The following is a 288,358-nucleotide window of genomic DNA, read 5'->3' as shown; positions in this document are numbered from 1 at the left end:
ATTTTCCAAAATAGCATTAATGTACTTCTTTTGTAAAAATAAAACATCTTTTCATTTATTCTACACACGCTTATCTCACTATCTCAATGGCTGTTTAAAAACAGTGCTCCATTACTTATGCCTTACAGACTTTACTTTATGACACAGGAAGGAGTTGACCAGCTGAGGGTAGATGCAAGCGAGTCTGGCTGCAGACTGGAGCTCCATGTTTGACAGGAAACATGTGTCCTCCACTCCCCCCTTTTCTTTTCTTTTCTTTTTTTATGAACTTTAAAGTGGAGGTTCACCCACAAATGTTAATTTTTAACCTTAGATTGATGCTCATTTTGTCTAGGGGAATCGGCTGTCAATCAAAATAGGAACGCCCAGTCCCGCAGCCCATACCCGGAAGCGGCGGAGAAGATCGCTCTCTAAAACGGTAAGTACAGCTTCGATTTTAAAAAAAACTTGCCGATTCCGCTAGACAAAATGAGCATCAATCTAAGGTTAAACATTTTTTTTAGGGTGAACTCCCGCTTTAATGTCACAAACATTCAACAGACACTAGACACTAGACACAACTTGTGGAAGTGGAGGTCACATGTTTCCTGTCACATCTGTTAATCAATCTTAACCCCTGAGCTGTTTTTGCAGACAAGTTAAAAAAAATTGGGCTTGAAGATTACATAAAATCTCTTAATTATATATTTTCTGAAAGCAGACACCCTAGAGAATAAAATAGTGGATAGTTTCCATTTTTTATATCAAAATATATAACCACAAAGGTCTAGAAAAGCAAAATTTTAGTAAAAAAAAACACACTAACGTGAATTTAAAGGGTAAACATATGCAATACATTACCCCCACTGTTGGTAAAATAAAAAAGATGAGGTTGTAACCAGTAAATAGATATCCAACATGTCAAACCTCAAATTTGCGTGCGCCTGTGAAATAGCGACAGACTTCTGTATCCTGTATGTTTCATAGGCGACGATTTAAAAGCCCCCTATAGGTCATCAGTTTAGTGATACGGAGGAGGTCTTGTGCTAGAAATATTGCTTTCACACCGGTGTGTGCAGCGATATGTAACACATGTATCGCAATCAAGGTTTTGAAGCGTAGACACCCTTGACGCATTTGTTTATGCTCAAATATGCGTATATGTGGGGGTGGGGGGCCTTTAAATTTTTTGCTTGGGTGTAACTTTATTTTTTTGCTTAAAGTGGACCTTCACCCAAAATGGGAAGTTCCGCTTGTCTGCCTCCTCCCTCCTACCGCTGCCACATTTGCCACCTTTTGAGGGGGAGTGGGTACCTGGTTTTGACAGATACCCACTCCCACTTCCAGGCAAGTTCGCTGCCCTCCTCATTCCCCTGCAGCTGGCCCATTCACAGAGTGTAGTGCGATTTGTGCTAGCGCAGTAGAAAACCAGCTATGAAGCCGTATGATTTTACTGACAGTTTTCCTTTGCCTACGGTTGAAAACATCAATTGCCATACACATGTTACATAACGCCGCACACACCAGAGTGAGAGCGATATTTCTAGCACCAGACCTCCTCAGTAACACTAAGCTGATGACCTATAGGGGGCTTTTGATGTGTTGCATATAGAAAATACAGGGTACAGAAGTTTTTATGCCAATTCACTGGCGCACACAAATTAAAGTTTTGACATGGGTATCTATTTACTTGGTGCAATCTAATCTTTTATTTTTTACCAAAAATGTGGGTAATTTAGTGCATTTGTTTCCCCCTTTAAATTCACTTTAGTGTGTTTTTTACTGAAATTTTGCTTTTCCTAGACCTTTGTGGTAATACTGTGTGACATAAATAATTGGAACTACAACCATTTTATTTATTAGGGTGTCTGCTTTTATAAAATATATCATATTTTGGGGGTTTATGTAATCTTCAGGCCAAAAGTAATTTTTTAAACATGTCTGCAAAAAAAATACAAAAAACAGCTCTGGCAGCAAAAGTGTTAAGGTTGATAAAAAAATAAAACTGTGGAGAACCGGTTCCTGTGGAGAGTGGAGCTCCAGTCTGCCGCCAGATACCCTAAGACCCCAAACCCACTATTAGATTTTCTGCAGATTTTTGTCTTCAGATTTATCAAAACTATGTACTCCAAGGGTCTGCCTGATTGCATACAAATTGAAACTCTTATGCCCTGTTCACGCGATCGGTTCGTCTGATGAAAATGGACCGATGGATTTTTTCATCAGATATCCGATGAAGCTGACTTTCATCAGTCTTGCCTACACACCATCGGTTAAAAATCTGATCGTGTCCAACGCAGTGACGTAAAACACAACGATGTGCTGAGAAAAATTAAGTTCAATGCTTCCGAGCATGCGTCGACTTGATTCTGAGCATGTGTGCATTTTTGACCGATGGATTTCCCCACAGACGATCGTTTTTTTTCTATCGTTTTTTTAACCATAAGGAAAATGAAAATGGGAAAAAAAACGATAGGGCCCACACACGATCGGTTCGTTCGATGAAAACGGTCCATAGGTCTGTTTTCATCAGACGAACCGATCGTGTGTACAGGGCTGTTTGACCTCATATTATATGGTTTTAGTAAATCTGAGGACAAAAATCTGCAGAAAATCTAATAGTGTGTATGGAGTCTTAGGGAAATGCAGATGTGACAGGAAACATGTGGGCTCCACTTCCACGAGTTGTGTTTATTGTCTGTTGAATGTTTGTGACATTAAAGTGCATTAAAAAAGTGGAGTGGAGGTCACATGTTTCTAGTCAAATGTGGAACTGCAGTATGCAGCCAGACCCCTCTCAGTAGATGATGCAGGGTGTGTGCTAACAAGGTCAGCTGGTCAACTCCTTCCTGTGTCATAACCTAAAATCTGTCCAGGAAGTAAGGCAGAAGGAATGGAGCACTGTTTTTAAACATCCATGAAAACAGTCAGATAAGCGTGTGTAAAATAAATGGAAAGCTATTTTATTTTTTGCAAAAAAAGTACCTTAATGCTATATTGGTACATAGGGGAGCTGGAATTTAGAAATTAAAAAATGATGAACAAAGGTGAACTTATCCTTTAAGCTTTAATAGTGATTGATTATTCAAACAGGTAGTAAATGTGTAAAAAGCTCCTATCAACTGTCAACCAGTCAAGCTACACAGTGAATCCACAGTTAGGTCTATTTCACATGGGCAGCCAGAGGGCAATAAAAAGAGGCAGTTGAGTCAGGGTTTTACCGCCCACCTAAAACCTAGCATACAACAGGAGGGGGTTGTACACATGCAGCCGCAATGCAAAATGTTATGGCTGTAGCATGTGTACAGTGGCCCCTTCTGGCTGTCAAGTAGACAGGTGGCACCGCCTATCAAACTCACCTATTCAAGTCAAATGGACCGCATTGCAACTGCAAGCCAAGCTTTTACAGGGCGTTACAAATTGTGATTTAACAGGAAAAAAATAGCAAAAGAAAACTCAGACATTAACAAAGTGTCAGGAACCCCTTCTGAACTGCTGGAATCTGCTACTTAGCTGCCCTCTGAAAAGTGATCCACCATGGATAGCTTTTTACAGACTACTGCAGTGTGAACTTGTTTACTTAACTAAACCTAAACTACCAACCTTTTTCAAACACGATGGTAGCATAAAATGTACTTCTGTGGAAATAAAATACATTAGTGCTGAAAAGTACTCATCAAGCAGGCTCAGAGATATTTTTGCTTTTCAATGTGCACGCACGCTGCAGCGCTAGATGTCACTTGTGTTTGTGTTGTAACAACTTAGTAGATCAGCTGCAGGTGTGGGTCACAGCTCTGCTTCAACCGCATCACTTTCACATTTTTCTCATCATGTCACCTTCTAGAGCTGTAAAGAAATGTGGGTGGTTGAATTTTAATCTAGTAAAGTAATTGAGAATACTATGGCTTCTTGAAAACATATTTTTTTGTTTAAACAGGAAAAAAGATGGAAGGCTATCACATTACTAGTTACTTCCCATTTAGTAATTCTCATTTTCTTTCTGGCAGACATCTTTGTGAGGAAAAAAATTACCCCACTTTTTTATCATCACCATTGCTATTAACCTTGTTTTTTAAAAGGCAGATCATTTCAGATAAAAGCCCTAGCCCTAGGCTGTTCCAAGGTTTCAACTAAGGCCCCGTACACACGGTCGGTTTGGTCCGATGAGAATGAACCAAAGTTTATTTTCATCGGACCAAACCGACCGTGTGTATAGGCTATCAGTCTGTTTTCCTTCGGTCCAAAATTTTAAAACATGCTTCAAAACCGAACCGATGGACCGCTTCCCCATCGGACCAAACCGATGGTTAGTACAGAAAGCATCGGTTCAAAACCCGCGCATGCTCAGAATCAAGTCGACGCATGCTTGAAAGCATCGAACTTCGTTTTATTCAGCACGTCGTGTGTTTTACGTCACCGCGTTCTGACCCGATCGGATTTTGAACTGATGGTGTGTACACACATCAGGCCGTACGGGCACTTCAGAGGTGAACCGATGAAAACAGTCCATCGGACCATTCTCATCGGTTTTGTCCGACCGTGTGTACGGGGCCTTAGTATCCTCCTCTTTAGTCCTTAAAAGGAAAAGTTACATAGCACGTAATATGGACTAATGACATTTTTTTAAAACTACTGATGTAATGTTATATTTATGGGTGGAACTCCACTTTAAGCCTCGTACACACGCTCGGTTTACTCGGCAAGAACCAGCAAGAAAACTGCTGCCAGAGCTTTCTTGCTGAGTATACAGAGCGTGTGTACGAGGCTTTCAGGATTCTCGACAAGACAAGAAAACTGCCCAGAATCTAGACAAGAAAAATAGAGAACATGTACTCTATTTTTCTCGTCGTGAGATTCTCAGAAGCTTTCCTGCCGAGAAACCTGAGAGTGTGTATACTTACCTGTCGCCATGGAAACCCGCGTATGCTCGAAATTACTTCCTAGGCATAGGTAGGGTGCAGCGACGGCATCGAAAGTGATGAGCGCATGCTCGTCGCACGCAATGACGTCACTGCGTTCTATCCTTTCAAGAGAACCTCGGTTCTTTTAAAAGGAGAGTCTGTACACTCGGGCGGCAAGAGATTCTTGCCAAGAAAAGGGAAAACAATGTTTTTTTCCTGACGAGATTCTTGCCCGTGTGTACAAGACTTTACTTTGGCTGTCTTTCTGTGTTGGAGAGTATGTCTCCTAATCTGGGTACACTTGCTTCCAAAATGTTTGCCCAGGACCTCTGCCTCTTGCTCCTGCCTTTGTAATGTATGTATCTGGGGTCCTAAAGATTGGGGCATGTCTGCACCTCATGGATACAGTAGCAACATAGAAAGGCCTTGCTCCACTATTCTGTTTCTTAAGCCCGGTGCACACCTAGTGGGTCGAATGAATAAACTGACAGATCACCGTACCAACACAAGTGATGTTGGTCTGCCAAAATACACTGATCAGCACTCGTAGTCATTGGCTTCAAGTGCTGATCAGATGTTGGTTTTCCAGCATCTCCCTTCGACAAAAGCAAGTTGTTAGACCGGCTTCTGTCAGAGACAGCTATACACACTGATCAAAAGTATGATGGTTCCTGCTGTAAATCTGCTAATTTTCTACCAGTGTGTACTTAGTTTTAGCTGGGCTTTCTGGGTGAGAGGAGAGGAGGAGGATAGAGATTAGTAATTCAGGCCCAAAAATAGGCAAGAAAGCTTGTGTTGCACATTAAAAGGCGCTTCCACTGAAGTCTTTAGGGTCAAAAACAAATGGCACAGCTCAAAGAAAAAGCTTGGTTACCTTTCTTGTTCTAAAATGTTATTATCAATAAAGATATACATCTATAAACTATAAAAAGTAATCCACTCCTTTGGCATAAAAGTTTTACAAGCAGAAAATGAACAATGTGAAATGTTTCTACAGAGCTTAAAACTGCAGTAAGGATTCGTACAGCGCAGTTTTGTAATGAGGTGGAAGGAAACTGTGACTAGGAGCTCCAAGTTAACAAGCGCAAAGTGCAAATTATTAAACAAAAACAAAGAAAGAACATATTAGCCAGTAGTAGAGCGAAAAGAAAAAAAAAAGAAGAGACTGGAAGAAAAGAAGAGGAAAAAAAAAAGCTTGTGTACCTTTTCCAGCTTTTTCATTTTCAAGCAACTGTGCATAAAGATGTGAACAGTCACAATAGAAAATAATATAATTATTTGTGTTGAGCATTACCAGTTGTAGGGAAATGCGTGAAAACATACAATACACTTATGTGTGAATGGGGCTAAAAATGCAGCTAAGGATTTTTGAAAAGTCTAGATCAAAACAATAGCTGCCACACTAAAAAGTACACTGAAAAAGTTGTAATTCCAAGTCTTTATCTGCACTGAACACTAAGCATCCCCAAGAAAGTGTTAACTTAGGCTTTGTAAATTCTCAAAGCATTTGAGAATCCAGCACATATCTAGGCCCCAAGACAGCAGATGCCAGTCTCTAGCTATTAGTAGCAATAGAAGGAAGGAGATGGACAGCCGCACTCCGAAATAACTTTTCAAAAAAGTTGTCTTTTATTTTCAAGCAGGAACATGCATAATCACCACAACCATAAACCAGGACAGCCGACTAGTTTCGCACTCTTGCTAGTGCTTAATCATGGCTGATCAGTGCTTAATCAGCCATGATTAAGCACTAGCAAGAGTGCGAAACTAGTCGGCTGTCCTGGTTTATGGTTGTGGTGATTATGCATGTTCCTGCTTGAAAATAAAAGACAACTTTTTTGAAAAGTTATTTCGGAGTGCGGCTGTCCATCTCCTTCCTTCTATTGCTACTGCTACGTGCATTGCCAGCACCTTGGTAATCCGACCGTCCCTGATTGTTTATAGGGCTCACCTGGAGCGGTGAAAATCTTCTTCTCTAGCTATTAGTGATGAGCCAAACCTAACCTGGGTTTGGTTCAGGGTTTCGCAAACTTTACCAAACCCTAAATGACAAATCTGGACCCCATTAAAGTCAATGGTGGCTGGTTCTTAGAAACCAGTCATGGCCATTTTCTAGACTAATAGTGTCAGGAGCGTGTAATGCTCCTGCTTCATCACAGCTGCTGGTCCAATTCCAGCATCCTGGTTTTGGTTTTGATACATTCTCCCTGTCTATCTGTCCACCTGCAAAAAAAAAAAAGGAAAAAAAACTGATTTAAGCCAGACAAGCCTGCAGTCGTATGCTTGTGATATTGCATTTGTAACACATGCTCCAAGCTCTCTGTTTGTCTGCCCTACCTACTAGTTTGGATTCCCTTGGATCTAATATTGACTACTCTCTGAACTCTTCCTGCCTTTTGACTATGAATTTGACCTTGCCTGCCTTGTGTCTGGACTGTCATTGAACCATTCTGCCTGTCTGCCAACCGTAAGTTGTTTTCTGTGCTCAGTTTGTGGCTGCCCCACTGTGGAAGCCAGGCACTATAGCATTGTGTAAGTCCTGGGGGAAACCGAGTACTGGAAGGCCTGCTTGTTTTATGGGAAAGGGGGCTGCTATAGGTGAAGAACACAGAAGCCAGCTATAGTGCCTGTCCACCTATGTTAGGGGTAAGCATGACAAATAGGCAAGGTATATTCAACAAAATGGCATTGCTAGGCACTGCCCTAAAGGGGAAAAAACATTTACAATTCTCAGACAGTATCAGCAAAAACAAATTGTGGCATCACATACATTGCATGTGTTACAATTTGGTAAATTACACATTGTAGTTAACTTTTACAAAAAAAAAAAACTGCTTGTGTTGCAGTTATAGGCCATAATTGAACAGTGAAAAATATACATTTTGAAAAAAAGCTAAAGATATCAACTTTAATCAAATTGTTAAACATTGTTAAAACAAGTCAAATAGCATAGCGTGTGATCATTTTTTTCATTACCACACTGTATTGTGTACCAAGTTTAATAAAATGTCAACCCAGAGTGCACCAAAACACAACAAAACCACAATCGAACATTCCATAGATGAAGAAACTATTATGCTGAAATGAAAAAATCACAGTGCTATGTTTCCGAGACAATAGTCAATTATATGGCACAGTCAGTGAAGAGTAAGCTCTTTGATTAGGGCCAGGGGCAACCGTGTTTCCCTGAAAATAAGACAGAGTCTTATATTCATTTTGGCTACAAAAAACACACTAGGGCTTATTTTCAGGGGATGTCTTATTTATTTAAGGCATGTACAATAAAACAAAATCTACATGTATACAAAACAATCTTCTTCTGGGAAAAAAAATCTGATCCTTTAAAGCATGATAGACAGCACAGTGCTTGTGCTGTGTCATTTATCCCTCTCTATGTTCTTAAAAACATGGAACAAAACAATAAAACATTTTTTTTTTAAAGTTCCTGTGTCCCCTGTCTTTTCTCCCCCTCTCCCCCTGTCAGCTCAGGAGTCAGCAATATGAGATTCTGTAATCCAAAAACCTTGGTTAAAGTCTTCATAAAATGCTGTAATCCGTTCTGTAAAAACATTAAATAATGTGCAGTGTGTTTCCTTGTGTAACTATATTGTAGAAAATAACTTATTTACAGCGCTGCTGGGCACTCACGTGACCCGCTAAATCTTCTTCCCTGCTCTGAATACTGCAGAGGGAGGGGTCGAGATTTCCGCTGATGTAAGCCCTGCTCTGAGCACTGCAGAGGGAGGGGCCACTGACGTCGGACGGGATAAGAGGCGGGATCAGAAGAGAAGATCTTTGGGAGGGTCATGTGAGTGCCCAGCGGCACTGTAAGTAGGGTATTTCCACAATAAAGTTACACAAGGAGACATTATATCATCTTTTTACAAACTGGATTACATGTTTTTACAAGGACTTCAACTAGGGCCTATTTTTAGGGTAGGGCTTATATTTCAATCATCCCCGAAAATCACGCTAGGTCTTATTTTTGGGGTAGGGCTTATGCAAGCATTTGTTCTTGGCCACTGTAAGCGTTCCTACTAGGCTACAAAATAAGAGTGTGCTTTTTCAGAGCCACAAGCCAGGAAAATACAATTTATTTGCGAGACAGTATGTACACCTATTTTGCTAAGATGTAATGTCAAAGGGAGAGAGCAGGTCGATTTTATGTGGAATAAATATATAATTATTTCATAATTCCAGTCCACAATAAAATGTCTTCTTTTTTTACTGAAAAGTGTAGATATTTTTTGCAGAGTTTTTGAAGCCTTCTTGATAGTCCACTATTTCAGAGAAAGATAACATGCTGATTGTTTATATATATAAAAAAAATTGTCTATTTTCTAAGACTAAAGTTGTACAGATTTGAAGCATACTTTTTAAGCCTTTATTGAATAGGTCACATTTTTTGAGGGTGAGAAAAAGCAGATTGCATTTGGTGCTATCAATTTTTGTGTCTTTTGTACTTAGTATGCCAAGCATTATATATATATTTTTTAAGCAGAGGACCTAAAATGTAAAAAAATGTAATACAATTTAATGAGTTTTAATGTGCAAAAACACAACATAATATCCAATTGTTTTGGTAAAATATAAAATTTATGTTAAGCTGAGTAAATAAATAGATACCAAACATGTCATGCTTTAAAATTGCATACGCCCATGGAACAGCACCAAAACTACGGTACCTAAAAATCTCCATAGGTGACCCTTTAACCACTTGCCGACCGCCTAATGATGATATACGTCGGCAGAATGGCAGAATGGCACGGTTAATTTGAATTTGCTGCCATGCATGCGTGCGCCGGCGCCCCTGACCACGCCCACCGCGAGCTCCATGACTATGCTCACAGGATCCGCGGACTCAATGTCCACTGGCGTCCCACAATCGTGTCACAGAGGTGCAGGAGGGAGAACAGGGAGATGTGAACAAGGCATTTTCCTGTACTGCCTAGTGACAGGACAGTGATCTACTGCTCGTGTCACTTGTAGCCCAACCCCCCCCCACAGTTAGAATCACTCCTTAGGACACACTTAACTCCTTCATCGCCCCCTAGTGTTTAACCCCTTCCCTGCCAGTGTCATTTACACAGTAATCAGTGCATTTTTATAGCACTGATCGCTGTATAAATGACAATGGTCCCAAAATGGTGTCAAAAGTGTCCAATGTGTCCGCCATAATGTCGCAGTCCCGATAAAAATCGCAGATTGTCGCCATTACTAAGAAAAAAGATTATAATAAAAATGCTAAACTATCCCCTATTTTGTAGACACTGTAACTTTTGCGCAAACCAATCAATATACGCTTATTGCGATTTTTTTTTACGAAAAATATGTAGAGGAATACATATCGGCCTAAACTGAGGAAAAAATATTTTTTTATATATATTTTTGGGGGATATTTATTATAGCATTATATTATATTTGTTTATAGCGCAAAAAATAAAAACCGCAGAGATGATCAAATGCCACCAAAAGAAAGCTCTATTTGAGGGAAAAAAGGGCGTCAATTTTGTTTGGGTGCAACGCTGCACGGCCGCGCAATTGTCAGTTAAAGCGATGCAGTGCCAAATTGCAAAAAATGGTCTTTGGGCAACCAAATCTTCCGGGGCTGAAGTGGTTAAAAGCCTTTTCAGGTTACCAGTTTAGAGTTACACAGGTGATCTGGTGCTAGAATTACTGCTATCACTACAGCGTTTGTGGTGATACCTTACATGTTTTGTGCGAACACCAATAACATATGCATGTACAACTTATGTATGGGTTCGCCTTGGCGCACAAGCACAGGGGGAGGGGGATTATTAACATTTTTTTTATATATTTTATTATTTATTTTAGTTAAAATTTCATTTTTACACTCTCTTTTTATTTTTGATAAATGTTACTGCTATCTCAAGGGTGAACACTATTCCTTGCCTGTCATGGTCCTCTTTATGAAGAACGAATGGGTTGCTGTGCCTACACAAACATGGGCCGCAAAAACGCAAAGGTGTGAACCTACATAATGGAAGTAGCTGACCTCATTAATGCACACCCTTGCAACTGCCCTCCCCCTTCAGGAGATTGTTTGCGCCCACCTGTCACGACCCCTGTTGTCACAAGGGATGTTTTTTATCCCTTGTGATAGCAATAAAGTTAATCCAAAAGAAAGTTAAAAAAAAGTTTTGTATAAAATAAATAATAAATTATAATAAAAAAATGGAAAGTGTAACGGTCAGGGGTTAACACTGTTTACGATATTCCATTCCACCAACCCAAGACAGCTTATCCGACCATCCACAATCCAGCAGACACGATCCATATAGATTTTCCCAGAATAACGAGACACAAGCTCTGTTCTCTGGTTCCAAACAAATGAATATTTTAATGGTAAGCTCAGCTCTTCTTATACAGTTAGCAACCAAATATGGACAATGACTCAACTCCACCCACAACATGACACAATGGGTGCTCAATACACATTCCTTTAGATAATGACATTCAGATCATCTACATGAACTAATTACTAGTCATTTACCCAGATGTTCTGACTCCGCGATAAGCTATTCTCACGTGATACACAATACACAGACGTCTGACCTTTAGAGGGTGCTAAGTCACATTCCATATTATCATCAATAGTATTTTCACACAAAACAGTGCTAATTAGCATCACACAATGAGAGGTCTTTCAGAAGCCAGACTTAATTAGCACCTCAACAGTCTATGTTCCACATTGAAGGAGACACTCTCCTATTGACCTGTTGTGGTCAGAATTAACAACTTGTAATATTTCAAGATATCCTGCAATACGTGAATTATCATTACTGTTCCATCTCATGTAATCCGAGATATAATTTCTCAGTCATCCTATGCCCCTATTGGACATAGGATGACCCTAGACATAAAAATCATTGGTGAAGCTGACACAGGAGTACCCCGCATCGTTCAAAAGTCTCTGGATATCACGGGCCATACCGTTAAAGAAAGCAAGGGTTCTTTACCCGCGACTGCATAAGTTACTCTCGCACGTATATATAAACGGTGATCGCACCACACATGTGAGGTATTGTCGCAAACATCAGAGCAAGAGCAATACTTCTAGCACCAGACATCCTGTGTAACTCTAAACTGGTAAAATGTAAAGGCCTTTAAAACTTTGCCTATAGAGAATTTTAAACACTGTAGTTCCATACCACGGCATTCCATGCCACCATTCCAATTTTAAAGCGTGACATGTTAGGTATCTATTTAAATGGTGTAACATCATATTTCACATTATACAAAAAGTCTGCACACACAAATGCCCATTCTCAAGCCCGTGATTGCGCGTGGCCGACGGTCATCATGAACGCGCTCGGCACGCGCCTGCTCCAGCTGTTTAAAAGGGCCGACATACAGCTACAGCTCTAATTCCAATACTGGAATCAAGGAGTTAAATATGTACCTAAAAATGTGTAATGTGTGTAAAGTGTGCTGCTTTTACTAACTGATCTCTAAGTTTCTCATCCCTGCTCAGCAGGGATGAGAAACACTGGGAACATTCCCTATGTACAGAGCTCTGTATTGAATGTCAACACAGAGCTCTGAACACACATGCAAGACAATGGCACTGCAACCCAGTCATTCAATCAGAGCCAGCAAGAGCTCTCTGCTTCCACTCCCGATGCCTGACTTGCGGTCTCCTCCCCGCAACACAAGAGTCCTTCCGTGTAGATAAAGTCGGCAACCAGGTGAGGATGAATAAAATGTCTCTTTATTTTGTCCAAGGAGTCACATGTTCCAAACAGAGCCAACACTAATGCATTTCAGCCTATCAAGGTCATACTCATAGTTTTGTGTTTATTAAAAGCCAGCAACTACAAAAAGTAATAGTCAGCCTAGGCAGCCTGAGTGGAAGTGGGAGCTGGGTACCTGTCAAAACTAGGTACCCAAAAAAATTACATGGAAAAAGTGGCATGTCAGGGAGTTAGGAGCCCTTAAAGTGGAAGTTTCACTGCTTTAACTATAGGAACTATGAGTTAGGCCTTGACAGGCTGTACAATCAGAGCGGGTGCCAGCGGGGGAGGGGGGTGGGCAAGCATGAACGCACCCCAAACCCAGGAAGCGACATACCAGTATGGTGCTTTGCCTACAGCGGCCGCTCGTCCACAGTACATTGCGTGTGGGGTGTAAGTGGTTATAGAATATCTATGGTTGGTAATATAATAATAATATAATATATTCATTTCCATATTGTATTTCAATTATTTGTAGCCTACCCCTAATAATCTAAGCAATATTGAAGTTTATAAACTTAGTTACTCTGTCAAGATCCCCACACATTTACTGTCTTGAATTCTGTAACACGTATTTACTATGACCTGTGAGTAGGTTACTGTGGTGTCACAGAATTCATAAAGCCTTCCTTCCGATCTACAGGTGTTGGTGGTGCTACAGGAGGTTGTAAAAGGAGGAGTTTCAGGAAGTGAAGTCTGTACAGGAATCACTGTTTGCAGGCAACAAGGTACCATGGGACATGTAGTCCTTAGAAATGAAGAGTAAACAGCATAAGAGAAACTGCAAAGGGAATACAGGAAGTTGTGGAAAGAGATGGTCAGTAGACAGGCAGAGCTCACAACAATGAAAAGATGATTTTCAAGTAAGCTTGTGTTTGATTGTCAATAATAACTATTGTTTGTATTGCTATTTTAATGCTGTTATCAAATTAAAGTTTATGCTGTGGCTATACAATTCCTTTAAAAAAATGAGCTGAATTTGAACAGAAATTCCATGTTAAAGTCTCAGCTAAATTTGGTCTCCTGTCAGTCTGGTCTCCTTTCTCTCTCCCGCTTTCAGCAGTCACCTTCAGTGCTTCTCAGTGTCAAAGTCCTTTTGTAGCACTGGCTTGCAGAATACATCAAGCCTTGTACAGGCCTCTCCAATTTCACTACTTACAGTATTTTTTCCACTCCAAAATAGAAGCACTTATTGATCATCTGTGTAAACAGAAACCCCATAAGGCTGCTACAGTAACCGATTTTTCCAATCACGTCCTTGCTATTTCATTCACTTATTTTTAAACAGGCTAAATTCTCAGTATTTTAGTTAACAAAAAAAGTGCAGACAGACATGTATTTGAAAGATATTAAAAGATTGCATATTAAAGGATGAAATTCTTTTTTACTTTTATTGAAAGTAGATCTAAACCACAACTGGATTATATTTAGTTTGTTAAAACACTGTTTATCATGAACTATTGGTGTGGGATTTTATCTTTATAAAATACTGTCTTAGTTATTTTTGCATCTCAGTGCAACGGACAAGGTTGGAATTTTGGCCAGGATAGAATCATTTCTTCTTCACTTGTCACAGCAAAACTTATGGTTTCTTCCTGTTGGTTGACGTACACCATTGTAGCAGCCATGTCTGAAAAAGCCTGGAATGGATTACCCTCCAATCAGGAGCTCCTGCGTTGTAGGGACAACTAAATCTCTCGGAGCTCTAAAATGTTGATCAGGAGATGGGATTCCTACAGGAGACCAGCAAGGTGTCTGGGACACCTCTCCAGTCCTTCAAGCTGGCATCCTTTGTCACAATGCCATCCTTTGCCTATCTTCCAAGACTTCAAGAACCCTTGTTTGTTCCAACTGAATTCCATGTATCTTGATGCATTTTGTGATCACAAAGGCCAACAGATGTCCCCCCACTTTGGAAAATAGAGGTGTTCTTCATGCTGAAGGGGACTATCTGCAGTTTTAGGGAAATTGGGGGATTTAGAGGCCCATGGTTAGCAGTTTACCTGGTTGAATGGTTTTCTGCAAATTCACTGATAGGAGACTCATATGGGAAATAAGAAGGATACATTAACTAAACCATATACACCAGGTGTAGGCAACCTTTCATAGGTAGGGATCTACCTGAATAACATGGAAGATATCAAAAATCACCAGGATGCAGCGCCCCCCTTTTTTGTTTTTTAAGAGATTAACTAGAAAGTCCCCAATAAAAAGTAAAGATGGCATGAAGAAAACTTAGAAAAAGCTAATAAAGCAATGTAACTGTACAAATATATACTTAGCCTTAATGTCTGGGGAATAAGGATAGAGATGTGAGAGTTTCTGTGCCACCTCCTGCAATATTAAAAGTAAAATCCCTGTTCATTTCTGCTGGCTATCCACATTATTTCTGTGTTGGGGGCCCACTGACACTTTCAGAAGTGTACTGGTAAATGGCTCTTTGGAGAAAAAGGTTAACCAAGGGGTGAAGAACCTGTATTCCTTTAAACAGCTTTATCAGTTAACTCAAGGGAATTAGGTTTCTCAAAGAGAAATGCTGATTCCCAGTGAGTCCTGGCTCAGAGCAAAACAGCTGGACTTACCGTAAGGCCCATTTATATCTGAACATTGCAGCAACAAATACATTGGTACAATGTAAATGGCACCCCAATGCACCTTCAGAACGCAAGTCTCTGGGAGAACTATTCCACTTGTCCTCTCTGTTGAACTAATTGGAGTTTAAAACTAAGCTCATCATAACTTATAGATTACAATATTACAGCCATGTATGAAAGCTGATGTGTCAAAAGCCCTTGTATCCCTAACTTACATAGAAACCACTTGACCTCCGGAAGGTTTTACCCCCTTCATGACCAGTGCATTTTTTTGGTATTCAGCACTGTGCTATATAGGCAATTGCACGGTCATGCAACACTGTATACAAATGACATTTTTATATTTTTTTTTACCCAAATAAAGCTTTTTTTGCTGTTATTTTTGTTTTTTTTAAATGTTCTACTTTCTGTTAAAAAAAGTATCCGATAAAACATTTTTCTTTATCAATTTAGGCCAAAATATATTCTGCTACATGTCTTTGGTAAAAAAAAAAATCTGATTAAGTGTAAAATTATTTGTACAAAAGTTATAGCTTCTGCAAACAATGGTATATATACTGTAATTTACAATGGGAATTCAGAGGATACCAGCGCTGGGATTAAATTTCAGGTAAAACAGCTTTATATCAATGCCAAATCAAGAGATAACATAATTCTCATTCACACTGTGTATACAGCACTGACCTAATGTAATTCATTTATATATATCAGTGTAAACGTTTAAATTGCCATACAAAAAAAGTCCAAAGAAATGTACAACCACACAAAAAAGTTCATAGAAATTCTTAAAGTGTCACAGTGCTATGCATACTGTATAGTGAAACGGTGCTTATGGGGCTGCGTTAGATGATCATAACCAATTTCCAAACTTTGAACAAGGAAATGTGCAAAACTTCTTTGGAAAGTGCCCCCGAGCTGTGCAAACAATTTTCAATGCTTTGCCAATCTGCCAATAACGTGCTCCAGTGTTCCACCAACTTAGCCACACGGAAGAACTCCCCAGATTTTCACAACCACCCACTACAGGTAAGTCATGTAAAGCATGATGTTATAATGGAATTCCCAAATATTCTGGCGTTCCTCCTCTCTGTTGTTCAGCACAGCCAGCAATCATCTCAAAGCCTAATGGGCCATGTAAGAAATGCACTGCATTACCCTAGCTTGGATTTCACCATCGATAATTATTCCTAGATATTGTCTACCCCATGACAGAAATAAAAAAGCAAAAACAAAAAAAAAAGTCAATAATTAGCCAAAAAGGGATATACTGTAGACTTCTTTTTCTGTATAAACTTCAACATCAAATTATTTAACTTAATCGGCTAATATACAAAAACGTAATGTTTGAATCATTTAGGTATACTTAAGAAATGTGATTAAAATAGAGGACTCTTACCTAAATTTTAATGCTACCATTTGTCATCAGAACATTTTCCTGGTAATATTATGGCAACAGGGAATGTAAAATCCAATTTTCTTCCCTGCAGGACTTTTTTGCATCTATCTTGAATGAGACCCAGTATCCTTCTGGCTTGGTGCCCAGCTTCCTCTGCTCCAGGCTATAGAATCTGACGGTTGAGGATGCTGAACAAAGGTAGAGTTATTATGTAGATCAGCATCTTCTAACTAGGAGCCTTGTAGTAATTACTTATAATATGACAGTGGGAATTGGTGAATTACTCCTTGTGCTTTATACCCTTTTGATTGCTAATTTCTTTTGTGGACTTTTAGGTTAAGTTGCACTATTCTGTTTGGTTGGAAGAATGATGTAAAGCTAAAGGTTTCTGTTATGTTACTCAGGATTGTAGCAGGTGGTCTGATATTGAGCTGTACAAAAGAGATGGTATGCAACTCTTCCAAAAAGGTACTCTGCTACTTTGTATGAAATTTAGGAGTTTTTTCTTTGACAATCATTTCATCTGAAAAATGGGGGCAGAGACTTAAATAATAAGGAACATTTCTGTCCCAAGCAGGTAAAAACAAGTTTATGGTTTTAAGAATTTGCCTGATGAAGAATTTAAAATGTAGGCAGCTGTGTTTGTCACGTCATGTGCTGAGCCTCTGGTGTATGTTGGTTATCTCCCACTCTGCATAGCTAGGCACCTGAATTTCCCATTCAACTCTTAGACAAGAAGCAATCCCTGCAGCTTTGTTTTGTTTTTATTTAGGGGAATTTAACTTTAATGGGGACGTGTTATTATGGGATGCCCACTTGATCAGTAGAGACACTTCAGGGACACAAACTATATACATCCACTATATACATGTAGCGCTACCCCCGCAGGAGCCACTGGATAGAATAGGGATGGCGTGTTACCTTCTGTGATGCGTCTAGGGATATGATGATGATGAGAGCAAATGACGGAATGTCCAAACAGCAGAGTGTCGTTTTCTGTGCTTTTATTCTTGCTCAACACGGCAAACAGTTAACTTGGAGTAGATAGAGAAAAGGTTGGTGAAAGGAGAGTTGCAGATTCAGGCCTCAGAATGACAAAAGCAGTCCTGCCTTCAATGGGACTTTAACCCTACGTCGCCACTCCAGCCGGAGTGGGTTAAGTGTACCTGGACAGGCCTCTCACACCAACCTGGCAGCCAGAGTATCACTCAGAACCTTGAGAAGGAACAAGTCTCTGCCACAGACTTGGCTGAAATAGGAATAGGAGTGGAACCTCTGCCACAGGCCCTTACTCTGGAACACAGTTTAATTGAAGCGAATCCTTCTCGATAACGATGGCGCCTGAATCTCCCTCAGGTAGCTTTTAGTTTGCAGGTCACCGACTGACAGGTTGCCAAAAGACAAACTCCCAATGTCCGGTCACCTCGATCCCCGATGGATTGTCTAAGCCCTGTTGGATCGCCTGCCTCCGGGCTCACCTCAGACCGACTCCCCACTGAACAGCACAACTCGCTTGGGATCTTCCTCATAGGACTAGGGGACCCAGTAAGTCACTGGGGCCCCTTTACAGATTCGGTTGCTCCAGGCCATTAATGCCCAGAACTAGGAACACCACGTAGCACATGCGCCCCGATCTGGTAGGCAATATCGCCGGGGCCCGTGATGTGTGCACACCCTAAAGGTGGGTGCCGCACCCGAAACCAGGAACAGGAAAAGAACCCCACAAAATGGCGTCCGCTCCAGAAGTACCCTCCCCCAGCATGCCCCGCGAGGGAGAAACTTCTCTGATTGGCTGCTGGCAGGAAGGCGCCTCTGCCTGGACCACTCCGGTGCCACCTGTCCGCCAGAGATGGAAAGCCATCTCTGGAACACAGAATGAAACCACAGGGCGGTCCAGCCTGGCAGAGACCCAATTTACCTAAATTAACCGGATGAGAGCAAAGTAACTCTCTCATCCCCCTCTAAATTTGAAATAGCACCTGGACTGAAAGTACACAGGTGATACACACACACACTCCTCTTCTCCCTCCAGCACAGACTTGCTTGTAGAACTACAACTTCCAGGACCAACTAGCACTGATAGGATGGTCTGGCACTGCCTTAGTCAGATCCAGAGAAAATGCCCTTTGCAGGCAGGGACCGTGGACCCCTTTAGTTGTGCAGCAAAAATATAGGTCTTTGGTGCTAGCTGTCCTATTCCTGTGGCTACTGCTTCCAGTACCATCTCTTCAGGCACTGCAGCCCACCTGGTTGCAGCTGCCCTTTTCACTAGTCCTCCTGGCTTCTTCTCCACAGTCCTCCCAGACTGACTCTGCTTTCATCCCAGACTGCTTGCATCCAGTCCCTTCAGGCATGCATCTCAGTCCTCTGACTGCTACACTCATGAGCCCACATGGCTGTTTTTCTCCCTGGAGATATGCCCCGCAGTGTTCTCCTTCTGTCCTCTCCTTGCTCCCGTGCCACCTGGTCAGGATCCCTCCATGTTTCATAAGAAGGGTTCCTTCCACTCAAGTTCAGGCCTAAGAACCCCCCTCCAGACTGGGGAGCTACTCCTAAAGGCCCCAACAGCCTAACCCTGAGTATTTGAGGGGGCCTGCCCCCTGACAACCCTTCTGTTGGGGATTGGTCAGGGCCCTCAAAATACTCCAACTAGCTCCTCCTAGACTCCTCCTAATTGCTTCTGGAACCTTCTCCAAGTTTTCAGCAAACAGTGAGGAGTTACCAGAGAACATGCTGCTGAGTCATCCAGCTTACCTGAGTCACTCACCCGATCCAGAAAAAACACACAGATTTTTCTGCCAGCCAAGCCTAAAAATATACCTACACTAACACAAAACATCCTACGCTAGCACTCTAGCAATGCTAGAGTGTGCTATACTAACAGTATTTAAAAAAAAAAAAAAAAAAACATTTGACACTGGCTGCAACCAGGAAGGGATTTTTCCTTACAATTGGTGTAATATATAAGCCCATATGAGGATTATGATAGCCTGTTGATTGCAGAAATGTTTGGGTGACTTCAATATGTCAGACAATAACTGGAATTTTCAAAAAGCGCTTACAGTGGGAGTAGAATTGAAAGGGGTTTCTCTAAACCAGTTAATAAAAAGACCAATCCAAGAAGATCATATTCTGAGTCTGGTACTGACAAATGGGTATCGATTTTCTGATGTTGTGGTGGGATAACATTTGGGTTCTAATTAACATCAATGTATTTTATTTGATATTAGAATAAAAACTGAAAAACCATATACAAACAAAAAGATTTTACATTTTAAAAGGACACATTTTTCAGAAATCTGTGAATTTCTAAAAAAAATCATTAAAGGTAGGAGTAAATCAGCACAAGTTAGTAATCAGTAACCAGGAATCAGTAATCAGTAATATATAATTTAAATTAGTAAGAGTAAGAGGAAGAAAAAAACAATATGGTTCACTACAGAGGTAAGAAGGATAGTAAAGAAGAACAATCTGCATATGTGAGCAACAAAGTAGTAGAAGGCATACTGTAGCTGATAAAGAAATGTACAAAACAGGCAAAAGAAGGCCAAACATATTATCTACTCTATGCTGTTACAGCACTGAAATTACTAGAATTAGCTAAATATGTTAGGAAATGAAAGAAACCCTTTTTGGGAATATGGGTCACAAGAGGAAAACACTGGGGGATCACAAAAAAAGAAAACTGGGTACAACACTTTTATTAAGTGAGACCTGGATGTAGCAAACTATATAAATCAATAATTCGGTTCAATCTCAGAATTAAATGACAAAAAAAGTTAGCAAATAATATTGGTCTAGGGTCCTATTAGTCTATGTATGGATCAAATAGTGCATATTAATGTTTAAGGTTTCTAGAGGAAAATGTATCAGATGAACTGGCTGGCTTAAATCTTAAAACATACCCAAAAGCAAAACTTTAATATATTGCAGTTTATTATTTCTTCAACTTCTAATAAGTTCAACTCCGGGAAATCTGACAATTCTCCATTGTAGAGGAGCTACACCCGCACTGCAAGGGTTCACCGCTCAGTTAGGTTTGGGGGGAGTGAAAGGACTTTTACTGATCAAATCTTTCCCTCTTCAGGCACACAGCACTCCCTTATGCTCCGGCAGTGAACTGTTCCTTGTCGTTCTCATGTCTAACGCATATGTATATTTTAATTTCATCAAAGCATTTGACACGGTTCCAAATAATGTACTCATGAAAGTTTTACAAGCTAAGCCTTAACCTGAGTGGTTGAGTGGATATGTGCTTTACTAAAGGATAAATATCAGAGTGTGATTGTAAATGGGGTTCATTTGGAACAGAAACCAGTCACTAGTGGTGTACCTCAAGGCTCTGTACTAGGTCCTGTTCTATTTAATCTGTTTTAAAGTGGTTGTAAACACTTTACAACCTGTTTTACCTCCAGGTAAGCCTAGATTAAGGCTTACCTGTAGGTGCTTGAAATATCTCCTAAACCTCAACGATTTAGGGGATATTTACAATAATGACAGGCGCTGTTGTCTACGGTGCATGCACTGTAGACACCTTCACAGGCACACTTTAGAAACAGTACCACAATCATATATTATTCCCATACGGTTACCTTTTTCAGATTCAATATGAACACTCTGACATATAGGTAGAGCTGACTATATCTTGATTGCAAGATGGTGGCTAATTGTTTGGCTAATTGTTACAAGCTTATCAGACTACGCCTGCTTCCTTAAACCATATGGGTATATAAAAATCTTTAAAAAAACATGCATGTGTGATACTCTGTGGAGATACATGGAACCCCTGGGGGAAAACTACAGGGGACATGCAAAAGGCACAAGTGGACTCAGAACCCTCAAGTTATTCAAAGGGACCTCTAGCTGAATATCAGGACTTTGTAGGATTACAGGTGGAACTACAGATTTAAAGACTAATTACCCCACTCCACTCTTGCACATTTGCAGCTTAGAATAGCTATGTCACATATTCCATTTTTTTTTTATCTCTAATGCATCTAAATCTGGTCAAAGTCAGAGGGAGAGAAATATTCTCTCAGGTAATGCAACATAAAATATATGGTTATCCCAGCCCAAAAAGGATACTGTATACCATATCATCCATTACAAGAGGTCACTACTGTTCTTGAATGTGCCAAGGAGTCATATAATGTTCATAAGGCCCAAGCGGGGATCCCAGCCCCTCAGTTGTTATTCAGGTAATGGGCAACGCAGTGCTCTATTATCCACGCTATGACTACTGCCCTTGAATGTGCTGCTAGCCACAAGGGTGACTACATCACAGGACACCTTTTGGCACATTCAAGGGTAGTAGTGGACTCTTGTGGAGGATGGTAATAAGTATCACATTGTCCTTTACCTTGTTTTTTCTTAAACTATGGATTGAATGGCACGATACCTAAAAATCCTCTTCCTAAATAATCAGTCTAGTATTTTAAGCTACTAGGATGTGGTGCTGAAATCAATAGCATATATAGGAACAATGTCAGTTTAGGCATTATATATGTATAATATGTGTCATTCTGATTGAAACATAGAGAGTTCCTCTTACAACAGGGATTGACATGAACAGTTTAATATACATTGAAAAGGGGGGGGGGGGGTTGTTACACAGTTTTGTTCGAAGACCCAAAGCCTAAAGTATATGGCATAGCAGATGAAGTATACATAGTGTTTCAAGACACTTTAGGGATTTCCACAATAGAGACCCCACATGTATGACCTCTCTTTGAAATCATTAGTAGCCAAAAACTGCTATTTCCGCATTTGCAACAAAAAAGGATCATCATCTCTGTCTAGAGACATGCCTCTCTTTGATAGAAAACTGGATGACGAAGAGTTATCTTAAACTCAACAGTTCCAAAACAGAACTTCTCCTGTTTCACACCAGTCGTAAGAGTCAGCTGGCAACAACTTGGACACCCCGCCCATTCTGGGCCAAATCATCACCCCTAGCTCCAAAGTCAAAAGTCTCGGGGTCATCTTCGACACCTACATGACAATGGACGCACAAATAGGGTCAGTAGTCAGCGGATCTCACCATCTGCTGCGCCTACTACGCAGACTTATTCCATTTATTCCTAAAGAAGACATAGCAGTCGTGGTGGGAACAATTGTGAACTCCAGACTGGACTATGCAAATGCCCTCTACCTCGGACTCCCAAAGTACCAAATCTCCCATCTGCAAGTCATTCAGAATACGGCCGCCAGACTTGTGACTGGGAAAAAACCATGGGAATCAATCTCACCGTCGTTGAGATCCCTTCACTGACTGCCAGTAAAAGACATAATTGCTTTTAAAGCACTCTGTCTGACACATAAGTGCATCCATGGGAAGGCCCCGCAATATCTATGCGAAAAAATAAAAGCTCACAACTCTAATCGCGTTCTGCGATCCACCAACCAAAATCTGCTCCAGATACCCAAAGCCAGATACAAGTCCAAAGGAGAAAGAAGATTTGCGCTCCAGGGTCCCAGACTATGGAACGCTTTACCAACCAGTATTCGGTTGGAGGAAAACCACCTGACCTTCAGACAGGGCTGGACTGGGACTGAAATTTGGCCCTGGACCTCATCCAGACTGGCCCACTTTGACAGGTCTCTCCCATGGTGGCCGGACAACTCCCACAGCACCCTCCCCCCGACCACCCAAGCCCCCTCTCCCCCTTCACTAGCCACTAGCCGTTCTACTTTATAGGATGTAGAACGGCTGGTACTAGTACTCTGATACGCAGTGCCAGTGGGGAAGCTAGACATTATTTCACCCGGGGCAAAAAATCAGTTTGGTGCCCCCCCTTATGGGACAAGATTAGGCAGAAGGGAGAAACTCCCAGGCCATAGCTGTTGAGTCAGCTGTCTGTCCCCTCCTCCATGCTCCTCTGTCGTCCCCCCTGCTCCTCTGGTCCTCCCCCTGCTTCTTTGTTCCCCCCCAGGTGAGCGCTACGGGGAGGGAGAGGAGGTGAGCGCTGCGGGAAGGGAGAGACAGAGGAGCGGAGGGGGGCATCGGTCCACTGTCACTGAAGCCGGCCCCCCTGAGCCATCGGCCCACCGGGAAACTCCCTGTAGTCCCAATGGCCAGTCCATCCCTGCCTTCAGAAGAAAGATCAAAACTCATCTCTTTTGATGTCAAAAGAGACAGGAACAACAAGCGCCCAGAGGCGATTTAGTTTGCATGTGCCGCGCTATATAAGTTTTTAATTCATTCACTCATTCATTTTCAGAAAACGATGGTGTGTGGGCAACGTCGTTTTTTATGATGAAGTTAGAAAAACTTCGTTTTTTTCCATGATGAAAAACTTCGTTTTATTTCATCACAAAAAACGACCGTGTGTATGCGGCATAACAATGTTCCTCCAATAATACAAATAAAACAATATTTTAGGAATGAAGAAATTGTTGAAATCAACCACCAACAGAATTGATCAGCATATACTGCTCATTAACAAACCTTGTAAAACTTGGAAGAAAGTATTACAAGCAAATGTTCATGGTTTTGAAATGAGAGTTCCAGATATAACAGATATTCTAAGCAACATTTCATGTCATAAGACTTTAAGTCTTGCTGTTTGCTGATTCTTCTGTTTTTTATTGTGAGCCACAGCAGGACTTGTATACTGAATTTAGAACATTGACAGATCAGCTCCCTGCAGCTAAGGATGAGTCTCTAAGGGCCCATGTATACTTTTGCTCTTAAACATGCATGCATTTTTAAAGGGAATGTATAGTGGTTCTGTATTTTTTTTTATTGAATGTGGTCAGCAGTAAAAAAGTTGCAAAAATATGTTTTAGTCAGGTAAGTTTAAAATACTGTATAGACATATTTTCTCACTTTCAGGCAGCAGGTGGAGTTCTAGGCTTCTTTTTCACATGTTTAGCTGTATTTTCTTAGCTTCTCCGTTAAAGCTGAATTCTAGGAATATATAAAAGTTACAAATGAATGCAGCTCTGTGAATAAAGTGTAGCACCCTCTACCTTAGGTAGGTGCTGAGTGAAGGTTTTTTTTGTATGTTCTGTCAGTGCAGGTACATTTAAGCAGGCCTGTTCTGCAAGCTAGGCCTGTTTGTTTTGATCTGGGGGCAGGGAGTGGTTAGTGCAGCAGTAGGTGACTGACATGTACTTTGGGTGCCTCCCCTGCTTTCAGTGAGAATGTTCTGGAAGAGGGGCAGGGCTCAGAGTTGGAGTGACAAGGAGTATATGTGAGGAGCTCTGGGTGAACTGAAGGATGGACTGCTAGACTGTCAGTCTAGGTTGTCTTAGAAAATGTTTCACTCATATGGTGCGAGCATTTCAAAGGGGGCTTCATAAAAGTTCTTTTGCTGCTTGTTTTGGGGAAGAAAAAGGCATGACATAATAGTGGCAGCAATTCTGTTATGTTACAGAAGGCTACTTTGCTCTGTAGCAGCCATACTGTTTTAGAGCCAAGTACTAGAACACATTAGATTTTAATTGCATTTTTTGGAAACCACTGATTTAAAATGACTTTAAATTAGGGCTGTGGAAATTAAAGATTAATTCCTTGATTAATCTTTATTTTTTTTTGATCGATCAAAATCCTTTTGATTGGTACTAGTGGTGCAACGGATCGTAAATGATCCATGATCCGAACGAGTCACCATATGCGGATCAGCACACCATGTAAGCCGCGGAGCTCTGCTGCTGCCTCGGCCATAGGAAATGCCGTGGCTTCGGCCTAGCTCCCGGAGCGGCGGTCATCTTGGTCCACCCGGCGGCGGCCTAGGTGAGCCTAGAGCGGTGCGCTGATGTCATCACCTGGCTTCTCTGGTAAGACTAAGCAAGCACTAATCTTCCTATACAGTGGGGGAGATGTGGACCATATTACAGTGGGGGAGATGTCTGTGGAGATTACAGTGGGGGAGATGTCTGTGGAGATTACAGTGGGGAAGATGTCTGTGGAGATTACAGTGGCGGAGATGTCTGTGGAGATTACTGTGGGGGAGATGTGTGTGGATATTACAGGGGGGAGATGTGTGTGGATATTACAGGGGGAGATGTCTGTGGATATTACAGGGGGGAGATGTCTGTGGATATTACAGGGGGGAGATGTCTGTGGATATTACAGTGGGGGAGATGTCTGTGGATATTACAGTGGGGGAGATGTCTGTGGATATTACAGTGGGGGAGATGTCTGGATTACAGTGGGGAGATGTCTGTGGAGATTTCAGTGGGGGAGATGTCTGTGGAGATAACAGTGGGGAGATGTCTGTGGATATGCACTTCAGCCCCCCCATCTCCTGACTCCATACCGGAATCCCCAAACCAGAGAAGATACAATGCAGCACACATACGCACCCGTGCAGTGGTGGAGCGCACATTTGGCATCCAGAAGTCCCGTTTCCGATGCCTGGATAAGTCCGGGGGGGCCCTGTTGTCTTCCCCAAACTTTGTGTGCCAGATCATCGGTGCATGTTGCGCGCTGCACAACTACGCCATGAGAAAGGGCCTGGAGATTGACATATGTGATGACCTGACCCCCGAACCGCACAGTCCCCCCATGCACAAGGCTACCCTGTCTGCTGAAGGAACAGCAGTCAGGAGTTGCCTCGTGGAACGCATCTTTGTACGTTAAACACGCACATTCCTCATGGCACATGGACAATGCACGCATGCACACCACTGTGGTCCCTAGCTCACACACACCACATCCACCTCACATTTGTTTAGCCCAAGTCCACCGTGCGGGACTTGGGAGCAGCAATGCCATGCCAAGGCCCCAATGATGTTACTGTCCATTCATACCACACTCACACGGTCGTGGGGATAACCTCTCCCTGATGATCCAAGGTGACACGCCTTGCTGGCAGGAATGTCACACATACACACACTCACACACCAGTCACACTGTAGCATCACCAGGCAAACCCTGCCCTGAAAACTAGTGTCCAGTCACCACTTCTGCACTCCTGACCGTGTGCAGTGACTAAAAAAAAAAAAATAGGGATCATGCCATTGTCCGACATGGCATGCTCTTACAGGAGGACGCCACATACATCTGTGCATGTCACACACAAAATAAAGCTCATACTCTGAGCTGAAATCGTCCAGAGGAGAGTCATTTGCCCTCTCGTGGGCCAGGCCTCGTGCCAGGGGTTCGGCTCCTCAATTGTCTTGGAGATGACTTGGGTGGGGGGGTGGGGCATCATGAGGAGGTTCATCCCCTGACCTGTCGCTCCTGGATCTGATGGCAGATGTTGCCTGCATCCCCTCCAAGGCAACGGCAATGCGTGTCAGCACGCTGTTGGTCTCTGCCTGCATCTGCAGCTGCCGGGCGTTGGTCTGGCGCTGTAGGCGCCTGTTCTGGCGACCCTCCATCTGGATGGTGGCAGTGTTGGCCTGCACAACCTCCCCCAGGCTCTTTACCTCCGCCAGGATCCCTGTTGCCTGCAGCTCCACAATAGCCCGCGGTGTGCCGGTCCTGGGTGGTCTGCACGTCCCCAGATCCCCAGTCCACAGATGTCGAGGGACTCCCTGCTACCATGTGGTGATGCATGGCATCGAGGATCTGGGTTTGGTCGCAGAGGCTTGTGGCCATGGCTGCACAGTTCGCATTCACGTCCTGCAGGCAGTCCGATATGGCCAGGGTATGTGCAGCCTGTTGGGTGAGGCACTGCTGCATAGCGGCTGCGGTGCCCTGCACAGCCACTGTGCACTCAGCCTGGGTCTTTGCTGAGGACCCAACAAAGGAGGCCAGGCTGTCAGCCACTCGGTGCAGGTCGCAGGCAATATCTGCCATGTGGCGCGTCTGCCATGCCTGCTCCCTCTCCAGCCCTTCTTGGAGGGATCCGGCTACACCCCGAACCTCGAGTACCCATGCCCGAGCGCTTTGCGGGTGATCGCCGGAAGTACCGGGCTTTCAAAAATGCCTGTTCCCTGTATTTGGCCCTTCAACCCAGAACTTTTGTTTCCAAGGCCGTGAAGGTCGGGTTCGTCATTTCTCTTCTCTCGGATGAGCCCCAAGCGTGGGCGCACTCCTTGATGGAACAACGAAGTCCGATACTTGACAGCATCGATACCTTTTTTACCCACATGGCTAAATTATACGACGACCCTCTGCGTTCAGCCACAGCAGAAGGCACTCTGCACAACTTAAATCAAGGGAGACGACCGGTGGAAGATTACACCGCCGAGTTCAGAAAGTGGTCAGCTGACACAGGCTGGAATGAGGTGGCTCTCAAATACCAGTATCGCCAAGGCCTCTCTGAAAACCTTAAAGACGAGCTTGTGAGGTCAGAACCTCCTGTCTCCTTGGAAGATTTGATCCAAGCTGCCACCCAGCTCGACAGGCGCCTTCGGGAACGTCGTTCTGAGAGGTTCCAGACCAACCGTCCCAGCTGGGCCCCGCCGAGATATGTTTCAGCACCGCCTCCTCACTCATCTCCACCAACCTCTTTACTACCCGAACCGGAGCCTTTGCAGCTCGGCCTAGTTCGGTCCCCTCTTACCCCGGAAGAAAGACGTCAATCCAAACTTTGCCTGTACTGCGGAGCCACCGGCCACTTCTTGCGCACCTGTCCAGTGAGACCCTGTAAGTCGAAGCCTCCACCTATTCTCAACTACCATGTTACCAGTTTTCCTCAGACTTACGTTGTCCTCTTTCTTTCCCTACAGCTCCCGGAAGGGGCAACTCGTCTGCCGGCAATCATTGATTCTGGGGCCTGCAGCTGCTTCCTGGACTCTTCCTTGGCCCAAAAGCTGCGCATCCCCTGCCGTACCAAGGATTTTCATCGGCAAGTCCACTTGGCCGACGGCTCTCTTCCCCGTTCAGGACTGATCACCCAAGAAACCCTTCCTATTCGTGCTATTTCAGACTCCAGACTCCAGACTGAATTTCTCCGATTGGACCGTATTCCGTCCCCCATGTTCCCCATTATCCTGGGTCTCCCATGGTTGCAAGTCCATCTGCCCTGCATCGACTGGCTCAAAAAAGAAGTCAGTTTCTCCTCCTCCTATTGTTCTCAGCACTGCCTAGCACCAGTTTCAGCCACTTGCTCCACGTTAACCACTCCACCTGAAGACCTTCAGCACGTCCCCTCAGTCTACCTAGAATTTAAGGACGTCTTCGACAAACAACAAGCCGACAGTCTCCCACCACATCGGCCATATGACTGCCCCATCGACCTCCTGCCTGGGTCTGAAATTCCTTTTGGGCGCATATTCCCCTTGTCAGAGACTGAGTTGAAGGCCCTCAAGGTCTATATTGACGAAAATTTAAAAAAAAAGTTCATTAGCCCTTCTTCCTCACCCGCTGGGGCGGGGATCTTTTTTGTCGAAAAAAAGGACGGATACCTTAGACCCTGCATTGACTATAGGGAGTTAAACAAAATTACCATCAAGAACCAATACCCGTTGCCTCTGATTCCCGAGCTGTTCCAATGATTTCGATCGGCCCAGGTCTTCTCTAAACTTGACCTCCGGGGCGCCTACAACCTCGTTCAAATAAGAGCAGGAGACGAGTGGAAGACAGCTTTTAGGTCCAGATTCGGGCACTTCGAGTACTTGGTCATGCTCTTTGGGCTTTGTAATGCTCCCGCCACATTCCAGCATCTAGTCAATGATATTTTCCGGCAACACCTGGATGACTTCCTGGTAGTATACTTGGATGATATCCTAATTTTTTCAGCGACAATGGAATTACATCGGCATCATGTCAGGACGGTTCTCACTATCTTAAGACAACACAAGCTTTATCTCAAAGCAGAGAAGTGTGAATTTGAAAAGACATCGGTGCAGTTTTTAGGATTCATCATTTCCGTAAATGGGGTAGCCATGGACCCCCAGAAAATCAGGGCAATCCAAGAGTGGTCACCTCCAACGGACAAAAAAGGCGTTCAGCGCTTCATTGGCTTCGCCAACTTTTATAGACGATTCATCATCGGTTTCTCGTCTATTGTCTCCCCTATCACCAAGTTGACCCGCCAGGGGCACCGTTTTCAGTGGCCACAAGAGGCCCAAGAGGCCTTTATTAAACTTAAAACAGTTTTTTCCTCGGCACCTGTGCTATGCCATCCGGATTCAACACTGCCTTTTGTCCTAGAGGTTGATGCCTCGGAATCCGCTACAGGCGCTGTTCTTTCCCCAAGACAGGGGCCAAAGTCACTCCTTCATTCGGTAGCCTACACTTCCCGGAAGCTGAGCCCTCCTGAGAGGAATTATGACGTGGGGGATAGGGAACTACTGGCCATAAAGTTTGCATTAGAGGAGTGGAGGTACCTGCTGGAGGTGGCAGCTCACCCCATTATCATTTTCACCGACCACAGGAACCTAGAGTACTTACGGTCCGCAAAACGTCTAAGGCCCAGGCAGGCCCGCTGGGCTCTCTTCTTCACTCGCTTCAATTTCCATATTACCTACCGTCCTGGCTCAAAAAACGGAAAAGCCGACGCCCTCTCCAGGATGTTTCCTGAAATGCCTAAGGCCTAGTACACACGAGAGGATTTACCCGCGGATACGGTCCACCGGACCGTATCCGCGGATAAATCCTCTCGAGGTATAAAAACACGGATTTGGATCCGATGGAGTGTACTCACCATCGGATCGAAATCCGCACGCTGTCATAAAAGGAATTCCACGCATGCGTCGAATCATTACGACGCATGCGGGGGATCCCTTCAGACGGATCGATCCGGTGAGTCTGTACAGACCACCGGATCGATCCGCGGGAGCCAATTCAAGCGGATAGATTTGTAGACATGTCTACAAATTTTTATCTGCTGGAATTGGGAAATTTCCGCGGATAATTATCCGCAGGAATGTACACACCATAGAATCTATCCGCTGAAACCGATCCGCTGAGATTTTTCAGCGGATGGATTCTATCCTGTGTACGGGGCCTCACACATCTGAACCCAGCACTATCCTATCACCTAAAAATTACTTGCTACTCCCTCAAGCAGACTTGTTGACCACTCTGAAAGCAGCTTGTCGACGGTGCCCTGACCATGAGATCTCCTCCTTGGAGAAAAGGGATGACCTGCTGTGGTCACGAGGAAAAATTTTTGTGCCAACGGAAGCTAGGCAGTTGATTCTGAGCACTTTCCAATATTCGTAAATTGGCATGCCTGGGTGCAACTTGCGCATGCGCGGTACAGCGGCGCGCCGTGTGCGTGGACGCGCACGGGCGCGCACGCGGCAACCCTGGGGCCAATCAGAGGACTGACAGTCCTATTTAAACCAGCAACATCCCCTGAACAGGTTGCTGGTTTACATAGGACTGTCAGTCCTCTGACAGTCCTATTTAAACGACGGAGATACGACGGAGTTTCCTGAGATACTCCGTCGTAACTCTTCTGACATAATGGCCCATAATATCTGATCTCTCTGATGGTCAGACTCAAGGAAGCGGTATTACTGATGGAAGCATTCAGCGGAGTGTGGGAAAGGATCGGTCACAGATGCCTGTAAAGGACTTATCTGTGCTGGACTACACCTTAGCAGGTATGTCGGGGCATCACTCAAGCCTGTAGTTAGAGTTAGGAAACTAGGAAAGAATAATGCGTTATCTGTTATGCCGCATACACACGACCGTTTTTCGGGTTCTAAAAAATGACGTTTTTAAGGGTCTAGAAAAAACTAAGTTTTTTTCAACCCGATCATTAAAACGGCCTTGCCTACACACCATCGTGAAAAAAAAAATGCTCTAGCAAAGCGCGGTGACATACAACACGTACGACGGCACTATAAAGGGGAAGTTCCATTTGGATGACGCCACCCTTGGGGCTGCTTTTGCTGATTTTGTGTTAGTAAAAGACGATTCGCGCTTTTCAGTCTGTAACTGCGTGATGAATGTGCTTACTCCATTACGAACGGTAGTTTTACCACGTCGTTAAAGCCCACACACGATCATTTTTTACAACCTTAAAAACGTTGTGAAAAATAGAGCATGTTCGAAATTTTAAATGCCAATTTTTAAGATCGTGAAAAATGCTCTGGAGCCCACACACAATCGTTTTTAATGACATAAAAAAAAAAGTCACGTACACACGATCATTTTTCATGTTGTAAAAAATGACGTTTTTTTTTATGTCATTAAAAATGATCGTGTGTGGGCTTCAGAGCATTTTTTGGGTTCTGAAAAACGACCAATTTTTTTTTCGAACATGCTCTATTTTTTCAAAATGTTTTTAACGTTGTCGTTTTTCGGGTTGTGAAAAATGGTCGTGTGTGGGCTTTAAATTCGCATGCTCAGAAGCAAGTTATGAGACGGGAGCGCTCGTTCTGGTAAAACTACCGTTCGTAAGCACATTCATCACGCTGTAACAGACAGAAAAGCGCGAGTCGTCTTTTACGAAACAGGAAATCAGCTAAAGCAGCCCCAAGGGTGGCACCATCCGAATGGAACTTCCCCTTTATAGTGCCATAGTACGCGTTGTCCTTTGCCTGGTCCGAAGTTATTGAAAGGGGTTTAATGTAAGTAACCGGCACACACAAATCTTAACCACTTAAGGACCGGAACGATTTGCCCCCTTAATGACCAGGCCATTTTTTGTGATTCGGCACTGCGTTACTTTAACTGACAATTGCATGGTCGTGCGACCCTGTACCCAAACAAAATTGACATTCTTTTTTTCCCACAAATAGAGCTTTCTTTTGATGGTATTCGATCACCTCTGTGGTATTTATTTTTTACGCTATAAACAAACAAAGTGACAACTTTCTGCTATAATACATATCCAAAAAAAGTGTCTTCACCAGTTTAGGCCGATATATATTCTTCTACATATTTTTGGAAAAAATAAATAGAAAAATTGCAATAGGTGTATATATTGATTGGTTATGGCAAATGTTATTACATCTACAAACTATAGGATAGATTTAGGGACTTTTATTTATTTTTTATTGTTTTTTCTAGTAATGGCGGCGATCTGCAATTTTTAGTAGGACTGCAACATTGCGGCGGACAAAACTGATCCTAAATTACACTTTTTGAGGACCAATAGTAGATCTCTGTCATGTCCCCAGTCAGAAAGGGGATCCGCCTTGTTTACAGATCCCTGTTCTGCCATCGAGTCCGCCTGACCCGCGGGCACTCTCCTGCTTGAGCTGCCGTACAGCTACGATGAGTTAAACTACTTGGTCGGTAAGTAATTAAACACATTAGGGTGTGAAGACATCGGTGTAGATTGGAGTAATGTGAACACACAAGTGGTTACCTAGAGCAGGTGTTTCTCAATTCCAGTCCTCAAGGCGCCCCAGGAGGTCATGTTTTCAGGCTTGCCATTATTTTGCACAGGGGGTTTGATAACTTTCACTGCCTTAGTAAATTACCACAGCTGTTTCATCTGAGGGAAATCCTGAAAACATGACCTGTTGGGGCGCCTTGAGGACTGGAGTTAAGAAACCTTGACCTAGAGTAACAGGAGTTTACATACGCAGACGTATCTACAGATACGCCGCGTAAGTGCAAATATGCACCGTCGTATCTATGCGCCGAACTCTGAAACCAAGATACGCCTGAAAATAGGCTTCCTCCGAACGACATAACTTTCCTACGCCGGCATTTCGTGGGCGCATATTTACGCTGGCCGCAAGGGGCGCTCCCATTGATTTTCTATTCAAATATGGAAATGATGCAGATACGCCAATTCACGAACGTACTTGAGCCCAGGGCATAATATATACACGGTTTGTGTAAGTCGTACGTCCGGCGTAAAGTTATTCCCCATATATGAGGCACAACTCATGCTAAAGGTATGGACCAGAGAACACAGCCGTCGTATTATACGTCGTTTACGTAGTACGTGAATAGGGATGGGCGTAGGTTACGTTCACGTCGTAGGCAGTGATCTGTCGTATCTTAGGGAGTAGTTCCGACGTGATTCTGAGCATGCGCACTGGGATACGCATGCGCCGTTCGTTTTAAGTACTTGTATGGCATTCGGCCCATCATTTGCATTGGGTCACGCATCATTAGCATGGCTCACGCCCACTTCCACCTACGACGGCTTACGCCGAGGGAACCCAGCGCAGTTTGGGAGGCAAGTGCTTGGTGAATTCGGTGCTTGCCTCTCTGCGCTACGTCGGCGTAGCGTATATTAGATACGCTACGCTGGCATAAATATGCGCCAATGTATGTGAATCCGGGTCATAGTGTATAAAATAAAGTAGAGCATAATCATTCACTGAGACCTTTATTGTATAATCCACTCTGAACCCCCCGGCCTTTTAATCTGCTCATTAATCAATCTTTTTTTGACTTTATGTTAAGCGTGAAATGCATTTTTTTTAAAACGATGGTGTGTGGGCAACGTAATTTTAATGAAGAAGTTGGAAAAACTTTGTTTTTTCTACATGCCAAAAAACGTAGTTTTTTTTTCATGCTGAAAAATGATTGTGTGTACGTGGCATTACAGTAAAGATACCTCTACATAGTTTAAGGTTAAACCTCTTTTCTTCTAATTTTAATGAGTGGCCACGTGTCTTGTTAAACTCCCTTCCGCTAAAAAGTTGTATCCCTATTGTGGGGTCACCAGTATGGTATTTGTAAATCTAAATCATATCCCCTCTCAAGCATCTGTTCTCCAGAGAGAATAAGTTCAGTGCTCGCAACCTTTCCTTATAACCTCCAGACCCTTTATTAACTTTGTTGCCCTTCTTTGCACTCTCTCCATTTCCAGTACATTCTTTCTGAGGACTGGTGCCCAGAACTGGACAGCATACTCCAGGTGCGGCCGGACCAGAGAGCGGAAGAATTGTAGAGCGGAAAAATTATTGTTTTATCTCTGGAGTTAATCCCGTTTTTAATGCATGCCAATATTCTGTTTGCTTTGTTAGCAGCAGCTTGGCTTGAGCCTATCATCTACTAGTACCACCAGGCCCTTTTCCATCCTAGATTCCACCAGAGGTTCTCCCCCCAGTGTATAGATTGCATTTGTATTTTTGCCACCCAAATGCATTATTTTTAATTTTTCTACATTGAACCTCATTTGCCATGTATATGCCATGTAGTGGTCACTATGTCACTTCCAGTCCTCGGAGCTTGCGTTCCATACTGAGGTGCACTTCCGGTTCTGGTTTTTGGCTCTCCGGACACTGTTGGAACCACACGCTGCTGACTATACATGGCTTGCAGGGCTGTCAGCCCTGAAGACCATCTGCAGAGGCTTCATGCCATCTCCTGTGGGATACATTCTATCTTCCTACAGACCGTCCAGTGTCCCCAGACCCCACTACTTTTATATGCCTGAATACTTCACCCTTTTGTGAGTAGCCTTTTGGCTGTTGTGATGTTAAATTAAACGCTTTTGTTAATACTGCACTTAGTTTGGCGCATCTTGCTTTTTTCTCATTGTGTCTTCCAGAGTTGTGCTTCTCCGCTCATGGTTGCTGCCAATGGTGTATACCTATATTGACTATTACCGTACCCTTATTGACTATCACCATCTTCCCCTACCCTTTATACAATATTGGACACTTTTATTCTCTCTTTTATTATTTATTATAGACATTGCTTAGCTGGTACTTTCGCCATCTTATCCTTATTTTACCATATTTTCTAAATTAGCTGTAAACCAAACATCATGCATTTCTGCCGATATCAGCAAGATCAAATTTGAAGCATCTAATATCTATTAGTACCTATGGGCTTCATGCACACAGATGGCAAGTGGCTAAAAATATGTACAATTCCAGGCATTATATTCCTGAATGTGAAACTGTCCATGTGCATAATACCCAAAGCTTGACAAGAGATTAGCATGTCTCCTATAATTGTGCTGCCTTAGGTATCCCTGATTATTGTGATGAACTTCCAGTGTTTAGAGGTACCCTAAATAAAGTGTAAACCAATGGCTGCTTTTTGCATTTACAGACAATACCCTTGCAGTAAATATCTACTTGTTAAATTGTTTCTTTTTTTCGGATTTACATTGTATTATCTGAGCACTAATCCCTCGAAGGAACCCAAATATCAAGATAAATGAGTATCTGCAAGCAATATTATGTATCCAGCATCAGTCACGATCATGTTGAAAAAAAGAAAGTGTGTGTGTGTGTGTGTAGAACCTGAGTAATGAAAAGCTGACCTCAGCATCTATAAACTGGAATAAGATATACAATGTGTACAGTACACCCTGTTCTGAGTATATCAGGCTATGAAATATAAATGTCTGTCCAGTAAAATGGACCTGGGGACCTGGTATACTTGCATCCCTTCCATTGTTTGATTAGGTTATAAAAGACAAACTTATAATTGCAGTTGTTTTGTTTACTTCAAGCCCTAATGCCAAGTCCACAATTGCCATAACGAATTTGGGACTTTTGTTAAAGCAGTATTAAAGGGGTTGTAAAGGTTCATTTTTTATTTTCTAAATAGGTTACTTTAAGCTAGTGCTTTGTTGGTTCACTTACCTTTTCCTTCTATTTCCCTTCTAAATGTTTTTTTTCTTTGTTTTCTTTGTCTGAATTTCTCACTTCCTGTTCCTCCTCAGTAAGGTGTTCAGTAAGCTGTTCTGAATGACTTTCCACCACTCGGATGATGGTGAAAAGCTTACTGAGGAGAAACAGGAAGTGAGAAAACACGTTATATTTACCTTCACTGTGCAGTTCGTTTTGCACAGAGTGACCCCGATCCTGGTCTTCTGGGGTCCCTCGGCGGCTGTCTTGGCTCCTCCCCGCAAGAGCTAACCCCTTTCTGGGAAGCTCTCTCCCAAGGGGGTTAGCTTGCGGGCGCGCTCACCGTCATACACGCTGTGTTCATACACACAGTGTGTATGACTCGGTCTCGACCCCCCCGGCGGCCACAACATTGGATGTGATTGACAGCAGCGCAAGCCAATGGCTATCAATCCATCCAATCTAGCAAATCAACGGCCAGACTCCGTGGAGAAGAGGACGCCGGGGGACACGCACAGCAGGTGAACAGGCTCAGGTAAGTGAAACAGGGGGCTAGGGGGCCATCGTTGCCAGGTGTTTTTTCACCTTAATGCATAGGATGCATTAGGGTGAAAAAACACAAACCTTTACAACCCCTTTAAACCTTGCAGTCCATCACCAGAAAAAGTCAAAACATCATTCCCAAATTTCACGCTATCATTAGTAAAGACTATTCACAGTTACTATGCCTACTGTGTTTTGTGGTATTGTCCCTTATTCCCTGCTCCCGTTAAAGCTGGCATCATCTTGGAGCCATTTTTCCTTGTGTAGCAGGGTCCCAGGCCCCCTTTGTTCTGATGAGAACCTACAGGGCCAGGGATAGCTGACATCCTTCTGTATGGTGGGTTGTGAGGCATTGTGGGAGCAGAGTAGTTAAGTTATTGGGCACCAGACACTTCTCGAATGCAAAAGAAAGGATACCCTTCAGTAGTTCCAAATTCAATTAGCAGACTCTGAGACTTCAATAGGAGAACAGCTGTGCAGGAAAAGGCCTCCAGCGAGAAGCCACATCTGCACATGCAGGAATGCTGTCCATGGCAACAGTCTTTAACAGTTCCTAGCACAAAGCATAACAGTTCTTTCACCTTCACTACAAATTCTCCTTGTAGTTCTTCAGCCCACTGAGCTCCTGGTCTCTCAGTAGACCCACTGATTCACTGTCACTAAATCCCTTGAGCTCCTCCAAACTTCACGGTGGTATCTTCCTCAAGCATCACCCCCGCCGTTCTGCTGGGTCCCTAGCTTGGCACTCCCGATACTTCTCAAGCCTTACCCCACTGGCCTGCTTGGTCCCTGGCTTAACACACAAGGCTGCTCTGCAAGTGCCACCTCCACGGGCTGGGTCCCTGACTTGACACACAAGGCTGCTCTGCAAGTGCCACCTCCACTGGCTGGGTCCCTGACTTGATCACTGCCTGAAGTTTCCTGATTTTTCCACCGTGCCCATGGTGAGAATACTGCTCCGGTACACGCTTCAGTTACTCACTGTGGTCCCTGGTAATAAAGTGGTTGGTCCCTTAGTGGCGACAGCTTCCCTACTACCTCTGACCAATGACATGTTCTCTGGCCAGCAGAACAGTCACTTCTGGTTGGACTGCAAGTCATAGTCCCAACCCTGCACAGTCCGGACACACATCCACCCAGACGGCCGTCCAGGTGGCACAGAACAGAGATCATTTGACTCCACCCAAATATTTAGGTTCTCCCAGCAGGCCAAGGGATTCAAGAAAACCCCTTCCCACTGGCTAAGATACCCCATATACCCATAACCTGACCTTGGGTTGCCCTTCTCATATCTAGTGCCACCAAGTACCCGGCCACCTAGTGGTAGAGGAGAAAAGCACAACAATGCCAAACAGAAAGAAATCAATGGATCACTAACAATCAAACAGGATAACTACTCCTGGGCAAGTAAATGTGTGAGGAGCATCCCCACCTAAACTCCAGGGTGCTATACTTGCATGTCCCCAAACCTTGCATCCAACCTTACATGGACAGCATCCTGTAATCTTGGGCATACACACAGAACCAAAGCAAAGAGAAATTACGTTTTCTGGAGGTTAGCAATACCAAGCACCTATGCCGGAAATGGAGCAATACGACACCTCATTAAGGCACTCTGTAGATCATGGCACGACTAGTGTGCTACGACTGAATGATAAAAATAGGAAGCGCAAATTACATCACTGGCAGCAATTTACAGGGATATCTCAAGAATGGCAAAAGTTTGGAGTACTTTGGACATGTGGAAAAGTTTGCATACTGAGTTTAACACCACTTCAATCAGATAAAACACATCATGGATTAAAGCCTACACATCTGTGGTGAGGCGGTGAGGTGGTAGGGTGCAGAACCCAGGTATATAAGATTTTTTTTAATCTAGCGCTACAATTTTTTTGGTAGCTCCCAAGTGCATAAAGGGCTCATACTCAGCCCCCAGAGTAGCATCTCAATGGGTTGTAGAAAATGAGAGCACCATACTAGGTTCAGATAAAGTTTATTTATTATATTATCTCTATTATAGTATTTATTTTAAAATACTCAGTACATTAAGGGGGTTCACAGGGTTCACTTCGTTAGGGCCTGACAAAACTGGAATAACCGAAAAATTGTTATCAAATATTTACCATAATTTTCCTTTCCTGGCTCATCCTCAAGTCAGCACACAACGGGGTTAAAGTGGATGTAAACCCACTCTCATACTTTCTAAACTACTGCCATAGTGCTGATCTATAAGGATATAGATGCCTCCTGCATGTATCCTTACCTGTCAAATGTCTCCCCTCTGTCTGTTATAAGAACTGAAAAACTGCAGATTCTGTGGGTGGGTCTGTTGTCTGGAGCTCGGTGGGTAGAGTCGTTATGTCAGTAGACTCCCCGCCCACCTCTAAACTCCCCTTGTCAACATGCATTTTCTCTTGTGTATTCCTTACACTAAATTCTGCTAAGATCCCTAATATCCAGTCAAAATCCAGAAAAGTAATCACATAACTTCAAAAAAGGAGTGGGGGTGGGAACAAAAAATAATGCCTGTCTCAGGCTATTGCATGAGATATGTAAATAACCTGTCACTCACAGCAAGGGGGAAGAATGGACAAAAGTTTTCTCCTGTTTGTCCGTTTATCTCACTGAAAAAAGAAAAGAGAATTGCTCAGAACTGGATTAACTCTTTGTGGCAAGACTGGGCACAGATGATAGGAAATCCTATACTCTACATTGTGACAACAAAAATAAATAAATGGGGCTTACATCCACTTTAATACCACCTCTGGAAACCCACGTGACCCCCTGTTCCTAGCTAAATAAAAGACATGGTAAGTATGATAAGAATTTTCAGTTTTCCTGGCCCACCTCAGGTCAGCACACAACGGGATATAACATAGCTGAATAAATAGGTGGGAGAGAACATATGAAAAGAGACACTGACAATCAAAAAAAGCTGCCAAATCCAAAAAGAATTGATCTCTCTTGTCCTAAACTTACTGACCACACATTCAGTTTGTAAGGTTGAATGAAAACCGCGCAAGCTAGCAATCTTACATCTATCTTACAAGCAATACTGGCATAACTGCCAACAGTGGACGACTCTTGAGGATCTGATGGCTAAATGAAAAGATTGTCCACTTTCCTCTTTTGACCAAGTACACTGTTAGTATCTTGACCATGTGTAAGGAACTGAAGTCTTCCTACTGTGCACTCAGTGACTCTCATGTGAAAACTCGGAGGGGCTACTTCCCAGTTTTGCTGGCAACTGGATACCACTTTAAAATTGAATTTTGGAGACAGATGTAGTATTAACATTTCTGGTAAAAAAAAAAAAGAAAAGACACCAAAGGGCCCTTGCAGGAAAGTTTAGCAATCTTCAACCTCCTTCTGTCTGAAGTAGTTGATGTCAGAAGAGCTAGTTTTACCGTGAGGTACTTCAATGGAAATGAAACCATCGGAGCAAAAGGTTCTCTCAGATCCAAGCCTAAGCACCACTGAGGGAACAAGGATGTCCTTTAAGGTCATCTATAGATTATCACCTCCAAGATGCATCTGATCACTTACTTTTCCACCCATCTGAAGCCTGTGAAAGATAAGATAGAGATCTGTACCCTAAATGGAGTTATATGCTAACCAACCTCTAGAGCTGACTGAAAAATGTCCAGGATATTGGCCAGAGCAGGGAACACATGAGAGAAAGCTTTTGCTGAGTAAACTAAACAAATTTCTTTGATATCCTCTCATATGTAGTGTTCATGGATGATCTTCTGGTCACCAAGATCTGAGCAACCTTGCATGAGAATTTCTGCACCTCTAGTCTAGCATGTTCCATAGCCAGGCTATTAAAGGCAGCCTCATTGGATTGGGGTGCTGTCTCTGACCTTTCCATAAAAGATGTAATTTGACCAGAAACAGGTTTGGTGGTGCTGATGACATCTGGGGAAGCAGTGAAAGCCAAGGCCTTCTCGGTAGGTGGAATGACTTTTATGGCATGGACTTGTTCTGTCCAAATTTTCAGAACCCCCTTTATATTCAAGGACACCGGAGAGAGAGAGAGACAGAGATCAAACATAAAATTCCATTGCACTGTGAACCTATCTTGTATGACAGAGTCTTTGCATTGGTATCCTGTTGCAAATTTTAGAATCTGTGTGTTCAGTGGAGTCTTCCTGAGAACTACTGCCGGGACCCATAGGGCCAATATTGGTTTTAGGTACTTATTGAAAAATATTCTGCCTAACCGAACCAATAGCTGATTTTGCTTTCCTGGCAAGAAAACCGACCTTCATTGTCTGTAAGTGGTTCTCTGCCCAGGGAAAAGTTTCTTTGCAAGATGTAACAGGAAATGACTTTTGGTGTCCCGTTGTCAGGCATTGTAGGCTACTACTGTCTTGTTGTCAAGGCCCCCTTAGGCCCCCTTGAAGAAAAACCTGAAAGGCTTGCAATGCTAGAACAAGCTTCCTTCCTTTCAAGACAATTGGGGAGTCTGTACTCCACCGTGCTCCAATGGATTTGCACCTGATTCTTAGGCCCCCAGCCTAAGTGAATGAGTAAGAGGTGCATAGTACACCTACTCATTTGCAAAAACATTTAAATATTAAACACACCACACACTTTGAGAATTATCGTATTAAAAAAAAAATGTTGCACAATTTAAATCCATAGTCAATCATGTCGTCTAGCATTGCAGATGATCATCAATCACAATAAGCAACACCTGCTAACCTTCCAAAAGTAAAGAGAAGCTGACCTACCTACAAGTCCACCTCGTTTCTACTTAATAGATTTATGATAGGTACAAACAAAGGGGAGGGGGTGATGGCTGATGTCATTGACCAGATATGGCCATAGCCACATTTGTTCAATGATGTCAGCCACTATCTCCGCCCCTTTGTTTATATCCAGCTATCAGCTTGGAATCTCCAGTTGACAGCATAATGGGCCAGTTGGGTATGTGTCAATGTCTGCTAGGAATCTGGTTGCCGCTGAATTCCTAATAAACCTACCTGGGAAGGAAGTGTCACGTTAGGCAGGGTTCGTAAAACAGCTAAATGTAACACTACATCAGCAAGTAGATGGCAGTGTTTATAAGTTTGTAGCTGCTCTATGGTAAACTCTATGGCCCGGATTCACGTAGCACTTACGCCGACGTATCTCGAGATACGCCGCGTAAGTGTAAATGTGCGCCGTCATATCTATGCACCGTGCCCATATAACTAGAGACGCCTGAAATTAAATTCATCCGACCGACGTAAGTTTCCTACGCTGTCGTATCGTGGGCGCATATTTACGCTGGCCGCAAGGGGCGCTTCCATTGATTTACGATTCAAATATGCAAATTAGGGAGATACAACGATTCACGAACGTACTTGCGCCCGGCGCATTCATATACGTGGTTTACGTAAGTCATGTGTCCGGCATATAGTTAAGCCTCATAAAGCAGGTGTAAGTCATGTTAAGGTATGGACCAGGGAACAGCCGTCGTATTTTACATTGTTTACGTAGTAGTACGTGAATAGGGCTGGGCGTAGGCTACGTTCACGTCGTAGGCAGTGATTCGACGTATCTTAGGGAGTATTTCCGACGTGATTCTGAGCATGCGCACTGGGATGCTTCCATGGGACAGCGCATGCGCCTTTCGTTCGGCCCATCATTTGCATGGGGTCACGCTTCATTTAAATGGATCACGCCCACTTCCACCTATTTTGAATTAGGCCGGCTTACGCCGACGAATTTACGTTACGCCGGCACAACGTTGGGAGCAAGTGCTTTGTGAATACTGTGCTCGCCGTTCTGCGCTACGTCGGCGTAGCGTATATTCGATACGCTACGCCGGCATAACTATGTGCCGAGGTACGTGAATCCGGGCCTATGTCTTTTCCCTATATAATAAAGATTCCTGTTCCTGTTTCCAGTTAAACAGCAAAGCCCATGTGGACCATGCACTGTTTGTCTGCTCTGTAGGGCTATATACAGAATTTCTAACAACTTCCCACTGCAATCAGGGGTACACTAGTTTGCCTGTTTGCCGATAGGCAGATAGGTAAAGTTTCAACTGAATTATACTTTGTCCGAACCTGAAGCTCATCCCTCCTCAGAGTTACAGTAATTGGTATTTAGTTAAATTGAAAATACTTCTGATTTTTTTGGAATGCTCCTTTAATATGTTAATGATAAGATATAGGTCACTTATGCATATTTTAAGTCTGTAGGCAAGAAAACAAATTTAGAACAGATTTACTGGACAAAAATATAAATATTACAATCTGCTGCAGTTTTTTTTTCATGAACATTGTCCTAGATTTGACTCCAGGAGAAATCTAATATGCTCTGTGACGTGTACAGGTACAAAAATACATGTAAGAGAGGAAAGGGTTTCCTTGCCTCCAACATGTAATATTGCCTTCCAGCACATCAATAAATCCTTTCCATTCATTAATCATGTATAACTGCACCACACACACGTTAATCCTTTCACTAATACAGATACGTTCTTAGCAATGATGGGAAATACATCTTTCCATAGACAAATATCTAAAAATAGGTAAATAATATATTAGTTTCAGGTTGTCACCAACAATATATTTTAACAGGTCAAGTATCTCAGGATACAGATCAATGCGAGCAAAATGATCTTCATTGGTGTCAGTGATAGTATGAATATAAAAGGTGAAATCGATCACATGACCGCTAAACACTTGGTTCTCAGTCTGCTTCGAGCAGAGAGCAGTAATCGTCAGTGACAATATTTTCGAGATCCTTTCTGAGCCTGGCATGGCTCTTCCCTGGGCAAAAGCCCACTATAAGCTGTCTCTGGGTCACAGAATGGGTACAAAAGAATATGTACTCCTGTGACCCACAAGACAAATATGGTTTAAAAAGCTATGGCTATACTTCTCTGTCCACATGGTTTTAAATTACAAATAGAAGGCCCCTCTCCGGTTAATCTCTGATGATACGGATGGAGTGAAGTACAATTGGAACTTTGTGTATTTTAGGTGTGCTGCAGTATGTCGGAAAAATTATTTCTTGCTGCATCTTTGATGCAGCTTCCAGTAAAAAGATGCTTGAAATTAACCACTTCAGCCCCAGAGGATTTGGCTACCTAATGACGGGCCATTTTTTGCGATTCGGGCCGTGTGGCGTGGCTCCCAAACAAATTTTGCATCCTTTTTTCCCCTCAAATAGAGCTTTCTTTTGGTGGTATTTGATCACCTCCTGCGGTTTTTATTTTTTGCGCTATAAAAACAAAATACAAATATCGCTTGAAAGAAAACAGCGCAAATGGTTACACATGCTTTACTCCCCAGAGTTTGTAGAAATTTTCAGTTGACACTGTCTACTAATCCTTTAAATATTACAAATGCATGTAGAGATCTTGATGCTTAATTAAAATCGTTTACCCTGAAACAGGGTTGATTAGTTGTCCTCTGGGTCTTGTGTTGGAATCTATTTTATTCCCTTTGCAGTGAAGAGTCCAGCATTTCAAAAGGATAGCTACTCCCAGGAAATATTTCCCACATGTACAATGTACAGGGATTTCCAAGATCTTACGATCATTATTCTAGCTGCCATAAAAATGAAGGCTATTAGGCGTTTGGTGCATCTCGGGGCTCCCCCAACAGGGTGTCTAAGGAGTGCCTGGTGCTGTCCTTTGACCTCTTAAAGCACAAATTGTCCTGGACAATGATAAACGACCGCCTCTCTGCCACTCTGCAGGACAAGCTTCCCCGATTCTAAAAACCTTTGAACCCCTGGATGATCTATCTGATGGGGACAGCCTCGTCAGACCTGGGGCTAGCCTAAGAGTGCCTTAGGAAAGGCTTGCTGTCCCCCCTTTCCTTTTTTCTCCCCTTCTTTACCCCCCTTACCTTTCTTTATAATTTTTTTACCTGTTACTTTTCTTCTATCTTACTACTTCTTTGGGTAGTTTGGAAGCGGTGTGGGTTTGCTGGTCAGCCGCCATCGATCCCACTCCCAGTTTGAGGGCTGTGTATATGTAACGGTCACCACCGTTTACGACCTTCCATCTACCCACGACAGCTTATCGACACTCCACAATCAGGCAAACGAAAACGACCCATAAGAATTCCCCCAGACACGAGACACACAGCTCTGTGTTCTGGTTTCAAATGCATGACAACTTTAATGGTTAGCTCTCAAGGTTATATACAGTTTAAGCATGAAAGGAACAATCAAACTCTCCACCCACACCTCACACCCTGGGGGGGGGGCTTCAATACACCTTCAGATGGCTAATTGCTAAACATTCCAGACATCTCGGCGCCGGGCTATAATTATCACTGCACCTGAGAAGTCACATTCCTTCATTAACAAAATTCAAACAAACACCATCACACAATAAATCCCCCTCAATCCACATCTTTAGACAGACGTTCCGTCTCCGACAGAAAGGTATTCACACCTCTGAGCATCAATAGGCTTTAAACAGTGTTATCACACAATGAAAGGCCTTTCAAGAGCCAGCCTTATTTAACATGTCAACAGTCTACACAGAGAGATGAGTCATAGAATAAACCAACACTTTGCAATATCTCCAATTGCAATATGAGCTATCAGTAATGTCCCCTGTCCTGTAATTTAGGATATAATTTCTCAGTCACCCTATGGCCCTATCAGACATAAGGTGACCCTAGACATAAGACTCCTTGGTGACGCCGGTACAGGAGTACCCCTCATCCTTACAAAGTCTCTGTTTGTCCCGGGTCATTCCGTTACATCATACAAACACAAAGACCAGCTACTGCGAGCGACTCATGGCTGTGATGACTCCTTGTCTACAATGAGGGTGTCCTTCAGTCAAGCAGCTCCTCTTTGGAGGATGTCTTCTCTGCTCTTAAGAATCCTAGTCATAGTGTAATTCCGGTTCTTTAGCGACCACTGCTGTATATTACCAATGCTATCGTGTACCGGTACATTTCTATTTGGTATTGTACAATTTTATGTTTGTACGTTTTAAAAACCTAAAAAAAAAAATGATTGGAAAAAAAACAGACTTACAGATGTGTATTTGCCTCTGGACTGTGATGTGTTACCTTCCATGAATGGGTAGTATAGGCATGAGATTTAAACCACTTTGTTACAGGCTTGCACATTTAGGCAAAAACAAGGATGATACTGCATGATACTGCATCCAGTAAGACATCTCCATTTTCCCCAATCATTTTGAGGCCTGTCAGACCTCATTATCATCATACCTTCCCTCTTTAGGAGGCTGCATGGAAAGGATTTTAAGTTCCTTTCAACCATGACCAACTTCTGCTTCCTCTATTAGCCGGGACAGTCCATCCGTATTGCCATTACTTCCCTTTTAGTGCTGCATGGTGAAATCATATTACAGGAAAATATCCTATGGAGTAGTTTTCCAATCTCCCTAGAATAGCAGCAGCTGAGTTGGTTATGGTCAGTGATCACTGTGAAGTTGAGGCCATACAGGTAACATTGCAGCTTCTTCAGTGCCCACACAATTGCAATCAACTCCTTCTTGATTGTGTCATATGCTGCCCATCTGAACATTAGCTTCCTGCTCAGAGTGGATGGCATGTTTCTCTTCTGACAGATCTAAAAAAAAAACTCCCCATCAGCTTGCATCAGAAAACATTTGAAATATGTAGCTTGAAGCATCGGTCATAGCCTCCTATAAGGACTGGAAGACCATTGTACACTCTGGCATCTAGGACCCAAGTTTAGGTATTTTCTTCTTGATTACATCAGTCAGGGGGTTAGCCAAGGTACTGACATTTCATAAAAATGTATAGTAGCTAGCTGTCTCAAAAATGTCTCTTGCTTTGAGGAATAGGCCAAATCATGATGGCTTCTACATTCACTGTCTTGGGGTTCAACTCCTACCTGGTGTCCCAAATACTGAACTTCTGTCTTGACTATCTTCCATTTACTGGGTTTGACTGTCAGATTAGCTCATGACAGTTTTCCAGGCCTTGTGACAGGTGTGAAAGGTGTTTTTAACAGGTAGGGATGAACACTGCAGTGTCATCCAGGAAAACAACTGCGAATGCCTGCGCCAAGTCAGACACAAACTGTATTGATCACTTATAAGCTCTGCATGGAACCCGAACCTTGGCAAAGCATCAATGACCTTGTCCCCTCTGAGGGAGTACAGTGCCACAGCCTCTGGATACCGGGTGGCATAGTCCACTATTGCCAGGATGTATTTTTTCTCTGAACAGCAGGGGATGACTAGTGGCCTAAGTACATCCACCTTCACCCTCTTAAAAAGTAATCAATTACAAGCAATGGTTGAAGTGTAGCGAACATCACCTTCTTCGCCAACCCACTGTCACATAACACAAGATTGACAATCGTTGGCTATGTTTGAGCAGGCCATTCAAAATTCTGCAGAAAATTCTGTATTCAAGCCCTAGTCTTGGTGATTCCTAAGTGACCGGCTGAACTCATTGGCCCAGATTCAGGTAGAATGGAGCAATATTTGCGTGGGCAAAGAGCAAAGATTTTTCTCTGCGCCCACGCAAATATTTCCATTTGCCCAGCGATTCACGGAGCAGTAGCTCCGTAAATTGCGCGGGCGCTATGCTAATTAGCCCTGCGTAAGGGCGCCTAATGTAAATGATCCCGCCGGGGGCGGGAATCATTTAAATTAGGCGCGCTCCCGCGCCGAGCTAACAGCGCATGCTCCGTCGGGAAACTTTCCCGACGTGCATTGCGGCAAATGACGTCGCAAGGACGTCATTTGCTTCTAAGTGAACGTGAATGGCGTCCAGCGCCATTCACGAATCACTTACGTAACCGACGTGAAATTTAAATTTCACGAGCGGGAAGCGCAGCTATACTTTAGCATAGGTTGCCCCTGCTATAGCAGGAGCAACCTTGCGCTAAAGTTGCCGTACGGAAACTCCGTACCTTGCGTGCCCAGGGCCCGCGCAACTTTTGTGAATCGGTGGTAGTATGCAATTTGCATACTATACGCCGATCACAATGGCCGCGCCCCCTAGTGGCCAACGCAAGAATGCAGCCTGGGATGTGAAGGCATAAGGAGGCTTATGTCTGTCAGATCCTAGGCTGCATTCGGTGTAACGAGGTTCCTGAATCAGGAGCACTCGTTACACCGGAGCAAGTAAGCACTTGCGCCGCGCAACCTATGGTTGCGCGGGCGCAAGTGCTTCTTGAATCTGGGCCATTGGGTACAATAAACTGTATTTTGACAATTTCTACCTCATTGTCTTTGGTGGACAAAACCTCTTTGTACCGCTTTTCATTGTCCCAGTAAATCTTTCAAATAGTGCTGGACACTAACCTGACTGTACCAGAAGCACTTGCACCAGGGAAAGACAGGGGGCCAGATTCAAGAAGCACTTGCGCCCGCGCAACCATAGGTCCTGATTCAGGAACCTCGTTACACCGACTGCAGCCTAGGATGTGACAGACATAAGCCTCCTTATGCCTTCACATCCCAGGCTGCATTCTTGCGTTGGCTGCTAGGGGGCGCGGCCTTTGTGATCGGCGTATAGTATGCAAATTGCATACTACCACCGATTCACAAAAGTTGCGCGGGCCCTGCGCACGCAAGGTACGGAGTTTCCGTACGGCGACTTTAGCATAAGGCTGCTCCTGCTAATAGCAGGCGCAACCAATGCTAAAGTATAGCTTCGCTTCCCGCTCGCGACGTTCAAATTTAACGTCGTTTACGTAAGTGAACCGTGAATGGCGCTGGACGCCATTCACGTTCACTTAGAAGCAAATGACGTCCTTGCGACGTCATTTGCCGCAATGCACATCGGGAAAGTTTCCCGACGGAGCATGCGCTGTTCGCTCGGTGCGGGAGCGCGCCTAATTTAAATGATTCCCGCCCCCGGCGGGATCATTTACATTAGGCAGCCTTACGCACGGCTGATTAACATATCGCCCGCGCAATTTACGGAGCAATTGCTCTGTGAATCGCGGGCAAAGCGCAATATTTGCGTGGGCGCAGAGAAAAATATTTGCTCTTTGCCCACGCAAATATTGCGCGATTCTACCTGAATCTGGGCCAGGGTTCTTTTTCCAGCAGGCTCCTCCAGGATCTGCTATGTCTGGATGTTGGCCACATATAGATCACAATCATTTCTGCTATGTGTTTCAATCTGCCTTGCTTGACACACCTTCATCAGATTGTCCTTGTTCAGTCTCTTGCATCCCACTTGACCAGACATGATTGAAAAATAAAAGATGGGATAGAATAACAAAGGAAGAGTCTGTTGCTATATGTCTCTATGTAAAAAAATGTTATGTACCCATTTATCTCTAATGCAGCGTACACACGACCCTTTTTCGGGTTGTAAAAAACGATTGTGTGTGGGCTCCAGAGCATTTTTCACAAGGTAAAAAATGGCCATTAAAAATTTAGACCATGCTCTAATTTTTCACTACGTTTTTAGCGTTGTCGTTTTTAACCTCGTAAAAAATGGTCGTGTGTGGGCTTTAACGACATGAAAAAAACGTGCATGCTCAGAAACAAGTTATGAGACGGGAGCGCTTGTTCTGGTAAAACTAGCGTTTGTAATGGAGTAAGCACATTCATCACTCTGTAACAAACTGAAAAGCGTGAATAGTCTTTTACTAACATGAAATCAGCAAAAGCAGCCCCAAGGGTGGCGCCATCCAAATGGAACTTCCCCTTTATAGTGCCGTTGTACGTGTTGTACGTCACCACGCTTTGCTAGAGCGTTTTTTTTTTCACGGTCGTGTGTAGGCAAGGATGTTTTAACGATCGGGTTGAAAAAAACTTTGTTTTTTCCAGACCATTAAAAATGTCATTTTATACAACACGGAAAAACGGTCGGGTGTACGCGGCAAAAGAACTGCTTTAATTAAGACTATTGTCTTTTAGTGTAGCTCAAAGTCCTAAGCAGAACTATCCCACAACGCTGCCAACGGACTGTGAGGGTTTACACACTAAGCCTTACCCTGTGCAGAGATTTTCCAGCACACTGGGCAACACTCTAATTGTCAGCAGGTTACTTTGGCAGTTAACCCATTACATACATAGCTGCCACCACATGTTTTAATGTAGACACATACCTTTCCAGTTCTGACTTCCGAGAAATGTCTGTGACACTTGCTGTCTCAATCATACAGGGAAGTAACAGAGTTTTAAAATATTGTGGCCCTCACAGAGGTAAATATTTATTTTTTCTGATTAGAACATTCAGAGATTCAGTTAAACAATTAAAAAATATTGTTTCAATAAAAAGGAAAAACATTCACAGACAAATATATTTCAAAACAAACAGTAAGGACCCGTACACACGACCGGATCGATCTGCTGAAACTGGTCCGACGGACCAGTTTCAGCGGACAGATCCGGTCGTGTGTAGGCCCGACCGGACAATTGTCCGGCGGATCGGACAGTTTCCAGCGGACAAAAATTTCTTAGCATGCTAAGAAATCTGTCCGCTGGAAACCTGTCCGTCGGACGTGTTCGGTCGTCTGTACAGACTCACCAGACACGTCCGACCGACCTCCATCCCTCGCATGTGTCGTATTGATTCGATGCATGCTTGGAAGCTTTGAACTTCCAGGGCCGCGCACGTCGCCACGTCATCGTCACGGCGACGGCGCGGCCACGTCCCCGCGTATTGTTTACGCGCGGATTTCTGTCTGATGGTGTGTACAACCATCAGACGAAATCTGCAGGCGGACATGTCCGCTGAAAACGGTCCGGCGGACCATTTTCAGCGGACTGTCCATCCGTGTGTACGAGGCCTCAGAAACAGTAAAATAAAATGGGTTTAAAAGAACAAATTACTTTACAAATGCAGCCATCATTTGCTGAACGGGTGTTTAAAGTGGAGGTTCCATCAAAAAAACAACTTTGCTTTAAACTGTAGCTTACGACTAAAAAAGAAAAAAAAAACTATTTTTTTTTTTTTTTACTCATCTGGAAATGCCTGTTGCTATGCGGTCCCACGAAATCTGCCTTTGAAACCACCTAGGATTCTGACATCATCTCCCTCTAATGCTCCTGGGAAATGTGTGTCATCATTTCCCAGGATGCAGTGCGCTGTCCAATTATCACTCCCCATTCAAGACTTCCAGGAAGTAAGTGCCTGTAGGCTTCACAATGCCCACAAGCAAAATGACAACGGTGTAGATATAGTTTTATAAACTATATTTTTTGAATATCTATGCGGATCGGCGGCGGATTGTAAAATAGTAAGTGACCAGATTTATATTATAAAAACGCATGATGAAAGGACATACATTTAAAACATGCTAATTGTGGTTGGAACTCCGCTTGGCTCACAGTCTCTGCACTAATTCATCCCAAAGATGGTCTATCGGGTTGAGGTCAGGACCCTGTGCAGGCTAGTCAATTTCCTCCTTCCCAAACTCACTCATCCATGTCTTTATGGATCTTGTTTTATGCACTGGTCCAAATCATTTGGTGCAGGGGGGGATTATGGTATGGGCTTGTTTTTAAGGGGTTGGGCTTGGCCCCTTAGTTCCAGTGAGGGGAACTCTTAAGGTGTCAGCATTCCAGGACATTTTGGACAATTTCATTCTCCCAACTTTGTGGGAACAGTTTGGGGATGGTGCCTTCCTGTTCCAACATGACTGCACTCCAGTGCACAAAGCAGGGTTCATAAAGACATAAATGAGCATGTTTGGGGTTGAGGAACTTGACTTGTCTGGACAGAGTCCTGCCCTCAACCTGATAGAACACCTTTGGGATGAATTACAGTGGAGACTGCGAGCCAAGCTTTCTCGTTCAACATCAGTGCTTGACCTCATAAATACGCTTCTGGAAGAATAGTCAAACATTTCCATAGACACACTTTTAAACCTTGTGGACAGCCTTCCCAGAAAAGTTGAAGCTGTTATATCTGCAAAGGCTGGGCCAACTCAATACTGGACCCAACGCACTAAGATTGGTGTGCCCTTAAATTTCATGTGCGTGTAAAGGCAGACATCTCAATACTTTTGACAATACAGGGGGTCCCCGACTTACGAACAACTCCTACTTACATATCCGCCATTTCCGACTTACGAACATTTTTGACTTAAGAACAAACCTTAAGTCCCTAACTTGTTTCGTAAGTCGGGGACCCAATGAATAGTGTATCTGCTAGTAGCAGCAGGTTGGAGGCATGAGTACCTTCTCAACAGTCCCAATGATACAGCCTGCTGTTATAATACATGTACCGCTGTTTATGTGTAAGCTCACTTCTGGGTTTGCCTGGAGCGACTCTGGACTTCAGCGCATTGGTTAATGATGCTGTGATTTCTGGCCTAGGCCACAGGCTTTTAGCAAGTTGCCATGTACTTAGAAGTCTTGATGTGCACACTCTGGTTCCCCTCTAAGCAAAAGGAAGTCACCTGGTCTTCAGCCTGGGAAAATACAGATTGTTCTCCTCCCCATAGCAGTCTCCCCTTGAGAACTGTAGTTCAATAGTCCATTGACTTCCACAGCATGATTTCTCTTAGGCCTCGTACACACGATAGGATAGCCAGAGGACAACGGTCTGAAGGACCGTTTTCTTAGGTTAACCTATGAAGCTGACTGATGGTCTGTCACGCCTACACACCATAGGTTAAATAACCGATGACGATGAACGCGGTGACGTAAAACACAACGACGTGCTGAAAAAAACGAAGTTCAATGCTTCTAAGCATGCGTCGACTTGATTCTGAGCATGCGCGGGTTTTTAACCAATGCTTTTTCATTCTAACGATCGGTTTTGACCTATCGGTTAGGCGTCCATCGGTTACATTTTAAAGCAATTTCCTATTCCGAAGGTAAAATAACCTATGGGGCCTACACACGATCGGTTTGGACCGATGAAAACGGTCCTTCAGACCGTTGTCCTCTGGCTATCCTATTGTGTGTGTAGCGCTACCCCCGAAGGAGCCGCTAAATGATTTGGGACCGGCCTACTAAGTTACCCTGGCAGTGTCTAAGGGTGTAATTGTCAGAATAGCAACAGTGAGTGGAGGTCCAGACATCCAATAAAGAGTTTTCAATACTTTATTGTCCAGGCCAAACACACCCAACATCAACATACATTAGTAAGGTCAAGGTTGATGAAGGAAGAAATAGAACCATGCAGTATCAGGCCTGGATATAGAACTGAGCAATACTCTGCTCGGCATTAAACCGAATGTATACACGCCGCCACTCTGCTCGGAGTGGGTAAAGTGCCCCCGGACAGACCCCTATAATAGGCCCGGCAGCCGGAGCGCCACTCCAAATAGTACTGGGAGGAACAGGTCTCTCACATAGACCTGTCTCTAGGGCCCCTGCCACAGGCCAATTTCAATAGAGGACTTAAGTAAATAAGGACAGAGAATCCTCCCAGTAAACTTCTTTTGCAAATGGTCCCCGGATGACAGCAAGCATACCTGTCAGTGGTCCGGACACCCGATCCCAAACTAGGATCCTTTTAATAGGCCTCGGAACCCAGTGGAGCACTGGGGTCCCTTCTCTTCTCAGGAAGAGGTTCGCTGCAGAGTTCAGCTCTGGCCAGGTGGGCCACGCCGGCGGGGTCCATGGATGCACGTACCCTGAAGGTGGCGCTACATGTGTACGAGGCCTTACACACAGTTCAGTGTGGCCAGCATTCAAGTCTCTTAAACTCCTTCTGCTTGTCAGTCCTCCCTGGTGGTTGGAGGTGAGGTAAATATTAACCCATCCAGCCTGAAGTCCAGTGAGAGCACAGAAAGCACTGTAGCACAGTGTCCTAATTCACTCTGTGTCTCTAGCCAAGCACCTGGCTACATATATTACATTTTTGTTTTTGTGTTTAATGCCGCTTTAAGCAGCTTTCAGATTTGTTTATATGGGAAATCCTCTTCAAGAAAATGACCTGATTTTTCTCTAGCACCTCTATCCTTCAAAAAACAAAGGTCATCTGATTGCCTTCTATTATTAACAAACTGTAAGAAAGTCACCAGATTTCTGTCCTGCGTTCATAACCTTTAAAAAGGTGAGCTGCTCCAGGTCTATTAAGGTGACCTTATTTCAGTCCTCATCTGCAGTTAATAAACCCTGAATAAACTGACCTGGTAGCTATATAATTCTACAGTAATTCCAGTTCTCAATACTGTGACCTGATTTCTTCCCAGTTCTATAATATTAAAAGCCAAGGTCACTGCAATCTTGGGCAGTAAAATACATTTCTCCAGCACAGAGGCTGCCTTTGGACCTTTCTTTTTTTACACAGGACATTAAACATCAAAATTGGTTACAGCAATAATTAAATTTGATATCTTCAGATCTCGTTTAACAAGGTGCACGAGTAAGGGTGATGTGCTAGGTGCAGTCAGGCCTCGTACACACGACAGAGTTTCTCGGCAGAATTCACCGAGAAACTCGGTCAAAACCTGGATTCTGCCGAGAAACTCTGTAGTCTGTACAGTTTTGGCTCGATGGAGCCGCCGAGGAACTCGACGAGAAAATAGAGAACATGTTCTCTATTTTCTCGTTGTCCTCGTTGTTCTATGGGAGAAGGCGGCCCGCCGAGCTCCTCGGCGGCTTCATCCCAAAACTCGACGAGGAACTCGACGTGCCAAGCACGTCGAGTTCCTCTGTCGTGTGTACGGGGCCTTACACATGAGGGGGGGATTTATTAAACTGGAGCATGCAAAAGCTGATGCTGCTCTGCATAGTAACCAATCAGCTTCCAGGTTTTATTGTCAAAGCTTAATTGAACAAGCTGAAGTTAGAAGCTGATTGGCTACCATACACAGCTGCACCAGATTCTGAGTGCCCTAGTTTTAGTACATCTACCCCATAGAAACTTATCAGATAATCAGACATCAACTCATAACAAAAGTACAAAAAAACATTCACTAGCGCTCTATGGGAAAGGCTAGTGTCCCAAGGAATATATCAACCCTCATACAGGGCGTGAACCAACCAGTGCTGCAGAGTCAATGGTACCCGGAAGTACCGATAATACAGATATACACCAAAAAAGCAATCCGCGCTCATGGAAGTCCACAGAAATAAATCAGCCCAAAATCATGGGGGGGAAAAAAAAACTCATTAATTTGCAAAGTCTATGTTGAGAAAGAACAGTCCTTTTATTAGAAATCAACTTCAAGGCAAAGTTAGCATTTGGGCAGTCTAAGTTAAATGAACTACCGACAGTGACCAGTTTCCATACTGCACATGTAGAGAATCTCTTGCACACTCCTACCGTCTCAAAGGGGGTCAAAGCTCACGGCCTTGCTCTAATACACCCACCACAGATGAAACCCACAGTACCTTGCCGGTGTGATGTATACCGGGACACTGGTGAGGAGATGGATGCTGCCTCACTGGCTTAAAGCCAGTGAGACTGCCCAAATGCTAACTTTGCCTTGAAGTTGATTTCTAATAAAAGGACTGTTCTTTCTCAACATAGACTTTGCAAATTAATGAGTTCCCCCCCCCCCCCCCCCCCCCATGATTTTGGGCTGATTTATTTCTGTGGACTTCCATGAGCGCGGATTGCTTTTTTGGTGTATATCATAACAAAAGTGATTACCGTAAACTAGAATAGGATTGTATGCTATAGATTGCTGCACTTTGCATATTTTTACTCATTGTGCTGCCTGGAAAAATCCATTACTACAGCTACAAAATTCTCAACCTAGTTCACACAGTGATAAGAAATGACTTTGTCAATTAATTTACAAGATTTCCCTATGTAGCGCCCTGCTCCTGTTGGGTAGGCGTTATTTGTAAATTTAGTTATCTGAAGTTTAGCTCTGAATTTGATGCCAAATTATGGGTCTCTGTTCCAGTTCAGCTGCGTTGCACATCTTCCACCTGACTGTGGGTGTCGCTATCACCAGGAGTCAAGGTTGGAAATCCAATGGGCTGAGTGTATTGGGTGCCTCTTGCCCAGAAGCAGCCCAGTGGTGTGGTCCCCGCCGCTTTGCATTCTGGGAAGGGGTACTTAAGGGACAGGCACCGTTCTGGCAGGGTCCTCCGATCCTGACCTAATGGTCCTCCTGGCCTCAGGGATGTGTTAGCAGCCTTTTGGTCTCTGGGCCTGCTGGCACGAGGCTCCATTACTGAGAGTAGGCCCAGGAGTTTCTGGGGCCTTCTGGTCCAGGTGTGGTCCTGTGCTGTCTTGCCTGAGGGAAGAAGCTGAACAAGTGGGGATCCAATTGGAGGACGCATCCTGGTCAATTTACCTCACAGTGCGCCTGGTTTGGCTTGAAAGACCCTGGCACCGTGAGCCATGTAATTTCTTTGGAACTTTGCAAAGGCGGCACTCATCAAGTCTGTGGCAGAGACTTTTAAGCGAGCTTCGCACCGGCTGCTAGGTCAGTGAGAGAGGCCTATCCGGAGGTTGCTGAATCCAGTGTGGAAACGATTTTGTCCTCTGGGTCCAAGATTATAACTGTGATCTGCAAAGCAAGGTACCTGAATCTCCCCTAACCCTCCACCCCTCTGACGGAACTTGTTTAATAAAACCCTTGAAGAAAAAGAATCAAAGTGTTGTTGTGTACATTTGTAACTCTTCAAGAAGGACCCCTAGGACAAGAATGGTAAACAGTAAGGTAAGGGCAGGCCCAAATCTAAACCAGAAGCTCCTACGGGGGTAGTGCTACACATATGTTGAAACATTTTAGTTTCAAACATTTTAGTTTAACCACTTCATTACTGGGCACTTAAACCCCCTTCGTGCCCAGACCAATTTTCACAATGGCCCAGATTCTCAAAGGCGTTACGACGGCGCAACACCATTTGCGCCGTCGTAAGTCCTAATCTGGCCCCGGGTATCTATGCGACTGATTCTTAGAATCAGTTACGCATAGATACCCATTAGATCTGACAGGCGTAAGGCTCTTACGCTGTCAGATCTTAAATGCAATTTTTTTTTCCGCCGATAGGTGTCGCCGACGTCGTTTTACCCGTCGCTTATGTAAATTAGCAAATTATGACGATTCCCGAACGTACGCGCGCTCGACGCAGAGAATTTACGATGTTTCCGTAGCCTTTGCGACGCGTAAAGTTGCCCCTGGGTCTATGAGGCGCAGCCAATGTTAAGTATGGCCGTCGTTCCCGCGTCGAAATTTAAAAAATCTACGTCGTTTGCGTAAGATGTCCGTGAATGGCGCTGGACGCCATTTACGTTAACGTCTAAGCAAATGACGTCGGTGCGACGTCATTTAACGTAATGCACGTCGGGTAATTTACCCGACAGAGCAAGCGCAGTACGCTCGGCGCGGGAACGCGCCTAATTTAAATGGTGCCCGCCCCATTTGAATTGGTCGGGCTTGCGCCGAGCGCTTTTACGATACACTTCCGCAAGTTTACAGGTAAGTGTTCTGAGAATCAGGCACTAACGCTGTAAACCTGCGGCGGTGTAACGTAAATCACATACGTTACGCTGCCCAGGAGCAACGTAATTATATGTGAATCTGGGCCACTATTTTTTACTTTTTGTTATAATAATATCCCAATTTTTTTTTCCTCGGTTTAGGCGGATACGTATTCTTCTACATATTTTTGTTAAAAAAAATCGCAATAAGCGTATTTGATCGGTTTGCGCAAAAGTTATAGCACCTACAAAATAGGGGATAGATTTATGATTTATTTTTTATTTTTTTATTAGTAATGGCGTTTTTTTGTCAGGCCTGTGATATTGCGACGGACGTATCGGACACTTTTGACACAAATTTGGGACCATTCACATTTATACAGCGATCAGTGCTATAAAAATGCACTAATTACTGTATAAATGTAACTGGCAGGGAAGGGGTTAACACTAGGGGGTGAGGAAGGGGTTAAATGTATTCCCTGGGTGTGTTCTAACTGTGTGGGGGGAGAGGACTGACTGGGGGGAGGTGACCGATGCTGTGTCCCTATGTACAAGGGACACAGCATCGGTCTCCTCTCTCCCTGACAGGACGTGGAACTCTGTGTTTACACTTTTCTCTTTTTTATACACAGACAAGCCTTACCTGCTCATGTCTATTTACGCTTGTGGTTACATTGCAAGGTTCTAACTTCTATATGTTGTATGATGGCAAGTTCTCATGTTTGTAAATGTCTATAATTGGGAACCAGCTTTTTTATATTTCATTGCTACATATTGTTGTAACCTTTGACCTAAGCACTTATCACACTCGGTGTCTGCCCTCTCATGGTCGTGGGCCGCAATTTTGTAGTTATTTACTCTTTTTATAGTTTCTATTTTTGCTTTGTAAAACTTTAAAGTGGTTGTAAACCCACTTGTTGGACTTCTACCTATAGGTACGCCTAGAATAAAGCTTACGTATAGGTAGTGGAAATATCTCTTAAACGTGCGCCATTTAGGAGATATTTCACTTGTCGTCCGCCGAAAATCTTAACTGCGCATGTGCGGGGAAGAAACAAAACAAAGTGCCGTTTCTTCCCCAGCCCGTGCCGTGAATTGTGGCTACCGTGCACAGGAGTGACGTCACGGCGCCGGAGTCAGCGGCCTGAAAGGATGTGGGGCCAGGAGATGGACGCTGCCTACTGTGGGGACATCGCTGGATTCTTTTGCAGGTGAGTGACACATAATGGGCTAGTATGAGATGCATACTAGACCATTATGCTTTTCATTTGCAGGCTGCAGCAGCGGACTAAAGAGGAAGTAAAACACATCAGGGTTTACTTCCTCTTTAATAAACATTGATTATGCAAAAAAACGTTAACTTTAGGTAAATAATACTTTTGTGCTATTGGTGTATTTGTCAAAACTGTACTGGTGGCATCCCAATGGAGCATCAGAGTGGTAAGTGGAGTGCTCTTGCGATCCAAGAAACTGTCACAGTAACCTTGGAATATGGAAATAATATTTGAATCTGAAGATTAAGGAACCAGGAGGGATTCCCCTGTCAACATTGTCTGAGTTGATGAGGGAATCGAGCAAATTTCTTTCCTGCAACCCGTGGTTGCAGGAAAGAAATTTGCTCTGTCTATGGCTGGCCTAAGACAGGAAGTGTTACTGGCCAGATCACCAGGTGAAAAAAAAAGGAAAACGCATTTTTTTTTCACATCTGGGCAATTTAAATCAAGGGCATAATTCTGCCTGCAATTCCATAATTGCTGCAAAACGCAGGACGCGTTTGCAATGTCATTATTTCTCAATGGCAGGACGCGATTTTGTTTGCACAATTTTGTCGCGATTTCTCGCAACGATGATCGAGGCGAAACTCTGCATTTTGGGTGCCATTGAGAAATAATGGCATCACAAACATTTTGGCGTGACTGTGGAATCGCGGGCAGAATCGCAGCAATTCTGTCCACGATGCAAATCAACTAGGTGTGCATGGAGCCTTAACCACTTCAGCCCAGTAAGGATTTACCCCCTTCCTGACCAAGCCCTTTTTTGCAATACCGCACTGCGTCACTTTAACTGACAATTCGCGTGGGCGTGCGACGTTGTACCCTAACTTTCTTTTGGTGGTATTTGATTACCTCTGCGGTTTTTATTTTTAATGCGCTATAACCACTTAAGGACCGGACCAATATGCAGCTAAATGACCCAAGGGGTTTTTACAATTCGGCACTGCGTCGCTTTAACAGACAATTGCGCGGTCGTGCGACGTGGCTCCCAAACAAATTTGGCGTCCTTTTTTCCCCACAAATAGAGCTTTCTTTTGGTGGTAATTGATCACCTCTGCGGTTTTTATTTTTTGCGCTATAAACAAAAATAGAGCGACAATTTTGAAAAAAAAACAATATTTTTTACTTTTTGCTATAATAAATATCCCCCAAAAACATATCTAAAAAAAAATTTTTTCCTCAGTTTAGGCCGATACGTATTCGTTTACCTATTTTTGGTAAAAAAAATCGCAATAAGCGTTTATCGATTGGTTTGCGCAAAATTTATAGCGTTTACAAAATAGGGGATAGTTTTATTGCATTTTTATTAATTATTTTTTTTTTACTACTAATGGCGGCGATCAGTGATTTTTTTCGTGACTGCGACATTATGGCGGACACTTCGGACAATTTTGACACATTTTTGGGACCATTGTCATTTTCACAGCAAAAAATGCATTTAAATTTCAATGTTTATTGTGAAAATGACAGTTGCAGTTTGGGAGTTAACCACAGGTAGGAGTTAGTGTTCACTTTGTGTGTGTTTACAACTTTAGGGGGGTGTGGCTGTAGGAATGACGTCATCGATCGAGTCTCCCTTATATAAGGGATCACTCGATCGATACGCCGCCACAGTGAAGCACGGGGAAGCTGTGTTGACATACGGCTCTCCCCGTTCTTCAGCTCCGGGGAGCGATCGCGACGGAGCGGCTATAAACGAATAGCCACGCCGTCGTCCCAGATCGCTCCCCGAGGGAACTCGACCGCCGCAAGTACCCCCGACCCACGTCTAGGCAGGCACATACAGGTACGTTGATGTGCCTGTCCGTGCCATTCTGCCGACGTATATGTACATGAGGAGGTCGGGAAGTGGATAAACAAGAGCGAACATTTTGAAAAAAAAAGCAATATATTTTTACTTTTTGCTATAATAAATATCCCCCAAAAATAAAAATATATATATAAAAAAAAATTAATTTCTTCCTCAGTTTAGGCCGATATGTATATTTCTACATATCTTTGGTAAAAAAAAAAATCGCAATAAACATATATTAATTGGTTTGCGCAAAAGTTATTGTGTCTACAAATAGGGGATAGATTTATGGCATTTTTATTATTATTTTTTTTTATTAGTAATGGCGGCGATCTGCGATTTTTATCGTTACTGCGACATTGCGGCGGACAGACACCTTTGACACTATTTTGGGGCCGTTTGCATTTATACAGCGATCAGAGCTATAGAAATGCACTGATTACTGTGTAAATGTCACTGGCAGGGAAGGAGTTAAACACTAGGGGGCGATCAAGGGGTTAAGTGTGTTCCCTGGGCGTGATCTAACTGTAGGGGGGGTGGGCTCACTAGAACATGACAGTGATCACTGCTCCCGATCACTGAGAGCAGTAGATCCCTTTCATGTTGCTAGGCAGAACTGGGAAATGCCTTGTTTACATAGGCTTCCCCCCGTTCTGCCTCTACATGTCACGATCGCGGGCCATCGACGGACATCGATTTTACGGGAATCGCGGGCACGCTCCTGCTAGCCACTGGTGACGCAGCGATGTACAGGTACGGGAAGTGGTTGTAAACCCACTAACAAAAAAGAAAGATAAATGACTGGGAGGTAGGGTTGCACCAATGTCGATACTGAGTATTTGCACGAGTACTCATACTCGTGCAAATGCTGTGATAATGCTGTGTATGGGCTCAAATCGTGAATACACATGCGATACGATTCTGGCCCAAACAGAAAAAAGGGTCCTGTGCGTGTTTGGACCGAATGCGGTGCGATATCAGCCATACTATCTGTATAGCTGATATCGCACTGTACAGACATTGCATGTAATGTGAACAGCAGTGCGCTGCGAATTATATGCATTGTCTGGCATCGCACAAGTGTGAACCGGGCCACAGGGTTTATAATGTTTGCTGCAGCTTGTGTGGAACCCCCCCCCCACCATTGGGATGGGTAAAGGGGTGGTAAAACCACAGCCCAACTGCCTATTTTACCTGCTCCCTGGGCCGCAAGTGTAAGAGCCCTTTCGCAGTTTTCAGATTTTTAGCTCTAGAAATAGTGTCTGCAAAGCGCCTGCCTTAGGGTGACCACATTTCCAAACTACCATTCAGGGACACCCTCCCTTACCAAAAATCAGCTTGTTCTGTAATGAATCACAGCATAGTGATTGGATAAAAGAGGCAGGATTTATGATTTCTCCAATCACAAGCAGGGGGTGGGATTTTGCTCCTCCAGACATTCCTGGCCAGGACAAGTATTGTCGGTGAGTAAAGCAGTGATGTGGCAGCCTTTTTTGGGGGCATCAGATTGGCCGGGGGGGGGGTGGCTGTGTCAGTTTCATTCCAGGATGCTGTATTGTCCTGGAATGAATGTGCCCGGGACAGACCTGCAAAATGCGGGACTGTCCCGGGCAATCCGGGACACGTGGTCACCCTAGCCTGCCTCCCAGGCCGCCCAAATGTGAAAGCCTGAGTGCTTTCACACTGGAGCGGTGCGCTTGCGGGACATTAGCAAAGGTCTTGCAAGCAGCATCTTTGGGGCGGTTTGGGAGCGTTGTATACAGCGCTCCCAAACCGCCCCTACCCCTTGCAATGAATTGGCAATCTGAAAAGTGTTTTGGAAGGGCCACAACACAGGAGCTTTTAACCCCTTAGCGGCCGAAAAGTGGCGCTTAACTGCTTGCCAACCAGCTGCCGTATAACGTTATACGGCGGCAGGTCGGCTCTGCTGGGCGAGAGCACGTAGCTATACATCACCTCGCCCAGCAGCCAATAGCTCGCCCCCGACTCCCGTGCGCGTGCCCGGCGGGCGCGATCGCCGGCGGGCACCCGCAATTGCTCGTTACAGAGCGGGGACCGGGAGCTGTGTAAACACACAGCTCCCACTCCTGTCAGGGGGAGAAATGCCTGATTGTCTGTTCATACAATGTATGAACAGCGATCAGTCATTTCCCCTAGTGAGTCCACCCCCCACAGTTAGAACACACCCAGGGAACATACTTAACCCCTTCCCCGCCCCCTAGTGTTAACCCCTTACCTGCCAGTGGCATTTTTATAGTAATCCAATGCATTTTTATAGCACTGATCGCTATAAAAATGCCAATGGTCCCAAAAATGTGTCAAAAATGTCCGAAGTGTTCGCCATAATGTTGCAGTACCGAAAAAAAAATCGTTGATCGCCGCCATTACTAGTAAAAAAAAAATATTTATAAAAATGCCATAAAACTACCCCCTATTTTGTAAACGCTATAACTTTTGCGCAAACCAATCAATAAACGCTTATTGCGATTTTTATTTTACGAAAAATATGTACTAAACTGAGGAATTTTTTTTTTATATATATTTTTGGGGGATATTTATTATAGCAAAAAGTAAAAAATATTAATTTTTTTCAAAATTGTCGCTCTATTTTTGTTTATAGCGCAAAAACTAAAAACCGCAGAGGTGATCAAATACCACCAAAAAAAAATCTCTATTTGTGGGGGGAAAAAAGGACGCCAATTTTGTTTGGGAGCCACGTCACACGACCACGCAATTGTCAGTAAGGCTCCATTCACACCTAGGCGTTTTTACGCCCGACGCTATTGCAGCCTGAAATACGCTGGAGGGGTGATTTAACATTGTCGGCTATGGAGATGGTTCACATCTCCACGCCGAACGTCGAAACGCTGTATGCCTGAAGCTCAAAACAAGTCCCTGACCTTTTTTTCAGGAGGCTTCGGCCATAGCCGACAATGTGTAAATCACCCTTCCAGCGAAAACCGCGGTAAAAAACGCAGCGTTTTGACGCGGCAAATCACAGGACAAAACGCCGCAATTTGTCGCGGCAAATCACGGTACAATACGCCGCGTTCAGGTGTGAATGGAGCCTTAAAGCGACGCAGTGCCGAAAAGTGCTCTGGTCTTTGACCAGCAATATGGTCCAGGGGTTAAGTGGTTAAACAGCGGTAAATCGTCGCTAAAACGAGGGGCGCTTTGCCGCTATCACACGGGTGGCCCCAGTGTGAAAGGGCTCTAAAATAGGTAAACAGATTTAATAAAAGATATTTGGGTAATTGATTATGCGTCAGCTCAATAAGAATGTCCTATGCTCCCGCAGCAAATAAATGTTCCTAGGTTGGATGGTGACAGGTAGCATGACACCTTGCTCCAGGATATAGTTCACCGCTGATTAGAAGTGTAGAGCCCCTCTGGCAGCAATGATTAAATGTCCAGCATCCTTGTTTACTCTCCAGGAATGGGAGGGATGCTGGGAATCCTGCGACAGAGCAGACACATGCACATTAGTACACAATGAGCCCCCCCCTTAGTCATCGCTGCTCCCCACTGCAGTCCTCATGGGTGGCAGGTGTAACCAGTACAGCTCAATGCAGAGACATACAGGAGTGAATGGGAAGCAGCGTCTACTGTCCCTTTAAGAGAGATCCCTGTGACATCACACTGAAGAGAAGGGAGGGGGTCAGAGAGGGGGTTGTGAAATCTTGGCCACTCACAGAAGAGATGGAGTGCTCCTGAAAAGCTATGTAGAGGGAAGACAATGGGGATCTCAGGATAGACCAGGCTCCTAACTGGGCTGCGGATGCCTTTCGCACCATTGCGATCTGCTCATCACAGAAGACACAGTCTGCCCTTTTCATCAAACCCCCCCCCCTCCCTGCCTTATTCTCCATTCCTTGAAATGACAGCTGTATTTTCTTTCTTTTTTTTTAAACCTTGTATTTTGATTGTATAAATATGAGAAGCTCCTTCCCACATCTCCAGACAGGTCCTCTTCAGAATCCTGCCACAGATGACTTTACAGTACCTAGACTTTAGCAAGCTGCAATAGCCAGTTTCCCATCCCCCTCCCCCTCCCCTCCCCTCTATCCGACACACAGATCCATACCTACACCAATAGATGTATGTAGCTGATTTCCTCTCTACATCTTCAGAAAAGGATGACTCAGATCTAGGAGCAAAATCACTAAGTACCTGGGGAAGAAAGAAATCAAGTAGACGTTCTTTCCATGCAGAAGAAGAATTGTCAGGCTGGGGATACTGACACACACACACATATAGATGTCATTGACTCCAAGGAATGCCATCCCAAGATTTGTTGAAGCGGTAACTATGCAGAGGCTAAGAGAAGACTACCGCAGCTCTTAGATTGCGTGTCTACAAGGTGAGATGATGTCCTACATTGTCATATTCTGCGTCTCCTGCTTCGTTTAACTCTTTCAGCGTAGCCGATGCGTGTCCCAGGGGTTAAACCTTGACCGTGACCCCCTGCCTAATCTGTCTGTTATTCCATGCTGTGTGTTTTTTTTTTTTATTATTATTCCTTGACCTGACAGCCTGACGCATGCTGCATCATAACATGGGGGTTTTCCATGGGGGGGGGGGGGGGTCTACATCAATGTGTACGAGTTGGCGATGGGCAGAGTTTGTATCAATGCTTATGAGTCCAACCAAGATTTCTAGTGGGATGGATCCAAACATACCATGTAATTATCCACTAACTGGCGTAGAAATGTTTGCGCCGCCAGCTGAGCTGTTTAATAGAATTGTTGGGTAACACAGAGATGCCGCGATTTTTTTTCTATCTGCAGTATCGAGAAGGACGAGATTGATGAAGTGTGATCCGCTAGGGTCCCTCCATCCATTATTCATTTACGGTAGTGTGGGGGATTTATCCGACATTGTCGTGCAGTGCAGTATTTGTACACATATCATGCAGCACATGTCGCTTCTCTATTCAATTGTTTTGTCAAGTTGTCAGCAATTGTGTGCTGTGTGTGCGTGCCGCAAACACAAGACTATATTACATGCTGATGCACCTTCATAGGGCACCCTGATTGCTGATGCATGCTGTTCTAGCCAGGTGTCATAGGGCACCCTGATTGCTGATGCATGCTGTTCTAGGCAGGTGTCATAGGGCACCCCGATTGCTGATGCATGCTGTTCTAGCCAGGTGTCATAGGGCACCCCGATTGCTGATGCATGCTGTTCTAGCCAGGTGTCATAGGGCACCCCGATTGCTGATGCATGCTGTTCTAGGTGTCATAGGGCACCCCGATTGCTGATGCATGCTGTTCTAGGTGTCATAGGGCACCCCGATTGCTGATGCATGCTGTTCTAGGTGTCATAGTATCACAGCAGCATAGTGTAGTATACATTGCATTCAAATTCCAGTGTAGATTTGTAAAGCGGTGATTCATTGTAGGTTTTACTGGGTGGCAGTGGAGTCGTATGGGGGGGGTGGGGGGTGTCGTATGCGGTTCAACCCTGCCAATGATTTCTTTTTAGATAGGGAGGAGCATATATAAAAAAAAGTGTGGGAAGCAGGAATGATATAGAATGACACATAATTACTTTTTTATTGGTTGGCGAATGAAGGAGGGGAGCAGGGGGGGCTGTTAGTCTAGAGTACATTGAGGTAGTATGGTGTAACCCCCCCCCCCCTCCCTTCTCCATAGTAAAGGGGTGACATGCATTGGAATAACCCTATGTATCTTTATCCATTCTGAGCCTGGAAGGGTTAGGGGAAAGAAGTGGAGGAGGGAGGGACTGCACCAGCGTTCATGAAAAAAAGCTGATTCAATCCCTGTTTGGATCCAACAAGGCTTTTGGCTGAAAGGTATGACAGTGGGATGTGATATGCAGGTGGGGGGGGGGGGGGGTACGATTTTACTGCAGAGGATTAGAGGGAATGGCGGTGGGGACTTTGGTGGGTAGAGGGGGGACTTGGGAACTCTGCAACATGACAATCAGGACAAAGGGTCCCCTTGTTATCCAGGACTGCATAGCAGAATATCCTGCGACCCAGGACTGCATCTGTGCGTACGTTGCTAATATGCCTTTTTCAAATGTCATAAACGGTCACTTGTTTTGTCACTGTCCCTTTTCCATCAGTGACCTAAATCCCAATGTTGAGTCGGTGCGGATTAAGTACTATGATGTCACTACTGACACAAATTCCATCAAATGGTCATTCTAGATTGGAGAAATGTTGTGCTTGCTGTTTGATGAGTTTGTGTCGTTCCATAGCAGGCTGTGATGTACAAGTACCCAATGTTGCTGCATTGCATATTCATCCTCTCAAGTCATCCCAACCAGCCAGTGTTTAACTTTCATCTTATGGCAACAGAACTGCAATTTCTAGTTCTTTTCTTCAACGTGTCATGTGATTTCTGTTACTTTGTTATCATAGCCTTGATTTTTTTAATTATAACTGCCTTCCTAAAGGGGTTGTAAATGTACATTTCTTTTTCCTAAATAGCTTCCTTTACCTTAGTGCAGTCCTCCTTCACTTACCTCATCCTTCGACTTTGCTTTTAAATGTCCTTATTTCTTCTGAGAAATCCTCACTTCCTGTTCTTCTGTCTGTAACTCCACACAGTAATGCAAGGCTTTCTCCCTGGTGTGGAGTGTCGTGCTCGCCCCCTCCCTTGGACTACAGGAGAGTCAGGACGCTCTCTACGTTGCAGATAGAGAAAGGAGCTGTGTGTTAGTGGGCGTCCTGACAGGGCTGTCTTAATGAGAGGGCACTGCCCAGGGGCCCCAAGTGCATGGTGGGCCCCTGCCCTTTCCCCAAAGCAGCTGATCCTTGAGCCTGGGCTGCCCCAAAATTGGGGCAGCCCGGGCTGCCGCTCTACATCCCAGATATCCCTCCAGCACTCTGACCCCTCTACACCATAGATATCCCCTACCTCCTACTCAGGGCTGTCTTAATGAGAGGGCACACCTGGGCACTGCCCAGGGGCCCCAGCTGCATAGGGGGCCCCTGCACTTTCCCCAAAGAAGCTGGTCCTTGAGCTCACGCTGCCCCAAAATTGGGGACCCCATGGTGGCACTGAGAGTGATGGATACACAGGGGAGGCAAGCTGGTAGCGGTGCAGAGGGGCCATAGTGATGGGGAGGCATCAATCTAGCAGATATATTATATGCACAGGACAGCTTTGTTACTTTATATACTGTATGTAGTATTTTTTCCACTGTTTGCTGTACAGAATGATTGTTTATATAGTTAATGCGGAGCACCACACAAAAGGGGAAGCTCCGCTTGTCTGCCTCATACCTACTTGATATCTGTTTACCTACACTCCATTGTAGGGGCCCCAAAGCATTACTTTGCCCAGGGGCACATGATGCTATTAAGACGGCCCTGCGTCCTGACTCTCCTGTAGTCCAAGGGAGGGGGCGAGCACGACACTCCACACCAGGGAGAAAGCCTCGCATGACTGTGTGGAGTTACAGACAGAAGAACAGGAAGTGAGGATTTCTCAGAAGAAATAAGGACATTTAAAAGCAAAATGAAAGGATGAGGTAAGTGAAGGAGGACTGCACTGAGGTAAAGGAAGCTATTTAGGGAAAAAAAATTGTACCTTTACAACCCCTTTAAATTTAGTAATGCTTATTTTTCTAAAGATAACCGTACAATCTCATTTAGATCCACCATCCACTATATGGTGCAAGGGCTTGTACTGTACACTGTATTGTCAGCTGTAGCCCTTGTCTTGCCAATGAGTTCAGGTAATAATCACAATCATTCAGCATCACTAATAACTTATTGAGTTCTCTTATGAAGTAATCTACACTGTTAAGGGAACCCAGAACAAGAGCTGCTGCATTGAGTGATGGGCTGATTTAAAAAATAAATACAACATATACACAGAGATTTATGAAAACTAGAACAGAAAAAATATCTATGATTTTCATTTTCATTAAAAATATTGAACAAAATAAAAAAAATATACAGATATCCAATGTACTACTGTTACAGCCATACAAGAATGCAACATAGTATTCAGTTACGCTGCAGTGTAGAATAACATAAGAAATTTCTGCGAGAACCAAGCTCTATAACTGAATCAGAATTTTGGATATACTATAAACCTAAGCAGCCCGGAATGAATAGGTGGGATAGGAAAGAAACGGGAAGGGTGAGTGCTTTGGAGCCAAGGTGAGTGATATCAGGCCCAACTGCTAAGACAAAACATCCTAGGTCTATCAGGTGACAGCTGTGCATAGAAACCAATCATCTTCCAGGTTTTAGCCCTGGTTCACACTGGGCTGCGGGAGTGAAGCCGTACGAGTTCAGCTGAACTCGCACGATTTCACTCCCGCCGGCAGTCCCGATTTCGGCCGCGATTTAAGAGACATCTGTGCAGGTCTCTGCACAGATGTCTATCTAAATCGCGGCCCGAAATCACAAAAAGTAGTACAGGAACTACTTTTTGAAATCGGTGCAGCGCCGCAGATGCGGCGTCGCACCGATTAGGACAGTGTCATTGCCGGCAAATGCCGCCGATTTGAGATGCGATTTCACATGTGAAATCGCATCTCAAATTGAAGGAAATCGTACCCAGTGTGAACCAGGGCATATAGACAAAGGTTAATTGAACAAGCTAAAGTTAGAAGCTGATTGGCTACCAGGCACAGCTGCAACAATTTCTAAATGCACCAGTTTTAGTACATCATCCCCTCAATATTTATTGGTAGGGAGAGTAAATTTGGGCATTGATTCAGAGCGTTTCACTGTCATTTTTTTACTGGTTAATGTCCAAGGAAGTCTAGTTTTGATCACAGATAATGCAAGGTAGTCAGATAGCGAGGCTTTTGCTATAGTTTGTTTGGTTGCCGTCTAAATATGTCTCTATTTTGCACATATATAAGGCCCAGTTATAGGCCTTGCTTTAAGAAGAAAAATGTTACTGCGCTGATCTAATTATCCAGAGGTATTTAATCTCTGGGAATATGGACATAAGTGAAATATCAGGGCCACAATGTACCCAATCTTAAGTGTGAATAACCTGAATACAAACAATAAAAAATATAAGAAATATATGAGTCATACAAATGTGACACAGTGATTTCAAACTTAAATCATATATCTAGATCAGTGTGTCAGCATACAATCCCTATGCCACAGTGCTTCTATGAGAAAAATGGCTGTTGCTGCTACTGACCAACCAAATAGTGAAAACAATACGAAAGATATTACAAAAAAATATATTATATATATATATGTGTGTGTAAAAACCCAATATGCAGTACGCCAACTGCACCGTGAGTTGTCCAATAACCAATATTGGAACAAAATAAAATAAATATCAATAAAAGTGAAATAATTATCAAACAACCATACAAATGTGCAATGTGCTGGCTGCACTTAAAAATAGTCCAAATGACAGGCAATCTTGCTCTTATACAATAGGTTCCAGCAAACACAAGGTTCAATGTTGGTAATGCTGTGTACAGGAAAGTGCCGCTATCTCTTCCACCCGACAAAGATGTGCCACCATCACCAATGGTTAAAATCAACACTCACCAGACCCCAGATATTATTAGGCTCCAAAGTGGTGTCTTTTCTTTGTCGGTCAGTGGGTGTTGCCTCCTTTTCCCTTTTACAAGGTGTCATCAATTCCTCAAAAACAAGGGGCTCATCATGGTGTAGTATATTAAAATATGTATTTATTTAAAAAAGGTAAAAAAATATAACACTTACAATATAAAGTGCCTCTGACCGGCACTGAGTGTCTTTGGCAGTGTCAACCGTTAAAAGCCGCTGACCAGCATTTAAGTGGCGTCCTAAGAGGTGTGCTTGCCCCGCTGTGCTCCGCATGTATTGCTACAAGGGGTCCGTGCGCGCTGGTGTGCTGCACCCTCAATGTGTGTGTCCAAACAGCCTCTACGCGTTTCGCTAGTTGCGTCGTCAGGAGAGCTCTTGTTTGGTTGCCGTCAAAATATGTCTCTATTTTGCACATATATAAGGCCCAGTTATAGGCCTTGCTTACAACATATGATGGAAAACAGCTCACAAAAAATAAAAATAAATCACAGATGACCACTGAAAGTTCGTCTTTTCCTCCTTGCATTCTAGTGTCAGTGCATAGTTAGGTGGGATGACTGAAGTCTGTTCACAAGCTATATTCAGCAGCAGCCAGGCAAACGGGTGCAGTGTCAGGATCAAGTTCAAGGTCAGCAACAGGCAGGAGCCAGTAACATGCTGGAAGTGAGGTACCAAGTAAGACCTTCCCGATAATAGAGCCTCCCCAGAACATAAGGCATCCCGATAATGAGGCCCTCCGAAGCTGACGTAACTCTGTACCCTGGACGTAGGGGCGGGCGCCGCTGCGCAGCTCACTATTGGCCACAGCGCAGACGGAGGAGACAGGAAGTGCATGGTCTCTTTTCATCAGAGAGCCCGCGCCACCGCCAGGACAAGCTTCAGCCTGCTGCTTGATCTGCCCTGACGGAGTCTGGCCGACTCACAATTAGACAGCGAGTAGTGTGGAGCAGGAGTCGGGCACATTGTGTGGACACACAGGGGTGACTGAGGTAGGGTGAAAATGTCTGATAAAGGGGTGGGGGGATGTCTGGTGAAGGTGTCCACTGGCACAGGGGAGGGGGATCACTTAAAATGACACAGGAGGATCAGAGGGGGAATCAAAATGACAGGAGGATCAGAAGAGGTTACCAAAATTGTAATCCCCCCTCTGATTCTCCTGTGTCATTTTGATTCCCCCCCCTTCTGGTCCCCCTGTGTCATTTTGATTGCCCCCTCTGTGCCTCCTGTGTCATTTTGATTGCCCCCTATGAACTTTATTTTGTTCAACAATAAGGGCTCTTTCACGCGGAGCGGATCCGTATTGATCCGCTCCGTTAGCCCGTTTGGCTCAGCGGGGATTCCTCCGTTAATCCCTGCTGAGCTGACAGTGGACAGGGAGGTCCCCGCACACAGTGCAGAGACCGCCCTGTCTCTCCTCCGCTCTCCCCTATGGGGAATCGGATGAATACGGACCGTGTGTCCGTATTCATCCGATCCGTTCCGCCGGACGGAAGAAAAATAAGGTTTTCTTCCGTCCGCAAAAGCGGATCTTTGCGGACGCGGATGGTTGCATCATCCGCTAATGTTTGCAATCCCATAGGGATAAACGGACCATTTGTCCGTGCGTGTGAAAGGGCCCTAATGTGTACCGTATTCTTCTTCATGGAAAAATAAGACATCCCCTGAAAATAAGACCTAGCGCATCTTTGCAAGCTAAAATTAATATAAGACACTGTCTTATTTTCGGAGGAAACAGGGTACATGCACATGAGAATGATCACCTGCTGCAGTGCAATGAGTCTTTGCTGTAGGAGATCTCTGACAGTTGTTCAGAATTCCCCAGACGTGTCCGCCATTTAAAACACCTAGGTTCAGCTTTGGAAGTAGTTTTGTAATATACTGACTTGTGGGTCTTTTCAAGCAGAAGTCACTTATAAAAGAATTGTGTATAAAAAATGTAATAAAAAGTACAAAAAAATAATCTCTCAAAATTAAGTCATGTAATTCTGTGAATCTGGATTCAATCTCAGAAGAAGAAAGAGGGATAGTTACGGAGGCTTACGTGGGAAACATATTTCATAGCCACATGACAGTGAGTGGAAGGAGATGTGCTCTGCAGAACACTCAGTAGATGGGAAGACACTGTGCTGTGAGTCAGCCTCTATGGGAAAAAGGAGAGGAGAGATGCACAAATATCCATGTAGGGTTCCAGCTGCAGTGTACAGTTTGAGCCATGGTGGCTTAGGAAGAGGAAGAATTGTTTCTTTTTTATTATGATGCCACTAACACTGGTAACTGTACAGAGATCAGGACTTAGCTTAAAAGCAAAAAAAGAAGTAAGGAATGTTGCTTTGGTATAAGAATAGCTTCAGATAAAATAAGCTTGCCTTGTCTTTTGCTTTCACAATAAAAAGTCAGGCTTCTAGTATGGAATGTATGTACACCTTGTATGAGTAGATCTTACTAAAACTGTTGAAATATGTGAATATAATTGCATATGTAATACACACTGTTTCCTAAACAGCTCATCTAACCTACAATGTCTCCAGTTTTATCATCAATAAGTTTTTTTGGGATGCGAGGAGGCAGAGGTTCAAACACAAAGAAGAGATTCAGTAGGATATAAGAAGCCAGTAGGTGATAAAATCCACTGGAGGACATCCACCAAAAAAGTATTGTTATGCGACTAGATAGTATAGAGCAATAGGTCACACAGCTATCTCATAATCTATACACATGGGCATTCACAGCAGGACTGGGTATCACGTACCTGGTGACAAATGAAACGATGTGGAGGTCTCTCTTGCACCTCCTGCTCCTGAAGGAGGAGACAGAGAGTGTGACGGCATGAAGTGGCACAAGTGCCAGAGTAGCTGGCTGGTGAAGTCCGCTCTTAGGTGGACGAAGCTGGGGTCGCAGTCCTGAGTGAGTGAGTGAGAGACTTGTAAAGCGCAACACATGTGAACTGAATCACCTCTGGGCGCTGTATCCATTTCATGGGTAAGGAACCCCTTGACCTCAGAAGAGATGGGTTTTAATCTGTCTCCTGAAGGCCAAGTGGCCCGACTCCAGTCGGATGGTGGTTGGTAGTGCATTCCACAGGCGGAGTCCTTGGACTGCAAATCTTCGATCTCCCTAAGAACAGGATACTGAAACAGCTTGGCACCAGAGCATGAGATTGTAGCAGAGCCAGTATGCAGGCAGCAAAAAGTGGCAGGGCAGAGCAAGTCCAAGAAGCAGGCCAAGGTCTGTAACAGCTTGGCAGTGCAGTACAGAATCAGCAGACAAAGACAATTCCAGTAAGCAGGCCGAGGTCAGAGAGATCAGGTAAACAAGGTTAATGCAGGAGCAAAGGCAAAGGAGAAAGCAGGGTCATACACAGGTAAACAGGTTCACAGGAATACAGGTACAAGCTGAAGACAATTCAGCAACTGCTCATGGTGATGGGCAACTGGGCACCAAGTACGCACACACAGCACGATGAACAAGGATAGTACATCTATTGCCTCTTTGCCTAGAAGTATTAGAATGTGAGAAATGCACGCTGCCTTGGGTGCAATTGTTTTCTTTAGGGATGGGGGCGCCTACCTTCTGTTAAAAAGCTGACAGGAGTAGTGATGGCGACTGTGATTTTGACAAGAAGTGTCTTCTGGTTGTAGAATCCCCTGAGCTTGCACATCAAGAATGGGGAGGGGGGGAGGCACAGTTTGGCATATTTGCCCTGGGCACTTGATGACCTTGTCCAGGTACTGATTCACAGACACCTTATAATTATGTACAGGACTGTTTGAATTAAGCAAAAATTAGCATTTAACTCTAGAAGAGGTCCCACCAAGGCATGTAAATGAACTTGGTCTTGACAGAGCTCATATTACAGCTTCCTTGAGCTCTATAAATCTCTTGTTTTTAAGGAATGTAATTTTTCATCAACATGTTTTGAATATTCTTTATCATAACCAGTAGGTGTCGTGTCTTGCTTCCGTCCCCAACTTTTGGTTAACAGACTAAAAGACTAATGCGGCGTACACACGACCGTTTTTTAATGTCATGGAAAAAAACAAAGTTTTTCTCGATGTGATTCTTGTCAAGCCTGCCTTGCATACACACTATTGTGCAAAAAAAAATGCTTGAGCAAAGCGCGGTGACGTACAACACGTACGACGACTATAAAAGGGAAGTTCTATTTGAATGGCGCCACCCTTTGGGCTGATTATGCAAATTTCCCTTCTCATAACTTGCTTCTGAGCATGCACGTTTTTTTCCCTTCATTAAAGCCTACACATGACCATTTTTCACGACGAGAACGCTTCATTGGTTGCCAGTAAATGACAGAATCACTTTCAAGGCACTCTGTCTAACGCATAAGTGTGTTCAAGGAAATGCCCCCCAATATCTATACGAAAAACTAAAAGCTCACAACCCCAATCGCGTTCTGCGATCCACCAACAAAAATCTACTCCAGATACCCAAAGCCAGATATAAGTCCAAAGGAGAACGAAGATTTGCAGTCCAAGGACATAGACTATGGAACGCTCTACCAACCAGCATCCGATTGGAGGTGGACTACTTGGCCTTCAGAAGAAAAATCAAAACCCATCTCTTCTGAGGGCAAAAAAAGTTCACTCAGGGAATGGATACTAAGCGCCCAGAGGCGATTCAATTTCACATGTGTTGCGCTATATAAGTTTCTCACTCACTCACTCAGAAAAACGACGACGTGGAAAACGTCAAGAAAAAAAAAATAGAGCCGGTTCTAAATTTTTAATGCCCATTTTTCTCGTCTAGAACAATGCTCTGGAGCCTACACACGATCGTTTTTAATGACCACTTTGTGAGTCAAAAACAAAGATGATCTGAAGGACAGCCAAACAGCTAATATTTTCAGGAGAGGTTCTCAAGGGCAAGGTCTATGTTTCTCTCAAGTCTCATATCAGGTAGATGGGCGCATCTTTCAGGCGGCGTAGCATATCGTATTTACGCTACGCCACCTTAAGTCAGAGAGGCAAGTGCTGTATTCACAAAGCACTTGCCTCCTAAATTATAGCGGCGTAGCGTAAATGGGGCCGGCGTAAGCGTAAGCGCGCCTAATTCAAATGAGGATGGGGGTGTTTTATTTAAATGATTGGTGACCCGACGTGATTGACGTTTTTTACAAACGCTGTCCGTGTACATATCCCAGTGTGCATTGCTCCAAAGTACGCCGCAAGGACGTATTGGTTTCGACGTGAACGTAAATTACGTCCAGCCCCATTCACGGACGACTTACGCAAACAACGTAAATTTTTCAAATTTCGACGCGGGAACGACGGCCATACTTAACATTGACTGGTCCAGCTATTTGTTTGACTAACTTTACGCCGGGAATCGCCTTACGTAAACGGCGTATCTTTACTGCGACGGGCACACGTACGTTTGTGAATCGGCGTATCTAGTCATTTGCATATTCTACGCCGAACTCAACGGAAGCGCCACCTAGCGGCCAGCGTAAATATGCATCCTAAGATACGATGGCGTAGGAGACTTACGCCGCTCGTATCTTAGCCTAATTTAAGCGTATCTGGTTTCCAGAATACACTTAAATTTACGCCGGCGTAGATTCAGAGTTACGACGGCGTATCTACTGATACGCCGGCGTAACCCTAAGTGAATCTAGCTAATATAAGTTTTTATGTTGTCCATTTAGGGCAACTTTTAAGACATTACTATGTCTGAAAATGCTACTTCCCTCTGCTATACTAACCCATTGGCATCAGTACTTTGTGAGTCCAAAACAAAGATGATCTGAAGGACAGCCAAACGGCTAACATTTTCAGGAGAGGTTCTCAAGGGCAAGGTCTATGTTTCTCTCAAGTCTCAAGTTGTCCATTTACGGCAACTTTCAGGACATTACTATTTATTCTAATGATAAAAATGCACGAAGTGTGAAAATCTATTACCTGCATTGCTGTACACCCACATGATTTATGATTTCAGAAATATAGTTTATTCTGTCTGTAGTACAGGCCCGGCACGCATATGAGAGTTCTAATAATTTGCATACAATTTTCAGGGAACCCTGGCTTACAGACAAGCTGAGCATCTCAGTGGAGGCTGAAAGTATTTCATGAATAATAGACTCTTGTAGTATTGTAATATATGGAACATTTCATCAGCAACAAGGACACCAAGAAATTAATTTATTGGGCAATTCTTTCACCCAAGATTCATATATATTGTAGGGTTTTTTTTAATAAGTTTTTAGGTTTTAATTTGCATTTATGTCACATATTGCTATTGCACAAAATGTCTATAAGAAAATCTGTTCAGAGAGAGGTTTTTGAAAATGCTAATTACTGTATTTATTGGCATATAACACATTTTTTTACCCTGAAAATAGGGGGTAAACTGTGCCTGCGTATTATACGCAGGGGTCTGTGGAAAGTATTTTTCCTGAAACTTCCCTCTTAAAGTTAGGGTGCGTGTTATACGCCGATAAATACGGTACCTGGCTTTTATCTGAATTCATTGATTTTACAGTTCAGGTGTTCTGATTTCACTCCAGTTTTCTAATCTTTACGACTTTCCCCAGACACAGAGACAGTCAGGTGATTAATATTGCTAGAAACAGATCAGCAATGACAGTTTTTTTTTTTAATCAAGTCAAGGGACTGTACTTACATTGAATTAGAAGTGTCCCTTGTGTTGATTGCTGCTTACATTTTTTGTTGCCTTTTCACATACCTCTGCAGAGGTAATCTTCCAGTGCTGCAGGGGTTAATACGAGCCACTATACCAGTCATTGGCACTTGAGTCCTGCCCTTCCCCCGCCTCTATTCATAGAAGCTGTACTATAGCTTCCATCAATCAAAAGGGCTCTATGAATGGAGGACAGGCAGATAAATAAAAGGCCTGCCTCTTCCATCCCAGGCAAGGAAATACAGCTGAAAAGAGATGAGAGCTATAGCTAGCTACTGCTTGGATATGAAAATACAAATGAATTATACGCCATATTTCTTATCTACCTGAGCAGAAAAGGGAAAAAAAATGTATATATTTTTTTTTAGTCTTGAGCATAACATATAAAAGAAAATAGTTAAATGGGAACCACATACTTTCCCTTTGGCATAGACCACCTTAGTGACATAGGCCCAGATTCTCAAAGGCGTTAAGACGGCGCAACACCATTTGCGCCGTTGTAAGTCCTAATCTGGCCCCGGGTATCTATGCGACTGATTCTTAGAATCAGTTACGCATAGATACCCATTAGATCTGACAGGCGTAAGGCTCTTACGCTGTCAGATCTTAAATGTAATTTTTTTTCCCGCCGCTAGGTGTCGCCAACGTCGTTTTCCCCGTCACTTATGTAAGTTAGCGAATTACGACGATTCCCGAACGTACGCACGCTCGACACAGAGAATTTACGACGTTTCCGTAGCCTTTGCAACGCGTAAAGTTGCCCCTGGGGTCTATGAGGCGCAGCCAATGTTAAGTATGGCCGTCGTTCCCGCGTCGAAATTTAAAAAATCTACGTTGTTTGCGTAAGACTTCTGTGAATGGCGCTGGACGCCATTTATGTTAACGTCTAAGCAAATGACGTTTGAATTGGGCGGCCTTGCGCCGAGCGCTTTTACGATACACCACCGCAAGTTTACAGGTAAGTGTTCTGAGAATCAGGCACTAATGCTGTAAACCTGCGGCGGTGTAACGTAAATCACATACGTTACGCTGCCCAGGAGCAACGTAATTCTATGAGAATCTGGGCCATTGTTCTTAATCAGAACATTTGACTTCTCAGGGATTTGAACCATAGTCTGCTGCCTCTTATAATTATTCTGTCTTCCACATTTGTGTTTAGTGCCATGGACAACTGTTGTGGGTGAAACTGATCATAGCAGTAGTTGAAAGACTACCTTCCAACTTCCACCTAGAATCACAGAACAGTGCAGTATCTCTGGGCGTTTCATTAAAGTATCTGTTGAAAGATAGTTTATATACTATTGCAAAATGTTTGATCTTCTTAAACCATCCCATCTAATAAAATAAATGCATTATTTTTGAGATTTGCTTGTTGGTCACATGCTCACTAGGTCCCTGCCCCCCCCCCCCCAACTGTGAATGCTGAGAGTGGAAACTGAAAATAACCCTCAGCAGCTTCAGCCAATTTTAGAGGTCCCATGAGCCTCTGTTGCTAAAGCTGTGTAGGGCAGAGTGGGGGACGTGGCAGCAGCAATCTGACTATGGTACTAGAGACATGCTGGAAGTTGACACACGCCCTGTGGTTTCTAAATAGGAAGTCCCCCTGTCACATACCTGTTAGCAGAGCCTGGAATGACAAGGAAGGCCTCTCTTACACCTCTAACTCGGTGTCCCTGGTAGTGTGAACAGAAGGCAGAATGGCACGAGTGCCTGTAGGTCTCGCCAGTAGTAGAGCGGGTATATACGCCATGCAGGAGAGGTCGTCAGTAGTCTTCAGTACAGCAGGTGGGCTGGTAGAGAGCTGGTGGATGGCAGACTAAGGCCCCGTACACACGATAGAATCCATCCGCAGATAAATCCCAGCAAATGGGTTTCTGCGGATAGATCCTATGGTGTGTACACGCCAGCGGATCTGTTTCCGCGGAGAAATCTCCTCTGGGATGGATTCCAGCAGATCGGATATTTGCTGTGCTGCACAACAAATCCATCTGCTGGAATCCATTCCAACGGATGGATCCGCTTGTCTGTACAGACTTACCGGATCCATTCGTCCAAAGGGATTCCCCGCACGCGTCGTAATGAATTGACGCATGCGTGGAATTCCTTATATGACAGCGTCGCGCCCGTCGCCGCGTCATAATCGCGGCGACGGCGCGACACGTCATCGGCAGAGGATTTCCGCGCGGATTTCAATGCGATGGTGTGTACACTCCATCGCATAGAAATCTGCGGAAATCTTTGAGAGGATTTATCCGTGGAAACGGTCCGCTGGACCGTATCCGCGGATAAATTCTCTCGTGTGTATGGGGCCTTAAGATGCTGAATAAAGGAATAATGGAATTTGTTGTGATGTATAAAAATATATAACAATTTTTAATAGTTCACATAAAATACATACATATACAACACATAATATATGTGGTAAAGCAATATGGGACACAGTGGTTTTATCCTAGATGTAGCACTTGGTTAATACTTCCTGTGTGGCAATATTGGAGAAATGCCCACTCTGTGATGTAGCATGCCTCTTGGTAGTTCCTACAGTCCTCATAGATTAAAAAGAATTGCTTGCTCTACATGTTTCGTGACCTGAATGTCGCTTCTTCAGGAGCTTCAATAATTCTAGATGGAGAAACATACTCAAATTAAAATACAAGTATTGACATGATGATACAGGTGTGTGTATGTGCATTAACTCACCAATAATATGGTGCTTAAACAGATGGTCTCAACGCTCACATACACCGGAAACAATAACTGCAAAACAACACCCTCCAAATGTTATATGACTGTACGTGTTATATGCAGATAAATACGGTATATCCAATTAACATGCCCGATATCATCCTTAGACTCTTCACCACACACAGACACAAAGGCAAGATCATTTTTTGGGCAGTGTATTAACCACTTCCATACCAGGTACTTACGCAGCTTCCCGCCCAAGCCAATTTTCAGCTTTCAGCACTGTCGCACTTTGAATGGCAATTGCGCGGTCATGCTACACTGTACCCAAACAAAATTGGCGTCCTTTTTTCCCCACAAATAGAGCTTTCTTTTGGTGGTATTCGATCACCTCTGCGATTTTTTTTTTTTGCGCAACAACTAAAAAAAGGCTGAAAATTTGGAAAAAAAATTACGTTTTTATTTTTTTCTGTTAATTTTTTTGTAAATAAGTTTTCTCTTTCAATTACGGGCACTGATATGGCGGCACTAATGGGCACCGATGAGATGGCACTGATGGACATCGATGAGGTAGTACTGACGGGCACAGATGAGGTGGCACTGATTGGCGGCGCTGGTATGCGACACTGATGGGCACACATAGGCGGCACTGATGGGCACACATAGGCGGCACTGATGGGCACACATAGGCGGCACTGATGGGCACACATAGGCGGCACTGATGGGCACACATAGGCGGCACTGATGGGCACACATAGGCGGCACTGGGAACTCATGGGCGGCACAGATGGGCACTCATAAGCGGCACAGATGGGCGGCACTGATGGATACTTATGGGTGGCACAGATGGGCACTGATAGGTGGGCACTGGGCATGGATGGGCACTGTGGGGTGGCACTGATGGACACTGGGGTGGCGCTGATGGACACTGGGGTGGCGCTGATGGACACTGGGGTGGCAGCACTTATTGTTGCCAGTCAGTGCCCATTTGTGGGCACTGACTGGCATCTTTTTTCTTTATGCTTTTTTTTTTTTAGACTTTTTTTTTAGACTTTTTTTTTGCCATTTTTTTTTTGCCATTTTTTTTTTTTTTGCCCACCCTGGTGCTCCAGGGTGGGCATCCCTGGTGCTCCAGGGTGGCGATCCGAGGGGGGGCTGCGCTGATAAACAATCAGCGCTAACCCCCCCTGTCAGGAGAGCCGCCGATCGGCTATCCTCTACTCGCGTCTGTCAGACGCGAGTGAGGAAGAGCCATCGACGGCTCTTCCTGTTTACATCGTGATCAGCCGTGGTTGGACACGGCTGATCACGTGGTAAAGAGTCTCCGCCGGAGGCTCTTTACCGAGATCGGAGATGCAGGGTGTCAGACTGACACCCCGCATCACCGATCGCCGCGATGCGCGCCCCCACGGGCGCGCGCGGCATGAAATCCTGCAGGACGTTCTAGAACGTCCTGTCAAGATTTCATAACCACTTCCCGGACGTAAATCGGCCATAGGCCGGGCGGGAAGTGGTTAATTAATTTGCATTTAATTTTAGTGGTTCAAAGAAGGTCAGGCAAAATGGTCGGCCCTCACACATTTTCATTTCATCAAATGTGGCCCTCTTTGAAGAACGTTTGGACACCCCTGCTTCTCAGACGAGTAACCAATGACACTAATGATCTTTTTACATATCTGTTGTGGGGGATTATTCCCAATGACCAAAATGCCGCTTACACACGACCATTTTTTTGCGACGAGAAAAATGGCCATTAAAAATTTAGAACCTGCTCTATTTTTTTCTCGTCATTTTTCACGTTGTCGTATTTCTCGTCGTGTGTAGGCTTTAAAGACGGGGAAAAAAATGCGCTTGCTCAGAAGCAAGTTATAAGAAGGGAAATTTGCATAATCAGCCCAAAGGGTGGCGCCATTCGAATGGAACTTCCCTTTTATAGTGCCGTTGTACGTCACCGCGCTTTCCTTCGAGCATTTTTTATCACGATCGTGTGTATGCAAGGCAGGCTTGAGAGGAATCGCGTTGAGAAAAACTTAGGGCCAGATCCACATAGCGAGTACGCCGGCGTATCTACTGATACGCCGGCTTACTTTCAAATTACCCGCGTCGTATCTTTAGTTTGAATCCTCAAACCAAGATACGACGGCTTCTGGGTTCGATCCGACAGGCGTACGGCTTCGTACGCCTTCGGATCGTAGGTGCAATACTTCGGCGCCCGCTGGGTGGAGTTCGATCCACGAACGTACGCGCGGCCGTCGCATTCTCTTATGTCGTCTCTAGTCGGCTTTTTCCAGCGTATAGTTAAAGCTGCTATTTTGCGGCGTATAGATAGACTTGCCATGTTAAAGTATGGCCGTCGTTCCCGCGTCGAAATTTTTACATTATTATTTTTTTTGCGTAAGTCGTCCGTGAATAGGGATGGACGTAAGTCACGTCTAAGTTCAAAAAATGACGTCGTTGCGACGTCATTTCGCGCAAAGCACGGCGGGAAAATTCGAAACAGAGCATGCACAGTTCAATCGGCGCGGGGACGCGCTTCATTTAAATGAAGCACGCCCCCTACCCGCCGATTTGAATTCCGCCACCAGAAATACACTACGCCACTGTAAATTACGGCGAAAAATCTTCCTGGATTTGACTTAAAGCCAGGTAAGATACGGCGGCGTAGCGTATCTCTGATACGCTGCGCCTATCAAATTATATGTGGATCTGGCCCTTAGTTTTTTTCCATGACATGAATAATGGTCGGTTGTACGCGGCATAAGGGTAAAGAACATTATTCCCACTGACCCTCACACTAATGTACTGTGAGCTGTAATTATATTAATTATTAGCAGGTGTTCCTTGGAGCCAAAAAGTTATATCAAGGGTCCCTCCATGTTAAAAAGGTTGAGAATGTCTGAATTAGACATACCCAGAAGAGGAGAAGACTATGATGTGCAAGGAAAAAGAGGGCCAAGGAACTGAAAAAATGGGGGTGTAGCATTTCCCTGCAGGGGCCACTGGCTAGCGCGTCCTCTGATCCTGCCTCAACCCCACTAAAGGCCTCAGCCCCTCTGACTATTTAGGTTATACTCACACAAGCAGGTAGCAACTCTCAACTTTTTTACACTGAGTAGTCAAAGTTTAAAGGGGTTATAAAGGCTGAAGTTTTTTTTATCTTAATACCCCCAGGCTGTTTTTTTGACAAACATCTCATGTGATACCGCCAGCAAAACCCTGGTGGTAATTATCACATGCTTGTCACGTGCTTTTATATTCTCTGATCCGTTTGCGTATTGGACTTAAGAGCTTTTTAAGCAATATTTACTGGCACATTTTAGATTTTTTTGCCAAATACCGCATAATCCTTTTTTTGTGTGAATTGGACTTAATTTACCACATACGATAATTTATGCAAATGAGTAACATGATACCCTTAAACATTAATGAATTGACTGCAATGTCCTTCTAATATACTGTAGCAAAGTACCCGACCACAGGGGAAAAATGCAAGTAAGCATTTAAAATGCTTGGGCCAGATCCACAGACAGAGTACGCCGGCGTATCTACTGATACACCGGCGTACTTTTAAATTACCCGCGTCGTATCTTTGGTTTGAATCCTCAAACCAAGATACGACGGCATCTGGGTTAGATCCGACAGGTATACGTCCTCGTACGCCTTTCGGATCTAAGATGCAATACTTCGGCGTCCGCTGGGTGGCGTTCACGTCGTTTTCCGCATCGGGTATGCAAATTAGCTATTTCCGACAATCCACCAACATACGCACGGCCGTCGCATTCTCTTACGTCGTCTCTAGTCGGCTTTTTCCGGCGTATAGTTAGATTTGCCATGTTAAGTATGGCCGTCGTTCCCGCGTCGAAATTTGAATTTTTTCTTTTTTTTGCGTAAGTCATCCGTGAATCAGGATGGACGTAAGTCACGTCTAAGTTTAAAAAATTACGTCCTTGCGACATCATTTCGCGCAATGCACAGCGGGAAATTTAGAAACGGAGCATGCGCAGTTCATTCGGCACGGGGACGCGCTTCATTTAAATGAATCACGCCCCCTAATCGCCAATTTGAATTCCGCCACCAGAGATACACTACGCCGCCGTAACTTACGGCGCAAATTCTTCCAGGATTCAAACCAGCCAAAAGTAAGTTACCGGGCGTAGCGTATCTCTGATACGCTGCGCCGATCTAATTCTATGTGAATCTGCCCCCTTGTTTTTTCTTGTTTTTTTCTGTGCTTTTTGTTTGCAGTTTTTGGTGACATTGTCATTTTAATATGTAACATTAGGTTTGGGCTGTAGCTCATCTATTTTTTCAGTTTACTTTTTGGGTCAACTGTGCAGCAAACCAACAAGAAATGTAATTAATGCATGAAAAAAGGAAAATGTGAGAAAAAAAAAAATGTTCTACTAAATATACCATTGAACTCCCAGACACAAAGTGATGAAACCTCACTTTAAGCCCCTGGTGTTTTTAATAATCTAAACCTCCTTTGCAGTATTTCCAGCTGTCAAGTGGAGCTGATTTCCCTCTTGGCATTGGAAGTGTGTTCTTTCTGGTAAAGCTGCCACCGGCCCAGTGACAGCTCAGGAAAGTAGTTTCATGGGTGGGCTCATTAAGTCTCACTTCTAGCTCTGTCATTTTTTCTGATTTCACAGCCAGCAGTAAGGTACAGCGGAATGTGAAATCAGCGAGTTTCGGTGACTGCGGGAGATTGGCCACCTAGGATATTACAGTATATCTGATACAGGGACTCTGGGTTCAGGAAAAAGTCATAAAAATAAAAAATAATGTAAGTAGGATGTAGGGCCAGATTTCTATTTTTTGGAGCCTATAGGCACACAGCCTTTGGCATACCTACCAAACTTTCTGAGATGGGAGAGAGTGACAACTTTAATATATCATTTAGTAGAGTATAGGGACACCTTTATGATTCAATTAAGTAGTAACAATAGATTTCTGACAGTAGTTTCCTTTAGAACTACCTGTTCCTTTTTCAAACAAGCATTTCTGCCAGTTTCAGTAAAATTACTGACCCCTGCACATTTGCAAAGTGAAACTTTAACCTAATTTATTAAAGTAGTTTTAAAGGAAAAAAAAATTGATGTGATGGGGGCGTGTTTTATGTAAATACATTGTGACCCGACGTAAAACGGCGTTTTTTTTAACGGCGCATGCGCCGTCCGTGGGGGTATCCCAGTGCGCATGCTCGAAATTAAACCGGAACAAGCCAATGCTTACGATGGTGACGTCATTCTACGCAAATCCCTATTCGCGAACGATTTACGCAAACGACATTAAAAATTCGAATTTCGACGCGGGAACGACGGCCATACTTAACATTGAGTACGCCACTATATAGCAGCTTTAAAGCGGTGGTTCACCCTTAGAGGGCACTTTTTCCCCTTAGATTCCTGCTCGTTTTTACTAGGGGAAAGGACTATTTGTTTTAAAATATGAGCATTACTTACCCGTTTACGAGATGCATCCTCTTCGTCGCTTCCGGGTATGGGCTGCGGGAATGGGCGTTCCTTCTTGATTGACAGTATTCCGAGAGGCTTCCGACGGTCGCATCCATCGCGTCACGATTTTCCGAAAGAAGCCGAACGTCGGTGCGCAGGCGCAGTATAGAGCCGCACCGACGTTCGGCTTCTTTCGGCTACGAGTGACGCGATGGATGCGACCGTCGGAAGCCTCTCGGAAGACTGTCAATCAAGAAGGAACGCCCGCTCCCGAAGACCCATACCCGGAAGCGACGGAAGAAGATGCATCTCGAAAACGGGTAAGTACAGCTCATATTTTAATACAAATAGCCGATTCCCCTAGACCGAACGAGCAGGAAGCTAAGGAAAAAAAAAAAAAAAAAAAAAGAAATGGTTGAACTCCCGCTTTAACTATACGCCGGAAAAAGCCGAACGCAAACAACGTAAAAAAAAAGGCGCCGCCCAGACGCATGTTCATGGATCGCCGTATCTAGCTAATTTGCATACTCGACGCGGAATTCGACGGAAACGCCACCTAGCGGCCAGCGTAAATATACAACTACGATCCGATGGCGCACTAAGACGTACGCCTGTCGGATCGATCCCTCATTCCGTCGTATCTTGTTTTGTGGATACAAAACAAAGATACGACGCAGGAACTTTGAAATTACGCGCCGTATCAATAGATACGCCGGCGTAATTTCTTTGTGGATCTGCCCCAATGTCTGCAAGGTAGACAGACAGAATAGTGTAATGATTCTGTTAAAAAAACGAGTAAATACCTATTAAATTCCTTCATCTATATCACCTCCGGCGTTCTAGTTTCTGTTCTCTCTTTCACTTCCTGGTTTGCGGCGCTCGTTCATGTAAGAACTACATTTTCCAGTATGCATTGCAGCACGCCCAATAATTCTCACCTCCTTAAAGTCTCTAACACGTAGAGAGCGTAATGCCGCACAGATGTAGTTCCCAGGAGGGGGCGAGCACGTCACTGACCACCGCAGTAAAGCCTCCCTTCGCGGTGGTGAGTTACAATCAGACAAGCAGGAAATGAACAGAACAGAGAAGAAATAGAGCAACTTCTGAGCAAAAACGAACAATGAGGAAGTGAAAAGAGGAATGTCTGCAGGTAAAGGATGCTTATTATGAAAAAATAAATTTTCCTTTACAACCCCTTTAAGCTCTGGAGCAACGGCTCTTTGCTTAAATGTATAATTGCCTTTAGTAAATCAAACCCTATGTCTCACCCTGCTCCACCCATGCTCAGTAGCTCTCCATTTTTGGCACTGTGCTGAAAAGCAGAGCCACTAGAGCCTAATCTGCTGGCAGTCTAAAGATTTACTGCTACCCAGGGGCTCTGGGCTTTAGCAAAAGCAAAAGCCTCTAGCTAGAAGAAACATGAACAAAGCTGGAGGCAAATTACAGAACTTTAGTAGCTCAATTATTAATGTATGTGTCTTGCTAAATAACATAATTTTTTATCAAGATGTTATGGGTGAAGCCCGGAAGAAGCGCTGCCTACAATTTGACGGGGAAAGTGCTCCAGATCCAAACAACCGATGGGGGGGGGCTTAGTCCACGCAAATGTAGCCACAGGACATCTCTTCCCCAGATCTTGCGGACCATAACTAAATCAAAGATAAATATGATAACTTAAACTCACCAAGCCTTTTTCCCTGCTACTTTTTGTTTGCCACAGTAAGAAAATGGGACTTTTCTACAGGGCTGTGGAGTCGGAGTCTCGGAGTCGGAGTCGGGGGAAATTTTGGGTACCTGGAGTCGAAGTCGGCAAACAATGCACCGACTCTGACTCCGACTCCTACTAAATTTAGATTGGAATAAAAAAAAAAAAAAAGCATGTTTAAATGTCCCGATTCACAAAAAGTTCTAATTAATGACTTCTCTACTGTAAGAATAAAGACCAATGCATGCAGTGCCTCACGTAACCGCAAAACGAACACGTTAAGTGACCGTGAAGAAGCATGCTTTTCATGTGCTTCACTATATGGCACGCAACGCACAATTAGGAGCTGCGATACTTATATTTTCCATAGTGATGTGTTCTGCTTCTTACAGGGAACGCATGTTAGAGAACCAGTAAGTGTCCAAATAAAAAAATTCCAACAGGAGTTTTATAAAGCACTAAAAGAAGTTGAAAAGTATGATCGCTCATCAAAACTTACTGTTGAAGAAGCCATCCTTGTTTATCCAGAGATCGTTAGTGATGTGGCCAGAATAGTTACTGCAATGCCACCCACCCAAGTCAGTGTCGAAAGATTATTTTCAGCCCTAAAAATAATAAAGTCTGACTTAAGAGCCTCTATGAAAGAGGATCTGGCAGAGGCAATTCTCTTCCTTAGAACTCTACATTGAATTGATTTGCATTTGCTAAGCCTATAACTACATTTCAAGATTAATATAAACCATTTCTAGGTTTTACAGATTTTGTTTTTGGTTCATTATAGATAAGCTTTGTTTTTGTTCTAAAACAACCAAATAATGTGGTTTGTATTTTTGAACTGGTAAAGATCCTGTTCCTGATGTTTATGCCTGCTGCTACTATCCAGCCACTTGATTGTTTTCATTGTGTTTGTCTTTTGCTTAAACTGTGCAATACAGTAGACTGTTGGCTTCCCAGCCAGTAGTCCTGTGGTAGGTTGCGTTTCTTTTCCTCAAGGAATGTATAAAATACATTCGCATATTAATACAGAGGAGTCGGAGTCGGAGTCGGAAGTACATAAAACTGAGGAGTCGGAGTCGGAGTCGGAGTCGGAACATTTATCTACCGACTCCACAGCCCTGCTTTTCTAGGCATGTCAACTCAATGACAACATACTGTATTCCATTAAAAATCCAAATCATATTATATTAACACATTATCCTATGAAATTGCTGGCTTATACATATTAATGTCATAGCCATATGCTTTACTAGCACCCCATATTTCCATATCACAATTAGCGATATAATTGTTACCAAGAAAGATTTCCAAATTCTTGTGTGGGAATAGCCCACTGCATTTCAAAACATTTTCTTCACCAGGGGCTGGGAGGCCCCTGGAAGTAATTGCTTTACTGATTGCTTTCATCAGTTGGCGGCTTGTGGAGTTCAGCAGCCCGGAGTGTGTGTAAAATCTCCCACTGCTAAATGACCTATGGCGTTGGCTGTAAAAAGGTTAAGAAGATCTAACTTGGTGATATTTTGTTTTCTAAAATACTGTGTAACACATGATCGCCTGGAACAATGATAAAACTGAATCCTATAATCTCATGTGAAATGTGTGGTTCTATTTCTGTTAGCCTTCAAATTTGGAACCTTTCACCTCCCAGAAAGTTTGACGCGATGCCCAGGGAATGCTCATGCTGTAACCCTTTCCCAACCCCCCTTTTTTCCCATTTCTCTCTTTTTCTTCCATTCTAGTGCCGTGTACACACGACCGTTTTTCGGGTTGTAAAAAAATTACGTTTTTTTTTAATGTCATTAAAAATGATCTTGTGTGGGCATTAAAAATTTCGAACATGCTCTAATTTTTCACGTTGTTTTTAACATTGTCGTTTTTTACGTCGTAAAAAATGGTCTTGTGTGGGCTTTAACGACGTGAAAAAAACGCACATGCTCAGAAAAACTAGCGTTCGTAATGGAGTAAGCACATTTATCACGCTGTAACATACTGAAAAGCGCGAATCATCTTTTACTAACACTAAATCAGCAAAAACAGCCCAAAAGGTGGCGCCATCCGCATGGAACTTCCCCTTTTATAGTGCCGTCGTACGTGTTGTACGTCACCGCGCTTTGCTAGAGCATTTTTTTCATGATTGTGTGTAGGCAAGGCCGTTTTAATGATCGGGTTGAAAAAAAACTTTTTTTTCTAGACCCTTAAATACGTAATTTTATACAACCCGAAAAACGGACGTGTGTACGCGGCATTAGTTCTCCTTATTTTAACAATCTATAGTGGTTATTACCTTTGTTGGCTTGTTCTTGCTAGAATCGTGGTTTGCTCACTGATACCTTAAGCCCTATACATGGGGGGGGGGGGGTATACATTCCCTTGCCAAGTGCTTGTTGGTCAAGTTTTTCTAAGGATACATTTGCTATTGTTATGACAAAGTTTTGGATTGGACAATGCATTCATTTCTCTTGTATGTTCTATTATGTATACTTTATCAGTGAGTATGTGACCTTGTATTTTCTATTCTGTTAAGGACTTGAAGGATATTAGCTCTGACAGACCATTATTCTGTTACTATGTGACTTGGATGCTGTCTCCTTATTACGATTTTGTTTTATAATCCTTGAACAGAAAACATTAATAAAAAGAGATTAAAAATAAAATACTGTGACTATACTAAACAACTGCCATTTTTTTAAATCCTGTTTTTAAAAATGTTCATCTTAACTTGCACCTAATGCCCTGTACTTCCGATAGGATAAAATCCGATGGAATTTTCCATCGGAATTCCGTTCAAGCTGTCTTGCATACACATTGTCAGACCAAATTCCGACCGTCCAAAATGCGGTGACGTAAAACACTACAAAGAGCCGAGAAAAATTAAGTTCAATGCTTCTGAGCATACATCGACTTGATTCTGAGCATGCGTGTTTTTTTCTCCGTCGGAATTTCCGATAGGATTTTTTTCCATCGGAAAAAAATAAAACTTTTTCTATTTCTAAACTCCGCCGGAAAAAAAGTCTGATGGGGCCCACACATGGTCAGAATATCTGATGAAAGAATTCCGTCTGGCTTTTTTCATCGGAAATTCAAATCGTGTGTACAAGGCATTAGTCTTTTTTTTTTAGCCACCTCCTATCTACATGCGCTTGCTCCAGCGTTTGCAACACATCATTGCCCATTACTACTTATAGACTCCATCAGGGTCACGTGTGACTAGGTGACAGACCATGTGCAAAATTGGGTGACATTTGTTACCCAATACACAGAAAGTGTCTAAACAAGGATCTTCATGGAAGGGTCATCCTGTATTCATTTAATAAAAACTGCAAAAGGCTAAAAACAACTTTTGAAATGATATTAACATGTTTCTGCGTATATATGATATTTTAATAATTGGATTTACATACAATATACTTTAATAAAAGGACAGGGGGTCAGAACCAAGCTGGAGGAATTCAGAATAATGAGCATCAAAATGTAATAAATCAGTAATTTATTTTTTGCTGCAAGGGAGGGACATTATCATCATTAAAAAATGGTCATATATTTTCTACGCTAATGGTTTCTATTTATATACAGATACCATTTCTTGTCAGAAATGCTTTCTACGCACATAAATTCACTTAATTTAGTGACTTGATCATTGGCTTTCTAATGCAAAAGTTTAATATAATCTAACAGATCTATCTATACCAGTTTATGTGTTTCAGAAATATAATTAAAGTAGTATTAAACTCTCAGGTTTTTTTTTTTTTTTTAGCTTAGCTCAATAATATAAACATTTTCCTGTACACTATTTATTAAAATTCTTATCCCAACACTCACAGATTACAACTTTCATGCAAGTGATAACTGTATGAGCATGTAAGTGGGAGCCGTCAGTCTTTCAATGCTTTCAATGGGGCTGCCTCTCACAGCTAATCGCAGGAACCCCCGCTGAGGTTTTCACATATAATCACAGGCAGGGTGCATTTGCAAGTGTGAATGTACCCTAAGGGAAAATTTCACAAATTTGTGAATTTCAAACTGAGAATAAAGGGCCAGATCCACAAAGAGCCGCCGTAACGTAAAAATTCCCATTTAAGTTACACTGCCGTAAAATTTCTACCTAAGTGCCCGATCCACAAAGCACTTACCTAGAAATTTTCGGCTGTGTAACTTAAATCCGTCCGGCGCAAGGCGTTCCTATTTTCATGGGGCGAGTCCCATTTAAATTAGGCGCGCTCCCGCGCCGGACGTACTGCGCATGCTCCCGATGTCATTTTCCCGACGTGCATAGCGCGGTTTTACGTTACGCCGAGTTTTGTGAATCGCGCTGGGTAAAAAAAGTTGCGTCGGGAAAAAAAAAAGATACGGCGGGAATTTAAAAAAAATAAAATAAAAATAACAGCGTCGCGGGTAAGAAGGGTCTACTTTTACAAGGTGTAAACAGTTTACACTTTGTAAAAGCAGCCCCAATTTTTACGATTGCAAACTAAAACTTACGGAGAAAAAACAAAGCTGAAAAGCTTCGTGGATCTCCGTAAGTGCTAATTTGCATACCCGAAGCGGCATTTCGACTCGAAATGCCCCCAGCGGCAGATGCGGTACTGCATCCTAAGATCCGGCAGTGTAAGTCCCTTACACATGTCGGATCTTCTGCCTATCTTTTGGAAACTGATTCTGTGGATCAGTTCCAAAGATAGAAACAGGGATACGACGGCGTATCTGTAGATACGCCGTCGTATCCCTTTTGTGGATCTGGCCCAAAGTGAATAAGCATGCATAAGCAGAAATTATCAGCAATGAAAATCACATCTAAAAACAATGAGCTGATCGAGAGAGATAGTCGCCATTCAACCTTAAAGGAGAAGTCCAGCTTAAGCTTTTTAGGCTGGACTTCTCCTAAGAGTCACATGAGTGCAATTTGTTTTGCACTCCTGTGACCCGTTTTCAGCGGAGAGTGGTCCACTCTGCGCTGATGTCACTGCCATCAGTCGAGGCAGCACGTCATCCCGACTTCCCAAGTCTGGATCTGCCAGCTGCCTTGACTGATGGCAGTCTCAGCGGCTCAGCGATGGCCACTCCCCGCCCCTCCATAGCAAAAAAAATAACAAAAAAACACATACTTCTCTTTTAAAAAGAGAGGCCAGGATAGCATGAAACAAAACCTCTAAGGCTGAGAACCAAGCAATCAAACACCACTGATTGCTTGGTTCTCAGAGCTCTGTGAGCAAAGAGCTGATGACTGCCAGTCACCACTCTCTGCTCTGCCCCCCCCACGCTCACTGGAATGCTGGGCTGTGGAGGGGGCAGAAGCAGCAAACTCAGGCTCTCAGCGAGTCACTGAGAGGCTCAGCTGGTCCAGGCATGTGGTTGGATCCCAACTTTATTGTTGTGATCTTTCCTGAGCCCGGATCAGCTCTGTGCTTCAGCCCACTGTCTGTTGAAAACGGGTCACAGGAGTACAGCACGAACTGCATTGCTGTGATCCACATGAAGAGTATAGTCAAATGAGCTTTGGCTGTACTTATTTAAGGAAGGTAGTATTTATATATAATTTAAAGTTATATTAAAGGTTGATTGTTTTTTTCTTTAAAATAACAAACCTGTCATACTTACCTGCTCTGGGTAATGGTCTTGCACAGAGTAGCCCCGATCCCCCTCTTCTGTGGTTCCCCCACTAATGTTCCTAGCCCCTCCCTCCTGCTAAGTGCTCCCATAGCAAGCTTGGTACCTGAGGTACTTTAGCAGGCTTACTCTTCAGCCGCTACCCTTTGTCCATTCAGACACAAAGCACGGCTCAGCCTCACCCCTGCTTTCTCCTCATTGGTTTGCTGGATGTGACTGACAGTAGCAGGAGCCAATGGCTCCTGCTGCTATCTCAGCCAATGGGGAGGAAGAGACCCAGGAGAGCTGCTGCTCTTGTACACATCACTGAATTGAGATGGGGTTCAGGTAGCCCCAACCTTGAGCCTGTACAACCACTTTAAAGCTAGAGTTGGGTTTTAAAATCTGGTCTTGTCTCCTCTGGCTTCTTGCTGCTCCCTATTAGTTCTTTGATTTTGTGGGTGACCTTACTGATTAAAAGGGAGGCTTAGAAAGTGGAAGAGTAAAGCTCTTCTTGTTTTAAAGTCAAGATTTCCACATATATGAATCTGCTGATATGCATTTACTGATTGGTCTGGCTTATTTCACTGAGGGTAACCTCTCCATTCAGATATTTTCATAATTTGTTCAGTAAGAATTCCTGATGTCTGTGATGGGTTTACTATAATAACTTTTCTGAGCCACATACTGTATCTCAGATCTGCAAGATCACATTGAATGTTCCCAGGGGAGAGTATGATGATCAATTTCTTAAGTGAATGTTCAAGTGGATACAATACCATTTCTTACAAGAAATGGTATCTGCACCTATAAATAGAATCCATTAGTGGAAAACTTGATCCTGGGAGTTAGACTGATATCTATATTTAGAGTCAAGATGTATTTCATTCACCTCGAGGTTAAAAATGGAGTTCCATCTGCAGGTTTGTATAGACTTCCTCTTGATCAACGTCAAAATATCTAAAATAGGTTGCCTGTGATTGCTTCATCTCTTATTTATACTTGTTGACATTGTAGTTATGTACAAATGGGCATTTGATGGTGATAATGGTGATGATATTAAAAAGTATTATTTATTCCAACTATTAATAATAATGATATTACTAAGCAGTGATGGCCCATTGACCCTGATGAGTTATGGAAATGCACAGTAAAGGTATGCGTTGTGTTTCAGAAGCACACTGTAATGCATGATCTGCAAAACATTTCTGTGCCATTCATTTGCCAGGGCACCTCAACACAATTGAGTTTTTAGCACACCACATTAAGCAGGTGTCATTTGTACATTGCGACATGGTGCCTTGGAAAGAAAGGAGCGTGTTAACTTTTTCACAAGGTGGACTGCAAAAAAAGATACGACTAAAGTGCCCCCTCCCTCCCCCCAGTGCGCAATAGGTCAAGGGATCGAGGAATAAGGCATAATACTTACCTCATTCCTCACTCAGGCAGGTTTTCTCCATGTTCTGTGACCAGTGCCCCAAAGCCTCTTCTCTTCAGCACTCCAGTCAGTGGTCATCAAGTACAATGGCAGCCCTCGGAGAGAAGATAGGAGAGCCAGAGCCCTTTGGAGCAAGGGATAAGGTAAGTATTACACCTCATTCCTCCATTTCTAAATAAACCCTTGCAGTTCAAGGAGGTCACACTGCAAGGGTAGTTTTTGTAACAATCCTGGAGTTCAGTTTTAACACACAAAAACACATAGGAGGTGATTTACTAAAAGAGTAGGGCATGTTCACTTTACAAAATAAAAGTTCTACCTTCCTGATTTGTACTTGAAGCAACTCAGTAAACACAAGCCCCAGGGTACAAAAGAAAACATTTATTCCACATAGCAACAACTTCCAGTTCCCAATATAGTCCTTTGAAAACAGGGGTGAACAGTGGCGCTAGATATGGTGATAACATAAAATTATATAGCAACTGGAATATAGGTATACACAGTGCTTTTTTTCTCAGACAACTCCCCCTTTCCGGGTCACCCCTTTTCTCCGTTCTCTACCCACCTCCCAGTACTGCCCCTTTTAGACAATCTAGAACCAAGTATATATATTGTGGTGCTAAGTAATTTGTATGGAATTTGGTAATAATAGCAAGAAAAGCAGTAAAATAGATCCCCATGCAGCCAGCAACAGTAGATCCCCCTAACAACAATGGACTACCCACAACAAAATGTCCCCCCCAACAACATTAGCATCAACAGATCTTCACACAGCCAGCATTAATAGACTCTCTGGCAGCCATCAACAATAGACTCCTACCACAACTGACCCCCCAGCAACATAAGACTCCCAGCAACAATAGGTCCCCCACTAGCATTAATAGACCCCCCCTGCAAAAATAGATCCCCAGCAGTGAGCATCAATACCCTGCAGCACACCCCAGCACCCCTTGCCATTACATACAGTCAGTCTAGGAGGTGCCGCTGAAAAAAAGCCCTGGGTATACATAAAATGTGTGTGTGAGAGTAAGCACACATAATATTAAAACATTTGTTTAAAACATAATGTCCATAAATGATCCGACATCTTGTATGATTAGCACCTGGAGGCAGCTCCCTTAGAGTGAAGCGATGGGCTCTGTGTAGAAATGGGAACAGAGGGGTGCCTGACTGAGTGCAGTATAAATTATATATTTAATAAAAACAAATAGTAACTCACATGTTAAATTAGATGAGTTCAGTATGTGGTGAAAATCCCCAGTCCTGGAGTCTCATAAACGTCCTATTTAGGGCCCTGTTTTCCCTTTGCAGCCTGGGGCACTGGTGTGATCTTACAGAGATCCAGAGAAGGCTGAACACCAGGAAGCAGGAAATGAAAAGCATCTAGTCGTGACTTCACAGGAACAGGAAATGTGTTTATTCACAGTTGCAAGGAATGGTAATGCATTTCAAAGCTACTGCTTCTTCATCAGACCAAGTCTGATGGTCTGACAAAGAAGCCGTAGCTTCGAACTGCATTACTATTCCTTGCCACTGTGAATAATCACATTTCCTGTTCCTGTGAAGTCACGACGACCAGCTGCTTTTTGTTTCCTGCTTCCTGGTTCCCAGCCTTCTCTGGATCCCTGTAAGATCACACCAGTGCCCCAGGCTGTAAAGGGAAAACGGGACCCTAAATAGGACATTTATGAGACTCCAGGACTGGCGATTTTCACCACATACTGAACTCATCAAATGTAACCTGTGAGTTACTACTTGTTTTTATTAAATATATGATTTATACTCCACTCAGTCTGGCTCCCCCTGTTCCCATTTCAATATAGTCCTTTGACCTAGGGTGAAGTGTCCCAGGAGTCCAAACCTTTGGGAATCCTCTGGAGCCACCATTTCTAAAATATCTCCTCCAGTTCAATTTCTCTTACTCTTGAGTTTTAATGTTACCTATCACATCGATGTGTCAATAGTAAAGGGCATGACATAGGAAGGGGCATGCTAGAGCTGGTGACTAGTTGATTATTGCTGACATAACAAAATACTTTGTTTTGGAAGAATAGTAGTGATTTGCAGGCCAATAGAAGTTGTACCATACCTGTCAATTCATATTGTCTTTTGCGGCCACAGGTGCACTTTAAAATAAAATGGCATAGATAGATAGACATCAAGGCAATTGTAATATAACATTTTAATTTATTTTTCTACAAATGACAGCCCTTATATCTGTAAATCAGGTGGTGAAGACTGGCACTGGATTCATATTATCTGAAGATTGGTCAGAGTTTAATCAGGCTCTTGTGAGACAGCTCTTGACAAAGGTGGGGTGTCACTCAACCAAGGGGTTCAGATTTGAATATTCAAGTGTATAAAATCCAATGAGAGTGGATTTTTTATAGGTGATTGGGTCTGACAAATGTACAAATAAATTAAAGTATATCTAAAGTAAAAACTTATTTTTTCCCCTTTGGATAGAATAGGGGAGGGTAAAACCACTGTCAGTGTGAGGGAAAGCGACAGTTGTTGCAGTAACAAGAGTCATCATTTAAATATTTTTCCTGTATTGCTGTTCTGATGGCAACTCAAACTTGGAGGTTTATTCCTATTTTGCCTTCCAGTGACATTGGTGATCTGGGTAATTAGCGAGAGAGAATCTCCCTAACTGGGGTATAGACAGCAATAAAGATCTGACAATACTTTTACCACTTCACTACTCTAAAACTAGAAAAAAAAATGTTGCTTTTAGTTCTACTTTAAAGCAATGATAATTGAAGCATTCATTAAAAATTGTCTTGTGGAATTAATAGTTTTGCCATTATTTTAGCTCAACTTACTTACCTGCATTGCTTTCTTTGTAAGTGACTGCTTTGGTTTGCTTTGTAGCATCTGTGTATAAAGACATACACATATTAAAGATACGGGCTTGCAGCCCTGAGACACAATGCTTACAGTATAATAGTATATTGTTAGTTTGTTAAAGAGATTTAATAACATTTCCTTAGACTAATTCAACTAATCAAACCAGTTGAGGCAAAGTTTTATGTTTTACACAATCTTCTGTGAAAAGTCTTGCTCATACAATTATTAATTATTTCATTATATTGTAGCGCACCAGTAAGCTTCTAGCATACCTCCCAACTGTCCCTGATTTCGAGGGACTGTCCCTGATTTGGAGCAATGTCCCTCTTTCCCTCATTCTCCTCATGTGTCCCTCATTTTGGTCTGATCTATAAAGATGTATAAAAAATGCACGTTTTATCTATCAAAAAGTGTTTCCCAGTGCTAAACCTTTCATCTGATTTCTAAATTGCTGCATTTGTAAATTCCAAAAGCCAATATAAAGAAATAGTAGTGGTAAAAAAAGCACTTGTGGATTTAACCAATCTTATTTTTTTGTACAATTCTCCTTTAAGGTGGCGTGGCAAGGGGTGTGTCCTATGCCTACATACTTTTGCTGATAGGTGTCCCTCATTCCCATCTCAGAAAGTTGGGAGGTATGTACTAGGTTCTAAATTTTGTTTTTAACCTCTCTGTAGCCAGGGAGAGCATTTATCGTTTGGTTAAGTCTGCTCTGGGTTCTATTAGGGCAGGCGTAATAACTTCCCCCTGTTTTCCCAGAGAGCATAGGGGCATAGTGGGTGAAAGAATACAGTTTCTGACCTGCAGATTAATGCCTCTTCAGTCAATCCCTGGTCAATATGGTAAGTGAACAGCAGGGGGCTGAGAGGGGTATAAATGGTCTGGAACCCAGAGCAGGGGTATCTTGTTCCTGGGGGAGTAAGTCCCAGCCTGAGGGATGCAGCATCCCTGGGAATTCACCTGCAGCTCAAAGAATCCATTATAATGTCCCAGCTTTTGCTTTGGCTGGGAGACCTCTGGTCTAGCCTCCTAAAGATTGCAGAGAGCTCTTCTAAGGATCCAGGACACAGGCAATCCAAGAACAAGAGCTGACTGACACTGCATGCAGCTGTACAGTATTCATATATCATTCATTCATATAAATTCATATCATTAATTAATATGAAGTCATATTCATATGAGGCTAGACATCTGTAGCCTTCTAGGCCTAGAGACTTTATTTGGCCACTTATGGGAGAGCTTTCCTTTTGTACAATCAGGTCTGTATTCCTGCTGAGGAGTCCCTGCTTTGTAACATTCTTCTACACTTCAAAGGGGATGCTTTCACCCTGGAGTATTAGTGCAGATTAATGTCCTCATTCGCAAGTTCTACAGTTATTGGAGTATCCCTGGTCTCACCCTCACCCAATTATCCAATTTCATATAAAAAAAACAAAAAAAATACATGCACAGTCTGTTTTTTTTTTACTTGAGTGATTGGGAAATACCATGTGCTTGGCTGCAGGGAATGGAACCTTTGATCAAACAGCCAGACCAATGCTGTTGGTGCGCTACAATATACACTGCTCAAAAAAATTGAATTAACGCTTTTGAATCAGAACTCCTGGGATATTGATCTGGTCAGTTAAGTAGCAGAGGGGGAGGGGTGTATACAGAGGGGGTTGTTAATCAGTTTCAGCTGCTTTGCTGTTAATTGAAATTAACAACAGGCGCACTAGATGGGCAACAATGAGACAACCTCCAAAACAGGAATGTTTTTTCAGGTGGAGGTGTCTGACATTTTTTTCCCTACTCATCTTTTCTGACTGTTTTTCACTAGTTTTGCATTTGGCTAGGGTCAGTGTCACTACTGGTAGCACAAGGCGATACTTGGACCCTATAAAGGTTGCACAGGCAGTCCAACTCCTCCGCATCATTGCCAGAAGGTTTGCCGTGTCTCCCAGCACAGTCTCAAGAGCATGGAGGAGATTCCAGGAGACAGGCAGTTACTCGGCAGTTACTGGTGTGAATGTCTCTGACCAAACAATCAGAAACAGACTTCATGGGGGTGGCCTGAGGGCCGACGTCCTCTAGTGTGCTCTGTGTTCACTGCTGTAAAAATGTGGAGCTTGATTGGCATTTTCCATTGAACACCAGAATTGGCAGGTCCGCCACTGGTGCCCCATGTTTTTCATAGATGAGAGCAGGTTCACCCTGAGCATATGTGACAGACGTGAAAGGGTCTGGAGAAGCCGCAGAGAACTTTATGCTGCCTGTAACATCGTTCAACATGACCGGTTTGGTGGTGGGTCAGTGATGGTCTGGCAAGGCATATCCATGGAGGGACGCACAGACCTCTACAGGCTACACAATGACACTCTAAATGCCATTAGGTATCGGGATGAAATCCTTGGACCCATTGACAGACCCTACGCTGGTGCAGTTGGTCCTGGGTTCCTCCTGGTGCACGAAAATGCCGGCCTCATGTGGCGAGAGCATGCAGCCAGTTCCTGGAGGATGAAGAAATTGATACCATTGAATGGCCCCCACGCTCACCTGACCTAAATCCAAAAGAACACCCTTGGCAAATTATGTTTCGGTCCAACCCAGTGCCGCCAGGTTGCACCTCAGTCTGTTCAGGAGCTCAGTGATGCTCTGGTCCAGATCTGGGAGGAAATACCCCAGGACACCATCCGTTGTCTCATTAGGAGCATGCCCTGATGTTGTCAGGCATGCGCACAAGCACTTGGGGGACATAAAAACTACTGAGGACCACTTTGAGTTGTTGCAATGAAATTTCAGCAAAATGGACTAGCTTGCTGCATAATTTTTTCACTTTGATTTTCGGGGTGTCTTTGAATTCAGTCCTCTGTAGGTGGATAATTTTTCTATCAAATGATGTGCCATCCTTTCATTCCTAACACATTACCCAGTCCATATCAGTATAGATATCCAGCATGAGATTTTTCCTTGAATTTTTTTGAGCAGTGTATTGTGTATCCAATAAACACCTATGCCAAGCAAATCAAGAATGCTATATATATATATATATATATATATATATATATATATATATATATATATATATATATATATATATATATATATATATATATATATATTTGTTACAATTACATTGTCAGGGCACATTATTACCCACATGGACCCTCCCGCTAGGCTAAGGAAGGCAAAAGGTGTACCTGAGAAATGTAGGCTAATAGCCAATTTTTGATAAGGCTAGGCACTACTAAACAGGAAAGGCCTAGGATGCTGGAGAACACCCACCGTGGACCATCAAGGCAGATAAGACCTGAGAGTTGGAATATAATCAAAGCTGGAACACTGCAACAGATAAAACCTGGAAGCTGGAACAGAACCTGCACTGGAACAGAAAATACTTGGGAGCTGGAATAGAATTTGCCAATCGGCTCAAGCACGGCTTCACATGAGAACAGGCGGCACGAGATTCCACAAAGCACTCAGTCTTAGGATTACCATAAATGTTACAACTTGACTGTACAATCCTTGTACAATCACATTTAGCTTTACCAAAACGTTGTATTAAGAGGACCCATCTCATGTATTCAATCAATTTTTATCCAATCGGTAAGGTCTTACGCTAAAAGAGTTTGTACAATCAGATTGTAACATGCTTGGCAAGCCTAAGGGCCAGTTGGAACTCATTAGCAACCTCCTCACAGGAGTTTGGACCCAGCAACATGCTGGGCTGGGTCGCAACCCCTGGGTTCAATCTGCTCTAGGCAACAAGGAGCACAGTAGACATTAATCAGGAAGTAGGTCTGGAGCAGATGTTCGTACTGCAAGTACACCAAAATGAAGTGGTTAACCAGGATATACCAGGTCAAGGCAGGCTGTGGACATGGATACCAGGAAGCAAACCAGAAGTCATTAGTCATTGCATGTAACAGACACAGATAACCAGGAGGCAATCCAGGAGTTGTTACACAGAAATCAAGCAAGAAAATGAGGCAGGTCAAATAGCAGAAAAAACGCTGAGCCCTCTCTTCTTTCCTGTCTGTGTGTGTGTGTTTGGGAGGGGGGGATTGTTAGTGTTAGCTTTGGGCAGCATGAAAGAGAGTGTAACATACACTCTCAGATTAGACAACTACAGCCAGCAACCCTGCTGGGAAGCCATAATACAATCTGAATAATATGTCCGGGTTATAGGCAGTCTGAAACCAGGACGCATGATTCCAAACCCGAACTGTCCGGGTGAATCCCGGACAGGTGACAACCCTAGAGAAGAATGCCCAGAATGGTACATCCCAGACAGGGAGAAGGTCACCCTGATTGGCGAGACTGTGACAGGGAGAAGGTTGCACCATTGAAGTAAACAGAAATTTGCTGACCTGTGTTTGACGTGCATTTCAATGTAGGAAAACTATGCCCATTGACATGAAACCTAAATCTAGCACAGATAGTTTTTATTGTAACATTGTGCATGCATGCCCCTTTTTTTTACTCCTTCCACTTCAGGACATGTTTTTTTATGAACTGGTGTTTTAAACTGGACCGCATTTTCCAATTACTAATGCATTTATATGAGCAAATTTGTGATTCTCTCTCCAGAGTTCATTTGCCTTTTATTACATGATAGTATCTTGCTGGCTGTACAAACTGTAAATCCTTAACTGATTCTAGCATGCTCACTTTCTAATGGCTGGGTATCCTAGCAATTAGGTAACCTGATGGCTGCTATAATGCAATGAGCTTTAGGCTGGGATATTTTTGCAATTCATGAATATACTTACTTAAAGTGCCCATTGGAGCTTACTTTTATTGGCTATCACTATGTTTACAAGTATAGTTTTCATGTACTTTTACTTTTAAACCGCTGAGTTTATTTGGCAAGATGAAGAGCAAATGTAGTACCTCATAGCAGTCAATCCAAATGTATCATTCATTAAACTGATTACAGTAAACTAAAATCTGATGGGTGGTTGTGGGTTAATATACTGTACACATTGTATTGCCAATTTAAACAAGCCTGGTGCATGTATTTATGTCACTCTTTTTTTATTTATTTTTTTATTTTCACCTTCACTTGTATCCTGTGTATTTCAATCAATGATTTAGCAACACTTAATTATATACTTAAAAAGTAATATTCTGACAATTTGGATACTGTAAAACAGGGGAGGAAAATATTTGCCTTTAACTGACACCTGATCACTACTTGGGTCCTCTATCTGTTTGAGCCCTGGTTCACACTGGGTACGATTTGGAACGATTTGAGATGCGATTTGACATGTCAAATCGCATCTGAAATCGGCGGCAATTGTCGGCAATGGCACTGTCCTAATCAGTGTGACGTCGCATCTGCGATTTCAAAAAGTAGTTCCTGTACTACTTTTTGCGATTTCGGGCCGCGATTTACATTAAATTGCGGCCGAAATCGCGGCAAAATCGTGGCCGGGAAATCGCGGTAAAATCGCGCATTTTACCGCGATTTTGAATTCGCAGCAGTGTGAACCTAGGCTAAAGTTACTTTGTCTTTGTTCAATCTGTTATACACATGTAACGTGACAGCTGTATATATTGTACTGTAGCTGTAGTCAACCTGTCTGTGTGCTGGGTGTCACACTGATGTTTTTAGATACTGAAAGGCAGAAAAAAACATTGGAGGTGGAGGAGTGGTGAAAGACGGTACAGTACACATCTAAAACATAGATTTTTTTTTTGCCGAGGAAACCGTTCGTGTGTACAATTTTCGACGAGGAAACTGTCGAGGATCCCGTCGAGCCAAAAAGAGAACATGTCTTCTTTTTCCTCGACGGGAATGGAGAAACTTGTCTTGTCGAGTTCCTTGACAGCCTAACAAGAAACTCGACGAGGAAAACGATGTGTTTCGCCCGTCGAATTCCTCGGTCGTGTGTACGAGGCTTCAGGTGTTCCTGAGGTGGGACATGGTAAAAGTAATGCCTTGTACACACGATCAAAATTCCTGTCGGGATAAACTCTGATGGATTTTTCTGATGGAATTCCGTTCAAGCTGTCTTGCATTATTATTATTATTATTATTATTATTATTATTTATATTATTATTATTTGTTATAATTATTTATAGTTATTTATTATATTATAATTTATGATTTTGTGTTTCAAACTTTATCATACCCGGGATGTCTACTAGACTCTGGTTTGGACAGATTTAAGTGAGTTATTTCTAAGGCCCCGTACACACGAGAGGATTTATCCGCAGGAACGGTCCTCCGGACCGTTTCCGCGGATAAATCCTCTGGCGGATTTGGATCCGTTGGCATGTACTCACCATCGGATCCAAATCTGCGCGGATTTCAACCGTGGTGACGTGTCGCGCCGTCGCCGCGATGATGACGCGGCGACGTGCGCGACGCTGTCATATAAGGAAATCCACGCATGCGTCGAATCATTGCGACGCATGCGAGGGACGGGTTCGGACGGATCGATCCGGTGAGTCTGTACAGACCACCGGATCGATCCGCTGGAGCCGATTCCAGCGGATAGATTTGTTAGCATGCTAACACATTTTTATCTGCTGGAAATCGGAAATATCCGCGGATAAATATCCGCTGGAACGTACACACCAGGGGATCTATCCGCTGAAACCGATCCGCTGAGATTTTTCAGCGGAAGGATCCTCTCATGTGTACGGGGCCTAAGAATTACAGGCCTACAATATAAAACGCCAAATTTCCATGCAAAATAATGGTACTGCTTTCAGCATCAAAAGTCTGACATAGTCATACTGCCAGGTAGGTTAATAGGGTTTTCAGTTTGGGTCTGAACTTTTTCTACTTGTTTGGGAGTTCTGGTGCGAACCGAACCGGGGGATGTTCGGGCCATCGCTACCTAAGATCCACCTCCTTGCTCCCGTTTACCTCCAATCTTCTAGAATGCCTAGTTTACAACCACCTGAGTTACCAATTACTGATAACACCCTTCTTGACCCCTTTAAGTCTAGCTCTCACCCATAACCCTCCACGGAAGTTGCCTTCCTAAAACTCATTAACCAGGGTGCTTTGATCTGTATATGAAGGTAGCCTGATGTAAACAGACACAAATCCATTTACATCTGTCTGCTCATAGAACTACTGTATCTTGGCTCTGCCTGTGTCCTCCAGGCACAAACTGAATGGGCGTGGATGTCACATTACTGACATCAGTCTCGTTCAGCTCCAAATTTAGCAGCGGGTCCATTCATGGAACCCCTTGTGGAAGGGAGCAGAGGCTCTGTGTGAAAGAGCCCTGAGATTGATATTTTTCTCTGCCTCCTCTTTAAAGATTTGAAACAGTTCAGGATTTATTGCTTTGTAGATTGCAGTATCCTTTATGATTTTATGATCACAAAATGTTGTAATTTCATGTTTTTTTTTTTTTTTCTGCTTACCACATCAGTTCTCTATTTGTGCCATAGCTCTTTGCGTTTATATCCTAGAATAGATGTGGTATTCTTATGTGAAAAACATAACAATAGATTAGCGCTTTTGTTCTTCACCATCAATTGCATTAATATACATTGTAAAAGAACTGGCCTAGCCACAATTATATCAGTGTTAAAGGAGAATATGGTAAATTAGTCATTGCTGGTAACAAATTAGAGTCCTCTATGGTAACCAACTTAAATTTAAATGTAGCAAGGTCTCTGGCTTTGTCCAGTCTAATGAGGACCTCCAAGGCCAGATATAGCTGACATTCTTCAATATGTAGTGGGTTGTGAGGCATAGTGGGTGCAAAGATGGAGAAAGTCATTGGGCAATAGTAACTTCTTGGATGTAAAAGAGGTTTTATTGTTTTTGACAGTCCTTTTTTGTATTTTTGGGGAAAAGAGGGTTCGGGTCAGGACACCATTAAAGGGTCACTAAAGGAATTTATTTTTTTTAGCTAAATAGCTTCCTTTACCTTACTGCAGTCCTGGTTTCATGTCCTCATTGTTCGTTTTTGCTTTGATGTTGCTGTAAATCCTCTCTGTTCTGGACACTTCCTGGTTGTCTGTTTCCTGATCACCACAGTACTGGGAGATTTCTCACTGTGGTCACTAATCAAGGAGGTGTGATTGCTGTGTGTAAAACGAAACTGGATTGGTGCTGAGGAGTTTTAGACAAAGTAACACTGCCCTCTATTGGCTCACTGCCCTCTATTGGCTCTCTGTACATCAGAGAACCAGGAAACAACAGCAAAAACTAAACTAAACTGCAGGCACATTATATGATTGTTTTTTATCTATTTTTAATCATTTTTAAAAGGAATCAGTTAACTATTATGTCTTTATACCCTGTAAACAGTCATTTCAGCTAAAAAAATGTTTTCCTTTAGTGACCCTTTAAGTAGTTATAGGTTCAATTGGCAGACTTCAATAGGAGGACAGCTGTGCAGGGAAAGGCCCCAGCAAGGCACCACTTATGCACATACAGGAATGCTGTCTCCTATGGTAACAGTCTTTAACAGTTCCTAACTCAAACATAACAGTCTTTTCAGCTTCACTACAACTGCCTCTTTAAGTTCTTCAACACTGAGCTCCTGGTCTCTCACTATACCCACTGATGCACTAACTCTGAATTCCCTTGAGCTTCTCCAAGGTTTGAGGTATCCCCTCAAGCATCACCCCACTTCTCTACTGGGTCTCTAGCTTGGCATTCCAGATACTTCTCACGCTTTACCCCTGCTAACCGGTGAGGTCCCTGGCTTGACTCACAAGGCGGCTCTGCAAACTTCTTATCCGTGGTTTGGGTCCCTGACTTGATCACTGCCTGAAGTTTCCCGATTCTCCACCGTGCCCATTCGGTGAGAATATGATTCCGGTACTTGCTTCAGTTACTCACTGTGGTCCCTCGTAAATGTGGTTGGTCCCTTTGTGGTGACAGTTTCCCTTCTACCTCCGACCACTGACAGGTTCTCCGGCCGACAGAACCATCATTTTTGGTTGGACTGCAGGTCGCAGTCCCAACCCTGCACTGCCCTCTTACTTCTGGATAGACCCTCACACAGCCTGGAAGTCAGATGTCCCCCCAGAATAGGCCCAATCTCTGGCCCAGCAGCCCGGGGTGTACGACATACGTCCACCCAGACAGCCGTCCAGGTGGCACAGAACATAGATCACCTGTACCCGAATATATAGGTTCTCCCAGCAGGGCAAGGGATTCGGGAAAACCCCTGCCCATTGGCTGAGATACCCCACATACCCATAACCTGACCTTGGGTTTCCCTTCTCGTATCTAGTACCACCAAGAGCCTGGCCACCTAGTGGTAGAAGAAAAAAGACAAGGCCAAACTTAGGGAGAAATCAATAGATCTCTCTCAATCGACCAAGATATCTACTCTTGGTAAGCAAATTTGTGAGGAGCTCCCTGACTAAACCCCAGAGTCCTACATAAAGTATAACTGAAGGCAAAATTTTTGTTTTTGTTTTGCACAGAGTGGAGAGGATATAGAACACCTGACAGTTTTTATTGCTGTCTGTGCCCCCATTAGGGAGATTCAGCCTCTCTATTTGAGCTCTTTACCATCATTATTGAACATTTTGGGTTGTCCCAAAAAAGTAATAAAGGGCAAATCCTCCAATGGGCACACTAGTTCTGGTGGCCTTGGTGACCACCAGAAATTTCCTTATTTTCCAGGTATTTCCTTTCACCTCCTGTTTGTGCTATTGGAGAGCAAATTAAGGTAAATTCCCCCAATGGGACACAGATGGCAAAAATAAAAATGTCAGGAGGTTATAACCCCCCCCTTACTCTATCTAAAATGAGGTGGTTATACCATGATCGTGGTTGAGACTATACAGTATACAACCATGATCCTGGTACTTTATTATTTTCTGCTGGTAATTCTCTTTCTAGTAAAAAGGATCTGTGTGGCTATACAGGGAATTGCAAGGGAATGTTCACTTAGCTTAGAGAATGTGGTGAAAATTTATAGGTAGATTCAGAAAGAGTTAAGCCATCTTATCAGTAGATAAGCCGACCTAACTCAGAATCTATGCCGACTTATGTTTAAGTGTATTCTCAAACAGAGATACGCTTAAACATATCTAAGATACGACGGCTTGCGCCGTCCTATCTTAGGTTGCAATATTGAGGCTAGCCGCTAGGTGGCTCTTCCATTGCGGTCGGCGTAGAATTTGTAAATTAGTAGATACGCTGATTCACGAATGTACGCCCGGCCGACACAGTACATTTACGCCGTTTACGTTAGAGATAGGCCGCCTAAAGTTAGAGCTGGGCCCTAGGTGGCATTGCAAATGTTAAGTATGGCCGCCGTTCCCGCTTTGAAATTCGAAATTTTTACATCGTTTGCGTAAGTCGTCCGTGAATAGGGATTTACGTCCACGTCGAAATCAATAGGCCCGTGCGGCGTACTTAGCCGCAATGCACACTGGGAAATGTAGGCGCCCAGCGCATGCGTAGTTAAAAAAAACCGTCAAAACCGTGAGGTCAAGCGCCATTAACATAAAACACGCCCCCTTAGACACATTTGAATTAGGCACCCTTACGCCCGCCCGCTTTAGGCTATGCCGCCGTAACTTAGCAGGCAAGTACTTTGAGAATCAAGTACTTGCCTAACTAACTTACGGCGGCGTAGCCTAAACACGCTAAGCTACGCCGCCGCAACTTTGCACCATTCTATGTGAATCTACCTATAAGTTTGCAATTGTGAGCAAGGAAAATAAAAACTTTTACTTGTACATGATGGAAAGATGGAAGTCAGCAGAGCTTCACCTTATTCACTAAGGTAAAGGAAAATTCCCTTGCAAAAGTAAAAAAATAAATAAAGAAAAGTTGACATGGTGTTAAAAAATATTTATATATCTATGCAACATTCTAATGTGTTCAAATCATTGAAAGGTTGATCTGACTAATAAAATCTACCCCCCCCCCCCCCAAAAAAAAAAAAACACAACCTGCAAAGGTAAGAAAGCAGAATGGACTATTTTTTTTAATTTTCTTTTTACGAATCCATTCACATTTATATCTTTTCAATCTTCTCAATGATAATTAAATCAGAGCTGAGAATGCAGGGCATTCAAGTATTTAAATATTATTAACAAGCTGCAGCCTCTATGGAGCAATTCTTACTCAGCAGGTCAGCTCTTAGCCTCCTTCCCATTCACAGCTCTTTGTTTAGTCATCCAATCCTCTCAGCAGCTCAGCTTACATTAGTCCAGCTTGGCGCAATGTAAACACAGTAGTAGTTGACGCTACTAGAGTGATAACTGTGATCTTCTGGGTGTGATTGGTCCCTGTGCGTCTTCCACTTTGCATACTGACCACAGGGGGTCACTTCTTTGGAACTGCTACAATTTATTGAATACCTTCTTAAAGCGGATGTCCGCCTAAAAAAAAAAAAAAATTAAAAGCCAGCAGCTACAAATACTGCAGCAGATGACTTTTAATATCAGCACACTTACCTGTCCTGGAGTCCAGCACCATCCGCAGCAGAGAACGAGCGATCGCTCATCACTCTGCTGCCCCCACCACCTTCCTTGGTGAGGGAACCAGGAGGTGAAGCGCTTCGTCTTTACTGCCCGGTTTCCTACGGCATATACGTGAATCGCGCTGCACCGTGCTGACTGGTTCCCGCTGTGTTCTGGGAGCTGTGTGTTTCCCAGAACACAATGGGGGGGAGGGGTTGGGGGATCTGACGTCCTGCCCGCAGTCTACCCGCAGACTGTGTGGCCAGAAGTGGGTGCAAATACCTGTATCTGCACCCTCCTCCCCCTGAAAGGTGTCAAATGTGACACCGAAAGGGGGGAGGGTTCCGATGAGCGGAAGTTCCACTTTAGGGTGGAACCCCGCTTTAATGAATAGAAGGAGTTCTCTGATTGGACAAAGTAATGAGGAGGGGCAGTGATGACCCAACATTGTACCTGCCGCTTTTGCTGCATAGCTTGGCTTGATACAGAAAGTGAAAAAATAATGGGTCTACTGACATGATCAAGAAATAATAAAACAATGTTATGGGGAAAAACAAAAACTGCTGTGTTAATGTTAGTCACAGATTGTATCATACTGTATTAGTCATTTAAAAAAAAAATGTCTATAGTCTGGTCACAGGTTCACTTTAAAGCCTTGTTGGGTGTTATATGTTATTGTATAACAGGGGTCTCCAAACTTTCTAAACAAAGGGCCGCTTTACTGTGCCCCAGACTTCAGAAGGACCAGACGGTGGTCAGTGGGAAATGTTGAAAATGTCCCGGCATAAGTGGGAGCAAACAATGCCCCATATTTGGTGTCAGTGGGAGGAATAGTGCCCCATCTTTGGTGTCAGTGGAAGGTATAGTGCACCAAAATAAGGTGACAGTGGATGGAAAGGTGCCACATCGTTCATGTCATTGGGAGGGATAGTGTCCCATTGTTGGTGTCAATGGGAATAATAGTGCCCCATTGTTGGTGTCAGTGGGAAGAATAGTGCCCCATTGTTGGTGTTAGTGGATAGAATGGTGTCACATCATTGGTGTCAATGGATGGAACAGTGCCCCAAGGGCTGGATAAAAGAAAGCAAAGGGTTGCATCTGGTCCCCAGGCCACAGTTTGGTGACCATTGGTGTATAATGTTGTAGTCAGCATGTTGTTGTTTTTATTTTTTTATAAACTGCTTTTTGAGCGTCAAGACTCAATACCAGGCCTGGGCGGGACGTTTTGTTTAGCAGGTCTATGAGATCTATGGTGCGTCTTGTGTTGTCTCCAGCGTGTCTGACTGTCACAAACCCTACTTGATCTCTGCGCATGAGTCTGGGAATTAAGTGGGATAGTCGATTAGCTAAGATTTTGGTAAATATCTTATAATCAAATGCTGCCACTGTGCCCATCAAATGCTGCCACTTTACCATCAAATTCTGCTTCTGTGCCCATCAAATGCTGTCATTGTGGCCATCAAATGCTTCCACTATGCCATTAAATGCTGCCACTGTGACCCCCCTGCCTGCTCCATGCGTTTCCTCCACCTGTCCTTTCCTCCTGATAAGCGTCCAATCACAGCGCCTGTCCTTTCAGCCAATCAGGTGATGAGTAACAGACTCGAGTACATGATTGGCGGAGAGGTGGTTCAGTGTTAGGAAAGAGAATATTCATTCACTTTTCTAACACACATGGGTGGACTACGAGCGCCAAGCATGGTGTCTTTCAAAAAAGGGGCCGGGCACCTGAATAGGGCATGGCAGCGGCGGCCATGGCTAGAGTCATGCTAAGAATGACTCTATCCATTGGTCATAGAGGGGGTGGCTGGAGAGAGGGGGTGGAGCCTGTGCTCCCTTATGGACGCACTGCCGCTGGTCTACAGCACAAATCAAGAAAATGGATGTAGATTGTGGTGAATGTTTAGCAATTGCATTCTACTTTTATGCTTACTGAGGAAACCTAGAAGACATCTATCGGCAGGGCATGGAACAAGTATTGGAACTTTTGTGGGGTATTCATTTTAATGATGCCACAATTAAAAGGGTAGGAAGATCACATTTTTAGAGATCAGAATAAACCTTGGATAGAATTGAAGGGAAGCTACTTTGGTTTGTTAGGATTTTAATGCAAAGTTAGGCCATGGCCAGAAAGTCTGTTCAAATAGAATGGCACAACATAAACAATTTTTAAAAGATGGTGTTTCTGGAACATTTACTGCATGTTAATCTCTATAGGAGTTCAGTTTTTTGGTTTAGTAATCTTCTCTTGTTTCATCCTAAAGCGTAACTACACTGTGATTTGAGCACCTCAAACCAAAAGAGCTATTTAATTCACTTGTAATATTCAAAGCAAACTTCCACATCCAGCCATGTCTCTGTGCTTTATTTTGCCGAGAAATCACTTAGAAAAACACCCCCCTAGAATTTCTGGCCGTAGCCATCTTGAGTAAGGGCAGATGATTCATGTAGCATTTACTTCCTGGAAATCATCTGCTCTTAGCTCAGGCATGCATGCAGGAGGGCATGGTTAGCTGAGAAAATCCCTCCTCCTCTCCTGAAGAATCCTGGGATGTAGGTCATCATTTGCCTAGGCATGAAAACCAGGAAGTAACTCAAGACATTTTTAAAAAACAGTTTAAAACAAGAAAATATGATATACTTTCCTATCTATTTTCTAATGCTAGCAACATAAGGATTCAAATTAGTCAATGTTGAATTAGAGAGTGCAGTTCCACTTTAATTCTGCCTTAGTCATGTCTCTAAATTCTGCCTGACCATTTGGGTGCCATGTAAACACTTATGTATCGTACACACGACCGGTTTTCCCGGCAGGAAAACTGCCATGAGAGCTTTTGGCCGTGTGTATGCTCCATCGCAGTTTTGCCAACAGGAAAACTGCGGGGAAAAAAAGAGAATGTGTTTTTCCCAGCAGTTTTCCTATGGGAAAAACTGTGATGGGGCATACACACGACCAGGATTCCCAGCCAAACCTCTCGTGTGTACAGGGGGAAAGTTACCAAGCAGGTTCTCGGTTTTCCTCTCTGGTTTCCCAGCGGACTTTTTACCGCCGGGAATCCCGTACGTGTGTACGAGGCATAACCCCTAATACTGGTGTATATAATATTGCAGCAACAAAGCTACAATTTATAAAGACTTGTCATATGATCTTAGGTCAATCTTCTTTTCTGTGCCCCTTTTTTCTGATTTCAGGAGTGAGTGTAGATGTTGCTACTGTGTGGCTGAAAATTAAAATTAGTATGCAGAGAATACCACGTATAGGGACTGCAGATAATTGAGTCAACATGTACATAGAATAAATGAAAGCTTTTCCCATTTGCCCAGAGTTCATAATAATAACTAATCATTCTTGTAGCACCTACAAAATACTGACAGAGATGCTTTAAAATGACTTCAAAATGATGTATAATAAAAAACAGCAACTTCACCAATTAACAGCACAATCTGCCCATTCAAACGTAAAACAACCTCATCTCTCAGCTGAATTGAGTGAACAGTACAGTAGTCAGCGCTTGGGAAGTCATTCTCGTTGTTCCTAACTAGATGATCATGTGATTTGCTGCTATCTGCAGTCCTAATTAATCCATCCACTTCAGGGACTCAGTGCTGTGTGCAATGGTTTTCATTTGGCATAATGTAATACTATGGTATGAAAAAGGAGCAGAAAGGATGCTTAGATCCAGCCACCTTGTCACCGTAATCTTAAAAAGAGCGCCTAAGGGACCGTGGTATCTTATACTGCGTGGTCAGATTACTTCACAAATGCAAAGCTAGCAGGAAATGTAGAGGAGTGCAGAGCTTGTAAAAAATAAATTGCATGTATTGAAGATGCATTCTTGCAAGAAAAGCACTACTTCTAGCTGAGAGGACAAGGGAAATCCTAGTTTTAAATGTAGATTTTTCACTTTTCTAACCTACCTTGCCAAGAGGTAATTAGAGCATCGCTACATAATTTATTCTTTTTTTTTTTATATTCAGTATGTTCATGTTTTATGCACTTTTGTACATATTCTACCCCTTTACAGACACTATGATGTCTGTTTTATATAGAGCCACCATATAGACCACAAATCAAAAAAGGTGATTGTATGTTTTCTGGCCTGTAGCGAACAAAGCTAAAGTTCAGTTAACCATGTCCCACTCCCCACTGCTAATGCATGTTGTGATAAAGATACCCCCTGGCACAACTCCAGGGCATAACCCATTCTGCCTCTGATTCAAATTCATGACAAAAGTAAGCCTGTAGTCTATAGACAAAATTTCAGACCACAGACCTCCATGCCTTCCGACCCACAAAGAGGCCGAACCTTTATTGGTATCACAGCTTTATAGACAGAGTGACATAAGCAATCATCATTCATATGGGTGCCTCTGATTCGCTAATCCACATATGGTCTTCTCTTGTGACGTCTCTGCTTGCCACGAGGCATACACATTCCACAGTCAGTCGCCATATTTGCTTCTTTGTGGAAGGGGCAGGAGGGGTTTGGAGACATCTGTTTTCACTTTTCAATTCCAGGCTGAGATTTAACTCTATAATGACTCTACTCTGTCATAACTTTCATTCAAGGAAAATAACACTCTTGTAATACACACATATATACATATATATATCTCAAGAAATAAAAGAAACAAAACAATACAAGAAAGGAAAGCAATATTTGAGTGGTTAGGAGAAAAATAACATAAACACAAAATAATTATTTTATCAACTCCATCACAGTTGTACAATGGGTGTACTGCCATATGTTTGTTCTCTGCCCCATTTCTCTTCTGCATCCAGGGCAATTGTCCCTCATGCCCACCCTGGCAGGGTGGTCCTCCCTCTGAGGCATTGATATACTGTGGGGATGCAGTAGTGCTGCTGGGGGACTGTGATACTGATACTGGCACTATGGTATTTCTATGTATGTATGTTTATATTTAAACATACATATAAGTGAAATTGGGCCCCATCCTCATCCAAGGAAGCCACCCCTTTCCACAGCTATCTTACAAAAACTTTCTAATCATTTTCTATCAAATAAGTACATAATATGAACAACAGTTCACTCTGGTGGCCAGCATATGAAGACCAACCCCGGTGAACTTAACAGTCCATCATTCAATTTGTGAGGTTAGAACTTGCCCCTTTGCCACAGCTTGTTCTGCCTAACTAGCTAAATACCCCAGTGTCCTTAAAGCCCCAAAATCAACCAGGTTTTCACTTGAGTTTCAACAACATTTCCCAGCAGTTTCCCTTCTTCTCAGGGACAACTCCGGGGACAAGAGGCATATCTGCAATCAGGCAACCAGCAGCCAGGCCATGGTGCAAGGGACCACACTTCTGAACACAGGTCCCCTTGCAGTAGTAATCTCAGTCTGTCCACACAACAGCCCGGGGACTGAGAATACAATATTGTATGTCTTTCTTTTTGGGCCTGTGGATGATTACACTGTCAAAGTAATTTTGCGACCATAGCCCCAGGTGTGCTATACTGAAATATACTTCTCGGCTATCTTGGGTGACAACTTTGGAAAGTCCACTTGAAAATACCCCCGAAAGAAAATTTGAACAGCTTCATCTTCCCATTGTGTTTCCTTGTCCTGGATCTCTTCTTCTAGATGGGCTGACACATAGGGATACAGATATCCATATTCCTCAGCCACTTCCTTATTAATGATGAGCTGTATTTTGGACAACCTAGGAAGTGTCTTAGGGTCTCCATACCCGGGTAGGACCCGTGCGTCTGGAGCATGCTGAACCGGGTATCCTGCAATAGCATCAGGTTTCCAATCAAACTTATTCACTGAGATTGGTTTGGTGGGTATAACCTTAGGGACCCACTTCTCCCAGCGATCTTCCTCAAAAGACTTAGTAATGCACACTGTTAGAGCAGTATTAGTAGACAATTCTATCTTAACACGAGAGGAATTTCATCCTCCTCCAAGTCACATAATTGCTCCTCTATACTGTCACTCCACTTTCCAGTCCATGACAAATTGCCTGAAAACAGTTCAGAGATTCCGCTGAGGGGATGTCCGAGTTTGAAATAGTGGTACATTCTTCAGCCGGGAGATAGTTGCGCTTGGAGCTGGCTTTAATTGGCACAACCACATTATCTCCTAATGGCCACTCTTATCACCTCCCCCACTGGTACACCACACTCACCCCTTGCAGGCTTACCCAACTCCGGCACCCTTTTCCACTGTGATTCTGCCATCAAGGAGAGCAGGTGGGCCTAACCACAGCCTCGAGGGGCGACTGGAGTACTGGGTCCTGGAGCAACCACAGAAAGAAGAGGCACAGCTTCCTTCACGAGACAAGTAATAGCAGGTGGACTCTCAATGCTGCTCCCAACCGGGACAGCGACATTCTTGTTCCAGTCTGCTTGCAGTGTCCGCAGAGGTTGGGATGGTGAGACTACCTCAAGCAGGGGTTCCCCGCAGGGCCCAAAGTTAGAGCGGCGTAATGTATCGGAGATACGTTACGCGGGCCGGACAGATACGCCATTGTATCTGAATCCGGCCCAAGGAGTTTTACAAACAGTCAATTCATTGGGAGTATGTTATAGGCTGCCCAACATAAGGGAGGAAGAAGAAAGTAATCTACTTTTACAAATATTTTTAGCTGGGAAACTTTATGGTAAAATTTATATTATGGAGACTTTAATTATTACATTAAAAATGGTATTGCACAAATACATGGAAAAATTGGATTGCATTCCTAACTAAGGCTTGTCAGTTCATGTATATACTGCAGGATAATTTTATGGGACAAATGGTACATGCCCCACCAAAACTCCTATTTTAAAAAAAAGCTAACTTCAGCAAGCTGCACTCTATACTAGGTAATACTGAATGGGACCAGAATTTTCAAATCAGGGAACACAGAGAAGTGGGTGTGCTTTGAGGCACTGTTAAATAATTGCATTCACTGTTATATCACATTGAGTTAACAATATAACAGAACAAATGTTAAACCTATGTGGCTGAATGCTAGCCTTCTAAAGCAAATTAAGGAGAAAATATAAAGTGCTAGGGACAGTTTGCAGGGTTACATGGAATGCATTAAGAAATACAAGAGGACAATCAGAGCAGCTAAAATTGATCATAAAAAATATGACAAACCCAAAAAAGTTATTCCAAAATATTAACAGTAAAATGGTAAAGACTGAACAAGTAGGCCCCTTGAAGGATGAATTGGGGCGTTTGATCACCAACAACACAGAGATGGCTAATGTGTTAAATCATTATTTTTTTCTTCCAGTTGTATACACAAAATATAGACATCTATTAGAAAGGATAGTAATGCTAATGTAAGAGTTAGGCTATGTTCACACTACTGTAATCCGGTTTTCATTCGTCTATCAGTTCAATTGTGTAGTGCGGCTTGGTTGCTACTTAGTTTCGTTTTGGATTTGCATATTCTAGGGGACCAAAAGGTGTGTTGGAATCGTACCAAAATAGTACAGGACCTCATCCCAAAATTATACTATGCTCTTGATGTGAATGAGTACCATTGGAAATAATATGATTTCCATTGTCATGCAATTCTGAGTGACTTGAATCGCATCTGGAATCACACCAGTGTAAACCAGGCCTGACTCCATTGTGATTGTCAGAAAGCAGGATGTGAAACAGACTAGAAAAGCAAAAATAGTCACCAAGATCCTAGCGAATCGGCTCAATTCGGTTATCCTTTCCCTGGTACATGGAGACCAAACGGGCTTCATGCCGGGTAAAGGCATGGACATTAATCTTCGTCGCTTATATACCAATATCTCCCATGCTAATACTTCCAATGCCCAGGGGGTCGTGGCCTCTTTAGATGCCGAGAAGGCTTTCGACTCGGTTGAATGGGAGTTCTTGTGGCAGGTTCTTGAAAAATGTAACTTTGGTCCTAACTTCATATTCTGGGTTAAACTATTGTACAGGGGTCCCTCGGCTAGAGTCAGAATGAATGGCATCCTCTCACCCCCCTTTGGCCTACACAGGAGCACCAGGCAGGGCTGCCCCCTGTCCCCGGGCCTATTCGCCCTGGCCATAGAGCCGCTCGCCATCCTGCTCAGGTCTTCTGGGACCGTAGGGGGGGTGTCGGTGGGCCAGATAACGCAGAAGCTCTCTCTGTATGCGGACGATGCCCTCCTCTATCTCCCGAACACCTCAAACTCCCTTGAAGAGGCCCTGCTGATGATTGATCGGTTTGGGTCCTTCTCGGAGGTCCGCATTAACTGGACTAAGTCCATGCCCTTCCCGTGGTCCCGCGCGCTTCCCCCTCCGCCGGCTCACATACCCCTGAAGGTGGTTACTAAATTTAGATATTTGGGTATTGAAATCCAGAACGTTCTTTCAGCTTACCTGAAAGATAACGTGTACCCGATCCTACACCAACTCACACTTAAATGTCTGGCCTGGAAATCTCTCCCCCTGACACCAGTGGGGAGAATTAATCTCCTCAAAATGATGTTCCTTCCCAAGTTCCTATATGTATTTAGAAATACTCCAGTTCCTATTCCAAACTATATTTTTTCCAAAAATTAGATCGGGTGGTGGGCGCCTTCGTCTGGGCTGGCCGGGCCCCCAGGGTGGCCAGGGCTACCTTGCAGTTGCCTCTCTCTAGGGGGGGCCTAGCGCTCCCATGCTTTAAATTGTATTATTGGGCGGCTGTGCTGTTATCAGTGCGCTGGTGGTTTGTTCAGTCCTGTAGCAACCCATCTGTGAACTTGGAGGCGGCCATCCTGGGGTCCTACTCAGCACTGAGTAATCTGGTGTTCAGGGGCCCTAAAGCTTACCTGACAATGACAATTCCAATGCGCACGTTTGTACGGGTTTGGGATCAGATGTCTGTCAAATTCAACGATCCTACCACGTAGTCCCCTTTCACTCCACTATGGGGCAATCCCAGGCTACGCCACCTTCAGTCGATCCCGGACCCTACGATATGGGCCCGACACGTAATTAAGACATTGCAACATATCATGCCTCAGGGTAGACTTCTCTCTTATGATGATCTGAAACATGCTTTCCAACTACCATCAAAAATGTTCTTTAGATACCTACAGCTGCAGCATGCGGTTCGGGCGCAGTTTCCAACGGTCATACAACTGCAGTCACATGTGGTGGAGTCTTTCCTGATCTCTACTGGCGCTGACCGCCTCCTCTCATCTCTTTATCTCTGTTTGTCTTGTGCAGATGAGGACGGAGGGAGTAGACTATTCCAGAAATGGAAGAAGGATATACCCAACCTAGCGGATGATGATTGGGAGGAGGGGATCCAGCAATATATTCCCCTGATGATCTCAGCCAGGAATAGATATATCCAGCTGAAGTTCATCCATAGGGCATACTACACCCCTCAGAGGCTGTCAAAAATGTACCCAGTGCAATCTGATAGATGCCCGAAGTGCACTCTGGAGCTGGGTACGTTTTGGCATGTGGTGTGGTCTTGTCCCTATATGCAGCAGTTCTGTGGGGATGTGGTTCAAACTGTCAACTCTGTGGGTGGCTTGAACATAGGGGTCGACCCTCTCGTTCTCCTCCTGGGTGTCTGCGATACTGTCACCCTCAACACACAAAAAAGATTGTTCATCTTCTATGCCTACTTCTATGCCAGAAAAGCTATACTGACTAAGTGGAAGCAACCAGAACCCCCTACAGTGGCACAATGGAGGGCACTGATAGACTCCGTCCTTCCCCTATACAAACTTACATACATGAGCCGTAAGTGTCCCAAGAAGTTAGAAAAAATTTGGGGAGCCTGGATGAAAAACTGATAGCCGCTTCACCTGTATTTCACCCCCCTCCTCTTCTTCCTCCTTCCTCCCCCCCTCCCAACGGTGAACACATTAGCTTTATGTCACTGGCTACAGTAGACTGCATAGGTCCAGAGGAACGACTCAAATTGTCTCATATACCCATCTCTTACTGCACTATGAAATAGACTGTCTTACCTACTGTTGTAGAACCATGTTTTGTTAACCTGTTGGATTCTAACATCCTGTACACTGATATGACCCACGTTTTTGTACTGCCTGCTTTGTGTATATGTTTTATTTTTCTTACTCTTTTGTAAAATGTATCTCCTGTTGGGGATGAATAAAAACTTTTCTGTAAAAAAAAAAAAAAAAAAAGAAAGAAAAGCAAAATATATTCTGTACAAGTCACCAGGGACTCATGGCTTTCCTGCAAATCTTTAGGGAGCTTAGTTTGAAGATAGCTAAGCCACTCTTCCTGATCTTTAAAGACTCTTTAGTGATTGAAACAGTAACGGATGTTTGGCACAGATCACATCAGTTCCAATATTGAAAAAAGGGTCTATATGTATACCAGGAATTTACAGGCCGACCAGTCAGCCTACCATGAAGAGTTTGCAAGACGTTTGAGGGGATGCAAAGGGACTGCAATGAAGAATTTGTTAGGGAAAATGTAATTATAAGTAAAAATCAACATGGGTTTATAAGAGGTCAATCTTGGCAGACTAAGCTGTGTAGTGCCCTGCTCCCAATGAGTGGGCGCTATGTGTTAAATTATAGTCGCCTGAGCAGTAGTTTTGGCTCAGGATGATTATTCTAAATTGTTGGTTCTGTTCAGTTCAGCTGGGTTGCACAAGTTTCCCCCTGACGATAGGTGTTGCTGTCACCGCAGGTCACGGTTGGAAAGGCAACAGGCTGGACGTATTGGGTATCTCTCTCTCAGAAGAGGCTCAGGGGGCGTGGTCAACCCGCTGTTCATTTTGGGGAGGGGTAATAAAGGGACAGACGCCGTTTAGCGGGATTCGTCTTCTGATACAGACCTTAGGGCCCTCTTGGCCTCAGGGATGTTGAGCTGTTTTGTAGCCTTGGGGCTGGCTGGCCCGAGGCCTAGCAACTGAGAGTAGGCCCAGGAGTTTCTGGGGCCTACTGATCCAGGGATGGTCCTTCGCTACCTCATCTATGTAAGGACGCTGAACCAGTGGGATTCAATTGATGGATGTACCCTGGCGAATTTACCTCACTGTGGTGCCGGTCCGGCTGAAAGATTCCTGGCACCGTGAGTCGTGTAACTTTTGTTGGAACTATATCGAGTGTGCAGTCGGTTACATGATCTTGTGGCAGAAGATCGTGGGATGGCCTGACGATACTCATCAAGTCTGTGGCAGAGACTTTGTCGAACTTCACACCAGCTGCTAGGCCGGTGAGCGTAGGCCTATTTGGTGGTTGCTACAATCCATCTAAATGGTACCCGTGATCCGCAAAGTGAAAGTGCCTGAGTCTTTCCTTTTCCGTCTACCCCTCTGTTGGAGAACTTTGTTAATAAAACCCTTGAAAGAGACTTTGTGTTGGTGCGTACATTCTTAAAGACAACTCTTCAAGGACAACCCCTGCAACGAGCGTATGGAACAGAAAGGCAACGGCAGGCCCAAATCTAAACCAGTAGCTCCTTCGAGGATAGTGCTACACCTGTTAACATTCTATGAGGATGTGAGCAGTAACCTAGATAAAGGAAGGGTGATAGACATAATTTATCTAGCTTTTGCAAAAGCCCCACAAACGCTTAATCTATGAATTTAGGTCTACAGGAGTGGAGGTAACAATATACATGGATAGAAATCTGACTTTAGTATTGGGTACAGAGGGTAATGATAAATGACACTGAATGGGCTAAGGTTGCAAGAACCCTCAGGATTCTGTCTTAGGGCCAATGCTGTTTAACTTTTTTTATAAACGACTTTGAGGTTAGATTTAGGGAGGGGTGGTTAAAAAGCACAATTGCCTCCAATTGCCTTCCTTAAAGGGTTTGTAAAGCTTTGTGTTTTTTCACCCTATGCATTAAGGTTAAAAAAACATCCGATGCTTACAAGCATCCCCCCCCGTTTACTTACCTGAGCCCTCGAAAGTCCCGCACCGGCTACTGGCCCCAGTCTTCTCGGCTGTTTTCGGCTCTTCAGTGGAGATTGATAGCAGCACAGCCATTGGCTCCCGCTGCTGTCAATCTAATTAATGACACAGCATTCTGGGGGGCAGGGCCGAGTGATACAGTCGGCGGAGCGCGCCCGCAAGCTAACCCCCTTGGGAGAGCGCTTCCCATGAAGGGGGTTAGCTCTTGCGGGGAGGAGGCGAGACAGCTGCCGAGGGACCCCAGAAGACCAAGATCGGGTCCACTTTGTGCAAAATTAACTGCACAGTGGAGGTAAATATGACATGTTTGTTATTGAAAAAAGAAAGAACCTTTACAACCCCTTTAATCTGCAAATGGCAGTAGTCAGGGGTGTTTACAAACTGCTCTTCGCATCAATGGCAAAACCTACCCAACTACCCACTCTATGATCAGCCAGTGTAAAAATCTGTCAAAGCTCAATTCCTCCCTCTGCTGTCACTCATCCTGTCATCAGAATTTGGTGTAAAATATATCACAATCACACTGCTCAGTGGTTCTGCCGCTTGATCGTTCTTATAGGCGGCGGGAGGGGACATTCCCCCCTCCCGCCGCCATCCGGTGCTTCTCTGGGCTCTCCCGTGCCATTGGGGGACCGGAGAATGAATCGTCCAGCGCCGGATAGGAAGCATAGAGATGACTGGTGACCATATGGTCACCAGTCATCTCTATGACCGTTGAAGGCCCGGGCGCGATGTGATGACGTCACTCCCAGGTACCCGGGAGTAAACACAGCCGCGATTGCGGCTAGTAAGCATGAGATTGGTGAATTTATTTTTCACAATCTCATGCTTTCCAGTCTGGAGGAGAGATTTGGGGTCTTATTGACACCGCATCTCTCCATAAAGAGGACCTGTCACACACTATTCCTATTACAAGGGAGTGTATAAAATCAATAAAAAATAATATATATTATTTTTTTAAACGCCCCTGTCCCCGGTAACTCGCGCTCAGAAGCAAACTCACACGTAAGTCCCGCCCACGTATGTAAACAACGTTCAAACCACTTATGTGAGATATTTCTGCGTGCGTTAGCGCGTGTGCAACAATTCTAGCACTAGACATCCTCTGTAACTCTAAACTGGTAACCTGTAAAAATTTTCAAAATGTCGCCTATGAAGATTTTTAAGTAACAAAGTTTGGCGCCATTCCATGAGTGTGCGCATTTTTAAAGCGTGACATGTTAGGTATCTATTTACTCGGCGTAACATCATCTTTCATATTTTACAAAAAAATTGGGCTAACTTTACTGTTTTTTGTTATTTTTTAATTCATGTAACCATTTTTTTTCCAAAAGATAAAAAGTTGAAATGACTGCCATTTTATTCCCTAGAGTGTCTGCTAAAAAACAAAAAAAAAAAAGACCCAACATTTCTGTCAGAAAAGTTTGTAAAAAATTAAATTTTCTCCTTAAGGCCCATTTTACACTGGGGCGTTTTTCGAGCGTTATTCAAGCGTTTTTCGAGCGTTATTCGAGCGAAACCTCATCTGTAAACCCAATGTGCTGGTAAAGCACCGCTAAGACCCTGACGTTTTAGGGCGTTTTTGCAGTGCCTCAGTGTGAAAGGGTAAGGCATTTTTACAGCGCTTTCAATTCATTTCAATGGAGAGGGGCGTTTTTGGAGCATTTTTTTTAGCGCCCAAAAGCTGCTCCAAAGATGTTGCTTGCAGGACTTTTCTCAACTCCCCGCCAGTGCAACGCCTCAGTGTGAAAGGGTAAGGCTTTTTTACAGCGATTTCAATTCATTTCAATGGAGAGGGGTGTTTTTGGAGCGTTTTTTTTTCAGCGCCCAAAAGCTGCTCCAAAGATGCTGCTTGCAGGACTCAGTGTGAAAGGGTCCATTGAGATGCATGGAGAGTGTTTTATGAGCGTTTTAATAGCGATATTTTTAACGCTAAAACGCTGTAAAAACACTTCAGTGTGAAAGGGGTCTTACTTATGAGGCTGCACTGAAGGGCACTGATGAGGTGGCACTAATATGTAGCACTGCTGGGCACTGATAAATGGCACAGATATTTAGCACTGATGAGCACTAATAGACAGCACTGATGGTCACTGGTAGGTGGCACTTATGGGCAATGATAGGTGGCACTGATGGGTGGCACTGATAAGTGGCACTGATAGGCAGCCCTGATTGGCATCACTGATGGGCACAGATTGACCTCACTAATGGGCACAGACTAGTGTCACTGATGGGCACAGAGTGGCATGGGTACTGTTGGGGCTGCATTGTAAGCCGCCCCGCTCTGCCGTCATTCGTCTATACAGGGGGTGGAAGGCTGGTTTAGGACTGTTGTTTATTGATAACAGATATATATTTTAAAGCATGCTGTAGCATTTTATTGTGAAGTGTTTGGAGTTTATTCAGGCACACTTGAAAAAAATTGCTGGTTCACATTTAGAATTGCCACCAACACAAACCACTACTTAGGGCAGAGAGCAATTATGATCAAAAGAATACTGCCACTCAAAAGGGCACACATTTAATACAATTAGCACATACAGTATGCTGCTGCTAATGTTTAAAAAATATATACAAATTATTTATTAAATCTTATGAAAAAGTTATTGAACTTGTTAACGTAAAGTAGAATTCCAGGCAGAAAGTATCAAGATGAAAATGAATAGCCAATTAAAAGATAAAAATAACAAAACCAGCTTTTGCTGTAATATTCCATTTTAATCCAGAAATTTCCCATGCAGTAATTGTTTCTGCCAGTAGATGTCCTCATTTTAATGTTCAGCATCTTTTAATCCACTTCTAGATCCCAGCTTGTCCTAGACCCTCAGCCTGTGAATGGACAATGAAGGAGAAGCAGCACATGATGAGCTCATCTCTCTAAGACAACATACTTAAAGTATTTGTTACTCTGAATTTCATATTCCTGATATGTGCCTGCTGTACCATGTACTTCTATGAAAAATATCGTGTTCTCCTTGTATTGCTTCCTTCTTGTGAACTCCCTGGTGTTCCCAACAGTCGCTCTGCTTTCCTATTAAAAACTGGCCACACTAAGCAGGAGAGCACGCCATGATCAGTTCTCTAGCAATGCTGGGAACTCAGTGTGCTCTCCTCCATTGATCTGAAACTTGCAGAGCCATTCACTTGGAAGCTCAGTGTACTGCTATTTCTCCTCCCCCCAGCTCTTATGCAGCTGAGAAAAGAGGGAATGTGATATGATCACTTATAAAAAAGAGATTTTTTTTTATTAATAATGTTTTTTCTTTTTATACACAAATGTTTTGCCTTTCATTTACTTTATAAACGGAATGGATTGTTTTTCAAGGTGATCATTTACAATCAATTTAAACAATAAGTTCACCAAAAATAATAAATGCACATCTTTTTTTCAGGTAAAAAAATTCACATTTATAATTTTTTTTAGAAACCTGCAAAACTTTACACATAAGATCAGAAAATTGTGGGTGCAATGCAGGACTCCTGCAGACTGTGGGGCAGATCCACAAAAGGATTACGCTGGCGTATCTATTGATACGCCGGCGTAATTTTAAAATTCCTGCATCGTATCTTTGTTTTGTATATACAAAACAAGATACAACGGCATCTCGGAGAAATCCGACAGCCGTACGTCTTAGTACGCCGTCGGATCTTAAGGTGCAATATTTCGGCGGCCGCTAGGTGGCGTTACTGTCGAAATCCGCGTCGAGTATGCAAATTAGCTATTTACGGCGATCCACGAACGTACGTCCGGCCGGCGCATTTTTTTACATCGTTTTCGTTCGGCTTTTTCCGGCGTACAGTTAAAGCTGCTGTTCTGAGGCGTACTCAATGTTAAGTATGGCCGTCGTTCCCGCGTAGAAATTTGAAATTTTTACGACGTTTGCATAAGTCGTTCGCGAATAGGGATTTGCGTAGAATGACGTCACCGTCGGAAGCATTGGCTACCCCCACTAACGGCGCTTGCGCAGTTAAAAATAAACGTTGTTTACGTCGGGTCACGACGTATTTACATAAAACACGCCCCCATTACATCCATTTGAATGGAGCCCCGCACAGCCGTGTTTTTTCTTTTTTTAATTGAGACAGCGAGTTCAGGGGGAAAATCTCTGGCTTGCTGTCACTAGAGGCAGCAGGTTGGGTAGAGGCTGCAGCAGTGGGAACATGTTACATGTCCCACCCTAAAGACGGGTGGAACAATGAATATGTTCCCAAAGGTGAACTTATCCTTTAAAGGTGTTGGGGACCTTCAAACATGCACATAAAGCCATATGAAGGAAAACGTCAAGCAAGCTAGATACCTCTGGTATGGCAGATCCACGTCCACGCTTAGTTCATTGGTCTCCCTACAGTAGTGCAAAGCATAGCAATACAGAAAGAAGCTCTGTACATAACCAGTTATTACTAGTGAATAAGTCATATAGAAACAGCCAATGTGTTTTGTGGGAACACCACTCACCCTCCATAAGGGCTCAACACAGGATAAAACATGGACGGGCTCTGAGAAAACCGCGACTTCACAGGTCAAGATTCAGTGCTGGAATCTGCTCATGGAGGAACACTGGTTCTAGATCTGCTCATGGAGGAACACTGGTTCTAGATCTGCTCATGGAGGAACAATGGTTCTAGATCTGCTCATGGAGGAACACTGGTTCTAGATCTGCTCATGGAGGAACACTGGTTCTAGATCTGCTCATGGAGGAACAATGGTTCTAGATTTGCTCATGGAGGAACACTGGTTCTAGATCTGCTCATGGAGGAACAATGGTTCTAGATCTGCTCATTGAGAAGTACTGGTTCTAGATCTGCTCATGTAGGAACACTGGTTCTAGATCTGCGAAGTCGCTGTTTTCTCCATCCAAGTCCATTCAAGTTTTATCCTGTGTTGATAAAACGGTGGTGTTGCCCCCGAAATGCAATGGCTGGTTTTATATGACTTCTTTATAAAAAATGAACCTCGTGGCGCCAGCAGCACGCAAATAGGTGACCTCTCTGCAGGTGGGACTTGGCACCAAGCGGCCGCATATTTGTGTGCATTATTGCAAAAACAGCTGAACCAAGAGCATGACCCTGCCGCAATTGCTGTATCTATACTGTGTTTTTAACTTTTTTGAATTTGGAGCTGAACTCAGTCCCCTTCCGAAGTATACGCAAATTGCCATAATAAAAACTGAGGCAGTAGACTTCGTCAAAATGTTATATTTGTGTCATTCTCAAAACTTTTGGCCACGGATGTACATCTGACAACAGTTGGTTCTTTATACATTTATTTTTAGTTATTGTGTTTTGGGTGTTGTTTCAGACAGGTTTGTTTTAAATGTATACACTAAAATTGTAAAATTGTCAATTGAATTTACAGTAGATCTAATACCTTTGATGAGAACTCAGTATAGGGCCTATTCGTGGCCACTAACAAATGTAACCTAAGGACCACTAGTCAATCCACATACAGACAATGAATTAATTGGAAGAGTAAGTATCACCATCTGGTGGTCAATAAAAACACTGCAATAGCTACAGCTACAGCCTATACAGCAGAAGATACCTTTAGAAAAGCTTCTATATTCCTGGTATAAGGATTAAAGATTTGTCATAGTAAATTCAAATATACACATTTCCGTACTCGCTTGCACACTTTGCCTTTGTTGTAATAGGGTTGAGTATTCCTTAAAATACATTTTTGTTTGGTCAAAACTTTATTGAATAATCAGAAATCATATTTTCCTTCTAGAAAGAAAATTCATGCTGATTGATTGACAAACAGCATCAGTAAGGCCATTCACACTCATGCTAAGCAGCCCTGCAGTGCATGAAAATTACAAATGCACCAGCCAACTCCTGTGCGATTGTTACTTATAGTCAAGATTCCACACAATGCAGGATTGTGCCATGTGATTAAAAAAAAGTGTAACTTTCCCTCATAGGGCAACCCATTGAAACAAATGGACTTCCCTAAACGTGATACACCTAAACATAAATAAAATGCATTTATGTGCTCTGTTGCACTTACATAGGCATAAATGGAGCCCGACACTGGCCATGCATGTTTCAACTTTGCATACTTTTTTTTATGTGATAACATTTTTTTTGCTGCATGTAGCATTTTATGCCAGTAAACTCTTTAGTGATATGTAAGGAACCATCCAAACTCAATTTTCAAGTGCACTTCACACCCTGTGTGCCTATTTTACTCACCTCCAAATATAGGTCACTTTATTAGAAAAGGTCTGCACATGTTTGTGGGTAAAAACAAGGGGATGAGGATCCATGACTTCTACTCAAGTGCAGATCATAGGCTTGATGGGTTTGTTTCACCATCTCATCCAATATATTCAGAATGACTCATAACAAGGAAAAGCACATCATAGTGTACTTAACACACACTCATACACATCTACTCACAGATAGTAAAAATGAATAAATATCAATTGTGCAGTGAACAAAACACCTGCAGTCTAATCCCAAGTGCTCTTTGCAGTGCTTTTCATACAAATGTAGTGATGCTGTTTCACCACTCACCACAAACTGCATACATTTTGCTCACCTTGCAACATAAACCTCTTATAAACAGAAGGTCAACGAACACTTCACAGATACATAAAGTGGTTATCTTCCCCATTGGATCAATAATTCCGGAATCTGGCAATGGGAGTGTTAAACCACTTCTTCCTCCTCGACTTCAAGACTCAAAAAGAGAGAAGAAGACCCATAGCGCTCACTGCCATAATTTATTAAAAGTCAATCACTAGAAGCCACTCACAGATGCAAAGTATAAAACAACATGGTACGCTACCGTTATGCGTTAAGACCAATCGGGGACTTCTTCAGAGGCTTCACAGTGCAAAATGTGCATGCTCTATTGATTTATAGGGCTACATTGCTGTGATGCTTCAGTATCAGAACTATGGGCCAGATCCTCAAAAGAGATACGCAGGCGGATCTGCTGTTCCGCCTGCGTATCCCTGTTTCTATCTTTGGAACTGATCCACAGAATCAGTTTCCAAGAGATAGACAGAAGATCCGACATGTGTAAGGGACTTACACTGCTGGATCTTAGGATGCAGTACCGCATCCGCCGCTTCGGGTATGCAAATTAGCACTTACGGAGATCCACGAACCTTTTCAGCTTCGTTTTTTCTCCGTAAGTTTTAGTTTGCAATCGTAACATTAGGGCTGCTTTTACAAAGTGTAAAGTTAGTACACCATGTAAAAGCAGACCCTTCTTTCCAGCGACGCTGTCTTTTTTTTTTTTTTTTTCCCGCCGCAACTCGTTTTTTTTCCCGACGCAACTTTTTTGACCCGGCGCGATTCACGAAGCTCAGCGTAACGTAATTTCGCGCTATGCACGTCGGGAAAATGACATCACGAGCATGCGCAGTACGTCCGGCGCGGGAGCGCGCCTAATTTAAATGGGACTTGCCCCCATTTGAATAGGAACGCCTTGCGCCGGCGGAATTTAAGTTACACACCCGAAAATTTCTAGGTAAGTGCTTTGTGGATCGGGCACTTAGGTAGAAATTTTCCGGCAGTATAACTTAAATGGGAAAAGATAAGTTACGGCGGCTGGCTGTGGATCTGGCCCTATATTTTTAATGGAATCCGTTTGCATATTTTTATCTGTTTGAGGTACCATTTTGGTGTGTTGCTCTCTGTATGCTATTTATCTATGTTATGTAAACATGATAATATTTTAGATATACTGTATAATTTATGTGTTGTAAGTGTTCTTGTGGGTGACGGAAGGAAAGTCCCATTTTATTGAAAGTTCTTGGTTCTAATTGTCTTTCTTTACTGGATTATATTGCAGTTCTCTGCCTCGTTTGCTGTTTAATATGGCAATGACCATGTGCAAAGAAGTGATGCCACAACATATCAGAGATCAACTCCTAGCTGATTTGGCCATGGTGGTAAAGATTAAACACATTTCATAGCACTAACAGTAGACAGTAGACCCCTGAAAACTGTACATTAAAAAAAATCTCTCTTTTAAGTGAGTCTGAGCGTTCCATTTATATTGCTAATGCGAAATACAGATTCAGCCAGAAGGTCTTTTGCAGCTAATATATATTTATATAGATTACAGCTGAAACATGAAAGGGATAGTGATTTTTACCATTACATTATATGGAGATAAATTCCATCTAACACAATTGCTAAGTAGGTCTTGCATTTAAAATATATATTTTTTTACTTCTAAATGGGAAATAATTGTTTTTTTTAAGCTACAGAAAAGATCACTGCAGGCAACTTGATTTTTAGATTGCTTTGTTTGTTTAACTACAATTTTTGTTTTCCTTGAAAACAGAAAGAACCCAGATGTGCCCTGCAAAACACAGCTCACTAAATATAATAATAATAATAATAATAATAGTCACTTAATGTACATGTAGGAATCTTCTGCCCCCTACTGTCTGTATTTGTAAATGCCTGTAAATATATTATGTATGCACTTCCTGTCCCTGGGTTGTTGAGTAAATAAAAAAAAGGAGGAAGCGAAGAGAGAGGAAAAAAGTATCAAGCACACATCTTGTCCAGGGAAGTTGCCGCTGTTTTACTGTATTCTCACCCAAGCCAGAAGGGACTATTATGAATGAGTTCCTGTGTTAAAGCTGTTAACTGCAGTTGCTGTGTGTGTATCGCAGGGGCCTCCAAACTTTTGAAGCAAAGGGCCATTTTGCTGTCTTTCAGGCTTTAGGGGGCCGAACTGTGGCCAGGTGGAATAGAAAATGCCCTGGCATTAGTACACCATCATTGGGTTTAATGGGAGGAAAAGAGCCCCATTGGTGATTTTAATGAAAAGAATAGTGCACCATTGATGGTGTCAGTAGGGGGAATGGTGCTCCATCATTGGTGGCAGTTGGTGAAATAGTGCCCCAAGGGCCAGATAAAAGCAAGAAAATGGCCACATCTGGCCCCTTCTAAACCGTTCTGGTCTAGGATTCTATAGCTACTTTTAGTTTAGGGCTTGATAACCAGAATTGGCAAGAGCCAGGTTAGGCACGTGATGGACACTTCTGATAGAGGTCCAGTTGCAAGTTAAATTAGAAATGGCTAGGGAGAGACTACAGGGCAGAGTAGATAGGGTGACTATAACCACACTACGCTTTCTGCATGTGAGAAGCTGCATTCTAGGCTGGTTGAACAGGACAGGAAGGAGTGAAAGGGCCTCAAAAAACATCAGTTTGACATGTTTGGACTGAATTCTTCTTAACATACCTTAGTGCAACAACACAAAGAGGTTACTTTCTTCCATAGCAGACTCTTTTTGCTAATCTGGGAGCTGCATTCATCTTTTACCTCTTGAATCATGTAAATGGGCAGACACAGGGAACCATTACACTATAACTTAATCCCTTGTGGTAAATAGTCAAGGTTGAAGCTGTGTAGGGTTTCTCTATAGGGCAATAATGATCACCTACCCTTTTTTTTATTATTTTTATTGGGTTTTACATGTTATGCATTATAATAATGGGTTTCAAACTGACAAACTTCCCTCTAAACTTTATTGTACACTAGAATAACATGCAGCATTGTCAGATGTAGAATAGGATGTCCTTTATATAATTAAAGAGAACATATAGGGTTTGAAGCAAAATCACTTTGTAGAAGTTCTTGATCCCAAGAAGCCAAGCTAGGAAGTGTGATGGTAGATTTAGACCAGAGACCCCAAATTTGAAATAAAGCGTTATGTTTTTTTTCTGGGCTCCTAAATTCGTTTTTATAATAGGAGAGCTGTATTTATCACCTGCTTCTATTCCAATAAAGATAGAAAAACTGCAAAAAAATAACTGCAGCTGCTTTCTTTTAAAATAAGGACACTTATCTGTCCAGGGTACCTGCGATGTCCTTACCCGAAGCCAACTGATCCCTCGGCTATGGGTGGAGGTGCCGGCATCTTCAGTAAGGGAATCAGGAAGTGAAGCCTTGTGGCTTCACAGTCTGTTTCCTACTGCACATGTGTGAGTCGTGCTGCGTGTTCTGAATGGTGTCTGCTGTCTTCTGGGACATGTGTGTTTCCCAGATGACAGCAGGGGGGACGGAGGAGGGGCCCGACATGGCGTAGTTCGCCGTGGATTCTGCAGAACTCTTTCTCTGGAAGTGGGAGCAAATACCTGGATTAGACCGGATCAGCGGCAACTCAATTTCTTGTTAGAACTCTGCTTTAAGTATCAACTTCTTAAATTAAAAAAAAACATTATACATAGGAGAGATTCAGTATACATTTGGAGATCACAAAGATAACACATAGTCAAATCCTTGGGCTGAATATGTTCGGCAATCCCACAAAGCACAAGAAAAAAATAAGCATTCTCCCCATTGTATCTATTCCCCAACAGTAAAAAAAAAAAGTGTATACCTATTCAATAAAAGTAAAGGGATTCAGCATATGCTCTTTGGTGGGCAGTATGATGAACAGTGATTTGGCAAAAGGGGCCAGTAGGAGGAAAATATTCCTTGATGTGTCAGTGGCTGGAAAAATATAGGAGGCTTTGAAATGCAATTGGAGTAAGATGGGGCTGGAGAGTTGAAAGGTTCTGGGGCTTGTTGTCACTGTGTGGGGAAATAGGGTTCAGAGGGGAAAGCTGGGCACAACTGTGGGTATATCTCTGATGACTCTGGTGGGAGCTAGGGACCTCTCCAAGAGAGAGAGGACTTTGTGGGGGCAATGTGGGAGACTGGAGGGCTGAAGGAGCACTGCATAACAATATTTAATATTTGGGTCACTGTGGGAGACTGAGGGCTCTACAAATTAGGGACACTGTCAGAGGTTGGGGCACTGTGGAAGGCTGGTTGGTACTGTCTGAAGTATGGGGGTTTAGGGGTTACTTTGGCAGCAGATGGCTTTTGGGAGGTCTGGGGGCTCTTTGGAAGGTTGAGGGAGGCTACAGACTACTGTTGGAGGTTGGGGGGGGGCACTATTGGAGGTTGGTGGGCACTATGGTTGCTGGAGGGGCATATGGGAGGTGTTCTATCTTCCTGTCCCCCAATTACTTCAGACCTGCTATAAGTATAAGCACCAACAGAAAATAGAAACTTCTTCCTCTTTATGGCCACAGGATTGGTCACATAACTAGGCAGAGGATTTACAGGACTTTACTTCCCAGCAGTCGCATGTACTAATGGCAGGGTTGCCCATACTAATGGCAATATTAAAGTCAAGTCTGCTGCTACTCTGCGTCAGAGGGAAATTGATCCACAATGTTTCCTTGTGATGCCTAATGGGGTAGTGCATGGTGTTGGAGCATTCAGCATTGGCATTTGCCTCTCTGCGGCCCTGTCAATAGGAAGGGCACCCTGCAGCTATCCCTGCAGTCCAGCAGCAGGCCATAGCCCAGTGGCTAAGAATCACTGCACTTAAACATAAAGAATAGACCTGGAGAGTTTGTTTAGCTTAATTGGGGTTTAATACATTTAGTGAAAAGGCTTCAATTGAGCTACTCTATCACTAGGTTATATAAGCGAGAACCTATAAGTGTTTTCAAATTCTGGTTCTTGGGTTTGTGTGACTTGGCTTTTCTCTCTAGCCTTGTCATGTCTATAAGTTCATTTAATGAGGAGGTTGAAATGATATCTAGAAACCAGCTTAGTCTTTTTGGGTTATTGACATATTTGTTCCAGTTGTGGCTGAACAAGGGTTACTTTATGGAGGTTCACTTGCCTCATTAGTGCATATAATCACTTTTTCAACTTGAATGCCTGGACACAAATAGCTTCCTTTACTGTTAGACAAAGGAACAAAGAACACACCATACATGCACAACAAACATCAAGGCAGGTTCCAGAGTTTTAGTAAGCTTTGAGAACAGATGTAATTTTTGCCTAGGTTTCTCCTGTGGCCCATTTTTCTTTTCTCTTTTTTTCCCCCTTTCTTTGATTAACTGCAGATACACAGTTGTGAGGATAAAAGGTGCACTTTTTGCGTTTATGAACATGTGCCGCTTTAAACTCATAACTGTCCTACCTCCTGACATCAGCTCTAGACCTGCTGTGTCTACAGTGCTCATCCCTGTGTAAGGTCCCCCATTATTGGATATTCCTAGGAAGCTGATCCAGAGGGTTCCACGCAAGGCATCTTTTCTTCTTATGACCCCAATGTTTGAATATCCATTGGACGGGATCTTGGAGTGTATTGTTGGTATAATCGGTGACCTGCACTGCATTTTCTTCATCTCGGCCTGGTTGACTCGCTGCCACTGACATGTGGGTCCACAGTCCCTGGTACCCAGCCCTTACCCCTGGTGGAGGACACAAAATACCATATGATTTTGATATGAGCCTTGGTTCTTCCATTTGCCTTTGTCTCTGATTTTGATCCTACTTTCTCCAGTTTGGTTCTGAGAGTGGACATTTCAGCAGACCAAGCTCGACTTGGTTTTCATTGAACTTCGTTCACTTTTCAGTGATTTTTTTTTTTTTGCTTTGCACAAATGCACATGTTTTTTTTCTTCATTCATTTTTGTATGTATAGGTTTATCCTTGCACTAGGGTGACCACATGTCCCGGATTGCCCGGGACAGTCACGCATTTTGCAGGTCTGTCCCGGGCACCTTCATTCCAGGATAATACAGTGTCCCAGAATGAAACTGCAACAGCTAGCCCCCGGGCCAATCTGATGCCCCCAAAAAAAGCTGCCACACCACTGCTTTACTCACTGACAGTACTTGTCCTGGCTGAAAATGCCTGAAGGAGCACAATCCCTGCCCCCTGCTTGTGATTGAAGAAATCATAAATCCCGTCTCTTGTGTCCAATCACTGTGCTGTGATTCGTTACAGCACAAGCTGATTTTTAGGAAGGGGGGGGGGGTGTCCCTGAATAGTACAGTAGTTTGAAAATGTGGTCACCCTACCTTGCACTGTTGCACTTTTACTTTGGATCACTGTCTACATGTTATTGACATTTATGTAATACTGTTGACCTGGTAAGGAAGTATTTTTTCACATGCCTTGTTGCATTAGTTTATATGGATCTTGTTTGTCACAACAGACACTCATACATTTGTCATTTATGGTATATTCATAAGCTCTGCACTTTTATCCATTTGCGTTTTCAATTTTGTCACATTGTGGTGTCAGCTGCTATATTTTCACTGTTGTATGGTAAGCGCAGTAATTTTACCTAATTTTTCATCCTCTTTAAACTTGACTTTTGCAGAGAAATTACAAATTTTACCATTGGTGAAAGTGTGCTGATATTGAGAATCTCAATTGAGCTGCTTTTATTTAGAACTTTTTTGGGAGGAGCATTTAGGGTAGTTTAATTTATGTAATTTAGGGGGTTGAGTTATCAAAAATAAAATGGTAATTTTGTCTGACATTCTCGCAAACTTATTTCGAGAACATGCACCTAATGTATGAAATTGTGTTAAATTTTCTTTCATAATGATAATGAGCATTAGTAAAAAACCTTTTATAAAGTATAATTTCAGTACTAAGGTTATCTTCTATAAAAAAAAAATCATTTTGGTAAGATAATACTAAGACTTAGGAAGGTAATATTGTAAGAATTTCAGCTGATGTGTTTATTTTCATCCAGCAAAGGCAAGCACTTTAGGAGATGGTATCAGGGGAATGCAGGTGCTGTTTCATTAGCTTATCAGGTCTGTACTTTGTACACTTCTTGTTAAAGCGGGGGTTCACCCTTAGAGGGCACTTTTCCCCCTTCGCTTCCTGCTCGTTATTACTAGGGGAATCGGCAATTTATTTAAAAATATGTGCAGTACTTACCCGTTTACGAGACGCATCCTCTCCGTCGCTTCCGGGTATGGGCTTCGGGAATGGGCGGTCCTTCTTGATTGACAGGTTTCCGAGAGGCTTCCGACGGTCGCATCCATCGCGTCACGATTTTCCGAAAGAAGCCGAACGTCGGTGCGCAGGCGCAGTATAGAGCCGCACCGACGTTCGGCTTCTTTCGGCTACGAGTGACGCGATGGATGCGACCGTCGGAAGCCTCTCGGAAGGCTGTCACTCAAGAAGGAACGCCGGCTCCCGAAGACCCATACCCGGAAGCGACGGAAGAAGATGCAGCTCGAAAACGGGTAAGTACTGCACCTATTTTAATATAAATAGCCGATTCCCCTAGACCGAACGAGCAGGAAGCTAAGGGGAGATTTTTTTTTTTTTTTTAAATGGGTGAACTCCCGCTTTAACTTACAGTATGCATTGCTAAATATAATGCAGACTAACTGACAGACTACAGTCCCAACTAGTATTGAGTCGAACACACCTGGGTTTGGTTCAAACAGGGTTCAACGAGCATGACTAATGTTTGAGTGCCAAATTCAAACCCCATTGAAATTAATAGTTCAATGTTAAAAAACTGTCCTGCCCCTTTTTTAGGCTAATAGGCATAGAATTTTAAAACAAATGGGAACATTAAAAATGCAAAAATACAATAAATATTGTGCCTGGTGTGTGTCCTGGCCCTGACTATGAAGTGGAGCATCTCTTCAATGTACACAAGTTACTAAAGCAAAACTGACATTGACAAAGAACAAGATGCATTTATATTGCTGGTAGCTCCTGACCATTTTGTTTTGTTTGTGAATTTCCTTCCATCTACACCACACCCTTATCTTGATTGGGGTCTGGTATAGATGTTAATAGGGAACTCCACATGCAAAAAAAAATGCATGGAGTGCCCTCTCAAATTCATACCAGGCTTTCCGGATCTGGTATGGATTTTAACACCAATGCTGTACCTTGACCTAGGCCAACAAGGCCCAGGCCCAGGCCCAGGGCAGCATTTTGCAGTGGGACAGCATGAAAAGAGTCCCCGCTGGTTTGCGCTACACTTTTAGTGTATTGCCAGGCTTATCTGGTGGACAGGGCCGCAAGACAAATCAGTCTGGTGCCCCCATAAAGCGGCCGCACTGCTGCCGGTATGATAGGAATGGTGCAGACACAAGGGACACCGATATGGTCACCTATACCTGGCAGATGGGTAATAGGACTCTCCTGCAATCCTTTGCTTGTTTCAGTTGTACATATTAAGGAATCTTAATTTTATTTATGTTGATTGCTGATGAGAAAAATGAACAGATGAATTTATTTGTCAGGTCTGGGGCAGCAGTCCATCTTATCTGAGGTGAGAGTCCATCTTATCTGTGGTGGTGGATTTCCTTAGTGGTGTTTCCTCTTCACTCTCACTCCTGTTGGATTTTAGTGTGTGATTCACACTTATATAAGGACTGTTTGGACACATGGACATTTAATTTCACTGGCTAATATATTCATTATATTTTTTATTCATTATTGTTAATTATATTTTATTTTTGCGCTGCACTTATTCACTACTATATGCTTTGGGAATTTTTTTGAATTTATCCTCAGTGCTGGCTTGCATACCTGTATTTTAATTTTCTGTTTTTTATCCCAGCGCTGAATTTTTCACTTTATTTTACTGGGGCAGCACAAAACCTAAATACACCACTGGCCCCCACGCAAAAACAAAAATAAAATGGCATGAGGTCCTTCAGGTCTGGTATGGATTTTTTAGAGGAAACTGTATGCAAAAGCTTATAAAAAAAAATCAATCCCCTAAAATAAAAAATCTACACCAGACCCTTACCTGAGCATGCAGAATGACAGGCTAGTAAATGGGGAGACAAGCATTTACCTGAACATAACCAGGCCATGGGGGGGGGGGGGGGTACCTTGCTATTGCAAAGCACTTTGTCTCCATGCTGATGTCATTGGCCCAATATGATCATGTCTTGCAAGCTGCAAGAGAGATAGAAGGGAATACCCAAGGAAGCCCAGATACTGTGGCCCATCTCTCATTCTGCAAGACCCATTTGGGCTGCCGGGGAAGGCTCTAGACTACCAAGAAAGAGAGAGGTATGCGGACTGCCCAGGGGAGGTGACCAAATAATCTGTGCAGAAATCATAGTAACTGAAAATGTAATCCTTCAAAAATAGTATGTTGCAAATTACACAACATACACTATAGTGACTCTTTATAACTGTTTTTTTCATAAGTAAATAACGCAAATGGCAAATGTCCTTTTAAGTCTTGCCGCTAAACAGTCTTGCTGTATTATACGAATATATCTGCTCTGAATTTTCAAAATTTTAAAAGTGGCAATCATATTCTACAAGTAACGTTGATCACCCTATCATAATTTCCTCTTACTTTTTTAAAAGTAAATTTTTACGCATACTTTCCTTAGATATCTATCTATCTATCTATCTATCTATCTATCTATCTATCTATCTATCTATCTATCTATCTATCTATCTATCTATCTATCTATCTATCTATCTATCTATCTATCTTTTATCGCCCACCGTGATATTTAAAAAAAATATATTTTAATAACTAATTTTACATTTACTACAGAAAGTAAGCCATGCATTTTAACAAGTTTACTATTTACTACTACTAAGTCGTTATATGCTTTTAAACCAAACCAGTGTGCTGGATGAATACCCAAGACAGCACAATTATAATACAAGCCCTTAAAAACCTAAAGACACACTTTTAAACAGAGGATCCTAAAATTCTGGACTTCTATTAAGCAAACATTGATCAGACTCTAATGCCGCATACAGACGGTCATTTTTTGCGATGGAAAAAAAATGAAGTTTGAAGTGATGAAAAAAAACGACATTTTTTAAACGTCATTTTCAAAAACGATGTACTGTAGCATACACACCATCGTTTTGAAAAATGATGAACAAACTGACGGCACTCTAAAGGAGAAGTTCTATTCGCCTTGAGGCTGCTTTTAGCTGGTTACTTGTTAGTAAAAGACGTTTCGTGCTTTTTTGTCTGTTACAGCGTGATGAATGTGCTTACTCCATTATGAATGGTAGTTTTACCTCCCGTCTCAAAACTTGCTTCTGGGCATGTGCGGGTTTAAAACGTCATTTTTGCCCACACACGATCATTTTTTATGACACAAAAAATGACATTTTAAAAAATGACATAAAAAATTCGAGCATGTTCGAATTTTTTTTTTGTCATTTTTCAGAAGACATAAAATGACATTTTGCCCACACACGATCATTTTAAATGACATTTTTAAAAATGTCATTTTATTTCATCACAAAAAATGACCATCTGTACGCGGCATAATGGTATTAAAGTGGTTTGTACCTTCCTGCTCTCCTTAGCCTGATGCCGCCTACACACGACCGTTTTTAATGGTCTAGATGCGACTGATGCCGCGTACACACAATCGTGAAAAAAATGCTCTAGCAAGGCTCCATAGCAACCCTCCATAGCAACCAGTCCATAGCAACCATCCATAGCAACCAGTCAGTTAATTGAGCATTTTTTACCTTAATGCAGAGAATTAATTAAAGGAGTTGTAAACCCTCCTGTTTTTTTACCTTAATGCATCCTATGCAAAACATCTGACAGTTACTGGCCCCTCAGCCCCCCCCCCCCCATTTTACTTACCTGAGCCCTGAAATGTCCCACGACAAGGATGTGCTGCATCTTTGCCCGGGATTCTCGGCTCTTAATTGGATAGATTGATAGCAGAGCAGCCATTGCTCCCACTGCTGTCAATCAAATCCAATGACGCGGGCATCGGGGGTGGGGGCCGAGTCCTGCATTCAGCAGCTATGGACGCCAAATGCTGGACTCACAAGCGCGCCTGCAAGGTAACCCCCCAGGAGAGCGCTTCTAGGGCAGAGATATGCAATTAGCGTACCTCCAGCTGTTGCAGGACTACAAGTCCCATGAGGCATAGCAAGACTTTGATAGCCACAAGCATGACACCCAGAGGCAGATGGGACCTGTCGTTTTGCAACAGCTGGAGGTCTGCTAATTGCATATCCCTGTCCTAGGGGGTTATCTGATGTGGGGAGGAGCTGCGAGAGCCGCCGGGGGACCCCAGAAAATGGCGTTCGGGGCCACTCTGTAAAACGAGCTGCACAGTGGAGGTAAGTATGACATGTTTGTTATTTTAAAAAAAAAACTGACTTTAGAACTATGTAAAGTCAGCTAGTCAGTGGTGAGGCCAAGTGACAAGTTCTTTAGGTGGTAGTAAAGGCAGATTACAGTCATGGGAAAAAAATATACATATTGTTCCAATCCAAGTATGACGATTGGGGAACAAATAATGTCATTTTCTAATCACAGGTACAGTTGTTCTTTAAGCATTGCTTTTTGTAACTGTTCCCTCCCATAACACTAACACCTCTTTTATTACTATGCAAATTCTCGGAGAAAAGCAGCATTATGTGGACTGCATAACACGTGGAAAAGAAAAGTGTTAGATCAAAGTCTATAGAAAAAGTGTCTTTAGCAGAGTGTGGTTATGCAATATTGCTCCTTTAATTGGGAACTAGGAATTAGGACATGCACTTCTCTGGTAATGCAAAGCTACCAAATCTATCAAATTGTATTATATACAATATTGTGTTACCCAAATTAAGTAGTAAATAATATTTTATTGTTCACCTGTTGTGAGGTCCCCCTGTGTGCAGCCCCCTTACTAGTTATGCATTCATTGAGCTACAATATCCTCAGTTTTCTTTGATTGGTACACACCCACGCATAAGAGACCTACATCTGGCCTTTGTGAGGTAAACCTCTCATGTTTTACTATAAAGTCAAAGCAGAATTAAACCCAGAACAAAAAATATTATATATTGCAGCTTACCAGTCCTTTAACAGAGAAAAAACAACATTATCTCCCTTCTGTAAACTACTAATCTCATCAACTTCCATGTAATGAACATGAAAAAAGGCAGAAACCTTTGTGTCTGAGTGGTAAACATGGTATCCCTGGTTGCCACAATAGAGTGAGTAAAGCCATGCAAGGTGTTATTCATAGAATTATCAGTTGAAAATAAAGAAAAAGAAAAAACGATAGAAGAAAACTGATACAGCCACCATTTTCAAGGACTAGTAAGGTGCAAAATTATAAATGCAACACTTTTGTGTTTGCCCCTATTTATCATGAGCTGAACTCAAAGATCTACGACTTTTTCTATGTACACAAAAGACATATTTCTCTCAAATATTGTTCACAAATCTGTCTAAGCCCAGATTTACACTGGGCTGTGGGAATGAAGCCGTGCAAGTTCAGCTGAACTCGCATGATTTCACACCCGCTTGTCAGTCCCGATTTCGGACGCGATTTCAGAGACATCTGTGCAGATGCACAGATGTCAATTTAAATCACAGCCCGAAATCGCATAAAGTAGTACAGAAACTACTTTTTGAAATCGGTGCAGCACCGCAGATGCAGCGTCGCACCGATTAGGATGGTGCCATTGCCGGCAATTGTCAAATCGCATGTCAAATTGTACCAATGTGAACCAGGGCTAAATCTGTTTTAGTGAGCACTTCTCCTTTGCTGAGATAATCCATCCACCTCACAGGTGCAGCATATCAAGATGCTGATTAGATATCATGATTATTGTACAGGTGTGCCTTAAGCTGGCCACAATAAAAGGCTACTCTAAAATGTGCAGTTTTACTGTATTGGGGGAGTCGGGGGGGTCCCAAAACCAGTCAGTATCTGGTGTGGCCACCATTTGCCTCACGCAGTGCAGCACATCTCCTTTGCATAGTTTATCAGGTTGTTGATTGTGGCCTGTGGAATGTTGGTCCATCTCTCTTCAATAGCTGTGCGAAGTTGCTGGATATTTACAGGAACTGGAACATGTTGTCGTATACACTGATCCAGAGCATCCCAAACATGCTAATGGGTGATATGTCTGGTGAGTATGCTGGCCATGCAAAAACTGGGATGTTTTCAGTTTCCAGGAATTGTGTACAGACCCTTGCAACATGAGGCCATGCATTATCATGCTGAAACATTAGGTGATGGTCATGGATGAATGGCACAACAATGGGCCTCAGGATCTCATCACAGTATCTCTGTGCATTCAAAATGCCATCAATAAAAATACACATGTGTTCAATGTCCATAGCATAAGCCTGCCCATACCATAACCCCACCGCCACTATGGGCCACTCGATCCACAACATTGATGTCAGCAAACTGCTCACCCACATTACGCCATACACGCTATCTGCCCTGTAGAGTGAAAACCGGGATTAATCCGGGAACTGAAAACCTCTTCAAAGTGCCAGACACCATTGAATGTGAACATTTTCCCACTAAAGTCGGTTACGACGATGGACTCCAGTCGGGTTGAGGACGACGAGCATGCAGATGAGCTTCCCTGAGACGGTTTCTGACAGTTTTTGCAGAAATTCTTTGGTTTTGCAAACCGATTGTTGCAGCAGCTGTCCGGGTGGCTGGTTTCAGACGATCTTGGAGGTGAAGATGCTGGATGTGGAGGTCCCGGGCTGGGGTGGTTACACATGGTCTGTGGTTGTGAGGCCGGTTGAATGTACTGCCAAATTCTCTGAAACACCTTTGATGGAGACTGCTAATGGTAGAGAAATGAACATTCAATTCAAGGGCAACAGCTCTGCAGTCAGCATGCCAATTGCACGCTCCCTCAAAACTGTGGCATTGTGTGTGATAAAACTGCACATTTTAGAGTGGCCTTTTGTTGTGGCCAGCCTAAGGCACATCTGTGCAATAATAATGCTGTCTAATCAGCATCTTGATCTGCCACACCTGTGAGGTGGATGTATTATCTCGGCAAAGGATAAGTGCTAACTAACACAGAATTAGACAGATTTGTGAACAATATTTGAGAGAAATAGGCCTTTTGTGTACATAGAAAAAGTTGTAGATTCAGCTCATGATAAATAAGGGCAAACACAAAAGTGTTGCGTTTATAATTTTTCTCAGCATATAAAATATTTGTGTTTGGGTCCAGATAGACTAAGGCTGGGTTCTCACTAGTGCGATGCGAGCCATGTGGTCTGATTCTGGTGTGGACTGTTGTGCTTTTTTAAGGTCATATTTACCCGCACAGTAATTTACTTTGAATTATTATTATTATTATTATTATTATTTTTAAATACAAGACAATCTATATGACATCAGTCTATAATATGAAACTTATTCACAGAGACGTATGATCATACAAAATAGCTAATTTATTGGTAGACAAATTATGAATATTTACATGAAATTAAAATACCAGTTCCGTTACATTAACGACATGAAAATCAATAAAATACCCCCAAAATGGGCATGCAATACAATCGATTTGTGTCATGGTAAGTTCTCAAGATAACTTTATGTAAATGACAATGAAACAAAAGCGTCTATTTCACATGCCCAATCGTTAGTATACTGCAGGTAAGTAAGTGATTAACAATGTGAAATATATTGGACATTTGTTGTGTCAATAAATCTGGAATCTTTAAGGAAAAATTACCAGTTATTGATAATGAGAACAAACCATAACTACAGGATATTCAGTACTTCAATATTTCAACATTTCTAGGGAACAGCAATAGATTTGAGATAAAATCAAAAATGACATAGTTACCAATTCCCAAGGTGGCTATTTCCTATTGGCAAGTGACCAGAGCTCAAATGGTTGCAGTCTTCATGCATAGTGCAAGCGTGCCCCCTCCCCATCGGAGTCAGTCCTCCCTTCATCATACTTCAGTCATTGCTTCATTCCTGCTCTCATGGGGCGCTCCTATTGATGGGGGTCTTCCTTGGGGTCCTCTTTCATTCTCCCATTTTAAGATCAGCTCCCTTCTTCTTTTTAAGATCCTGTTCGCTCTCTCACTCTCTAACTATCGATCAAAACAATAGGACCATAAAGATCATACTCAGTTCTGCCCCTCTGACAACTGTCCTTAACTCATAGGCCTGTGGCACATATGGGTGTTCCTGTCCAGACGTGTCTGGTTTCTATTGGCTGACAGCTTAATAATAATTAACTTGTTCTCTGGGCTTGGAGAACCTCGAGTAATATTACTTCTAGCCACTAGGTGTCTCACCTTTTTTGTGAGATCCTCCATACGTTGGATATTTATATTTTTGGGTAAACTATCGACAGATATCTATATATATATATATATATATATATATATATATATATATATATATATATATATATATATATATATATATATATATATATATATATATATATATACATCTATGTATATCCATACACATCTACATATGACTCTGTTTTCGTTATGTTTCATAAAATACAATTAGTATACTGTTGATTTCGATATAATATGTTCCTATATTTCTTTATAAACGTTTTTTCCCAAAACAGACTTTTCAATCAATGCATAGGTTACATCTCTCAATCAAATGCAAAATAATTATTAATGTGGATACATGAATTATTTTGATATGTGTTTGATGGATATGTGTTACAGGTTAATTCACATTTTTATAATCACAATGTGATATCTTTCATAATGTTGATTAGCTTATTTAAAGCACTTCTATTTATAAAACAAATTTCTCATATAATTCTTTCTTCAAACAAAGTTCTACATTAACGGAATATCTCCCTTGGTCCTAAAATGTCATTGATAATCTACACATTACCTCTCATTTATTTCATATCAACATATATTCTTTGACTACCCTGTGTATTAATACTTATAGAAAAAAAGAAAAACATGTACACCCGAGTTTTTTTTCTCATGTACACCCGAGTTGACTTCACTCCTGGAGAGCAGCCCTTGGTCACCTATTAGAATTCACCCTGAGAATACAGCTCTTATATATGGACTGATTGTATTCCTTTATTTGAACTTTTATTCATGAACTTTTAATTATCGATTTTATAATTGCTGCTGTCATTGTATCTTATATTATTAACCCTTGCTAATTGACTGTTGTCATTTGGTTTTTTCTGAGCGCTGTTGCCTTGTGTTTTTTATTAATACTTATACATTGGTTTGTGAATTTTGGACATTAAACTGCCTCCTAATTAAGACAGGATACTAAGACCAGCTGTGTAAACAATTCATTTTCAGGGACCTTTGCTGGCCCATAAGCCATTGTTTTTAGGACAGCTAAAGTCAACGTTCTTGTCCATGAAAAGCTACTCCACAATGGAGATATCTTCTCCCTTGAAATTAGTTTAAACATCTTGTTTGGTGAGAAAGCTATTTCATTGTTCAGACTTTCACCCAAGCTTGTAAAAATCATAGATAGCTAATGTATTGGGAACTGGGCAAATATGGCTTAGTTCCTGAAGAGTTCTCATTTCAGTGATTCATCTCAAATTTCAGGCCTAATGGATCTTTCATATTTTTGTCGGAAAATATTAAAATATATTATTATTATCTTCGCCAAAACCCATGACAGGACCAAGAAAGGGGTCCTGTGTGTTTGGTCTGAATGCAGTGCGATATCAGCCATACTATATGTATGGCTAAAATCGCATTGCACAGACATTGCATGTGATTAGCACCGCAATGCGGTGCAAATCACATGCGATATCGCACAGCGCACTAGTGAGAACCAGACCTTAAAGTAAAAATTAACACAACAATTTAACTTTTTCCCAAAACAGATGCATTCAAAGCCTGTTTCTGGTAATAGCCATCACAGTTGTGCTTATTCCTCAACACCAAACCATATATCTGACGGAAATCCAATACAGCTCACCACCCAAATAACTAGACATGTGCACAACAAAAAAATGTGTTTTGTTTTGTTTCGTCTAGTTTCCGTAGATTCGTAAAGATTTCGTAATTTAGTAAGATGCGAGTTTTCATATTCAGTTCGTATTTTCGTAACAGTTTTTTTTTCATTTATACTGAATGATTCGTAATTCTGTCTAATTTATTTTCTTTGATTCAAAATTCGTAATTTTGTTAGATAATAATTTTTGTTTATTTGGTACACTGCTCGGAATTTAGTAATTGTTACTTTTGTGAGATTGCCTTTTCCGTTGATTTGTTTTTGTTAATTCGTGTCTACTACCGTGCTTCAAATTGATTCATACTTTCGTAAATACATTGCGGTCATTCGCAATCTCGTATTTTAGTTTCGTTTTCAACATACGCCTATAGCCTCCTACCGTGCTTCGAATGCATTTGTACTTTCGTAAAATACATTGTGGTCATTCGTAATGGCTATAGCCTCCTACCGTGCTTCGAATGCATTCGTACTTTCGTAAATACATTGTGGTCATTCGCAATGTATTTTAGTTTTGTTTTCAACACGCGGCTATAGCCTCCGCCCATGTACGCCATTATCTTGCTTAATTTCTAATAAGTCCTGTACTTACTCCCAGTCCACTCCCTCAGTCAAGAGACCTGACTCAGTCTCCTCCTCAACTGAATCTAAAAAGATTCAGGAATGCATTGTGACACACAAGAGATAAGCTGATTGGCTAAGATATTAAGTAAGATACATCTCTCACTACACTGCCCATTCGAAAGAAAGATTCGAGAACACGAAATTATGAACAAAGAAACTAATTTATGAACATACAAATGAAAATACGAACATACGCCATTTGTTCGAAATGTTCGAAATTATGAACATACATATTAAGATACACTTTCTTACACTGTCCATTCAAAAGAACGATTCGAGAACAAAAAGAAACAAATTACGAACATACAAAGAAACGAAATTACAAACACACAAATGAAATATGAACAAACAAAATTACGAACAGACAAATGATTGAAAATACGGAATGCAAATCATTCGTTATAGATGTCATTTTCGTTCTTTTACTGTTTCGGTGTTTCGTATTTTCGTAAGTTTGTCCATTTGTAAGTTCGTATTTTCGCATGTTCGTTATTTTGCTTATTCGTAATTTCGTAATTTTCGTATTTTGGTTCTTTCAGCTATTCGAATGTTCAAATTGATCCGAATGTACAAATACTAACAAATTAGTACGAAAATCCATTTGTTACGAACCGAATCGCACATGTCTACAAACAACATCATTCCTACAGTACAGCATGGAGGTGGTAATATCCTGTTATGGGGGTGTTTCTTTGCAGCAGGGACTGGACCACTTGTCAGGATAGAAGAAAAATAGATGGGACAAAACACCATGACATTTTCAAGGAAAATCTGCTGCCCTCTGCCAGAAAGTTGTCAATGGGAAGAAGGTTTACCTTCCAGTTCCAACATGACCCAAATCACACATGAAAAAATGACCACACAGTGGTTGAAGTAGAAAAAGGTGAATGTGCTTGCATGGCCTAGTCTGAGCCTAGGCTTAACCACTTACATACTGCTCGCCGCAGGAATACGTTGCTACTTTAAAGAGGAATAACATTGTTATGGTAGCAGCTAGCTACCATAACCACGGTATTCTCTTCAAGAGCAGGTGGTCCGCTTTCAGATAAAAGTGGTCTCTGCAGCGGGAGAGGGACCCCACCGCTCTCCAGTGCCCCCGACGCTTACCGGAGCCGTCTGCAGCGGTGGAGGCGATTGGATGTTGTCCCTGCCTGGGTATGGAGACGAGTGAGGGGAAGATGGCCCCCACCCGTCTCCATATCATTGCAGGCCAGAAGCAGAGTTGCCAATCTCCTGCAGCATTTTTTACTGGCAACCTGAGAAATTACAGAATTTCTATTGAAAACTTACACAGTGAATATTTGAGCAGTATAAACATGATATGGAAACACTGACAATACCTATAACAAAGTAATTTGCTTGATTTACACTTAGAAAGTCAACACAGCATGAAATGATCAGCCCCTGATATTTACTGGCAGTTGTAAAAAAAATCCTGGTTTTACAAACTGTCAGTAAATTTACTGGCTGTTGTCAAGCCTGGGCGGAAGCGACGTCAAAACGTCACGTCTGCCCAATGCTCTTAAAAGGACATTTTTTTTAAATGACATAAAAAAAAAATGTTTATTGCATTTTAGTCTAGATATGAGATCTGAGGTCTTTTTCACCTCAGATCTCATATTTAAGAGGACCTGTCATGCTTTTTTCTATTGCAAGGGATATTTAAATTACTTGTAATAGGAATAAAAGTGACCCAATTTAAAAAATTTTTTAAAAACAGTGTCAAAATAAAAAAAAGAAAGTAAAATTAGATAAGATTTTTTTTAATGAGCTTGCGCACTGAAGCAACGCACATGTGAGCAGCGCCCGCATAAGAAAACGGTGTTCAAACCGCACATCTGAAGTATCGCCAGGATCGTTAGAGCGAGAGCAAGACATCCTCTGTAAGGGCCCTTTCACATGGGCGGATCAGTAATGATCCGCTCCGTGTGTCCGCAAAAGCTCAGCGGGGATCCTCCGTAAAATCCCAGTTGGGATCCCCCATAGGGGAGAGTGGAGGAAAGACAGGGCGGTCCCCGCACACTGTGCAGGGACCGCCCTGTCTTTCCTCCACTCTCCCCTATGGGGGATCGGATGAACACGGACCGTATGTCCGTGTTCATCCGATCCAGCAGACGTAAGAAAAATAGGATTTTCTTCCGTCCGCAAATGCGGATCTTTGCGGAGGCGGACAATTACGGGTGTCAGCGGATGGTCATCCGCTGACACCCGTAATCACATAGGGACCCATGTATGTCCTGTTTTCATCCGCAACGGACGGATGAAAATGGGGACATACGGTCCGTACGCGTGAAAGGGCCCTTACTCAAAACATGCAACCTGTAGAATTTTTAAGGGTAAAAGTTTGTCGCCATTCCACGAGCGGGCGCAACTTTGAAGCGTGACATGTTGGGTATCGATTTACTCAGTGTAACATTATCTTTCACAATATAAAAAAAATTGGGCTAATTTTACTTTTGTCTTATTTTTTAATTCAAAAAAGTTATTTTGTTCCAAAAAAAGTATGCTTGTAAGATCACTGCACAAATATGGTGTGACAAAAAGTATTGCAACAACCGCCATTTTATTCTCTAGGGTGTTAGAAAAAATATAATATTTGGGGGGTCTAAGTAATTTTCTAGCAAAAAAAAGTGTTTTTAACTTGTAACCACCAAACCTCAGAAAGAGGCTTGGTCCTTAAGTGGTTAAACTACATTGAAAATCTGTGAAATGACTTGAAGATTGCAGTCCACAAACGGTCACCATCAAATGTAATTAAACTTGAGCAGTTCTGCAAAGAAGAGTGAGCAAATATTATATATATTATTATCTAAGTTTAGATGTGCAAAGTTACTAGAGACATATCCCAACAGACTAAAGGCTGTAATTAAAGGCTGACATAAGGGGGGTGATCCTTTTTCCAACTCAGTGATTCTGTTTTGAATTTGTTTATTTTGGATGTTAGAAGTTTCACTAGTAAATACAAATGGATAAAACAAAAACTATGTATTTCTTCATTTCAGGCTGCAAAGCAACAGAATGTGATTATTTTAAAGGGGGTGATTCTTTTCTATACCTACTGTATATAGAACAGTCAATTTATGCAGCTCTTTACATAAATAGTGTACATTGATATGTCCCTAAAAAAAAATGACCTATGCACTATGTTTTTTTTTTTTATAACATTTTCACACGTAATAACAGCTACTGTCTAGTGTTGCCATGCAGTATGGTGTGAACGAGCGCTTGATAGGTGATCACATGTGTTCTAAGAATCTAAAGCCCCATACACACTATCAGTTTTCCTGCAGGTTTTCTCTTCAGGTTTACCAAAACCATCTAATATGAGGTCAAACCTCAAGAGTTTCAAGAGTTTCAATTTGTATGCAATCAGGCAGGCCCTTGCACTACATGGTTTTGGTAAACCTGAAGAGAAAACCTGCAGGAAAACTGATAGTGTGTATGGGGCTTTAAGAGTTGTCAAAGCACCAACACAGGATGGAACTGTGAGTGCTTGTGGTAGCGCAGTGCCACATCAATTGGTCAAATGTTGAAAGTGAAAAATTTGACTTTCTAGGCACCAATTATATGAAAATAAACATTCAATTTTTATTAACTATTAATACATAGGAATTTTTTTAAAAGAAGAAAAACATAAAAAATGTTTAATACAGTGGCGACTAAATCTCTCCAATATTGGTCATGAATGTCAAAACATGCCATGATAAACATGCATGACTAGACTATAATGTAACAATATCTTAAGCTTGACATGTTTCGCCAAGATGGCTTCTTCAGGACTCGGAGCTTGTGTTTTTTTTTGGACCGTTAAATATTTAGGGACTAGAGATATTTTAACTGCGATATATAGCTGGAACCTCCATATATGACTTCAAGTGTGCTTAGCGGTATATATTTGCCATCTAGTAGGTAACCCTGACTAGTATAAGTAATAACAGTGTTAATTAAACTGGGCATACACTATGTCAGGGGAGAAGCTCATCATATGGAACTTTTTTACAAGCAGAGCATTGAAACTTCAAGCACAAAGAACGCCAGAAAAGGGGGTTAATTCCAGGCTTTCTAACCAGGTTAGAAACATAGGATAAAAGTCGTCCCGATAGGGGGATCCACGGATGGAGGTGCCATTTGTGTTCTAAGTTTTGGTGGAATTTCCTTTGTTTGAATATGTTGCAATTAATAGATAAGTATTTACACCCTAAAGCAATATGTACATCTTTCACTATTCTGATCTTTATTACTCTGCAGGTACAGCACAGCACCATTGACTGTCTTCTCCCTGCCTCCTAGAATGAGTAATTGCAGCAGTCGTGCACTGACCCTACTCAGTAGTGTCTTTGGAGCGTGTGGTCTCCTTCTCGTCGGCATAGCCGTTAGCACTGATTACTGGATGTACGTGGAAGAAGGAATCGTTCTACCTCAGAATCAAACTACTGAAGTCAAGATGGCATTACATGCAGGCCTCTGGAGGGTGTGCTTTGTAGCTGGTAAGTCCATCAATATTACAGGGATTCACAATAAAATGCTGCATACATCTGTATTTTTTTAAGTTTTTGTTGATGGAGTGTTTGGCAGGTATGAATCTATGTGGAGCTGAGCAACAATGAGTATCATGCTAACTCTTGTAAGAAGATGCAAAAATTCCTTCTTTAGTGCTAGGGATCCTCCTGGGGGGAGCTGTGGTTGGGAACACAGGTTGGGCTACAGGGCCGGGTGTTGGTGGTCTTGTTTTGTTTTCCACCCTTTTGTGTTCAGTTATTCTTTCTTCAGGTAACGTGGACCTTTTGTTCACTTTACAAGTCTGCACACATACATTTCTGACATTGCACAATATACAGCAAAAATATATTTAAAAAATTGCTGTAGCCTTTAATAAAAAGCGGTACTTGATCACCAGGCAAGTGACTTTTCTGTAGGCAAGAGGAAGCATTTATTCAGCCTCCTATCCCCAGTGATCAAAATGCAGCTCAGGAACCAGGATAGCTATGTTTGTGTCATCTCCTAGCTAACAGCTCAATCAAGGAAATAGATGCTGACCTGAATGATGTCTAAACAAAGATGGCTTTGTCCTTATGTAGCGCTACCCCCGCAGGAGCCTCTGGTTGTTGTTGGGATCGGCATATTAAGTTACCTCTTCCAGTTGTCTAGGGGTGAAGTTGATGAGTAGAGCGAATGTCCAGTCAATGAATATGGTTTTCTCAATGCTTTATTTCCAGGCCCAACATGGCCAACATCAACATGAAGTATAGAGGAAAGGTTGATAAAGTGATAGAGAACTTTGCATTATCAGGCCTGGATATGAACCGAGCAATCCTGCTCTTAGTAGTAGTAATTTCAGTTCGTCGCCAGTCTAGCCAGAGTGGGTGAAGTGCCCCCGGACAGACTTCGGCCACAATCCTGGCAGCCGCAGTGTCACTTTAGGTTGCTGGGAGGAACAGGCCTCTGCCACAGACCTGGCTCTAGAGCCTCTCCCACAGGCGTAGTACTTTTGAATGAGCTAAATTCAAAAATTCAGAAAAGCGTATAGGCCCCAAGGGGACAGTGAGCAGAGTTTTACAGTGCAAAAAAATCTAAGAATCAATTATACAAAAAATACCAAATTTATTGATACATATGTAGCGCTCACCCCCGAAGGAGCCGCTGGTTGATTTTGGGATCGGCCTACTAAGTTACCCTGGCGGTGTCTAGGGGTGCAGTTGTGAGAACAGTGGTAGTGAGCGAATGTCCAGACATCCAATAAAGAGATTTCAATGCTTTATTGTCCAGGCCAAACACGGCCAACATCAACATAAATTGGGAAGGTCAAGGTTGATGAAGGAAAGAAAGAGAACCTTGCGGTATCAGGCCTGGATATTGAATGGAGCAGTCAGTACTGCTCTCTATCGTACCAATTTCTGTAACTCGTCGCCACTCTGCTTGGAGTGGGTAAAGTGCCCCCGGACAGACCCCTATGATAGGCCTGGCAGCTAAAGTGTCACTCTGAACTAGCTGGGAGGAACAGGTCTATCTCACAGACCTGGCTCTAGGGCCTCTGCCACAGGCCAATTTCAATAAAGGACTTAGGTGAATAAAGAGAGCGAATCCTCCCAGTAAACTTTTCTTATATAGGCCCCCGGATGACAGCAATTATACCTTTCAGTGGTCCGGACACCCGATCCCAGATTGGGATTTTCTCAACAGGTCCTGGAACCCAGTGAAGCACTGGGGTCCCCTTTCTCCTCAGGCTGAGGTTCGATGCAATTTTCAGCTTTGGCCAGGTGGGCCGCGCTGGCGGGGTCCATGGATGCGCGTACCCTGAGGGTGGGTACCGCACCTGGAACGGGGACCCCGCAAAGATTTCTTAACACACGACCCCTGTCACAGATATACTCTCCCCCAGCATGCCCCCCGAGGGAAAAACTCCTCCAATTGGCTGCTGGGGAAAACTCGCTCTGCCAGAACCTCTGAACCAAGATGGGAAGCCAAGTCAATGGCCACACTATCCTTTCCTTCATTCAATTTCACTGCAGTCTTTTCTTTATAGCACCATGCAGAAATTGGTTATAATGATTTATAACTGTAGCGATAGCTTCAAGCACCTTTCTGTACTGGCCAGCCCTAGCTGCGCTTATATGACAGTATAATATATTTCCCTCAAAGGTATTAGAAGATATATAAAGAATGCATTCAATATTTGCAAGTTTTAAGTATAAAAAGTTGCTGCTCTAATATTCCCATAATGATGTCTCTGACATGAATCTGAATAATACATGATTTGCATTCATTTACTTATTTCATGGAAAAACTGTGTGCAACACCCAATTTGCTCACTAGCATGTCAAAGACGAAAGGCTTAACTTTTGGCTTTGCTCTAATTGGCCATGCTCTAATTGTTACACATCCGTTTTATTGCAGTTAGCTTTGTATCCCGTCTTTTGAAGGCTTGATTCTTTGAAGCTTACTGCTCAATTATACATTACTTTACCTTTTCTATAAGCAAATCTCGGTAATCATCTTGGATTTATACACTGTGCTTATAAATATTAGTCTTCCTGATAGGGTTTTATTTAGGGTAATCAGTAAGTCTAAGCTGCATTATTTAAAAGCAACATTATATAAAATATCTTTCAGCTGCTGAAACTTTTATGCATTAGCTATGCATGTCATTTTCTTTATTCTGATCTTCAGGTGACTGAACATATTCTCGTGTATCTTCTAGAGCAGGGATATGCAATTAGCGGACCTCCAGCTGTTGCAGAACTACAATTCCCATGAGGCATAGCAAGACACTGACAGCCACAAGCATGGCACCCAGAGGCAGAGGCATGATGGGACTTGTAGTTTTGCAACAGCTGGAGGTCCGCTAATTGCATATCCCTGTTCTAGAGCCATCTGGTAGTCTTAAAACCCGAGGTGTTCGTTTATACAAACAGAAACTGCCTGTACAATTTATATGGGTTGTTTGCATATGTAGCACCCTCCTATTTTGCAGTCATGCACAGGCTGTTGCTTGGTTACCGTCCCCCGCATTCTGGAACTCATTGAAGGTTTCAAGAACATAGTTGATGGGGGGGGCATGGGGGGGGTTGAATATTCATGGGAATTTCACCAGTCCCTGGGGAGGTAGGCCCAGAAGGTGGGGAAGCATCCCATAAATATTCAAAACCTGGCAGTCTGGGAGCAGGGTCCGGCTATCTGGAGGTGGGGCAAGGCTTTGGGGGTGGGGGGGCAGCTGCACTACAGAAGGTTTTTCACCTTAATGCATAGAATGCAATAAGGTGAAAAAGCTTTAAGAGGATAAACCACAAACAACCAATTTGATCACTGGCAAGGTAGCAACCGCCAAAAAAAGTGACAATCAAGCAGATACCTGGCTGATCCTGCCACTTTCTACACTCCACTCTGTACTCTGACCATGATTTGCCCAGCACTAGGAATGAGCCGAACACCCCCGGGTTCGGTTCGCAGTAGAACATGCGAACAGGCAAAGACACGCGAACACCATTAAAGTCTATGGGACATGAGCGTGAAAAGTGCTGATTTTAAAGGTTAAAATGCAAGTTATTGTAATAAAAAGTGTTTGGGGACCTGGGTCCTGCCCCAGGGGACATGTATCAATGCAAAAAAAGTTTTAAAAACAAACGTTTTTTTTCGGGAGCAGTGATTTTAATAATGCTTAAAGTGAAACAATAAAAGTGAAATATTCCTTTAAAGCAAAAAAAACATGTTGAGCCTATAGTGAAGGGGTGGTTAAACTCTCTATCAGCTTGGAATTTCAGTCTTATGGTAAATTATACACTATTGCTACACCTTGTTCACCACTAGGGATGAGCCGAACACCCCCAGTTCGGTTTGCATCAGAACATGCGAACAGGCAATAAATTTGTTCGAACATCCGAACACCGTTAAAGTCTATGGGACTTGAACATGAAAAATCTAAAGTGCTAATTTTAAAGGCTTATATGCAAGTTATTGTCATAAAAAAGTGTTTGGGGACCCGGGGTCCTGCCCCAGGGGATATGTATCAATGCAAAAAAAAGTTTTAAAAGCATCCGTTTTTTTGGGAGCACTGATTTTAATAATGCTTAAAGTGAAACAATAAACAATAATATTCCTTTAAATTTCGTTCCTAGAGGGTGTTTACGCAGGTTTCCCGTTGCATCAGAGGAGGGCCGGGTCACCTGTCACATCACTAGGTAAGCCCGGGTTTCCCCTTGCGTCAGAGGGGGACGGGGTCACGTGACGGGTGGCCCCGTCCTCAGCTACATAAGACCTGTCAGGCTGCGGGGACTATATTACCGGGGTGTCTCCAGTGGAGACAAAATGCGCAGCGCTGGACATCTCATCGCTGAAGCCTGGACCTGCTAGATGGAGAGGAGATCATCCATCGCTGAACCCCGGAGAGGAGAGCATCAATCGCAGGATATCGACAGCGCTGGAGTGGAGACCGAGAGTGGATTACCGCCACTGGAATCTTTTTTTTTGTTTGTTTTTTTAATAAAGGATTAATCCCAACGATGTCTGTGTGTTTTTTTACAATTTTTTACACTTTCTTTGTGAAATGGTAAGGGTACAATGTACCCCTTACCAATTCACATGGGGGGCGGGATCTGGGGGTCCCCTTTGTTAAAGGGGTCTTCCAGATTCCGATAAGCCCCCCGCCCGCAGACCCCCACAACCACTGAGCAAGGGTTGTGGGGCTGAGGCCCTTGTCCCCATCAACAAGGGGACATGGTGCTTTGAGGGGTCACAGACCCCCAAAGCATTTTTCCATGTTGAGGAGACAACATGCTGAGAAACGCGTCGCTTACCAGTGACGTCACCATTTCTCGCATGCTAAGACCAACTGCGCTCCAGGCCTCACTCTGATGTTCCTCCACCGCGGCCTGCTTCTTTCCATCTAATAGCGGTGTGTGATGATTCCCAGCAGCATATCGCTCCAGCAGGAGTAGTAAAGGACTGACTGACCTGAGGACTACTTCCACTATTGGAATTTGTTCAATGTCTATTTTAACCTCGCTAAATGTGAGTTGCCTGTACTTAATTTTTGTATTAAATTGCTTTTAAACATCTACACCCAGAGGCACCTCTCCCTTGTTTTTTCTACAGATTTGGAACACAGTTTCTGTTACCCCTCGATGGCAGCCCTGAGACTGTACAGTATATGTAACCCCTGATATACTACTCCACCCCGTCCACTGGACTGTGTAACATATCCCCAGAGCTTTCACTCTTTTTCCCCACTGAACTGTACATATATATTTACAACCTTTTAGAATTTATACTGATGAGATATTTGTTGCTTTGGATCTCTTGCGCATTTTACTTGTATTGTTAAGGGCATGTGGTCTGGTACGGTTCAGGAGGGGTGGGGGGCGCACTCGTCTTTTCCTGCGGCCTGCCAGGTGCTCAGATAAAGGGTCTGGTATGGATTTTTGGGGGAAACTCCACACCATTTTGAAAAAAAATTGGGGTGGAGTTCCCCTTAAAATTAGGTCTGGTATGGATATTTGGGGAGAACCCCACGTCATTTTTTTTTAAATTTGATGCAGGGTTCCTCTTAATATCCATACCAGATCTGAAGGGCCTGGTAATTGAATTTAAGGGGACCCCCACGCATTTATTTATTTTTTATCAGTGACTTTCAATGCTTTTTCTCTGCATTGCTGGGAGCCGCCAATTCATTATAGCCGCGTACTTTTAAATTACTTTTTTTCCTTCAGAAATTACACTTTGTGCAGGGATAGTTCTAAGCACGGGAAACAAGCGCTACTTTACAGGCATACTATACACACACCCTAGGTACGAAATTTAAAGGAATATTTCACTTTTATTGTTTCACTTTAAGCATTATTAAAATCACTGCTCCCGAAAAAACTGCAGTTTTAAAAAAAAAATTGCATTGATACATGTCCCATGGGGCAGGACCCGGGTTCCCAAAAACTTTTTATGACAACAACTTGCATATAAGCCTTTAAAATTAGCACTTTAGATTTCTCCCATAGACATTTACAGGGTGTTCCGCGGCTTTTCGAATTTGCCGCAAACACCCCCAATTGTTCGCTGTTCGGCGAACGGGCGAACAGGCGATGTTCAAGTCGAACATGAGTTTGACTCGAACTCGAAGCTCATCCCTATTTACCACCCTCAGCAACACTTGGTGTAGAATGCAACTTGGTTTTTAACTATATGGTTTTATTTTATTTTTTATTGTGCATCAATACATTTTGTATTTTTATTGAAATTAGTATAAGTTGTGCCTATAAAGTCAATGAACTTTGGTTCAAACTTCTTTTGCTTTAAATATAGAATCATTTGGGATGTGGCACTGTAGTAATTTTTGAGTTGATGGGTGTCCATTGTGCCTCCCAATGGTCTCTTAGGTACACACGACCGAGTTTCTCAGGAAAAATTCAGCCAGAAACTCGATCGGAGCTGAATTCTGCCGAGAAACCCGGTCGTGTGTACACTTTCGGCCGAGGAAGCCGACGAGTTCCTCGTCGAGTCAAATAGAGAACATGTTCTCTATTTCCTCGTTGTTCAATGAGGAAAGTTGGCTCGCCGAGATCCTCGGCGGCTTCACACAGAGCTCGACGAGCAAAACGATGAGTTTTGCCCATCGAGTTCCTCGGACGTGTGTACGGGGCCTGACTCGTAGGTTTCTTACTTGGTTGTCTCTGCTTCTGGCAAGGTGGGCCAGCATTAGAATTGCACGTTGCCTATTAAGGCTGACAACCCTATATGCTTATAATGTATTAAATGCTTAAATTATTAGTTTTAGTCCTTATTGCATACCACTTCTGTTTGTATCAAACATTTGAAGGCAGCTAATCTAAGCTAAAATAGTTAATATGCAAATACAGTGATACCTATTATAAATAAGGTGCCAAATGTGATATTAAACAGCGCTCAGAAAAATAAGTGAAAATGTAAATCAACAAATATAATATTGGTACAGTGACATAGTGAAAAATAAATAAATAATCCACCCTCTAAGTGAGTCAATATATAAGTGTCCGAAAATCCGTGCAAAAATTGCATCAAAAAATACCAGGTTGGCAAATAAAGTCCATAACCTGCCTAAGTGAACAAAAAAAATATATATAAATAGTTCATAAATGGAGAACAAAGGAAAAGAAAAAATCCTTCCCGATCTTCAATAAGTGCTTTCACCACACCACAGTGACTGCGTGCTTCCACCACCCATCAGAAATGCAAACTCACCGCAACAAATGGCCTGACACAAGCCTGTTAACAAGCCTGTGTGCCTAAACACGAAAGTGTCAGGCCATTTGTTGCGGTGAGTTTGCATTTCTGATGGGTGGTGGAAGCACGCAGTCACTGTGGTGTGGTGAAAGCACTTATTGAAGATCGGGAAGGATTTTTTCTTTTCCTTTGTTCTCCATTTATGAACTATTTATATATATTTTTTTTGTTCACTTAGGCAGGTTATGGACTTTATTTGCCAACCTGGTATTTTTTGATGCAATTTTTGCACGGATTTTTGGACACTTATATATTGACTCACTTAGAGGGTGGATTATTTATTTATTTTTCACTATGTCACTGTACCAATATTATATTTGTTGATTTACATTTTCACTTATTTTTCTGAGCGCTGTTTAATATCACATTTGGCACCTTATTTATAATAGGTATCACTGTATTTGCATATTAACTATTTTGGATTCTATAATTTTTAAAGCAGCAGCTCTTGTATATTTATTAATTTATTCATTTATTTTATAAATATCACCAGTGTTCACATTTATTCTCCAGCTAACGCTGGAGGGTGGCTCACATTAGACGGCCCTTATCTCCACCCCTTTTTTTCAGCTAATCTAAGCTGTTAGCCCTGTTAGTTTTTATTTTTATTTTTGCCCAAAAGAAAAGCAGAAAATCTCCAGTGTAATGTAATTCAGTAAAGTTCTGAAGTCTCCAGTATGAGGATTCTGCTCTTCAGTGTTTACTTCTTATAAATATGTAATTTCAATATACTCTGAAACACAAATTACGAACAACAAATATGGGACAGCTCAAACAGAACGCATGCATAAATAATTTGAATCTGCAATGTTCTCAGTAAAAGTTTGTATATTTATCTATTAATAACCTATTTACAGTTGGTGTGTGTGTTTATTAAAGCCAGACTCAAACAAAATGCCTTTTTTTATTCTGGATGCAGTAGGGAAGGGTTAGAGCCTCTGACAGGTCTTTGATGTAATCTATGTCTCTATTTTGAAGATTTTCCCATTTCTCCAATGGGGTCACAAAAGAAAACATATTTTTAGTGGAGAGGGGAAGGGTTATAAATGTTGATAATGTTTTTAGTGCTGTCCTGCATTCTTTGCACACCTGTCACAGGGACAGCTGTGTAATGTAAATGCTTTCCAATGGGTTTTCAATGGGTTTTCAAAAACTCAAGAAATGTAAAATGACTCTACAAGAACACATAGAGCAACCCACACAAAACAATATTTCAGTGGTAAGTGGTTACTGATTAACTGAATAATGCACAAGCTTCTTAAATGGCTAAAAAAAGTGCAAATCCATTGTAAGGTGTCACTTATTATGACAGTAGCAGGTGAATGGTCTGTTGTGCAGAGTATTGAAACCATGCACTGGAAGCTTTTTGGATACAGAAAATACTTTACTTTCATGGAGGAATATCCATTATGTAACAGGAAGCAGGAATATACAAATACATAGTGAGGAAAGACAAACACTTCCTCTCATTACATTGCCATAGAATACACATTATAACACTGCAGTGCCACCTGCTGGATAGAAAGATATAATGCATATATATAGTTCACAGTGTAGAAAGCTACTTGCTGTTGCTTTTCCAACATTGTCAGTGGCAGCATCCTTCTTTCTGGGCTGGACAAAATATGTAATTGCTAGGAAGCCTATTCCAGCATGCCTGTGTCATGACCATTTAATAAGGAAAAAAATCAGCTCACCAGTTCACACAAGGGCCTTAGCAGAAGGATTCTGTCTTATTGTAAAGTTCGGTTCTTGTCCTTAAGATAATGAATGCTGCTTATATTAGGACCCTGTCCTATTTTGGCTCATGTTCTTTGCCTCTCTGCCTTCCACCATGACCTCTTGCCTGTGATATGACATTGCAGGAATAAAGCCTGTACTGACCTCCTCAAGCTTTTGGACTAAACCTATTGTCTGCTATGAGAACACATCTGACCCATTTTTTGCCAACATATTGCAGCATAATAAACGTGTTTTCACATTGTGGTGATTAAAAGATTTGGGTGGGTTACTTACGTACATGTGGGTGGGAATGCTTATTAGATTTAAATAGAAGCATTTTCAAAATACATGCATACTGTGTCCAATGCCCATCAACATGTATTGCAATGCGTGTGCATATATGTGATGTGAACATAGCAAATGACATTGGCTCAGTCTATATTGCCACCATCCTTAAAGGGGTTATAAAGGTAATTTTTTTTCCCTAAATAGCTTCCTTTACCTTAGTGCAGTCCTCCTTCACTTACCTCATCTTTCAATTTTTCTTTTAAATGTCCTTATTTCTTCTGAGAACTCCTCACTTCCTGTTCTTCTGTCTGCAACTACACACCGTAATGCGAGGCTTTCTCTCTGGTGTGGAGAAAGCCTCTTGAGGGGGGAGGGGGCGAGCAGGAGTGTCAGGACGCCCACTAACACACAGCTCCTTTCTCTGTCTGCAAAGTAGAGAGTGTCCTGGCACTCCTGCTCGCCCCCTCCCCCCTCAAGAGGCTTTCTCCACACCAGGGAGAAAGCCCTGCATTACTGTGTGGAGTTACAGACAGAAGAACAGGAAGTGAGGATTTCTCAGAAGAAATAAGGACATTTAAAAGCAAAATCGAAGGATGAGGTAAGTGGAGGACTGCACTAAGGTAAAGGACGCTATTTAGGGAATATTTTTTTTACCCTTGCAACCCCTTTAATCAAAATACGAACTACAAAAAATGCAATGTCCATGGGCCTTTAAAGACAATATATAAATCATTAACTAAGGATAACATAAATTGTACAACAACTTTATTCATAACAAAATGTAAAATAGTAGATTTTAAAATCCTCCCCTGGCTGGCGCATTGCCCATATGCAGATGCATCATGTATTTCCCACAGTCCATAGTCAGGAAGTTATATATTCATGATGCTGTGCTTGTCTATACAGTCCCCTGACCAGGACAAACCCAAATTCCTTCTTCAGAGGTGTGGTGGATATAACATTTCTAAAATATAATTTGGCACTATTGAGTGCTGCATTTGTTATCTGACATCTATCATGCTATAAAATCACATACTCACATCATAGACTATACCAAAAAGTCAGCTTATTATATGCATATACTGGTATGTGAAGTCTAAGCTTCTTGTTAGCAGCTCAGCTGTCTCCAGGCAAACAAGGGAATGACCTGGCAATTATAAATAGTGAAATCCATACCTCTTTGCAATTTTCAGATGGTCTCTAAGGCAGACAGACATAGCGGGGCAGATTCAGAAAGAGATACGACAGCGTATCTCTGAGTTCCGTTGGTCGGATCTATGCGCCTTATTCATAGAATCAGGTTCCGCATAGATCTCCCTAAGATCCGACAGGTGTAAGTGACTTACACCGTCGGATCTTAGGCTGCAATCTCACGCTGGCCGCTAGGTGGCGCTTCCGTTTGTATACGCGAGGAATATGCAAATGAGGAGTTACGCCGATTCAGAAACGAACGACCGCCCGGTGCATTTTTTTTACATCGTTTTCGTTCGGCTTTTTCCGGTGTATAGTTACCCCTGCTATATGCAGCGGATCCTATGTTAAGTATGGCCGTCGTTCCCGGGTCGAATTTTGAATTTTTTACGTCGTTTGCGTAAGTCGTTCACGAATACGGATGGACGTAATTTACGTTCACGTCGAAACCAATGACGTCCTAGCGACGTCATTTGGAGCAATGCACGCTGGGAAATTTAGCGGACGGCGCATGCAAAATGCGCCAGTAAAATGAAAGATCGTTGATGGCAGTGAGAGATTTTAAGGCATTTTCAGCAGCCATGTGGGCTCTATCCCTGTAAAGTTTGGGCTTTGATCAATAAAATCACTGATATTTAACACTAGGATTTGACTAGGAGCATCACCTGGATTGCATCACGATCAGCATGTCAGAGAAGGCTCCACTGCTGCTAAGCAACTTGCAGGGAGCTCAACTGTCTACAACCAATAGAGATGGGCTTGGGTGTGTTTGAAATCCCACATGCCCAATCCCGCCAGGAAGCCGACACTCCACAGTGCTAATCACAGCCAGTGAGACATTTCCTGATCTGTGCAGCTGCGGACCAGGTAATGTCTCACAGCCTGTGATTAGCGCTGTGCAGTGTGGGCTTTCTGGCAGGCTCTGGTATGTGGAATGTTAAACATGCCCAGCCCATCTCTAACAACAAATTGTGCTGGCCCTCCTGTACATCAGCCCCATAAAGTAACCAGCACTGGGTTCCAATGTGCTGCCGCCACTGCCATGGAGACAGAGACCAGTGCTGTGAATAGCCGGGACAGGACAGCAACTTTGGTTGTTCCAGCACTAGTCCACACTGGGAGGATTCCCCCATCTACCTATAATGTGTAGATGGGGGAATTGGATAATTTCTTAATTTTTTTCATTCAACCTAATAGTTGAATGAAAAAAAGTGATCAATGTATGGGCTGCCTAAGAGCTAAGACCAGCCATAGACAGTTTAAATCTCAGCTGGTTCAGCAGGAACTGGCTGAGATCTGAACCATTAATGAACATATTCTCTTATGATTATCACCAGTGGTTGCTGTATAGCCACTAGTGGTAAATCAGTGTTTGTCAGGAGAATACAATTGCTGAGCAGGAGGGATATTCCCCTGTCAGCACTGTCTGTGTTGATGGGGGAATCGTGCAAGTTTCTTTCCTGCAATCTGTGAATGCAGGAAATAAATTTGCACCGTATATTACCTGCCTAACTGAAAGTTAAAGTAAATTGTGACTGTCTTAAAAGAACAGTAGAGGCGGAGGGAGACAGATGGGGGAGAGACGGGATGGAGATAATGCAGTTCAGTGATTACAGTGTCCTGCAGTCTGCAGTGCACACACTTACCCACGGTCCAGGCTAGAATCTCAGGCATCATTCACACACAGCCAGGAATGCTGCTGATTTTCATATTTCCCTCCCACATATCCCCTCTCTTCAGATACAGCATGCCGGGATTGTGTGGGCGGGACTGGAAGGAGGAGGAGCTATATTCCTCCCTGCTTGTATGTGAGGAGAGTGAGGGGCGGTGGCTGGACTCGCTGGTCTGTGAAAGAGTGTCATAGACTGACAATCGGCTCAGCTTGCAGTCACCACTCTCGGAATTTACAGGCTGGTTCTCCTGTCCTAAGGACGGGAGAAATCAGTCTGTTTTTTCAGTAACTGAGATGAAGGCTTGGGCCCCCCCCCCCCCACAGTGCTCGTGGAGTCCTTCCTGCAACTCGCTCTTCTTCGTGCCAATGAGGATGCAGGGGAAGGAGCAGATCGGGCAGCTGTGGTTGTGTGAGCGCAGTGTCAGCGAGCAGAGGGAGGGGGGAGGAATCCCCTGTAGGAGCTGACTGGGGACGCTCTCCCTCTCAGGAGAGACTTTTGGGTTGGGCACATGGTGGGGCAAAGCATAATGTTGGGGGGGTCAGGTCTCCCTTTGGCCCCCCCACTAGGGACGCCATTGGTAATCACATGTACATAAGAATTCACAGCCTTTGCTATGGCACTCAACTGATCATCCTTGAGATGTTTCTAAAACTTGATTGGAGTCAACCTGTGGTAAATTCAGTTTATTGGACATGATTTGGAAAGGCGAACATGTCTATATAAGGTTCCATAGTTAACAGGCATGTTAACACAGCACAAACCAAGCCATGACGTCCAAGGAATTGCCTGTAGACCTCCGAGACAGAATTGTATCATGGCACAGATCTAGGGAAGAGGACAGAAACATTTCTGCAGAATTGGGGGCCCCAAGCACAGTGGCCTCCACCATCCATAAATGGAAGTTTGGAAAGATAGGGCCTCTTCCTGGAGGGGGCCGCCCAACAAAACTGAGTGATGAGGGGAGAAGGGTCTTAGTCAGGAAGGTGACCAAGAACCGGTGGTCACTCTGACAGAGCTCCAGCATTTCTCTGTGGAGAGAGTAGACTCTTTTAGAAGAACAACCATCTCTGCAGCAATCCACCAATCAAGCCTGTATGGTAGAGTGGCCAGACAGAAGCCACTCCTCAGTAAAAGGCATATGGCTGTCCACCTGGAGGTTGCCAAAAGGCACCTGAAAGACTCTCAGACCATGAGAAACAAAATTCTTTGGTCTGATGAAACAAAGATTGAACACTTTGGCCTGAATGGCAAGCATCATGTCTGGAGGAAACCATCATCACCTGGTTAATACCATCCCTACAGTAAAGCTTGGTGGTGGCAGCATCATGCTGTGGGGATGTTTTTCAGCAGCAGGAACTGGGAGACTAGTCACGATTGAGGGAAAGATGAATGCAGCAATGTACAGAGACATCCCTGATGAAAACCTGCTCCAGAGCTTTTGGACCTCAGACTGGGGTGAAGGTCCATCTTCCAACAGGACAAGGACCCTAAGCACACAGCCAAGATAACAAAAAAGTGGCTACGGGACAACCCTGTGAATGTCCTTGAGTGGCCCATCCAGAGCCAAGACTTGAACCCGATTGAACATCTCTGGAGAGATCTGCAAATGCCTGTGCACCGATGCTCCCCATCCAACCTGATGGAGCTTGAGAGGTCCTGCAAAGAAGAATGGGAGAAACTGCCCAAAAATAGGTGTGCCAAGCTTGTAGCATCATACTCAAAAGGACTGGAGGCTGTAATTGGTGCCAAAGGTGCTTCAACAAAGTATTGAGCAAAGGCTGTGAATACTTATGTATATGAGATTTGTTTCATTTTTTTTTATAAATTTGCAAAGATTTCAAACAAACATCTTTCATGTTATCATTATAGGGTATTGGATGTAGAATTTTTAGGAAAATAATGAATTTAATCAATTTTGGAATAAGGCTGTAGCACAACAAAATGTGGTGTGCTGTAATCACTTTCCGGATGCACAGTATCTATGTTGATTTTTATTTGGCTATCTGTATGTCATTTAATAACCCTAACACTATTTGAACATATATAAATCCTTTTGGACTGTCTGTGCATGCCTGAATGATGTTGCCGCAACAAATTGAACACTATGGCTAAGACAGACCTAGCATCAAAATGCATGGTCAACCTCTTTGTTGGACCTCTACTGTTATAATAAATGCTGATTAACATAAACAAAGAGAAGGAACCTAAGAAAAAAAATACTGAACTTACACCGCAGCTTCCATTTGCAGCTACTAGGCGAAATTACCTCATGGGCCTTCCATCAACATACAAGAAATGCTGAGGATCCAAAATCTCACAAGAAGACACTCCAACAATGTGAAGCCATTCCCAAGATTGCATTGGAATTTTTGTATGTCAAAATGTAGAGAATAAGATTTTCTATCATCTGTGCCCAGTCTTGCCACACTGAGTTAATAAAACAAACTTCCAGATAAAGACCAAAGTCCTTGCTTGAGTGACAGGTTATTTACATATCTTGTGCACTAGCTTGCAGACATGCACAGCTTCTGTAAAGTGCAATTCACATCCCCCTCCCCTCTCCTCCTCTCCTCTCCTCTCCCGTCCACCTCTCCCAGGATTAGCTGTCTTTCCTGTGTTTTGATTAAATGTTTTCAAAATATGGGGTGATCCACAGTTCAGTGTAAACAGCCATCAGAATATACGTAGACAAGAAGCTGTGCATGTCTGCAAGCTAGTGCACGAGATATGTAAATAACCTAATACTCAAGCAAGGACTTTGGTCTTTGTCTGGAAGTCTGTTTTATTTCACTGGGTTTACATCCATTTTTGGGGTTTACATCCACTACTAAATATGACTTAGTAAGTGGTGAAATGTGAAGACATGTCAATAGTAATGTGATGTTGGCTACATTTATAATTTATAAATAGTTTTCAAAATGAATACTAATTGAAAAAAAAAAATGTTTCTTTAAAATAATAAGCCTGCCAGTGCAAGCATAATAGTACAAAATACGGATGTTTTGGAAAGGACATTTAGAAAAGATTAGTAAAAGTATATATAAAAAAAAAAAGAAAAATGTGGCTGCTTGTATTATTATTATCAGAAGAAGACAGAAATACAATGCTGAAATGACAAGTCAGCATAACTTTGGCTAAAATAAGAGAGCATTACAAAGGAAATTGTTTTGCTGGCCAGGGAGAGTGAACCACTAGAGGTAAAAGCAACTGTGACTTGCCTATGATTAGAAAGGGTTGCGATCCTTAAAGAGAATGACACTTTGGCAAGTAATAAACTATTTAATGTGATAACATGGGGTGCTTGTCTATGGCATTTCAAATAGGTTTATTGCACTTGAAGTGATGCATCAATTTCATGTGACACCTTTTAGCTTAAGTGGATTATTTTGCTTGTATGGAAGAACAGCGGCACCATCAGTAAGCACTGCGATAGACTACAAAATAATGTAATATCTTTTTAGACGTGACAGGATGCACAATTGCCAGAATTGCTTGTTTGGTAGGCTTCTAGTATAAAAGATTAAAAGTTATTTGCGGCCAGAGTTTTAAATTTGCAAGATGGATCGGATAGAACAAAGGATGGCTGTGGTCCAGCACCCTGACCTTTGTAAGAGAGAAAAAAAGCATGGAGAGAGTTCTTAAAGTAAAGTAGTCATTTACCTAATAAATAAATGCAATAAAAGTCACACTATCTTCACATAAATAACGTTACTTAAAATGGTACTGACTTTTTGACTGCTACACACTAAACTCAGGCTGCCAGAATAAACTTTCAATGAAAGAATCATTTTGGGGAAAGCTAACATTTTAATTTTTGGAGGCAGCGTCAGTGACGTCACCACGCCTAGGAGGAGGGCTCCTCAAGCCGGCCGGCTTTTTATCCATTTGTACATGCTGTTTTTATACTGCCTAAGTGTAAGTACAATACTTTTTAATAAATCTGTTATACCTACGGTATCACGCTATTGCGTCCCTTTCTGTCTTCCTGCCTGCATGTGAGCCGGATTGGGTTACGTTTGTCGTTTTGCTGTTGTATTGACGAGTTGCGTTGCGTCCTAAACCGCAAACACGCATCACTTTCAACACCAAGGCTGCCATTTCGACTGGGAATCTTGAAACATCTTAGCCCAGGGAATTTAAAGGCTGTGGCTGGGCTATAGCCAACTGCACTAAAGGCTTGCTATCTGGTAAGCTGATATACATTTTCGGTGGTGGGATCTCACACACTGTATGCATGTCACCAGGTGCATTGAAAAGTTAACATCTCTACATGCAAATTGGCCTCTGATTAATACAGTGATTCTGTCTTTGCTGGAGAACCAGTTGAAAATCCACTACTATTTACACCATCTGTGGACTGTTTAACTGTTATATTCATTCGTTTTGATATTTGGCGCGGCTTTTATATATTGTTTTATTTTCCTGTCATCACACGCTAGCCGCTGCCTAAATTAACTGTGTTGTGTTAGCGCGGTTTTTTTGTTGTACATTAACATTTTAATTAATCTGTAGAATTAACCTGCAATGCTTAAACTGGACCTTGCTCTAAAATTCAGGGTGCACACATGTAGCAGCCCCCAATCGCAGCAAAAAAAAACATTCAAAAACAAGCATGAAAAACAAATCTTTTTGTCACTGGGAAAGCTCAAGATACCAATTACAGCATACCTCCCAACTTTTTGAGATGGGAATGAGGGACACCTATCAGCAAAAGCATGCAGGCATAGGACACACCCCTTTCCACGTCCCCTTAAAGAAGAATTGTACAAAAAAACAAGATTGGTGCTTTTTTTTTTCCCACTACTATTCCTTTATACTGGCTTTTGAAATTTACAAATGCAGCAATTTAGATAAAAGGTTTAGCACTGGAAAACACTTTTTGATTGATAAAAAGTGAATTTTATATACAAGTATGTAGATCAGACCAAAATGAGGGACAAATGAGGAGGAATGAGGGACAGAGGGACATTGCTCCAAATCAGGGACAGTCCCTCAAAATCAGGGACAGTTTGGAGCTATGGTACAGTAAAATCTTGGTTTGAGAGGAACTTGGTTTGAGAGCGTTTTGCAAGACATGCAATGCATGAATCTATCCATAGTACACAGAGGGGGTGGCTGGAGAGAGGGGGTCGTGTCCGAGCACTCTAATGGACGCACCGCCACTGCACATGGCTTTCCTTTGCTGCTGTTTGCTGAACAGAGCACTAAAAATTAAGGTATTTGCTGCTTGGGAGAGATAAATTATAGTGACTATTTTGCTTGTCCTGAAATAGGCACAGGTTTACTTTGCTCTATTTACACTTGTGCATTGCAGCAGCATGCATGTTACTGCAATTTAAGGCAATGTACCTACTCTATTTGCAGGTCATTACAGATGTCCTGACACACTGTACTGTACAGAGCCCTGTGCTGTGTTAAAAAAGGGTCATGTGCATTTTTTGGTCCATGGTGGTCCATTGGAATCCTATTCATGATAAATGGTCAGCTTGAACTGTGAGTTAGCGGCTGTCCCATGCTGGAGGTTTAAACTGTGAAACTCCGTTATAGCCTACCTGTGCTATAAAAAGGATAAGGCTGAGGTCCAGGGCTCTTGGTTCTACTTTCTGCACTTGTCAGTTCTGCTTGTGGAATCAGGAGTGCTGCTGAAGATACCAGGACTGTTCAAGTCATGGACAATGCCATATTGGACTCACAGGGATATGCCTGAGCAGCCACAGTTCTATAGAGTTAGGGGAAAGACGTTGTTCATATTGAACTGTTATGCCACCTTTCTTCAGTAATGCTACATTAACAGTAATGAGCATGGTCTGAAGTTATTCAAAGGGGTGCATGTTGGCTTTGGCATATCTAAAGAATCAGGGACTGTAAGGCACTACGGGGTGTGGAGTAACTACACTACCAAAGGGTTAACAAGACAAGGAGGAGAAATGTAGCTGCTAAGAGTAACCAAGCAAAGTTCAAGAAACCAGCTATTAGATGTGGTACCTGGGAGGGGCGAGGGGAGTTGTTGTACTAGCTCCCTCCCTAATGGTTGATATCCAATTGTAACCAGATCTGAACCTGCGTTGTGGAGATCCATGGCCTGGTCACATAAGTATGGGAATTGAGAGAATTAACAGGTGCACGCAAGAGGTCTGCACAATGTGCACAATGGAACCCCATTCTGTTACTGGGAGTGAAGTAACAGAGGTATGCTGAACTAGTGGAGTGACCGCAGGCTTAGCACTTCTCTCCTAATGCAACATACAAGTTATAGTGTCTAGTGATATGGAACAATCTTCAAGACCTAGCAGGATTTTCGGGGAGGGCAGCAATATAAGCCCTACCCCTAAAATAAGCCCTAGTAAAGTTTGTTAAACAAAATTTAATCCACCTTGCAGAACGATTACATCGCTATAAGATGTGCGTGTCTCCCTTTGTAACTGCATTGTGCAAATACTTTATTTACAGACTCGCCGGAGGTCTTCTTCTCTCCTCCTGGCTGATGTCTGCAGTGGGGATATCGGCTCTTCCCTCTTCTGCTCTCCTCCTGGCTGACGTCTGCGGCCCCTCCCTCTTCAGTACACGGAGCGGGTTGATGTCAGCGGGGATCTCGGAGCGGAGAAGAGCTCAGGCAGATCATGTGTCACCCAGGGAAGCTGTAACAAAAGGTATTTCCCATAAAACAATTACAAAGGGAGACACACTGCACCCCATGCTTGCACAATTCCTACAAAATGTATTACATAATTCTATAAGTATTTTAAGATGTTTAAATACTGACTCCTGACCTCAAGGGGAGGGGGAGTGGGGGAGAAGACAGGGGACACAGGACATGGATAAATGACACGGCACAAGCACTATGCAATCTATCATGCTTTAAAGACTTTCCGCCTGGTCAATAGCAAATTGACATCCGGGAAGTGGTTACATTATCCTTACTGGACGTCATATGACGTCCAGCAGGATAACAGCCACTGCACGCACGTGGGGGCGTGCATCGTGGCGATCAGTGGTGCGCTGTGTCAATCTGACACACCGCTACACCGATCTCGGTAAAGAGCCTCCAGCGGAGGCTCTTTACCACGTGATCAGCCATGTCCAATCACAGCTGATCACAATCAGTGCCCACCAGCGCCACCCATGAGTGCCTATCAGTGACGCCTATCAATGCCCATCAGTGCTGCATATTGGTGCCACCCATCAGTGCTGCCTACCAGTGCCCATCAGTGCCACATATCAGTGCCCATGAGTGCCACCTCATTGGCGCCACCTCATCGGTGCCGCCTTATCAGTGCCCGAAAGTGCCGCCTTATCAGTTCCCATGAGTGAAGTAGAAAACCTACTTATTTACAAAATCTTATAACAGAAAAAAAAGAAAAACTTAAATTTTTTTAAAAATTGTTGGTCTTTTTTTATTTGTATAGCAAAAAAAAAACCCCAGAGGTGATCAAATATCTCCAAAAGTAAGCTCTATTTGTGGGAACAAAATTATAAAAATTATGTTTGAGTACACTGTAGCATGACCGTGCATTTAAACAACGACAGCGCAGAAAGTTGAAAAGTGGCTTTGGCAGGAAGGGGTTGTAAGTGCATGGTATTGAAGTGGTTAACTGCTTGTCGACCACCGCAAGCACTTATACGTCGACAGAATGGCACTCCTGGGCAAAAGGTTGTACCTGTACGTCCCCTTTAAGGAAGCGGCATTGTGGACGCACGCACGCCGCCGGCCCGCCGCAAGCTCCGTGAGCCCAACCGCGGGTCCCGCAGATTCGATCGCCGTGGGGATACCCACGATTGTCTCATGGTGAGGAAGAACGGGAAGATGCTGATGTAAACAAGCATCTCCCCGCTCTGCCTAGTGACAATGACAGTGATCACAGCTTCCTGTAATCACCTTTGGCATGTAATTTTCTTGGGGGGGGTGGGGGCTTCAGGAGGAGTGGGACTTCCTGTCCCACTTCCGTCTTCCGCCCAGGGACCACTAAGGCGATACGTCATATCGCCTTTAGTGGCCCCTCCCTGTAGGCGATCACCTGGGACACGAGGCGATCGCCTGTCCAATCAGGGAGCGCTGCGCCGTTCGCGCATGCGCAGTGGGTGCCCGGTCGTGAAGCCTAAAGCTGTCACGACCGGGTGCCCACAGTTGCAGTGGAGGCGCCGGCGGTGAAGGGGGGGACCGTAACGAAGCTCCCAGCAGCACGCCGCTTGACCGAGGATCAGGTAAGTGTATGTTTATTAAAAGCCAGCAGCTACACTTTTTGTAGCTGCTGACTTTTAATAAACCTAAAAAAAAGCCTGGAACACGCCTTTAAGTGGTTAAAGGAACATGATTTTTTGGGGTGACAACCACATTAAGATCATTGTACTGGTACATACCGTAAATAAATAAGACATCCCCCGAAAAAAAAGCCCTAGTGTGTTTTTGGTTGCCATAATAAATATCAAAGGCTTGGGCTTATTTTCGGGGAAACACGGTAGCTTAATAAAAGAGCATTGGGACTCTGCGATCATCCATAACTGCCCATTGGCCCTTTGCACCCTATCTTATAACTGTTAAGTGAAAGGAGCGGATCCAGGCAAATCCAGGAGGGGAATTTTTGATGAAATATATTGAGCCACTTGTAACTGGTTATAATTGGAAGACCATTTAGATACATAAATTAAAAAGGCGCTTTGTGAAGTTTAAGGCCCCTTTCACACGATCGGACATCAGTTTTGACATGCAGTCCTATGGAGCGTCGGATGTCAGCGGAGACATGTCCGTTGACATCCGATCCGATCCGCCAAAATCAGACGGATGGCGATAAATTCCCATCTGTCCATGGCGGATCGGATGAGATCTGATGAAAATGGACAAGCTGTCCGTTTTCATCAGATCTCCCCATAGGAGACAGCGGCGCTGGACAAGCCCCTCCCCGCTCAGTGAGCAGAGAGGGACTTGTCATCTGCCGGCTCAACGTAGATCAACTGAGAGATCTCCCGCTGAGCCACCTGTGTAGAAGAGGCCTAAAGGATCACACTGACACAGCTAGTAGCAGAAGATTGATGCTCGTGGATTGCATTGTTTTGTGTCCTCACTGCCACATAAATATTTTGTGTGTTTGGACTAATTTGTGTGTTTTATTTATTTTTTTACTGCACCGGATGTGAACACTATATGCTATTTTTTATAAAGCACATTAAGAATGTGCTTTAACCGCTTAACGACCGCCGCATGTACATATATGTCGGCAAAATGGCACGGATAGGCAGAACGACCTTCCCGCACGTCGCTGCCTTTCCGCGGGTCGGGGGTCCGATCGGGACCCCCCCCGGTACATGCGACGGTCGCTAAGCCTCAGGGAGCGATCCGGGACGAGGGCGCGGCTATTCGTTTCTAGCCGCCCCCTCGCGATTGCTCCCCGGAGCTGAAGAACGGGGAGAGCCGTATGTAAACACGGCTTCCCCGTGCTTCACTGTGGCCGCTGCATCGATCCTGTCATCCCTTTTATAGGGAGACACGATCGCTGACGTCAGACCTACAGCCACACCCCCCTACAGTTGTAAACACACACTAGGTGAAGCATAACTCCTTCAGTGCCCCCTGTGGTTAACTCCCAAACTGCAACTGTCATTTTCACAATAAACAATGCAATTTAAATGCATTTTTTGCTGTGAAAATGAAGTGTCCGCCATAATGTCGCAGTCACGAAAAAAATCGCTGATCGCCGCCAAAAAAAATCCCCTTTTTTGTAAACGCTATAAATTTTGCGCAAACCAACTGATAAACGCTTATTGCGATTTTTTTTACCAAAAAAAGGAAGAAGAATACGTGAAAAACAAGGAGAGTGTCGCCTCTTTTAGAATAAGGGTACAAGAAGTAAAAAGGTGCCTACATCCCATTTAATATGAGAAATAATGAGACCAAAATAATTTGACAACATTTGGCTGCTTGGGGCCAGTGAACGTCAATATTTAGGTCAAGGGAAAAGGGAAGGGATTTTGGAAGGGACTTTTCGCGGCACTGGTAGGAGACGGTCTGATAAAAGATACCAATATTTATTTAACAAAAAGGACCTAAATATTGACGTTCACTGGCCCCAAGCAGCCAAATGTTGTGAAATTATTTTGGTCTCATTATTTCTCAGAAGAAGAATACGTATCGGCCTAAACTGAGGAAAAAACATTTTTTTATATATGTTTTTGGGGGATATTTAATATAGCAAAAAGTAAAAAATATTGCATTTTTTTCAAAATTGTCGCTCTATTTTTGTTTATAGCACAAAAAATAAAAACCGCAGAGGTGATCAAATACCACGAAAAGAAAGCTCTATTTGTGGGAAAAAAAGGACGTCAATTTTGGTTGGAAACCACGTCGCATGACCGTGCAATTGTCTGTTAAAGCAACGCAGTGCCGAATCGCAAAACCTGGCCTGGGCATTTAGCTGCCTAAAGGTCCGGGGCTTAAGTGGTTAATATGTGCTATACTATTTTAATTTTAATTTGTTGTACTGATAAGGAATATACAGGTGTTAAAAACTACTCAGAACAGAAATTATTTAGTGAAGTGTTATCTATTTTCCTGTCATTCATATCAGACTTTAGTAGAGGAGAATATAACATTGTACATGGTAATATATAACTTGTACAGTGAGAGAGTTTAAATTCTCATACAGTAAAAGCATATGTAAGTAGAAAGTTGTATTGCAATTGCACTGAAAAGTAAATTTATTTTTACAATCAGAATAAAGGAGTTTTTTTTTTACTTCTGTTATAGAGAAGTTTCTGAAGAGTCTTATAGAGAATAGTATCTCTGTGGTCCCACCAATCCAGTGCAGGATCATTTAAAGAATTGAAAAATGTATTTATCCAGCCATTTGGTCGATTGCCACTAATGTATATTTAGAAGAATGATAGAAAGGATCATGTGAAGACCTCCTCAATACAATAATATTTTAAGTTTTCATACCCCACTACAGTTGGCATAGTATCTCAAGAAGCTGTTCTACTCCAGCATCTGCTGTATTTAAAAAAAATGTCCCCCCCCCCCCCCTCCCATTGCAAAAAGTGTTATACAGTAGTGTATTTCAAGCTAAACTCTAAGCAAATATAAAAGACACAAATTAATGAAGCTCTGTATTTATTAATACATTATATTTTTTAAGTACTGTACCTGAATTTGATTTGGTATCAGCCTCTAGCAGCCCCTGTAAAGCATTTAATGTGCTGACAATAAGCATACTGATAGGAAGAGAAACCAGAGTGATGGAGAAATAAGCTCATCACTGTGCTGCTTTTCCTTTCAATGTCCAGTCACAGCCTGGGCTCAGAGGAAGTGGGTTGAATGATGCTGGCAATCAGAATGGTGATAGAAAAATAAAGAATTGTGGTGGAAATCTCTGTATTAAAAGTGAATATTGCATCAAAAGGTGGTTTGGTTATTTTATGGTTTAATGTACTTTTATCTATTTTTGGCTGAAGTTCTTATTTGTTCCCTTTAAATTTGTTAATCATGAAAAGCATATTATATCTTTCTTGTTTAATATTTTTATTGAGTTTTGCATAAGAAAACAAGTTACAAATGCAGTATAAAGAATGCAAATATGGGATAAAGATCATAACAATAAGGACTGAAATATCGGAGTTTGGTGCTCAAATGCATGTTCATATTTATCAGATAAATACTGTAAAAACGCAAATGTCAGGTATAAGGGACTAAAGAAAATAATACAAAAAAGGACTATACCTTATATCAGGGTTAGCGTGCCTCCGGACCACCCATCCACCCCTAATGGGTTCAAACTGTGGATGGGAGGGGGCACGTGAGAGGAAAGATAAATAAATAAAATATGAGAAAGCTAAAGTCCCAAGAAGATAAATATAGTTAACGTGACATACAAGAAAAGGAGCATACATCTCCTGTGCGTTGTTTCTGAAATACCTGAACTGACCCTAAAAAAATTGGTCGTATTAATAAAGGAATCTATTAGGTAAATAGTCCAAACTCTAAATTATATATGCAGACAATTGTAGAAAAAACAAGAGAGAAAAAATCCCAAATTTACTTGTTGATGAATAATAAGCAGGAAAAAAAAAGGAAATTGCTAAGAAAAGAAGGAGAGGAAGAAGTGAGAAAGAAGAAGAGCAAAGAAGAAGGGAAGATAAGAGTAGGATTATCTCCCGAAGGTGGCCCGACCCCAGTCCCAAGATAAAAAAAAAAAGAAAACACTAAGAAAAATAAAATAAATGGTGCAAAAAAAAAGGAAAAAATAAGAAATTATTAGCAAGGCATCAACAAAGATTAATCAAAATCGGAAGGTAGGTAATGATTAACCCACGGTTGCCAAATTTTATAGAAATTTTTAATAGTATCATTCTCAATAGCCGACATTTTGTGAAAGACAAGGGCTCTATTCATTCGGTGTTTAGCCTCAGCCACAACGAGCGTTTGAGATTTCCATGCCTTAGCTATGGTTTGTTTAGCCGAAGTTGTCAGATATACAAGTAGCTGGAATTGAGTCCGAGTGAGTTCAGGGGGCTTAAGGTTTAACAGTGCTACGTCAGGGTCGGGCGATATCGAGATTGCCAGGACAGTAGAGGCCATATTGAATATTTTGATCCAAAACGTTTGAGCTATTCAACATTCCCACCAGATGTGTAAGTGAGCACCTGGAGATGTGCAGCCACGAAAACAAATAAGTAGGGAGAATTTTTGCTGGTACCATATACCAGCGTGTTAAGACTTTGAAGTTCGTTTCCAGTGCATAGCAATTTGGGGATGAGAGCATAGTGGTCTACCAAATATTATCTCAGTCCTCTTTGCAGAATATTTTATCTAAGTCCTGTGACCATTTATTAGTATATACGGGTAAAGTATCTGTGAGAGGGGAATTAAGATGTTTATAAAGAAGTGAGATCAGACCTCTAGTATGAGGGTCGCTTTTGCAGATCCGTTCGAACTGTGATAATTGGTTGAGTATTAAACCCGTCTCAATGATTGGCGTATAGAAATGTTTAATCTCTAGATACAGCATATTATATCTTTTAACAGAAAACAACTTGTGCTATGGAGATTCTACAGTCATAATATGCTTCTTGTCCTAAGGTGACAATAGCAATCTTCCATAGATATAGTATGGTAAATGAGCTTTCTCATCCTAGGACAGGAATTGTGGTACTGGCAGGGTTTCCAGGTAAAAATAAAGGCAAAAGCCTAAAAAAGCACTGTTATCTACAATGAATTACAATTTTTTTCTTGGGTTTAGACACTTGAGGTGAATATTAAACAGTCTTCTATTGGTAGTTTGGTGTAGAGAGGCCCGTTATTCCCTTACTTTGTCAAATATTCACTTATTAGTGAACTAGTAAAAAATTATCTAAACCATTTAGGCTTTCTTGAAAAGCGAGTCCCTGTTTTCTTGCAAATGCTGGCTCCGTGTGGTTGTAGTTGCAAAAGCTGAGTTATAAAAACCTGACTTTGTCTCTGAATGTGCCTAACCTTAACTTTATTAGTCCAATATTATTCTACATAGAGAGGAAAGATTCGACATAGAGAGAAAAGATTCAACATTATAGAGAGAAAATATTCGATATTATAGAGAGAAAAGATCGCTGCTGGAATTGGATGGGGGAAGTAAAATAAAAATAATGATGATGATGAATGTTATAGGCTGATTGTAACCAAAGAGGAGGAGCAGTAAAATAGCTAGAACTAACTTGACAATTCAACATGAACGACGATGATTCAACAAAGCATTGAAAAACATACAAATGTCAAATCTGTCATTGAAGGCTTGTTATGGTGTCTGTTGAAAGTTCTAAGAAGATTCGATGGAGCAGCTAAACTGTACGACGCTGCAATCTTACGTTTCCGGTCAAATGCTCGGCCCATGGGCTATAGAAAAATTCTAATGTTGGTTGACTAGTAATAAGAATTATTAAATATAATTATTACTAGTCATACAACATTAGAATTGTACTATAGATAGCTTGTAGGCAGCACATTCAACCGGAAATGTATCGACCTTGATGTCGTACAGTTTCGCTGCTCCGTCAAATCTTCTTTGAACATTCGACAGACACCATAAGCCTTTAATGACAGGTTCGACCTTAATTCATTCAGATTTTCGGACGAATACAATTTCTAATGAAAAATGAAATAAATGAAAACTCATTTCGGGAGTAACTAAATAAATTTAATTTTCGGACGAAAACAAAATTCCGAAACAAAATATTTCAGTGTGCACATGTCTAGTGTCCATTACCTTTGTCAGCTAAATAGGGGTGTGAGAAGGGGGTGCCAACTGAAATAGTCCTACTGATTGTAGAATATTAGTGTAAGATGTACACTTACAGGTTCATGAGATGAAAATGCCTGTCAGGGATGAAGGTGTCCTGGGTAGGGATGAGCCGAACACCCCCCTTCGGTTCGCACCAGAACCTTCGAACGGACCGAACGTCAATGAGACTCGAACGTTCGAATTCAAAAGTGCTAATTTTAAAGCCCCATATGCAAGTTATTGTCGGAAAACGTCTTTGAGAACCCGGGTCTTGCCCCAGGGAACATGTATCAATGGAAAAAAGATTTAAAAACGGTTGTTTTTTCTGGAGCAGTGATTTTAATGATGCAGCATCATTAAAAACACTGCTCCAGAAAAAACGACCATTTAAAAAAAAAAAAATCATTAATACATGTTCCCTGGGGCAAGACCCAGGTTCTCAAAGACGTTTTCACAGGCATACTATAGACACCCAGCAGGTACAATATTTAAAGGAATTTTTCATTGTACTAAGTGTACTAAACTCCCTGAGCCATAATGGCTTTGGCCAATTACGGCTCTCTGTACTGACGGCGCTGTGATTGGTCAAGCATGCGGGTTCATAGTGCATGCTTGGCCAATCATCAGCGCGCAATGCCGCAGTGAATTATGGGCTGTGGCGCGTCACTAGAAATTGGCGCGAACTACCCGTTTTGTTTGTATTTCGACGAACGATCAAACATACGATGTTCGAGTCGAACATACGTTCGACTCGAACATGAAGCTCATCCCTAGTCCTGGGGTACTCTGATGCTGCTATGCGGGCTCCGGTAACGATCCAGCCGTGGGGGTATGAAATTTGGTCACAGGCTTCTCTGCAGTATCCACTTGACAGGAAGCTCCACACTGACCAGTCTGAAATGTGGAAGCAGAAGTGACGTCACCACGGCAGGGCGGGCATCCAAGTTGAGTTTAGAGAATGTACCGTAGCTTGGATCCAATCAGTAGGACTATGCAATCAGTAGGACTATTTCAGTTGGCACTTACCCCCCTTCTCTCTCTCCAATGTCTCACCTACCATCCATTGAAACTAATAGAGTGAACAAGTGTAAAGAGATATTTGTGCTTAGTACACAAAATAGCCAGCAGCTGAGCACTATAACCCAAATATCAGGCACAAAGATTTTTTTTTAAATAAAACAGCAGCTAGGGCAATGCGAATCACACACCACATGTGATGTGCATACATCCAAATATGGTATAATAAAGTGCAATAATCGATACAGTTTAAAATTAAATAAATCATAACATGTAATATCACAAGTGCAAAAAAAAGTGAAAAGAAAAGTTCATATGCAGCTGATTTTCATCAGAAGGAGTGCCATGAAGAGGGGGTGTATTGGAAATGATGATCAAATGCTTGGCAGCGTGATACCCATCACCATAAATAAAATGAAGGCTTACCAGAAAGGTAGTGACCCCCCCTTTATTCAGGCTCTGTGATCCACAGAAAAGATGTCCCAACGTCTCTCCCCAGTAGCCTCAGAAGATACACACACATACAGTGGTTTGCATCTTTTACAGGGAACAGTCAGGTATGAGTTATAAGTACACTTTTGCATACATATACATTTGTTCATGTAACGATGCAAACAGTTTGTACCTAAACTTCAGCTTTAAGTGACCTTTTTATGAAGGCTTTACAAAATTTTACATAACATTTTAAGATTTGACTAGTGTCCCTTTATTTGTCTTTTTCCATCTGACCATCAAAGTATATCTGAATATTTCCAGATATTGTAATGTTAACCAGCAATCTTGTATATGACGTTAGTGTGCTCACCTAAGATCACCTGGTAACCTGTGCAGTAGTAAAGAATGCAGAATCAGCTTTGTTTCCCTATTTGGTCTTTGGAAATGCTTTCATCTCTTGTTTATTCTCTGTGGAGTTCATAAAATGTCTGCTACAGATTTTCTCATTTTTATGCACCTAATAATAGCATGCTTTGTCATCATTGTTGATGTGTAAAGTAAATTGCAAGGTTAGCAAAGTGATTTTATAGACTTGCTTGAGTAATTATACATTTACATAAATTTTCATTGGAATGCAGAACATTTACTAAGCAGAGAGAATACCACAATCAAAAAGCTGAATTTCAAGCTGTAAATCAATATAAATTATACACATTAGCACAGTATATTGGCATATCTTGCCACAACACATTTTAATAATAGCAGATTAAAAAAATGTGTGTATTCTCTTTGGTTGATTTTCTCAAATAAAGAAGCCTGCTCTATAAAGTAATAGTAACAACTCATCTTGAATATGCAGTTTTGTTTTGGGTACCAGTTCACTAAAATGAAGTCACTGAACTGGGGAGAGTGCAGAGGAGGATAACTCAATGAATAACAGACCCCAGCTATGAGGAAAAAACTAAATGTATTCACTCATAAGAAGAGGCGATCAAGGATACTATCATATTTCTATAAATACTTACAGTAAATGGTCAATATAGTCAACTTAGTGCTAATCTTAGAAAGTATTATTTCACCTAAAGAGTAGCTGATGCTTGGAAAAGACTTTCAGCAGAGGTAGTGAATCAGTCAACAGTAGGTGGATTAAAACATGCTTGTGACGAAAACGTATTTATATATAATATATATATATATATATATATATATATATATATATATATATATATATATATATATATATATATATATATATATATATATATATATATATATATATAATTAGGGCAGACTTGATTGACCACTTGGTCTTATTCTCCCATCACTCGTCTATGTTTCTAATTTCTATTTCACTGTAAGGAGGAAACTTTGCTTCGGGTGATGTTCAACTTTGCTTTGGGTGAAGTCCATGATTCTACTCTGAGGCCTCGTACACACGACTGAGAATCTCGTCGTAAAAGAAACATTGTTTTCCTTGACGAGGTTCTTGTCAGGCTTGTCGAGAATCTTGTCAAGCTTTCTTTGCATACACACTGTCAAGACAAAATCTTGTCGTTCTCAAACGCGGTGACATACAACACGTACGACGGCACTATAAAGGGGAAGTTCTATTCCACTGACACAAGCCTTGGGGCTGCATTTGCTAATCTCATGTTACTACGTGTTAAGTAAAAGTTTGGTAAGAGACCATTCGCGCTTTTCAGTCTGTTACAGCGTGACAAATGTGCTATCTTCATTACGAACGCTACTTTTACCGAAGGTGTGCTCCCGTCTCATACTTTATTCTGAGCATGCGCGGGTTTCTAAGCATACACACGAACGTGTTTCTTGTCGTAAACCAGCCCGACGAGACACACGACAAGGGAATTGAGACTCCTAACGAGAAAAAAGAGAACTTGTTCACTTTTTTTCTCGTCGAGATCGACGAAAAACATACACACGACCGTTTTCCTCTGCAAAAAAGCTCTGCCACCAAGTTTCTTGATGGATTTTGTCGAGGAAAATGGTGGTGTGTACGAGGCCTAAAAGTTTGACAATGGTGGTGGGTTCTTTGTTTAGAATATAGACATTTAGAAAATATAAAAATATATAATGTAGCTCTATTTGTGTAATTTGTGAAATGTTTTACTTTTATCCTTTGTGAAATTTTTGTGTCATTTATGTGCATTTGTGACAGCTTTTATTGACCTTCTTTATTAGAATAAATACAAATATATAATATAACTTTGTGTCATTTGTGACATCTTATGTGACATTTTTTTTTTTTGTAATTCGTGACTTTTTTTGTGCAATTTATGTGCATTATTAACAGCATTTGTTGGCCTGCTTTATTAGAATCTCAGGAAGGTTTCTCTAATATAATCGAAAAAATCAGATTCAAATTTACAGATTTCCCACATTCTTTCACATACAGTACATTCATTCTGCAGTCATCAGAGTCCATATCTGTATGTAATGATTGTTTTAGTTACCAATTAATTTTATCACAGAGGAAAAACAGAATACTGGATACATGTTACAATTTGGACTGTTATAGTCTGGTCTGGTATAGTATGGTTATATAAACGTAACCTCATGGGCCGCCTTGTAACAATGTTGGACATAATTATTCATTTGTCCTAATACAGGGCTAATTCCAAATAGGAAATTCTGCCACTGTCAACAACCCACCAGTGTCAGGATTGCTGGCTAACCACTTACCTGTTTTCATAGAGTCATTCCCTTGTTAACCAGACCAATGAAATGTCACTCCCTTAAGCCTCGTACACACGACCGAGTTTCTCGGCAAAAACCAGCAAGAAGCTTGCTCGTTTTTTTTTTTTTTGCAGAGGAAACCAGTCGTGTGTACACTTTTCGACGAGGAAACCGTCGAGGATCTCGTCGGGCCAAAAAGAAAGCATGTCTTCTTTTTCCTCGACGGGAATGGGAAAATTTGGCTCGCCGAGATCCGCGGCGGCTTCACAAGGAACTCGACGAGCAAAACGATGCGTTTCGCCCGTCGAGTTCCTCGGACGTGTGTACGAGGCTTAAGAGTTAGCCAAAGGAATTCATCAGCAATCTGGGCCAGCAAGTGCATGATTCTATAGAGGTAAGTGGAAAGCTTACCGCTGTGACTTCTGCTGAAAATTTAATCCAGAGACATATTATAGCTAATGTTTTTTTAAAGAGCTGATTTTCCATTAATGTACTATGTGAATTCACGTTATGTTTATTGAATGAGAATTGTGTCTTACTTGGTATCACTGAACTGTAAAACACTGAACAGCTGATCAGGTTCTATTTACTCTGTTAATCTTTGTGCATACATAGCTAGAGGAATTACTTGTATAATATACTTCAGTGTAATCACAAGAGTGTAAGAATCTGCTGATCAGTATTCATTATGAGTATGTCCTCCCATAGTTATTATAAAAGAAGAATTCAGGAAGTAAAGTGGCATTTTTGTTTCTTCCCTTGATTCATGTTGAAATTCAGATGTAATGTTAATTCTAAAAATAAAATAATAAATACAAAATATTAATATTAAAAATGCACTACTAATACAGGGATTAGTTTAGCTGGTTAGAGATAAATGACTCATTATTGTAATGCAAAACGTAGAAAGGACAATTCTGATAGGATACATTCACCCATCTTGGACTTCTCCAAGATGTCAATGGGGGTTCCATTTAAGTAATACTGTATATCCAATCAACATGGCATCTGCCTACATCATAAATATGTACTTACACTTAACTTACTCCTGTGTATTGAGTCCTCATACATGCACAATTATATATTTATAAGTGTGAATGGGTCCCTGGTCCAACTGTGACAAAAGCATTATGTCCCATGCATGCACAGTAATGTAAATATACGCCATGCATGCACAGTGTATTTTCAGTCCTGAGCTGAGATTAATATGGTTGCAAGATTCCACACATATGCATTAATGGTGGTACAGACAGGTCAGTACTGCAGATATGTGTGAACCTGCTGCTATATTTCTGACATCAAAATATGGCAGCAGATTACTGCACATGCTCAGGAGCCTATGATTTCTGAGTTTTTTTACAGCTCTTGGGCTAAATTCCACAGCCATATGAGAGGATAAAATTTACATTTGTAAAGAATTAGGTAGGAACATGTAATTGAAAATGTAATGTGCAGAAAAATAATAGGGGAGAGTCAACTAGTTCAAGTCCACAAGGTGTCTTCATCCTAGGCTCTTAGTATGGCAAACATATTTTGCTATGATTTAAAAAAGGTGCAACTCACTGCTACAACTTATGTAGAACTCCAATTGTATCACTATCACGTTAAAAACCCAAATTCCCAATGCGCCCTGCAGACTGACACTTGGGAATACCTAACTACCTCATACCAAAAACTTAAAGGCCTTTCATGGTTTTACTCAAAACTACAAAACTACAAACTCTTATGAAATCCACTAGTATGTTAATTTGGGAATACGTCATTTAGTCTGACATGCGCTACCTAACACTTATGAGACTATCACACATTTTTAAAGATTCCTCTAACCTCTGCTGAAGAGACTGTGGCTCTAAGGCCGCGTACACACGGTCGATCTAAACCGATGAGAATGGTCCGACGGACCATTTTCATCGGTTCACCGCTGAAGTGGCCTGATGGTCTGATGTGCGTACACACCATCAGTTCAAAAACCGATCGGGTCTGAACGCGGTGATGTAAAACACACGACGTGCTGAAAAAAACGAAGTTCAATGCTTCCAAGCATGCGTCGACTTGATTCTGAGCATGCGCGGGTTTTGAGCCGATGCTTTTGTGTTCTAACCATCGGTTTGGACCTATCGGGCGGCGGTCCATCGGTTCGATTATAAAGCAAGTTCAAACATTTTTGGCCAAAGGACAACGGACCGATGGGCCGTACACACGGTCGGTTTGGACCAATGAAACTGGACTTCAGGCCGTTTTCATCGGTTTGGAAGGGAAGACTATTACACTTAATGGGGGAATGCAAATGTTTGAGGAGTTTCTGGAAAACAATGTTTTCTTTGATAGCGTCTGTTACTGGAGATATTTTCTCTCCTAAACTTTCACTAGCCCCACTAAATCTAAATATGGAATGCATACCTTCGCAATATAGGTGTATAGTCACCCATGTGCTTATAGCTGCTCGCCTAACTATCATCTCAAACTGGATGACCTCTAATGCACCCAATGTATCAGACATAATTGCCAGAGTTAAAGCCTAACATCTTTATGAAAATTTGTTTGCTCATTCCTCAAATTCTCTTCTCCAATTTTTAGATAGATGGCAACTATGTGTGGAAAAAATTCCAGAGACTTCTCCTTGAAATACTGACCTTTGGCTCAGTATACTGCTTAATGTTGACTTACAGCAAAATCCAGTAGTGGTATTATTTAATTATTATATTTTCTCTTTTGTTATCATTTGTTTTATATTGATTTGATCCCTTTGTTCGGACTCCTCTACTTGCACCTTTCCATTAATTTATGAACCAACCTTACTATGACCTTAGTTACAAGTAGGGATGAGCTTGATGTTTGAAATTAAGGTAAGTTTGAGGCGAACATCGGGTGTTCGCAGGGTGCCTTTGGCCAATCATGGCTCAGGGGGACTAAGTCCATGCCTCACACTATATAAGGCTGCTTACATACTGACCGTGTATAGTGTGTGGACGGAGAGATTGAGCTACATTAGGCAGGCAGGTTAGTTAGTGTTGGTGTATTTGATATATATATATATATATATATATATATATATATATATATATATATATATATATATATATATATATATATATATATATATATATATATATATATATATATATATATATATATACAGTCTAGTCTAGTAGTATATATAGCTATATATATATATATATATATATATATATATATATATATATATATTTCAGTATCTCTAAAAACATTCTAATTGAATGCTCTACTGTTATTACCATTTTGATACGGTCAACAGCATTTTTATATCTTGTCAAATGTTAATTAAAAAAAATGAAAGAAAAAAAGGTGCAAGAAGCAATCAAGTTCATGACCTGTACATTTTTTTAAGCAAGCAAGAGGCAGCACACCGAGCCAATCAATTGTGCTCCAATGCTAAGAGTATGCTGATAGAAGGTGACAGCAAAATAAGGCCTCGTACACACGACCGAGTTTCTCGACAAAAACCAGCAAGAAACTTGCTGTTTTTTTTTTGTTGAGGAAACCTTTCGTGTGTACATTTTTCGACGAGGAAACTGTCGAGGAACTCGACAAGCCAAAAAGAGAGCATGTTCTCTTTTTCCTCGACGGGAATCGAGAAAATTGGCTCGCAGAGTTCCTCGACAGCCTCACAAGGAACTCGACGAGCAAAACGATGTGTTTCGCCCATCGAGTTCCTCTGTCGTGTGTACGAGGCCAAAGAGATGATTTAATCAGTTTGCTGCCTCTCCTTTGCTGACCAGTCAAAGACTAAAGGAGGGACAAATGTTAACTACAGCAAGTAAAAGCCAAGTGTCCCAGCCAGAGAGGACTGTGTGGTGTGGCTGTGGAAATCTCAGAACTTTCAAATATTTTGGCAGGTAAAACAGCTATTTCATATGCATTTCAACTGTGCATTTAGCTGTTTGCCTGGAGTTGAGTTTTAAGGCATGATTCACCTTGGCTCACATTTGTTATATAAAAGAGACTCGTGCAAAAGTCCTCCACAACCTTTGTTGACCAACAGCAGCCAATAATATTTTTCCTTTTATTTTCCCTTACAGTAAGTAGGATAATAATTAGCTTCTATGGGGCATAAACATTTCTAAACCAGTTATATTATTGTAGGCATTTTGGAATTGGTTTGTTAGACATGTAATTAAAGTGAATTGTATTATTTTCTTTGCAGGTAAAGACAAGGGTCGGTGTGTTGCTTCTGAATTTTTCCATGGGCCGGATACAGATGCTGTGACAGAAAATACTGCAAACATACTGAGTAAGTGCATAGATCACAATGGATATCCTTCTCAGCAAACTTCACATAGTTTTACAAAGTGTGGTATCTCTCACTTGGATTGTCAAAATTCCATGAACTCTCCTGCAGCTTTGCTTGGACTGCATGACAGCAGTTATACAAAGCAATACATCACTGGCATCATCTTAGAATCAATTTATACATTTTCAATGAATTTACATCTTTTTTTTTTTTAACAGAAAGAGGTTTTTTATTAACAAAACAGCATTACAAGATATGCATTATTCGACAATCAGATTTGCATAGGCACAATGACAGTCAGAAACAAGTGATTTCAGCATTTGCAGATCATGAACACAGGCAATCCAAAAAAGAAAAGGGAAAATACTACAAGTATGATAAGCCACGAAATGCTAGTCCATAGCCCTCCCTCCCCAGTCCACCCCAACCGTAAGCCACCAGGCGCAGACCCCCGGAGTACTCCTCAGAGCACCCACGGGCAAAAGACCGTCGCCCCTGCACCAAGTCCCCAGGTACCCCCCAAGACGTGTGAGGACCCCAGCAGCCGATCGAAGTGGGCAGCGCCCCGAGAGAGAGGGGGGGCAACGGCCCTCATTCCGGGCGGGGGGGGAATCCATCTTAGTCCCCCACCCCCCCGGCCCCCCATCCCGGCGCATCCACCCAGGCCGACCAGACCTTATCGTACTTAGCAGGGCACTGCCTACTCTCATACGTGAGTTTGTAGAGGGGCAAAGCCGAGTCCACCGCCTTTCTCCAGGATCCAAGGGTGGGAGGTCCTACCGACTTCCACCGTAGCAGTATCTCCCTCCTAGCATAGAACAGTGAGAACGTAATACATAGCTTAGTGTACCTGTCTCCCTCGACCTCACCCAAATGACTCAGAAGGAGCACCAAGGGGTCCAACGGCACTCTGGTCCCTCCTATGTCGCTAAGCCTCTCCGCTACCCCCGCCCAATACGGCCGAAGCTTCGGGCAGTCCCATACCATGTGCCAGAATGTCCCCACCTCGACCCCACATCTAGGACAGTTCGGATCAAGATGCGGGTATATGTTGGCCATTCTATGAGGGGTGAAGTAGGCCCTATGTAGGAACTTGAGCTGGAGAAACCTGTCCTTAGCTGCTATCATGGATGGGATGTATGTGGAGACACATTCCTCCCATTCCTCCTCCCCCAAAGCTGGAATGTCCCCCCTCCATTTATCCATTAACCGGGTGAGTTTAACATCATGGGCCACCGTCAGGTACATGTACAGAGTGGAAAGGGGCTTCCCCATTACGCTCGACGTCAGCAGTCGCTCAATTGAGTCGGGTTCCAGGGTCAGTGCGTCCGGGAATTGGGCCTTCATCGCATGTCTCAGTTGAAAGTATTTAAACTCGAGGGAGCCAGGGAGGGAGTACTGTCGTCTCAGGTCCTGAAAGGGCTTGACCCTACCATCTGCTATAACGTGTTTAAGGGTGGTGATCCCGTGTCTGGCCCACTGTGAGGGATCGGGCAGATCGCAGAGATGAGGCAAGGTGGGGTTACCCCACAGTGGGGTGTGTGGAGAGATACAATTCGGTTTAGCGTAAATAGCTCTGGCCACCCGCCACACCCTAACAGTCGTCTTCATGGACGCCGTCAGAGGATGGGGAGCGCCGGGACCCCTGTACACCAGATTAGACAACGCAGCATATGACCCCAGTATGGCAGCTTCTAGCCTCACCGCCGGGTTCTGTCTGGGCTGGGAGAACCACCAGCGCACCGTAACTAGGACAGCCGCCCAGTAATACAACAGAAAATTTGGGAGGGCCAGTCCACCCCCCGATAGGGGGAGATACAGTATCTGTCTCGCAACTCTGGGTGGCCTTCCGGCCCAAATGAAAGAAGTCAGCACCCCCTCCAGTCGCCTGAAGAAAGTTCTGGGAATGTGGGAAGGGGTTTTGCGGAAGAAATATAGGAACTTAGGGAGGAACACCATTTTGAGCAGGTTCACCCTGCCAACTGGGGTTAGTGGGAGGGTGCGCCAGGCCGTGCATTTGTCAGTGAGGTATGAAAGGAGGGGCCGTACGTTCCCCTCTATGTATTCCTGTGAGGTGTTACTAATCCGAATGCCTAGATATGTGAATTCGCTTACCCACTGGAGGGGGGTTCCAGTATCTACTCTGGGAAGCGAGGGGTGCAGTGGGAAGAGAACGGACTTACCCCAATTTATGCGGATTCCTGAGAACCGGCCGAATTCCTCAAATAGGTCAAGTGCTCTCCGTAGCGACTGAGATGCATCCGCCAGGTAGAGTAGAGTGTCGTCCGCATAGAGGGACACCTTCTCCTCTATATCCCCCACCGCTATGCCCTTGACCTCGGCCTCAGCCCTCAGGGCAATGGCAAGGGGCTCAACCGCCAGGGCAAACAGTCCCGGCGATAGCGGACATCCCTGGCGAGTGCCCCGACCCAAGGGGAAAGTGTCTGAGAGGAGGCCATTCGTGCGGACCCTGGCCCTGGGATCAGCGTAAAGCATCCCCAGCCATGTCAGAAAGTTTGGTCCGAAGCCAAACCGCGCAAGGACATCCCACAGGAACCCCCACTCCACCGAGTCGAAGGTTTTTTCGGCGTCTAAAGACGCCACTACCCCTGCCGCCTCCGGCCGGGCCCTGTCCATATGCGTATAAAGCCTTCTAATGTTAATGTCCGTTCCCCTCCCTGGCATGAACCCCATTTGGTCCGGATGTACCAAAGCGGTTATGACTGTGTTTAGCCTCCTGGTCAAGACTTTGGCCAGGAGTTTTGCATCAACGTTTATCAGTGAGATGGGGCGGTATTGAGGAGCACACGGTCGGGTCTTTGCCCGGTTTAGGGATCACCACCACCACAGCCTCACTCAGGGAATGAGGGAGCTCCCTCACCCTCTGCGCCTCTGTTAACATACCGAGCAGTTTGTCCGTCAAGTCCTCAGAGTATTGTTTGTAAAATTCAACCGGTATACCATCGGGGCCCGGCGACTTACCCGATTGGAGGGTCTTAAGAGCTTTCAAGAGTTCGTCAGCAGTTATGGGGGCATCTAGCAGTTCTCGGTATTTAGTAGTCAGAACTGGGATGTCAATGGGATCTAGATAGGAGGCCAGGTCATCACTAGAGTACCCAGCCCTGGAGCTGTAGAGACTTTTGTAGAAGGAGACGAAGCAGTCGTTTATTTCGTCAGGGGTGTACAGTAGGTCACCCCCCGGTCCACGTATGCAGGGCACACACATCCCCCCGGATTGTTCCCGTGACAGCCAGGCCAGTAACTTCCCGGATCTCTCCCCCTGCTCAAATATACGCTGCGATTGGGCGAGTAAACATTTCTGGGTGAGAGCAGTGCGAATCCGCACCACCTCCCCCGTCAGGGACTGAAGAGCGTCGTAGTCACAAGGATCCCTGGAACGGACATATTGTGCTTCCTGCAGAGCCGCCCTCCCCTCTGCTCCCACCAAGTCGGCCCTCCTCTCCCTCCGAACCTTAGCTATTATTGATTGATACCGACCCCGCGTGTAGGCTTTGAAGGCATCCCAGACCGACAGCGGCCCGGCCGAACCGGGGTTGACCGCCCAATATTCCTGCAGCGCCTCCCTAAAGTGACCATCCACCGCCTCGTCTGACACCCAGAACCTGGACAACCTCCACAAAGCTGTGCCCGGGGCCGAAGAGAGCTCCAGCGTCAGGAGAAGCGGCGCATGATCCGAGATGCCCCTAGGGAGAATCCTAATGTCCTGAACCTTAGGCAGTGCCAGGCCCCCCAGGTACGCCCGGTCTATTCTAGAGAAGGACCTATGCGATGCAGAGTGACAGGTGTAAGCCCTGGAGTGAGGATTCCTCCAACGCCACACATCCGTCAAGCCATACATTTCTGCCCACTCCACCAGACCAGAGTGGAAGGATCCACTCTGGGACATCCTGTCAACACCCTGATCCGGGACCATGTTAAAATCTCCCATTATGACCAAGTTGTCGCTAGCAAAATCAGCTATACTCGAGGTGATTCGGTGTAGAAGAGAGATCGATGCAGGAGGGGGCAGATATACCCCTGCTATAACCAACCTCATGGACCTAATCTGTGCATGAATTACGACATATCTGCCATCCGCGTCAAGTGTCAAGTTGAGCAGCCGAAAGGGGAGGGACTTGTGCACCAGGATGCTAACTCCCCTGGCAAAGTTGGAATATGTGGAGTGGTAGTGATGCCCTATCCAGGGTTTTTTCAGGGCCAGCGTTCTACTGCCCACCAGATGGGTCTCCTGGAGGATACAAATATGTGGGCTATGAGACCTAATGAATTGAAATACCAGCGACCGTTTCGTTGGAGAATTTAGACCCCTAGTGTTCCATGACAGTATGTTAAGGGCTGACATACCCGCAGCTGGGGGGAATTACCTCAGGATGAAAAGGGCGCCCTCCCCCCGCGACCGCTCTCCCGACCTGGAAGGGACACCCACAACACACACCTGACGCTGACTTAAGTAATGCATATTCAGAACCTACTTGCAAGACACTTTTTTGAAGAAAACAAAAATAAAACATAAACCATAAACCTTCCCCAACATGTGAACCCTCCCCTCCCCCCACCCAACCCAACCCCTTAAAACTGAGGCAGGTTTCCATCCCAAAACCAAAAAACAGCTCGCCGGCTGCAAAGGGGGGTCCTGTGCAAGAGCCGCTCCCAACCCCCCGCAAGTTCAGCGGGGTCAAGGAGTGAGTTGAGATGTCCTCCTAGCTGTAGCATCCGCCGGAAATATCTCAGACTATCGGGAACATAGATTTAAAATAAAAATCAAAAAAGCATATGAAAACAAAAGGTCCCTCCAGTACAAAAGGGGAATAGGTAAACCATCTATTCGTAAGGATTGCAGGTCCGTCTGTCAAATCCTTGGGTTACAGGAAGTCTCAGCTGCAGAAGTCTCCTGGTCCTTCTAACCAGGGGCACCATCTTAGTGTCCCACACGTGGGGAGTCCCTGGGCACTCCGTAAAGGCAACCACAGCATCAACGGGCACAACAGTTGCAACAGACGCTGTGGGTGAGCACCAAACCAGAGGAGTAGTGCAGCGCTCGCCCGGGCGAGGCCAAGGACGGGGCCCAGAGTACAAAAAGGGTCTTCAGCGGGTACTCACGGCTCAAGCTCTTGGATGCTGGTCACGAGGCAGGGAGTCCAGCCAGGCAGAGGCATCTCTCGGGGAAGTGAAGAAGCGGGTTGTCTCACCATCCTGGACTCTCAGGCGGCCGGGAAGAGAACGCTGTAGCGGATGTTGCGAGCCCGCAGTCCCGCCTTCACATGATCAAACGATTTCCTCAGCTTCTGCGTTTCTATAGAGTAGTCAGGGAAGATCATCAATTTGTTGTTCTGGAACCTCAAATCCCCCACCGCCCTAGATGCACGGAGGACCTCATCTCTGTCCCGAAAGTTGAGGAGTTTGAGGATGAACGTGCGGGGAGGAGCTCCCGGAGGGCCAGGCCTGGGTGGAATCCTGTGAGCCCGCTCCACCGCATAGTGAGGGGACAGGCGTGCATCAGGCAAAAGGTTGCGTAGCATGTCCTCCACAAAGCACGTCGGGTTGTTGCCCTCTGCGCCCTCCGCCAGACCGACTATGCGCAGGTTGTTGCGTCTATTTCTGTTCTCTGCATCTTCAGCTCTATACTCCAGGGCTTTGACCTTAGTTTGAAGCGAGCGCAGTGCTGCACTGTGTTCCGCGACTATATCCTCTGCGTTACTAACTCTCTGTTCAGTCTCTGTCACCCTGGACCTGAGTTTGTCCATGTCCTGTCTGATAAGGCCAACGTCCATTTGTACTGCCTCTATTTTAGCCGTGAGTGTGGATTGACACATGGCTATAGCCGCCATAACTTCCGCCAGCCACGGGGGCCTCTCTCCTTCAGCCTCCATTGGGCCCGTTTGTGACGCCCTGTGCTGGCCGTGAGTGGCCCGAGGGGTAGCCAGGGGGTCTGGCGTCAGCTGGGGGGACTCCGGGAGAGGAGGGAATTTGTACGTCTTCCCCTTACCACCCTTTGATCCTGACCGGCCTCGCCTCATTCAAGTGTCTCTGCGTCCACAATTAAGGCCCCTGGACGCCCCCCCGGCTCCCTATCCCAGGGACACCTCGGTAGCAGTCAGCCGCAGAGGGGGAGAGATACAGTTCGGCAGGCCGCAGACACGGTAGTAGTACCCCCCAGGTGTGGGAACAGCAAGGCCGCAGCTCTCGGCAAGGGGGGTAACCGGATCAATGGGGGGGCAGACGCATCTGCCAGTCCTTCTGGGGGGGCTCCCCAGCGAACAGTCCACTCACCGGATCCGCCTGTGTGGTGGGCGGGATCGTGGCCACCGGGGGGGCCACAGAGTGAAATCCAGGCCGCGGCCTCGTGCAGGCCTAGTCCAAGGCCCTTGCGGTGGAGCAGGAGCGGGCAGGAAGCGCCTCCGCGGGGGTCCCCTGGAGCGGAACAGCAGCCGATGGTGTCAGGAGTTCCCCGCCCGCTCGCTGGGCGGGATCGTGGCCGCCGCGGGTCCGCGAGCGGAAATCGAGGCCGCGGCTTCGTTGCGGCCTAGTGGGGTTCCCGTGAGGACGGGCCGGAGCGGGAGCTGTGCGCGGCAGCGGTGATCCTCGGGTGTCGGGTCTGCGGTGGTGGGCTTGGAGTACGCTGGACGGGATCGTGACTGCCGCGGGTCCGCGAGCTGGAAATCGAGGCCGCGGCTTCGGTGCGGCCTAGTGCGGGTCCCGCGAGGAAGGGCCGGAGCGGAAGGTGAGTGCACCCGCTTGGTCCCTGGGTGCCGGGTTGGTGGTGTAGTCCCTCAGGGTCCCCTCAGTGGAGCAGGATGGACATCCGGAGCGGCCCGAGGCCGCACGACCTGAGGGAAGGCCGGGCCCGGCCCGGGAGCAGATGGTGTGGGTCCCCCCACTGCAAGTCCAAAACGGATTAATCCCCCGAACGGCTCCCCAGGTCCACTGCAACGTGGGGTATCCCCGGCTGGCAGCAAAGGAGTGATCCGGTGCCGATGGCTCGGATAGAAGAGCGGATGCCGGCGGAGCACAGAGGATTAGCTTCTGCTCACTTCGCCATCTTGGACACGCCCCCTGAATTTACATCTTAAAGCGATTGTAAACAATCACCCTGTAAAACAACCTATTTCGCCTAAAATAGAAATGAAAGGCAAAACATTTTTGTATAGATATGAAAAAAAAACATGATAATTACCTTTTTTCCCTTTTTTATAAGTGTCTACATTCCATCTGTTCTCAGCTGCATTAGAGCTGGGGGAGGAGAAACAGTAGCACACTGAGATTCCCTTGATTGGCGGTGCGGTGGGGGCATGTCAGGACAAGGCTGATCATTGCATAGCTATAGAACTGACCATGGTGTGTTCTCCTGCTTAGTGTGGTAAGTTGTTATTAGGAAAGCAAAAGGACTAGCAGAAACACAATGGAAGCAATACAATGAGAACAGATTACCTTCTCTTACAGTATACAAGTACAGTACATGGTACAGCAGGCACATATGGCACATTTCATATTCCACATAGGCAGGAATATGAAATGTTGGGGTAACAAATACTTTAAGGGGGTCTGTGTATAAATATTTTCACACAACTTTCAAAGGAATTCACACATTTTTCCAATTGAATCAAATTAGAAAAGTGTGTGTATCTTGGGTGAAATAATTTATAAATAGACCCCTAAATGTAGTGATGATGAAAAGTACATGGGATCCTTAAGCTTAAAGCGGATCTCCACTCTAAAGTGGAGTCCCGCTGATCGGCACCCTCCCCCTCTCCGGTGTCACATTTGACACCTTTCAGGGGGGAGGGGGGTGCAGATACCTGTCTACAGACAGGTATCTGCACCCACTTCCGGCCCTACGATACGGGCAAAGGACGGGTTTTTTCCTTACCTTCCGTCCGTCCCCCGTTGTATGCTGGGAACACTCGGCTCCCAGCACACAGCGGGAGCCAATCGGCGGGCGCAGAGCGACTCGCGCATGCGCCGTAGGGAACCGGGCAGTGAAGCCGGAGCGCTTCACTTCCTGGTTCCCTCACCGTGGATGGAGGGGGGAGCAACAGGGTGACGAGCGACCGGCTCGTCATCTGCTGCGATCACCGCTGGACTCCAGGACAGGTAAGTGTCCTTATATTAAAAGTCAGCAGCTGCAGTATTTGTAGCTGCTGGCTTTTAATATATTTTTTTAGTGGCACATCCGCTTTAAGAAGAAAAAAGATCACTGCGCTAGAAATAAAACTAAACTAGCATAAGCTGCAATAACAAAGTGTTATACACACCAAAAGTGCAAAGGGAAAAAAATAAGTGTTGCGCTGTGTAAATTATAAATCTAAAATATAATAATAATTTGTGATAAACCGTATGTGAAAAATTATGAATAGTTCCACAATTTGTGATAATTAGTCAGTTTGTGAGACGAAGTTCAAATGATTGAAAAAAGTGTCATACAGTCCAAAAAGTTAATTATGAGCATATATGAATGCTTCCTAGGCGGTAGAAATAATCCTGATGATCATTAAAGTTCCGCCAGACGGTGCAAAATTTGTTGATTACTACCACCAAAAACACCTTGTAGAATAAAGGCTTACCAGAAGGCAAGCATAACCCAGGCTTGCGGCTGTAAACCCCAGCCAGGGCTTTTAGTGAAACAGCAGCAGACACGGATGCACTAAGAATCCTCCAGGTAGGTCATCAGCAGTTGTATATAACCAAAAATAAAAGAAGCTTACCGATATCCCGTCATCGATAGTATACCAAAAAGAAATGATGGGCTCACATAGTGAAGTACGTAAACAATATTGCCACGTTTAATAAATAAATTGCACTTACAGAAAAGTAGATAAAAAACAGCAAGAAGTTGTATGAAGCCGGCCGGCTTACTCGAATGCCCATCCGCCTCGGATCGTCACGTCATGCGTCAGCACGTCACGGTGACGTGCTGACGTATGACGTGACGATCCGAGCAGACAGGCGTTCGAGTAAGCCGGCCGGCTTCATACAACTTCTTGCTGTTTTTTATCTACTTTTCTGTAAGTGCAATTTATTTATTAAACGTGGCAATATTTTTTACGTACTTCACTATGTGAGCCCATCATTTCTTTTTGGTATACTATCGATGACGGGATATCGGGAGGTCCCATAGGGCATTCAAGTCTGCTGCTGATTCTTAAAAGGCCCTGGCTAGGGTTTATAGCCACAAGCTGTTTATACTTGCCTTCTGGTAAGCCTCCATTTTATTAGGTGATTCTGGTGGTGGTGGTCACTTACATCCAATTCACAATTGTTTTTATTTGCACTCGCTGCTTGTTGAACTTCACTATGTGAGTTTCTTTTATTTTTGGTTATACACAACTGCTGATGACCTACCTGGAGGATTCTTAGTGCATCTGTGTCTGCTGCTGTTTCACTAAATGCCCTGGCTGGGGTTTACAGCCGCAAGCCGGTTATGCTTGCCTTCTGGTAAGCCTTTATTCTACAAGGTGTTTTTGGTGGTAGTAATCAACAAATTTTGCACCGTCTGGTGGAACTTTAATGATCATCAGGATTATTTCTGGACTGTATAACACTTTTTTCAATCGTTTGAACTTCGTCTCACAAACGGACTAATTATCACAAATTGTGGAACTATTCATCATTTTTCACATACGGTTTATCACTAATTATTATTATATTTTAGATTTATAATTTACACAGCGCAACACTTATTTTTTCCCCTTTGCATTTTTTTAATCCTTAAGCTTACCACACATTCCCAATCCTTTTGTATCAAGTATTCGTGGGTTGAATTCTCACTGGAAGATGTCTGCATAGTTCTGACACCAATGTCTTCAGCATAGGACCAGTGGAGCTTCTCCTCTTGTTTTTCTGGCAAGTACCCACACAAGTGATCTTTGAACTGTTTTTAAGTTAGACATTCTTCCCAATGACCCAACACTGTAACAATGCATTCTTCCCAATGACCAATATTCTTTACTACTAATGTAAGGGACATTCTTCCCACTCACCTTCAGTGTAGGGGGGCTTTTCCTAATAATCTTTGGTCTAATGTGGCATGTCTCTCACTGACCCCTAATTAATGTAGGCCTTCCTCACTGACCACCAAAGTTAGGTGGCCTGTCTTTACTGACCAACAATATAAAGTAAGCTTCATCAAAGCTTTGTGATTGGAAATGTAATTGGAAGAAAAGTTTCTGCAATGTAAAGCTGAATTTCTACAATGCCCTGTTCCCAGCCAGAATATTCCTCTGAAGCACCATAGTCTGACTTTTATTCTTTCTTCCACCACAGACTCATACGGCCTCCAGAGTAGTGTATGATGCCTTTCCCCACTCAGTATAAACAAGGTTCAGGTACAGAGAGTCTAAATTCTCAAGCTGTTAGTGGTGGTGGTGGTGTTTGGTTCATAGGTACAGTTGTTGTTTTTATATGTTGTTGTTATTTTGCATGATTATATTTGATCTGTATATCAACACTTAGACAATATCACCAAGGATTTTTAAAGTTACTTTGTAGCTTGAAAGTGAACCTCCACTCTACTGGGGTTTGTACAGCATACAACATAGTGCTGGTAAGTGGGGTGCACGTGGCTGATTGCCTCTCTGTTTCATTTCTTGACAGATCACCTTAAAGGGTTTGTAAAGGTAAAACATTTTTTCCCTAAATAGCTTCCTTTACCTTAGTTCAGTCCTCCTTCACTTACCTCATCCTTTGATTTTGCTTTTAAATGTCCTTATTTCTTCTGAGAAATCCTCACTTCCTGTTCTTCTGTCTGTAACTACACACGTAATGCAAGGTTTTCTCCCTGGTGTGAAGAAAGCCTCTTGAGGGGGGGAGGGGGCGAGCAGGAGTGTCAGGACACTCTCTACCTTGCAGATAGAGAAAGGAGCTGTGTGTTAGTGGTCGTCCTGACACTCCTGCTCGCCTCCTCCCCCCTCAAGAGGCTTTCTCCACACCAGGGAGAAAGCCTCGCATTACGGTGTGTAGTTACAGACAGAAGAACAGGAAGTGAGGATTTCTCAGAAGAAATAAGGACATTTAAAAGCAAAATCGAAGGATGAGGTAAGTGAAGGAGGACTGCACTAAGGTAAAGGAAGCTATTTAGGGAAAACATTTTTTACCTTTACAACCCCTTTAAGACTCGTACACACGACTGTTTTTCCCAGCAAGAAAACTGATGGGAGAGCTTTTTGCCGTGAAAACCGGACGTGTGTATGATCCCTTGCCGGGAAAACTGCTGGGAATCCCGGCAGGAAAAATAGAGAATGTGCGTTTTTTTTCCTGCAAGATTTATTGCACTTGCCAATGCAAAACACTGCGAGGCAGTGCCGAGGGAGCAAAAGCCCTGTACACATTGCCGGGATTCCAGGCCAAAGCTCTACCCGCAGTTTTCCTATCGGGATTCCCGGCGGACTTTATACTGCCGGGAATCCCGGCCATGTGTACCTGACTTTACAGCTTGCACAAGATAAGGATATCAGAATTTGATTTTGAGTGCTTAGTTTGAAATCCAAGCTCAGTATCCAGAATGTGTGTCTTGTGGGCAAGTATTGCAGGAACCAGCAAACCTTGGGGACTAACAACAGTAATAGTAATTGGTTGTCCAAGGACAGCAGACACCTGCCTTGGACGAGATGAAGTAGTTAATTTGGCATCTTGGTGCATGGCCAAGGATTTTGGCACAGATGTTAACACAGCACTATTGCAATACTTTGGTTTCTTGATGTATGTACAATACCCAGATATACTTTGAGTCGTCAGTTTGGATCCCAACATAGAATGCTCAAACACTCCTTGATTCCTCTCTGGAAATCCAAATATTTAAAAAAATCATAAGTATGACTTGGCACCTTCAAAAACAAGTCTCCTATTTTCTCCTAACTGGTTCATTCTAGTATCAATGGTTAGCTAAACACAAATGCTAAAGTTTGCAATATTTTGTATATATTTTTTTTAATTTCCATTAGATTTATCTTAAGCTATGTAGTGCAAGGGAATGCCCGATTGCATACAAATTGAAATTGTTTAGGATTGACCTTATATGGTTTTGGTAAATCTAAAGGAAAATCCTACAAGAACACTGTATATAATGTATCGCCAGCTTTAGTCTTCATTCAGTGTTAGAATTTATATTTGCATTTCTTTCAAAAATCACTAAGCATTATAATTAATAGCTAGCGTAAACCACTTCAATACAGGACATTTTCACCTCCTTCCTGCCCATAACAATTTTCAGCTTTCAGCGCTGTTACACTTTGAATGACAATTGCACGGTCATGCAACACTGTACCCATTTGAAATGTTGACATTTTTTCCCCCACAAATCCAGCTTTCTTTTGGTGGTATTTGATCACCTCTGTGTTTTCTTTTTTTTTTTGCGCTAAAAACAAAAAAAGAGCGACAATTTTGAAAAAAACACAATATTTTTAACTTTTTGCTATAATAAATATCCCCCCAAAAATATATAAAAAAACTATTTTTTTCCACAGTTTAATATGTATTCTTCTACATATTTTTGGTAAAAAATTGCAATAAGCGTATATAGATTGGTTTGCGCAAAAGTTATAGCGTCTAATAAGGGATAGATGTATGGCATTTTTATTGTTATTTCTTTTTTTACTAGTAATGGCGGTGATCTGTGATTTTTATCTTGATTGCGATATTGCAGCGGACACTTTTGACACTATTTTGGGACCATTCACATTCATACAGCGATCAGTGCTATAAAAATGCATGGATTACTGTATAAATGTGACTGGCAGAGAAGGGGTTAACACTAGTGGGCGAGGAAGGGGTTAACTGTGTATCCTAGGGAGTCATTCTAACTGTGGGGGGAATTGGACACACAAGGGGAGGAGACTGTTCGGTGTTTCTCTGTATTGGGAACACACGTTGGTCTCCTCTCCTCTGACAGGACATGAATCTGGTCCTGCCGTGCTCACGGCCAATCGCGGGTGCCCGGTGGACATTGCGGCCGCCGGGCACGCGCACCGTGTGCCAAATGACGTGGCGGAGGCATGCACATGCCGCCGGTGGCGCTCGCTCACCCCCTAGAGGCTCGGGGAAAAAAGACGCCATATGATGGTGGCCCGGAGGGACAAGGGTTCCTGCCGCTGTCATATTACGCTGCGGAGTAGGGAAGTGGTTAAAGGAACTAATAATTCTTCATTGGTTTTTGTTAAGTCAGCCAAATAAACGTATAGATTTTCAAACAGCACAACCGAATGTTCAAACAGAAATGGACGATAAGGGAATACTCTTTACAGAAAGTAATGCAAAAACGTAACAATAAATTGGGAGTGTCCATTATACTTGGGTTTTGCTGACTTCCTGGACCCCAGGGCAGCTGCCCCAACTTCACTCTCCCTGTTTAACATTTGTTACCTGTAGTGTCATATGTAACGCATGAAGACTACCCTCTATCAATGGGGGAAGAAAAAAAAGGAAAAAAAGGGAAAAAGACTATGCCAAATCTACAGGGAGGACTAGGATGGGGATAGGGGGGCATTTGCCCCCTGGGCTAGTTCTAATAAGATAGTCTGAGCTGATGACCATGAGTGAAGATTCTTCACCATTTAGACATTGATCAGAGCAGGATCCACAGTGAGTAAAACATGCGGGATGCATATACTCACCCCTTTCAGACCTCATGTCTGGTAGAGGGAAGTCTTCCAATGCAAACTTTTTTTTAGGCTCTCAGATGGTATATGACTAAATGCTGAAACAGGCAAAGGAAACTCATGCTGGAAGATGTAAAATCCATATCACAAAATGCCATGACTTTTAGGAACACTTGTTCACCATTCTTACCAATAGTGAGACACCCTGGCACATTCTGAGTGTTGCACTTTATTTAACCTACAGAAATTTGCCCTAGCTATGACATGGATAATGGATAATTGGTTGCTTCCTCAAGTGAAAGATTCCCAGTCCCCACCTTGAAATATGTTTATGAACAAATAGATGTATACTAACATCACATCATGCACACACATTTACAGGGGTAAATATTAAAAAAAGAATGTGACCAAAACTCATATAAAACATCTTCCATTCCAGCTTCTTTGCGTCTACTGCTTTATACTACTCAAGGCTGAACTCTATGTAAATAATTATACACACAGCTAAAATACATATTTGACTGCTGTTTTACCAGACAAAAGATTTAATATATATTAGATTCCGCTCTTAGGTACGAATGTGGCTGCTGTCTCCCTGAGAAGTCCACTAAGTGAAGTAAAGTAAGTGTATAAGTATAAAGTGGTGAGTGGCACTGCCAGAAACTCAAAAGTGTAGTGACTACAATCAGTCAAAACAAGAATCCTCCTATATGTTCATATGCATGAACATTCATATAAATCACATGCTGTCGAAAAAAGTGCAAAAGTGCTGAAGTGTGCCACAAAAGTAATTAATGGATACAGTGCTATGCAAAAGATATATATATATATATATATATATATATATATATATGGCGGCAGCAAACAAATTGTTATAAGAGATATATGATGTCCTTATAAGCCCTTTCCAAAATGGCTTATGCAGAAAATATCTTTAAAGTGAGTTTTCAGAGTTAGGCCTCGTACACACGACCGTTTTCCTCGACAGAATCCATCAAGAAACTTGGTGGGAGAGCTTTTTTGCCGAGGAAAACGGTCATGTGTATGTTTTTCATCAAGAAAACTGTCGAGGAACTCGACGAGGAAAAAAGAGAACAAGTTCTCTTTTTTGTCGACGGGAGTCTCAATTTCCTCGTCGTGTTCCTCGTCGGGCTGTTTTTCGACGAGAAACACGTTCGTGTGTATGCTAAGAAACCCGCGCATGCTCAGAATAAAGTATGAGACTGGAGCGCACCTTCGGTAAAAGTAGCGTCTGTAATGGAGATAGCACATTTGTCACGCTGTAACAGTCTGAAAAGTGCAAATCGTCTCTCACCAAACTTTTACTTAACACGCAGTAACATGAGATTAGCAAAAGCAGCCCCAAGGGTTGTGCCAGTGGAATCGAATTCCCCCTGACGTTGTATGTGTTGTATGTCACCGCGTTTGAGAACGGGGAGATTTGGTCTTGACCGTGTGTACGCAAAGAAAGCTTGTCGAGTTTGTCTTTTCCGACAAGTTCCTCAGTCGTGTGTACGAGACCTGACTTGTGCAGAATATCCAAGGTGACTTATGCAGGAAATTGATCACAACTTCTGTGCTTCTCCTCGGTTCCACACTCACCACATAGTGGCACCCCTGCAGGGGTAAAATGCATGTACACAAATATGCCTTTGGTCTTGGTGTCCAATGGAAGTGCCTCCTCCGTAGGGTGTTAGATCATGGGATGTCCACATATGTATGGATGTAAAAGATTGACACTCATAGTGTAATTCCGATAAAGGAATTTTATTGTATCAATCACAAAGTTGGCACTTAACTAGTGCCAGGGACAATTGCAACAAAAAACATAGGTCTGGCTGATGACCTAATTTCTGTCACTCTACTCTCTACTCCTGTCAGCACGGCCTTTGAATTACATGAGCCCACAGCACAAATGACTGCCTTCATGTAGTGCTTTTCCATCCCTGAAACTAAGCTCTGCTATACAAGGGCTACATGAAACTGATACCACAAAAAATGTAGGCATGTGTAGCATTGCTTGTACATATCTAAGAAATTATATTTAATGAAGTATTCATGAATGCAGAGATGTATCCATTAGTATAATTTACAGTATATCTGTTTGGATTTCATTCCTAAGCACTTCACAATAGTACTGTATCTAGGCCAAATTTTTCAGTTTGCATATATATATATATGTGTATATATCAATTATGGGGCCCCAAATCTGTGTAGCTTTAAGTATAAGTAACACTGGTATATAATGTATAAATTAGAGTGAAGATTTTACATTTCATAGTATTATTTTATTATTCATACAGTGCAAATGTCGCTAGCTCATGGAAGATTAAAATTCCCTAAGGCCTTGTAAACACGATAGGTTTTCCAGAGGACAACGGTCTGAAGGACCGTTGTCTTAGGTTAACCGATGAAGCTGACTGATGGTCCGTCACGCCTACACACCATAGGTTAAATAACTGATCATGTCAGAACGCGGTGACGTAAAACACAATGACGTGCTGAAAAAAACAAAGTTCAATGCTTCCAAGCATGCGTCGACTTGATTCTGAGCATGCATGGATTTTTAACCGATGGTCGTGCCTACTAACGATCGGTTTTGACCTATCGGTTAGGAATCCATGGGTTAATTTTAAAGCAAGTTGTTTTTTTTTTTTAACCTATGGTTAAATAACCTATGGGGCCTACACACGATCGGTTTTGACCGATGAAAACGGTGCTTCAGACCGTTGTCCTCTGGTTAACCTATCGTGTGTACGAGGCCTAATCTATCCATCTATAAAAAAAAAGACATCCCAGGCATTTTACATGCATATGATTTACAACCTCATCTCAGTTTGCTTTGAAGAAGACCTTTACATGTCGATGCCTGAATAAGAGAATGGCATTTACCAGAAAACACCAGGAATACCCCTTTTTCCTTAGTATTAAAGCTTGATGAGCAATGTGTTTTCTAAATTCAAGAGCCATGTGTATTTTCACTTAATGAGTTCCACCCAAAAGTGTAAGCTCCCCTTATCTGCCTCCTCCCCCCCTCTGATGCCACATTGACAGGTACCCATCCCCACTTCTGAGAGATAGTGCCGCAGTAAGATCACTCAGAACCTTGGCCCACCTCCTCCTTTTCCCGCTTCCGGGCCATTCAAAAAGTGCAGCCCCCTTTCTTACATGCGCAGTAGGGAATCAGCTGTGAAGCCGCAAGGCTTTACTGACAGATTCCCCCACAGGCAATGGCGAGAGCCGAGAGCCAATGGAAAGATTGACTGGGGTGCCGACATCGCTGGATCCCAGGACAGATAAGTATCCTAATAACAAAAGTCAGCAGCTACAGCATGTGTAGCTGTGGACTTTACATTTTTTGCTGGGGGTGCAGAACTCAGACTTAAATCTTGGTGTTCTTTAAGTACTTTTACCAATGACAAGGCCATTTGGTGCCCAGGGCGAAGATGGCAAACTGCATCCCCCCCCCCACTGTTTTTAAGAAAAAATAAATGTCTTAGGAAATATGTGCCCCACATATCTTGAGCTCAGGAGTAGTCAGCACAAGCTGCAGTGGGGCGGAAAGCTACGAGATATATCTTGCAAGTGAGAGTCAGGACAAGAGCCAGGAGCAGGGACCTGGGAGCCGGGAGTAGCAGGGGGATGGGGCGGAGCATACACGTGATGTAACACCTGGCCAGGCACTCTGGTGACAGAAAACCGGGAGACGCGAGCAGCAGGGGGCGGAGCATGCACGTGACGTCTCACCTGGCCAGGTGCTCTTGTGACAGAAAACTGGGAGTGAGAACCACGGTCAGGAGGCAGGGTGCACACACACAACATCACTAGTTGCTTGTGCCAGTGACTGCAACTACACTGGTGGCCTGGTGGTCCGGGCAAGAGCGTTGCTCTGTCCGTGCATGGCAGGCAACCATTTAATGACTGCTGTTTTGGAAGGACACTTCACTGAGCACCCCACCTCTATAAAATTGTACCGCCCAGGGCATCCGTCCCTTACGCCCCCCCCCCTGTACTGGCTTTGACTTTTACCATATCTGTTTGGTAATCTAGTATGAAACATTGCCTCTGTATAGGAGCTTCCTGTCATAAAGACTGGACATTGCTTTTTTCTATCCTTGTGCAGGGTGGTCGGTCTTGTTTTCACCCCCTTTTGTAGTTCTCTGCAGGTAGGCTGTAGTGGGTGAGGCCTGCTGGGTCCCTCTCACAGCTCTACTCTCTGGACAGGCTAAGTGCAGTGCAGTGATGATTTCACTGCTAATTTTAAAAGGTAATATCTATGTTTGGCAAGGCGTTTGGTGCAAGGTATTAAGGAATATATAGGTATTCCGATAAACAAAGTTCAGCTCTAAAGCCCTTTTTTTCTAAGAAAGAGGGGAAAAGATACATTCTCTGTTAGGTGTGTATGTGTAGTTTGTGTTCTTTTTGCTTACTTTCTGTCATAGGGTTACAACACCAACTCATTTGGAATAATTTCCTTAACCTGTAGATTGCTGAATCTGGTGCAGCTGTGCATGGGAGTCAATCAGCTTCTACCGTCAGCTTCATCTATTAAGCTTTGACAATAAAACCTGGAAGCTGATTGATTTCTATGCAGAGCTGCACCAGATTTTGCACTCTACAGTTTTAGTAAATAACCCCCATTATGTAGGCATCGTTCACCATTTTCAACATTAGAAAAACCAGCTTGAGAAATGCCATGCAGCCAAAAAAAATAAAAATAAAAGGAAAAAAAAAACATTAAAAAAAGGTCAATCGTTGATTCTACGCAGTGCTTTTACAGCTAAGGGGTTGATTTACTAAAATCCACTTTGCCCTAGAAGTGCACTACAAGTGCACTGCAAGTGCACTTGGAAGTGCAGTCGCTGTAGATCTGAGAGAAAGATCTGAAATGAGGGGAAGCTCTGCTGATTTCTATCATTTAATCATGTACAAACAAAAATGCTGTTTTTTTATTTTTATTGCAAACCCCCCAGATCTACAGAGACTGCACTTCCAAGTGCACTTGTAGTGCAAAGTGGATTTGCCTTTAGTAAATAAACCCTATAATGCGCTCTGTTTGAGTTTACAGCTACCTTAACACCATATTTTTAGTTGTATATACATTTACTCGTATGTATTATGTTGACATAAGGGTTTAACGTTTTGTTTTTTTTCTTTTATGCAGAGACTATCCGCAGTGCAACCCCATTTCCTATGGTTAGCCTTTTTCTTGTGTTTACGGCCTTTGTCATTAGCAACATTGGGCATATCCGACCACAGAGGACCATACTAGCATTTGTTTCTGGAATTTTCTTCATACTTTCTGGTAAGTTCTTAAAGTTGGTTCAAGTACTGTATCAGATAATTTTTTATAGCCCATCTCCTCTGCTGCTAACACTTAGCTGCCCCACACTTTTCTGAAGCCTTGTTTGCCAGCTGGAGCTCTTGCAAAAAACAGGTATGGGGGAGCATATATTCTTCACTTCTTCCTACTATGCAAGACTTCTCGTGGCCAATTACTGGGCCCAAGTACTGTAATGATTGAGACAAGGGACAGTCCCCATTATTCATAAATGATAGCATTTCCAGACAAAGCAACACTGAGCTTACACAGGACTTTCTACCTGGGACTGTGAATGGTGAACAGGGTGTTGGGGAGTGCTACATAGATAGGTATTGGTAGCAGAAGAGGTGAGAGAACCCGAGAGAACCTGAATGGAAAAAGTGATACATGCATATAAAATCTTTTATTTTTTTTAAATCACTTCCTTTAACCACTTGCTTACTGGGCACATAAACCCCCTTCGTGCTCAGGCGAAATTTCAGCTTCCGGCACTGCGTCGCTTTAACTGACATTTGCGTGGTCGTGCGACGTGGCTCCCAAACAAAATTGACGTCCTTTTTTCCCCACAAATAGAGCTTTCTTTTGGTGGTATTTGATCACCTCTGCGGTTTTTATTTTTTGCGCTATAAACAAAAAAAGAGCGACAATTTTAAAAAAATATATATATTTTTTACTTGTTGCTATAATAAATATCCCAATTTTTTTTTTTTATATATTTTTTTTCTCAGTTAAGGCCGATATGTATTTTTCGACGTATTTTTGTAAAAAAAAATCGCAATAAGCGACTGGTTTGCGCAAAAGTTATAGCGCCTACAAAATGGGGGATAGATTTATGATTTTTTTTTTTACTTGTAATGGCGTCGATTTGCAATTTTTTTGTCAGGGCTGCGATATTGCAGCGGACGTATCGGACACTTTTGACACAATTTTTGGACCATTCAAATAAAAATGCACTAATTACTGTATAAATGTGACTGGAAGTGAAGGGGTTAACACTAGGGGGTGAGGAAGGGGTTAAATGTATTCCCTCATTGTGTTCTTACTGTGTGGGGGGAGGGGGGTGACTGGGGGAGGTGACCGATGCTGTGTCCCTATGTAAAGGGACACAGATCGGTCTCCTCTCTCCCTGACAGAACGTGGAGCTCTGTGTTTACACACAGCGCTCCACGTCCTGCTGTGTTACCGACGATCGCGGGTGTCTGGCGGACATCACGGCCGACAGGCACTCGCATCGGCTCCCGAACGATGCGTTGGGCACGTTGTTTCCCCTCTGCGCGCCCCCAGGGCCGCGCACAGGGAACAACAACAACAGGACGTCTAAAGACGTCCACTCAGCACTTGAGAGCCGCGCTGTGGACGTCTTTCGACCATAGCGCGGATCTCAAGTGGTTAAAACAAATTTGCTGTGTTTAAAATATCTACCCAACAGTGATATTTCAGCCATAGTCATGGATCTCCTGTTGCCATCTTGTATATTCTGTAAAGAGCAGCATCTCCCTGTCATAATTCCTGATCTGTTATTTCCAAATCTAAAGTTTTGTGTGTTTTCTCCCACCTTAATAAAAATAAAAGGCCCAACATGGAGCGTACACGCCATCATACTGGCCAACTTTGCATAATTCAAAGTGCAGTGTGCTGTGATCAAGGGTCGTTGATGACACCTTGCATTTACAATCTTTTCTTAGTCTTCCGGATTGAATGATGAGGAAATCATTCAGCCCAGAAGGCTGAGAACTTCTTTTGACCAAAGTGTTACTGAGGGGAACAGCATTGCAATGAAAGTGCTTATTGCAAGTGTAATTTTTTTTTTAAAGGGCCTGTTATAGATTTTGGGGGGACCCAATGCTGTTTTTTTCCTAATTCTGTTCACTTTAATACACTGTATTATATACCCTGCACTTACTGCACTATATACTTTGCATTGCGTAATATTCACGACACTATATACTCTGCACTGTGTTATATATGTAGCGCTACCCCCGAAGGAGTCGCTGGTTGTTTTGGGATCGGCGTATTAAGTTACCTCTTACCGTTGTCTAGGGGTGAAGTTGATGAGTAGATTAATAAGCGAATGTCCAGTCATCAAATAAAGGTTTTCTGAATGCTTTATTTCTGGCCCAACACAACCAACATCAACATGAGGTAGAAAGAAAAGGTTGATGAAGCGAGAGAGAACTTTGCAGAATCAGGCCTGGATATGAAAAGAGTGATCCTGCTCTCAGTAGTAGTAGATACAGTTCGTCGCCACTCTAGCCAGAGTGGATGAAGTGCCCCCGGACAGACTCCTGCCACGAGCCTGGCAGCCGAAGTGCCACTTTAGGTGGCTGGGAGGAACAGGTCTCTGCCACAGACCTGGCTCTGGTGGGCCTCCGCCACAGGCCTAGAACTTGGATGAGCTGAATGGTTGAGCTTATCCTCACAGTAAATTGTGCTAGGGTCACCGGTTGACAGTGGAAGTGTACCTGTCAATGATCCGGTCACCAGATCCCCGATGGTTTGTTCAAGCCCTTTTGGATAACCTGCCTCCGGGTTCTCCTCAAGCTGATCCCCCACCGTGCAGCACACAGCCTGGGATCTCCTCAGTAGAAGGGGGACCCAGTAAGTCACTGAGGCCCCTTAGTAGCATCAGTCACTCCAGGCCAGGAGGGCCCAGAGTCTGGAACTCCACTTAGCGCGTGAATCCCCAGCCCAGGTCGGCCATAGTGGTGGGGACCACGATGTGCGCACACCCTGAAGGTGGGTGCCGCACCTGGAACCAGGAACCCGCGAAAGACCCCGAAAAATGACGTCCGCCACAGATATACTCTCCCCAGCATGCTCCGCGAGGGAAAACTCCTCTAATTGGCTGCTGTGGAAAAACGGCTCCGCCAGAACCCCTCTAGCGCCAACTGTCGCCCAGGGATGGGATCACATCCTTGAAGCGCAGACTGACCTACAGGACAGTTCTGAAATGACAGCAGCCCAAAATGTAACAAATTATGAATGGGAGCAAAATAACTCTCCCATTCCCCCACTAACTTTAGCGTAGTGCCCATACTGAAAGTAAGGGGGCGCTACATACTCCCCCCACTTGAAATGACACTGTCCCCAGTGTCCTAAGGCATTCAAGCCTGAATGCCAGCCTGATACTTGCTAACAGGATAGAAAAGTAGGAAAGAGGAAAGAAAAACAGTTGTTAAACATCACATTAAAAGAAAAAAGCTTCACATTGATTCTACACCTGCTTATCTAACTCTCTTCACAGGAAAGAGTTGACCAGCTGACCTCATTAGCACGCACCCTGCATCATCTACCCTCAGTTGGTCCACTCCTTTCTGTGTCATGACCTAAAGTCTGACCAGGAAGTAAGACAAAACTAATCGAGCAGTGTGTTTGAACAGCCATGAAGAGAGTTAGATAAGCAGGTGTAGAATCAATGTAAAGCTGTTTTCTTTTTGCAAAATAAGTACATTAATGCTATATTGGTACATAGGGGAGCTGGAATTTAGGGAAAAAAAAGTGAACAAAGGTGAACTTATCCTTTAAGTTGTGCCAGTGTAAAACACATTGGTGATGGCAATCTCCCTAAAATGTATTTCTTCAGATTAATGAAGTGAATTGCTTTGTGCAATATTGAGTTGCAGTTATAGTTGTTAATGAAGGAATTAAACTGTAGTGTATCTGTACTGTCGCCCCTCTACATTGTACAGCGCTGAACAAACTGTTGGCCCTATGCTAATCCTGTATTATAATAACAAAAAAATAAATCTTATCTTTAATCTGTGTTTTGATTTTCTTACAGGCCTTTCCCTAATTGTAGGTTTGGTTTTATATATCTCAAGTATAAATGATGAAGTCATGAACCGGCCCAGCAGCTCTGAACAGTACTTCCACTACCGATATGGCTGGTCCTTTGCTTTTGCAGCCTCATCTTTTATGCTTAAAGAGGTTTTTGAAATTTTCCTTCTCTAAACTTTACATTGCTACATAGTCTGCACTTTGTTATCACACTTTTTCCAAGGGCTGTGAGTTACACTTTTGGTAGCCCCCCAATCAAAAAATCAAAGTTTCATATAAATGCTCTGTTGGCTTCCTTCTCCACCACCATCACTGCTACAAGAAAAAAAATTGGGTTGAACATATTACAGAAAAGTGAGCTTAAACGCAAGCTGGACACCTGGAGGAGAGTGGAGAGGGACACGACACTTCCAGGATCATACTGATAATAGAATTTGGGGATTTAAGTACTGTGATCAGTTCCATAGAAGACTTCAACCAGTGAAACCAGGGGCGGACTGACCATTCGGGCACACGGGCACTGCCCGAGGGCCCCATGCCACTAGGGGGCCCCATTAGGGTTTCAAGCCTCAGTAAAACCAGGGACAGTATGTAAAAATCTGTGTTTTTTTTAAATCCCAAGATTATAGCTGCCCGCCTCTCCAGTACCTTTTCAGTGTGTGTATGTGTATTCTGTGTGTATGTATACTGTGTGTGTATATTGTGTGTCTGTGTATACTGTATATGTGTGTGGGCCCATAATCTATTGCCAGTGGCCCTATGAGTTGTCAGTCCGCCCCTGAGTGAAACCCTATATGCAGTCTCAAAGAACACTACATAATAGTTTTCCACTTGGCATGTAAAAATAATGTATCTCAATTTAGTAACAAAAAGCCGCGCCACAATACTCAAACAATAATAGTTGTAAACTCTGAGAGTGTACTATAATGAAAGTCCATATGAAGGTACATGGATCACTTGTAGCAGTCCATAAAAAATATATCTATATCCCTTAGATGATAGGCATAGGAACCAATGGGTTAATTCTCTGCAAAGAAATCCTACGGTCAACACCACCAAGTGACATGTAGACAGTTTGAGTGAACCCTCCACCAGAATATAAAGCCGCTTACCGGAGTGCAAGCAATACAAGCGATTGGCTATAGCCCAGCCACGGCCTTTAACTCCTCAGGAATCCTGGACAGGTTCCCCCAGGTCCACGATAGCCACCAACTGTCACAGTGTCACCTCAGCACCATATCACTCTCCTCTCCTGGTCTCTAGACAGACGGCTGTGCTCTCTGGTGTCTCCTCAGTCACCACAAGGCGGTTGGAATATCAAAGTCTGCTGTGCTCGTCACATTTCTGGGGCTACAGGAAACGTTTTGGAACTTCCTAAACCCAATTCTGCAATTATGCCAGAAAAAGAGAATTTTTTTCCCCCTAATTCCTATCTGAAATCACAGGGAAGGCATGTATGTTATGCATGCCCCTAGGTCCTCAGAATTAGACAGTAGCTATGCAATGCCCCAATGACATTTTCTTGACTTCCCTCATTCATCCTCACAGCAGATGATGAACAATTGCATGCACTATACAGTTATACATAATGATTAGTAACAAGCTGTGCATAGGTAGTATGAAAGCCTTGCTCAAATTATCTGCTGAAAATTGTGGCAAAATTATGAAACTTAAAGCAAATCTGTATTTTGCCCTCAGCAGGAGAAAATCTTTAATTTCATTGTTGTTTCATTCAGCCAAGGAGCAAGAAAAGGAAGCCCTATGAAAACTCAGTCACTGTAATTGAAGCTTAAACAGAGATGAGGATTGTCTCACAACCCCTATATGATAGTATTGGGTCAATCATCTATCACTAGCACTGTCACATTGGGAAGAAGGGCACAAAGATAACATGTTACATTGTAAAGCACAGGTTTGCTTTAAGGTAAACTAAGCAGACTTTATAATTTTTGGATGGTTTTAGCTAGCTAGCTGATAGCTCATCAGATATTGGCTTTTATTAGTCAATATATCATTGTCTAGCTGGTAAAGGCTGATCTGTGATAGTTTTCTCATAGAAGTGCAATACATGTGCTCTGACCACTTTCTATCCTCAATTAACAATGTTGAGTAAAGATACATTTTATAAGAAACTTGACTCAATATCATTAGTATTGTTCCACAAATTATCATGATTATTACCATTTGTTTTTGTTTTTTTTTGTTTATTTGCAACAACTTTTATTTATAGGGTGCTGGTGTTATGTCCGTATACCTGTTCACAAAGCGCTATGCAGAGGAGGAGATGTATCGTCCTCATCCAGCTTTCTATCGTCCTCGACTCAGCGACTGTTCAGACTACTCAGGCCAGTTTCTCCACCCTGAGGTGTGGCACCGTGGCCGAAGTCCATCTGACATCTCTAGTGATGTCTCAATCCAGATGACCCAGAACTATCCACCAGCCATCAAGTACCCAGACCACATACACATATCAACATCCCCCTGCTAAAAGCAAAATCAGTGGTAAACTTTTTGGAAGATCTAAGCATCTCCTTAGGATACAGTTCTCTAAAGAGATGACACAGCTTGGCCTGTTCAACTCGAGACAGAGTACTGTGGAGCTAAAACTATGAACCTTTACTTCCAAATGTCTGGAAACTTCCAGCCCCAGTACCTGGAAATCAATTCTTTTGACTTTGATCTCGTTTAAGTTTTATTATTTTAACTTTACTATTGTTACCTTGGCTATTATTTCCAGACGATTTCACAATATGATTTAGCCATAACTTGTTTTAATCTCTCCTTAGCTTATGTTATATTTTTTCAGAAACTAGACTCATTTATTTGATTCTTTTATCATCTTCCTCATTCATTTCTACTATAAAAAAATCTTAATATCTTGATGAAGATTTATATTCATTTTTTTTTTTGGCTTTGCGAAAAATCCTTTCTTAACTCTTCAGTGAAAAATATGGACAATGGAAAAAGAATACGAACAAAATCTTTTTCTTCCACTGCAAGCTTTATCTTAATGTAATATTTACCAGACTCTAAAAGAAGAAAAATGCTAGCGATAAAATCTCTCCAGCAAGACTGATAAAATGAAGAACAAAAGAAATGTTGTCATAAAAAATGAATTGCAAAAGGAGAAATATTTTATTGGTTTCAGGAAGAGACAATATTGTCCAAAAACTGAAAAAAAAAGACTTTCATGCTTAAGTTGTCTATTATGTCGTCCTCCTCGCAGGTTGACAATTTTTTGGATGTGATCCAAAGTCCGACAGATATTATGATTTTTTGTATTCACTGTGCAGCCAGAACTTGAAGACAGTTGTCCCTCATGAATGTTGCTTTCCCACTAAATTCTTATTTTTATGGAAAAAGCAAAACTAAAAGCCATAGAGTAGTAAAGTGTAATGAATTTGTTTATTTTATAAAGAAATGTGCACCGTATTTTAGGATGTGCCAAACATGCTGTTTGCAACTGCAGGCACAGTTTTTGATTGAACTGGCCAGGTTAAATGCTCTTTCCAGTAGTTTTAGTATTTAGTATTGATTCTGATTCTGCAGAAGGACTGACAGGTTATATAAAGATTTACAAATGGAAACTAAGGAATAAAATGTTACTCCTAAGATCCAGTCAATCACTGCACAAAACAAATTGTTCTAACTGAGCGATGTGACAATCCAATAGTCGATAGTGTACAGTGTAAAACTGATCACATCCAAGCACTGAAACATTGAATGGATGGACTAGATGCTGTTTTTGGATAGCATTACTGTTCATTTGACATGCTATGGTTACTAGGTGTGTGCCCTGCAACAAACAATTTAGTAAGCACAGCCAAAGGGTACTAGTTGGGTTATAGGTTTTCCAATTTGAAACAACTACAACAAGGATACAAAAATAATAAGCCAGTCAAAAGTAGCCATATAGTCCAGTCACATAAATAAATATTCATCAGAAAATAATAATTCAATCAAGGAATCCAAAAACAAATCCCCATCCATAAAACACCTAAAATAGACAGGAAGCCTTAGTCATAACCTCAGGGTTTTTTCCTGCCTTTAAGGGGTTTTTGCCTTCCTTTGCCTCAGCTGTGTGTATAGGTTTTGTGTATGCAGGTTTTCAATTAATTTATGTTTTATTATATTTCTATTGGTTGAACTTAATGGACTTTTTTCAGTCTTTTTTAATAAACATCAGTCAATTCATCAGCATTTAGGATTGAGGAAATCTACTATAAAACATGATCTAATGGTCTAATTAGAAGTGCTTAGTAGCACAATATGCTCATCACATCTATACTACAGGGCCAGCTACACAATTTGAACATTAAATGAGTACAAACGAATCAGTATCAAAACACCTAACAATATACATTGAAGAACAAGCATATAGGATCTAGAGACACTATTGTTATATATAAAAAAAATTATTTATAGCTATCTGCTAAGCTGAAAAGCTCAAACGACAGCAAAGTGACAGTAAGTTAAACAAAAATATATAAAAAGTAAAACAGAAAAAAAAAAGAAGAAAAATAGAGATGCAAAAGGAAGGCGGAAATAATGTAACACAGTCTGGTTCCCGGGGAAGCATAAAAGGCCCAAAGAAGAGAATGCCAGTTAAGGCTACAAATATTTTGGGTCTGATTTGCTTTGTCAGATCATTTGAGAAAAATTTAGATGAGTGTGTAGGCTGAAAGGGAGATCCTTTGTTGGTAAGGATGCTTCTACATGTATGGTGAAAACTCATTCTATAAAAGCAGAAATACAATGGAACGATAAAACATTTCTTTCAATACAGCAAGAGCTTGCATTTTTAGTTTGCTACATTCGCCAGTGAAAATAGATCACCTTTATTTCAAACCTTAAATATGAAACCCAGGCAAATAGTTAAAAAAATATACAGAAGCTGTTTTACATGTCAAAATATTTGTATTTCTGTCCAACCAGTTCTAAGATTCACACAGCAGATCCTACTGGATTACACCATTTTCCCGGGTGTCCTCCTTTCACCCACATTCTTAGTGGATAGTTAAATACTTACAGTACCCTTCTATCATCATGTTTCTTGACATCACATTTGCATGCAGCACACCTGATGGCTCCCATTCCCACCCCTCTTTCTCTCCATCAGAGTGCTGCTGCAAGAGTATAACAATGATCTAAACAAATACAAGAGGATGATGCCAATGTTCTAAAAAATAAATAAAACAATAATAATTTATTAATGAATACAGAGCTACATTAATGTGTGCATTTTATATCTGCCTGGAGTTCAGCTTTAATCAGCATCTAATACAGTATAATTCCCATGCTTATACTGAAACATCTATACCAGAAATACAACAGGATCATAAGAGATTACAATAATTTCTTTTAAGTTGTGAAATAAGAAGTAACTAAAGCAACCTTCATGGGGACATCTCTGTAGTCATGTAAGAGAAAGTGGCTGACACAGTGGACATAAAACATTTAGAGACGTATAAAGAAGTCAGCTTGTCAAGCTGCATATACTTCCCATGTTGCACTATCCACACTAACACATTCTGGTGTGTTGGTTTATTGTATAGAAAAATAATGTATAGCCTAATGTAGTTCATTTTATTGCTGTGGTTTTCACAGGGACTCGGGAAGGCCTGGCTTGCATTTTGCCCATCGTATATACCTTTCATCCATGGAAGACATTTTGTTTCTGCAGTGAGCAGACTATAATGGTGTCTAATCAGCACTGAAATGTACATAGATAGTTGATATGTATCAATGCAATGTAAGAGTTTTAACCTGACCTATAGATATAAAATAATGACCTATCTGGAAGTCTTTACCAGATATAGATGATGACACTATAATTATATATTTTACTTTTGGAGTATATGGCCTTAGGCATTGTAGTTGGTGCTTAAAGCTCAACTGAAGTCAGAACATTTGGATGGAATAGAGAAAGGTTAGACCTTCTGCCAGGCTTTATGGTTGTCTGTCTTTCCTTTAAGGAGATTTCACCTTACATCTTGTGACCACACAGGACCTGAGAGGGATAACTCTGATGGGGACACAGGGAGAAATAAACAGAATTAACAGAAATTCATTTTCCACTCTGCTCAAAGTGCTGTAACTGCTTTCTGTATCCCTATCAGAGATACTCTGCTTCCTGCCCCAGTGACCAAACAGACGGTTCTGTCTCCTTTATGGTCACAAGCAGTTATAAACTCCGGCAGAGGTTTCCTGATTCTATTTGAATAACATGTTTGCCTATAGTTGGGATTTCAAGGACCAATTCAACTAAAGCACAAGTTGGTTTATATAAAACTGTTGTAAATGTGATTTGCAGAAGTACCTTTATAAAATGTTTTTTTAATCAAAATTAAGGAATCAAAATAAGAACTATTATCACGGGTGCTTTATTTTGCTATACACAACAGTATTCCTATTAGGGATGAATATGAGTGGAATTGAGAGTTTTCCTTTCATAAATTTTTTTTTTAAACAAACAATTATGCCGCGTACATACGATCAAGCTTTTGCCCAGCCAAAAGAACATCGGAATTCCATCGGAGTAAAATAGAACATGTTTCATATTTAAACTCTGATGGGATTCATCGGAATTTCTCAGATGGGGCATAAATACGGTCAGAATTTCCAGTCTGACTTTTTCCATCGGAAATTCCGATAGTGTGTACACGGCATTAGAGGGATCGCACCATCACTGGGTGGCAACAGTGGATGCTCCTAAGGTATTAAAAGTGCCACATCCTTACAGAATTAAGAATTTTGGTTTTGAGTCAATGGAGAAAACAAAATTAAGCTGGTTGGAATATCCTTTCAACTATCTTGAACTTGCTCTTGTGCCAAAAACTCATAAAATTAATAAAAAATGGAAATCACACAAATGGAAAGAACACTAAATTAAATTAGCTACTGTATACTACCCTAAATAAATCCTTCCAAACCCAGCCACTCTAATGTCCTTTACCCCCAAGTGTCACTTGAGCTTTAAATTCTATGTAACAAAGGTTAAACCCAAGCATCACTCAGGGTTGCTCTTTTTACATAGATTGGCGATCCTCCCACTATTTGTCAACCCAAAAATGCTTTGCTCAGAGCACTTTTGCATGTGTGACTGTTAGATTTTGGAATGCACACAAATTAAGTATTGTCAGTTCCTAATTTGTTTGGAAAGGCCCTTCAGGGGAGACATCTAATAGACCTCTGAGGCCTTCCCAAAGAGGGCATGTCTTGTAAAAATAACTATAGGAGCTTGTTGGTCCCTTTGTTATAAAAATAAAGTAAAATCTAAACATTTTTTAAAATACATTTGCACAGATACATGCTCTTAGGATGTTCATAAGTAAACAGCAATCATATATTGGATATTCCAGTGCACACCAATGTGAGGGTAATCATTCCAAGACCATTCTTTACAGTTAACCATAAACGAATTAGCTGTATGCACATATTGTATGCACTAATATGAATTTTAGCGTATTTTTATTGCAAATATAGGTTTCCAAAAAAAGTTTAAAATTTGTAACAACCATTTTTTGATTCTAAAGAGCCCTGCTTTCTGAAAACATATAGGGGTTTATTTACTATAACTTCTAACTTCAGCTTGTTTAATTAAGCTTTGAGGGAAAAAACATGGAAGCTGACTGGTTTCTATGCATAGCTACTCCAGATGTTGTACTCTCCAGTTTAACAAGTCAACCTCATAGTGTTTTGGGGTTCATTTGTAAGACTAAAATATGCATTATAACATGCAATGCATTTTCAATGCTCAGTTTAAATGCAACTTTTGGTTGCCTATTTTTTTCCATGGGAAAATGTAATACTAAAGAGATTAAATAGTTTTAAAAAAATACATTCTTTTTCCAAGCACATGCCCACAAATTTTTAGACTTTTCCATTTTTTCCGGTTGGCAAAACCGGAAAAAACTGATGATTGCGTAATCCAATCTTTTCTCTGGTACCACTTTTAATCTTACTCAGCCCAACATTGGGAAAAACATTTAACATGTTGTACCCAGGCAATTTTGGAAAACAATATTTTCTGTGATTAAATACTGTATATATCTGCTGGCAATGTTTTCAAATTGAAAGTTATGAAAGCTAATTATTCAGTATCAGTAATCCCGCTGAAACGTGATCCTGGTTAAAGTGATCCTGTCAAGTGTCATCCTGTAAAGGAAGAATTTTGATACTTACCTTTTCGGCAGGTGATTTTAAACCTTTGCCCTGTTACAGAGCTCCTGGCATGGCTTTTCAACAATTTTAATGTGCAGGATAATATGTCCCCTGCTGTGTTGATCTTGCAGCTGGTGGGATAAATTGCAGAGAATAGCAGTAATGTCCAGAGTCCTTCAAGAGAGCAGAGATTTGACACACTGTTGGCCAAAAAGGTAAGTATTACAGTTTTTAAATTCTACAGTCTTTGAGGATGTCAGATACCAGAGTACTGCTAATTAACCTATAAGATGTGCTTCCATTACTTAGCAAGAACTATTCTGGACAGATCTTTGGAAACACTTTTACCAGGTTAAAAAATCTGTTGTGCTCACCTTCGTGTCTTACCTTATTTATGTAACTCAACTTGTGTTTTAGGTCTGGTGGCCCTTTAATTTTCTTATCATACTCAGCTGGTCAATAAAAAAGCCAGCATTCACTACAGTGTCATATAATGCCCTACACTTCAGATGAAATGTACGGTCAGTAAAGACCTCTAGATATATCATTATTAAAAATATAACCCTCTCCTTACTAATAAAGGATAATATATTTTTTTGCTAGAGTTTAGATTGCAGCTGAGCTTTCATAATCTATCATTTGTTAAAGGAATGAGTGGAAATGTAATATTAAAAAAGCTATCCCCACTAAAATGACAGAACATATGTAATGTATTATGCATACCTCTAACTGACCAAGAAGATTGCCTAAATGTCATTGCAATAACTGTTATGATTATTACGTAGCACATGTCTTGTCACTTGTAAAAACATTTTTCAAGAGAGTTTACTGAGATTTGAAATGCACAAACTGTTCAGTTCCATGGGTTATGTTAAAATTTAAATTGCCACATATGTTTTCATGTGCCAACTAGTAGTTACTGACCACACACATACCATTTGCTATATGAATACATCTATGTTCATAGCGAAAATAACAATGAGGACCCATTCACACATTTTAATATGCATAATTACAATGCACATTACCAAGAACCAGATTCCTGCATTGTGGTGCCATTTTGAATGGCATTCTAACACACCTAAGCAGTGCACCACATTACATGTGTGTCTTGGCACACCACAAAGCACCAATGTTAATGATCTATATATTGTGGTATGCTGCCTTAAAGACAATGGAATAACATACTGTATGGTTCATGTGTTAAGGTGTTCTGCCATCTAAACGTTGTGTGCAAAAGCATACAATATGTTAATGTTTGCATGGGAATGCAATACATACTGTGAATGGGCCCTAAATGGAACATTGGAATTAAAAGCTTGTTATATTTTCATATTCTGGGGCTTAATTAATAAGCAATAAGTTAAGTATGTGTAGTTACCCAGGGTGAGCGGACAATCCCATTTTTAGTATTTTTTTTATTTTAGTGTAGCCAGAAACATGAATGAATAATTGTGACTGGTTTATGAGGTCAGTAACTGTACTTGTATCTACAAAAAGAGAATCAGGGGAGGGAAGAATGAATGGACTGTCTGAATTATGCCTAAAATGGCTTTGTCTGTTATTTCTAGATATGACAAGTACTTGCAAAAATTGTTCCCTTCCCAATCATTTCTTGTTAAAACCAGGTATTGTAAAGGTTAGCACCTATACAATAATGAGCACGTACTAAAATTAGGTGTACTCAGCATGGATTGCAGAGATTTTCAAATGGACTGAAAAATCTTTACTAATAATAAGCAAACATTTCCCTTTCTCCATGGTCTGATGTGTTAACTGCCTTTGGTTTACTAAAGGAGTAGAAACTGTTCATTTCACAAAGTGAATGCTTGGTTTGCAAATTGTACCTCGTTTGCAAAGTATATATGCTGACCTATCCTGGTAAATAAGGTAAAGCCTTGTTCACTTCAATCATTCATTCATGTACAAGTACAAAATACTTTTGATTTCCTCATTTTTGGTTATTCAAATTTTGCTTTACTTTTTTTTTACTAATGAGGACCTAGCCTCAGATATTCTTTTTCATATCAAGTGCTTGCTTGCTAAGTAGTGTGTGTGGAACTTTTATAGGTATTTATTACAGCTTAGAGATCACAGTACTCCCCTTAAAGACTAAGTTCACATCATAGGCGTGTGCACAGGGTGTACCCGGTGTGCCCAGGCACACCCTAATCATTCTGTGCAGCACAGATTCCCCCCTACTGCCCTGGCTCCCCACTCCTTCCCTCTGCAGCACCTCTGGCTTCCCTCATCTCCTCTCCTTTTCGGATGTTGCTGCGGAGATGTTTTAGGATGAGTGAGGGAAGGGGCCGGTAAATATGTTTTCATCAGCTCCTTCCCTTTCTGAATGAACATGGTGAGTGATCGATAGTGTGTTTTTGAGCTTTGGGGTGCACACCCTAATGCAATAGGCTGCGCACACCTATGGTTCACATATTCATATTCAGGGTGTAAAATGTAACATGTTAGAAATGCACTACCCCCAACCCCCCGTTATGACAGTGATTTCTATCCCCACTTACTGTCACAATCTAAAAAAAATGGTTGTGCAGGGCTCCAACCTTCTTGGCCGCGTCATTCATTCACAGTGTTCTTTGAATGGGAAAACTACAGTAATGACAGCCTTTGTGGTTGACAACGTGTAGTTCTCAATGAACTACCAGGGTGCTGTTGATCGCTCTCGGTAGTTAATTGAGCTTCCTGTTAGACTGTAACTGCCTGCCAGTATCGAGGTATAGGTAGACAGCTACACAGACAGTTTGCAGGACTGTGATTATGGGTGCATTGCTTTACAGGTTTTGTACAAGAGTATTATTTACTTTCTGGACTGAGATGCTGGTTCATAGATGAAATAATTACATAAATACTGGTGCCAGTGCTGTTCTTGGCTGTTTTCACAATCTTCAGACACAGATTACCCCCCATTTGGAGGCTTGGACCTAAAACGTCTTCATTCCATGCTGTTCCACCCCATTGCCCTAGGTGCTGGGGGTCATGTGAGCCGCCACTACTCACAAACAAAGTGATAAGAAGAAAGCAATAACACACTGCAGGGAGCACTGATGTCCACATTTATTTTGAAAGATATTTACAAGCTTGGCATTGACAGCTCTTGTCTAGGACTGCCCCTTCAATGCATTTTAATTTATATTTCTTATCCATAGAGATAACTACAACCAAGCCCTATTGGTAAAATGCATGGTTGTGGGGGTGTGGGAGGGGGCTTATTGGAATCTGGAAGCCCCCTTTAACAAGGGGGCCCCCGATTCCCAGTGCCCACATTGTAAATTAGTATGGGGTAAATAGTACCCCTACCCATACATCCAAAACATGACAACTGTAAATAAAAACACAACACAGTTTTTGACAAGCCCTTTATTAAAAGAAATGTCCCCTGAGTAGAATCATTGTCAATCATATTATCCACCTATGTAAGTCAATGTCAATCAAGTTATCGACCCACAGTAAAAAAAAAAAAAAATACCATGCCAATACCCAACCACACCCACCACTTGCCACTGCTGAATGACAGCTCTACTACCCCCCACCACTTAAATAATCAAAGGATTGTGGTCAATGACATAATAAGGGCTGGGGCTACTCGGTGACATCATTGACCATATAGGGACATGTCCATATATAGTTAATGAAGTCACTGGGTAGCCCTGTGCCCTTATGATATCTTTGGCCAAATATGTCCATATATGCTTAATGATGTCACTGGGTTGTCCAACCCCCTTGTGATGACATTGATTCTGTAGCTTGTGTTCACACCTGATCAGAGCATAGGCAGATTGAATTCATAATGATTTTAAAGCATTTTTTCAGGGGTTTTATATGCTTTGTGTGAGCATGATATTTGTTGTTTGGGCTGGGCAGGTGGTGAAGAGTAGTCCTAGAGGAAGAGAGGAGTTCTTCAGGCGAAAAAATGCACATATTGCGCATTTACCAGTGCTTCCATTGAAGTATATGGGGCCAAAACACCCAAGTCCACTCACAAAAAGGTACTTTTTTGAGGGTTGGCTGTAGAGTATAGTGCAACTGAGTATACAAATGTGAACTGGGACAATTAGAAAGAATAAGATTCTGCATGTTGAGTGTAGTCAGGCATATGGAAACAAGCTGAAAAATGCTCAAGTGTGAGTCGGGGCTTAGCATTGCAAAGCAGACAGATATGTTGCATCTGTTTTAGGAAGTGACTAGTACATTTCTATGGTCAGTTTTGGGGGTGCAGATGATGTTCACAGCTTTCAGAAGTCAGCCAGTAGGATTTACAAGTGCTGGATTGTGAAATAAAATAAAATAAAACAGAGTGGTTGAAACATATCTCTTATTCCATACTGCACACTTGATCTTCCTTTTCTAGATTATATGGTGATGCCCTTTAAATAAATGTCTGTGTCTGCTTCTTTAGAACATAACCATTTTCCTAATTTTGTATTGTAGCTTTTATTGTTAAGACTTGCCTGCAGTGACAATAATGGTGTTATGATAAAGCATTGCACAGAAATGGTGTAATATCCAAACCTTATCCTTAGTAGCAGTTATGCTAATGATCATTCAGGTTCTCCATCCTGGGGCTACCTAGACAGACAAATTTGGGATTAGTATGTCTGCTACATAAAAAACAGTCTGCTCTCAAGAAAAGAAATCAGATTATATTTTGTATCATAAACACACCACGCTCTGTATCCACAAGCAAGACTGCAGTGTGAAAATACAGATAACGTTTGATTGTGTTTATGATAAAAAATAATGATGCCTGGAAGCTAATGCACTTAAAGTAAACTTTTGTTGAACACAAAACTGTTTTGATTTAGCAGTTTCTATATTATTATTTTTATTATATTTTTTGCATGTGTGGCAGCATTCACTGATCTGTGAGTGCCACGCTCCACATGCATCTTCTACAGAAAAGTACATTATCTGACCTACATAGCTGATGCAATTGGCTGAGGGTGATGCATGGCATCATCATGTGACTTAATTAACATTTATTTTAAGGATAACAGTGGGGCCAAAGTGGGCACTATTTGTATCTCAAAGCGATCCATAAAGTAATATCAATGCATTTTCAATAAAGCTGTCCTATGTAAAGAAAAACAAAAAGCAATAAACAGTAGTTGAATGTGTTACTATACTTCCACCGCTATTCAAATGTGTGAAAAAAGTTACTTAAATGTATTCATTATGTGCTAATTATTGCATTTGGTTAAAGTGGAATTCCAGTCGAAACCTTAAATTTCAAATGTCTTTCTGTTAGCCATTCAATCACTTTTTGTATTATTCATTCTTATTTGTGTAACTACTAATGACCTTTTTTCCTCTCATTCTGCCCCGCTCTAGACTATTCCCTTTTTCTGTCCGACAACGTTATAATGTTGCTGCTAAATTCCACTGATGAATGTAACCTCCTTATAGCATTGTCGGACCCGCTTCTCCCTTCCTGTCCTTTGACATATGCATGTCAGACGATTTTGCATGAATGAGGGTCCTGAAGAGCTCCCTTGTGTCTCTCAAGGAAGTTGCACATTATCAGGTAAGGTACACACCCACTGACCTCTCAGTGTTAGCAAGTGTGGGGAAATTGTGGTCATGTGTAACATGTGGTAAAAAAAAAAAAGAGAAAACACAGCAATTTTTAGTATTTGAGCTATAGCAACAAGGATGGACATTAGAAATGTGCACACTGAAATATTTTGTTTCGGAATTTTGTTTTCGTCCCAAAAATACATTTATTTAGTTACTCCCGAAAATTTGTTTTTATTTATTTTGTTTTGTTAAAAAATGCATTAATCCGAAAATCTGAATTAATTAAGGTTGAATCTGTCATTGAAGGCTTATTGTGTCTGTCGAATGTTCTAAGAAAATTCGACAGAGCAGCTAAACTGTACGACGCCACAATCGTACATTTCCGGGCGAATGTTCCACCTACAGGCTATAGAAGAATTCTAATGTAGTAATAATTATATTTATAAATTATTATTACTAGTCAACCAACATTCAAATTCTTCTATAGCCTATGGGCCATGCATTTGACCAGAAATGTACGATTGCAGCGTCGTACAATTTAGCAGCTTGTTGAATCTTCTTAGAACTTTTGACAGACATCATAAGCCTTCAATGACAGATTCAACTTTGTATGTTTTTCGCTGCTTCGTGGAATCTTCGTTGTTTGTGTCGAATGGTCTACCCCAACACTGTCTCTATAATGTCGAATCTTTTCTTTCTTTGTCGAATCTTTCCTCTATATGTAGAATAATCTTGGACTAATAGAGTTAAGGTTAGCCACATTCGACCACAGGTTCGATAGACACAGATTGCTATTGTCAGCGTCATGTCGAATCTCCTATCTATATCGAACTGTTGCAGCAACGAAAATGAAAATAAAGCATTTTTTTGTCAGATCTTTCGGATTTCGGAATCTGTGGGTTAGTTTTCGTTTGTTAAAACGATAACGAAAATACCCGAAAATTTAGATGAAAATGCATTCGGACGAAATCGAATGCACATGTCTAATGAACATTATATTACATGGAAGTAGGATGTTTAGGGTACAAAGATTTCCTATTACTTTAAGTATTTTGGTAAGCATTGCTTGTTTTGCTATTTCATAGAATTAAACAAAAATTAGGTCTGCTGAGTGTTGTAGTGCGTCTGTCACCCTGCCCAGCCAGGCACACGGTTCTCATTCACCCTCAGGCAGAAAAACAGTCCTTGAACTTTGTTTTTATTTTTATTGAGGGGAATAAACTTGTATGGTAATGTGATTTTCATAAGATGCCCAAACGGATTTTCAGAACAATATACTGTATATGGGACCTACTATATACACCTTCGGTACATACAACTCCAATCATCAATTCTAGCACATCAGTTGCTTGCAGACTATCTCTCCTCAACGCCTCCAGCATATCACTTGCTTGCACTTCCCAGACGAGCTAGCACTGATTAGTTATGCTATGCAATGCCATGAGGAAGGAGGAAGGCTCTGGCCGAAACATGTTAGCATTTTAGATGTTGCACTGCTGTTAGTGCTCAATAAAAATGTAAGAAGCAATTGAGTTGCCAGCATTTCTTGCAAGCACTGATTATTAGGCCTAACACTGGCTCAGCCAGGCCTAGGGTGAATGCCTTTTGTGTAGCAAAATATGGTAGTTCTTAGTGCTAGCTGAGCCCAGTACCACATCTTCAGGCTCTGCTAGCCCTAATGGCTGTAGCTGCCTCTCTTCACTGCCAGTGACACCCCAGTCTACTCCTCTGGCTCTGCACCCATCTCAGACTGCATCCTCCCAGTCCTCTCAGGATCTTGTAGGTTTAACTATTGTTTTTGCATAATTCTACTTTAAGGGGGCCATAGCCAGGTGTGTGTCCTATGTAGGGGTGCAACGGATCGTCACCGATCCGTGATCCGAACGGGCCACCCCGTTCGGATCGGCACACCCCGCGATCCGCGGAGCGCTCCGGAGCCTAGGCCTAGGAAAGTCCCCGGCTTCGGCCTAGCTCCGGAGCGATCTTGCTCCACCCAGTCTGCTTGCCAGAGCCCAGCGTGACACGCCTCCCCGCCTCCCCGGGGAGGCGTGTCACGCTGTGCACTGGGCTCTGGCAAGCCGACATGGAGAGGGAATATTAGCAGAGAAGCACTAGTGTGAGAGGAGGGGGGGGGGGGGGAAAGAGCACATTTCAGGGGTGGATTAAAGAGGAAGCAGGTGAGGCTGTTTGGGACTTGTTAAAAGTACAATCTTGATGTTTTTACAGCTATATATAATTATATATATATATATAATTATATATATATATATATATATATATATAGCTGTAAAAACATCAAGATTGTACTTTTAACAAGTCCCAAACAGCCTCACCTGTTTCCTCTTTAATCCACCATTGAAATGTATGTGTGTGTGTGTATATATATATATATATATATATATACACACATTTTTTTTTTTTTGCGCTGATCCGAAAATGATCCGATCCGTGACTCCTGATCCGAGGATCGATCCGATCCGTGAGTTTTTTGATCCGTTGCACCCCTAGTCCTATGCCTACATTCTTTTGCTTAATAGGTGTCCCTCATTCCCATCTCAGAAAGTTGAGAGGTATGCAGCTGTGCATAGTAACCAATCAGCTTTTAACTTCAGCTTGTTCAATTAAGCTTTGACAATAAAACCTGGAAGCTGATTGGTTACTATGCACAGCGGAAACAGATTCTCTGTATACCAGTTTTAGTAAATCTCCCAAATAGTGTTCCGCTATTGTCTTACCATATTCCATATCTAGCAGCCTCATGAATAGTGTAAACTCCTCCCCTACAATGAATAGTAGAGACTGTGATGAAGTCTGAACATTTATTAAATGAACAAGAGGCAGTGTAAAACTAAAAACAATAAGAAATATACTGTATAAAATAAAGTACCGGTATATGATGGCACAAACATATAAAATAAACAGTATCATAAGGCTAAACTGAGCTAGACAGGATATATCTTACTACAGCTGGTTACCATAACAGAAACTCTACAGGAGAAATGCCCTAACAGTAAAAAAAAAGTAGAAATAAGTTGAGTTTCTACTTGCAGGTCCGTTACCAGGAAGAGGGATGCAGCCACTTGTTTCCTTCTTTGTAGTCTGAACAGAAAACTAAGATGGTGGATGACCTTTGCCAGAAATATTTTTCCCTTTGACCCTCCCAGAATGACTAAACAAAAGGCATAAAGGACACTGTTCCACTTGGTCACTAGATGGTGCTGGGCCATTCATAACAGAAACTATGGAAGAATTTGAATTCACGCACTTGAACAAAACTTGACATTTATTTAACTGCATACTGTCTGATGCAGAAAACTACAGAACGGCAGGTCTGAGGTCTTAGGAACTAGTAGTCTGAGGTCTATAAAACTGCTGCTCTGAGAACATGGAACTGATGGCCTGAGGTCTATACAAATGCTCTGAGAACCATAGAAGTTTTTAACGGTGTGTGTATATTATTAGTTGGTGAACTTATCAGCCAATTTCAAACAGTGAGGCCCCATACACACGAGAGGATTTATCCGCAGATACGGTCCAGCGGACCGTATCCGCGGATAAATCCTCTCGAGAATTTCAGAAGATTTCTATGCGATGGCGTGTACACACCATCGCATTGAAATCCGCGCTGAAATCCTCTGGCGATGACGTGTCGCGCCGTCGCCGCTATTATGACGCGGCGACGGGCGCGACGCTGTCATATAAGGAATTCCACGCATGCGTCAAATCATTACGACGCATGCGGGGAATCCCTTTGGACGGATGGATCCGGTAAGTCTGTACAGACGAGCGGATCCATCCGTTGGAATGGATTCCTGCAGATGGATTTGTTGTGCATGTCAGCAAATATCCGATCTGCTGGAATCCATCCCAGAGGAGATTTCTCCGCGGAAACAGATCCGCTGGCGTGTACACACCATAGGATCTATCCGCAGAAACCCATTTGCTGGGATTTATCTGCGGATGGATTCTATCGTGTGTATGGGGCCTCATAGTGCAGTCCAAGAGCAGGTGATTACCTTTTTTGGCTACATCCCCCCCCCCACATTTTTGGGGTTACAAACCCCCTACTTTGGGGCTTGCATGTGCAAAAGGAGATAGACAAAAACTATACATATATATATAATAATGTGTACATAAGAGTGGTATCAAAAAGGTTTGCTTTCAATCACTGGTTAAACCATTTCCAAACATTGACTGAAAATGTATTTGTTGATTATAACAATAATTACCTTACCTTTTTACCTAGTTAAAAGTTTTTTTTTAAGAATTGCATGCTGATGCCCTCACGGAAAAGACACTGGGCACAGAAAATATGCTAGTCTATATTTCAGTAATAGTGTACCATAACCTCAAAAAAACACTCAGGGCCAGATTCACAGACATGTAGAACGGCGCAGCGTATCAGAGATACACTACGCCGCAGTATCTTACCTGGCGCTAAGTCGAATCCAGGAAGAATTTGCGCCGTAAGTTACGGCGGCATAGTCTATTTCTGGCGGCGGAATTGAAATCGGCGGGTAGGGGGGGTGATTCATTTAAATGAAGCGCTTCCCCGTGCCGATTGAACTGCGCATGCTCCGTTCCGAAATTTCCCGCCGTGCTTTGCGCGAAATGACGTCGCAACGACGACATTTTTTGAACTTCGACGTGAGTTACGTCCATCCCTATTCACGGACGACTTACGCAAAAAAAAATTCTAATTTTGACGTGGGAACGACGGCCATACTTTAACATGGGAAGTCTATCTATACGCCGCAAAATACCAGCTTTAACTATACACCGGAAAAAGCCGACTACAGACGACGTTAGAAAATGCGACGGCTGCGCGTACGTTCGTGGATCGTCGTAAATCTCTCATTTGCATACCCGACACGGAAAACGCCACCCAGCGGACGCCGAAGTATTGCATCTTAGATCCGAAGGCGTACGAAGACGTACACCTGTCGGATCTAACCCAGAAGCCGTCGTATCTTGTTTTGAGGATTCAAAACAACAATACGACGCGGGAAATTTGAAAGTACACCGGCGTATCAGTAGATACGCCGGCGTACTTCGTCTGTGAATCTGGCCCTCAGTCTTTGCACTTGTTATTGAATATCTCTTAATAAAATGCATATCTCAGATTTTTTTTTTTAAAGTACACCTTTGCAATACATGTACATTACCGACTTTTGTACCCCTTTTAAAATGTTGCACATACATAGAAATTCCTGTTGACTTTCCAAAAATACAGTGATACAGAATACATTTTGTCATGTTGCAGCCAAAAATTTGAATGTATTTTATTGGGATTTTATGTGATAGACCAACACAAAGTGGCAAATAATTGTGAAGTGGAATGAAAATGATAAACGTTTTTCAATTTTTTTACAAATAAATATGTGAAAGGAGTGGCGTGCATTTCTTTTCAGCCCCCTGAGTCAATACGTCTTTTTTGACCATTCTTCTTTGTAAAATAGCTCAAGCTCTGTCAGACTGGATGGAGAACGTCAGCGACTTTCAAGTCTTGCCACAGATTCTCAATTGGATTTAGGGCTGGACTTTGACTGGGCCATATTAACACATGAATATGCTTTGATCTAAACCATTCCATTGTAGCTTTGGCTGTATGTTTATGGTTGTTGTCCTGCTGAAAGGTGAACCTTCACCTCAGCCTCTTGTCTTTGGCAGACTCTAACAGGTTATCTTCTAAGAATGCCCTGTATTTGGCTCCATCCATCTTCCCATCAACTCTGACCAGCTTCCCTGTCCCTGCTGAAGAAAAACCTCCAAGATAATGCTGCCACCACCATGTTAGGATGTGCAGTGTTAGTTTTCTGCCACACATAGCGTTTTGCTTTCAGGCCAAAAAGTTCAATTTTGATCTCATCTGACACCAGAGCACCTTCTTCCACATGTTTGCTGCGTCCCCCACATGGCTCCTTGCAAACTGCAAACAGGACTTTGTATGGCTTTCATTCAACAGTGGCTTTCTTTTTGCCACTCTTCCATAAAGGCTAGATGTGTACAGTGGACAGATTCTCCGTCCTGAACTGTGGGTTTGCAGCTCCTCCAGAGTTACTTGGGGCCTTTTTGGCTGCTTCTCTGATTAATGTTCTCCTTGCCCGGCCTCTCAGTTTAGATGGATGGCCATGTCTTGGTATATTTGCAGTTGTGCCATACTCTTTCCATTTTCAGATGATGGATTGAACAGTGTTCTGTGAGATGTTCAAAGCTTTGGATTTTTTTTATAACCTAACCCTGCTTTAAACTTCTCCACAATGTTATTCCTGACCTGCCTTGTGTGTTCCTTGACCTTTATGATGCTGTTTGTTCACCAAGGTTCTCTAACAAACCTCTGAGGGCTTCACAGAACAGGTGTATTTATACTGAGATTAAATTACACACAGGTGGACTATTTACTAGTTAGATGACTTCTGAAGGCAATTTGTTCCACTAGATTTTAGTTAGGGGTATCAGAGTAAAGGGGGCTGAATACAAATGCATACCACACTTTTCAGATATTTATTTGTAAAAACAAATTGAAAACCATTTATCATTTTCATTCCACTTTACAATTATGTGCCACTTTGTGTTGGTCTATCACATAAAATCCCAATAAAATACATTTACGTTATTGGTTGTAACATGACAAGATGTGGAAAATTTCAAGGGGTATGAATACTTTTTCAAGGCACTGTATGTGTCCCACCATTTTGTAGTGGTTGGGGGAATTAGGATAATTGTATCTTTCTCTGCTATATTATGTCAGATGGTATGGGTTGTAATGTTGGCATAGATTTCACCTCACCATGCCAATCTAAAGTGTAAGTATATGATTTGTATCTGCATTGCTTTATTAAAGTTTTTTAGGCTGATGTTTCTAGAAGGTTGGTTTTCAATTACCACAAATACTTATAATTGCCCTAATTTGGTTGGTGACTGCAGAAGTCAATATATTTTTTCAGCCAAGAATAGCTAATATGGTGTCCCAACACTGCGGGTCAAGGAGATACACTATATTGCAAAACGTATTGGGACGTTTGCCTTTACACGTACATGAACTTTAATGGTATCCCAGTCTTAGTCCATAGGGTTCAATATTGAGTTGGCCCGCCCTTTGCAACCATAACAACTTCAACTCTTCTGGGAAGGATGTTCACAATGTTTAGGAGTGTGTATATATGGGAATGTTTGACCATTCTTCCAGAAGCACATTTGTGAGGTCAGGCAGTGATCTGGACAAGAAGGCCTGGCTCGCAGTCTCCACTCTAATTCATCCTAAAGGTGTTCTATTGTTCTATCCGCAAGTTTTACGGGCAAGTGCTTTATTCACAAAGAACTTGCCTGTAAAGTTGCGGTGGCGTAGCGTAAATTCTCCGGTGCAAGCCCGCCTAATTCAAATGATTCGGGTAGGGGGGCTCATTTAAATTAGGCGCGTTCCCGCGCCGATCGTACTGCGCATGCGCCGTCCCTAACATTTCCCGACGTTCTTTTGCGCTAAATGACGTCGCAAGGACGTCATTGGTTTCGACGTGAACGTAAATGGCGTCCAGCGCCATTCACGGACGACTTACGCAAACAACGTAAATTTTTAAATTTCGACGCGGGAACGAGGGCCATACTTAACATTGGTTGCCCCTCATATAGCAGGGGCAACTTTACGCGTCGCAAATCTAACGTAAACGTCGTATCTTCACTGCGTCGACCGCGCGTACGTTCGGGAATTTGCGTATTTTGCTAATTTGCATACTCGATCGGGGAAACGACGGAGGCGACACCTAGCGGCGAAGAAAAAAATTGAACTTAAAATCCGACAGCGTAAAAGCCTTATGCCTGTCGGATCTAATGGTTATCTATGCGTAACTGATTCTAAGAATCAGTCGCATAGATACGACGGCTCAGATTAGGACTTACAATGGCGCACATTGCGTTGCTCCGTCGTAAGCCCTTTCAGAATCTGGGCCAAAGATTTTAACCATGTTTGCCACAAATGACACAACTATATGGTGAGAGAAGCGGCATCTTTTTTTTGTAATTCAATATATGCTTTTTTCTCATTTGTTGTATAAATTTAATGGACATAGTTCGTCAACAAAATACCTATAAAATATACAAAGTCTGCAAATGTAACTGATCAGCATAGGTAACTCCTGGTTCACTTTAAATGAATGTATAATTTTTTAATTTTTTGTTAAGATATACATGTAAATATGAAAAGAGATACAACAGATGCAAATAATTGTGATCAATATGTGTGTGTGTTTTTTTAATTGTTTGTTTCATTATATAGTTTGTAGTACTGCAACAGTAATGTATTTACCCATTGCTATATAATCAAGCTCTATTTTAAGCTATGCAGTACTACATAATAGTTCTGCTTTACAGCTCCTTATCACAATACAAGTCTACTTTAAAATTGAAAAAGGAAACTAAGCCCTCACCGCCAAACAAAAACTAGCTGAAACACCAGCTTCTACCCCAATGACAAATGGGCAGCGGGCATGTATCTATTTGCCATTTGGATACCAGCCATCATGCATGCCAGCATTGTGAAAAGTACTTTGGGAGGGGTTTTTGAAAAATAGAGGAGCCTCTCCCAATGCACTGCTGCCTGATGCTGAGAAACCATGAACACGTAACATATTTGTATACAGTGGAACCTTGGTTTACGAGTAACACGGTTAACAAGCGTTTTGAATAACAAGCAACTTTTAAAACAAAATTCTGACTCGGTTTGCGAGTGTTGTCTCTCAAAATGAGCAGAATTCAAGCTAATGGGGTGTGCAGTACCGCATTTGGCCAGAGGTGCGGGGGCGCCGGTGACACTCGGAACGGTTCGGAGCCGTTCCGAGCTGTTCGAAAATACTCAGATTCACTTGGAAATACTCAATTCCTGAGTGTTTCTGAACATTTTTAAGGGTTTTCGAGATTAGCCGAGCTGTCCCCGAATATTTCCGAGGCTCTCCACCTCTGGCCACATACGGTACTGCATTCCATAGAAGTCAATGCGGAACAAATTATCTTTGTTTCCATTGACTTCTATGTGGAAACTCGCTTTGATATGCGAGTGCTTTGGATTTCAAACTTTTTTTCTGAACGAATTATGCTCGTAATCCAAGGTTCCACTGTATATATTTGTGAAAAAAGTGCCACAGTAGAGTTAAATACTATATTATGGTACCTTTGTCCCAACAATATGAGAAGAAGTAGAGAGGAAGAAGGCTAGAGTGGACTTTAATAGTACTGTATGAAAACTGAAGATAACAGTCTCAAATATTATTTTTTTATTTTTTATACAAAAATATAAATACAAGATATGATTAAAACCAATAGCGATAATCAATACATATTGGCTCTATAGTCACACAATTGTGACATTTAAGACAATACTACCATCTGTGTATTGATTGCGCTACATGTTTCGCGGATGAAGTTTACCGCTTCTTCAGGAGATTTATTGTACATATACACAAGGGTTTAAAGAGTGATTATCATATAACTATGAATAAAGAAAAACATACATTAATCAAATGATACACATAAGATTACACATGAAATATAAGTGTAGCACTAACCCGAAGGAGCTGCTGTTTTTTTTTGGGCGGCATGTTACCTCGTGTTTCTCCGATGTCTAGGGGTGTTTGGTGAAAGTTGTAGTAATGGAATGTCCACGACAGGTGTCTTTTTCTGTGCTCTTTATTACCCAGCCGGGTAAAAACAATAAAACTTGGTGAAGAGTAGAGGTTTAGTAGAAATGAAGATAGCAGATCCAGATGTCAGAAATAGGGAAACAGTCCTGTTCCCACGTGTAATGTCTCTTTCACCACTTCAGCCTGAGTGGGTATAGCGCACCTGGACAGGCCTCTCTCACCGGCCTGGCAGCCAGAATGTCACTTGAACCTTAAGAAAAAGCCTCCTTAGCAGACTTGCCACCTGGATCTCCTTCAGGTAGTTTTGAATTAGGGTACCTACTGACAGGCGGCCAACATCCAGCCTTTCAGTGTCCGGTTCCCCTGGTCCCCAATGGATAGTCAGGCCCCTATCGGAACACCAGCCTCTCTTGGTACTCCTCAGGCAGATTCTCCACCGTACGGCCTCCTCCAACTGGACGGACGGCCCAGGACCTTCTTAGGTAGGACCCAGTCGATTACTGAGTCCCCAAACAGCAGATCAATTTCAACATGGTTCCGAAGCCAGAATCCTTGCGTTGCACGCGCACCCCTGCCCGGAAGGCCATTTGCCAGGGCGGCGTGAAGTGACTACCCTAAAGGTGGGCGCCACATGAGGAGAGACCAGGGAAATGGCGTCTGCCTCAAATACTCTCTCCCAGCATGCACAGCGAGGCAAAACCCTCCTGCTGGGCAAGAGCACCCAATCCTTGACTCCACTGCTGCCACCTGCCGACCTGGGGTGAGATCAACACCCCAGAGACGACAGAATGGACCCACAGCACAGCCAAAGCTGAGACAGAGACCCAAATTTGAACAAATCAACATGGTCAGAGTTAACTAACTCTCCGACCCCCTCTAAATTTAACATAGCACCGGTTCTGGAAAGTAACCAGGCGCTACATAAGATAAAGGTATATAATATATCTGCTGTGGGAACCCATTAGGTGGATCATCTTACCAAGGATACAATCATGTAGGTGGCCCAAAAAGGGAGGATGGCCTGTCCCAGAGGGCATGGGAGCCCCTTGCACAGATCAGGACACATATGAAAGTCTAATCAAAATCATATGGATTTTATTTAGAGAACTGTATTTGACCACAGTCATTGATAACATAGATGGATAAATAATAGTAGTTAATCATACCAGAATACAAAATACCATACCGAAGGACTCAAAGATCCAGTTCAATGGGTCTCTATGAGGAGTTACAGGGTCTAAAATGTAAAAGCATACATAAATAAGTGCTTACACTCCATACTTAACACTCAACTCATTCGCGAAGCATGTAGAGCAATCAATACACAGATGGTAGTATTGTCTTAAATGTCACAATTGTGTGACTGATTATCGCTGTTGGTTTTAATCATTTCTTGTATTTATATTTTTGTAATAAAATGTATAAAAAATTATATGTGAGACTGTTATCTTCAGTTCTTATACGGTACCATTAAAGTCCACTCTAGCCTCCTTCCTCTATACCAGTGATCTCCAAACTGCGGACCGGGGGGCCAGAAGCAGCCCTTTGCTTTTATCCAGCCCTTGGGGTGCTATTTTATTTACCGACATCAAAGAAGGGCAGAATTCCTCCCAATGACACCAACGATGGGGCACAGTTCCTCCTAATGACACCAATGATGGGGCACAATTCCTCCCTATGACACTAGTGATGGAGCCTAATAACACCAATGATGGGGCACAATTTCTCCCATGACACCATCAATGGAGCCTAATAACACCAATGATGCGACACAATTCCTCCCAATGACACCAACTATGGGGCCCAATGACTCCAATTATGGGGGATTATTTACTCCCAATGATGCTGAGACATTTTTTACTCCCGGTGGCTACAGTCCGGCCCCCCTAAAGTTTGAAAGACAGTAAACCAGCCCTTTGTTTAGAAATTTTGGAGACCCCGATCTATATTTTCTTCTTGTATATATATGTGTTGTTAAAACATACTAACTTAAACATAACACACATGTTTATCACACATTTACATTATGTTGGAGTAGAACATTAAAAAGCAAACTTTATTTTTGCTCTCTGTGTCCCTGCTGGAAAGAGTTAATCTAATCTGGTAAAGTTAGAGAGACACACATTTAGCAATAAAAATGTATGGAAGCCCCAACAAATAACTTTTTTCATTTGCTCCCTTTTAGCCTGATAAATATACTTTGAAGAGGGATATCATTGTTATGGCAGCAGCTAGCTGCCATAACCCCGGTATCCTTTTCTTCAGTGGGCGGTCTGCTTTCAGAAATAAGTGGTCTCTGTGGCGGATTTTATCGGCCATTCTATGAATCCATGAAATTATTTTTTTAAAGCACAGCAGTGGGACCCTTCTGCAGGCAGCAATCACATGCAGCTCATGAACAACGTGATTTCTAATTACATTGGGTAAAGAGCAAATGTGGACAGTGAGGAACCCATGGACAACTGGGTGTACAGGCACAGTATGTGCTGGAACCTTTGGCTTGCCCTACAGTCATTGCACTGTCTGAAAGTAGGGCGTAGCCCGTGGTTCGAATCGAAGGAAAGTTTGACTCGGACATTGTGAGTTCATTTGCTTGCAAACGAACCGAACATATGGGGCGTTCGCGGGAAATTCGAGCGATGTGGAATGGCCCTTAATGCACTGCAAGATCGCAGTGCATTGACGTCTGATGATTGGCCAAAGCATGCACCACCAAGAGGACTAAGTCCATGCCCCACACTATATAGGGCTACTTATATAGCAGCCGTGTATAGTGTGTGGACGAGGATAGATTGAGCTAGATTAGGCAGCCGGTTAGTTAGTGGCGTGCAGGCAGTGTTTTTAATATATAAATATACAATATTATATATATATATATATATATATATATATATATATATATATATATATATATATATATATATATATATATAGTTATATATACACACACAGACACACTCACTCTCTGCATTTAGTGTAGACTAGATATTCAGTGTAGACTCTATATTCAGCCAGTGCAGGCAGTGTAGTATGTAGTATATATAACACAGTGTATTAAGGTGGCTCAGGTGAACCCCCCGCTAAAAGAAAAAAAATTGTGTATAACGACTGTCACTGAGAAAAGACAGCAGTCGGCGGGACGCCACCCAATACCCATTCACATAGGGGGGCACCAGGACCTTCCAGATTCTGATAAACCCCCCACCCGCAGACCTTCACATCCACTGGTGCTTTGGTGCTTTGGGGGGCCTGGTACGGACTGGGGGGGGGGGGGCACGCCATTTGTTTCCTTGATTTTGACCTATATCCTATATTACCGGGAGCTGGCAATACATTACAGCCGCAAGCAAGTTTACAGGCAGACTAAGGGGAACCCCCAGTTATGATATTTGAAGGAATATTTAATTCTTATTGTTTCACTTTAAGCATTCTTAAAATCACTGCTCCTGAAAAAAATGTTGTTTTTAAAACTTTTTTGCATTGATACATGTCCCCTGGGGTTGTACCCCATACACTTTTTATAGTTTGGCTCATCCCTATCTGAAAGGGCCCAGCCAGAGTCCCGCCCTTCTGAGTTGTCTGCATTCATTCCGGCTCCCGCACAAAGTTTAAGCACACAAGTGCTGCAGTGCAAGAGCCGTATGAGAGCTGGAGGACACCGCAGGCATGTCTGACAGGCCAGGCTCCCCTCCTACCACCGTCATACACAGATCTCCCTCAGAGTCTGAAATATGCTAATCGCACTGTCCGTGCTGCTGTTGGAGGGAGTCTAGGCGACCATGAAAGCGTGCAGCTTAGTCATAGTGAGTGAGATGACCCTATATCCCCATCACACACTGCCCCATACCCTTCTTATTTCACAGCTTCTCTGCAGAGTCCTGGAGGACCTACTGCTGCCTGATGGGGATGGTGAAATTCACACATTCCCTTCTCTGTGTGAGTTCCAGCACTGAAAGAGACAGAGTACTGACATAGAGGACACTGATACCAGCACTAAGAGAGACAGAGCACTGACACCAGCACTGAGATAGAGGACACTCACACCAGCACTAAGAGAGTGTGCGCTGATACCAGCACTCAGAGAGACAGAGCACTGACACCCACTGAGATAGAGGACACTGACTCCAGCACTGAGATAGAGAACACTGACTCCAGCACCAAGACAGAGTGCACTGTAAAAGAGTGCCATGACCCCAGCACTGAGATAGAGAACATTGACACCAGCAGCAAGACAGAGTGCACTAACAAAGAGTGCCATGACACGAGCACTGATATAGAGATTACTGACACCAGCACAAAGACAGAGTGCACTAAGTGCTTTGGATTACAAGCATGTTTCTGTAATGCTCTCAATCCAAGGTTTTACTGCATTTGGCCATTGATCATGTGGGCTCTTGGTCGCTTTGGGGGGACTGGTATTTCTGATGATTCACTAAATGCGATGAGGACATTGAGAGTAAGGGGGTTGAGATGACTGAGCTATCACTTTCATCAAGTTGCAGGATATGGGGGGGTACAACCAACTCCAGCGGCATGCCTCATCCCACATTCTTTTATCAGTAAATTTACCCAGTGCACCATAAAAGAGGTGTAATGTCCCTGGCCATGTTTGCTGGATCACATGTCTATGGTCATAAGGGCCCTGCTGCTGACCATGCACTCCAAAAACATGCAGGTGTTAGACATTAGCTTCAACATTCTGGTAGAGGGCAGGTTTGGTCTTCTATGTGAAATAATAACAGTTGAGTTTAGGAAGACTCCATTAGCAGAAACAGGAGCAGCTGCAAAACAAATACATTTGCCAAGCTGGCACTAAAACACTTGATGGGGGTGACTGGGAGCACATTTGTTTATGTCCTAGCAGATAAGTAGGGGACATTTGCTTGTTCAGTTCTGCAGCTGGAGACAACCAGTTGGAGTTCAGTGATTTGCAGCGAGGTTGAAGCCTATGTTTGGCCCTTCTCTGAGTGGCCTCATGCTGACCCATTTTCCTGCTTGATTTGATGTAAGGTAAGCTTCTCAAGCCCCCTCGTAAGACTTCCATCCCTATCAATTGAGGCTGCAGATATTGCAGAAAATGCAGACAGAGATTCTTGTGTAGTGGGTGAAGAAGCAGAAAAGGGAGGAGTGAGAAAGAGGAGGAGTGTGGGCGTTTTGCTGATGCCTACTATCATCCATTTGCTGCTCCCACCAAGCTTTGTGGTGAACAGCCACATGTCTTCTCATTAATGTGGTACTAAAGTGACTGATAGATTTACTACTAGGGGTGAGCCAATCTCTAACCTCACTGAAATCAATGGGAACCATAGCTGTCAAATAAAAGATCCCCATTTTATGGGCTAATAGGCAGAAGAGAGGGGGTAAAAAAAAATAGCATAGGGGGTGGGGAATGCCCGGGAGAACATGTAACAATGCAAAAAAAAAAACATCAAAATTGTATTTGGCCAGAAGCAATGATTTTTTTTTATATTTTTTAAATGCGTAAAGTGAATCATTAAAAATTCCCAATTCCTTTAAATACCATGCCTGTGGGTGTCATAATCCTGCCTGTGAAAGGGTGAATTTATGTGATGTAATCTCTGTGATGTGAAGTCCAGGGACCCTCCACTAAAATCAAATCACCTGCAAAGTTTTTTTAAAACAAAACTTTTGCTAAAAAAATAAATAAAAAATACTTTAGCCCTGGATTTCAAAGCTTTAGTTGAGGTAGGCACAGTGCCAGAAAATATTTCTTATCTTCTGCAGCTTTTTACAATACGGTATACAAGGCTTGGCCAAACTAAAACGCTTGTTGCAAGGCACTTACTCAAAATCTTATCTTGGATACACCTAATCAGGCTTTCAATGAGATTGCCTTTTATGCTGAGTTTGATAAAGCTTTTCTTTTGGCTGCAGTCTCAGTGAATTCCGCATAATCATTACAAATGCAGTCAATTAATCTACTGAGGGCAGCCAGTAATGACCAAATTTGTTAAAATGGAGTTTGTTTTGTGTTTCTTATGGCACCATCCAAATTCTGAGAGATCTAACAGCTGCAGTAAATGTAATATTTGATCCAAATAACACAGTAGCTGCTTTCCTTGCTTTCTCATAACAAACCGATGCCCAAAATTAAAAGCTTTATTTCATTCAGTATTTAGGTCAGAACAAGAAATGGATATTGAAGTTGCACAAAATGCCAACTGTCTGAAGATGTTTTTATAGTCGAAAATCTGGGGAGTTTAATCCGTTAGTCATGATTCAATTCTGGAATCCCAGGCCAAAGCAAAGAGAACATTGGGAGTGTGTCATATGGAGTCAGAGAAGGCTAGCAATGTAAGTGTAACTGCTCCAAAAAAGATTCACCATGTCACATGTCATCCACTATCCAGCTACAGGTCTTGTCTCCGACATGTGGCTGCTGTCGCTTCTGGGGTCCACCCAATGTGCTAGCGCCATAGCAAATCAGCTATTAGATCCAAATAACACAGTAGCTGCTAGTGCTAGGTAAAGCATTGCTTGCCATTCAAACAGTCCATTACTGCACCTAAGTCAAGCCCCCTGTTTTTCCAGTGTCTGATCTTGTGTTGCTCAAGCTTGCAGTGACCACTGTCCAATGACTCCTGCACTCCTGTGCTTCTAGTGACCCCTGAACTCCTGTGCTTCTAGTGACCCCTGAACTCCTGTGTCTCCAGTGACTCCTGCACTACTGCACCTTAAGAGGCTCCTGAGCACTCCCATAAACCTCATGTCTCCAGGGACCCTAGCATTCCTGTGCCTTCAGTGATCCCTGTGGGTTTTCTGTTACTCGTTAACTCATATACCTTTAGTAACTCTGTGACCCCTGTGCAGTCCTGTGTCTCCATTGACACCCATGTCTCTCTCCAGCGATGTATGTGTCTGTAGAGTCCCCTCTGACTTCTGTGCATCCTGTGTCACACAGTGACCCCAGATCATTCTGTATCATGCAGTGATCACAGAGCACCCTGTGTCATGCAGAGCACTGTAGCTCACAACTGTCCCTGATTTCAAGGGGCTGTCTCTGATTTGGAACAAAGTTCCTCTGTCCCTCTTTTCTTCTCATGTGTCCCTCATTTTGGTCTGATCTATACAGTTATATACTTATCCAAAAAGTGTTTCTCAGTGCTAAATCTTTCATCCATGTTCTAAAAAACAGCATCTGTAAATTTAAGAAGCCAGTATAAAGGAAGTGGTAAACAAAAGCATTTGTGGGTTTAACAAATCTTTTTTTTTATAATTCTCCTTTAAAGGGGGGTGACAGGGGATGTGTCCTATGCCTACATACGTTTGCTAATTGGTGTCCCTTATTCCCATATCAAAAAGTTGGGAGGTATGATGCAGTGACTCCAGAGCTTCCTGTATCAGCCTGTTACTCCAGTGTGTACTGAGCACCTCTGTAACACCTACATCCACTGCAATCCCAGGTACGCTCCTGCATGTCATGGACTGTCTCTTTCCCTGTGGATTCAGGCCCTTGCCAATGCATTTTGCTTGAGCAATTAACTTTTATGAAGGCGAACCTTAGTTGCTTCACATCCGAACAAGCATCTCTCTCAAAGACTCAATTCCCAGGAAAACCCGGAATTATTTGGCTGGTCCCTGCTGAACTGGCCAAATTTTGATCCATGTATGGCTGGCTTTAATGTCCATTGTGACTCCTGTGTGCTCTTGTGCCTCCAAGCACTTCTCTGTCTCCAAGGACTCCTGTGTCTCATGTCTCCCCTGTCATACCTGTCATCCAATGTCACCCGGTAACTCCAATAATGTGATTTCAGTGCAAACTCTGTGACTCCTGCATCTCTATGCAATCCCAGGTATACTCCGGTATTTCCTGGATTGTCTCTCTCCATGTCGATATGGACCCCTGCCCATGACACACCATTCTGTATGCCTTGGTGATTATTGTCACCAAGATAGAACATGAGAGGAAAACCAAAGAAACCCAAAGATTTTGAGTTGTGCCCAGGACAAGAGGTGAGGAAAAATCAAAATATGGGGACACTTATTCCTATGATAATTCTCTAATTTACTTTGGAAAACTGTCTTCTAATTTTCTGTTTATTCTCCAGAACAGGAGGTGACAGGAACAAAAAAAAACCCTGAAAGGGTTTGAATCCTTCCCTACTCTGCCTAATACCGAAGAAGTTTACACAATAAAGTCTCAAAAGCTAAGACTGAGCTATTTTCTATATTCATGTAGGAAATATAATTACTAATAATTTTTTGTTCCGTTTCGATCTTACCTTTCATGTTGTATTCACTGAAAAAATATTTTCCATTTGCCACATCTAAACCTTTATTTATATGATCTGCTACTGAAAGTGTTACTACTTTTCTTGCTTATTTAATTTTTACTGGAAAAATAAATCTTTTCTTTTTCTAATCTAACTTCTGGAAATCTTCCTCTTGCCAGTCTGTCTGCAGTAAAAACAATACACCAGAGAGTGAAATTACAAAAACATTCTTATTGCCCTTCTAGGGGAAACTGTGTATAAAGCAGTGGTGGTGCATCTATAGAGGGCGCCGGAGGGCCGCCCCCTCTGGCTCTCGCACCGTCTGCCACTGATTACAATAAAATAGATTCATGCATTACAAGGAACGTACGTGGGGTGCGTTTCTTAAATTAGACTGACAGGCGTCTCAGCCAATCAGGTTCACCGGTTCTGGTTACCGGTAACCTGATTGGCTGAAGCGTCATCGAGGGCGGGAGAGGACATCGAGGGACGTGGAAGGAGGATGGCTGACCCCCAGAAATGTAAGTGCCTGGCGGGGGGAAGGGGAGAGGCATTTTACTGGGCAATGACCGGGCCACTTTTTGCGATTCGGCACTGCAACGCTTTAACGGACAATTTTGACACATTTTTGGGACCATTGGCATTTTTATAGCGATCAGTGCTATAAAAATGCATTGATTACTATAAAAATGCCACTGGCAGGGAAGGGGTTAACACTAGGGGGCGAGGAAGGGGTTAATTATGTTCCCTGGGTGTGTTCTGACTGAAGGGGGGGTGGGACTGACATGGGGAAATGACAGATCGCTGTTCATACATTGTATAAACAGACGATAGGTAATTTCTCCCCCTGACAGAACCGGGAGCTGTGTGCACGCGCGTCGGCATCAGGGGCGAGCGGGGGGCACGCCCCTATTGGCTGAACGATGAGATGACATATAGCTACGTGACCTCACCCAGCAGAGCCTACCTGCCGCCGTATAACTGCGGCGGCTGGTCGGCAAGTAGTTAAACTTGCCACCTGCTGATCAGAATGTGGAGAGCCTCAATTTTGTGTTTGTGGCAGATAAGGCTTTTGCTCTAGGGGAACATCGGATGAAGCCGTTTCCTATGAGGAACCTCACTCCCGAGCAGAGAATATTTAATTACAGACTCTCTCATGCCAGAAGGGTGGTCAAAAATGCCTTTGGCTGTTTTTTACTCCCATCAACCTGGCATAATAAAGTGGTCCGGTGCTGCTGCATCCTCCACAGTCTTTTAAGGAGGAATGCTACAAGCTATCTTGCCTACCTGGCAAGTGACATGGACCCTGCAGTGCAAAGCCCAGCTGTAGAGGCTGCAGGTGGTGGGCATGATGACAGCTATAGAAAATGCCCATGCTGCCCATCCTGGTTTGCCCTTCCTAATTGCCTGGGATTTTCGCCAGAAATACAAGATCTATTTTGTGAGGAGAGGGGCAGTGTCTTGGCAGAATTTATAGCTGATCCTGTCTAAACTTTTTTGTAGCTCATAAACTCATAATTCAGTTGAACTACTGTTGTCTGTCCTTATATGTATAATACTGTATGTTCCCAAATGGGTTTGTTTAGACACTTGCTCCAGTAGTGAAAACATACCTTCATTTCTACATGAGGTGACAATATCTTCTTCAGATAACTTTTTATGGTGTGCTGGGGGTCTGCTACACACACACAATGTTTCTGTTCTTAATGGATCTAATGCATGAAGAACAAAAACATTATGGCCCGGATTCACAGACATCGGCGCATACTTATGCTGCCGTAGCGTATCTTTTTTACGCTATGCCGACGCAGCGCAGAGAGGCAAGCACCGAATTCACAAAGCACTTGCTCCGAAACCTGCGCTGGGTTTCTAAGGCGTAAGCCGGCGTAGGTGGAAGTGGGCGTGAGACATGCAAATGAGGCGTGACCCCATGCAAATGATGGGCCGAGTGCCAGACAGATACATATAACAAACGGCGCATGCACCGTCCCGTGGCCGCATCCCAGTGCGCATGCTCAGAATCACATCAAAACAACTGCCTAAGATACGTCCAATCACTGCCTATGGCGTGAACGTAACCTACGCCGAGCCATATTCACGTCCAACGTAAACTACATAAAATACGATGGCTTGTGTTCCCTGGTCCATACCTTTGCATGGGTTGCGCCTCATATATGGGGAATAACTTTACGCCGGACGTACGACTTACGCAAACCGCGTATATTATGCGCCGGGCGCAAGTTCGTTCGTGAATCGACATATTTCCCTCATTTGCATATTTGATGTGAAAATCAATGGGAGCGCCACATGCGTCCAGCGTAAATATGCGCCCATGATACGCCGGTGTAGGAAAGTTACGTCGGTCAGAGGAAGCCTATTTTTAAGCGTATCTTGGTTTCTGGTTCGACGCATAGATACGACAGCGCACATTTGTACTTATGACGGCGTATCTGGAGATACGTCGGCGTAAGTGCTTTGTGAATCCGGGCCTATGCCTTTACAACTCCTTTAATTTTTGTACCCTCAAATTTGCAGGAGTTGACAACATGTAAAATCACATTGTAACTGTAACTACAACAACTGTCGAAATTCACTGGTATTGAGCAATGAAATAATAAGCCACACATTGTTTAGTATAAATCATTTTACTCAAAGCACGTTCACATGTGTTTTTTAAGGTGCTTAAACAAACCAACATCTTTGTGTATAACATGCATGTTTTGCAGTATTTCTCCTTTTTTGGGGGTAAACAGGCATGTTCAAAACCATTAGATACACATCCAAAACTCAGTAACTTCCAAAGTTCTAGTTTGGTAAAGTGAAGGGCAACTGAGACATTAGTATCCCAAGATAACATCAGAGCAGTGGAGTAGGATTCTAAACAGAGGGGTCTTGGTATCTATTGCCCCAGCACAGAGACTGTCCCACCTATTTTTAATACACCGTGTCTATTACACTCCAAAAAAAATGTTCCAATTAGGCTGGAATCGGAAAGATGAATGCCCTAGATGTAAGGCTACAGGCGATTTGGTCCATATGTTCTGGAGATGTCCCAAGCTCTTCAGGTATTGGACAGAAGTCATTAATAAACTCAATAACATCTTTAAGACCTCTCTAGAGCCAGACGCTAGAACCTGCCTCCTAGGGGACATAGAGGACCATAGAGTTCCACCGGGAACACTGGAAGGCGTATTGCGAGGCCTATTCCAGGCACGCAAATTAATCGCACAGAGATGGAAGGCGCACGCCCCCCCCCCCTCTGTCAGGAATTGGATTGATACCATCAACACGCTGATTGGGAGCGAGAGAGTGGCCTTTATTAAACAAGAGAATCACAAAAGGTTTGAAAGAGTGTGGGGATCCTGGTTGAGAGACATAGGATTCCCTCCCTAGAGGTAGAAGGCCGGTATGGCCCGTAACCTCCCCCAACCATAGAAGATAGAAACCTCTTAACAATCAGACATTAAATACAGGACGGACCAAATTTTGACCCCTTCCTAAAAGTGATCTTGTGGTTGTTGCTTGGATGAGTTTACCCCCTTCTGCTCCCCTTGTTGACCCCTTCTTTTTTTAATTTTATGCCCCTATGAATAACATAGTTCAACATATATGGCATGGTAAAACTAAGTTGCAATAGCCATACGAGGGGGGGGGGACAGGGAAAGGGCGGGGGGAGGTAGTAGAGGGGGGGAGGGAGGGAAGATGGGGGGGTGGGAAGGGGTAGGATAATTTATTGTATGTACACTATGGTTAACATTGGTATTTGCTTATTTTGTTATATGTAACATGCACTTCTTGTTTGCTTGAGAGTAAATATGAAAATATTGAATAATGGAAAACAATAAAGAAAAATTAAGATAAAAAAAAAAAAGTATCCCAAGACTGTGTGGATGTTGCCTTCCTCGGATGGGGTGATCTCACCCCCTAAAAGCCAAAATTTGAAACCATGTACACGTAGTGGCTTACCAATTATATTTCCCCCCATGATCCCTTTTCTAAAATGTGTGTAGTTACAAACAGCACTTTTTCGAATCCCGTGTAAACATGTGCTATCTCCCATCACTGGGGATCAAACAATGCGTTTCGGGGGAGCGAACCCCTTCCTCAGAGCAAAAGTACCCCCAAAACGTATCCATTGATTCCCCCGTGATGGGAGATAGCACATATTTACACACTGTGTGATTTGGGGGATTTGAAAAACTGCTGTTTGTAACTGCACATATTTTAGGAATGGGATCATAATGGTAAGCCCCAATTTGTGTGCACCTTCAAATTTTGGGGTTTAGATTAGAAAAAACAGATAGACATTGCTATTCACATTAGTTAGGGTAGTTTTTCTCAACTCCCCTCCTTAAGATGCAAATCCAGGTCATGTTTTCTAGATTTCTTGAATTTGGCACAGATAATGCTATCATTTTCACCGCCTTAGTAATTTGCACAGTCGTTTAGACTGAGGAAAATCTAGGCCTAGATTCAAGAAGCAATTGCGTCTGCGTAACCATAGTTACGCAGCGCAATTGCTTACTTGCGCCGGCGTTACGAATGCTCCTGATTCAGGAACCTCGTTACGCCGACGGCAGCCTAACATATGACTAGCATAAGGCTCTTATGCCAGTCATATCCTAGGCTGCATTCTTACGTTGGCAGCTAGGGGGCGTTCCCGTTGTGGTCAGCGTATAGTATGCAAATTGCATACTAACGCCGATTCACAACCCTACGCGAGCCCTGCGTACGCATTTTACGTTGTTTGCGTACGTCGGGTTTCACGTAAGGCTGCTCCTGCTAATAGCAGGGGCAGCCAATGCTACGTATACCCGTCGTTCCCGCGTCGCGAAATTAGAAATTTACGTCGTTTGCGTAAGTGAATCGTGAATGGCGCTGGACGCCATTCACGTTCACTTTGAAGCAAATGACGTCCTTGCGACATCATTTGCCGCAATGCACGTCGGGAAAGTTTCCCGACGGAGCATGCCCGCTACGCTCGGCGCAGGAACGCGCCTAATTTAAATGATTCCCGCCCCCTACGGGATCATTTACATTAGGCGCCCTTACGCCGGGCATTTTTGAGTAGCGCCCACGCAAATTACGTGGCTACTGCTTCGTGAATGAAGTGTAGCGCAGTTAATTTGCGGGGGCGCAGGGCAAAAACGAGACGCTGCGCCTCCGTAAGGAGTGTGCAGCGGTACCTGAATCTACCCCCTAGAAAACAGGACCTGGTGGTGCACCTAGAAGAGTGGTGTGGAGAAACACCGGGGTAGATTCAAAGAGCAATTGCATCTGCGTAACCATAGTTACGCAGCGCAATTGCTTACCTGCACCGGCGTTACAAATGCTCCTGATTCAGGAACCTCGTTACGCCGACTGCAGCCTAAGAAATTACTGGCATAAGGCTCCTTATGCCAGTCATATCGTAGGCTGCATTCTTAAGTTGGCCGCTAGGGGGCGTTCCCGTTGTGATCAGCGTATAGTATGCAAATTGCATACTAACGCCGATTCACAACCCTACGCGAGCCCTGCGTACGCAGTTTACGTAGTTTGCGTACGTCGGGTTTCGCGTAAGGCTGCTCCTGCTAATAGCAGGGGCAGCCAATGCTACGTATACCCGTCGTTCCCGCGTCGCGAAGTTTAATTTTACGTCGTTTGCGTAAGTGAATCGTGAATGGCGCTGGACGCCATTCACGTTCACTTTAAAGCAAATGACGTCCTTGCGACGTCATTTGCCGCAATGCACGACGGGAAAGTTTCCCGACGGAGCATGCGCACTACGTTCGGCACGGGAACGCGCCTAATTTAAATGATCCACGCCCCCTACGGGATCATTTAAATTACGCGCCCTTACGCCGGGCATTTTTGTGGAGCGCCCATGCAAATTACGTGGCTACTGCTTCGTGAATGAAGCGTAGCGCAAATAATTTGCGGGGGCGCAGGGCAAAAACGGGACGCTGCGCCTCCGTAAGGAGTGCGCAGCGGTACCTGAATCTACCCTACCGAGTTCTGTTCCTAAACTTTCACATTTCAAAGTCCAAATAAGCTTGAAATGAGTAATGGCAAACATGAATCAACAAATGGAACACCAAATTTCAGACCAGTGCAGAGGAAATTAGAATTTTGCTAGCATGTCCACAAAAGCTCTGATTCTGTGCTGTAAAGCAGTAGCAGCCTCCTTGATTTGCTCCAGTGTCATGGTTATGCAGTAATATTTGTCTGTCAGCTTACCTCTCCATGTGCTCAGATTAAGAGGCCAGGCACTCTCACCTGACTGCGTAAGCAATCTCTCCTCTAAGCATGGCTCCACCCCAGGCCCTATCAAGGAACTCTATATTACCCTCTGCACTGCAAGCCAGTCCTGCTGATCAATATTGTGTGTTTAGCTTTCGTGTGTGATTTGCTGTGTCTTCTACGTCTGATTCCAATTACTGATCTTAGCTTGTTCTCGACTGTCCCAGCCTGATTGTGACCCTGACCTTTGGCGTGTTCTATGTTTATCCTTGTCTGCTAGTCGCCCCGACCTTTGGCTTATCTCCTTATTATTGTGGGCTGCTGATTCCTCTCTATCCTCCTATAGCCTACTGAGAGCGTGAGCTCGGAGACCCTGGGGGCTGCAACCTGTAGCCAGTTGTAGTGCAGTCCATTTTCACCACTAGAGGCTCTGGTGAACACCTGCTGGCCCTTAGACTCCACGCCCTGGTAAATTGTATGCTCTAGCTCCCTGCGGGATCGGTGGTGGCAATCCAGTGGACCTGCCTCCCTAATCACCCAGAGTTCCATCCACAGCAGTCAGACACAGGGTTCACTTCCTTAGCGGTGCACTCCTGACCCCAACATTGCGCATCTGTCACCTGGCCTCAGGTGACCTGGCATCCAGTTCCTTGCAACACTGCAACATATCAGCACTCATTCTGCCAATAGTACAATGTGGAGGATCATGACCTAGTAAGAAGAGTAAAAAGTATTAAGGGAATGATGGTCAAGTTGCTGAGGCCCTACATAGTGAGTTATGGTAAAGTTAATTGTAAACGTAATGAAATACCTAGCTACCCAAGTATTGTTGGTTGCAACCAGCTTGCCGTTCAGACACCTAAACTACTGGAAATGTACACACAGCAACTACTCTATAATCTTGTACTTGGTGCCTGGGTCTCCCAAACTCAGGTACCTAGCAACATTGACAGCTCCTTCCACCTCTTCCTTCTCAATGCTAATGTTAAAGCACTACATACTTTGCTAATGTGTGGAGTGGGTGTTTGGTTTGGACATCTAAACACTCGACAGCTCAATACATTTGAAGCAATATTTGAAGAATATTTACTTGCACAGACAACAGGCTCCCAAATACTTTCTTCCTATTCAGGTTTGCTTTGGCCCTCCCTGTGTCTCACGTCAGGGGATTTGGTGTCAACAATTACAATGTCTGTGCTGGGTCCAGGAGACAAACCCCATGGCTCCAAAGACAGATCTTCCAGTTTCTGCTAAAAAGGTACAATACAACATTTATTAATCCTCTCCAAGTCCTATCTGTTTCTAAAATACACTTTGCTACATTAGTTGACCAACCTTTCAAGTGGTCTGATGTAAAAGTTTGGTCCTCACTAGTGGACTCCACCATGCTGGACTCTGGAGGATTTGCTGGGAAAAATGCATAAAAAAGGTAAGGTGATGGCATTTTCGAGAGAGCAAATACTTGACAAGTGCCAACATTGAAAAAATCCTGTATTTGGAGCCCACCCCTCCTGCCTCCTATGGGATACAGGAAATATGATGACCATCATAATAGGCGTGACTCTGTGTGACTGGGAGCTTTTTTAAGCCAGAACGCACGTTCAATGGAACGGCTGTAGGAACGATCTGTGAGTGGAGGACGATCGATCGGCAACCAGCGAAAGGAGGCAGAAAACAAAGGTACAATTTGAAACTGGGGCATAGGTGGTTAATGACCTATACTGGTTAGTTGGGGGACAACATGAAGGATTAATGAGCTATACTGCTTAGATTGAGGCCTATATTGGGACCAGCTTGTGGGTTAAGCCAGACATCGTGGTTTGTCTTGTGTTCTGTTTTGCAGGCATCATATCATGAATGACAAGTTCACATCCCCGGACTTTCTTCCCCATTTTATTGATATGTACCAGAAGCTAAATGGACAAGAGAAAATGTGATACTGCGCTAACTAACTAAGTGAAACAGAAAATAAATAAGCTGCAACAAAATTTGTGATATACACACAATATACAATCAAAAACAGAAAAAATAAGTTGCGCTAACCATAAGTGAGTATAAATTATCAATTTGATTAATAAATTAATATAGATATAAATAGTGTCCATAAGTGTCCTAAGAACCAAAAATGAAAAATTGTAGTGAAAGTTCAAATTAGGTGAGTAAATTGATGAATAAAAGTGACTGGCAAACAAAAATCCTCCACCGGTGCAATAGATGAATAAATGTCTATGCGCTTACCAGAAGGGCAAGCAAACAAGGCTTGCAGCTGGAAACCCCCAGCAAGGGTCTTTATCAGAAACTGCCACTGATAGTCCGGATGGTATTCCTCCAATTGTGTGGATAGATACGAGATCCAAGGAGCATGAAAATAAATATATATACAGCATATGGTGATGTACCGCAGATGAAACGAATAATAAGCACACCAAGGGAAAGCCGCCACCAATAGATATCACCAATTAGGGGGGACTCTTACCAGATATATAACAATAGAATGCTTGTGGCCAAACCCAGCCAGGGCCTTTAAAAGATTGTCTCCAAACACACCAGCCAGAGCAAACGACTCTCTCAGGCAGCAGTTGCTGGAGCAGAAATCACTTCATGTCTTCCTGTAATCAGTCCTGAGGACTGATTACAGGAAGACATGAAGTGATTTCTGCTCCAGCAACTGCTGCCTGAGAGAGTCGTTTGCTCTGGCTGGTGTGTTTGGAGACAATCTTTTAAAGGCCCTGGCTGGGTTTGGCCACAAGCATTCTATTGTTATATATCTGGTAAGAGTCCCCCCTAATTGGTGATATCTATTGGTGGCGGCTTTCCCTTGGTGTGCTTATTATTCGTTTCATCTGCGGTACATCACCATATGCTGTATATATATTTATTTTCATGCTCCTTGGATCTCGTATCTATCCACACAATTGGAGGAATACCATCCGGACTATCAGTGGCAGTTTCTGATAAAGACCCTTGCTGGGGGTTTCCAGCTGCAAGCCTTGTTTGCTTGCCCTTCTGGTAAGCGCATAGACATTTATTCATCTATTGCACCGGTGGAGGATTTTTGTTTGCCAGTCACTTTTATTCATCAATTTACTCACCTAATTTGAACTTTCACTACAATTTTTCATTTTTGGTTCTTTGGACACTTATGGACACTATTTATATCTATATTAATTTATTAATCAAATTGATAATTTATACTCACTTATGTACCAGAAGCTGCCCTGTCTATGGAGGGTTAAGAGCAAAGACTACTCTAATAAAAAACTAAGGTTGGCAGCATTGGAGAAAATGGCCCAATTGTGCAAACCAGTTTACCCCAAGGCAGACCCCAGCTATGTTCACCAAAATATTGCTAACCTCCGTAGCACCTTTAAAAAGGAAGCTTAACAAGATCCAGGAATCCGAGAGCTCAGGAGCAGCAGCAGATGACATCTCTGTACCAAGCCTCTGGTACTATGACAGCCTGCGGTTTCTGACGGACCAGACTGAACCCAGACCATCACTATCAACCCTGCCTTCCATCCCTGTTGAGGACACAGCTCCTGATGCACAAGATAAAGACGTGGAGGAGCCCATCTTGACACAGGTATAGCATTGTTGAACATATTTGGATCAAAAAATACAATGATGGTAACTAAACGTTATTTAAAAAATATTTCAGCCTTAATAAAGTGGTTTCCATATCAATACACAGTAGTGACCAAAAATTATTTGAACAAGAATAAAAAATGCTGGGGTTAGAACGATAGTTTTTCCTATTTCTCCACATTCAATTTGCAACAGTGAGGAGATCAAAATTGTGTATGATGACCAAACCCCAAAAAAGATTCTAACTATGTCCCATTTTCATACAGGAAAGTGTCAGTCTGGAGGAGCCAGCGACCAGTAGTCAGACAGAGTCACAGATCCCTCCCCTACCTCCTGCTGCAAAAAGTGCCAGGAAGAACAGAAATCTGGAGGAGTCCACATCTTCATTTCTCAGCCAGGCCTCAACTGTGCTCCGTACTGACCCAAATGAGGCTGAAGGATTTGGGTGTGTGACGGCCAATAAATTAAGGCTGATGGCCAGTAAGCAAAGGAGCAGGTGTGAGGAACTCATCCTGAAGCTCCTCAACAAGGGGCAAAAATTCAGAAAGCTCTCACATTTCTGATTTTGTGGCCCCACCTCCACCACCACCACAGCCACTACACCCACAACAGCCACCCCACCCACCACAGCAGCATGCCAGTCAGTGGCAATACCAGCCATATTGTAACTATAAATGAAAACAATCAGCGCCAATAATTGCTATAAATATTGTGCTACTTAATACTAGTGTTAATAATCTACAGTATATTAAACATGCACAGCTGATAAACATTCTAAGTGATACATCACACTAGTTGCAAAAATTAAAGTGAAAACATTTAGCACTATGTGTATAAACCTATTAATATCTAATGAAATAAAAGTGCATATAATCATGAATAATAACATGAGTGACAAATAGTCCATAAATTAAATTGAATTGAATAAATGAAGGCTCTTCTTATGATCAGTGTTTCAACGCTAATCCACCAGAATGTGCGCTGCATTACGACATTTCATCAATTGCCACGTTAATTCTAGATTACAAATGGTAATTTACAAGACCAAACTCTTCCAGGTCATTCCTTGATTCCGATTATGCGTGTTTGTACTTTAGACTTTTGTGTGACGATTTCTGCACTGACCATCCAAAAATCAAATGTTGAGTTCACATCTGACAAAAAATGTATAGCCTGCACATCTAGCCTTTGTCTGACGAAAAAGTGAAATCGTCTGTCGAAAGCAACGTATTAACGATCCGAAAATCCACAGACAGCTTGTCTTAGAAATTTTCCCATCTGATTTTCGTATTATGTGTATGGGCCTTTAGAATGAGGGTGGGAGTAGGTTTAGCCTTAGTTAGATTTCTACTGAACTTCCACTTTAATGTCCATAGCCTGGCCACATGTTCACCTCCAGATTTATCACTATTTTTCCTCAAGAAAGGATGTCACTAAGACTTCATTGCTTTGTTTTTTGTCTTTTATCACAGCTGTGTTAGATCAAAGCTAAGCCCTATTGCCACATATTGTACCAGATAAAGGAAAGTAAAATCTTTCTGTTCCTTTAAACAGTATATAATTGGAATGTTTTCTTTGGATGTCTAAAACCTTTGATAGCTTTTAAGTTGTTGTAATATCTACCTTGAAGCTTTAGTTAGTTTAAATATTAAATCTGCCAGCCTAGCAGTATACAGTGGAGCTGCGCTTTTTTAAATATATCAAGGCAGGTGGTAATCCTTGTATAAGAGCCTTATACATTGATGACAATTTTCATAGCAATTAATAGACCTGCAGAATGATCTGGATCCCTAAGATCTTACTTTTTTTTATTTTTTTACTTAGCAATAAAATAATCTCAACTGCACTTCCTTTTTTCATTTATTTTATGTTCAATCACCCACAGTCTTTGCTGCAAAAACAAATCAATTGATCAAATAAAAGTATATGTAAATACAATCCCTAAAACCTTATGTAAGATAAGGCATGTTAAGGTCATTTAAAAAGTTGTTTTCAATCATTTGAAATTTGCAGCTTTCAAAATACTTGATGATCCTGTCATAAGGGTTGTTGTTCAGGTACTTTCTGTTATATGGTGGCAAGACTACAGGGGAGATTTACTAAAACGGGAGCGTACAAAATCTGGTGCAGCTCTGCATAGAAATCAATCAGCTTCCAGGTTTGTCAGTCTAATTGAACAAGCTAAAATTCCGAATGAATTTTCTTTTGAAAATCAGAATTTTTTTGATTTGTGATCCGATGGTGCCACCACTGATTTCGAAATTCGACCAACCAAGCCTTCAATTTCACCTCATGTTGCTACTGGGGATTATCCAAACACCCCCCGGTTTGGTTTGCGGCAGAACATGCGAACAGACCGAAAGTTTGCGCGAACTTTCAAACACTGTTAAAGTGACTTGACCGTCAATGATCAAAAGTGGCAATTTTAAAGGCTAATACGCAAGTTATTGTCCTAAAAAGTGTTTGGAGACCCAGGTCTTGCCCCAGGGGACATGTATCAATGCAATAAAAAAGGGAGCAGTGATTTTAATAATGCTTAACTACTTAACCCCCGGACCATATTGCTGGTCAAAGACCAGAGCACTTTTTGCGATTCGGGACTGCGACGCTTTAACTGACAATTGCGCGGTCGTGCGACGTGGCTCCCAAACAAAATTGGCGTCCTTTTTTTCGCACAAATAGAGCTTTCTTTTGGTGGTATTTGATCACCTCTGCGGTTTTTATTTTTTGCGCCATAAACAAAAATAGAGCGACAATTTTGAAAAAAAAAAATATTTTTTACATTTTGCTGTAATAAATATCCCCCAAAAATATATAAAAAAAATTTTTTTTTCTTAGTTTAGGCCGATACGTATTCTTCTACATATTTTTCGTAAAAAAAATCGCAATAAGCGTTTATTGATTGGTTTGCGCAAAAGTTATAGCGTTTACAAAATAGGGGGTATTTTTATGGCATTTTTATTAATATATTTTTTTTACTAGTAATGACGGTGATCAGCGATTTTTTTTCGTTACTGCGACATTATGGCGGACACTTCGGACACTTTTGACAAATTTTTGGGACCATTGGCATTTTTATAGCGATCAGTGCTATAAAAATGCATTAGATTACTATAAAAATGCCACTGGCAGTGAAGGGGTTAACACTAGGGGGCGGGGAAGGGGTTAAGTATGTTCCCTGGGCGTGTTCTTACTGTGGGGGGGGTGGCCTCACTAGGGGAAACACTGATCCTCTGTTCATACATTGTATGAACAGAAAATCAGCATTTCCCCCGCTGACAGGACCGAGAGCTGTGTGTTTACACACACAGCTCCCGGTCCCCGCTCTGTAACGAGCGATCGCGTGTGCCCGGCGGCAATCGCGCTCGCCGGGCACACGCACGGGAGTCGGGGGCGAGCGGGGGGCGCGCGCCTCCGGCGGTGCGCACGCGCCCCCTAGTGGCCGCTCGAAGAGCGGACGTATAGCTACGGGCTCTCGCCCAGGAGAGCCGACCTGCCGCCATATAATGACGGTGGCTGGTCGGCTAGTGGTTAAAGTGAAAAAATAAAAGTGAAATATTCCTTTAAATATCGTACATGGGGGTGTCTATAGTATGCCTGTAAAGTGGCGCGTGTTTAGAACAGTCCCTGCACAAAATGAAATTTCTAAAGGAATACAAGTCATTTAAAACTGCTTGCGGCTGTATGGGTCATGTATGGATATTAACCTGCCTGGCGGTCTTTTCCTGCTACGATCGGAAACCCCGAGTCAGTCTCGGGCTTGCCTCGCTAGATCCACAGGCACTTTTTACTTACCTTGTCCCTGGATCCAGCGATGCCACCGCGCTGTGTGAGCGAGCGGGACCTCGCTCGATTCACATAGTGCCTCCGTGTGACGCCGATCTCCGTTCCCTGCGACGTTACGACGCACGGGGATGGAGAACGGCGCCAAATTCAAAAACGTAAACAAACACCTTACATACAGTATACTGTAATCTTATAGATTACAGTACTGTATGTAAAAAAAACACACCCCCCCTGTCCCTAGTGGTCTGTCCTGTGTCATGCATGTCATTTTATATAATAAAAACGTTTCTTTCTCTCTGCAAACTGTAGATTGTCCATAGCAACCAAAAGTGTCCCTTTATGTCAAAAATAGTTTTAGATCAGCTAAAAAACAGCGATAATAAATTATAATCACTTGCAGAATTGTGCGATAGCGATTTGTGGGGAAATTCGTCATAAAAAAAAAAAAATAATGACAGCAACAATTCTGCAACTGAGCAAATTTCAGTGATTTTAATTTGATTACATTATTGAATAATTTTTATTATAATTATATTATTATTTGTTATAATTATTTATAATTATTTATTATATTATAATTTATAATTTTGTTTTTGAAAAAATGTCATACCCGGGATGCCTATTAGAAGCTTGTTTGGTCAGATTTAAGTGAGTTATTTCTAAAAATTACAGACCTACAATATAAAACGCCAAATTTCCTTGCAAATAATGGTACCGCTTTCAGCATGTTTTTTCGGAAAGAATCATACCGCCAGGGAGGTTAAGGGGAACCCCGCACCCAAATTAAAAAAAGAAAAGGCATGGGGCCCTCAGGCCCTATATACTCTGAACAGCAGTATACAGGTGGTCCAAACAAGACAGGGACTGTGGGTTTGTTTTTAAGTTGAATCTGTTTGTAATTTGGAACAGGTACATTATTTAAGTGTAGCTCCAGCCAAAAGCTTTTTAGATATCATAGGGATGGGTTATCACCCCTGTAACATTTGTTTTGCTGTCTGTGCCCCTGTTCAGAAGATTTGAACTCACTTTCTGTCCCAATGACAATTGGATTTTGAAAGTTTGGGGTTATTAGGGAAACAAGAATTGGTGATAAAGCATCAGTGGAAATACCTTTTTCCCATATTAACTCTTACAGGAGAGAATTTCCCCTAGGGGTAGATTTCCTCTCACTTCCTGTTGTCTCCCTCCATTTGTAAGTAGGAGTCGTTTGTAAGTCGGATGTTTGAAAGTAGGGGACCGCCTGTATATACTATACGGCCTGCCCTATATACTCTGCAGAAAATTGGGCCTTAGTTGTTGGTGGTACTAGAACATTGTAAGCCCTCACAGTTACTCTTGGTGGGTGCTGGAACGGGCCCTGCTGTGAAATATTATATCAAGAATTGTAATCAAATGCCACTGTTAAACTAAAACTTGGCCTTAGGCAGTGATGGTGGTGGCACAACACTGTAAAGCCTCACATATACTCTTGTTGAGCACAGGAATGGGCCCTGCTGTGAAATATTAGATCAAAATTTTTAATTACGCCCCCCTGTTAAACAAGGGGAAAAAAATTGTGCATTAGACGGTGGTGGTGGCACAACACTGTAAAGCCTCACAGATTCTCTTGTTGAGGGTCGGGCCCTGCTGAGAAATATTAGATCACAAATTGTAATTACGTGCCCCAGTTAAACAAGGGCAAAAAAAATGGGCCTTAGGCGGTGGTGGTGGCACAACACTGTAAAGCCTCACATATACTCTTGTTGAGCGCAGAAATGGGCCCTGCTGAGAAATATTAAATCAAAAATTGTTAAACAGGGGCAGAAAAATTGGGCCTTAGGCAGTGGTGGTGCCACAGGAACCAGCCCTGCTGCAAAATATTACAGTAAAACATTTAATTACACACCCCTGAACAGGGGCAGAAAAATTGGGCTTTAGGCAGTGGTGGTGGTGCCACAACACTGCAACCCCTCAAGATTCTCTAGTTGAGCGCAGGAACGAGCCCTGCTGCAAAATAGTACAGCACAAAAACTGTGGTGTGATACAGTCAGTTGGCTGTAAAGATACAATTTTTTTTCCCTAAATAGCTTCCTTTACCCTAGTGCAGTCCTCATTCACTTACCTCATCCTTTCAATTTTGCTTATAAATGTCTTTATTTCTTCTGAGAAATCCTCATTTGCTGTTCTTCTGTCTGTAACTCCACACAGTAATGCAAGGCTTTTTCCCTGGTGTGGAGTGTCGTGCTCGCCCCCTCCCTTGGACTACAGGAGAGTCAGGACGCTCTCTAAGTTGCAGATAGAGAAAGGAGCTGTGTGTTAGTGGGTACCATCATCAGAGCCTTCAAAATGCTGTGCATCCTCCTATAGACACAGAGCCTGCTTGCCCTCTTTTAGTGGCCTGTGAGCGTCTGCCTCTCCTTGGTGGCCTTCCAGACATACTGTACAATTAGATTAGCAAAACACCACCTGAACTTTACAAAAAAAAAGTACACCAGGAGTAGCCTGCAGTCAGGTATAGGCTTGGCTGGACTAGAATGCAGTGGATATATATGTAGGAGACTGTATATATATTTTATGCACTGCAGATCACTGAATCACCTGCCTGGCCTGCCTGAAAGTGTAAGGCCTCGTACACACGGCCGAGGAACTCAAACTCAGCCCTGAAGCCGCCGAGGAGCTCGGCGGGACGAGTTCTCCCATAGAACAACGAGAAAATAGAGAACATGTTCTCTATTTTCTCGACGAGTTCCTCGGCGGCTCCATCGGGCCGAAAGTGTACACACGACAGAGTTTCTCGGCAGAATCCGGCTCTGACCGAGTTTCTCGCTGAATTCTGCCGAGAAACTCTGTCGTGTGTACGAGGCCTATTTGAAAACGTACACCAGGAATGGCCTGCAGTCAGGTATAGGCTTGGCTACACTAGAATGCAGTGGATATAAATGTAGGAGACTGTATATATATTTTATGCACTGCAGATCACTGAATCACCTGCCTGCTTGCCTGAAAGTGTATTTGAACACGTACACCAGGAATGGCCTATAGTCAGATATAGGCTTGGCTAGACTAGAATGCAGTGGATAATATATATATATATATATATATATATATATATATATATATATATATATATATATATATATATATATATATATATATATATTATATACACAAGCCTGTATATATATTAAATGCACTGCAGCTCACTGAGTCACCTGCCTGCCTGAAAGTGTATTTGAACACATACACCAGGAATGGCCTACAGTCAGATATAGGCTTGGCTAGACTAGAATGCAAACAAGGAGAGAGGCGCCTCTGGGTGCAGTACTTAAGACAGTTTTTACATTATTAAAAAACACAAGTAAAGAAGCCACTCACATTTTGGTGGTCAATCAAAAACGTGTGGATGCAGTTTTCCAGGAGGGTAGGTAGGTATCATCTGGTGGAGTCTTTTCCCTTTGTCCCTGGTACAGCGCTGTGGGATGCAGGGGATCTGTCCTTCTGCCGCTGGTGTGATCTTTAATTTTCGGCGGTGGGCAGGGGGATCCTGTGCGGCGCTGCAAGCCGTGTGTGCCGATGGACGAGCAGGGATGACGTCACCAGGAAAGCGACGCGTTTCTGAATGCTGGCCGCGAGTAACAAGGCTGCCGCATTCCTTTCTCAAGCTATCTAAGCTATCTAAGCTATCTAAGCTTGAGAAAGGAATGCGGCAGCCTTGTTACTCGCGGCCAGCATTCAGAAACGCGTCGCTTTCCTGGTGACGTCATCCCTGCTCGTCCATCGGCACACACGGCTTGCAGCGCCGCACAGGATCCCCCTGCCCACCGCCGAAAATTAAAGATCACACCAGCGGCAGAAGGACAGATCCCCTGCATCCCACAGCGCTGTACCAGGGACAAAGGGAAAAGACTCCACCAGATGATACCTACCTACCCTCCTGGAAAACTGCATCCACACGTTTTTGATTGACCACCAAAATGTGAGTGGCTTCTTTACTTGTGTTTTTTAATAATGTAAAAACTGTCTTAAGTACTGCACCCAGAGGCGCCTCTCTCCTTGTTTGTCTCCCAGATTGGAACATGGTCTCTGTTCCTTATTGACGGCAGCCCTGTGTACATACTCCCATTCAAACATACCTGCACATCCCCCATCACCACCCCAAACAGCCGGAACTTTCATTGATTTCAGCTTTTTTTTACTGACTATGCTGCCTCCAATAACAATGCTCTGATAATCTTCTTGCGCATTAATTTACTTGCTATACTAGACTAGAATGCAGTGGATATAAATGTAGGAGACTGTATATATATTTTATACACTGCAGATCCCTGAATGACCTGCCTTCCTGCCTGCCTGAAAGTGTATTTGAACACGCACATCAGGAGTGGCCTACAGGCAGATATAGGCTTGGCTAGACTAGAATTCAGTGGAGATATATACACTGCTCAAAAAAATTAAAGGAACACTTTTGAATCAGAACTCCTGGGATATTGATCTGGTCAGTAGCAGAAGGGGAGGGGTGTATACAGAGGGGGTTGTTAATCAGTTTCAGCTGCTTTGCTGTTAATTGAAATTAACAACAGGTGCACTAGATGGGCAACAATGAGACGACCTCCAAAACAGGAATGTTTTTTCTGGTGGAAGTGTCTGACAATTTTTTCCCCTACTCATCTTTTCTGACTGTTTTTCACTAGTTTTGCATTTGGCTAGGTTCAGTGTCACTACTGGTAGCACAAGGCCATACTTGGACCCTATAAAGGTTGCACAGGTAGTCCAACCAATCCAGGATGGCACGTGTCATTGCCAGAAGGTTTGCCGTGTCTCCCAGCACAGTCTGTAGAGCATGGAGGAGATTCCAGGAGACAGACTCTAAGAGAGCTGGACAGAGCCGTAGAAGGTCCTTAACCCATCAGCAAAACCGGTATCTACTCCTTTGTGCAAGGAGGAACAGGATGAGCACTGCCAGAGCCCCACAAAAGCAGGTTCCCCCTGAGCATATGTGACAGATGTGAAAGGGTCTGGAGAAGCCACGGAGAACTTTATGCTGCCTGTTACATCGTTCAGCATGACCAGTTTGGTGGTGGGTCAGTGATGGTCTGGAGAGGCATATCCATGGTGGGACGCACAGATCTCTACAGGCTACACAATGGCACCCTGACTGCCATTAGGTATCGGGATGAAATCCTTGTACCCATTATCAGACCCTACGCTGGTGCAGTGGATCCTGGGTTCCTCCTGGTGCATGACAGTGCCCGGCCTCATGTGGTGAGAGCATGCAGCCAGTCCCTGGAGGATGAAGAAATTGATACCATTGAATGGCCCCCGCGCTCACCTGACCTAAATCCAAAAGAACACCTCTGGGACATTATGTTTCAGTCCAATCCGGTGCCGCCAGGTTGCACCTCAGTCTGTTCAGGAGCTCAGTGATGCTCTGGTCCAGATCTGGGAGGAAATACCCCAGGACACCATCCGTCGCCTCATTAGGAGCATGCCCTGATGTTGTCCGGCATGCATACAAGCACTTGGGGGCCATACAAAACTTTTTTGAGCAGTGTATATACAAGCCTGTATATATAGATATTAAATGCACTGCAGCTCACTGAGTCACCTGCCTGCCTGAAAGTGTATTTGAACACGTACAACAAGAATGGCCTGCAGTCAGATCTAGCTACACATGATACAGTCTGGATGTATATATATATATATATATATATATATATATATATATATATATACACTAAATACACTGCAGCTAACTGAATCACCTGCCTGCTCAAACTAAATGAAATTACACTCTCTCTTGGTCAACGCCAGCAACACACTACACAAGGTGTACAGTGTGCTGCACCCATGGTGTGAGAAAAGTCTGAAAGCCAAGCTGAACATTTATTATTACTGACTTGGATGGGGCTAAATTACAGCTACTCATAGTCACGCCTACTGAACCTGGGAATAGGAGAGGAGGGGCAAGAGCTGAAGTTGCAGTATCCAGAGTAATGTGAAAAGTCCACAGAGAACAGAAGTAAATGGTTTCTCTGTGTCTCCCCTGCAGCAGGCAGTTACAGAGAAAATTATTATTTCGGGGGGGGGGGGGGCAGTGGGTACTCAATTACGGCCCAGAGTGTAGGGGGTGGGGCTATGATTGACTGTGATTGGCTTATAGACCCACCCCACTCCTATGTCAGCTTTTAGCCCCCACCCCCTCCCTGGTATAAAGCCAATCACAGTCAATCATAGCCCTGCTTCCCTACTCCCTGTGCTGTCCTTTAGTTCCCGCCTCCCTCTCCGACATAAGCAAACATTTCATTTGTAGATGTAGGTGAAACAGTGTTTCTCTGGAGTCAAGTGCCGGAATGTGTTTTAAATTCAGTGCAAGTACATTGCTTCTTATTGTATACGTGCATAGAGTAACATTCATGATAACCAAAAATGTTTAAGTTTGCCGCTACCATGGGTTTGGGGAAAATCCTGTTTACTTAACTTTGAGCTGCTGCATATATGCAATGTTGTTAAAACAAATTACTGTGCTGAAAGTGCGCTCCCTGCGCGTTCCCAGCATGATAGCCAGCGGGGATTGGTAAGCCTCCGATGCATACTTGGGATCAGGAGCTTTCCGATCATGTGACTGCTGTGAAAGGCAATCACAGCGTTCACATGAGACGAATGCCTGCTTCCGCCTCCTTAACACTTACCCCTATTGGGGCCACTGGATTTTGCCCAAGTTCTTTCCTATTGAGTGCAGAGGTAGCCAGACACATGGCAACAGTTTACTCACTCTCTCACAGAAACAGGCCAGGGGATGTATTTTTTTGTAGTTTATTGCTGAAAACTTTAACTGAAGGAGAACAATGGGGAATGGGATGCTCCAAAACACTTGAGTACAGATGCAGGCCAAGGACACTTCTTTCTGAAGCAGCAGCACCGTCATTACTCTCACAGCTGAAGTCTATGAGCTAGGGTGTTTTAGCACAGGTTAAAGTAGAACTGAGCAATCTAAATCCCCTGCAGCTGAGAATTATGGATAAGTTCAGGGATAAATGGAACAGTCACTCTCTACAGCTGGGGACCATGGGGACTGTAGCTCAGAAATCAAACTCTATTCACAGACCTGAAAAAGAGACCTAGAATTTGAGAGTTATGTCCATAGCACTGAGTAGTCTAGAAGCCAGTCCTGGATGGCTCCAAGAGCAAGCAGCCCCCTGAAGCGTTAGTTGCCCATCCTCGTTGTATCAAGGTCTCTGGCCTTGTCCAGTCTAATGAGAACCTTCCAGGCCAAAGATAGCTAACATCCTTCTGTATGTGGTGGGTTGTGAAGCATAGTGGTTGCAAGGTGGACAAAGTTATTGGGCGCCAGACACTTCTTGGATGTAAAAGAGGTTTTATTTCTCTTAACAGTCCTTTTTATATTTTTGGGGGACAGAGGGTTAGGGCCAGGATACCCTTAAGTAGTGGTAGATCAATTGGCAGACTCCGAGACTTGAAAAGGAGGACAGCCTTGCAGGGAAAGGCCCCAGCAAGGCGCAACATCTACACATGCAGGAATGCTGTCTCCTATGGCAACATGAAGTCTTTAACAGTTCCTAACTCAATGTAACAATTGCTTTAGCTTCACTACAACTGCCTCTTGTACTTCTTCAACACTGAGCTCCCGGTCTCTCACTAGACCCTCTGATTCACTGCCTCTGAATCCCTTGAGCTCCTCCAATTTGTGGTGGTATCTCCCTCAAGCGTCACCCATGCGTCCCTGCTGGGCCAATAGCTTGGCACTCCAGATACTTCTCAAGCTTCACCCCTGCTGACCGGCTTAGTCCCTAGCTTGACACACAAGGCTGTTCTGCAAGCGTCACCTCCGCTGGTTGGGTCCGTGACTTGATCACCGTCTGAAGTTTCCGGATTCTCCACCTTGTCCGTTCAGTGAGCATGCTGTTCCGGTACTTGCTGTGGTCCCTGGTAATAAGGTGGTTGGTCCCTTTGTGGTGACAGCTTCCCTTCTACCTCCGACCACTGACAGATTCTCCGGCCGGAAGATCCGTTACTTCTGGTTGGACTGCAAGCCGCAATCACAACCCTGCGCTGCTCTCTTACTTCTGGATAGGACCTCACACAGCCTAGCAGCCAGATGCCCCCGGGAAAGACCCAATCTCTGGCCTAGCAGCCCGGGGCACAGGACACGCATCCATCCAGACAGCCATCGAGGTGGCGCCAAACAAAGATCACCTGACTCCATCCGAATATATAGGCTCTCCCAGCAGGCCAAGGGATTCAAGAAAACCCCTGCCTATTGGCTGAGATACCCCATACACCCATAACCTGATCTTGAGTTGTCCTTCTCATATCTAGTATCACCAAGTGCCCGGCCACCTAGTGGTTCAGCAGGCCAAGGGATTAAAGAAAACCCCTGCCCATTGGCTGAGATACCCCATATACCCATATCCTGACCTTGAGTTGTCCTTCTGATATCTAGTATCACCAAGTGCCCGGCCACCTAGTGGTAGAAGAGAAAAGTACAACCAGGCCAAGCTTAGGGAGAAATCAATGGATCTCTAAGAATTGACCAGGGTAACTACTCCTGGCAGTTAAATTTGCGAGGAGCATCCCTGACTAAACCCCAGGGTGCTACACTCGTATAGGTCAGAACAGGGCATTGCCCAGGCTTCAAATTATTTACCTCCTTTTCTGACCACCTACTGAGTACACCTCCCCAGCGATTGGTCAGAGGGTAGTAAATATTCAAGGATTTCTATATTCCCACCCCCAAGCTCTGGAAGTTTCTGGAACAGAACTAGGGGGAAGCAATCCATCTCCAAAGACTGTGGAGCCACAGCAGAACAAAACAGATATTTCAACTTATCTGACTACAGAGTGAGCCAACAACCAAATTTACCAAGCAACCTAACTAGGAGGGTACTAAACATCTGCATTCTCTTAATTCTTGTGGTAAAACACCCCCCTGTGCTCTTTGTCTTCAGTACATTTTGGCTTTTGTCCCTGATTAAAACAGCTTTGCTACTGGCCAATTTTACACTGCATCAATTATTATTTTCTAATTCCTGTAGTTAAATACCTGTCTGTACTCTTTCTCTAGTAAATTTTGTCTAATTCTTGATCAACAAAAACTGCTCTTCCATATGCGGGTCATTTAATTCTTCATGGAGCTTGATATAAATCTGCCGCAGTAATTCTATTATTGTTTGCTAAAAGCACATGTAGACAGGGCCTAACCAGTGTATCTGATAAAAATGTGGATACTTAAACTTTATTGTAGAAATTGAATGGCCACAGAAATAGAGGCAGACTAAAGCAATAGCATTACATATGTTGCAGTTCATACACTTCTTCAGGAAAAAGAGGGCATTGTTTATCCAAAAGGCACTTTCCAATAGTAATATATCAGACTCTTCAACAGGTACCTCTCCTTAATGACACTTCTACTTTCTCCCTAAACAGTGGGGGCTCTGATTCTGAGCATGCATGGATTTTTCTTCGATGGAGTTCCACACAGATGATCAGATTGTTCTATCGTTTTTTTATCTATAGGAAAAATTTAAAACATGTTCTATTTTTTTTCACCGATGGAAAAAAGACCGATGGGACCCACATACGATCGGTTTGTCGGATGAAAACAGTCCATCGGTCTGTTTTCATCGGACAAACCGATCGTGTGTACACGGCTTTACAGGACTTTTGTATCCAATAGGCTTGCCCTCGTTCCCAAGATGGCTGCATTGAGCCCCTAGCAGAGGACATTTGGTTCTCAATGGTTTCTTGCTAGGCTGAATAAACATCACAGATTGGGGTATATATAAGCCAAGATAGTTATAAAAGAAAAAAACATTCCACAGCAAAATATGTGTTACCAATGTACGCTGTCATTGAGACTGTCTTTGAAACTCATACAATCTAACACCATGTACATCATAAAGAGTAAGTTCACTTTTTTACCCAAAAAATTTAAAACGTGAACTAAAGTCAAACATCCCGGCCAACCCTCTGGACCCCACTGCACATAGAGGCCATGATGTCGCTTGCTGGTGTAGCAGTCCGCACACCACATACCACATACCACAATACACAGTCCCAGAGTGAGTATCCATCATAATGCTCGCAATGGCAAGTGCTAACCAATTGACATCCAGTCACTTTCATGCACTTCATGCACTTCATGCCCAGGACATTTTTCAGTTTTCACCACTGGCATATTTTAAATGATAATTAATCAGTCCTGCAACACTGTATCCAAATGATTTTTTTTTGCATTTTTTGTAACAGATAGAGGACATATTTAATCCCTACTAGGTTTTTTGTTTTTTGCTATATAATTGGAAAAAAATACCAACATTTTGAAAAAAAAAATGGTTTAATTTTGCAAATAATAATCTTTCTTCATAAATTTAGGCCAAAATGTATTCTGATACATTTATTTGGTAAAAAAAAATATTATTTGGTAAAAAACAATGCTCAAATCGGTGTTTGAAAGTTATAGCATGGTCAAACTATAGTATATATACATATATTTGAAAATTGATCAGTCCTGATGTACTGTCTGCCTAGTTTATTTCTTGAGGCCCTAAACTGGACCCCAAATTACCCATTTTTGTAAAGTAAACAGTCCAAGCTATTTAAAATTAGGCATGGTAAGTGGATGCACAGAGGGTCCCAAAATTCAAGGAGCACCTTTGGCATTCTATGGCGTATAAATTGCACATCTAATTTCCTTACTGCCTATCAAATTTTTGGAGGACCTGGAGCACCAGGACAATAAAATCACACAACAAATTACCACATTTTGGAGAGTAAATACTCCAAGGTTTTAAGAGGCTTGGTGAGTATTTTGAAATCTTCATTTTTTTGCCACAAGTTTCTGGAAAATTTGTAAAGAAAATAAAAATAATGTTTTTAACACAAAGTTGCCAATTTAATACAATATTTCTCACACACAACATTGGTATTCTTAGAATCATACCCAAAAACACATTCTGCTACTCCTCCAGAGTATAGCAATAGCACATGTGTGAGACTTTTTCACTGTCTGGACTGAATATGTTCCAGACATTGTATCTTGCGTATCACACACATCAACCAATTGTGTTAAAACCAATATACTGTTAAAGTCGCCCCTGGATGAGTGTTCAGGGAATATAGCTTAGTGTAGCATCACCTATAGCAATTCCTGTTCCTTCTAGCCAAGTAAGCCTAGCCTACTGATACATGGCTTCCCAAAGAATGCCATGTTCACTGATCAGAGACACTATCATTGGTGTGGCAGTTAGGAGAGACAATATGACTGGTGTGGCGGTGATCACGGACACTGTAACTAGTGTGGTGGTGATCAGGAACACTGTAACTGGTGTGGTAGTGATCAGGTACAAAATTACTGGTGTGGTGGGGATCAGGGACACTGTAACTGGTGTGGTGGTGATCACAGACAATATGACTTGTGTGGCAGTGATCAGTAACACTGTAACTGGTATGGAGGTAATCAGGGACTTTATTACCTATGTATGTGCCTGGTGTGTGTCATGCTTAGCCCTAACGCAGGTGGTCAGAGACTATAGCTGACTTCTATGTTCTTCACCTATAGCAGCCCCCTTTCCCATAAGGCAAGCAGACCTACCGGTACTTGCTTGCCCCCATATCTTATACAAAATGCTATAGTGCCTTGCAGTGGCGGCTGGTGAAGTTTTAGGATGGAGGGGCGCAAGACCCCGCCCTTCCATGTTTAGTCCCTCCCACTTCTCGTAAGCCACACCCCTTATGAAATCCACCTACTCCGTCCCCTCTATTCCACTTGCTTTGTCATATTGTCATTTAATGAAACGAGGCAATGGCATCCATCGGCTTACCTTTGCACTGGAGCTCCGCTCGGGCAGTGTAAAGAACTGAGCTGCCGCGTGATGTCACTTCCGGTTTTCGTCTTTAAGACGAATCCCGGCCGGAAGTAACACTGTTAGTAATACTATTAGTAATGCTCCCGGCACCCATAGTGCACGGGAAGCAATTCAGCGCTTTGCAATGCGCCCATAAGGCAGGATAAAAGCCCGCAAATGAAGCGCCATGTCTGCAATCTAAACATTGCATTGACGTGGCGTTCATAGGGCAATGGTGGCCGGAGGTCAATCTTGTTGTATTCAAGGAATTTTTTTTTTTCTTAAAGTTTCTTAAAGGGGACATTGAAAAAAAATGTATTATTTTTTTTATCTTTTTTGTGCCTACAGGAGGGGGGGGGGGCGGCGCCCGGGCGCCCCTTATGGGTGGGCTGCCACTGGTGCCTGGCCACAATGTTGGGACAGGCACAAATTAAGTAAAGCAAACAGGTACTTGGGGTTGGCAGACAGGCAGAGTTCAGAGAATAGTCAATATCCAATCTGTGGTCATAATGAGGGGACTCCAAGTAGAACAGAGCAAGACAGAGAGCTTGAACACGTATTACACGCGCTATCACAAGCATGAGACTGCAGGCTTGCCATGGCTTAAATCAGGTTTGGTCTCCACTCAGAGACTGGCCACCTCAATCACCGTGCAGGTGGTCAGACAGATATGGAGAATGCTACAGCCAAAACCAGGATGCTGGAATGAGGAGCAGAAGTGTTACAAGCTCCTGACAGTGTGGCAGTGATCAAGGACACTGTAACTGAGTGGTGGCAGTGATTAACGACACTGTTAGTGGGTGGCAGTGATTACAGACACTTTAACTGATGTGGCGGTGATCAGAAACACTGGCTGTAATTAGCAACACTGTGAGTGGATTACATTATTGTCATAATCCCTGCAGAGCCTGCATTGGCTATGTCATGTCATCTATAAAGGGGCTTAGGAAGTGAGAGGTTTAGGAGCCCCAAAAGATAGGTAAATTCCTTTAATAATAGATGCACTCACTGTCAGCACTGTCTAAACTGTAGCTGGTGCAATATCTTTTGGCAGTGGGACAGGTACTTCCCACTGTATTCCCAGAACAAAATTGAGTCAGGATGATCACTGCTTAGCCATTCATAGTAAACTTTGGATTTTATGAATGAATACAAGGCTTCACTCAGAGGAATCCTTGTAATATTTAATAAAAGTGCAAGGCTTCCTGTGGTTGGTTGAGCAGCGCTCATCCCAAATCAGTTTTGTTCTGGGGATAGTAATGCCACGTACACACGATCAGTTTGTCTGATGAAAACGGTCTGATGGACCGTTTTCATCAGACGAACCGATCGTGTGTGGGCCCCATCGTTTTTTTATCCATCAGTCAAAAAACTAGGAACTTGTTTTAAAATTATCTGATGGTTAAAAAAACCTATAGAAAAAAACGATCGTCTGTGGGAACGTCCATCGGTTAAAAATCCACGCATTCTCAGAATCAAGTCGACGCATGCTTGGAAGCATTGAACTTAATTTTTCTCAGCACGTCGTTGTGTTTTACGTCACCGGGTTGGACACGATCGGATTTTTAACCGATGGTGTGTAGGCACGACTGATCATCAGTCAGCTTCATTGGAAATCTGATGAAAAAATCCATCAGACTGTTTTCATCAGATGAACTGATCGTGTGTACAGGGCATTAGGGGAGTTCCCATCTCACTGCTGGAACACAGCTCTGTATACTGTATGTATGATGCTACATTTTTTACAGAGATCCCTGGTGCATCTCTTAGTAAATGAGATTTACTAATGAGATTTAAAAAATTGATAAGCAGCGCTCATCCCAAATCAGTTTTGTTCTGGGAACAGTAAGGGGAGTTCCCATCTCACTGCTGGAACACAGCTCTGTATATAAAGACACAGTAAACCAGGAGTGAGGGCCAGTTCACACAACAGTTTCTACATTTTGGATAAGTTTCTGCATGCGTGTTTTTGAAGCGTTACGGTGCGTTTTTTCCCCTATTTTTTTCTTCATCTCAGTTGAGGACATGTGTGTTCCACTGCATTTTCTGCTGCATTCCAGATACTTTGCATACAGATAAAATGCAACGTGTTCTACTTTTGTTGACTGCACTGGTGTGAATGAGGGCCATTGGATCCATGCATTTTTGTGGCAGAATAAAAATGCACTGGACTGCGTCTGATGTAAACCAGTCCTTAGGATATATTGTTTTTTCATATTCGCTTAAATGAAAGCTTTAACCACTTAAGGACCGACTCACACATATATATGTCGACACAATGCCTCCTGTGGGCAGATCGACATATATATACGTCCCCTTTAAGATGCGGCATTGTGGGAACACGCCGGCCGCGAGCTCTGTGAGTCCGACCACGGGTCCCGTGGACTCAATGTCTGTGGAGATACCCGCGATCGTCTCACGGAGAGGAAGAACGTGAAAATGCTGATGTAAACAAGCATTTCCCCAGTTTTCCTAATGAGAGGACACTGATCACAGCTTCCTGTAATCAGGAGCAGTGATCAGTGTCATGTCACACAAAGCCCATTATCCCTACAGTTAGAAGCTCTCCCTATGACACACTTAACCCCTTCAGCGCCCCTTACTGGTTAACCCCCTCACTGCCAGTGTCATTTTTACAGTTATCAGTGCATCAATGACAATGGTCCCAAAATGGCATCAAAAGTGTCCGATGTGTCCACCATAATGTCGCAGTCATGATAAAAATCGCTGATCGCTGCCATTACTAGTAAAAAAATATATATTAATAAAAATGCCATAAAACAATCCTCTATTTTGTAGACGCTATAACTTGCACAAACCAATCAATAAATGCAATAAAATATGTAGAAGAATACGTATGAGCCTAAACTGAGTAAAAAAAAAACATTTTTTGGGGGTTATTTATTGTAGCAAAAAGTAAAAAATATTGTTTTTATTTAAAAAGTGTCACTCTATTTTTGTTTATAGCACAAGAAATAAAAACCACAAAAGCTCTATTTGTGGGGAAAAAAGGACGTCAATCTTGTTTGGGAACCACGTCGCACCCCCGCGCAATTGTCAGTTAAAGTAATGTAGTGCCGAATCACAAAAAGTCCTCTGGTCTTTGGCCAGCCAAATGGTCCGGGGCTTAAGTGGTTAAACTGTAAATTTAGCTAAAGTTCAACTTTAAATGTTCGGAGCGGGTGCAACCTCAGATTTTCCAGCAGTTGTTGCTGGAAGCAATGCTTCCTTTATGCAAGTTGGGTTTCCCAAAATCCAGGAATCTGATTAAACTGAGACAGTTTATTTGGAATAAAAAAAAAACCAAGGGTAGCCTTTTCCATTCTTACCTCCATTACGGCTCATGGTGGTATGAACTTACCTGACATCAGGAATTACTATTATGCAGCAATACTAGATCAAATGAAATATTGGTTCTCCCCCCAGAAAGATAAACTATGGTTGAACATAGAACAAGATTCTACCAAGGCCTCCGATTTATACACCCTAGCATTAGCTAATATTGTACTCCCAAAAGTAGTCAATCCCAATCTATTAAGTATTAAGGCCACACTATTTGCATGGAAACACATACTTTCTAAATCTAGACAGTTAGGAAATAAATCTAAATTATACCTCCCTACAGAAATTATTAACTACTGCAAAATCCGTATGTCAGTAGACGATTGGATCAAACAGGGATATTATCTTTACGTTAACCTCCCCCTGAATTATAAAAATGTCACTTTGTGCAAGCTGGGAAGGTGTAAGCGTCTGAGGGATTTTAACCCGGAAAATACTATAGAGATACCATCGTTAATCTGGGATTATTTATCCCAACAAAGGGATTACGTTAAAAAGGTATTACATACTTCTATAACATACTTTCATCCCAGCCAGTTGAAAAAAACGCTCATATGACAAAATGGGAAAAAAAACGTAGACGTATCCTTTTCCTGGGATCAATGGAAAAAATCATTCCAGACAATTAAAAATGCATCTTCATGCATCGAACATTGGGATAACGCCCAAAAAATTACCAATAGATGGTATCTAACTCCCTACAGGCTATCTAAAATCTACCCTACAATGTCCGACATTTGTTGGAGGTGCAAAGAACAAACTGGAAACCTCCTACACACTCTTTGGAGTTGCAAATCACTGAGAAGCTTTTGGAACTCAATATCATCCTTCATAGCAGATTTCACAGGCAACCTGCTTACGCTTACACCTGCCTCAGCTTTACTGGGCATTGACCTGGAGATATACCCTACCATTTATAGAACTGTCGTGACCCATATCTTGATAGCCTCGAGACTAACTGTTACTAAACTATGGAAATCCACAGAAGCACCTAATATTTCCACAGTTATAAATAGAGTGAATACCCAAGCTCAATTCGAGCTGATGCTAGCTAATAAAAAACACACAATCCCCTCTTTTAGGAAAAAATGGAAAACATGGCTAACACATCATAGAGCCTCCGCCTATTTAAAAGATTGCAATATTTAATTTCTACTTGAGTTTTTGAAAACATTTATGCTTAGTATTAAGCAGTATGCAGGTATAGAGCAATAAATATTTTATTAGTTTATAGTGGATATTTTGTTTGTATTTATTTTACTTTTATTTTTACCTTTATTTATTTATTTTTACTCTTTCTATAGTACAGGCTGTACCATTACTTATCGTGATGTCCTTCCAGTCCTACAGTTAGAACCCAGTTGGGGTAGACTGGTCTAGGTCATCAAGGCCCGTACCATGTTTACAAGCACAGCCTTTACAGAACTGATTATATCTCTGCTGTTTTGTTTGTGCTGCAACTCTGTCATTTATGCTTTTGCTGTATGTATGTACTATTTTATTGATATAATAAAAAATTTATAGTTGAAAAATCCAGGAATCTGGAAGCTTAAGGCTCCATTCACACCTAGGCGACAAAACGCCCGACGCCCGACGCTCGATACGCCGGAGGGGCGAATTTGCATTGATGTCTATGAGATGGTTCACATCTCACGCCGAACGCTGAAACGCCATACGCCTGCCGCCTGAAAAAAAGTCCCGGACCCTTTTTTTCAGGCGGCATTGGCGTTCGGCCATAGACATCAATGCAATGTCTTGTTAAAAAAAAAAAAAAAATTAACAAATCGCGGCAAAATACGCCGCGTACGCGGCGTTACAGTGTGAATGCGGGCTTAGGGAGCTGCTAAATAAGGAAATATCTCTTTAAGTGACAAGATCAATACATTTCCTCATTTTTACACTGCAGGATGCAATCTTCCATAAATCCAATGCAGTTTAAGAGACTGTTTTACTTGTTGCAGCAAGAGATTGCTGCTTCGATAAAGCTTCTCCAGAGGCAGAGTGTCCCCTAGTGTCAAAATGTCAAACTGTACCATGTATATGTTATGGATGGATTGGGAACAGGAGCAGTACAATGAACCGTACGATGCAGTACATGACATACTGTTTCTTATGCATGGTGTGATATTGCCATGGCAATTTGAAACTGAGAAGATAGAATAAAATGATGCAGTTAATGTAATTGTTATTTGCTATATATTTCCCTGGTGACTGTGTTCTTTCCTTTTTTTTCAATGCCTCTCTTGTATACTTATGCATGTTTACATATTCCCATTACTTATGCTTTTACCTGTTTGGCTGATGCAGTCATATTAACTGTATAAGGGATTACTGCACACTACATTCTCATATATTGAGAGTTCAGTATTATATGACATCTTTTTCTCTGCACCTCTGCAAGTGGAAATTTTTTGGGCTAAATGACACTCATTTTATTTTAGAGATTAGACAGAAACATTTCACTAAAGCCAGCCATACATGGATTGAAATTCGGACAGTTCTGCAGGGACTGTCCGAATTTCGATCCAAGTATGGGCAGGCTGATTGTACCAATTTGATCCATCGATCAACTTGGGTACAGTCAGCATGTTGAATTTCTCTACATACAGTCACTGCCAGCAGCTATAGCTGCTAGCAGTAACCTTTGTGTTCTCCCATATGGGATTTCTCCCCCGGCCCCCCACTGGCAGAATATAATAGCGCAGTGGGTGGGATTCCCCCATCAACATCGTTAAATCAAGAAATTTGTCTTCCTACCACCCCTGGTGGAAGGCAAGATAAACTTATCATCTATGGCCAGCTTATATCGGAGCTGAAGTCGTTGTTGTGTGCATTAAAAGTCAGCGGCTACAAAAAGTGTAGCTGCTGACTTTTAATAAACACACACTCACCTATCCCAGGATCCAGCAATGTGGCCGCCCAAACCCTCAATTCTCTCCCTCTCCTCTCGTCAGCATTACAACTGTGGGCACCCGGCTGTGACAGCTTGTGGCTTCACAGCTGGTTGCGCACTGCGCATGCGCGAGTCATGCTGCACCTCCCAAATGGTTGGGCAATCTTCTGGGACCTGTGACGTACCCCAGAAGATTGCAAGGATGGAGGGTGAGAGGAGAACTTACGCTCGGATCATCTAAGCGGTCCAAGAAAAGTGGGAGTGGGTTCCTGTCAAAACTAGGTACCCCCCAAAGAAAAATGACATGCCAAATTTGACATAGGAGGGGAGAGGAGGTGCTGAAAGTGTAACCTCCCCTTCTGGGTGGAGCTCCGCTTTAAGAAAACAGTGTTTGCACATGTAGCAGTTTACTAATTAGATAAAGATGCATGTCACTTTTAGGGACCATTTTGAAATTTTAAAAACAGCTATGTCAACTTGCTCTTAAATCTAGGGAGTCACCCTGATTTTTACAACTTACAACCGGCATGATTTACAAATCTCGTTCATTATTCTTCACTAGAGACCAGACCACTTAGGTGTCAGGTGACCCTATCTTTTCCAAGGCCGGCCTTATATATTCCTACGTATAAAATGCAGTAAATGTGTATTTTGCTATTTGGGGGTACTGTTTCTAAATGTTAAACAATATTTACATATGCATACAGGCGAAACTCGAAAAATTCGAATATTGTGCAAATGTTTATTTATTTTACTAATGCAACTTAAACGGTGAAACTAATATATGAGATAGACTCATTACATGCAAAGCAAGATAGTTCAAGCGGTGATTTGTCATAATTGTGATGATTATGGCTTACAGTTAATGAAAACCCCGTATCCACAATCTCAGAAAATTTGAATATTGTGATAAGGTGCAATATTCTAGGCTCAAAGTGTCCCACTCTAATCAGCTAATTAAGCCATATTACCTGCAAAGGGTTCCTGACTGAGCCTTTAAATTGTCTCTCAGTTTGGTTCAGTAGGAATCACAATCATGGGAAAGACTGCTGACCTGACAGCTGTGCAGAAAACCATCATTGACACCCTCCATAAGGAGGGAAAGCCTCAAAAAGGAAATTGCAAAAAATTTGGAAGTTCAAAGCACATTGATAGAAAGTTATGTGCCACATCCCGATATATGCAAAGAACAAACTGGATGGGGGAAGGGACTTTAAAGGCACCAACAAACACTATTGCATTTGAATATATATATATACAAAAAGTTTTTATTTTAATAAACATGTTAAAATTGGGTTGGAATAAAACATGATGAACCCAGGGTTCAAACTACAAAAACAAGTACTGACATTCAGATTCAGCATCACATTGATATTGTGAATTTTAGAACAATCAGTTGGGACAAACTATGTATACCCCCTGTACATATTACTACTTCAGTCTCCTCCAGCACTTTCCTTGCTTACATACTATTCCGCCTTTAGCACTTTACTTACTGCAGACTGTTCCTCCTCCAGGCTAGCTAGCACCACATGGGTAGGCCTGACACTACTTCATCCAGGCCTCAATGAACTGCCTTTTGCAGGCAGGGACCCTGGGCACCAGTGGTGTAAAAATAGTTTAGGTGCTAGCTATCTCCTATTCAGCTACCACTCCCAGATAGCACTCTTCAGGCCCTGCCAGCTAGCCTGGTTGCAATGACCTGTTTCACTGCCCTTCCCACAGTCCTCTCTTCTGGTTCTGCACCCATCTTAACTGCAATCCCCCAGTTCTCTCAGGCATGCCTCCCCAGTCCTCCTGACTGTGCTAACTTACCAGCCCTTCCGGCTGTGACCAGTAGTCATTCCTGGAGACTCTTAGAAGTGTTCTCTCCCGCTGTCCTCTGCTTGCTCTGTCATGTGCCTCTACTTGCAGGATCTTGTTACTCCTTCTGCCCAAAAAGCAGAAGTATTTTTAACATTCTGTAAAGTTTTTTATTTTTTTTTGTCCTCATACTGCTGAATTGTACTACAATCCTAACAAATCCTGCTTGTAGATATTGTAGTACAATTTTTGACATTGCTATCTGCAGGTTTTCTTTAGGATGGTAAGTTTAACTTTTTCTTGTTTCAGGAAGTCAAGTATATATCACCCAACCAAACATAATTAGGCAAACGGATGCTTGAATTGATAAGTGTAAATCTTAAACCAAGCAAGAAATCTCTAATGGCTTGGAATGCTTGTGTTAATTGCTTTTCTGGCCTCCATACTGTGCAGAGACAATTTCTTTGAAATTTAAAACAATTGAAAGGTGTTTTGCATCTGTATAATGCTGTGTACATAATACCTGTGTACAGCCACCATAAATAAGACTGGTGGCAGTACTAAATGTTAGTAATTCTCATAAAATGAAAAACAAAACAACAAAAACAACTGATTAGGTAGCACAGAAAATAACATTGTGTAAAAAATGATGTAAAAAAAATTAAATAAAAGGATGAAAATATAGCAAATGCAATCTTAAACAGTCAATAAATCCTCATCCAATACTCCAGATGCATGACCATAACCTAATGGACTAGAGCTCACCACATAAAAAGGATCAATTGTTTTACCCTCCTCTTGTGTTAGGGTCAGAACCGACCCGTGTTCAGGTTTTGAATGTCTATAAGTATCACATAAATTTGTTTATTGCATCAAGATTTTTTTACTTTGTAAGGAACCTCTATTTAAACAATGTAATAGAAATATGTTCCACACTGCCTTGGAGAAATATGTTCCACACTGGAGAGGTAGCAATGGCACAAAATCCATCTCCAGAGCCGAAACCAACTGGATCCATAAACTCGGATGTCATGTCCCTGGAGGACTTAACGTCGAATGGGACATTAATTGTTTCATCAATAATAGTTAACAAGTCCCATTTGAACCCTGCTCTACAAATTTTTCTTCATATTTTTTTATACACATATATTTTTTCTTCTATGGCATAATTTTTATCTGCCTGGTATATTTTTGTGATCTATGCATTCGGCTTTAGGATTTTTTAAGCCGCTAATTATCCACTAATTAGACACTAGTGCCAAAGATTAATCTATGCATTTGGTTATGTGATTTTTGTGTATTTCATATGTTACTAAGTCCTAATCAATCAGACATTATTGCCAAAGGTAAAAATCCCTATGACATTACGGGTGTACATTTTTTAACATATAACCTTTATATATATATTTCCGTTGGGCAATCATTTTTTGTTCATACACACCATTATAATTAATGTTAGTGTATGTTCTTTATGCCCTATCTTCGGGTTCCATGTCAATTTTAATTATTTTTGAATTATAGATATTTTTGAGCGGTAATATGCTTTTTTATCCACAAGATGGCATGGTTCTTTTTTCCTTTGTAATTCAATGAGAAGTACAGCCTATTGTGATTTTTGTCTTAATTCCGCCTTGGCCAATGAGCTCACTTTGCTTAAGCTTTGGGCTGTATAAATCACGCATGCACAGTGAGGTGTGCGTGCCCCTGATGATGTCATTACGACGAAACGATCGTCGGGCTGCAACACACGCACTGTGCATGCGCTAACGGCCCAAGGCGGTCTGTTTAAATTTTGGAGCTTTTTCTTTTCCTTGCAAGGACTGTATATTTGTTCCCTATGTATGGGAAATCTTTTTAATGGATTTTTAATAGATTTTTTAAATAAACCAATATCAAGCAGGCTATACTATGGAAATTTTTCCTTTTTTCATATGACATTTGCTGACCACCGTTGCTACATATCTCTGTGAATGCTGTCATCCCTGACCCATATGAGGAGCTACGACGCTGTGGACCCTGACGTTTGATTCGCGAAGGATATCGATCCATCTCCACTGCCTGAGGGACGTTTGTATCTCAACACGCCTGTTTAGACCCTTCCTGAGAAGGTCGGGTCACAGGCTTTCCGGTAAGCCTCCATTTCTCCTTACATTTGATTGTCTGTGGATTGCTTCCTCCTATTTCCATCTGCGGTCTTTTGGTGGATCTTCTGCTCTTTTACCATCTTCACCTGAGGGGACTACAAAACCCCTCCCCCGCTTTTTTTCCTTTGTGGACTCTATTTAATTTTACTCATCTTCACCTGAGGGGACTACAAAACCCCTCCCTCGCTTTTTTTCCTTTGTGGACTCTATTTAATTTTACTCACCTTTTAATCAACTTTATTTATACTTTCCATGAAACATGGACTTATACTGAAACACTGTGTATTATTATCACTGTGATTATTTTTGTGGCATAATTTACACTGATTTGTTGGAACACTGAGACAGGTTCTCTGGCTTCACTGCAGAAATACATTTGTTTTAGGCATCACTTACCTTCACAGGTTTAGTTATCATGTTTATTTTTTGCAACAGTCCTGTTTACTTCAGAGGATAATTGCCATATTAGATTGTGTTATCTTTATATTTCACTTATATAATTTTTCATTCATGGTTTATTCATTTATTTAAATATTCTATTGACACACTTTTTACTCTTGATGTTATATTTTGTCTAGCGCTGCACTGTCTTTTTTTTTTTTGTATCTAAACATTTGTGTTCAGCTGCAGGACGTCCCTCCCGGGACCCACCCTTAATTGCTTTATTATTGCTTTCACCTAGCGCAGATTCCCCTATCCCATTTCCCTTCCTTATACCTATAATATAGGATTATAGGACACTAATAAGTGCCAAAACTGAAATCATAAACACTCTCTCTGCTTAGTAACACTGACAGCCAATCACCTCTCAACCCCCGTGAGCTGTAGTTAGGGAGGGGCTTATCTCTTTGCCTGCTTGTCTGCTTCTCTAAATAAAGTAAAGAAACATAGGACCAATACATTTCTATTCTATTGAGGTTTATTTTACCATTTTTTAAATTTGAAAATGAGAGGTATGCTATCAAAAGAAAGGTCTAAGGGGTCACACCAAAAATATTAAAACCAATCTTTTCAAGGATAAATAAGCCTAACAAGGTAACCAAGAGGTAAGAAACAAATTGGATGATAAATAATTGTTCAGAGGGTATTTTATGGCTGATTTAAGACACGGGTCAAAACCGACCCGTTAACATCATGGATAGTAACAGAAAGCTAACATAAGAGGAGGGTTAAAGGTAAGTCAAAAAAGCATGTCATAATTCTCCAGAGAATCAAATTTGACTCGCTCTATGGTCTTGAATTCCATGTAGATGGATATCCTGCTAACAAATCAGCATGTTCTTGTACTTAGGACTCAGGACAGCTGTGCATGGAAGCCAATCAGCTTCTAACTTCAGCTTGTTTTTGTTAAACTTTGGCAATAAAACCTGGAAGCTGATTGGTTTCTATGCAGAGCTGCACCAGATTTTGCACTCTTCAGTTTTAGTAAATAAACCCCTGTCACTGTACTAATGACTGGCTGGGAAGGGGTTAACACCTTGGGTGATCGAAGGGTTAAATGTATGCCTAACCACGTGTATTGTGTGTAATGTGTCTTTGTTTCTTATCCCTGCTTTGCAGGGATAAGAAACAGAGATTGTTCCTCATGTACAGAGCCCTGTGTTGATTGTTAACACAAGGCTCTGTGCTGTGATTGGACACAGCCCATCAGCAGGTCCCAGGCATGAATCATCGACTGTGACTTGATGACAGACTCCCGCTGTGTACAATCACAGTGGGTGTTGGCGGGGTGCGCTCTAAACCTGGAAACAGGAAGCAAGGTAAAGGTACGTTGCTTTGCCTACTTGGGCTGTCTGACTGCAGTACATTATGGATGGGAGGTCCTTAAGTGGATAAAATGAAAATATTAGAACTATGTAACATAGCGTATAGAGTACAGGAGTCACAACTATATAGCATGAAGATTTCAGAAATCAGGACTATGTAACATGTAGTACATCATAAAGACTACAGGGGTCAGGACTATGTAATTTCACAGCACAGCTTGCAGTGTAGTGCAGTGGCTGTGTTTGATGGCATGGCACAGTGGCTGCGTTTGATGGCATGGCACAGTGACTGCGTTTGATGGCATGGCACAGTGGTGACAATTGATGGCACAGTGGCTGCGTTTGATTGCATGGCACAGTGGCTGCGTTTGATGGCATGGCACAGTGGTGACAATTGATGGCACAGTGGCTGCGTTTGATGGCATTGCACAGTGGTGACAATTGATGCCACAGTGGCTGCATTTGATGGGCACAGTGAGGCTGCAATTTTTTTTTGTTTGCGCCCCCCCAAAAATGTTGAGCACCAGCCGCCACTGTACCATGAAAAGATGTACACTGTATTATGGAAATGCAGTTAATAAATGTATGAATCAACAAACGGGCAACTGAACAGGTTTAAAGATTCTGTACTAGAGGATGTGAATGCTGACCTATAAGTTGGTAATAAACAGAACTGTAGTGAAGCTAAACTAAATTTAACTGATGCAAGCAGCGTTAAAGGTATAAGCTTTAAAGTTACATAAAAGGATTTTTTTTTAAATAATAAATAATAATATACTTTCCTGCTTTGTGCAGTGGTTTTGCACAAAGCAGCCCTGATCCCCCTGAAGGGGGAGAGTCCACAGAGAGCCAAAACTCTCATGCATGTCGCTGGATCGCAATGGGGCTCGGGTAAGTATTGGGGGGGCTGAAGGGCTGCTGCACAGGGCGGGATTTTTACCTTCCTGCATAGAATGGGGAGGGTTGGCATTTCTGGAGATTTTTTCAGTGGGCTTGGGAAAAACGAGTGAAGTGATTGGTCACTACCACTATGTTCCCTTGGACATGCATGTTGGGATTCAGGCTCAAGAAATAAATGCACACAAAATCCATGGAACCTTGACTCTGAAGATGGTGCCTTGACCAAAGACCACTAATATTGGTAGGGTCCACCCAGATGTGTCAGGGGATGAGCTAGAGTCAGGAAGGTTGGCGTTTCTAGAGCTTTTTGGGTGGTATAGATGGCTTCTTCTGAAATTTCACTCAAAATATCATAGGTCAGTCTCTTAGGTGGGCAGATGGCCTCTTTTGTCTCTGTTCCTTTGGCTTGGGTGGCCCCTCTCCAGCAGATTCTTCACCCAATTCTAGGAGTGATTTGGCAATCTCTCAGGCCTGAGAATACTAGTGTGAGTCACTGCAATTAGAGAGGATGGAGTGGTGTCTGTGTGTGTAGATGGCCACAGTCAGTCTCTTCAAGCATCTTCCTGTAGCGCTCACCCCCGGAGCCACTGGTTATAGATTGGGTTGGCGTGTTACCTCTGTGATTGTCTAGGGTAGATGATGAGAGCCTCAATGATGGAATGTCCAAACAGCAGGTGTCTTTTCTTGTGCTTATATTTTACCCAACACAGTAAACAGTAAACTGGAGGTAGATAGTAGAGATGTATGAGGAAGAGAAATAGCAGATTCAGGCCTAATAGTGCGGAAACATTCCTGCTTCCACCAACACTTCACCTTCGTCGCCACTCCCGCCGGAGTGGGTATAGTGTACCTGGACAGGCCTCTCACACCGATCTGACAGCTAGAGTATCACTCGGAACTTTGAGGGAAAAGATCTCTGCCACAGATCCTCCCTAGAACTTAGATCATGGAGACGATCCTCCTTGGTAGAATTTGCGCCCGAATCTTTCTCAGGTACAGTAGGTGTTTGTGATATTGTGTTTTTAGCACGACAGCATCGCGCTGGTTCTCGGCGACATGGTGCCGAGATCTCGCCGACATCTCGCACTCACTGGAATAGTGACAGCACATCCCAGCAAGCGCGTCATAGAAGCGACGGGAGATCCGACTTGGATTCCCGCCAATTCTACACGTGTGCGGCGTTTGTTATGAATCCTGAGGGGGAAGTCCCCGCCGGATTTTAAATAAAAATCCGGCATGGGTTCCCCCTCAGGAGCATACCGGGCCCTTAGGTCTGTTATGGGTTGTAAGGAGAGCCCCCCTACGCCGAAAAAAACGGCGTAGGAGGTCCCCCTACAATCCATACCAGACCCGTATCCAAAGCACGCTACCCGGCCGACCAGGAAGGGAGTGGGGACGAGCGAGCGTCCCCCCCCCCCTCCTGAGCCGTACCAGGCTGCATGCCCTCAACATGGGGGGGTTGGGTGCTCTGGGGCAGGGGGGCGCACTGCGGCCCCCCCACCTCAGAGCACCCTGTCCCCATGTTGATGAGGACAGGGCCCCTTCCCGACAACCCTGGCCGTTGGTTGTCGGGGTATGCGGGCGGGAGGCTTATCGGAATCTGGGAGCCCCCTTTAATAAGGGGGCCCCCAGATACCGGCCCCCCACCCTAAGTGAATGGATATGGGGTACATCGTACCCCTAACCATTCACCTGTAGGAAAAATGTCAAAGTTAATAAACACACCACACAAGGGTTTTTAAAATAATTTATTTTTCTGCTCCGGAGGCTCCCCATGTCTTCTTTATTAGCTCTTCTACCAGGGGGAGCTTCTTCTTTGACGTCTTCGGGTGGGTGGGGGCCGCCGTCTGGTTCTCTTCCACCGCCGGGGGGGTCGCTTTTAAAAAAGCCCCCACCCCCCGGCGGGTTTCCTCCGGCGTCTTCGGCGGGGGGGCTTCTTCTTCCGCTATCCCGATGGGTCTTCTCCGCTATGCGGGGGGGTCTTCTCAACTCTCCGGGGTGGGGGGCCGGTATCTGGGGGCCCCCTTATTAAAGGGGGCTCCCAGATTCCGATAAGCCTCCCGCCCGCATACCCCGACAACCAACGGCCAGGGTTGTCTGGAAGGGGCCCTGTCTTCATCAACATGGGGACAGGGTGCTCTGAGGTGGGGGGGCCGCAGTGCGCCCCCCTGCCCCAGAGCACCCAACCCCCCCATGTTGAGGGCATGCAGCCTGGTACGGCTCAGGAGGGGGGGGGGCGCTCGCTCGTCCCCACTCCTTTCCTGGCCGGCCGGGTAGCGTGCTTTGGATACGGGTCTGGTATGGATTGTAGGGGGACCCCCTACGCCGTTTTTTCGGCGTAGGGGGGCTCTATTTACAACCCATAACAGACCTAAGGGCCCGGTATGCTCCTGAGGGGGAACCCATGCCGGATTTTTATTTAAAATCCGGCGGGGACCTCCCCCTCAGGATTCATAACAAACGCCGCACACGTGTAGAATTGGCGGGAATCCAAGTCGGATCTCCCGTCGCTTCTATGACGGCTTTGTCTCTATCGCGGCAAGCCAGCTCGGCGCTGGCTCCCGCGATGGGGCTCGTAGGTGCTCAATCTCGCCGAGAAAGGGAGCGAGATTGACACAATATCGCGTGCACCTACTGTAGTCTTCAGTTAGGATACCGACTGACAGGTTGCTGACATCCAACCCTTCAGGCCCCGTACACACGACTGAACATGTCCGCTGAAACTGGTCCGCGGACCAGTTTCATCGGACATGTTCGGTCGTGTGTAGGGCCTAGCGGACAGTTTTCCGGCCTAGCGGACAGGTTTCCAGCGGACAAAAGTTTCTTAGCATGCTAAGAAACTTGTCCGCTGGAAACATGTCCGTCGGACATGTCCGATGGTTAGTACGACTCATCGGACATGTCCGCTGGTTATACGTCATAACCAGCGGACATGTCCGATGAGTCGTACTAACCATCGGACATGTCCGACGGACATGTTTCCAGCGGACAAGTTTCTTAGCATGCTGGCCCGAAATCCAGCGCATGCGTCGAATTGATTCGACGCATGCGTGGAAGCATTGAACTTCCGTGTTAGAGAACGTCGGTGTCTTCTACGTCACCGCGTTCTCTGTCCGTGGAGATTTTGGTCTGATGGTGTGTACACACATCAGACCAAAAGCTCCCAGCAGACATGTCCGCTGAAAACGGTCCACGGACCGTTTTCAGCGGACATGTCTGCTCGTGGTACAAGGCCTCAGTGTCCGGTTACCTTGATCCCAGATGGATTGTCTAGGCCCTATTGGATTGCCTGCCTCTCTTGGCTCTCCTCAGGCTGACTCCCCACCGAACAGCTATCTCGCTTGGGATCTCCTCAGAACTGGGGACTTAGTCATCACTGGGGCCCTGCCACAGCTTTAAATGTTCCGGGCCGACATGGTCCCGGAACCAGGAACATCACGCGGCACGCGCACCCCGGCCTGGTAGGCCATCTTGCCGGGGAGCCGTGATGTGTGGTCACCCTGAAGGTGGGTGCCACACCAGGAACAAGAACCCCACCTAATGGCGTCTGCTCCAGAAGTACCCTCCCCAGCATGCCCCGCGAGGGAAAACCCCTCCTGGTTGGCTGCTGGCAAGAGGCACCCCAGCCTGAACTCCACTGGTGCCACCTGTCGCTCCGGGGTGGTACAATACCCCAGCAACAACAGAATGAGCCCACAGCACAGCCCAGCTAAAGCAGAGACCCAATTTGAACAAATCAACTGGATGAGAGCTAACTAGCTCTCTCATCCCCCTTAAATTTAGAATAGCACCGGTACTTGAAAGTACACAGGCGCTACATTCCTCCTTATTATCTTCTTCCTCTACTGTGTCTGGTGGGGTAGGTTGCGACCTTATGGCTGGAGCTTGTCTGAAACAAGATGGGCTGGGCAATGGTGTCTCTGTGTTTGCAGGCATCCAGACAGCTTCACTCACAGGCAGTAAATTATTTTGATGCCAAGTCTTCAAATGCCCTGTTCAGGACATGTTTTTTTACACAGTTTGGCCAGGCAAATATTTACAGACCAGATATAGCTTGGAACTCAGTCACCCAGCTGTTTTATGCTTCCCAGAGGATCACAGGTTTTTCAGCAGCATTTTGTCATTCAGCTGAAAATGATAAACTCAAACTACCCTACTGAACATGAGTCTGTAAGGGGAGAAGCCAGTTGCATCATTCTCTGTGCTATTATAAGCACCACAGTGGAGATGTGCCTGTTGCAATGTTGCTTTCTTTCTGAAAAAAGACTCCCCAGAACAGTGGTGGCTGGTGCTCAAAATATTTGGGGGGGCGCAAACAAACAAAAAAAAAACAATTGCAGCCTCACTGTGCCCATCAAACGCAGCTATTGTGCCCATCAATTGCAACCACTGTGCCCATCAAAGGCAGCCACTGTGCCCATCAAATGAAGCCATTGTGCCCATCAAATGCAGCCACTGTGCCATCAGTTGTCACCACTGTGCCATGCCGAACGCAGCCACTGTGTCATCAAACGCAGCCACTGTGCCATGCTATCAAACGCAGCCACTGTGCCATCAATTGTTACCACTGTGCCATCAATTGTCACCAAGGTGCCCAGCAATTGTCACCACTATGCCATGCTATCAAACGCAGCCACTGTGCCATCAATTGTCACCACTGTGCCATCAATTGTCACCACTGTGCCCAGCAATTGTCGCCACTGTGCCCATCAATTGTCGCCACTGTGCCCAGCAATTGTCACCACTGTGCCATTAATTGTCACCACTGTGCCATCAATTGTCGCTACTGTGCCCAGCAATTGTCGTCAGACTCGTCACTGTGCCCAGCAATTGTAGCCACTGTGCCCATCAATTTTCGCCACTGTGCCCAGCAATTGTAGCCACTGTGCCAAGCAATTGTCGCCACTGTGCCATCAATTGTCGTCACTGTGCCCAGCAATTGTCGCCACTGTGCCATCAATTGTCACCACTGTGCCATCAATTGTCGCCACGTGCCCAGCAATTGTCGTCAGACTCGTCACTGTGCCCAGCAATTGTAGCCACTGTGCCCATCAATTTTCGCCACTGTGCCCAGCAATTTTAGCCACTGTCCCCAGCAATTGTCACCACTGTGCCATCAATTGTCGCCAGCGTGCCCAGCAATTGTCGCCACTGTGCCCATCAATTGTCACTACAGCGCCCATCAATTGTCACCACTGTGCCAGCAATTGTCGCCACTGTGCCCAGCAATTGTAGCCACTGTGCCCATCAATTTTCGCCACTGTGCCCAGCAATTTTAGCCACTGTCCCCAGCAATTGTCACCACTGTGCCATCAATTGTCGCCAGTGTGCCCAGCAATTGTCGCCACTGTGCCCATCAATTGTCACCACAGCGCCCATCAATTGTCACCACTGTGCCCAGAAATTGTAGCCACTGTGCCCAGCAATTGTAGCCACTGTGCCCATCAATTATCGCCACTGTTCCCTGTAAAATGCTGCCACTGTGCCCTGCAAAAAGCCCCCCCCCCCCCCCGCCTGACACCTACCTTTCTGGGGTCAGCCATCCTGCTTCTACCGTCCCTCAATGTCTTCTCCCGCCCTTGATGATGCTTCAGCCAATCAGGTTACCGGTAAACAAACAAAAAAAAAACAATTGCAGCCTCACTGTGCCCATCAAACGCAGCTATTGTGCCCATCAATTGCAACCACTGTGCCCATCAAAGGCAGCCACTGTGCCCATCAAATGAAGCCATTGTGCCCATCAAATGCAGCCACTGTGCCATCAGTTGTCACCACTGTGCCATGCCGAACGCAGCCACTGTGTCATCAAACGCAGCCACTGTGCCATGCTATCAAACGCAGCCACTGTGCCATCAATTGTTACCACTGTGCCATCAATTGTCACCAAGGTGCCCAGCAATTGTCACCACTATGCCATGCTATCAAACGCAGCCACTGTGCCATCAATTGTCACCACTGTGCCATCAATTGTCACCACTGTGCCCAGCAATTGTCGCCACTGTGCCCATCAATTGTCGCCACTGTGCCCAGCAATTGTCACCACTGTGCCATTAATTGTCACCACTGTGCCATCAATTGTCGCTACTGTGCCCAGCAATTGTCGTCAGACTCGTCACTGTGCCCAGCAATTGTAGCCACTGTGCCCATCAATTTTCGCCACTGTGCCCAGCAATTGTAGCCACTGTGCCAAGCAATTGTCGCCACTGTGCCATCAATTGTCGTCACTGTGCCCAGCAATTGTCGCCACTGTGCCATCAATTGTCACCACTGTGCCATCAATTGTCGCCACGTGCCCAGCAATTGTCGTCAGACTCGTCACTGTGCCCAGCAATTGTAGCCACTGTGCCCATCAATTTTCGCCACTGTGCCCAGCAATTTTAGCCACTGTCCCCAGCAATTGTCACCACTGTGCCATCAATTGTCGCCAGCGTGCCCAGCAATTGTCGCCACTGTGCCCATCAATTGTCACTACAGCGCCCATCAATTGTCACCACTGTGCCAGCAATTGTCGCCACTGTGCCCAGCAATTGTAGCCACTGTGCCCATCAATTTTCGCCACTGTGCCCAGCAATTTTAGCCACTGTCCCCAGCAATTGTCACCACTGTGCCATCAATTGTCGCCAGTGTGCCCAGCAATTGTCGCCACTGTGCCCATCAATTGTCACCACAGCGCCCATCAATTGTCACCACTGTGCCCAGAAATTGTAGCCACTGTGCCCAGCAATTGTAGCCACTGTGCCCATCAATTATCGCCACTGTTCCCTGTAAAATGCTGCCACTGTGCCCTGCAAAATGCCCCCCCCCCCCCCCCCGCCTGACACCTACCTTTCTGGGGTCAGCCATCCTGCTTCTACCGTCCCTCAATGTCTTCTCCCGCCCTTGATGATGCTTCAGCCAATCAGGTTACCGGTAACCAGAACCGGTGAACCATATTGGCTGAGGTGCCTGTCAGTCTTATCCAAGGAACACACCCCCCGTGCATCCCTTGGATAAGCATCTGGAAGCCGATGGGCTTCCAGAGCCAACCAGCTGCCGTTATTCAGATGGCCGGCGCTCGCTAGGGGGGCGGCCATCTGAAGAGTCGGCGGCAGCGGCAATACATAGATTCATGCAATGCATGAATCTATGTATTGTATACAGTGGCGGTGCGTGAGCTCTGACCAAGGGGAGAAGGGGAGGAGGTGAGCTGCACCGTAATTCTGCTGGGTGAGGGGAGTTTGGGAGCAAGAAAATGAGAAGAGTGTGCCCTAAAAAAGAAAATCAAACTGTGACAAAGACAGCTATAGAAAGGTACTTTTACATAGGTAACCATGTGGAAGATGGTAGAGCTTTGGGGAAGGGGAGGGCAGAGGAGAGGTGTTTATATGTGTGTGGTTTGTATGCATGTGGTTCGTATGTGTCTGATTTGTATGTATGCGATTTGTATGTGTGCGGTTTGTATGTGTGCATATGCGTGTGTTTTTTATGTGTGTGTGCTTATATTGTGTGTGTGTGTGTATGTGTGTGTGTGTGTGTGTAGATTATAGCTGAGGAGAGGTGCAATAGTGAGATGTGAACAGATGAATGGACTCTGTACCTAATGCGCTGTTTAACCCTGCTCCCTGTGCATAACTTACTCCAGAACCCACCTTTCTGTATGTAAAGCACTCCAGAACCCTGCACACTGTATGTAACTCACTCCAGAACCCTACATTATGTGCCTAGCACTCTCCTGCACGCTGTACATAATGCACTACTGTGATGGAGTTGATAAAATTATTATTTTGTGTTTATGTTCTCTCTCTTCTAACCACTCAAATATTGTTCTTCTTTATTATTTTTTATTAATAATTTCTTTCTTGTTGCGATGTGTATGTATATATATATATATATATATATATATATATATATATATATATATATATATATATATATATTGTGACGCTATGCGAGGTGCGATACATGATCATAGGTACATTTCACCTCGCATACGTTCTATCATGAGAGACTGAACCGGAATCCATTCCGGGTTTTACAGCCTCTGGGCCTGGCTAGGGTTCCGGTCCGGATGTTTGGGTCCACTGGAGTCCACAATCAGCTGGACTTTAAATGTCCAGGAAGAGAGCACAACAGGGCTCTGGCTTGAAACTCAGGAAGGGACCTGAGTGAGGGGAGGGCTGAGTGCTGGACTGAAAAGGTTTGCTTTACTACATGTTTTGTGGGTGTCAGGGACTAGCCCCACACTGTATAGAGAGGAGATCCTGTTTGTTTAGTTTAGCGCCGGACGGCAAGGATTTAATTTATTGTTTTGTTTATTTTAATCTGCAAACCGTTTATAAATAAAATCTGGCATCCGCCAGACTTAAAAGAAAGTGCCTGCTTACAGACTATGATTTCAGAAAAGGTGATTCCCACGAGCTAATCCCTCACACGTGGTGGATTCAGCGGGCACTTTTCTGAAAATGGAAGAAATGTTAAAGGCCCTGCTACAGGCCAATGCAGCCCAGCGGGAAACCAACCGCCAAGTCGCAGAGGCTGCTACAGCACAACAGGCTGCCCAGCAGGAGATAAACCGCCAAGTCGCAGAGGCCGCTGCAGCACAACACCGCCAAGTCGCAGAGGCCGTTGCAGCACAACACGCTGCCCAGCAGGAGATGAACCGACAGTTCGCCGAAGCTCTCGTGGAACTGAAAAAGGGGTCCGCACCTCCGGTGTTAGCGGAACCAAAGATTGTATGTGCCTCCTACCACCTGCAAAAGATGACACTGGCGGATGATGTTGAGGCGTACATGGCGACTTTCGAGAGAGTCGCTGACCACGAAGGATGGCCAAAAGAGCAGTGGGCGGGACTATTGGCCCCATTCCTAACAGGAGAACCCCAAAAGGCCTATTTTGACCTAGAAGCAGATAAGGCCCAGGACTATGAGACTCTAAAGACAGAAATACTCGCACGCTTGGGTGTCACCATGGCAGTCCGATCCCAGCGCATACGGTGTTTTCGTTGCCATGCATTAGGCCATATTGCTGCAGATTGCCCTCTAAATGATGAACCTATGCAATGTGATTATGTTGATAGGGTAAGACGCATTTCTCTGTTTGCACAGGTCGCATGTGTTGCGACAGGTCAGAGTCGCCTTGAAAAACAAATGTGCGTTATTTCAATAGATGGAAAGCCTCTTACAGCTCTGCTAGACTCTGGTAGTGTGGTGACCTTAGTCAGGAGTGCGTGTGTAGACCCCGCAAAACTACACCCCAGTAGTATTGGGGTAATATGCATCCATGGGGACACTCGGGACTACCAGACAGCGGTGGTTGAGGTTGATACCCCCTGGGGCTGTGTAACACATTCAGTGGGGGTGGTACCTTCACTGCTCCATGAAGCCTTAGTGGGGAGAGACTTTCCTCATTTTTGGAAGTTATGGGAGAGTGAAGGGAGGCCCGTAGATAGCGCTCCCCCTACTGGCGAAACTCGAGAACTCTCACCAGACCTGTTTTGCCAAAGGGAAGGGCATGCTGTTGGTGGGATCGAGGAGGCCAGAGATCCTCCACCATTCCCTGCCATGGCTGGGGAACCGGATGACTTAGAAGCTAGCACCCAGCCTGAGGGTAACGAACAGGAAACCTCGCCTGACCCTGACATGGAGAGTAGCCAAAATGTGGTACCCGACTTGGAGGTCAGGAGGGAGGATTTCTGTACCGAGCAGCTGCGAGAGCCCACCCTCACGAATGCCAGGGAAAATGTTAAGGTTTTGGATGGGGAACCGGTGGATCCTAATTGGGTGGTGTCCTTTCCCTACATGGCAATTAAAAACAATTTGTTATATCGAGTGATAAAACATGGAGAGGAAGAGGTAGAACAGCTACTGGTTCCCAAACCCTTTCGCAGGGTGGTGCTAGACCTGGCTCATGGTCATGTTATGGGGGGACATCTCGAGGTCGAAAAAAAACAGGGAGAGAATCACCCAAAGATTCGTGTCCCAGAACTCCTGAAGACTTCAGGAGTTCTGGGACACGATCCTGTGTCCCCTTGGTTGGCTCCCTATCCACCTTAGGGATTTGGTGCCTCGGTGCTCTTCGGTCCTTTTTGGTCTACACAAGTGGTGATGGGTACGTGTTTAATGTAACGTGTAGATTTTTAATTTTTGCCCTCCCTTCTGATATATGAATACATGTTAATCTGCTTTACGATACAATTGTTAATTTGCTTTACCATATTCTTTTACTGCATACAGTATAACTGTCGCATGGACACCGGCCCATGAAGAAGGGACTGAAATCCTGAAACGCGTAGGGCCTGAACTTATCCCTGCGGACATACGCACCACTTAGTGACGTACCTTGTTTTTATAATAATGTGTTGCTTATCATAATTTTTGTTTTGTATTCTCTCATAATAAATTTTACTATACCTTATATTTTGTATCATTGTTACCGTTAAAGCCCCACCCTTGGGGGAACCTCTCCTCTTTCCTAGCCTAACCAGGGGTGTTGGTAACGTAAAAGGGTCCTCCATCATAAAATACTTTTTCCTTCTAAAAAATATGTTAGAGTTGGATGTGATCGAGGAGTCTCACAGTGAGTGGTCAAGTCCCATAGTGCTGGTCCCAAAACCTGATGGCAGTATTAGGTTTTGTAATGATTTTAGAAAACTTAACAGTGTGTCCAAATTTGACGCCTACCCGATGCCCCGGGTCGACGAACTTGTGGACAGGTTGGGACAGGCTTGCTACATAACGACCCTAGACCTAACGAAAGGTTATTGGCAGATACCGCTTACTGAATCGGCCAAGGAGAAGACTGCCTTTTCCACGCCTGAGGGCTCGTTTCAGTATAAGCGGATGTCGTTTGGTCTGCACGGAGCCCCTGCATCATTCCAGCGAATGATGGACAAAATTTTGAGACCACATCGCTCGTATGCAGCGGCGTACTTGGACGATGTGGTCATCCACAGCCCAGATTGGGAATCGCACCTGCTCCGTGTACAAGCGGTCGTAGATTCCCTTAGGGAAGCACGTCTCACGGCCAATCCAAAGAAATGTGCCATAGGCCTGGAGGAGGCCAAATACCTTGGGTACGTTATTGGCCGGGGGATGGTCAAGCCGCAGACCAATAAGATTGAGGCAATTCAAAAATGGCCCCAACCAGTCAATAAAAAACAAGTGAGGGCCTTCCTGGGCATTACGGGGTATTACAGGCGTTTCATACCCAATTTTGCCACCATTGCCGCCCCCTTGACCGATCTGTGGAAGGGTAAGGGGTCGGTCATGGTCAAATGGAACCCCGAAGCCGAGGGGGCATTTCAGAAGTTAAAACAGGCTCTTTGTATGGTACCCGTACTAGTAACCCCGGATTTTAGCCAGGAGTTTGTTATATAGACGGACGCCTCTGAGGTGGGACTAGGGGCCGTACTGTCACAGATCAGGGATGGTGAGGAGCACCCAGTGGTATACCTGAGCAGGAAGCTGAACAAGCACGAGAAAAATTATGCCATCGTAGAAAAGGAGTGTCTCGCCATTAAGTGGGCCTTAGACTCCCTGAGGTATTACCTACTGGGGAGGTCATTTAAGCTGGTCACAGACCATGCTCCCCTGAAGTGGATGTGTGATAACAGGGAGAAAAATGCTCGTGTGACAAGGTGGTTCCTGGCTCTACAGCCTTTTAAATTTACGGTGGAGCACAGGCCAGGGAAGCTCCAAAATAATGCAGATGCCCTCTCCCGTGTGCACTGTATGGTTGGGTCAAGTGCTCAGCCGCAGGGGCTTGAGCAGAGGGGGAGGATATGTGACGCTATGCGAGGTGCGATACATGATCATAGGTACATTTCACCTCGCATACGTTCTATCATGAGAGACTGAACCGGAATCCATTCCGGGTTTTACAGCCTCTGGGCCTGGCTAGGGTTCCGGTCCGGATGTTTGGGTCCACTGGAGTCCACAATCAGCTGGACTTTAAATGTCCAGGAAGAGAGCACAACAGGGCTCTGGCTTGAAACTCAGGAAGGGACCTGAGTGAGGGGAGGGCTGAGTGCTGGACTGAAAAGGTTTGCTTTACTACATGTTTTGTGGGTGTCAGGGACTAGCCCCACACTGTATAGAGAGGAGATCCTGTTTGTTTAGTTTAGCGCCGGACGGCAAGGATTTAATTTATTGTTTTGTTTATTTTAATCTGCAAACCGTTTATAAATAAAATCTGGCATCCGCCAGAAAGTGCCTGCTTACAGACTATGATTTCAGAAAAGGTGATCCCCACGAGCTAATCCCTCACAATATATACACATGTATGTGTGTATATGTGTATATATATGTGTGTATTTCAGTATTACATTAGTATTATTTTCCTTGAATGAAAGTCAAGATAGAGTTAATCCTCCTGGGGTGAAGAGGAGGAACAGATGTCTTTCAACCCCCTCCTTTCTGTCCCTCCCATCGACCAAAGAGAAAATGGCCCCCATGTCCTGGAATGCTTGCCTCGTGGTGAAGAAACAGATGTAACAAGAGAACCACCATATGTGGATGAGCCAATCAGATGCACCATGTGATGATGTTTGCTTATGTCATTTTGGCTATAAAAGCTGTAACCTTAATAAAGTTATTTCTCTTTTCTGTTGGAGACGATGATGGAGACTGAAGCGTGAATTATTTCCTCCTGCCTGCATGCTCACATCATCATGAATTTGACTCAGCGGCAGAATAGAACATGTATCCTGGATTTGAGCCAGGGAAAGTCTATTACACTATAAAACCCTGCACCCTGTGCATAACATACTCCAGAGTCCTGCACTCTGTACATTGCACACTCCAGAACCCAACTTCCTGTACATAACGCACTCCAGAGCCCCACACTCTGTATCTAGAACTCTCATAAACTCTGTACCCATTAAGCCCCTCCCACTGTAAAGAGTTTGGTCACACTAACGTTTGCCCTAATGCACGTAGTGCACTGCCAGATGCTTCCTTCCGTATGTGTCCTTCATTCTGAAGTTCAAAAGTTGGGAGGTATGATGGTGGATATTAGCAGGTGTGGAGGAAAGAGGGTATAGTGAGAGTTTGGTTGCATTATTAAAGCAGAACTATACTTACTCCATATATATACTATACTATACTTACATTAACTATTTTGAATCCTTTTGCTGCATTAGTAAATAGATGGGAAGGTATAATTTAATTGTTTTCAACTTTTTTCCTTACATCTCTACAGTTACTTCCTGCTTTATGGCAAAATTATACCATACATCCCAGGAGTCTTTATGGCATTTTTTTTTTTTTGTTAGAGAAGGGGAGGAGGGGCTGCATGCCTGAGCTAAGGTCATATGGATTTCAGGAAGTAAATGCTACATTAATCATTTGTCCTTACTCAGGATGCTACAGCTAGAAGTGCTAGAGAGGTGTTTTTCAAAGTGATTTCTCAACAAGATA

General features: G+C 43.0%; 1 protein-coding gene across 1 annotated transcript; it reads left to right on the top strand.

The window, feature by feature from the left end:
• Positions 1-63,544: 63,544 nt before the first annotated feature.
• CACNG7 (calcium voltage-gated channel auxiliary subunit gamma 7) lies at positions 63,545-208,004 on the top strand. The gene is made up of 6 exons (XM_040325669.1): positions 63,545-64,216; positions 147,386-147,624; positions 182,326-182,412; positions 201,187-201,327; positions 205,127-205,272; positions 207,353-208,004. Exons 2-6 carry the CDS (start codon positions 147,429-147,431, stop codon positions 207,608-207,610), a joined length of 828 nt encoding a protein of 275 aa, XP_040181603.1. The 5' UTR covers positions 63,545-64,216; positions 147,386-147,428; the 3' UTR covers positions 207,611-208,004.
• Positions 208,005-288,358: the final 80,354 nt, after the last annotated feature.

Source organism: Rana temporaria, chromosome 10 (assembly GCF_905171775.1).
Source record: "Rana temporaria chromosome 10, aRanTem1.1, whole genome shotgun sequence".
Lineage (NCBI taxonomy): Eukaryota > Metazoa > Chordata > Amphibia > Anura > Ranidae > Rana > Rana temporaria.
The sequence above is the reverse complement of the archived record's forward strand: the minus strand, read 5'-3'. Positions and strand labels throughout refer to the sequence as shown.

Bases quoted from the DNA above. Each gene is read 5' to 3' on its own strand.
- CACNG7 (XM_040325669.1), top strand. From the start codon at position 147,429: ATGAGTAATTGCAGCAGTCGTGCACTGACCCTACTCAGTAGTGTCTTT. The intron at 147,625-182,325 runs GTAAGTCCATCA...TTTTCTTTGCAG, and splicing joins GAGGGTGTGCTTTGTAGCTG to GTAAAGACAAGGGTCGGTGT. The intron at 182,413-201,186 runs GTAAGTGCATAG...TCTTTTATGCAG, and splicing joins AAATACTGCAAACATACTGA to AGACTATCCGCAGTGCAACC.